Source organism: Bactrocera oleae, chromosome 6 (genome assembly GCF_042242935.1).
Source record: "Bactrocera oleae isolate idBacOlea1 chromosome 6, idBacOlea1, whole genome shotgun sequence".
Classification (NCBI taxonomy): Eukaryota; Metazoa; Arthropoda; class Insecta; order Diptera; family Tephritidae; genus Bactrocera; species Bactrocera oleae.
The window spans coordinates 55,307,469-55,595,826 of NC_091540.1; the positions used below are offsets into that span (position 1 = coordinate 55,307,469).

Genomic DNA, 288,358 nt, shown 5'->3' on the forward strand with positions numbered 1-288,358 from the left:
GATTATAATAAGATGTCAAAATATGTCAACCTCACAGCAAATACCTCCTCAACCACTCCACGTTATATAGAATTAATTGCAATTAAGAATTTCTATTTGCATACAATAAGGCATTTAATTTCCCATTCAATGACCGATAATAATAAAACTTTACCGTTGAATGTCAAAAACCGAAAATCAACCAACAACGCTGGCAATCAACCACCCAATATCCAGAACGTTTAGCCATTTTATTGAACCACCGAATGAGGAGTTGATTGGTTAGCTGATTTCGATGGTCGGTAATTTCAATAACAATTTCCCCAAATTATATGTATATGCCTATGCAAAGTGCCAACCGCCACCTGCCACCACCACCACCGCCACAGCTTAACCTACAAAAAGCGAACGAAAAAAATCACATGGTAAATGAGATGCAGGACGCGTCGGCAAAGCCCAGAAGCAGCAGTTGCTCCATTCAACGCAGACATCTCAATCCCCGCCGAAGACATAGTCGGCGAAGTGCGTGCAGTGATTATAAGATTTGCTCGACAGGCCAACCAGTTATCCACTTGCCTCACCACTACAGCTAACTGTTTAACGAACACGACAGCAAAAACTACGCACGACCAACGGAATTGAAATATCTCGAGAGCGGATGTAATAAAAAATGTATATTATTTGGAAATGCAAAGCTTTGGCGTGGGTTGGTCCTTCGGCTATAAGCAAGTTTTTGAGGTCACGCACATAAACGCACGGGACGAAGACCCTGTAGGAAAAATTTCTAAGATATGTGGTACCTGGATAGCAACTCGCTAAAATTTCGCACCGACCTTATGAGCTCTGGAGACGATGAACGTAGTAGACGGGATGTGTACGTGAAAGAAGAAAAAATACACAAAATGAGTCTACGAGATTGTAAAATGAAGTTTTTTTGAACGTATGACAGTCTAAAGATATAAAAGGATCGTGTTGGATAGATCTTTCATTAAAATTTTGAGCAGGCGAAAACTCTGTGCAATGGAATTCCCATACGAGGGCGCAATTGACCGATTCATCGTGAAAAAATTCAATGATAACTAAATGAACTGGGTTTCTAGTTACTTCCACGTCTATTCTCCAGATCCCCTACAACTTTTTCCTACTCTCAGACCTCAAATAAAAAAGCAAAGGAACAATTTTACCACAAAAATTCTCTCGAAAAGTTAGAAGATCGTCAAAAAGCTTTTTCACTCTCAACGGCATCCATTATTTCATCCATTTTTGGCCTACTTTAAATTAATACTTCCAAAAAGTGCCAGCTTCTAAGAGTAGTAATCTCTCAATGGCTTAGGTTTTGGTGTCTTTATATTATACTGCCTAAAAAGGAAAAAGTATGAATTACAATTACTCTAACATCATCATCAATCAGCATCGCTTTCTTACACGGTCATTGCAGGCTTATTTGTATATTTATGTATGTATGAAGACGGATTTAATATTCTTGTATAATTCATAAGGAATTCTATCAACGCGAAAGAAATGCGTTAAAATATTCTAAGTGGGTAACAAGCTGACGCCACTCAATATTGAAGTAAGGCAAGCCGGCGCTTACATACATACATTGAGGGTACATGTCTTATTATAGCGCACAACCTTCCAACCACCCACTCGATTAGCTGCTAAACGTCTGCTAAGCTTTACTCACCCCACGTCTACAGTATGTATATGCGTCAAGTCGTCTGGCGGTTTGCCCGCTTGACTGCCTGGTGGGTCGATTGGTTGGTTGGCGGTGGTTACACGTATTTTCCGGAGCGTTGCACAGGTTATTTATTTACTGACGATATTTTCGTTTTCATGGCCCAATGAGAACTTTTCGAATTCGCATCCAATTGCAACCACCGCCCTCTCCCTTCTCTATAAATTGATGGCATACAGCGGAAATTAAACCATGCGCTGCAACATATTGAGAGCGTTGGCAATGGCGGTGACGATGGCGTCGCTTTGCAATTGTGACTTTATGACGAAGAAATTTGGCGTTTGGCTTTCGATAAAGTTCTGCTGGCATTTCATTATTGCTTTCGCACACGGCGCGAGTTTGATTCTACTGTGACTAGGTAATACCCACCACTTCTCGGCTGTGGATCGCATAAAAGTTGGATTATCTGATTGTAGGGGTGTACGGAGAAGCGGTGTGTTGCTTGCTTCTTTTTGTGCGGTAGCAAATTATTTTGATATACAATATTTTTATTGGATTTTATAGCATTCATAAACGAAATTCGACATTCCTTTTTTATTGTGGCGAATTATTCGTGATTTAGCGAAATGTTTTCGGTACTTTTTATGCCTAAATAATGGATAACATAAAGTTATTGCAAATTATTCAATATACGAATATTTGATGGTCGTCAGTTGGTGCTAAATGATTTTTTATGCCACACAAATACAACAACAATAACAACAATAAGCACATATACTACATTTTGGTAGGTTGAAATATTGAGTAAAATGTTTGTACTGAGGAACTATTTTTTTATGAAAAGGAGAACATGCTTTTACAAACGTGTTTTTTATAAAAAAAATATATTTTATTTATTTTCTATATTTATGTTTATATATATATATTTTTAATACTAAATAATCTTGGAGAGAGTTAATTAATATATAAAGCGTATTTTATTACAGCGTACATTATTTCACTGATAATTTACCACTTTTTCATTTACATTGGTATAAATAATTTCAGAATTTAATAAAAACAAAAAACACTTCTACGTTAACGTAACCGAAACTATAATAAACTTCAGCTCTTCAAAATACCCATACAAGAACTTGATTTTTATCGGTCAGTTTGTATGGCATCTATATTTGTAGTGGTCCGATATTAACGGTTCGGACAAATAAGCAGCTTTTTGAGGAGAAAAGACGTGTGCAACATTTCAGAAGGAACTAAGGAACTAGGTCGCATATATACAGGCAAACGAACATGTCTAAATCGACTCAGCTCGCCATGCCGATCAATTATTATACCAAATATTATATATATGAGTATTGTGTAAGTCTCTGACGTTTACTTCTGTCTGGTACAAACTTCGTCGCAAACTTAATATACCCTATTCAGTATATAATAAAATCGAACCAAATATTGCCTAATTGGTACCCTGTTATGTGCAACGCTTTTCTAAAAAAGGTATGAAATAAGTTCAATCCAGAATAATTATATCCATAAATTTTGATTTTTTTTCTACCAGCAGGATAAGTATATTAGACCGCCTAAAATTATGCAAACTGAAATGAAAAACAAGCTGAAATGGAAGCGGATATGCTTTAAATATTATCACTTCCGCACGTAATACAAGTACTAAAAACTTTCTGATTCGGTTGTGAGCTTGGATAAATATTGTTTTTCTGATACAGGGCATGTCAAATATTTAAATACAGAATGGTAATATGGTATACAATCACTTTCGTTAATTTTGGGGAGAATTGTTATTTTATGATTTAGGGATATATGCAATAGTTGTAGTTTTTTTGCTGTTGTTGTTCTAGTTTCGGCAACAGTTCTTGATCTATAAAGTCCATACAACTTTCACTCTTTGTTGCGCCGAGTTCGGTTAGCAAGTTCTTAGCTCATTCAACAATTTGAGACCGTTAGATTTTTTTCGTGGGCCTTATCTTCAATGTTTCATCTTCAAACAATTCATTTAGATATTTTGTGTCAATTATCATATTCCTCATTTATTGACCAACTCGCCTTTGCAAGATCAAAGCTAAACACTCACTAACTAGCGAAAATATAAAGGAATCGATACATGAGATCCAGCTAGAAGAGTTTTCTGGCTTCACAAAAGGCTATCCATCTTTAGCAAAGTAATCCCCATCATGAGGATCAGCTATTGAACCTAACCTAACCTTACACAATTGCTTTATTCCCAAGAAGAAAACGCCTTTCGCTCAGATAATGACAATAATTTATTTAGTTGTAAACTTATTTTCTATTGTACATTTTACATGTTTTAAAATACATACAATAAAATTACATTTCTATTTACCGTATATGTTATATATGTACAGAGAGCCACCAAGAGAATGGCATAACTTCTATTACAAGGTTATGATTTTACTTTTTTTTCTCAGTCCATAAAACCTGCATTCAGGATGTTAACAGAAAACAAAAAAAGGCATTCAAATCAAAAAATAAGCAAAATGAAAAGATAAAATATTAAACACACAAAAGGATCACAATTCAGAAACGCCGGTTCGACAAAGTAACTCAAAACTGATGCATCGGATAGTCAGGTCGATACCGATGGTTGGGTGTTCGCGAGGAGAATTGCGATATCGTATCATCGCCATTAGTGGGCATATTATGTGGAGGAGCCACCAGCAGAATTGGCTGCAGATTCAGCGATTTCCGTGAGCCGGCTAGACTGGCAGCGTCTGTAATGTAAGCGTTGTTAATCTCACCTGGCATAAAGGGAGGGAATTACGGTATGTATTTGAAGTTTGAGTGTTTTTCTTTTCACTTTATTGATTGAAACCCACCTTTGTATAGTGAACTCTGATAGAGTGGATCGGGTTGAAGGCGCACATGACGCGTGGCAAGTATAAAGGCGAGCGTGGCCAAAACCACACCATCGACACATCCAATTATGGCAAGAGGATAGGCCCAACGTATGCCGCATAGACCAAGCTCAAAGCGATTCGCATCGGGACCGCAGATTTTACGGAAATCATCAGAGTTCCAGCCGAACGGGAAGGCGGCGCAGGCAACAATCATACAAATCGCTATAATAAATATGAATGAAAAAAAAATTAAATATTTTTACATAATGAGTGGAGATTTAAGTAAATGAAACACGTTATGATGGTTGATTATTTATTTTACTTTATCCTAATTTTTCATGCAAATTCATAATTTAATACGTCTTATAGTTCTAGGGAAGATCTGTGTTAAGCTTAAACTTGCAAAGATTTGTAGTTAACACTCTGCTACTGTTACTACGGTACACCTCTTTGGAGTGTTGCGAAAGACAAAGCCAGGCAAACATAACCAAAGTTGACCAGGCTAAGGACCGCGGATTATTTTCTACCGCTACAGCACCAACAAAAATGGTAGTCTAAATCGGCTTTTATATTATTTTAGTTTAGTCGCTGTCATAATGGGAACGGATAAGACCTCCACTAGCCTCTTGTGGCTCACTATTCGATGTTACGGCCTCAGCTGAAGTCGGCAAGCGCTGGCCAAAAGCGCTACAAATTGTGTAATCGCAAGGTTCTTCTGACCCAGGGTAAATCGTAAGTGGTCTAGTGAGATTCTCGCCCGCAGCAAAGTTCATCTTTAATATATTAATGCGATATGCTAAAAGGAAAGGAAATAGAAATAAAGTACCTAAGCTAATTTGCGATAGGTTCAAAGCGCTTTATCGAGAGCTAATATAGAAGTACAGGAGTTCTTATCTGGCTTTACAAAGGACTGTATTTAGCAGTCCAAGTGCGATCGTCTGCAATCTTGTGGTATCAACCATCTAACCTAAGAACCTTGAACATTTTTTATATATACTTAGTGTTGAAAGTATGACCGAAAAATGTCGATAATTAGACCAAAATGAAGATCTTATAGAAGTAAACAATTGGCTTTTGTATCAAAAAATTATAATTACGAAACAGAATTAATAAACAGAATATATATGAAATTTCGTTATGATCTTAGGTTATTTCCGTCTCCCCATGTTTTACCCAATATATCATGGAACCGCTAAAAGTAATTCAAAGTAATTTTGAGAATCATTCTTTTAATAATTTTAAAGCAGTGGTACAAAATAGAATTTGAATGAAATGTTTCTAGAGACAATATCAATTGGCTACAAAAATACACTACAACCTGTAGTAATTTAAGAAAGTCTAGAGTGGATTATTTTCTGTGAACCACGCTTTTAAATATTTTTCAAAAAAGTTAAGAAATTTACTAATTATTAAAAACTGTCTCACAAATTTAGAAAGTTTAAGATGGCTTGTATATAAAACTAACTTTGGGAAGGGCTGCCAACTCGTTAATTTTTTTATTCAATTATCATCTTAATAAAATATTATAATATTGACAGAAAGCTCAAGAGATTTAAAAATGATAAAAAATATGTATGCAAATAATTATTACATTATTGATATTAAATGAGAGGCTTTTAAGAAATATTTGGCGTATATGTTTAATACCTTATGTAGCTTAGGTATTGTAATTTACTTCATGAAGGCCATAAAACACAAATTTTAAATTAAAATTTTATTACTTACAAAAAAGTCAAATTACGTATCAGCATTTTTGTAAAATAAACTTTTTATAACAAAATACCGCCTTTGCATTTATCATACAATAAAATAATAAAAAAAAAACATTTATATGCTGAGACAGCATTTCATGCTTCTTTCCAAGCTCTTTTCTTTGCAAACGATTTTCGGTCAACAAAATTTGGTCTACTTATATATTACTAAATGTATATCTATATGTACACTTATCATTGTACAAATAATACAAGAACATGCAGGTGTACAAATATTAAATAAAACTACATTACACACGTGCATATACATATGTACTGACCTGATATGATTTGCATCCAGCCGCATATGTGAAATACTCTCGTTGACTTCATGAAGATCAAGAATACCAAGAAGCATATTGTCAGCAAGGCCAATGCCACCGCCGCAACCATAAAGAATGTTGCCAACTGTATATGTATGTGTGTGCATCATAATGATGACAAAGATGATGTTGTTGATATTATTAATGATGACATTGTGGTCGATTTGTTGTTGCAGTTGGTGAGCGCAAACAATGGTTAATTAAACAAATAAAGAATGAAAGAGAAATAAATAAATAAAATATCTCACAAGCAAATTAAATAAGTAAATACTCATATACATAAGTAGACAAAACAAAAGTCATTGGTGCTAGGCACGAATTTATTTGCGTTACGCACTTGAAATGAGAATGTCGGCACTGTGAGTATGGTCTCCCAACGTCGCTTGCAATTGTCGAATATCTCATCGCGCTGACACATCTGCCACAGACCCATCCGCCCCGCACTTTCATTGTCCGGATCACCGACCCATTCTGTAAAGCAATTCAAAGATAGTAATTAGAATTTTAAGCGCAAGAATGTATCTTATAATTTATTAACACATTTATATCAATTATAATCAAGAAAATAATGGAAGCTTAATTATATAACCATATATTTATTTTAAATGCAAGTATCGTTGATTGAGGCATCACAGAAAGGACTGTGCTCCCGAATACATTTCAAAACTTATGCTTATAAAATTATGCCAGTGGATGGTGAGATAAAACGTTCTGCAAATACTTTACTCTCTAAGAAGCTGCGCCGATATCGAATCACTATATAATAGAGCTGCCATACAAACTGACTGATCAAAGTCAAGTCCTTGCGTTGAAAACTTTTAAGTTGAGAAATTATCTTCACGAAATTTGGCCTAAGGTTGGATAATAGTAAACTCTATTTATTGAATTTAAGCTCCTTTTAATGAGTGGACAAGAAGAAGAACATTCCTGCGGCTAAAAATGCCTGCCTAATTATAAAGCTTCATATGTCTTGAGAGCTCTGTAAAGGGCTGATGAAAAAATAATGCATATAAATTTTTCAAAATGTTAATGCTTCTTTGTCAGTTAAATGAGTATTACTGAAATTGTAAGAAACTACAGTTTAAAAAAAAGTTTAAGTGATGACTTATCAACCTTGTTACTTTCTTGAATATGCTATATGGTTTGTCTTCTAAATAATATTCAAAACTGCTTTTTTAATTAGATCGAAATATTTTTAAGCTTTTTATTATAATTTTAATACCCTGAAAAGGCTTAAGTTTACCACGAAGTTTGTAACACCCACAAGTAACTTTCGGAGGCCCTATAAAATCTATATAAAAATAATCAGCGTGACGAGCTGACTGGATATAACTGTGTCCATCTGCCTGCCTGTCTCTATATACCCTCAGTTTTTGAAATATCGAAATTTTGAGATATGAAATTTTTAGCAAGTCTTTTTTCCCCCAAAAAGCTGCTCATTTGTCGAAACCGCCGATATCGGTCCACTTTAGCATAAACCTGCCATACAAACTGACCGATCAAGAGTTTTTTTATGGTGAACTTTTTTCTCGCTTTAGTGCAACCAAAGATAACGTTTTTTCTTGTTTAAATATATGTATGTATGTAAAAGGCGAGCTTAAAAGTTTTCATCATTTTAAAGAAAAATACTTATTTTTTACTATATTTAATTTTTTTTTTATTCAACATAGGTACCAACGACGTCAATACACCGATTATAATAATCTTCGAACTTTTCGAAACTATTTTTGAATTTACCAAACACATTACAAATGGTTGCTTCGTCTTCGCCAGTTTTTGTGCACAAAGCATTTGCATTAGAAATTAATTTCTATTAATTTTTATTCAAAAATGCAAACTTCTATGACCACTGTGTAACTTGTCTTTTGAAGGTTAGGTCTAACTACAAAACATATGCTTTCTATTCTATTGGCGCTTGTATTGCAAAAATACGAACTTTGCAGCCTACTTATTATAATAAAAGAATGTATTTAAAAAAAATAATGGTTTTAGTTTCACATAAAACATATGTCTAATTGATAAACTAACTATAAAATCATATATATAAAATATATATATACCATATATTATATATTATTATACTATATCTACACTATTATTATCTCATAAAAATTAATATTTTTTTACCATGAAAAAGCATATAATAAATTATACGCCGACAAGTGTAAAAAATCAAAATCAATCAAATTCGACCAACAAATAGTTCGCGACACATACATACATACACACTCGCGCATGTATTCCATGTACATACGATGGACTGACATACTAACCTGGCGTCACAAAGGCAACAATACCGATAATAGCGTAGCATATTGTGAATATCGCCCAGAGAACAGCTATGGCCTTTGAATTGCGTATGTATTTGGTGGCATAGAGATGCGTCGTGTCCATGTATTCGATCTTTGTGCCCATTTTTCCACACACACACACAGAAGTGTTGCTCCACGCTTACGACTTCACTGTGGATTTTGCTGTAAGGTAAAGAATTTGGAAGTGAGGTAAATATGTACAAATATATTTTTGACTTTATATAATATAATAAAATATAAATATAACAACTTTTTGCACACAATAAAAAATACACTTGTGGTTTTAATTAAAAAAGGCACAACATTAAAAGGTCCGGCGACAAAGCAACAACTAAGTAAGACCCGCTGTAAACTTGTACTTGATATTTTAAGCCGCTTATTATTTGGTGTGGAACAAACCATTTTACGGGTATGAGTCGGTTGAACGACCTTAGGCGCTACCAAAGTTACTCGCTAATGGCCATTTATTTCAAAAATAAATTATTTTTCGTACTTTTTGTCTAGCGGCTGCCATTCTTTGATGCCAAGTTGCAACTAATTAATCACAGATTTGCCTTCAAAATCTTAGAAACGAATTTTTAGTGTTTTTATGAATGTATTAATAGGTGTTGGTACTTATATATATGGTACATGCTTTGGTTAAAAGATCATTAAATTTTCTTAGAATTTTGCTCCGGGAAGTCAAAAATTAGTATATTAGATATATGGGAGCTAGATGTTATATTGACCCAATTTGATCCATTTTTGGTACCACGAATTATTGATGCTCACATTTTGGTCGATTTATTCGGTATAAAGTCTACCAAAAGTTCAATACTGTTTAATTTTAGGTATATTTCAATAATATTTTCGGTAATAATTGACCGATATTTTCCGTTCACAGTCAGTCAAAGGCACTGGGGTCTGCATATTCGTTATCTGTAGAATTGAAAAGTTATGGACCGATTTCGACAACTTTTCGTCGTGAAATGACTTACTTTAAATGCACTATTAGTGCAAAGTTATTTTCCGGTAACTTTATTGATGCTTAATTTATATACTATAAAGGGAAAGAATCAGATGAAATTTAAATTAGGATATATGAGAAATAGGCGCGGTTGTAGTCGGATTGCGCCCAATTTCACAGTGTAACATAAGAATATCAGGATTATGCACCAAATTCTACCAATTGAATTGTGGTTTTATGACGGCGTACTTTAAGCAATATTTTTTATTTTTTGAATTCTTGAATCCTTTGGCTGGGGCACTTTCTAAATAATATTGTGTTAATTATCCAAAATTATTTAAGAGGTGTATATATACAATATATGACTGTAGTAAATATTTCAAAATAAGAAATTAATTGATTTTTACCAATATTAATTTATAAAATGAAAAAAAAAATTAACAAAAATTAAAAAAAAAACTGTTATTAAAATAAATTCAAAAAAATTAGTAATTATTAATAGTTCACCTTATACCCTAAATAAATTACACAAATGTTACAACAAATAATTCAAATAACGTTTTTATTTAAATTAATTTTTTTAACAAGTGAGGTTATATTATATTTTTATTTTAAACTAAAATAAATATCCAAATAATAAAGTTAATAGTAAGGGGAACTAGTCAAAAAACGTAAATATACTTTAAAAAAACATACTAAACTCTGACTAACTTTAATAGGTCAGCACTTTCTCAACCAATTATATTGCATTGATTTAACTGTGCATTTCCATTTAGCGATATAGCAAAAAAAAAAATTTTAATTTTATATGATCATGGGTTTTTTTGTAATCAATTACAAATTTATTTCTAACAATTAATAACCCTCACCTAGTATAGCGACCACCTAAAACTTAGCCCATCAGACGATCTTCGAAAAAAAAACGAAAGACTTAAGCAACAAACCCGCTTCCACAACACTAGTGAAATGAGGCGCACACCATGTGAATGGCAGACACTACATTAAAAGAAAGATAAACATATTTCCGTTAGCCCATATGCAGCATCACTTAGCACTTTCCATTAATCAAAAATCAAACAAAAAAATCGAAAACACGCGTTCAACACGAAAACACTCTCACTTCTGTTCAAAAATGGTTTTCGCTTTTTCAACGAGTTTTGCAAGCGCAACTCAAAAAAAATATAATGAGCAAATGAGAAAATGAAAAAATGCCAGACAACATTCTTTGGCCGCGCATACATATCTCCTGCGCATAATCGACCAGATAAATTTGGTACGTGATTCACACAACTTTTTCGACGCGCAAATCTTTTGCTTTATTTTCTTTCTGCATTTTGCTGCTGATTTTTAATTTTGCTTTTATTTGTTTTCATTATTTTTTCTATAGTCAGCTCAAAATTACAATTATGCGCTAAATAGATCTAGCACACCTCATATTTACGCGTTTATATATGTCTGTATGTTTATAAATATATCGATATATATATATATTTATGAGCACGGCCTTTCAGTTTCTTGTGTATGTGTGTATATGCAAACTCACATACACATAGTCACATGACACTCAGAGTTCATGGCGTGGTAAATTAAGCTTTTACACCGACTGCTGTTTAGTATTCAATAAAAGTGAAAAATACTACAGTGCATAAACTCGAGAAAATAAACCCATTAACGAACGCCAATTTAATTGTTAAGGTCGTTTGCGTGCACCGACAATACATTTAAAAAAGTATTGGTTTTACATAGAGCCAATAGCAAAAATATATAAAAATATGAACAATTGAAGCTGGAGCAACAATAAGAGAAACCATGGCGCTCAAACATCATTGCAAAGCATAGACGTAAGATGGATGATTTTTGTGGAGGGGTTAAAAATATTCACTTATTTGGTAATTTTTTTATAGATAATAAAAATTAAAAAAATTATTGTACTATTTAATTAGTTTTAGTAAGTGTTTATATATATAAAACTTAATAAAAAACAATTACGAAAAATACACTTATGTTTGGTAATAAACTGGATTTAAGTACTTAAATAAAAGTTCTTAAAAAATATACCATATAAATACATTAGCGTTCTTAAACAATTTTTTTTTTTCAACTCTTACTCTCTTAAATTTTTCTATTTAGAGTAAAAAATCCTCAAAAAACCTGAGCCCTATTGCCCAAATCTAAGAGGTCGCTATTTTATACACTTGCAACATGTTTTAAAGAGTATAATAGTTTTGTTACTTAGCGGTTGTTTGTATCACCTAAAAATTATGGAGATAAATATAGGTTTATATATATAAATAAATCAGGATGACGAGACGAGTTGAAATCCGATGTCTATCTGTCCTATAAATTACCATAACTAAACAATAACATAAATTAAGATATAAAACTGTAACTTGATACAGGGAATTGCAGTAGCAAGGGGCACCTGTGGGCTAAAAGTTGTGAAAAAATGGACGTGGCGTGGCGCCTTCTAAAAGGTTTATTTTACAAAATGGTTGAAATCGGATTGTAGCCCGGCCTACTGACCACTTTAATTTTTGCGGAAAATATCGGTAAATCTGTAAGATAAAGTATAAAAATTCGAATAAAATGTTTCTTTGATAATAATATAACTTTGTGTCAAAAATAGGTTGAATCGGATGAAGACTTCCCTTAGCCGCCATATACCGTATATAAAGATTTTCGAAGTTCCGGTTGACTTTATACCACATATAGGCCAATGAGTTTTGTGAAAATGTCTGATATTTTAATGAAAATAAGTGAACACGTTTTCATGAAAGTTAGAAGATAATATTAATGGTTTGGCGCTCAATATAAATGAATTTTTCTTGGTCTAAACCTCATATCCCTAAAATATTGATCTCCGATTCTTTGGTTGACGTTTTCCACATCATTTTATATATTAAATTTAGCCTCTTCGGTTGAGTTTATATCACATATATCTCATTTGAAGATGATTTTAATATCATTTTCGCTGAAGTAATATATACTTATAAAACTAATTGAGCTTATGACCTAAAAACATAATAACATTATATGGTCCCTTTTTTTATTTTATAATTTTTTGCAGGCTATTTAAAAATTGCATTAACTTATACCTAAACGAAGGAATTTTCATTTGAAAGGTAAATTTTTCGGGGGATGAAAAAACTGAATAGGAAAGAAACAAAAAAGTTCTTCAAAAATCCGATTTTTTCATAGAATAAGTGTATATAATAGTGTGGAGCGAAAAAAAAAAATTTTTCTTGTTTAGCCTGAGGGTAAAATCTGTAGAAAAAAGAAATTTTAACATCTAGAGGTGGCTCACGCTGTTTTAAAGTAATTTTTGAGCTAAAATTTAAAAACTCTTTACGTTTATATAAAAATTACCGAATGGGACGGTTTTTGACTCAAAATTAATTTTAACGCTTAAGGAAAGTATGTTGTCGTTTAAGACTTTTTTAAAACTCCAATAATGACCACAAAAAATTAAGTTGATAACTTTTAATTGGGCAGAAAGAGAACTCTCCACAGCTTCTATGTAGAATACTTATCAAAAATTTTTTAGGAAATAAAAATTTTAACTCCAAAATTTATTTTAAAACTGAAACCTCCAATCCTCCTCTAGATGAAAAAAAAAAAAATTTTTTTTGGCGAAAAATTTTTTTTTTTTTTATAATCTACAGATTTTACCCTCAGGCTAAGCAAAAAAAAATTTTTTTTTTCGCTTAACATCCCCTTAAACTTAAACATTCTTTTGAAATACTGTAAATAATACCATTTTACACAAATTACTCAAATCACTATAATATTTCAAAAGGCATAAATACGAAGTACATCTTTATAAGCACAAATATATAGCCTCTGCAAGCACCAATATAGTTGTATGTATGTGTATTCCCACATCATTGAATTTGTTTTGTTAAATTTTGCTTGCAAACTCTTGACATTTCCACTCTTCTGGTTATGCATTTGAACAAAATAATAACAACAAAAGGTGTGCAAAATTGTATGAGCTTCGAATAGAGGCTAATTGGACAATCACTCTGGTTTGCTGATATTATTGAATGATTATAAATGTGTTTAAAAAACACCCGCATTTTCCCTGTAATTTACTTTTGAAGTTTATTAATAGATTTTCTCATGGTGAGCTACATACATACAAGCACAGTGAGGTTACTAGATGAAAAAGTGTGATAAAGTGTTTGAGATATTGGCATGAAATGGGCTTGGTACTAAATTTATTAATCCTTCATTTTATATCGTGTAAATTATGTATTTTGCACACAAAATTTAGAAAATGGACGAGCAACGATTTTACAAATTTCTATGTCGAAGAGATAAAAAGAGAAATATATTTTCCAAATTTCAGATAATAGAAATGTCTCACATCAGATTTTAATTGTAGAAAACACAACCAAAAAAATTGCTGAATTCGAGTTTGGTGAGTCACGAGAGAACAACCTTAGCAACACCTCACACTTCCCTCCAACTTTACTTGCTAAATAAATGTATGTCTTTCCAGTGATAATAGTATTCAATAAACTTCCAAATGTGCCATGACAATCTTCGTTGCCGACAAAATGGGTTGTGGTCAAACTATGAGTCTTTAGAGTTCATTCAACTTTAGAAAATCTAAGGTTTTTCTTCCATATGGTATTTATGTACATTAGTAAATGCCCAAACAACTTGCTATGAGCGCATAATATCTTCTCTGTGGATATTCGACCGCAGTTAGAAGCGCTACATTAAGTTAATTCTTGAAAAACTAAAGTCGATCTGTAGATATCTCAAAACTCAAACTCAAAAACTTTTCTACTCTACTCCGCCCTCGTAAACATTTGCTTTTGTCTAATAGTGTGAAGAATGCTTATAATCTTAAGATTTTAACAGCATTTTTTGTTATTAATAACAAAATTTTTATTTACAATTTACTTCTAAAAATTGTTTATTTGAGCGTGTTAGGAAAAGAATGTATAATTATCGCATAGAAATAATATTCGCCATAGTTTTTATTGTCAAAAAAAAATTTTTTTTTAAATATATTATTTAAAAATAAAACATTTTCAAACAAAAACTTATTAAAAAATTACTTTAAAAATATATAATAAATGTTTTTTGATAAAAAAATATTAAAAAAAGAATTTTTCATTCATTATAATCAAATATAATTATTTTTTAATTTTAAAAAAAATTTAATTTATTATTTTTATTCCCTTTCACTATGGTATATAAAAATGCACAAATCTGAGAAAGAAAGAAAATTCTTCAAAGTTCGCAATTTATTTAAAAAAAGCATGTGTTTGCATATTTATACAATTTTTTTAATATCTTTACCGAAGTATTTTTATGGTGAAAAACAAATCGCAGCGCAGCAATAAATGTGGCTGGTTAGTGCAAACGATGCTAAAATGCATTTTGCTTCTTTTTATTTTCATGTACACGTATATATATGTATATATAAGCATCTTTATACGTATGCTCATTATTTATATTGGCATTTAGCACACACACACACATATATTTGTGTATGAGTTGTTAGCATTGGTGGAGTAAAAGCTGAAATTGCATCAACAAAAAAGGAAAGGGAGCTCACTTGACCCAATTTTTACATATATACGCTCATACTTAACTACCAACAGATATGCGTACATACATAAATATTTGTAGGTAAAAATACTTACATATGAAAGCTTTTACCATTCTACTTCGTTTGGTGCATATGCTCATGAATGCTTTTCACCATTATTTTGTGGCATAAAACGTGCACTTTTCAACTAATTTCCTAGGCAGTTAAGATGTTAAATACTTTATTATTCTTTTACCGACAAACACTTACTTCCTTTTGAGGTTTTTCTTTTTTGCTTTTTAAATCATTTTTCTGAGTAACTTTTTGACTGCAAATATGCATTAAGTGAAAAGTATGCTTTTTTGTTTCTACATCCACCGTTTGCTATAAAACAGGCGTCAGATGTGTGGCAGCGCTTAATTGCAGCGGATGCAGCCACTTCAGCCGCAACTTGAGCTTTTACACTTATTGCTGTGTCATACCTTTAAAATCAACTTTCATTATTTTTCTTTTATACGTACATTGTACTTACGCTTGACAGTCAAACCGCGTTAAATAGAACTTAAAAGGTTAGCATTTTTAAACATTTGTCATCTTAAAATGTACATCAGTCAGGCATTTGTACCATTTCTATGTATACCCTGAATAGAAACGTTGGAGACCAGTTGAGATACAAACTGACTGATCGAAATCAAGTTCTTGTAAGGGATCTTTTGTAGTTGTGAAGAGTATAATAGCATCGGTACATTCGAATTTAACGTATTTTGTTGTTTTTATAATTACATATTTTTAAGTTTTACAAGAAATCATGATATTTGCAATTTTAAGTGAACTAATTTCATTTTTTAAAGGAATTAAAAATTTCACAAATTGTTCAGTATAGTGAAAGCTCGCAAACTTTCAAGCTTTATTTTTAAAATCTCTTCTGTAAATAAAAAAGGGAGACAATTAGCCTTATCTCACTTCTCCCATCACACTTTAGAGCTTATTAAAGTTGATAGTAAAGACACAAACCGTTTTCAAAAACTTTGTAAAAGTTTTCGAAGTCAATCCCGAATCGATTCTTAAAACACTTAATTAATTTGGTAGCTGAAGCTCATATGGTAGACTTCAAAAAATGTAAGTACATGGCATTTTTAAGCACCCGAGTGAATTCTAAAAAGATTGCGAATGATGAAAAAATGTCGAAAACTTAACATAGCCAACTGAAAGTTCACTAGCTGCATTTTTTTTTTTTTGATTTTAAATGTTACTGCGAGCATAAATTTAATCCACAACCCATCGAGGGATCTTCACACGCTCAATAAACTCGATTTTAATATTTAATTTGAATAAAATTGAGAAAGCGAATTCTTCTTTTCCACTGGTTTAAATTGTGGAAGCTCTACAGTAAAGCTTTTACAACTCTATGAATTGTAATGTAAACAACTATTGCGATTTTCTCACATGGCGTAGGCCCAACAAAAAGACGTCTCGACGCATTTTAACGCATTTATACAATTATGCGACCGATGATGATGGTTTAATCAATGCTCCTTGATACGCGGTGTCAAATAATAATAATAAAAGAAAGTTTTAATCATGAATGGAATAGATATGTAGAAAAATATTTTTATACACATTTCTTTTTTTTATATAATTTTCTTAGAAAATAAGAATAACAAAACGACCGATCGGTTACAAGGATGATAAAAGATCCTTCACAGGTGAAGATCTTTATCTTGATTTTGATCGGTCAAGAAAGAAATGGACGTGTGCCAAATTTCTAAAATATAGATAGACTGACGAACAGACAGATGAACATCATCAGCATCAGCATGATGATCATTTGCATATATACTTTATAGAGTCACCGACGTTTCCTTTTGGGTTTTACAAACTTTGTAAAGGATGTTCAGGGAATTTAAAACTGTTTTTGGGTTTAAAGTACTTTGGGGTCCTAAAAGACATTAATCTGTTGGTAAAATAATGAAAAAAAAATCGATACCTTTTCCTTTCCTCTCCGAATATATTGCCAGTAACACCCTGACTATAATCACAAAAGATGCAACTACAAAAAAGTCACTAAAAATATAATTTTTTTTTTTAATTTTCCTTAAACATCACTTTTAATTAAAAAGAAAACAGGTTTTTAATATGAAGTTTCCACAATAATTTTTGATGTAACATTATATTTTTATTTACTACTTTTAATGTTTAAAAAATTACAATGTTTACAAGCACTTATGCAGTTATATTATGCGCCGACGAAGTGAAATTACTATTTACCCAGCTTTTACACGTTTTTATGTCTACAAAATGCTTTCGGTGCAATCATCATTACTGTTTGGAGACAATCAACTTTTAACCAGTAAACAGCTTTCATCGAAAAAAAATTGCAGAAATCGCGCTCCCAACTGACCAGACAAAACTGCCTCGCATCTACGATGCAATGACGAGACAAATAGCCAGACAAATTTAATCAGCAGCCAACTAGTCAGCAAACTCATCAGACATTCGATCAACCAGTTATCGAGCAACACCGCTCCTTGAGTGAGCCAACTAGCAACACACGCGGCTGCTGATCAGTCGCCGATCAAGCGAAACGCCGCCAAGTAACGGCGCACATAGTACATCGCCTTGATCGGGAAAAAATTTATCGTTGATCGGGAAAAAATTGCAGTCAGCAATTGTTGCGCCACATTGTGGGATGCCACTGACGCCGACTGGCGTTCGCTAATAATAAATGCTGTTAGTTGTTGGCACGATCGCTAGCAACAACAATAACGACATAAATTGACGGATGATCGTTGTGGTCCGGTTATGCTGGACAAAATCAAAATTCATACGCGTACTTAGTACTTTAGTGAGTGAGTAGTAATGCTTTAGCAAAAAAAAGAAATGATGACAAATGAATTTGCGCCATGAATTTTCTGCGAACGCTGAAAACTCGTTTAGCAGGCTTGTGCGCACGTTTATGGATTTGTAGGCAGTAAGGCAACAATCGGTAAACTTTACGAAAATTAAGCACTAGTATTTGAGTATTTGCATGCAAAGTAATGAGGAAGTATTTGCTTCAATGGCGAGTAATCTGCTTTTTAATGAAATTGTAATTACAGCTGCTTTTTCAAAGAGTAGTAAAATATGCTTGTCTGTACATATAACTAAATATAAAGATACGAGTATATACATACATATGTAGGCGCATAATTTGCCGCCCGCTTGTAGCGGTTTTCATAATTTGCACTCTTGCGAGTACCAGTTATACATATATACGCCACTTGATCTATGAAAATGACTCAGCGCAGAATAGCGACTGGCTTTTGCATGCCAATTATGCAAGAATGTCGGGAGTAACGGAATATGGAATAATAAACGACTATCAATTTGGGGAAATTGCGTTTTATGGCTTGTATGGATTATAAAGATTTATGGAAAATTTTTGATTATTTATAAAGAAATATAAACAGGTTGTTTTATATATAAACAACTAAGGAAGGGGTATTTTGGGATGTAACCGAAATTTTCATACAAGGATCAAAACCGAGAAATACCTATAAGTGTTTATCGTGAACGGATTGCAATGAAATTTGTGTCTTATTAGCGTATATTATAGGTCATAGACTCAATTAATTTTATAACTATATTTTACTTCCAGCCAGCGAAAATTACATGTATTAAAAATATCATCAAATGAGCTATATCTGATATCAACTCAATCTAACCTTAATATTAAAAAAAGTTGTCCCACTAAATTTAATTAAAATATCACACATTTTGACCAACCTAAACGATTTAAAGACAGCTGCAAAGTCGGAGATCACTATATAGGGTTTATTGAGGACAGAAAAGGTCTGAGCTGATTACACTAACTTTTGACATTGCACAGATATACCCGAGAATAGATTTTCCAGCAATTTTATAAATATATAACTCATACACTTAGCGACATATTCGGCATATGGTTTGTTAGAATAAAGAAAATCATTATATGTAGTATATGGAAGTTGGGGTGATTCGTAGAATAAATTCACACACTTTTGCCATTCAACTATAGTATATGTATATTATATGATCAGTTAATTTTGCTAAGATATCGTAAATATTGACCGATATATCCGGTATGAAGCCAACCGGAAGTTTCAAAATATTATATTAGGTATATAGGATATAGGGGTAGTATTGACCCGATTTCTTCTATTTTTGGCAATACCACATATTATTAACGAAGAAAGATGCAGTCTGAGTTTCTTTAAGGTACCGCACATACCATCACCTATATAAACGGTATAAAGTAAAGCAGATGTTTTAAAGTTCTGTTATTATATATATGGCAGCTATGGCAAGTTTTCACCCGATATTATCCAATTTATATACAAAAGTACATTGTGATTAGAAAAACACATTCTTTCAATTTCATTAAGATAACTGACATATTAACCTATATATGTAGTCTAAAAACCGTAAGTTCGAAATCTTTATATTAGAGATATGGGTAGTAAGAGAATTATTGATCAAATGCAACCAATTTTTGACAAACGGGCATACTATAATCAGAAGGGGATTATCTCCCAATTTCAATAATATATCTCACAGACTAATCTAAATTTTCGATAAAAAGTTCGCAATAGGAACATATTCGGTATCTAAGGGCTTGAAGAGTTGTGGACCGATTGGGATAATTTTTGACTTTAAGGTGGCACACCTCAAAGGCACTATTCGAGCAAAGTTTAAACTTCAAATTGATGCGAACGAGCTATCATGCCTAACCCGGTGCAAATATACCTTTATTTATTAAAATATTGTCAGAAAAGTTATCCTGACGGATAAAAGCAAAACTTTTATATTGTTATTTATTTTGTATTATTTTATGTAACCCTAAATGTAGGCAACGTTTTATTTAATGTCTATGTATAGAGGAATGAAATCAAGAAAGAAATAGCAAATTTCAACGGAAACTGAACCCTAGCTCAACGCCGAACGCAAGAATTAATATATATGGTATAATTAAATTAAATATTTTGAAATTATTGATAAAAATTTGCACGAAAATTATGTTTCACAAAGATTTTTCACTACGCCACGATTCTACTGGACCTTATTAAAGCCCGGGTATAAAATGCACCTCACATAAAAGAGGGAATCGTTAAATTTGTATACTAAATTATTTTACACTAATATAATATTTATTTGAAATTTAGCCATATGAGAACATTTTTATACAAAAAAAAAACTTTTAATTGACTTTTTCAGTGTCCATTAGAAGAGTAATGGAAATGGAAAAATAATTAAATGAGCCTTGGATTACTGTCAAAGAAATAGTTTAAAAGAAATTCCAATCGATTCGAGTTTCTTGATATTTGTGCTTATTTAAAGATATATAAACTTGTTAGAAATAAAGGCTGATGCTACTCATTATATATATATTTATTTCTATATCCACCAAATTGTAAATGCTCTGCTGATGTTTTAGAAAATTATTACAACCTTTTTATTTTTAACAAAAGCAATGTAAGAAGCCTGGAAGTGGTTATCAACTTTTAAAATAGATAATTGGTTATATACAAAAGATCTTCAATATTTATCTAGAGATAAAGAAGTTATTATTATTTAATAACTGAAAATTTCAATATCATTTTAACCTTAGTATGTTCAAAAATACTCTTCCTTGATATACATATCTTTTTTATACTTCAGTTAATTAAAAAATGTAAGCTGACTTTACATTTTTATTGCTTAATTTTCATAAAAACTTAACTTTATTATTTTTTTAATAAAACTGTCGGTAATTGGATCTGCTTAAATTGTAAAATGGAAAGAAAAACACAAAATGAAACTGTATTTGGCACAAATGTGCTCGTAATTACATAACAACCAAGTGGAATGTGATATTATATTGTATAAAAAGAAATATATATACGTGTATTTTTTCAAGTGTGTTGGTGTTATTTTAGATTTGAATGGAATTTGATATGTTAAAACATTAATTAGTCTACATTAGCCACCAGCACGTAACATAAATGGCTTTCGTTAGTCGGTGGTTCATTTGGTGAGCCAAAGCGTATTAGTTCCAAATTAAACTTTTTATTACCTCTCTAAAAGTAGCGTTTGCGCAAGATCTTTAGCTGGGTGGCGGTAATTGAAATTGATGTTTTTACTAAACTCAAAAAAGCCTCCATGTGCAAAAAGTTTGATTTTAATTGGCATTTTTAATGTAAAACGAAAAACATGTGTAAAACAAATTCGTCACAAATCCAATTAACGTATAACATATGGTATATGAGACCACATTCCTACGAATAGCCAAAGAGACGATGAAGTCAACTTCATTAATCATCTTAAAACTATGATACATATCATAGTTACTTTGCTGATAAATGTCTTGCAGTTCAGATAAATGGAGTCTAAGATGGACTTCTAATTTCAGAAATAATCTCAAAGATTAACCGTTACTTTCAGCCGATGGCTCAGCCAAAATTGTATACACTCTTAATATAAGTCCAGTTATTTTGCACTGATCTTGATTTGAGAACGATCTAAGATGTTAAGCAATCTATAACCTACGAACCTTTTAGAAGTGTTTACTTATCGGTCAATCTCTTCTTTTTGGAAAATATTGAAAAAATTCAACAGTTCGTGTCGTACAAGTGATACATTTTTGAACTTCTACAGTTTACACAGCTTTAAACTATGTAGAAAAGCTCATTCCGAAGGCAAAACCAAACGTCAGAGATATTTATTAGATCTCTCATACCATTGGCCGCTTTAGGAAATCTAATAGTTTACTATGTGGAGTGTTATATTGACTAAGAATTCTAATGTACTCTTTCGCTGTCGTTACACCTTTTAGGTGCTTCATATTTGTACATTCTTCGAAATAATATAAATAAATGTCCGGATCAGTAAATTTTCGAGTACCCAATGAATTTTTGAACTTTCCCGCTAGTCTTGAGGGAATGAAGCAGAACCCATCCGTTGGGGCATCTCTTGATCATAGTTTTGTTATGATCTAGAAAAGATGTTCCTGTAAAACAATGTGAAAGCTCTGTGAACCATTTAGTTATGCTTTTAAAAAAGAAGCAAAAAGGCAAGAAAGCTCAGTGCGCTAATTAAGTAAACTTTTGTAGAGAAATTTGAAAGCTCAATGATCATTTTATTTATGATTTTATAAAAACCTGAAAGCTTTTGCAAAATGGCATGAAAGCTCAGTGAGCCATTCAGTTTAGCTTTTTAGAAGAAGCTGAACGTGCAGTGAGTCAGTGTGTTAACTTTTGTAAAATGTGATGAAAACTCAGTGAGCTAGTAGGATTTGCTTTTGTTAAGCTAGATAAAAGATAAGTGAGACGATTTGTTACGCTTTTTCGGAGCAAGGTGCAAACCCCTTGAACCATTTAGTTATGATTTTGTAGAAGAAACTGAAAGCTTCTGCTAAATGTGATGAAAGTTAGAGGGTCAGTATATTATGCTTTTGCGAAATGGGATGAAGGCTTTGTCAGCCAATTTGTCCCGCTTTTGTAAAGCAAGATGAAAGCTCAAAGAAACAGTTTGTTATGCTTATGTAAAGCATGGTGAAAGCTCTGTTTTTGTATAAGAAGTGAAAAGATCAAAGTTCAATAAACAAAAATTTATAGAGCGAGACGAAAGCTTAGTAAGACAGTTACTAATGGTTTTGTAGAGTTTGTTATACTATTGTGAAATGGGACGAAGTCTCAGTGAGAAAAGCAAGATAAAAGCCAGAACTAGCATCTGTATAAATTAAAAAAATTAGTTTTTAGATTTCTTAAATACTAAAAGAATGCATAAAACCAAATATTTTCACAACTTGTCGACAAAAACTCAGACAACAAATCTACAAACACACATACAGACAGAATATCATTTTTTTCTGCAACCAAATAACTTTACATCATGCCGCCATCAAAATGCTTTGTTTCACTGTCATCGTCTATAATGCTTTACAAGTCCGCACCTCGAACGCCTCACACGCAGCGCATAGCCCAACAATTAGCCGTACTGAGCGTGTGAACTCGCTAAGCTTCCGTTACAAAAGTGTCTTTAATGTTTTTATGATGGCACTTAATTATTTGCCGTATCTAAAACACCACCAACGACGCGCGGCGACTTGACGCTGCATTTATAAGCAACCAACCAGCCAGCCCACTAACTACAAGAATAACAACAACAGCAAATATAAAACGTTACAAGAGCAAAACAAAGCGCAACATTATTACAAGACGGTCTTTATAAGCACTTAAAGAGTTGGCTTTTTGTAATTTTTTCTAGTATTTATTTCGCTAGCGCGTTGAAGCAGCATGGCGCCAAACGCTTGAGTTAGCAGCGCCGACCAGCGTTTGGGAAAAGCGACGCATGCGCAGTGGCAAATGAAGTACGCGTTTCAAGCTACGGCGTATAAAATGAATTGTAAGTTATTTGCTTGAGTTGTTGTTGTGGTAAATGGCGCGAAAATGGTTTTCTAGTTTTTCGTCCATTCTCATCTTCCCCACCACTTATGGGCAAATGAACTCATGGTTAGCTGAAGTTCGCATTTCTTCAATGTTTTGACTTGAATTTCAAGCGCTCACGAATATGTTGAAATGTGGATCATATTGCACCAAATGTAGTAAATGGAAATGCAGGAACAAACACTAAAAAATACATACAAGCGAATTAAGTAATGCTTGGATATATGTATACCCTTCGCGCAGCATGTTTTATATTTGGTTCCAAAAATAATTGCTGAAAAAATATTATGAAATTAAACAGAACATGAATGAATCTACTCTTCTCAATCTAGTATTCTAAGTTAAGTGAAGCTCGTAAGAACATATTACTCACAAACACTCAGAGAACTCGTATTTTTTTCACCTTTTCTACAAAAAAATTTATCAAAAATTTGTTTCGCAGGATAGTACATATTACACCAGAATATAGGCAATCTGCTGCCAAGTTTACAATAGTCTACTAAAATTGAGAAATTTTCACCGAGAAAATTTCGAGATCACATGGTCTGTTCTAGTATATACAGATGATATATGTATGTATGTAATGTTAGTAAAATAGTCGTAAGTGTGCATACTGATTCGACATGAATGGATGAATTCCGAATACTTATAGCTCCGAAAAGTCTCATCTTTTTCGAGCCGTTCCGAGTCTTTTTTGGTTCAAGAGATATAAGTTGAGTCATAATTATAAAACATATTATTAAATATTTTGCAAGTAAAACAAATTGGAGTAGCGTTTATCACATACTATTTCAACAATTCAAATATAACATGTATGGTATATCAATATTTTTGATTACACAAACAAAACTACTGGTGCGGATATGCTCTACCGGATTCCACTGATGATGGTCAAAAAGAAAAGCAGAAGCGAAAATAGAAATTACCAATCATTGTCCATTCCAAAGTAGAAGCATTCATTTTGTCTTCTCGCCATTTCCCACTTCTTCTATTTTAATCTCTTTTCATTTTGCTTGATCGAATTATGTAAATATATTTATATTTTTAGTTTCCCTATTCAATTTCATATTTAATTAATACGTATTTTGTTATTGTTCTTTTTTTTTTTGCTAAGTGTTGGGCAGATTTCTCTTTTGGCTCTTTACAAATATTAGCATATCTTTATTTATTATTATGGATTTCTGCTAAAAGTGATGATAATGTCAAAAATGCAAATCTGCATGTGGGTCAAGCGATTTTAGATTGTAGTGGATGATCCAACCGAGTCTCGATTGAAAAAATGGTTACTTGTTAAAAGTTTAAGACAAGGACAGGACTTGAACCCAAATTTAAAAAATCATTGAGACCTAAAGAAACGGCTCCATGAATAGTTATTGGGTATAAATTTGTGCGTTATTGCATGTACTACTGTTATCAATAATAGGGTGAAATTGTCATTTAAAAATCCCGGGTATCAGGAAGGTAGGTACATTTTTAAATCGTGGTTGGAAACACTGTCTATGGCACAAAAAACTTTTATAGGTGTTCAAAGTGTTCAACCTCTACCGTCGAGACCAACGCCTGAAAAATCAAAGATTTTATGCTTGAAAATCGTCGATTGACAATTGAAAACATCGCTGATAGGGTTGAAATAAAATTTCGTCGCACACAAACCATTTTGAAGGATGTTTTGTTTCGCAAACGCGTCAAGTCTCCATTGAAGTTCTGAAGATTATACGCGAAAAAGACTATTCCGACTGTTGACAAAAGGGCATTTTATCGGACGGAGAATACTTTGAAGGGGACGAAATTCATTTGAAAGAATAAAGAATGAATTTACATCTGATAAACAAATTTACCTTACATTTTAAGCACAGTTGTTTTATAGTATTATTCAAACTATTGCCCAACATAAACCTTTACATTTTCGCATCTTTCTGGAAATTTCTACATTATATACGAAAGGAATTGCGGCAGCAACAACGACAAGAATGAATTAGGCCAATTTTTGATGCCCTGTTCTGATGTGCGCCGTATTCCAGTAAGGACGTTCTGCGTTGATAGAAACAAAGGGTTGTGAGATGGGCAATATCTGGGCTATAAGGCAAGTGAGGCAAAACTTAAAAGCCGTTGTTTTGCAAATAGTTTTTAATCGGCCTTGCAACTTGAAGCCGATTGTTGTAATGATGGAAAATTATTGCCTCATATCTAGTAAAAAATTTTGGGCGTTTTTCGGCAATCGCTCGATTCAATTTGATGAATAGTGGTCGGTTTTAGAAGCTCAAAATACACAAGGGCATGGTGATCCCAATAAATACAAAGCACTACTTTACCATCATGGATATTCGGCTTTGCAGTTCATTTGGGTTTGTTAGCCAGGTTTCACGTATAAGTTTTGGAGTTTAGAGTTATCACAATGAATCCAGTTTTCATCACCAGCCACAGTTCAATGCAAAATTCTCTTTGTAGCGTTCGAGCAGCATTTCTGACATGCAAAATCGGCTTTCTACGTCTCTTGGTTTCAATGCATATGGCATATGGTTGAGTGACTCCCACAGATTCTGCGAGCTCAATGGAATCATAATCAACTTACGCGATCTCTTGTCAAATCACATGGATATAAAAACCCATAAGCGACTTCCCCAAAATATCCATTAATCAATAGCAACTTGTTCATCATCGTTGCCAAATTCTCATGCTAAGAACACATTATAACTTCTATGGTTATATCCGCTTTTGTACGTGATTTTTAAGCGCTTAAGTCGTGTTGTGAAACTACACCACACCCGCCTGACAACGTGCTAGATGAATGATTTGTTTTCATTTTTCAGCAGTAGAGAGTTTTGTGCAAATTACTAGATCACGTTTCTCATGCTGGCCAAATACAATATTTATATCTGACAGATATACACACACACATACATATGTATCTACATTAGTCTATTTGGAATTCGAACATTCAATGTGTCGCTGATAGAGTCTATAAAATTGGTTAACAACAACAAATGCGGTCGAAAAACGAAATAGGTACAATAACAATAAAACAGCAAGTCTTGAGTTACAACTAAAGCGAACTTGTTAATAAAATATATGGATGTACATGCGTCAAGTATTTGAGTGCATGCATGTATGTGTGTGTGTGTGTGTTAACAATGGACGAAGACCAAACCACAAGACAATAAGAGAAGCTGAGATTCTTCTTGGGTGAAGTAAGCAACTGACAAGCAGGCTTCCACCGCATAGTAAAAACTACTATAAATAAATTCACAAGTGTGGACTTAAGTACACATACATATGTATATATAAAGTATGTATATATAACTATACCTACGTGTTCCCACTAAAATATTTTAACAAACGTCAGCGCGCTATTCGCTGTTCTCTATCATTTACCATTCTTATTCTATTTTTTCCTATTTTTTTTTTTTGTTGTTTTGTTTTTATACGCCGCAGTTTACTACCTGTTCGTCAGGTTTTTCTTGTTGCGAAAATATCTACGCGCCACATTTCTCTGCCATATCAGTTGACTATTGTTTTGTTGCAAGTTTCTAACACCCTTTATATACATATGTACATACATACGAGTATATGTATATTTGTAAGTAAGTAATTATTTATACAAATATACTCGTAGAAAAAAAATATTTTCAATTTCAACTACTATATCGCTTATCGTTCCATTCAAACCACTTAAAGCATACATTTTTCAGGTTTATTAACAACATTTATATTACTCAACCTTAAATACAAAACTCCAAAAAAGCACGTTTCAAATACACTAAATTAGTTCAAAACCCATATAACACCTTTAGTATTCACACAATAACTGAATGATTTTCGTAACTCGCTCCAACTTACTATATATCTGTATATATTTATATAGGTGAGTATGATCAGCGTCGTGCACAAATGGCAATTGCCACCAGAAAACGCGATTAAAGCAGAAAAACGCCGCAAAGCGAGTAAAATATGCACCGAATTTGTTTATATTCACTATGTAAGTATATCCATGTAGAGCAGTATTTGTGTGTATGTATTTGCGTGCTTTACGTAAAACTGGCTTTGGCTTTTGCCTTTTGATGACTTTTTGAACGTCACCGGTGTTGGAGTCGCAATCGCGTTTCTCCACTTGCACTCTTGCGAAATGCACGAAATATTGCAAAGACTATATTTTTCGTATTTTCCTAAGAATTACGGATGTCCGCAATGCAATGTAATGAAAAATATGATTTGCTTTCTTCTTTGAGCTAATATTTGGTTGAACCAAAAAAAAAACATTAAAAACAATAACGAATTTTCACACTTTACTCGTACACATGATCGTCCGCGCGAGACGTTAACGCTAACCGACGACTTTTGGAAACTAAACTCTTAGCTGTGCTCACAACTTGGCTTGGAGCGTGGAGCTGGCGATCGTTTTTAAATTTTGTGAGCTAGATATGGCTCAAATGAAGACAGTTGTATTATATGTATATGTATGTGGGTTCTCCCGCTCAGCAAAATATTTGTGACTTGAGTTATAGGTTGCCAAAATAGCCAAAATGAATTTACTAAGGCATTATAAATAAATATTAAAAATATATACATAAGTATATATAATATAATATATTAAGCTAAATAATTTATTATATATGTACTTGTATATATATATTTTTTTTAAATTGTAAAACTCATTTGTTCCTTATTTGTCATGCGAAAAGCCGGTTATCAAGACACTGAGTGTTATGTAGATATATTTTGAGTGCAGAATGAGTGAGAATGAAATACATACATACACACATAAGATTAAAGTGATACAATGAGTAAAAATTTGAACTTCATAGGATTTTCAGACATCATGAAGCCCCCTAAACGTTATATGTTATATATATGTACATATCTATATTAAGCGTATTTGAAGTACCATAAACCTATCACTGTTAAATATACCTAAATATAAAATAAACTATCCGAAGAGAATTTTGAAATCCTTAAAACTTTTGGGAACCACTGCACTGGTACATATACATATATTACTGAGATGTACCCTTGAGTGAACTGCCCTTTTCTTTTTAGTTCCTTTGCATCCTTGCGGAGCTTTGATCTTGTAAAAAACTGTGATCTTGTATAGAAAAACGTAACTTAATAAAACCACTGGCGCATACGCAATTTAAGGTTATAGTAAGTAATCTGTTTATTAATATCACGCTTTTGAAAGGCATATATGTATATACATACATATATAGATATCTATTTTACTATACGACTACTAGACAAACAGTCAAACTTTACTAAATTCGTCTTGCTAGAATATTACTTCGTCAAGAAAGACCATGATTACTAAGCCATTATTTGCATGACGTAAGCGAGCGTTAGTAGAAGAAAATATGTCGTGCCATCGCTCCCACTCTTTGAGCGAAAAAACACTAATGTGCAACTTTCTAAAGATACTGCCATGGTTGGGACTTGGTCATTATTCAAACCACACTAATCCACAGAAGGCATTTCATGGATACAGTAGAAATTGAATTATATCATACATTTATAAGGCTTTTTAATCTGTATGTTAGTTCCTGCCAAATAAGTTAGAACTTCCGCCATCTTCCGCCCAAATACGATTTAGTTATTGCTGTGGTGACAAACAAAATTCACCGAATAACTTTGTGGAATGCGATGTAAATGACTTCAACTTATTATAAAGCCGTATTTGATTTTGTTACACTATATTATATTATATTTACAATGTTTATACAAAATAATTATACTCAATATGTATATGCAAAAACTAATTAAAATCTATTTGAATATTTTGGCGCTTGACATTTTTAATGGCATCACTTTTATTTCTAAGCAACACTGAGTTTATAGGCTGCACTGTGTTTTCGGCCAGCTGTACGAAATTGAACGAAGCATTTCAAACGGTCGTTTCGAATTCAGCCGATTGGAATACGTAAATAGCAGCGGAATTGTAGCGAACTTTTTCCTTTGTAATTGGTGTATTTATTGAACTTTTATAAAATAACTTCATGGCGATGAACACTTCTTCAGGTGCGAATAATGCATCAAGCCAACAGCCACGCAAGATATCAAATCAAAATATTCAAGTTTATGTGCGCGTTAGGTAAGTAACAGTTTCACACAAACCTTTTGTTTCCACTAAAAAACCAAATTCAGTCATTTAAACTTTGTATATTTTGTTTAGACCCTTAAATGCTCGAGAACGTTGTATAAGGTCCGCGGAGGTCATTGAAACGGTATCACATCGGGAAATAGTAGCAAGACATACAATTGAATCAAAGCTGACCAAAAAGTTTACATTTGATCGCGTTTTTGGTACAGATTCACGCCAAGCAGATGTCTACAGCACGGTGGTTGCGCCGCTCATTGAGGAGGTGTTATCCGGCTACAATTGTACCGTATTTGCCTATGGACAAACTGGTACGGGGAAAACGCATACAATGGTGGGCACTGAATGCGCCGAGTTGAAATCATCTTGGGAAGACGTAAGTATAATTTTCTGCATTAATGAATTTGAAAAGGGTTTGTGTTAGCAGCATAATCGCGATGCGGGTGCGAAACCAGTTTGTAGAAAAGGCAAAACAAATAGCCTTGAAATATTGCGTTTTAACTTTCTACCTGAAAATAATTGGAAACTGATTATAAGAGACGTTAGAATGAAGTGAAACTGATTGTAAATATATTTCTTTTAGGATTCTGACATTGGTATTATACCACGCGCTTTGAGTCATCTATTCGACGAATTACGTATGTTGGAAATGGAATTTTCGATGCGTATTTCCTACTTGGAATTGTATAATGAGGAATTATGTGATTTGCTATCATCAGATGATAGTGTAAAAATACGCATCTTCGACGATAGCACAAAGAAGGGATCAGTCATAATACAAGGTTTAGAAGAGATACCAGTGCATAGCAAAGATGATGTTTATAAGCTTCTGGAAAAGGGCAAAGAACGACGCAAGACTGCCACTACATTAATGAATGCACAATCGTCACGATCGCACACGGTGTTCTCCATTTTGGTGCATATACGTGAGAATGGCATGGACGGCGAGGAAATGTTGAAAATTGGCAAATTAAATTTGGTAGATTTAGCGGGTAGTGAAAATGTAACCAAAGCGGGTAATGAGAAGGGTATACGTGCAAGAGAAACCGTTAACATAAATCAAAGTCTGTTGACTTTGGGACGCGTCATTACCGCTCTAGTAGAACGCACACCCCACATACCATACCGAGAGTCCAAATTAACTCGTCTGCTGCAGGAATCGTTGGGTTCGTTTTTTTTTAAAATACAATAATGGCTTTATCATTTATTAATATTAAATTTATTAATTAGGTGGTCGTACGAAAACATCCATAATTGCCACAATATCACCTGGTCATAAAGATATTGAAGAGACATTGAGTACATTAGAATACGCACACCGCGCTAAAAACATACAAAATAAACCAGAAGTAAACCAAAAATTAACTAAGAAAACTGTGCTCAAAGAGTATACCGAAGAGATTGATAAGTTGAAGCGTGATTTAATTGCGGCTAGAGACAAAAATGGCATATACTTAGCGGAGGACACGTACAACGAAATGACATTGAAAATGGATTCACAGCACCGAGAGTTAAATGAGAAAATGTTGCTGTTGAAAGCATTAAAGGATGAGCTACAAAATAAAGAACGTATCTTTAATGAGGTTAGCTTAAATTTAGTGGAGAAAACTGAAGAGCTGAAGCGTGCGGAACAAAATCTCAATCAAACGCAAGGCGCGTTGCAGCAAACAAAGCGGGTAAGTGAAATAAATATTTTTTATATAAAAAAAGTCCAATAATTTTGCTGTCCATCTAAATAGATACTGAATAACACCAAGCGACGTTATAAGGAAAAGAAGGTTTTGCTGCAATCGCACATTAAAACCGAGGAGGTGCTTACGAATCAGGCATTAGAAATTTTAGATGTTGCCGACATTGCCACAAAAGACACACATCAATTACATGTAAATACAATTCAAATATATATTTTTTTAGTTTTCTTCAATGAAGTTTTCTTCCCTAGAGTACAATTGAGCGCAGAAAAGATGTTGATGTAAAAATTCAAACTGCTTGTGAACGTTTTGCCGAACGTATGCATGACAACTTCGAATTGATGGATAGTAGTTTAAGCAGTTTCAAAGAGAAACAAGATTCATGCACTAAAATGCTTATGGAAGAATTTGGTAAAAATATTTTTTTTTTAAATGTTTAAAAAAAATGTTAATATTTAATATATATATTGCTACAGCCAACACCTCAAATGCTCACAAGCAGCTGATAAATGATGGCAACATGAAAATACAGAAAGTCAACGATTTATGCAAAGAATCGCTTGCAACAACCAACACCATCATTGAAAAATGCACGCAAGCGCTTGGCGATGCCAGCAGTGAAAAAAAAATAAAACTAACCTATTTGTTTAAAGAGCTGGAGAGTAAACAAATCGAAATGATTGCACAAATGCAAGAGAAACTACAAGATTTAGTTCGGTTCACAGAGCAACAAAAGGCGACCACCGAAAAGATGTGTAAAACCGTTGTAGAAAGTCTTCAAGAAAAATCGCAAAATCTACAATTGCACACCAAAAAAATGACGGAACGTATTGCTGAAAATAAACAGATCTCAGAGACAAGCATAGAGCAATTGGCACGTATGCATGTTGAAATAGAAAATGAGCGTGCAGCGGCTACCGAAGAACGTACAATTATGGAGGAAATCATTGAAAAATTGAACAGCTTGAAAGAGAAATCCTACACGAACCGAAAGACACGCGCCGACGCCATAAACACGCTAACGGTAAAATTGGAAGACAGCACACAATCAACTATTGCACGTTTACAACAGAGTTCAACATTTGCGCAAACCTATTGCGAGGAGAGTTGCAATGAGAACGTGGCCATGCAACAAGAGTTCGAAAAGCAAACTGCCGAAGCACTAAAATGCAACGAACAACAAGCAAATGCAAAATCAACGCTCAAAGAACAACTTTGCAACATGCAACGAGATGGCTGCGTACGCATTGTTGAGTTCACTACTACGGCCGCCAAACATTTGGAGTGCACACAGAAAACGTTGGGAGCATATGTCGACGAAGTGAAGCGCGCACGAGTGGAGAGCGAGTTGAAAGTTGACGAAGCTACTAACGATGTAAAGACGAGTCTCACGCAAGATGCGCAGCGTTTAAAGCAACATGTGGCCGTTACGTCAGGCTTGACCAACGCCATACAACAAAATATACTGAATTATGCCAACACTTACAATGATCAGATGAGCACTTGCGTCAACGATGTGGACAAATTTAAGCAGAGTGAGCTTAAGACGTACGCGCCAACAGGTAAAAAGTTGAAGCATTAACGTTGAATTTGCAGCGAAAAAGTTACAAATTTCCATTGCATATTACAGGTGCTACACCATCGAAGCGCAATTTCGTTTATCCTCGTTCATTGGCGGCCACATCGCCACATATTGACATCGTGAAACGTTATCGCCAAGAGAACGAGTGGTCGGATCTGGATACAACAGTTCCTATTGATGAGGTATGTTGTCATATAAATCAGTAAATTTGAAATTTTTAAGGTTAAGTGAACAGGGTGTATTCAGTTTGTCACGAAGTTTGTAACATCCAAAAGGAAACATAAGATACCCTTTAAAATATTTAGGTATATAAATGATCAGCGTAACGAACTGTGTTTGTTTAGCCATGTCCGTCTGTCTGTATATACGCGAAATGACAGCTTCGAATGACTGAGCGACTAGCAGATGTTTTTGAGATATCGCTCTAAATTTTTTCACACGTCATTTTCTCTGAAAGAAGCTGCTCCTTTGTCGGAACCGCTGCTATCGGATCACTATAGCATATAGCTGTTATACAAACTGAACAATCAAAATCAAGTTCTTGTATGGAAAACTTTTTTATTTGACAAGATATCTTTACTAAATTTAGCATGAATTATTCCATAAGTCAATGCTAAAATATCCGAAGAATTTTCCCAGATCGTACCACAGGCTGAATCAAAATCAAATTATTGTATGGAAAATTATTTATTTGTGCAGAGTATTCTAGCTTCGGTACAACCGAACTTACCGTTTTTTCTTCTTATTGTATATTCTCGTGAATTTTACAGGGCAGCGAGGATGAGCATGAGTTGAAAAATTCCGTACAGGAAATTTCCAACACTGAAATTCTACTCAACTCAACACCCATTGATTTAACAAATGTTGTCACGCCGCAACAAAATAATGCCGCAACCAAAAAGTTAAATGCCATCTTATCGAAAAAGCAGTTGCGCAACAACAACTCACTGTCTGGCGGCAGTTCGCCACGCAAACCGTCCCCAGCACACAATTCATCAGCACCAACTTCAAGAGTGAGTGATTTTTTAACAAAATTTGAAAGAACTGTGTTTCTGATTGCCCTTCTCTTTATTTGCAGGCTAACAAGGAAAACTTGTCCTAGTTGAAAACCATCTGAAACGCTTCAATCATAACTTATTCCCCGTTCTTGCTGTTTACATAATTTAACTGTAAATTTGTTTAAAACCAAAAATGCATGTACTTCACGCTGAAGGTATGCTTAACTGCAGTTTGCGCTACTTTATTGAGAATAACGGCACATATCAATTACTCGAAAGCATGCATCTGATTTAAATCGACAAAAGTGAGGCGAATGCATTAGTCACTGCTATGGAATTTCGAAATTTATTGAACTCGCATGCAATCACAACAAAAATTTACAATGAAAATTTGTTGCATTAAATACAGCTTTTTAAAAGTTAAATACAATAAATATAAATACTATATATAATTATATGAGGAGTAAAATGAGTAGTATCAATATGCAGCGGTACCTTCGTTGTGTCGGTTCATTTATTGTCGTCATTGAATGTTTTTGTAAAATTCGATTCAAACTTATGGTATTTTAGTAATGTCTTAATCTTACTTTGTTGTATGTTTATTTTTAAATGTATACAATTTAAAATTGCTTCACTTTCAAACCGATATTTGTATGTAAATATTTTGCTTGTACTTTTTTTTTTATATCTTTTGCTGATTTGTAAAACAACAAAAAAACGAAAAATAAAAATAAACAATTTCTCGTAACACTTTAATCGTCGTCTTCTTCATCCTTTAAAATTCCCAAGCGTCGCGCCACTTCTTTGACGTTGGAAATGAATTCCTCTTGCACCAGGTTGAAGCTCATCGCCAATAGTGCTATGCCGAAGAGCAAATATAGCGAACAGTAAGCGATGGACTGCTCCGATTCGTCTTTCACACCTTTAGCGGGCACGAAGTCGCCAAAACCTGCAAAAACATTTAAATATTAATCATATTAAACATATTTTTTTAATTAATACATTTTTTTTAATTCATTTGCTTTTTATTGAATTATTATTTGAATTTAAAATATTTTTTGTTTAATTAGTTTTTAAAATTAAATTACTTTGTCTCTTTTTAATTAATTTTCTTAATTTAATAATTTTTTTTTTTTTTTAAATAAATTGTTTTAATTTAGTTATTTTTTTTTATTTAGTTTATGTTTTTTATTTTATTTTTTTTTTAATTTAGTTCATGTTTTTTATTTTACTTTTTTTAAATTTAGTTTATGTTTTTTATTTTGTTTTTAATTTAGTTAATTTTTTTTTTTTAATTTAGTTAATTTTTTTTTTTTAATTTAGTTAATTTTTTTTTTTTTTAATTTAGTTAATTTTTTTTTTTTTAATTTAGTTTATTTTTTTTTATTTTGTATATATAATTTTATTTAGTATATTTTCATTTTTTTTTTTATTTAGTTAATTAATTTTTTTAAATTTAGTTTTTTAATTTTAAGTTAGTTTATTTTTCTTTTAATTTAGACTATTTTTTTTATAATTTTTTTAAATCTTTTTTAGTTAATTTGTTTTGATTTTTTGTTTTAATTTAGTTAATTTTAATAATGTCATCCACCCTACATACATATATACGAGTATATATTTCATATATATAAATGATCAGCGTGGCGAGCTGAGTTAATTTAGCCATGTCCGTCTATCTGTATATATGCGAATTAGTCCCTCAGTTTTTGAGAAATCGATCTGAAATGCACCCGTCCTTTTCACATCAAGAAGCATGGATTATTGTGCAAGGCAACGATGCAATCTCCTACAAATATTGTCCAAATCGAGACACTATAGCATATAACTGCCATACAAACTGGCCGATCAAAGTTCTTTTAAGGAATCTTTTGTATTTGTGAAGGGTATTACAGCTTCGGTGCAACTGAATTTAACGTTTTTTCTTGTTTTCGGTTATTTTATGTTATTTTATGACAATTATACCATAATATCTTCTTATAATTTCAATATGTTTTTTTTAGTTTTTATTGTTTATTTAGGTTTAAAATTTTTAATACAAATTTATGCATATACTTATTTGTTATATTGCTTTCATTAGTTTTTTAATATTTTACTTATAATTATTGTAAAATATATTATTTATTAATATTTACATAAAATATTGACATTTGCTTTTAATTTCTTTATAATTACTATTTTTTATTATTTTATTTCTCATGTTCTCAATTTTATTAAAATTTTGATGAAATTTATATTTTTACACTCTTGCAACATGCAGCTACAGAGTATAATCGTTTTGTTCACCTAACGGTTGTTTGTATCATCTAAAAATAATCGAGTTAGATATAGGGTTATATATATAATAAATAAATGACCAGGATGCCAGACGAATTGAAATCCGGATGTCTCTCTGTCCGGCTCTGTCTGTCTGTGCAAGCGAGTACTTGACATTAAGGCGGAACACTTGCGGTTTAAATATCTTTAAAAAGTGGGTGTGGCCCACGCTCTATAATAAATTTAATGTATATGTAAATCTTCCAAACAAATAAACACTTAAATTAATAAATTCAAAATTTTAAAAATCTAAAAAATATAATTAAATCATGCGACCTACCGATTGTGGTTAAAGTTATGAAACAGAAATAGGCAGAGTCCAAAAACGACCATTTCTCCCAGTAAGCAAAAAGTGCCGCGCCACCCAAAATATAGCTGATGACCAAAAATACGCAAAGCCAGATCGGCACTGGGCGATCTTTTGGCGATATATCACCGTAGTAGTCGCTCCAATCGTCACCATAGTTAGAGTCGTCATCGTAATCGTAGCTGTAGCGGCGACGTATCTGGCGCTTTACAGGAAATCCCATGGGAGACATGATGCGCGGTGAAGGCGGTAAGCGTTCTGTAAGAGTAGTTCAATATAGAAATATATCCGACAAACTCTATACATCATAAAATATCAACTTATCTTACCCGGACGCTCTCTTCTATACCGCCGATCTCTATGCCTTGGTTGGTATGCCAACTCACGATTATCATAGTCATCGTAGTATACATCACGATCATCTAAATAATAATCATCGAATTCATCGTCGTAATCATCGATGGGCGCCGGTGAGCGACCGCGTTTTGTGTGGTTCATTGAGTGAGTGAACTCGGGCAATTCCAAGCGATCGCCATAATGCGAGTGATGTCCAGAGTGCTGGCGATGTGGTGGTTGCGGAGATGCGTGACGCGGTTGATTGTGATGTGAGTGATACGAACTAACGCCGTTACTGCGCTGATCTTTGTTAAAACTATTTTTTTGTAGCGCCGAGCGCGGCATAGACTGACTGCGTGACATATGTTTGCCACGAGGCTCGCGATAATGATCGAGTTCATCAATTGCATATCGATTGGGTATGATGGGTGTTTTGCGCACAACTTCCTCATCGACGGCGGCGTCATAGTGCATACGTGGATCTACGGATTTTGCGCGTGCCGCTGGTGGCGCATGCGGCACTGAACGACCGCGTTGCATGGTGCGCGGATTCATTCTATTGATTTCGCGCATTTCTCTCGATTCACGTGGCGGCGCCACGCGTAATGCATGTGCATCACGTGCGTCATGGCGTAACGCTTCCGGTAACGGGCCAACATCGCGGCGTGCGCTTGATGCGCGCACTGATCGCATGCTGTACGAACGCTTCGATTGTGGCGCGTTAAAATCTTCAAAGGAGTCTGATCGCTGTTTCGGATGCCCAATGTAACGCTCACGCTCGACCGTGTGTCGACCGCGCATGCTTTCGCGATTGCGCATGCTGCGTCCGAACCTTGAACCACGATTAAGTGTCTGTGTCTGCCGTGGACCCTCATCGTAATACTGCTGGCCATATTGATAAGGTGGTATCTGCCGGCTGCGTTGTGAGTGACTGTTGTAATGATGTCGTCGTCCACTGTTACGTCCGCCTTCGTAATCATGTCGCCCGGAACGTAATTCCGGATCCGAGTACGCATGTTGTAGTCCATCAGAGTTGCCGAAACCAGAATCAGCCATGGAGCGCTGGGTGAGACGCATTGAACGGCGTATTGGTGGCGGCTGTGAACGTGAAGTATACCGTTGGCCGCGTCCAGAGCGTTGTCGCGGTCGGCGTGGACGTCGCGTAGCGCGTGTGCAAACATAGCAACAAACACGCCAATATATGAATCTTTGTGGAACATTGAACACGATTTTACTATATAATTGTTGGTAAAGTATATTATTTCTGAGTATCTACCTAAAAGAGGTGGCCATAACATCTCCGATATTGGATAGACATAGCAACATGAGTGGTATGCCTACAATGGCATAGAAAATGGTTGTAACTTTTCCCCAGTCTGTCCGTGGTGATATGTGTCCATAACCTGAAAATAATTTCAATTGCATATGGTGCATAGTCGTTAGCAGGATAAAATTACACTCAAAGTTGAATTATTATTTTGAACGTCTATATTGTCTGCGTTGTCAACAACCATGATGAAACAAGTCGAAAATAATCTAAGGTCTTGCCAGGGTCAAGTCTGTATAAGTAGAACTTCAATATACTCTATCTGGCACGGATCACTTTGGTTTCTGGAGGAAACTCGAGCTCTTTTTGTACAGTAGTACTCTTCTTGTACAGAAGTACTTCCAAATTCACCGGAAGAGAGTCAAGGATGGTAGCAGGCGTTCCCCTGTCTTCGTGAATTCGAACGCTGGATCTATGGGCCATGGGTTGGTCAGTAACCAGCACTTGTTGGAAACGTACCATAAAAGGTCGTTTGAACTGCTAGCTCATAGCAAGGCGTACATCGCCACATTAAGGGGCCCCCTTACTCGACACTTTTTCAATGGCACTCACGTAGTGAGGCTAAAGACTTTGGAGGACGTCAAAGTTGCAATGAAGAAAATGAAGTGGAAACATCTACACTCCTCCACTGTGCAGCTTTCACCGGACTAAGGTTGAAGCATCTCGGTTGCCTAACTTTAAATGATCCCGGCGAATTGGCTAGAATTGATATTAGCATTTCGTAGATATGCGACGATCTTTTTGATCCATACCTAGGACTTCTCAGCATCAGAAAGGACAAGCGTCTCTATTTGTCCTCCAAGCGTGATTTTTCGTGGCCTCACGAGAAATCAGCCTATTTACCTAACCAAAAATCCGAGAAGAAATTGCTTGGGGAGGAGTATATTATACAGGCTTCACTTTTTAAAAAATAGTAATTGATTCATGATGAGTATTGGAATATGAAAGTTTTAAAGTCTGACTTTGGCTCGCCACTTGTTTCATAGCAAGGGTTTGTAAGATCGCCCTTTTGAGGAAAAACCTCAACATGCAAAAAGGATATTCTCAACCAAACTATATTGAGAAGAAAAGACAGACTCAAACTAAGAAAAATACAACACTGTTTTCAAATCCATAAAACCTGGATCTTTTGGGTGGAAATATAATATCACATTACGAAGAGCTGACAAAGAAAAATGCACACTCAGTCTAGCATTTCGGTGGTCGCCCTTGTAAATCAGACTCCTGTACTTAGACAACTTTGCAACCATTTGTTAATATTTAATAAGTATCTGAAGAAAACGCAGTTAAAGCAAAATTAAGATGTTGCAAATACCTACAAGCAAGTACTCATCCGAGTCTATATGGCTATATCGGTACATGGATATATGACAACGTCATGCCAAGCACACTATGCCATTGAAAATTGGCCAACCAACTGTAACGCATTGGGCAAGGCTTCCCATTGACCAGGCGTAACTCGCATATTACACATGCGGCATGTAAGGTATTGTTGTGAGTATTAATTCAATTCTTACAATTGTATGAATTTTATGAGTTATGTACCGCAATTATTGAATGAGTAACTCAGAATTTGCCATTTGCCGGTTGCCATTGTACATATGTATGACACACATTCGATTCAATTGCTAAATTCACCATTTTTAACGCTTGTTTGCATGTCACCAGCCAGAAAGCGCAGGAAATGTGAGTCAAGCTGCCAACCCGTAACTGGCAATTACATACAGACATAATTGGGGGAGTTGTAAAGTTGTGATTGCACAAAATAATCAATTATTGCTTTTATAACAGATGCAAATGCTCATTAAAGTGTTCTTAACACAAGTCGCTGGACGGCATTGAGTATGTCGACATATTTATAAACATTAGGGTGGTTCATAAAAATTCATTGACACACCTTAATTGGTTATAGGATATAAAATAGAACTTAAATAAAAATACTATTAGGGTATGTCCTAATGTGTCTTTAAACCAACCTTACATATGCATATATGATTATTATATCCTGTACAGGCTTTATTAGGTTAGGTTTTGAAAGTGGATCACTAGATTCTCATAGATCGACGAAGCGAACCACAATTTTATTAAGGCGGTTAATATCAATCCCAGCAACTTTGCTGGGCTCGCCAAACCTTCACGCTGGGTCAAAAGGATCTCGCAGTCGCACACGTTCTAATTTTTGACCAGAGCTTGTTAAGCTCACTGGAGTTCCAAAGCCTGAGCGCAAGAAAACATCGGAAAACTGACTCAAACTGGCTAACAAGTTTGTAACACTCGGGGTCGGGGGCACTATAAAATATATGATATTATTGATCAGCATCACGAGCTAAGTTACTTTTTCCATGTCCGTCGGTCAGTCTGTCCGTATATACGCGAACTAGTCCTTGAGTTTTTAAGCTATCGATCTGAAATTATGCACACGTCATTCTCCACCTAAGTAGCTGCTTATTTGTCGGAACCATCAATATCGGACCACTATAGCATATAGCTGCCATACAAACTGAATGATAAAAATCAAGTCCTTGCATCGAAAACTTTCTTAAAACTGTCTTCGCTTTCTCTGATCTTTCAAAAAAGTGAACTTCCATAAATTGCCACTTTTGTTGGAATGCTGCTAGACTGAGCCACCCTAATGGTTTTGTGAGCCAAAAAACTCAGGTAAAATGTGAGGTTTTTGGCTTGCTCTAATAAAATTGCATTCTATGAATATTATCGCCAATTAAAAATCGTATTATAAATAGTAAAGAATTTACAATAATGAACTCTGAACGAACACATAGGCACCCACACACATGCACATAAAACAAACACACATACAAGTAGCAAGCGTTTCCGCGTGGTGGCCCAAAGCATTTGTTTTCATTAGCCACATCGGTCAGTAAACTCTGAACGAAAGGAAAATTAATTGTCATAATTTTACCAACACTTTAATACAAACATACACATCCGCACTTATAAATATTTACATTAACTTATGTATATTACTAAATACCCGCATTCTAGTTAAATCTAAAAAATCTAATTTTGGTAAATTTTTTACGCTTAAAGCCATAACATTCAGCACTGACCTTGCACAGTATTATGGGTTTTTATCATTTTTCATTTGGGTATTTAAATTTCAACATTGTTGTTGTTTTGAAATCGCTTTCGTGCATTGGAGCGTGGATCATTCAGAAAGCGTTGGCTCTCCATAACTGCAATTCGCTGTCATTTATCGTCTAGTCATCAGCAACACTTTTGTTTCGGAGGTCAAAGACGTGAGAATAAATCGGCTTCCGTTGAACAGTAACAAATGATGGTCAAAGCTAGTGGATCCACAGTGAGATTTCAACATTGCAACTAATTTTCATTTCATTTGAATTACACGTATTATTAGTACAAATTTAAATATTTTTAATGAGTTATTTGAACTTGCTTCTCTTAGCTTGCTAGCACTTGTATTCAAGTGATGATAGTACCGATATTTTTTTTTAAATTAGATTAGAATTCGAATTTGTCAATTTTTTTGGTAAAGGAACGTTAGAAACACAAATTCACTGACCACATTTGCTATTTTTTGTTGTAATCATGAAGTATATTACTTCCGATCTGAACTGAGTTTGCTGCTATGTCGAAGATTTTTTTGCACTTTTTTCAAGCTTTTACATTTGCGATCCGAAAAAACCTAAGAGGAATACTTTGAACTATTTTTTCCAGTCTACAGATTCATGTTTCTAAATGACTCCTCCATATTTGGAAAAACTTTTCATGGCAATAAGTTACTTTTTCCAACCTCATCACCTTCAACTATGTGTTAATTTTTTTCACTTTCAATCATATTTTTAACCTCTCACTCAACGAAGTACCTTTATTTGACGAGCATGTTTCTTTCAACCAATTTTCTTTAATTTATTTTTTTCAATAGCGATTTCTTATGACACTTTTAAATCAAAACTTCCTTACAAAATTTTCAGCGAGCAGTGATGTTTTCTTTTTTATTTTAAATAATTGCTAAATATTGTATATTCTTCCTTACGGAGTTTTTCAAACGACATAGACAAGTTCTTATACTAATTTAAAAATGCAGAATTTGAAAATGTACCACATGTAAGATTTTTCACCAAATTTCAAAATTGTTCAATATACCGCTTGTTACCCGGATAGCAACAAAAAACTGTCCAGACAGCGTTTAACACATAGGTTAAACAAAATTACCCCGAAATTTCGGGATGCAGTCAGTTTAAAAAAAAAAAACGCTAAAAAATATCACGAATATTTATGTAGACACAAAAATTCCAAAATCTCTTTACAAGAGTTCAAACGAATAATTCCGAAATTTCGGGACCGATTATTTTTAAGAATATTAAAATTTCTTGATTCAGAATAACTGACTTTATTGCGGTAGAATAACAAATAAACTTTAGATAACATATCCACACCGTATATATATGTACATGTGTATGTATACATACATATATTGAAGTACAAAAAATAACCCGAAAAGCCGAGTATTTTGAAAACTATTAACATCACTAGACCACACGCACAAAATAATTGCTGAATAATTTGGCCAATTATATCAAACCAAAGCACAAATAATATTTTTAAGCGCTTTATCTCAAACCAAACCGAATAATCAACATTATTTTCGAAAGTTCAAAAACAAAGAGTTTTTTTTTTATTTATTCGAACCACTCAATTGTAAATAAATTAAGATCAGGCAATTCGGAAATATTTGCATTTCGCAGCTACTTCATATTCCGCACACGAATGCTTTACAGAATAATAAAAAATTGCCAAAAATGTTAATACATACACGCACTCATACAATTGCACAGACATGTGTCCTCAGCGCCAAAGACCCACTTGCAGCGTTAAATCGCTATTTCTTCGAATGATAAAAATGATTTATTTGAACATTTATTGGGCATCAAATGAGCGGTGATTAATGGCAGCCTAATGCCAGTGACCACCGAACGATGTCGATTGCTGGCAATAATTACTGCACTGAGACACCACACTCCCATACACAGACAAATGAATCGCTGACCGTAAGAATGATGCATGTTGTCGATAATTCGATCAATGCAACGCTGCGATCGCTGATTAGAAATGGCTTAAATTGACACCTACATATGTATATAAATATTTGGATTTTCGGTGGTTTCCTTTAATAATGAAGATACAAAACCACAAAGGAACGTGTCGGCATGAAATCTCTAATGAGTAATGAAATTTTGGTTAACCATAAATGAATTTCTTTTTAAATGAGTGATTGAGTTGAAATTAAATTGCATATATACATTCATACGAGAGCGATCCGAGAAGCAGTCAGCCTACAAATAAAGCACGAAAATTTTGGAAAAATGGCGATTTCACGATACACTTGATCCGCTTTCTGGCGGTCTAAAAATTAGGCCTCCGTGGCGGCGATGATCCCCTCATTGGACTAAAGCTTCTGCCAATGTTTGGAAATTAAAAAAAGACGCACAGTTCCAAATATGAATGGTGGTTTTTGTTTTTCATTTCATGTTGAACTATTTTTTTGTGCACTTCGGCGTCAAATCGGCCTCACTTTTAAAGGGTGTCAAAAAAAAAACTAGAAGTACGTTTCGGCTGAGATTTTGACTGTAATATTCTATAAGAAAGCACTACTACGATTGTAAATTTCTCTCCGATATTGTCGCCTTCAGGAGGTAAGACTAAGTATTTATCGGATTGCCCTTGTATATGCAGGCTATATGTCCGCGATCGTACTTTATTTGCTATGAATGCTATATTTTTGCGGTTTTTCTTCAAAAGAACAGATACACAGAAGATGTACATAAATATTTACGCTGAATTTTAAATATTTTATAGTAACCTAACGTCTTCTCTTCTTATTGCAGTCTAGGAGATCACACGTCTCACTTATTCTTCCCACCGAAAAACTCAACAAGCAACGTCTTAATATTTGTGTACACTTGTGGTCAGTACCATTCTCATAATCATCATCAAAGTCATCATCGTCATCGTAAAAGTCCTCACTAGTGATTGTGTTGTGAGTTTATGAGGTTTTTAATTTTGTTTGGATTTTTCGGCGATGCCGCAGTAACACGATGATGATGACGCTACAGTTGAACGCTCGCCTGGTCGAAATTTTTTATTTAAGTAGCGTGTGTCCAACTCATGCCAAATTACTCTAGCGACAACCACCGACGCGATCAAAACGCATCATAAAGCGGAAAAAAGAAATATTCTTATTTGGCACAGTTTATTTCCAAACACAAGTGAAAATAATAAAAAGTTTATTACCAAAAAACCAAAAAAAAATAGTTGGTGAGTGGAGAAGCGAAATATTTACACAAACGAATGTGAGCAAAATGAATTATTTGGAAACGAAGTTGAATTTAGGAACCGAATAATAATGGTCAATTAAAAATTAATAAAATCGCGAGGCTAAATAATGTAAAAAATAGAAAAATAAATAGTTTTCTAATATCTCAACATACATAACTGTTGGAAATGTAAAAAGGAGAAACTTTAAAAACTATAAAACCGAATTGCTTGTGCTAAAAGTGTATCACAGATATAAAATATGGACTAGGTTTGGAGAAGAGATTTTAATTCAATACAAAAATTCCGAAGAATACCAATTTGAAGATCGAAAGTCCCAACGATTTTGGTGTTGCTATGATAAAAAGATCCTTAAGCCTGGTTGGCGATTCCCGCATAAAAATAACCAATGCAGATGGCACGAAATACGAAGCTAATGCAATAACAAAGTTCTCAGGTTATCCTCTAGATAAAGATAAGAAGACGGGTCGACACCGTTACGACCGGTCAGGTAACCATTAAGCTATCTAATATATGTGATGCTTTCATGGATTACCACATAGCTTCACCTCTTGCTTAAACTCTAACTAAAGTTCTTTCGGTACCACGTTGTTCTGTTTCCAGCATTAAGCTTTATTACAATAGCTGAAGTCTGACACAGCCTTGGCTCTAAATTTCTTAAATACATAACGCAGTTTTAGGCGTTCTGGGTTCTGGGGCCAAGATTCGTATACCTTCTGTTCGGTTATGGAATGTCCGAAAGTTTTTTTTAACTAAGTGTATTCTGATAGACAAAGCATAAAAATGTGTATTCATTCAGCTTAGTGTCGAAAGCGGTAGGAAAAGTTAAGTTAGAAGATAAGGTTTAGCATAAAATGTGTTTGACGGTTTTGGTGATATTTGGTAACTAGAAAATGTACCTCGTTGTTAAACAGTTTCAGAACGTCCTCTTCAAACAATTTCTACAAAAATTTCTGCCATGATCCATATATGACTTTAAACAAAATTTCTCTCATTTTAGGGTCGGCGAAATGAATAAACTGAAAGTTATATTACTTTTCTCAGCGACACTAATATGTTGCGCATATGCAGCACGCGAAGATGACCGTTGGGTGTGGGCCAGACGAAACGACTACAAGGATCAACCACGTCAATTGCATGACAGTACAGCCAGATATCAGTCTGAAACTTTAAGGCGCAATGCGCGAGCGCGTAATCGTGAACCAACTACCCGAAAACCGCTGCCGGGACAACCGCCAAACGACGAAATTGATGACTATGAAGATGATGTAAATACGAACGTCGCAACACGAAATTACCCTTACCCACCCTTTGGCAATGGTCAGCTATTTGGAGCAAACTTCTACCCGAATATTGGTGGTGGCTTTGGTGGGGCAACTGGAAATGGCAATGGTATATTGGTGGGGCCTGGAGGACCGACGGGCGTTATTGGACGGCCACAATCAGCATATCCGGGTGGATACAACGGCCAACCGGGTGTAGGCTTTCCAGCACAACCAGGCATATTCGGAGGAGGTAATGCTTTAGGGGCGGGTGGACAGTTCGGACAAGCGGGTGGAGGTGGTTATTCCGGCGCAGAGGCTGGTTTAAATCCCGGTTTTGCTGGACAGTTTGGCGGTGTCGGACAATTTGCCGGTGGACAAGGTGGACAATATCCCATTAGCGGTCAATATCCAATTGGGGGACAATATCCAGGTGGGCCGCAATATCCCGGCACGCAATTTCAAGGCAACCAATTTCCAGCAGCGCAATATCCTGGCGCTGGCGGTCCCCAATATACCGAAGGTTACGGACTCGCCTCGGCCGGTGGGGGTTTCCCAGGCTATCTGCAGTACACTACAGGTGGTCCCTTTGGTTATGGAAATGCTTTTAATGATGCTGAAAGTGCGAATCGAAAACTGCAAGTTGAGGGTAAGAGTGTGGAAGTACTTAAAAGTAGTAAGCTGAGCAAGCAGCAAGTGGATGACAAGATTAATAAGGGACTCACAAAAGTGCCGCACTAAAAAATTATATCAACTTAATTGTTATTGTGTAACATTCTAAAAATTTGTAGCTTTAATTGTTTGTAGTTTTAAAATAAAAAATATTAAATAATATTAGAAATTAAATCGCATTTCAAACACTCACCTATAGTTGTGATAACGATGATCGAGTAAAAAAGTGAACCCGCAAATGTCCACTGCGACTTCGTAACGTCCTCATCTCCATCCCAACCATTCGTTTTTATGGCGGTCACTATTTGTGTTTCGAAACCGGCTAAATCCTTCTTTACATTGGTGATCCAATCAGTTTCGGACAGCACTGAGGCATTGTCGGAGAAACGCCAAATTTTATCGGTCAAATTGAGGCGCAGGTTTTGAATATCTTTTTTAACCTGAAATGTTGAAAAATTAGTAATTAATTTTAATTGAAATACTGAACATTTTTAAAAGATTAAAAAAACACGTTTTTTTTTGATAACGGTAGTTTTTAGCACCTAGAACTAATCGATATTTACCTAGAGTTATGAATATCAAAATGATCACGAAGACTAGACGAATCGGAGGCGGCATAATTGGACCATTGCCAAGCACAGAAAATACCGTTAATCGAAAAATTAAAAATTCAGAAACAACAATAAAGAGGGCAAATGTGGTTAAAACGTTTTTGTTATAGGCATGCCCACGCCTTCTAATATATCTTACCTATATCAACTTTTTAGCATCTTACGAAATGGTGTAAAAATAGGTAAAATCAGATAATTGCCACGCCGACCTCAAATACAAAGGTTATGTTATATTATACTAGTATATGAAACCGTTCAAAAATTAAAGAATGGACTAGTGCTGTCTACTTTTAGATGAAATCTAACTTCATAACCTTTTTGAACGCAATTGCGTACATGATATTTTCGTGGCACTTGGCACAAATAGTGTTTCTGCTGTGTGACAACTCTTATCTAAAAATGGTCGAAATCAGAATGTGACTTTTCTAGCTCTGAGATACCGAATATAAAGACCTAAGTGCCTATTAGAGCTTTATATTATATTAGGTCTGGTATAAAGAAAACCATTATTTTTCCAATAGATGGCTTGAGTAATCTGTGTATCGCGTATACCACATTCTGGAAGACCAATTGTCGAAACTATCGATAAAATAATGGAAATCTTCAATTCTGGCGGTCATGTAAGCACTATTTCGTTTCCCTAGGACCTAACAATGTCACCAGAAACCGTTTGGTACCATTTAAATAAGGCTGAATTTAAAAAGGAGCTCGATGTATGGGTTCCACACGAGTTAACACAAAAACTTCATAGATCGTATTTCCATCTGCAAATCTCCGCTGAATCGGAACAAAATCGATCCATTTCTGAAGCAGATGGCTAGATGATATAAAGTGGGTCAACATACGACAACATTAAGTGAAAACGTTCGAGGTCAAATCGCGACAGGTGGGCGCAAATGTTGGCCAAGCCAGAAGAGAGTGGCATTATAAAATTAACTTCAAAATGCCAACAAGTCAACGAACAAAACGGCGCTTATGTCCCCTAAATCTAGTAATTCTAACTGAGCTAAATAAAAATTTTCAATTTAATGAATGGTTGAGTACCCTTAGCACTTATATACATACATATGTGCATTCCTCTAACCGCGATTTAGTCTAACACCTCTTTTTATACCCTGAACAGGGTATATTAATTTTGCCACGAGGTTTATAACACCCAGAAGGAAACGTCGGAGACCATATAAAGTATATATATAAACGATCACTGTGACGAGCTGAGTTGATTTAGCCATGTCCGTCTGTCTATCCGTCCGTCTGTCCGTCTGTATATACACGAACTAGTCCCTCAGTTTTTGAGATATCGATCGAAATTTTGCACCTGTCCTTTTCTAACAAAGAAACTGCTCATTTGTCGGAACGGACGATATCGGACCACTATAACATATAGCTGCCATACAAACTGAACAATCGGAATCAAGTGCTTGTATGGAAAACTCTTTCATTGGACGAGGTATCTTCATGAAATTTGGTATGTATTATTATTTAAGGCATTAATCTAATCTCCGAAGAAATTGTATAGATCGGATGACTATAGCATATAGCTGCCATATTAACTGAACGATCGGAGTAAAGTGCTTGCATGGAAATTTTTTTATTTGACGAGGTATCTTCACGAAATTAGGCACGAGTTATTGCTTAAGGCAACAAATTATTCTCCACAGAAATTGGTCAGATCAGATGACTATATCATATAGCTGCCATACAAATTGAACGTTCGGAATCAAGTTATTGTAAGGGGCCTTTGTATTTGTGAAGGGTATTATAGCTTCGGCGCAACCGAAGTTAAGGTTTTTTCTTGTTGGTTATTGTAATAGATTCAAAATTTCGAACTGAGCCCTTACTTACTTGCTAATACCAATCACTATATACGAGCACCTATAACTTATTTAAAAAATTCTCTAATTTTCCAAAATTGTGCCATGGGTATAAATTATCAAGCAAATACAACTCACTTCGATTTCGTGTGGCTTTTCCAAATGTTGAAATAGGTATGCGCCTCCAACACAATATGAGACCACCATCAGTACCAGAATCACGTGCGACACCACGCAGGAAATCACTTTCCATGAAAAGCAAATTGCCGTTATACATTTGCCGCGCGTCGGCTTTTGATCCAACATATGTGGCGGTAAGGATTGGGCACGCCGAGACGACATGGCGGCTGCAACTATTTATTTTTTCACTTCTAATTAATGTGGGTTTCTTAACATATTACATATTTCGCCAGCGCATATTCACCACAGATCGTAACTAACGGTTTTTCTTTGAAACAAAAGTAATTATATGTGTATATGTGTGTATGCGTGGAAGTAGATGTTAATGCAAAATACTTATAGATGTGCAATATGTTTTGAAAATCACGCTGTGCAACTGGCGTTTATCACGACAACGAGCAGATCATCTCAACGTACAGCACACGGTACACACACGCACACGCTTGGAGAGCAAAATCGAATTTCGTTTATTTTAAAATCTTGCACACTACTTGTTGCTACATTGGTTGTATATTTTGTGTATTTCTGGTGAGATGGGAACTACTCTAGTGTCTGCCGCTAATGAGACACAAAGGAACCGACACAAGCGCACACACAAAGTAAGTTGTAGACGATATTCTATGGATACACACACGCAATGTCGAATATTGCAAATGATTTGGGAAAATTTTTGGAAAATTTAATTTCATTTAACACTTTTAAAATACAATCAAATGCATTTTCTACCTAAGTTCTTATTTCTTTTTCCAATAAAAACTAAAAAACCAAGCATAATGTTCACTATATAGTTTTTTTTTTTTATATTTAATCACCAATTAACTATTCAGTAACGAAATAGCACCTTCAGCGACTTTTCAACCGAACCCAACGTGTACTCAGAGCATACTAAATAGGCCGCCACACATTTTGGAATACTCACAGCAGTTTTTGGCTATGCGCTAAGTAAAATAAACAACAAAAGATATTAAAAACAAAACAGAAGCAATTTTATTTCAGTTCAAACTGAGGCGGAATACCTTTGAATTGGCTTATCGCTTTGTTTTTCGCTCAGTTGCAAACAGAAATTCACAAATATTGAAAAATTAACGAACTAAGTTCATTTAATTTAATTTACAATCCACAGTTAGAGGCTATAGACAGTTTACATTAATTTAATTTAAAAAATAAAATAAAAACAATAATAGGCTGCAACATGCTACCGTCCAACCGGCTTGTGATTTTCAACAGCTTCTCATTATCAAAAAAAAAAAAATATTTCCAAAATGCTTTTGTTGGATATCTAATAATCTTGTAAATGTGTTGATAGTCAACAGTGAAATTTATATTTCAAAATGCATCGTTGTTCGAAATACTGCAATGATTTGGCTTATTGATATTTTGCAATCGTTGGGAGGGGCGCAAAATCCGCGCGCCTTCCAGCACTAGCAATCTTTGATGAGCCACCAACAGAACTGTAAGCAAAATTCACAAAATAACAGATAATTTATTAATACATATAGATTATCATTAACTAGATTTAGTGTTTACCGCCAAAACAATGACGTGCCGCGCTTAAGCTCGCCACGCGCTTGTAAGTCATTCCAACAATCAACCCAGTTTTTGTATTCAGGCATCACTGGCGGGCGGCCAGCCATTAAGCGTGAGCCTGTCACAGACATGCATGAAGAAACCACTTGGAACGGATACAAAACGCTTGAGAAAGCAAACTACATGAAAAAATAAGCATACTTATATCAAAAGTTTTTAATAAAAATATATATAATCGTACGTACTTGTACAAAGCCGGCATTATACTGTCTTCCAATTTTGTCTTTGATAAGATATTTGTTTAGCACGAATACCGTGGTACTTGTGAGCACCAGACACACTACATCACAAAGCAGCTTGGGAACTAAACCGGAAAAAAATCCTAAAACACCTTCAGTTTTATAAATTTCTTTAATGGAACCAAATATTGATTGATAAAGAGTTTCTCGTCCAATAAATTGTGCCATCATACGCAGTGAAATCACATGAAATGGATGCGAGACAATTATCCCCGATACGCTCAACACAACATCGCGCTTTAGGTTCACCTTAAACTGTACATAACTGCAAATACAAAAATGACATTAAACGTATGTTTTTAATGTGTATGTAACTTACAGTTCTTCATCGGTGAGGTCATTTTCATCCTTATCATTATCATCGATTGCTGGAAGGCCCACCCTATCCGCAATTTTTTCACTGAAAATCATGCTAACAATAGAACCTACTAATTTGGGCGCAAGACCACGATAACAGCCATAGAAACCATCTATTTTCCTGATGTATCCAGCTATAAAGAAATGTAAGCATGGGCATTATGACGCAAATCACTCGAATGTCATTTTATAATTTTTGTTCTTGCTGTTGTTTCACTAACCGTACTGAAAGATATTGGGCAGCACCATAATTGGTTTTCCCAAGAGGGATGTGCCGGGACGTGCTGGTATGGGTTCATAGCCTAACTGGATAAGCACCTTTGAATATTCAAATGGGTGTAGTGCAGCGCTAACTGCTAGTCGCATTCCAAAACGAATCCATTCATTCACTTCTTTATTTTCGTCATTGTCATTTATTTTAACGAATGTGGAATCTAATGTTGCCATGATTCTATGAGTTTTGTGCTAATCTTTAAGTTTCACGGTAATTTTCAACCCGGCAGCGCCTATTTTGATATTATGGAACAGCCGGCTGCTATAGACTTTACTCCGAATATCAGTAAAACGAATTGACAGGTTATGAAAAAAATTGACAGCTGAGTGTCTTTGTTCGTTTTAGTTTCGGAATGTTGAACTTTACTATTAGACACCGGGTGCCACTAAGGCGCAAATTTTTTAAATTTATTAATAAATTTCTACAAATCTTGTAAAATAGTGCTTAGTATTAGTGACAACAAACGATCACATTTTATCAATAAAATTTTGTGACAATTAAGTATATTTAAAAATCTTTTTGATCAAATATCGAACATGTTGATGATCAGCTGTTAGGAGTTTTTGTTTATGCAACAGGCATGCACATGTGTGTGTTAAGTCAATCAAGCCGCCAAAATGTACCGCTACTTGTTAAACATCTCATATATAGGTACAAATTTCCGGTAATTGTTTTATTTTATAATATATTATTTAGCAACGCTTTAAAAATAAAATGTGTTTACTAATTTTGCCAGTGGTATACAGAAAACGATTAATAAAGCTGCGGAATCCCAAGTGGATACAAAAACTATACAAGGCTGCATTGAATTGGTTTGTCGGGCGTTGCATCCCAAAAACGAAATCCAAACCGTGCTTTCAAGTCGGTAAGTTGGCATATTTGTATTCCAAATACATATATATTGCATATTTCCTTAATTTTTAATTGTTTGACTTTCTTGTAGCACTGACGCTGGTGTGCATGCATTACATTCAACGCTTCACATAGACTTGGAGCGTCATAATGCGGAACCCTATGAACCTGCTAACATCACCAGCATTTTAAACCGTATGCTTCTTAAAAATGCATTGCCAATACGAGTATTGAGCACCCAACAAGTTCCGAACACTTTCCACAGTCGCTATCATGCACGTGGACGCACATACTTGTATCGTTTTGCAGTGGCCAAAAATGGTATTACTGATACCGATCGTCCAAAAAATGAAAACTTTAAAGCTTTCATACCGGTGGAAGAACTAGACCGTTGTCTTTTTCTACAGTATGTTTGAAACAATTACTTCGAAATTAAAATTAACTAATTTACATTGTAGAAACGGTAGATTTGATATAGAACGATTGCGTGAGGTGACACGAATGTTTCTTGGTTTACACGATTTTCGCACTTTTATGAGTGTCAGTCGTCAACAGAGCCCTACACGTGATCATCCTAGATACACAGTACGCACAATCGATGAAATAATTGTGAAACCTGGAAAGTCTAGTGCGATCGGCGCAAATGCTGAACTGGCAGAGAATATATACGATTATTGGGAAATTGAGTTTAAAGCTAAAGCATTTCTGTACAAACAAGTTAGTGTAATTTTATTTAATTTTAATAACAAAGTAATCACAGTTATTTTAATATAGGTGCGACGCATTGTTGGCACATTGATATCGGTTGCTACCGGGCACATCGATGAACAATGTGTATATCAAATGCTAACGATCCCATCGAAAAACTCTTGGGACCATCGCATATTGCTCTCACCACCATTTGGTCTCTATCTTTGTCGTGTGCACTACGATGAAAAAGATTTAAAGCTGCCTAATATAGTCAATGAAAATGAGTTTCCTACAGCAGCTGAAAACTAAACGCATGGCTTTAAAATCCACCAAAACCATTGTAACCACAACAAGTGGCAAACGTTTTATCGAAGCAAATACAACTACCTCAACACCTATACAACATCTAAAAGAACAGTCTTATGGTTTTGTAGTTGATACAAAACCAGATACCATACCAGCATGTATTCTAGCCGATTTCCTCTATTTGGGCTCACAAGATGCTGTTAATAGTGAAAATATAAGTGCATATAAACTAACACATATTTTAAGCGTTGGTATTGAGACACCACGCTTAGTTGGTGACAAAGTGCAGACCAAATTTTTGCCATGTCTCGATTTGCCCGAAACGGTACTTCTAGAGCGTGTCATTCCAGCGGCAAATCAATTCATCAACGACGCAGAATCGTCGCGCGGTCGTGTGCTAGTGCATTGTAATGCTGGTGTTTCGCGCGCGGCCAGCATTGTTATTGCTTATTTAATATTAGTGCGTGGTATGCTGTTTGACGATGCCTATGCGTTAGTAAAGTCAAAACGCGAATGTATACAACCAAATGTAGGATTTATTAAGCAGTTAAAGAAACTAAAATTAGACGAAGTGTAGTTCTATGTAAGTAATTTTATCTAATAACGGTAGTGTAGTGGTAGTTTAGTAAGTAGATTAGTAGTCATATTTGGAATCTAATTGAATTGAAATTGTGTAATTTTTTAAGGTATTCTCTTGCATATTTCAAAAGCTGGAAGCTAGATAGACTGAGTCGATTGTGTATTGCTCAAAAGAGTGAAGACTGCGCGAGCCTTAACTCGTATGAATATATATTTTCCTTTCTATTTTATGTAAGAGTTAGTTGCCTGTGCTTGTAGCGCTGTCTTTAGAGCATATTGAACCTTCCTTTAACCCAGGCTATAGTTCTAAATTTTAAGAGATAACTGTACTCTAAGCATGGCAATATAGAAGAAACACGTTGCACCTAGTAAAAGGGAGGTCGTTCTTCTTCTGTAGACACTTATGTTTACTAGTTTATCTCGAGATCGCATTTTTGCGCTTAGTTAGTATTTTCATATTTAAGGTTTGGTCGCTAACGCTCCACTTCACTTCCCCTACTCTCCTCGTGAATTTATTAAATGTTAAAAAAAAATACGAAGGCAACGCTTCGAAACACGTCTATGATATCGTGACGGATGATAGATCGTGGATTTACGCGCCGGAAAGTCAACAGTAGTCGACTGTATGGGTGTTTCCAGATGAAACAAATCCACCAAAAGTTGGTCGCGTACGAAGCACTTCCAAGCAAATGGTTCACTGATTTTTTTTTTTTTTAAAGTCTACCCCCCATACACTATTCGCCATTCCACCGTATATGTCATGATTTTAATTCTCATTCCTGCACATTTGACTTATCTGACTCACATTTCAAAATTAAAAGGACTTTATTACCCTCGCGTCGGTTGGGCGGGAAGAGGGTAATCGTTGGGTTATTATTATAAGAACAGTAAATTCTGAGGGATACACAACCATTTGTTTGACAGTTGTATTTCAGGAAATCAGGAAAGCCGAAGAATGATAACTTTTCACCACGACAATGTGAACTTTCACACATCGACTGAAACAACTGCATTTTGAGCACTCAAAACATCGATTTGATGAGTCATCCACCCCACAGTCTTGATTTGGGAACGAATGGCTTCTTTCTATTCCCGTACCTAAAAAATAAACTAAGCGGTCAACGTTTTTCGACACCTGAAGAGGCGGTTAATGGGTCCAGAACGCAGGTTTTGACGATACCTCAATAGTCATAGTAGCAAAAGGCTTCGAAAATTGCTTTAAACTTATGCAAAATAGTATAGATCTTAATGAAGAATTTTTTGAAAAACAATAAAGCGAATTTCAAAGATTAATATATGTTTTTGTTCTCGAACCGCGTAATATAATAATTTTATTTTTATTTATTTATGTATTTTTTGAATATTTTTTTATTTAAAAAAAATTTTTTTTGATTATATTTTATTAAAAATTTTTTTTTTTATTTTTTTTTTTTATTTTTTTTTTTATTTCAAAATTCTAAATCAAGTTCTTGTATGAAAACTTATTATTTGTGACGGGTATTATACTTATTAGTGCAGTCAAATGTTCGTTTTTTTTTGATTTTTATTTTGATTATTTTTTTTTACTTTAAACAATTTTATTTTTTGATTATTTTTTATTTAAAAAAATTTTTTTTGATTATTTTTCATTTAAAAAATATTTTTTAAATTTATTTATTTTTTTTTACATTTTATTCTTATTTATTTATTTTTTAATTTTTTTTTTATTTATTTATTTTTTTTTTTTAATTTTATTTTTATTAATTTATTTTCTTTTGATTATTTTTTTATTTAAAAAAATTTTTTTTTGATTACTTTTTTTATTTAAAAAAATTTTTTTTTTTGATTATTTTTTTTATTTAAAAAAAATTTTTTTTTGATTATTTTTTATTTCAAAAATTTTTTTTTGATTATTTTTTATTTCAAAAATTTTTTTTTTGATTGTATTTAATTTAAATTTTTTTTTTTTAATTTTAATTTTATTTTTATTTATTTATTTTTTTAAATTTTATTTTTATTTGTTTATTTATTTATTTTTTTGGGTTTTGTTTTTGAAGTAACTCCCTTGTCCAAACTCTTGCCTATTTTGCTTACCTAGAACCGAGTGTCATCTGTAGAAGCCGCTTTATACATATAAAATAAATTGCATTTCTTTTCTACATTTAGATTTATTGAATTTTATAATTTCCTCCCTTCTACAAGAGGTACAATAGGATACCAAGCCGACTTGTATCGTTCGTTTTCTTCACTAACATAGGAATACATACAATTTATGAAATATAATGTATATATATATATATATTTATATATATAGTGTTGTAATAATTTAAAATAAATGCTTAATAATGTTAATCTTAAAGATTTTTTGACTATGTCGAAATGTGTGTACGCCAACGTTTCGGTTATGCGTTTCGGTTAGGAAATACAAAATGTACAATGTTATGACACACTTGTTTACTTAAGCACTTCCACGAGCTTTTAGAGCAAAAAAAAAAAAAGCAAAAAAAAATAACTTAACTCAAATTAAAAGTATGAAAATTTAATTTACAACGGTACTTACGGGGTGTAATACATAATTTAAGAAGGATATGTTACAACGGTAAAGAAATATGTACAACAAATTAAATAAGTTAAGCTTTAGATGCATATGTTTACATGTACAATGTACATACATATGTATGTGTGTATTTATGTATAGATTTATATTGTAATAACAAGTAAACACACGTGTACTTTTAGAAATTTTGCAATTAAGTTAATAATCGCTTAAACAATCTTAAAATATCACATTAAAAATTAAATATTAAATTAAAGTTACTAAAATACATACACAAGCGTGTAAATCTACATATAAATAAGTATATGGAAACACGCTCCAATGTTTTCGCTGTTACTGTTGTTATTAGAAATGCAGTCCGTTTCGTTCGTTGGACACATTTTCTAAATTAAAACAAACTTCTCTTCCAATAGTTGTCAATTTATGTATCTATGTTTGTATATAGGTATGTATGTATTTATTATTATTGCAATACCGTTTAAGAATTTCCCTTTAAACGACAAGAATTTGGCTTTTGATTATGTCGGCACGCTTTGCCTAGCAGTCAGCTGCGTTTGATTATGTAATGTTTGTGCTAAAAATTACCGTTATATGCTATAACTTCATTATATATGTATACGTATATAAATTGTTGCTGGAAGCATAAAGCATTGAAGCACATTCACTATGTATTAAGTAGTTATCTTAGCTGCGATTTTGTAGAAAAATCTTCCCCTCTCTAAGCAGTACTGGGATTTATGCCAACTTGTGGAAGACTTTGGAAGCCTTTGACAAACAATAACTGGCGGTCATTCGACCGCAAGCCGACTTATAAACTCAGCTGCACGGCCTGCAGCATGGCCACTTTGAGATCCGCCGCCAGGTGACTTATATCTACCACAGAGTCCACCATCTCTTGTACCGCCGTAACGCTGGGAAATTGCGCCGCTGCCTTTTTGGACTTTTGCACGCACGTCTTGAGCGCCTCCGAGAGCGCGTCTGTACAGCGTAAAATCTTCTCCCGCAGCTCGAGCTTGGAGATATTGCGATGCACTATATCGCCAATGGTGACCAGATTGTGCGCGCTCACCACAACAAATTTGCCATAGGCAATAAAGAATTTCGGCGGCTGATTTTTCTCGACAGTCTCCAGGAAGGAGTCGATCGCTTGCTGTAGATTACCCATATGTGTAGATATTTGCACGGCATAATAGCATACCAATTTCTTATCTTTAACGGTTAATTCTGGCTTCTTTGTGTTGGTGTTCGTTGTTGGTGCATTTGACGCGGCCATAACGGTTGTTTCTGCCGCTTTTATGACAGTGTCGAAATTTTTCTTCAAATTGGCCGGTATTGCTTCGCGCAGCGCTGAGTTCTTTTTCGCTGCCGCATCTTTCGATTCAAAGGAAACATAATCGTAGTCTTCCACCCATTCGGAACTGCCGCGATTAGGCGTTTGTGGCGCTTGTGTGGTGCCAGCGCACTTCGCGCTCTCCTCCTCATCAGCGCCGCACTCGCTCAGACTGCGTTTGAACAGCAGCGACGCGTTGCCGTGTATGAACGAGGTGGTTTGACGCACATCTTCGGTGAGCGTTTGCGCGCATGCAATTAGCTGATCGAGACTATCGGGCGGTTTATTATTGATTTTGAATTTCTCTTCGCTGCGCATCAGTTGTTCGATGGCCCAACCTTGCGCGTCCAGCGTCTCTGTGGTATCGTGTATTAGCTTGTCGGCATCACGCAGTGCGCGCACATGCGGTCGCAGCTTCAACGCCAAATTGCGATCTTCGGAGCGTGTCGCATTGCCCAGCGCGCCTTCGCCAAACTCGCTGAGATCATGCAGAGCGGTGCGCAAACGTACCGCCGTCAATTTAACATCCATCAGCACCGGTTCCAGTTTCTCGCGCTGCCGCCAACTCGGCGTGACAAAGGAGAGCAATCTAAAAAAAGTGAAATTATTAATAAATGTCGTATGTAGTCACTAAAAAGTTTGTGCTACTCACTTTGTGATTGCGGTCTTGGCCTCGAATTGCAATTTATCCAGCGTATACAGCGCCGAGGACAATTCCAGCGGCAGCTCCTTGCTGGCCGCGGCAGCCATTAACGTGGCGTTGGGCGACGACTTCTCCGCCAACGGTGTGCTCAGATTCGACGGCAATGGAAAGTCGTAAGCCGCACAATTACCGTTTACGCCTGGCGTCGGCGTTTGGCGTTGTTGCAGCAAAAGCTGTTGCTGTTGCTGTTGTACGGCACGCACCGGCAATGGATTGCGACGCGGCACATCATAGTCGGGCATATTCGCCAACGACGAGCGATTCGACGACGAGAAGGATAAACTCAAGCTGTCGCTGGTGAGTAACGAGGAATTGGAGCTGCTTGGCGTCAAAGTGTGCTGCTGCTGAATGAGCGTGTTCAGTGGACGCGGCACATCGTAGGACTCCTCTTGTATGGGTGTCGAGCACCCCTTCATGTTGTGCAGCGTCGTGTCGCCGAAGCGCAATTGAGTTGGTGTGCGACACACATTCTTGGGGCAATCGTAATTGACTGGTGTGGCCGGTTTTGGTGTATCGTAGGTCTCGAACTCGCTGCCGTTACCGCTGCCATTGGCCGCCGTCGCCGACATCATGCCGATGTTCTGATATATACTTTGGTTGCTATATAGTTGTTGTTGTTGTTGTTGTAACTGTTGACTTGGCTGACTGTGCCGACTGTAAGGGGTTGCTGGTGTCGGACAGTTGTAGATGTAAACATCACCGTAACGCTGCGGTGTTATTACCTGGTGAAGGAGACGCAAGCAGAACGGAAAGAAAAAGCATTAATTATGTTAACGGAAATGTATTGTATTTGTAAAAGATAACCGGATATATACATATATACATAAGTGTGCATAGAAAGTGCATGCCGCACAAGCATTGACCGACTCTCACGCTCACCTACTCAGGCGCCACATCCGCTGTGTATCCTTATCCCATAAATAACGGGAACGTAGAAGACGGCAAGGTGTAGCAGCGTAAAAAACAACTCTTCTTATCGATTTTCTACACACACACACACACGTACACACACTTCAAGCCTTTAAGCGATTCAAGGTGCCACAAATACGCCATACAAACTTCAAATAATACCGTAAACGCTTGCTTTTCTAACTTACCTCAAAGAGTTACATAATTTCCGTCTAATGTATTATCGATATGTATTATCAAAATTACAAAAAGTATAAAATTCCTTGTAAAAAATGCTACACTTAACACTAAACCGCTTTCATTTTTGCTGAGAAAAACTAAAATTCTCCAAAAATTTACTGCTTTCTCGAGCGCCTTTCGTCTACAATCACGAACAGCAACGCGCCCCAATCACTACTGTCGCATTGTTGGTCCAACAAACCGTTGCACAAGTAAATAACAAGCAAGTCCTTAGCTGTCGTTTTAGCGCATGCGCTACTTTCAAGGCGCTGCTAGATGGCGCTGCGCGCGTTAGGCGCTGAATATTTGTTGCGCTCGGTGCAAGGACCTGCCTGGCCTATACTCCACTACAGATATGTACCATATTGTGTTGCAATAACAGCGCGCAATTCATGTCACTGCCAAGGTAAGGCAAGTGTATGGTCCTCCCAGCCGGTTAATCCCTTTGGTTGGCGTACTTGGCGGCTTTTAAGGCACACGTTCTTTGCCATTAAGTCACGTCGGGGCGTAGCCAAACCCTTTGTGCTGTGGAGCGCTGTGGCGCAACAAAGGTGCATAAAGTCATGCAAGAGTGGGAGTTGGCATTATGTGCATTCGAGTGTGTTTTTGTGCCGGTAGGTGCTGTAGGATGTGCGGGAAATGTGTGTGCTTCCTTAAAAGCGTATAAATCACTTTGTTTCTAATTGTAACTGAGCTTGCTAAGTGCTTTTTAATTATTGTTAGCTTTAGCTTTTTTTAAAGCAAATTAAAGTTTTTGTTTTGCTCTTAATCTATTGTACCGAAACCTTGTTTGTTGCAAGTGAGCAACTTGGAAAACTCTGAAGGTTTCTGAATATATGCAATATTTTTCGATTTTTTTCTATTTCATTTGAGAAATCATAGAAACACAAACAGTACTGAACTTAACTTGCTTTCACCTTTAGTAACCTAGCTCCCTCCATTAACATCTCCAAATATTTGATTTAGGTTATGTTGGGATACCCTCTTCATATATTATATTTTTTAAAACACTGAGAATATGCTTGCTGCTAAATTAATTAAGGCAAGGAGTAATTTAAGTTTGAGATTAGTATAACCTCGTAGTTAAAGACTTCGATCACCGTTTCAGTCAACATTTTGCTGATGTTTCGTCGTTGGTTTCCTTCTAATTTAATCTTAATATTTCAGTACTCTTTGAGTTTGGTATTTTAGGGGCTGTGGAGCTCTTCCTGTAATCATGTTATTTCACAGATGAGCTTCAAATACCGATTCTCTCACTCCTTGTTGTTTCTCCTCACTTTGGCCACAGTAGTAAAAAAGTATATAAACCAAAAATGTCCTTGTTGTTATTGATTGGTGATCTTATTGCATCAAGTGGTCATCTAACCTAAAGCTTTCTCGAAACCTCGGTATTGTAATATGGTATATGTCCTATAGACAATCTCTTATTTTCTTTTCGAAAATTCGATGTAACCATCATCTTAATCGGGAATGCAGACTCGTTCTTGAAACATGATATTCCAAATTCTTCTACTTCTAAGTTATAAAGTTAAAGTCTGATTATGTTGTCCTTTGTTTTCTGTAGACACAGTCGCCTTAAACATTATTTTATGTGCAAAAATCACCAATCTTTCAAATACACTTCTTCGGAATGCTCCCTATTTGGTTAATATAACCTGACCTGACCTTCTGACTGCAGACGAGAGGTGTTTCCTCCTTAGTTACCGTTAGGTTTGCTTTGGATTCCCATTGGTTTCGGTATTACTAAAAAAGTGAAAATTCAATTTTCTCTATATCTTTATAGCGTCTAGGCGAAAAATATAGCTGGACTTCCAATCCAAGGTTGTATATGGACCATTTTTTACAACTGAAGTGATACAAATCTTAAATGGTTACTAAACAGATAGGCTCACAACAATTTCGATAAGGAAAAAGCATAACAAATATTCAAAGAACTGAAGCTACTTTCAGAAGAGTGGGGTTAATTTCAAATAGTGACCAAAAGTAAAAAAATTTAACTTTTTCTGGTGTGCCTAAGCCAAGACTTTAATTTATTAATTATTAGACCTTCAATATTAAGTTTTCAAGATTGAAGCGCTACAAATTTAAAATAAAAATTATTAAAGTGGGGTTAGTTTTGGAATACTCATAAAAGTATACAAGAAATGAGGTTAGTTTCAGTAAGTTGAGGTTAGTTTCCAAAAAGGTGCAAAAAAGTAGAAATTCGTTCTTGCTTTTGAGCAACTAAAAATTATTGATAAAACACTTTACAAATTTTTGTATTTGGTTTTTGAATCATTTTTTTTATATATTTTTTTTAACTTCATTATTTTTATTTATTTTATCTTTTTTAATTTCTTTTATTTTCTTTTTTTTTTATTTTTTTATTTTTTTTTTATAATTTCTACTTATTTTTTTGTGAATCTTCCTCCCAATTATCACATCATGATATTGTTAAACTTTTAATTAATTAATTTCGTATTCGTTTTCTAAGAAAAAGTTCCAAATTATATTTTATACAATCGTGAATCTTGTGATCTCTATCAATTATGAATAAATTTGAATTAAAAAAAATATTATTTTGTTACCTGACACCATTTATAAGAAAATATATATGAAAGAATATATGTATCTAAGTGAGGATATTGCACCTATTCAGTGCCGTTCCACTTTAGTAAACCACAAACTCGAGCGTCAGCACCCCTTTGCACTCACCCTTCTACATTGGCATTCGGTCAATACTTGTAATTTCGTTCGGCAATAATTGACGCGTAACACGAGTCAAATTCCACTCCCAACAGACTTTCTTTTCATTTCGAAATGCGCTTAGTAAAAGGAAATTGTTATTGTCGTACATACACACCTACATACTTGCAACATGCAACATACAATTAGAAATTTCAGTGCTACATGCAGATGCTCGGAGGCTAACAGCTGCTAAGAGCTAAGCATACAAATCTATCTACCCATTTCCGATACTCATGTGCATATTTGTGGAGCGCACAGGAGTAACTGTAAAAGGTAAAAGCGTAAAATTGGAAAAAGAGGAAAGTGGCCGCAGGCGATTGCAGTTTTTGTTTGGCACTCTGGCTGCCTCCGTCTGCCTGCCTGCCGGTCGAAAGACAAACAACCATTTGAAGATCAATAGAATTCGATAAAATTCCTGCAATGATGCAATGCAAACGACATCTGCACTCAAGTGAAGGACTGGCTAATGAAACTGGGGTGAGAAAGCAAAAAGCGAAATGTGTTGACGCAATTCGAGGGGTAAATAGAGAGGTTAGAACAATAAGCGAATTAATTGCCGACTTCAAAGTAAAGAAAGCCACCATTAAGTAGTTTGCTTGCAAAGTAAACGGCCCAAAAACAATATTTTGTTGGCTTGTGTGAAGAGCCACAGCTGCAAAATATGTTTTTGACATTTTTTTGTCATAGAGGTATTAATTAACAACAACAATGGTTGATATACCAAATCTGTTATAAATCGTTTTTGAACAAAATAAAAGTCAATTAAAAACTCCAATTTAGGTGAGCGAAAATATTATATTTTTTTCATAAGATTAGTCTTCCGTGGTGATCTGCCACAGACAAGTCTCTTCCTATATTTTGTTATTACTAGAAGTTGTCACATTTTATGCTTAAAATAGCTTATTATCTCTCGCTTTAACAAGCCATGCAATATTTTACTATTTTTACTTTACATAACCTAAACCCATTAAATATAATATTAATATATTATTCCATAAAACTGTGAAGACGGAGTTGTTTTGTAGTGGTATATACCGGAGTATATCGATGGTTTTATAAGTGAGTGTCTTTCAAAAACCTAAGTCCATATTTCGCCCAATAAACTTAAACCACGATCAGTTTAACCTCATTCATTGAGGTTTATTGCACAGTTTTATACATTAGCTTAAACTCTGAACTTCCGAAATAATTTTAGAAATAAAACCTAAATTTGTTACCCCAAATCCTTAAATTGTTTTAGAAATGGACCACAGCATATTTTTTTATTGAAACTTTTAATTGATGTGCCACAACTTTTGTTCAAAAAAGTCTTGAAGAATAACCTCTTTGCTAAAACACAGCTAGTATTCCTCAACAGCTCAAAAGTTTCCTTTCACACCTTTTATTATTTCTAAGGCTCAGGGTTGTACCATGGCTCAGTCCCGGTCGCTTCTACAGCAAAAACTCTCGGTAAATCCTTTTAGACCATATTGAAAAAATAAATATAATATGTATGTTGTCTATTCGCGAGTTTAGAATTTTTTTCGACCGATTAAGCGTGTCGGCTGGTAGAGCTATAATCATACATATACCTACATATTTGTCAACAACTCAACGGCTTAATTCAATTACTTCTAAGGAGCAGGGTTGTACCATGTCTCAGTCCCAGTTGCTTCTAGAACAAAATTCTCTCGATAAATCTCTTTTGATCATAATGAAAAAATAAATACACCTGCCTCTTCAATTCACCCAGCGAACCTGCATCGAAGAAGGCGTAGACAGTCCTAGTTGCCGGAAAGATGATGTCCACCGTTTTCTGGGATTAACAAATTGTGATCTATATCGACTACATGGAATAGAGCAAAACGGTTCTATTATACCGAATTATTAAGCCAAAACCGTGTCTTTTATGTTAGGCCCGAGGCTTTTTAACCCATGTGTTATTGAGCAATTTCTTGATTGATTTTGAGTCGAATTGGCTACTTTTCAGACCACGAGAAAGGATTAAAAAAGTTGGAGCATCGTTGAGTCAAGTGTATCGCGCGTTTTTAGGTTAGGTACGACCCTTGTATTTTTTCGAATTATTAGGAAATACCTTAAGATCAAATCTAATCTGTTTTTTTTTCATGGAAATACTCGTCAGACAAACGTAGTGAAAAAACAGCTGCCAAAGACACACTATTTGACTACGGACTGATAGTTTGTCCGGGTCATGTTTGATCTTGAGAGTATTCAAATAAAAGAACATATACTATAAGTATAGAAAAAGTGTTGTATGTATAGCTGTGTGAAGAACTAGGTCGCTTCTTAACGATGTTGGTAATATAAATTGTATCCAATGTATCTCAACAATATTATAGGGCAGTTTTACCAAACCTAAACCTCAAATCCAAAGCTTCAAAACATTATTTTAAAACAATATCTCTGTTGAAAACATTATATTCATAAAACTTCTTTACTTTGTGAGCTCTTCTACTTTAATATACGAAGAGAAACTTTAAACTATACTTGGACATGATGCAATTTTCTGATCGAATTTCTCAACCTTACATACATACACACTTACATATATAGTTATATATACATATATAGATATATAGAATGAAGACGACACATGATATAATTACACTAATGTAGTTTTCAATTTGTGCCACATGGAACTATAGGTCTTACTCACGCCCATATCTAACAAAATCAGACAATAATAACAATTAACAACCCAACCGCTACTCATCAAAGGTGAACAATCGATTTCATTGTTTTACCAATTCCACGAACATACACACACATGCATATTTACATTTATATATTCTTGCAAATATGGAGCACTTTTGAAGAATACGAACATTCTTTGTCTATGTATTCGTCTTCCACAACATATAAATAAATGATTCCGATAGTCATCAGCATGAGTTGGCACAAGATCTAATATTCAATGCTCGCTCTTGTCATAATATTATTACAGGCCGTTACTTTGGAATCATTACATTTACTTATTATTGTTATGTATTTAACTGCTATGTACATGTGTACTATACGTATACATTTAAACTATATAGTAGAAATGTACCCTGCAGGGAAGTGCAATGTTGAACTCTTGGCGAAACAAACAATCGAAAGAAGAATCAATAGCTAGTACTTTTTGATAGACCGAAACTCGAACTTTAATTAGTTCACTGCATATGTCTACCAACTCAAAATATTTCCTACAGGCAATCTTTACTCATACTCATTCCTCGTTAACTATGTACGTATGTGGCCTATTTGTTTTTTTGTTTTTTTTTTGTTTGTTTGTGTTGTTATTGTTGAAATCCGCTAGTATATGAATTCGTATTGCGCTCATGACTTATTTAGGCCACAAAGGGGTCATAGAGAGGGCAGTGAAATGGGTGCGGTGTTACTTTCCATGTTCTGTTCACTTGAAGACAGCACAAACTCATCACATTTCTTCAAAGTCGTAAGTATATAGTATTATTTATACTTTTTACAAATAAAAAGACAAAAAAGAAAAAGAAAATTGCATGCAACTTATATTTCGAAAAGGTTGAAAAGTGGAAGTTGAAGTGTTGCAGACAGCACTAAATTTAATTTTAATTGCCAAAGTGTGTGCTGTGTGTTTGTTTCTGTAGTTTAAAATGTTACTAAAAAAATCAGGTTTTTCAGAAGAAAGTAGTTAAAACAAGGCTAGGCTTAATACAAAATGCGAACACCTGCAGTATTAGCCAAAACTGAAGCAAACCCATTTGTGCGATTTTAGATCTTTATATTTTTCTTACAAAAAAAATTGGTTTTTATGAGCTTGTAAAAAACAATATACTTTTTAATATATTATTCTGATTTTAATCGTTTCTGCAAGCCCCAACACCATTAATTTTTTCGACTATATTAATTTGTTCGATTTCGATAACATTATTCAAGACCATTTTCTTTATCACTTTCAAAGATATACCAGTCCCATTCAAGGCACTTTATGCTTCAAAATTAAATGTGAAGAAGACCCGGAGAAAATATCAAAGCTTCTAGCGAACTGCTCTTATCAAAGTGGTTCTACAAAAAACTTATCGTTTTAACGTTGTTATAAGAAGAGTTATAAAATACTAGAGAGAAACTGACGAGTTTAGAAAAATTTAGTGTCTTTACTCATAGGGGTTTACAGTTGTTTTGCTTACAAATATAAACGACAAAGATGTGGTTCCGATAATGAGAAATAACAAGTGAATCTCTAATTATTTGAACCTTTAGCACTTTTCGACAGCTGTTAAGTTTAATAATTTTAAATAAAATACTAGTTTAACTTTTTAATCCAATTAAAATCTCTCCAGATCTGGAAAAAGATAAATTGAAAAATTTCCACACTTCAACTACATTAGTTTTAGGAGTGACAAATCTTCGTCCACAATAAATTGTTGACGAACATCTCAATACTTTATTCTTAAAGGTACCGCCATTAAGATATCAAGGCTGAAATACTTTAGACATCAAACCTTGCGAAAAATTCAAGCCGCTTTATCGATACGGAAGATTTAACCTCAAAAGTTTTCTGTTTCTCAAAGAAGTTGTCTTAGCAGACCAAATGTGACATTTATCACGTGGGTCAACCATAAAACTTAACCTAACCTAATTTTATTTTAGAAAAATCCACTTTTCTTGATCAAATAAAAGATGATTTTAAGTATTATGCTTTTGAATGTCAAGCGAGTACTTCACATTTGAACTGCAAGCTCTAGTTCTAAAGCTAGTCTCTAGTTATGGTAGATCGTCTTAGAATTTCGAAGCTCCGTCTACAGTGCGGTAGCTGTTAACCGGTTGAGAGCATCGGTCAATATTGATGGTTATTTAGGCCCATATAACTGATCGACCATACTTAGTTATAAAATATTAAGTAATGCTTACGATTTAGTGGTGTAAAACAAAGAAATCGCATGATAAAAAAAATCACTTTTAGTTTGGTATTCAACGGTATGGAGAGATCATTCTTTATTCTGACGGAACGTTGCTTGATTTTATGAAATATATGTATATACCATACATATGTATGTACATACAATAAAAATATGCATATGCATGCATTAGGTTACTTTCCGTGCTTGTCTCAAACGTGCTTAGAACGTTTCAAAGGTTCTGATTGAATTTCGGTTGCTGACTCACCAGCACACTTACCAAATTGTTGCAATAAAAAAATTTGGCATTCCTTAAATTCTTGCTTCCCATACATACAAACATGAGTTCTTAGAAATGTATTACACCTATTTATAATTTTTTTCTTTTTTTAATGAATGCAATGCAATATATTTTTTTTTTGTGCAACCAAAGGAAGTTTTTTAGTTTGTGCGCACATTCCACAGACACTGCCTTATTGCAGTTGTTTTTTTTCGCTTTAATGAGGCTTCTGTATTCAATTTAGATTTTGACTTCAGGTAACGAAAGATCCATAAACGACGCACACTTGGGTATTGTGGCGCAGCACGCTGCAACAGCGCGACTTCACCAAAAAAAAAGAGCGAGCATAGAATCACTTGAATAAATATTTATTCCAACTTTTGCTGTTGTTGTTGGTTTTGTGTTATTTTTGTTTTTGCTAAGCTGATGAACTATGCTTTAGTATTTCATGTTGTTGTTTTTGTAGCATATTTCTTTCTTCCATCATATTATACCAATTCGAAGCCAAATCATTTCTTTCATATACACATATACATATATATGAGTGTAGATATGTGTGTGAGTTTATATATGTGTGCATGTATGCACCATTTGTCCGCTATGGCCTTCTCAATGCTATTAGCCCGCGCATTCCCATAATGTGCCGGTCGGTTCAAGCAGCACGCACGTCCGATTTGGCGAAATTTTCTCTCACATGTCCATAACAAGCTGCACGTCGAAGCCGAGCAGCTAGCAGAAACGTCCGGACGGACCGACGTACGAGTAAACGAAATAGCGGAGAGGCCATCATGCCAAATGGTCTGGCGAGCTAGCGGCCATATATAGTTTAGTATAGTGTGGTGGTATAGTGCTTATGGGAGGTTGCGCGGAAAGCCGGTGGCGGAGCGTGCAACAAGCATCATGCCACACGATACAATGGACTCATGTCAAAATACACACATTTCAGTGGAAAAAGAAGTTGTTACTTGCTGCTGCTGTGTTTAGCTGTTTTCGCTGTTGAAGTTATTGCTTTGCTGTTGTTGTTGTTGCTTCTGGCCGTTATTGCCAACTGCGCACTCATAAGTCCGTAAAATATATTACGAGTATTCTTCAAATGGGCTGCTGCTGCGCAATGGCGTTAAGCAACATTTACAAATATCTATTTCAACACATACTTACATACATGCATACATGTAATGGGTGTTTTTTTTTTAGACGTGTGGTTTTCTTGATTACTTACTCAGTTTGGTTTGAGCATTTCATAGTGAACTGATTTACTACGGTGCAACGTTTGCAGATCCTGCAAATTTGTTACCAATATTCGATCGATATAACCGTCCAGCAGAGTCGATAATTCCAGCAATCATGGGTGGACTTCCCACCACGTTTACTCTAGTCGATAATCCGCATCCTCAGCGACGCCGCACACTGCGCACCGAAGTCGCTATTGCTGCTGTGGAACAGAGTATAAAAAAAGACCCGAATGAGTGCATTCGCCATCGCGCGCAACAATTGGAGCTGTACCCAATCACCTTTTGAAAGATTTTGCGGAAGAATTTTGGTTCGCGGACTTATAAAATCCAACTCGTGCAAGAATTGAAGCCGAAAGACCATCAAACGCGTTGCACGTTCGGTGAATGGGCCCAAAACGAGGGGCACACCGATCTCGATTTCCAACTCACTTTTGCTTGAATGGGTACGTTGATGTACTCTATGGGTGGCGTGGCCTACAAGATCGTGCGATTTAACACCGCTGGACTATTTTTTGTGGGGTTATGTCAAGTCACTTGTCTACGCAGATAAGCCCGAGACGAGCGACGCCTTGGAAGAGAGTATTCAGCGCGTTATTGCTAACAAACGGCTCGAATTGCTACAAAAAGTGGTCGAAAATTTGGCCTCTAGGTTGGAATTTATTCCATCCAGCCGCTTCGATCACTTGCCAGAAGTTATTTTTAAAACATAAAGGTAAACATTTATTTCTATAATAAGGCTAAATTCTTGGCCATAACATAAAATTATGAGAGTTTTATTTCTTTTTGAAAACCACTTATCCAAAAAAAAAACACCCTTTATAACATATACTACATATGGTACAGATGTGGGCTGGCAAATGGCCACTGTACCTTACTCGTACAAGTTATTGCGGCAGCGCGTCTGCATTTGGTTAAAGCTTGGACATTTTTAGGCAACAACAAGAAAATGGCCAATTGTAAGACGCACATGGGCACACATACACATTCCTATTTGTGTAGAATACAGTTACAGCAGTGGCAACATCACCGCCTGCGGTCAGCAACATCATCATTCGGTAGTTCAACAGCAGCAGCAGCAGTACTTTGACGCGTCGCAACCTCAACACATTGTGACAAGCGGCTATAATAGCAACAACAACAAAAACGACATTATCATGTAAGCCAATATGTTGCTAGCTGTAACTGCTACCACTCCATTTAGCGCCAGCCTCATGTTGTTTTTATTATTATTATTATTATTGTTGTTGCTATTTGTTTTGATTTCTTAAAAGCTGCACCAGCTGCCGCTAACCATATGCGGGCTCAAGGAACTCAACTGCTTCGCATCGTTTTGCCCATAAAGTTAAATATCACTCAACGCATTAATGGTCAGCAGCGGCAGCGATAACGGCGTCAGGCACTCTATGCGCCAATATATGGTACATAAGAAGGCTTTATCTATTTTTCCATTGATTTTTATTTCTTTATTAAATTGCTCTGCATTTTCGTTGCCATAAAAAGCTTTTATTTTTATTATTAAAATATTTTGTTTTTGTAAAATATGCATTTCCTAAAAAAAGCATGCCAGGCCATGCTATGCCATTCCATGTTTTATCGCTTTTTGACGCGTGTGGGCCGCTCAATTACTCAATTTACATTTCCGCTCCAAATTCTGAAAATTTTTACATTTTATTCTGACCAGTTTTTTTATCACCTTTCGGCCAACGCGCGCCGCCAGTCACTTCGTTTACTCAACGTGAAATTCATAGAAATATTACATAAATACATACAAGCACGTATGTACATATGTACACACAGACACTATAATGCATATGATAATTTTTTCCTCAATGAAAATTCACATTTTTCGTTCAAGTGGCGGTGGGCGTTGCATTTTTCGACTATTCGACTGCTATTTCGTTTGTTTGTGTTTGTTGTTGTTATTTTTTTTAATGCACTCGATTGCGTGTTAAATGCAAATTCATTTTTTCGCTAAGATTTCGTGAGTTGATTTATTTTTATTATTTTTGTAATGCGATTTTATCTGTGCAACAGGTACTTATGTGGCATATGTGTAGGAAAACAACAAAAAGGCACAAGGTTAAGAGTGCAATGGTTCGGATAATGCAATAGTTATTAAGCAAAAATTCTTAAAAAATAAAATATATGTATAATATCCTTGACAGATTCCTTTTTTATAGCATAAACGTGTATAAAAAGATCTTTATCTTGATTTTGATCAATCAGTTTGAGTGTCAGCTATACGGTATTAGTGGTCTAATCTGAACAATTTTTTCGTATAATTTTTTCTTGAAAATATCTTGTAAAATAAGAAAGTTTTTCATACAATAACTTGATTTTGATCGATTAGTTTATATGGCATATATGTATATCTTATTGTGATCCGATACCGGTGGTTTCACAATTTCAGATCGTTATCTCAAGAACTGAGGGTATATAAAGTCTGGTAGATGATTTGAGAGACGAATTCAGCTCGTCACGCTGATCTTTATACATATACTTTAAAACGTCACCGAAGTTTTCTTCTGGCAAACCTAATATAGGTATATAAATAACACAATCGGGAAAAAGGCCCACGCTTCATATATTAAAATAATACAATATTTATTTGTATACATTATATGTATAGCAAACTATTTTAATGATATTTATATGTTAAAAGTTTCTTATGAATCCCTAAACGATCTTAATAATTCGTTTAGGTTTTTCATCCAAAATATTCAAAGGTTTAACGATTTTCGAAACCAAACTTTCCTAACACACTGTCAATTTTACACATTAAAGTACTCAGAGAGTGATTTAAATCTTTGTAATCTCCACTTATAAAGCTAGAAAATGCACATTAATTTAAAGTGTTGCTGAACCTATTTGATCGACCTATCACTTGATACTTATTGATTTTCCTAATGACTAAACACCGAGTACAACGCTATATATAAGGTTGGAAGGTATCTCCCTTCCGCTTTTTTGCTCTTCATTCAATACTTTATAAAAACTGTTACAGTGATCGGATTTAGTTAAAATATGCGCCGTTTTGTTCGATGATCTGTTTCCATCTAGACGGCAACTTCATAATACCTTCCTCGTAGAAGTCCCCCTCCTTATTTGCGAAGGAGCAGCTTGAATATGGGAGCAGCTCATAGTGGATGATTCCCTTCCAATCCCACCAAACACACAGCAAAACCTTCCTGGCCGTCAATCCCGGCTTGGCCACTGTTTAGGACGATTCACCGGCCTTTGACCACGACCGTTTTTGCTTGATATTGTCGTATGTGATCCATTGGATCCATTGATCCTGGCTTATCCATGGTGTCGTTTTCACCGGCTCTGAATCGTCGAAACCATTCCTCCGCGGTTCGAAGTGATAGAGTACCATCCCCCAAAACACCATTAATCTCACGGAACGTTTCTCTAGCGGATTTGCCTTTAACGAAGGAAAACTTTAAAATAGCGCGAATTTCGGCGTTAGTGAACTCCATGTTTACACGTCTATAACTGTTGAACGCAATATCCAAACTAATCATGCATAGCGTTGTTTTGTAGGTTATGTCAAGACCTTTCAAATTATGTATAGTGTTGCCAGATACGAGCTCTGTAGCGCTTTGTACATAGCCGCGAAATTCAAAAGACAAAAAAGCGAAAGGGAGATACCTTCCAACCTTATATAACAGCTTTAAAATACTCACTAAGACTTTTTGACCGCTTTCGATATTTGGACCCAGAAGCAAGCGGCCAAAAGTGAGTAGCGAATTTGTTTTCTTTTATATCATCTTAAATTGAAACGGACTTCACTGCTGATGTTAGCTTCGCATACATTAGAGTATCTACTTTTTAAGCTTCGCCTTCAAAGTTATACCCCAGTTTGTATCAGATTATGAAACTTTAATCTTGCGAAACAAACTCTAATTTTAGGTAGTGTGACTATGGTTGATCAACTATCCCGTTACTAACTCTGACTGAATTTGACACTCTTTCATTTATAATTTGGTAAACTGTCGCAAAAGTCAACTGTATTGCGAAAATTTTGAACAATAAGACCAAAATTTCAAAACACGCTTGTATCTACATAAACACCAAGAAGTTGTGTTTAAGGCGAATGAAAAGAAATATTGTTTGATAGTAAACTCCGTGTTTGTGAGTGATTTGAACATTATAAACACCAAAATGTCCAATAAACGCGAGTTTATCGTAATTATAAGTATAAGAAGAATACACTTTAGTTCACAAAACAAGACTGTAGATAGCAAAGAGATGTGAAATATATGAAATCAAACACCAGGCGCAATGTATATTTTTAGAGTAAACTCCATATTTGATAAACACCAAAATAGCCATTAAATTAGATGCTTGCTGATTATAAACATAAGAAGTGTCTACAGTCAACTCTCTCACAAATCAATACTATAGAAGCAAAGGGATCAGATGGGCACCAGAACCAGAAGAAGGAGTACGAAAAATTAAATGGTGGCAGCATAACGGTATCATATATAAAATAAGCAATTCTGGTACCAACTTAACTATCAGTTTATCTTTATTTTATTTGAATTCGGAATTCTCTCTAAGGAGATAAGTATAGAATCGAGATCAATCATCATCAATCATATCATCAATAATGAATCAATACTACCCTGAATTGCAAATTCGACAAAATATCGAGTTGAGTTGATAAAATCACTAGTTAATCGCACTAATTTCACTAAACTCTCTTTAGTAAACCATGCAGCTAAACATGTGATAATATGGTGCATTTATTGAGAGAGGTGTAATCGGAGAGAGAGATATAGTTTCAGTATTGTCAATTTCGGTAAAATTAGAATGAAAAAAGTGGCGAGTAAAACTCATAACTCAATTTTCCCTCCTATGAAAGCTGTATGGTATACGGAACCTGTTTGAATATGTCTGACATCTTTTTGAATTTTATGCGATTTTAAAGAAATTAAAGTCACATTTTATTACACTCGGCGTACATATGGACAGATATTACTAAAACTGTAAATCTTGCATATTTGTTGACCGCTGCGCTGCAAGTAAAAGCGAAATACGCGGACACAGCCACGAGCCGTTAGTCAGTACGATTATTTTACGAGTTCCAAGCTCGTAGAAAAAGCTGTGTGGCACCGGCTGCTCCACTCACCGCCGTCGCCGCTGCTGCTGTTGCACACGTTTGGCTGCTACAGGCGTACAACAAATTTTGGACACTCAACTTTTTCATTTACAGTTGTTTATGTGTGTGTGTGTGTGTGCTTGATTGTTATTATTTTTATGATTTCGTGCTGGTTAACTGCAATTGCACGAGCGCTGGTGGCCGAGTGGCATCAAGGGGTTGCCGCTTTTCTCGGTGGGGCTAGTACGTACGTATGTATGTATATTTGTGTGTATAAGTATGTGTATGTTTAGTGAAATGAATTTACGTGCCTGAATGAGCTTTATGTGATTTTCAGATTGATGATTTCTGATATTGAGTAGAAACTTTTATGAGACTATAATTTTCATTGGTGAGTTTTTCACTTGTTTTTTTAGCGTTGCGCTCGCTACTGAGTTTTTCACTTTTTTTTAAACATTTTGCATTTGATTTGTATTTTATTGGAGAAAGGGAAAGTAACATTTTATCGATTTGCAATTGCAAGGCGGTTGCGAAAGTCTATTTGTATGGAGGGGTTGTTGTAGACAATGTTTTGATAGGTAAACAGATAGTGGGTGTATTATAGATTTCAAGCGTGATTAGCTTGTCGATTTGGTTGCACTGAAGCTCTAATACCCTTCACAAATTAATGTGCTTTCCATGCAAGGATTTGATTTTGATAGGTCGCCTTTTTGGTAAGAAAAAGACGTGTGCAAAATTTCAGATTGATATCGCGAAAACTGAGGTACTAGTTTGCGTATATACGAGCAGACAGACGAACATGGTCAAATCTGCTCAACTTGTCACGGTGATCAAACATAATTTAACATGTTGAGGGTATAATTATTTAATTAAAAAATTGTTTTGAATAATAAATTATACGATTTTGCGCCCACACCAAGGCGGGTGCAATGACCAAGCACTATTTTTTATTTAACTGTTTTTGCTATTTACAGTGAAGTGTATGCAAATCAGGTTTTAATTTTCAATTACATAGTGCCCCGCAAGCGCATTTACATTTCCAAATTGTACAAAAAATTAGTTTTTTTTGCACTCTCCTATATCGCTGATCGGCGGTTGTCTCTGTTTGTGATCTGCAAACATGATCTTATCGAATGTCAATTGACACCTTTTCACATTATTCACCTGAATACACACCACACACTTCGTAATCAAATTGAATGGCGTCGCGCAAAATCGGATCAAGTGGGCTTAAAAAAGCCTGCGAGCCGGCGGTGCGGCAAGTCAAGCGTCAAACGCCAATCAGTAGTGAGCAATCAACCACCACTCGCCACCAAACACCACTCAACTGGCCGTCTGCTATTGATCGCATACACTTTGCCAGTTAATGGTGTCTAAAATTTAGACACTTAATGCACAATTCACAATGATTTTACGAATTTTTTAAGTTATTTTTGTATTTTTTTTTTTAGCCTTGCATTTTTAAAGTTATTTTTGTAGTTTTTTTTTAGCCTTGCATTTTTGCGACTACTTTATTGGCGCTGGCTTGCAAGCTAGTTGAAATGCTCTAATTATGTGCAAATAATACGGTATATAGATACAAAGTTTGTATGTACGTGTTTACTGCGTCGCGTATCACGAGCGTATCACATGTGTGACCTGCTTCGGCTTATGTTAAAGTATTCGCAAAAGTAGGTGGTATTAAGTATTTGCGAATGATAACAAAAATTTGTCATCACCTTGGCGAAATATGGGTGGAGAACAGTGAAATTTTATATTCTCTATGTAGGTGGCTCAAGAAAATATTTAAATAGATTTGGATGTGTCTCATATGCTCAATTATAAGGAGATGAAGTATCATTTTAAATATTTATATTAACATATAAATATATATACTTGTATATGTATTAGAAGATATATACCTATGTACATAAGTTTACATTAAAGTGTAAAGAATACATGAACATATGCTTTCGAATAAAAGTAGTCGTATTTAAATATGAGGATTGAAATCATTTTTCAATAAGTTTTTTTTGCAAGAAAGTAAAAAAAAAGTTTGTGTTGAGACAATAACCCAAGTCCCTAATTTTTTTATTATTTCTAAGCTACATTTCAACGTCTTTTTTTATACAATAATTTAAGAATGCACTTATTAAAATATAAGATTTGAAATAATTTTTCTATAACTTTTTTGAAAGAGAGTCTAAGTACATCATACATGACAGCTGTTAAAAAAACCTTTGTGTTAAGATAAAAATCCAAATCTCTTAAATTTCTTAATATATAAATGAAATAATTCAAGAATGTACGGGAAATAAATCAAGAATGTTATTTAAATTTGGGGTTTGAAGACATTTTTCTATAACTTCTATGTATTTCATGACAGCTGTCAAAAAACTTTGGTGTTGGGATAACAAATTTAAAATCATTAAATTTTTCTTTAATATTACTTCTAAGCTATCTTCTAACTTCTCTTTTTTTAATTATTCATGTACATACTCTGATATATTTAAACTTTTAAATATGTATGTTATATGTATATCCGAATTGTGATGTAAACTGTTGTGCTCTGGGTTTGAATTATTGTCTATAATGTCTATATGGTGTCAATGTAATTAATTTTTTCTTCCAATGATTTCAAAAGTAATAATTAAGTCGACATAAACTGTCGATTTAGTCCCATATTTATACCCTGAACAGGATATATTAACTTTGCGACGACGTTTGTAATACCCAAAAGGTTACTTCGGAAACCCTCAAAACTTTTTATATGTATATAAATTATCAGCGTGATGAGCTGTGTCGCTTTAGCTATGCCCACCTGTATATTTGAGAACTTGTCAAGTTTTTAAGATATCGATCTGAAATTATGCTTCTCCAAGAAGCTGCTCGTTTGTCGAAGCCGCCGATATCGGACCACTATAACTTATAGCTGAACAAACTGAACGATCAAAATCAAGTTCTTGCATGGAAAACTTTTTTATTTGGCGAGATATCTACATGAAATTTGACATGGATTATTGTCCAAGTCAACGGTATAATCTGCATATAAATTGTGCAAAAAAAGTAATTTATTAATGGCTTAAATAAGAACTCAACCGAGCACTCGTAGTTCCAAAAGCCTACAAATGCGCATTATACTTGCTCTACTACAACAGATATGCTAATTTTTAGTTTGCATAACGCGCTGAATCCCTAAAAAACGAATTTCCGCTACTCACGTCCTTGCTGAGCCTTATTTGCATCTCAACCTTAAAGCTTAAACAGCCATTCACTTTTTAACTACACACACAAATACATCCACACACACACAGAGACAATGAAAACCATATGGTGCAGCTTACCTTATTCGGCGATACATGCCAGGAGCGTCGTGTGCCCTGTCTCTGCTGCTGTGTCAGGAGGTGTGTCTGTTGATTGTCGCGCAGTCCGACACCGTTGTGGGCGTTCGCATGGCTGGCATGATGACTACTGCTGCCGCTGCTGCTGATGGTGCCACCGCTGCTGTTAATGGACAAATGATCATAGCAAGCGGTGGAGTTGCTGTTCAAGGTGAGCAGGCTGGGTGCCAGCGAGGGACAAGGTGAGGGCGGTGGCGACAGCGAATAACAACCGGAATCGTAAGAGTTTAATATGCGTAAACGATTGCCGGGACAGAGACCCTGAAATGAACAAAGAGGAAAATATATATACATTTTGTATATAACTGTATATACCGCTATTTAAGTATTTAGCTCAAATCAATGGCGAAAAGTTAATTGTGATTCATTGCCTTTGCTTAAATGGCCTCAATTGCTTTGTTCCCTTGCGGTTCATTGTTAGAAAATTGCCAACAGTTATTTGATAGATTTGCAAAATTAATATGAAATATTTATATAAATTGATAAATTGTTGCAATATTGAAAAATCGGTAGCAGAGTCACAACAATAATTAAATGGCGCGCATAACCGTCAACCGTCATGCGATTGTGCAAACGATGAATTATTATATTGCAATTAAGGAGAATGCACACAGATAAATATACTACATATTTATGTTTGTATATATGATATATTGGTCGGTAGCTGCTTGCACAAGTTTGGATGCCCTAGTTGCACAGCACTTTAATTTCAGTTTTTCATACAAACCCATGTAGGAAATTTTTAAAAAATTCTACACATGCCTCTTATGACCATATAACGATTAAGATGACCTTTAATAAGGTCTTAGGTGCGTGTTTCTTTACCGTTACGTTACGTTCTGGTAACTATCGTTTTATGTTTCCTCATTTGAAATTTGCTGAACTTTTAGATTCACCTTTTATTATTATTTTTCGAACTTTATCTATAAATAACAGCCAGTATGGCCAATTTTTCTTAGTCTATGCTCGACCTAAATCGTTTTTCAGTGTTGTTTTAAAACTTTCTTCACTTTCTCTATTTTTAGTTTTATATTTGAAGATGAATGTAACCAAAAGGTAACTAGCAGAGCAAGCGATTCTATATTTTGCCGTTAAAAAAGTTTTTTCTAAAGCCATAATTATGTTAAATTAAGTTATGTTTTTGTTAAAATCAGTATATTAGTGTTATTTATCTGTATATCCATAAAACCAGAATTTTTCGATTAGAGTTTTATCATATTTTGAAGTTACATGTTGCGTTAGTCTTTCGAATAAGCATATTCTATAAGGAAATCGGCTGTGGTTTGTAAACACTTAGATGAGTAGGATTTTTTCTATCTTACAGGAATTTTTAGGCAAAGTCATTCATCTCTTCTTCAAACTGTTTATACATTTATAGTAAAAACATAATACGAAAAGTCGTAAAATAAAAAAAACTGAAGTCAATAAAAATATATGTGAAGCTACCAGAATTTTTTGTTCACATTGGACTGTTTCTTACTAAATTCTACAGCAGTTTATGCTATGGAAGAATAACACTTTACAGAGAACTGCTGAATAAGCGGTGCGACATTTCGTCAAAAGTGAAGTCATTTTATTTATTTTTTCCTGCAGAGCAATTTACGATTTTACGTTTATTTATTTCAGCGCCTTTACTTTCTTTCGCAAAGCAGTCTTCGGTTTTCCAAATATTTTTCCTTTAGGACAGTTTTATATTTATTTCATTACCATAAATTTTTTCCTGCAGGGCAGCTTTCGATTTTACGAAAAAATATTATTATTATTTTTTTTAATGCGTGGCAAGATTGCAAATATTATATGTGCAAATTTATGCTGCAAGTATGCATGTATTTCTGTTGTTGTTGTGGTTTTAGTTGCCGCAGTGATGCTACAAATGTTGTTGATTGCTCCAAATTCGCGACAACCGAGCAACAAGCCAACCCACCAAACTGTCAACAAGTAAGCGCACAACACATGTTGCCAATAAAAACTAACAACCACAACAATATTATAGTCGGAGACACGCCAACATGTGTGTACGACACGCCACCACATTGTTGCTAACGCTCGCATATAAACCAGCCAGCAATAGTGCTTTGGCGGCGCTTTTGTTTCTAGGTAGCGGCATACATTGTAATGCCGTTACTGCAGTTACTATTGTTGCTGCTGTTGTAATTGACTTTTGGGTTAATTGTTTCTATTAGAGTGTGGTGTTGCCTTTTTAATTAAACTTTTCCAATTTTTATTGCCGCCTGCGTGTTTGTTGTAGTGCATCATTGAAAGTGTTGTTGTTTAATGTTTTTGTTATTTGTTGTTGTTTAATTTTTTATTGCTTTTGCATTACTTGACAAACTGTTTTGCTGGTCAATCATTCATGCGAAACATTAACGCTGATTGTTTCACCGCTGACAAGTGGTTTCTGCGCTGCTTTGACGCTAAGTCGCCGCCGCCTGAGTCGTTTGGCGCCGCGAGCTTTGTGGCTGCAGTTGATGCTTAAATTTGTTTGTATGTGTGTGCTTCCAACTCGCTTTGTGGCATGTGGCGCATTTAAACGGCGCTTAATTAAATTGTTAGCAAACACATACACACACTCACACACCAACATTTTGACGCACCGAAATCAATGCCCCAGTGTATTAAATTAAAATAAATTAATGTTTTGCTGCCAGTTTGACACTGCCAGCCATAAATATCCATTACATACGATTTTTGGCAGCGAATCGATTATTTTCGTAATAGACTCTCAAGGTTGCACTCTAATGCGCAATAGTGCATTGACAGATATAATATAAACATACATATGGAATACATATTATGTATGCAGGTATGATTTTGTTTTTAATTAGGAGTTTATACTCAGTCTGGGAAATCAAAAAAATTACAAACAGCAAAAAATTGGAATTAAATTTTGTTCGTAAAAATGAAATAAAAGCATACATATATATGAATATGTATACATATGAATTTTACCCTATGATCAAATTTGACCCAGACTAGCCTACTTAAACTGCGCGTTGAACTGTGAAGTTTGATCTCCATTGTCAATTAGTTTGTGCTTGACAGCTGTTTGTTTACGACGCGAAGAGTTTGTCTGGCGATTTTTGCCATTAGAAAAAGATTTAACAAGGAGTTTGCTTGAAATTTTGTATTACCAATGAAATCACGGCTACAGAATCGTCAAAATGTTGCAGAAGTGTTTTGGACAGTCTATTTTATCACGAACACAAGTATTTGAGTAGCACAAAGCATTCAGTGAAGGTTGTGAAATAAATAATCGAAAACTTGCCTCATGCAAGTCGTCCATCCACTTCTGTTAATGACGATAACATCGCAAAAGTCAAAGAAACAGGTATTGAAAATCCTCACAGAGATAGCCGAGGATCTCAATATCTCTTATGGATCGATCCAACACTTTTGGTTAATGTTTTGGGTATAAGGCGTGTCAATGCTAGACTGTTACCAAAAAACCTGAATCTTTTGCATAAACGACGTCGTATAGAGTTCGCAAAATAGATGTTTGACAACGTAACTGAGAGCCTCACATTCAGCAAATGTATCATTACTGGTGACCAGGCATAGGTTTACGAATATGACGTCGAAATTGTGCAACAATCTATCAAATGACAGAAAAAACCAAAATTAGCGCGAAGTTGCTGAAGGCCATCAGAGTCGATGAAATGTAAAATGTGGAAAAATAGTAAATCGTTAACACGCTTGTATTGCGTTGCATGAAATTCGATTATTTTTTCCATACTCCTAGTATAAATTTTCCTAGTTAGGCCTTTTCAAAAACTCTGCATCGTTACTTGACGGTATTTCGTCAATAAAGAACAAGACAGAAACTATTTCTGGAATCATCAGACTCAACGTCTATGATGTCATCGGAATTACTCGCCACTGGCCTGGGGCTGAGTAATTGTTTTTAGCGATGTTCGCTTGAAATGGGTTGTTAGAGGAAGATTTTTTACTCTGTTTGGTCGATCATTGTTAGAGATTAACTATCTTACGAACCTTACGGATAAACAATTGTATCTAGGGAACTGGAAAACTGAAGTTTTGTAGTATAATGAAATAAGCCTTTTGGCTTGATCAGAGGTGGGGTTTTCAGCCATAAACTTCCTTTTAAACTAAGTTTAGGCTATCTGAACACTGTAGTGAATACCGAAGTAGAGATAACAGTCATTAAGTAAGAGGTGGACTATATCTCACTTGTTAGTGGTAATCAAATGTTTTGTTCTTTGGGAGACGCGAGTTCAGTTCTTGAATTAATATTTATTCGTTTCAGTTTCGGTTACCAAGACCCGATTGTTGTAGTTATCAGACCTTTTTTTAACGATTAGTTTCAAATAGGATTCAAAACAGGTGAATCTGTTTGCTGTGGCACATTCTAAATCGCCAAAAATATGATGGATATGTTTAGTCCACTGCTGGACACTATACGGCAAAAACTTTTTTCCTGGTTATTGGACTTAACCATTTTTTTCGAGATTATATATATATTATATATATATATTATAGTCATAACTAAAAAAATTAATTTCTACGTTTTTTGTAGTGAGTTTCCAAAATCGAAATAGTTTCCTTCGAATTTCGAAATTAGGTTTTTTTAAATCCTATTAGATTGAAACTTACCTTAGCAGACTTAACTAACCTAAACTTAAATTTTAGTAATTAAGAATGAGGCTCGAGCTATGTTCTTCAGTGAGGTGTTTTTTACTTTGTAAAAGGATCACTCAATTAAAAAAACTCTAAAATCTGCTTAATTGAAAGGAAGCTTTGATATAAAGTTTTTTTAAAATGTATATACATACATGCATCCATATATGCCAGTTAATACCAATGCATTCCTCTAAACTCGTATATCTCAAATTGCTTGTCAGAAAATTAACACCAAACTAACCCCTTCAACTTACTTTATTCTAAAGTACTTGCATGACTCTAGGCAGAACATGCGTCCAACTACTGCAGCAACAACAATAACAGCAAATTCGATGTCAAACATTATGCAGAATCCAACCAAAAAAAAACCTTTTGTTCTGCAATTTGCGTGCAATTAAAAACTAAATTCCACTACGTGACATGCAAGCGCTCCGCAGCTCCCCACCGCTGATACCGCAGCGCAACACTTGCAACAAGTTGACTGTCTATACGTCCGTTTGTCTGTGCAATTGTTCCCACTTTACACTCCTGCGGCTATTCCTGCCACCCAAACTACTTTGTAATTATCCCTGCACTAAAAATAGCAGCAAATCTAAAATGCTGTATAATTGAAGTGCGGAGCTAAAAACAACAGCAACAGCAACAGCCTTGTGGCTATGTTGCTAATAGTGCTGTTAGTCGAAATGCACGGATGAAGAGCTCCAGAGATGAGCAGTTAAGCGCCTGTGCGGATGGGTTGCTGATAGAGTTGCATAGATTAAGTAATTTTGCATATTTTATTAATAACAAAGCTGTCACTCAGCCAATCAGACAGTGAGTCCTGCAGTCATTCACTTCATTATGGTGTTCTCTTACGCACGAAAATAGTTTCGGCCACTTGTACCTACAGTCTATCTTAATATAATTTGTTTTGTAGTTTTTGCTTTGTTCTACTTCTTCCTTTTTCCTCAGCCAATTTGGGCATTACAAATGGTTTACTGATACAAATCTGACAATGCAGTTAATTTGCCTTTTAGGTTTGTTGCGCCGAAAATGCTTACCTCGCGTCCACGCAAACAGCAGAGCCACCAACCTTTCAGACCATCTGTGTCCTGTTCTATGACAGTGAGGACATCGCCTTTCTTGAAGGCCAACTCATCGGGCGAGTCGGCAATGTTATCATAGATAGCTTTCGCATAAAGTTTCTGCAAATGAAAAAAATAAGATAAAGTTAGTTGATTTATGAGATTTAAAGTTAGATGTTTAAAGTCTTAAGAACTATATTTTATATTTTTGACAGATTTCAATCATTCGCTTAATTGTTGCATTATGAAGTCGTGTCTCTGTGCAAATATGTTGTGTTTAAGGAAATTAATGAAACTTTAATCTATGGTGAAATCCATATTTGTGATTTTTGGGTGTGTTGAACACTAAAATATTCAATTAACTCGCTTTTGTGGCACAGACTGAAAATATGTATACCAAGTCTTTGTTCGCCACAAATTGAGGTTAAGTTAGACATCTGTTGGCAGTTAAGTTCATCCCAAACAAATTTCAAAATTCTTTCATAATCTGTGGTTTTGGTCTGAGCAATCTGAGACCAGTTATAGAGAAAAATGAAAATCCTGGAATTAAACCTAGATATCTCATAGACTCGTGTACGGTTTTATTTAAACTTTTTTTATCGCGCCTCTTATGGTTTTAATTGTCTAATAGTTTACGTTATTCTTTTAATAAAACATAAAGATCGGTATTGTGCTCAGCAAACATTATATTATATATTGTATTAATTAAAAAAATGAGATATTTTCACGACAAAAAATAAATTTTTCGAAATTTACGGGTTTTCTTAGTATTTTGTATACAGAATACGTTTTTCATATTCATATGGTTTTCAGTTCAAATAAATTAAATTTTGCAGAGTATTTGAATTATTGTTATTTCTTATAAATTTAAAGCTATAGTAGACCATTACTAGGTGCTGAAGTTCTTATAAACTTAAAAGGTCAGTTTGTCAATAAGTAGCATTTCTTCTTTTCAATCCCAAATAAAAGCAAAAAGAGATAGACAATGAAGTCCATATTACCTCAAATAATCAATCGTAACTCGTATGAGTGATCTGTTCAGTTTACAGTTGCTCATTATTCTTACGCCTTCGTGAAGTTTATACGTTATCTATATGAGTATATTTAGGAAATACTCCAAAAGGCTGTTAACATGCGAGTGGTAAGCTCAATATATCTTAAGTTCAGCATCACTCAGTGCCTGTCAGTTATATATGGTTCAAGAGTGTCCGACGCGAAGAAATAGGAATCCATATATTTATCATACTAACTGTTGATGATGCTTTGAGACTATGCATACCATTTTAGTTTCGAAATTCTGTCTCTGTATTTTCAACATACCTACATAACCATGTATGTTCTTATGGCTTGTACTAACCGAAACTGAAGTCGACCAACTGACCTTCACGATGTCGGCATACGAAATTAGATTTTGCATTTTTGACGATTTAGTTTTCGTTTTTCTTGCATTATACAACCTATATGTTTGTCTTCCTCCCTACTTCATCTCCTTCACCTTTTCGCAATAATATTGTGTGCACTCGTCGGTTTTTGCGACTTAATTAAAAGGTAAAAATTCCAAGAATCAAAACAAGTTTGCATGAAATCTGAGCAGATAAAAATGTTCAGCGCGCGATAATGGATTATAATAAAGGCAAGCGCGGCTTTCATTAAGTCGGGCTTTGACGCCACATACTTTAGGTACGGCACACTTGTATGTGTGTAAGTACCTCTCAGGCTGACTGCAGAGTTAACGCCGAAGTTGTAGGTTGTCAACTGCTGCAGAATATGAATGAATGAATAAATTGAATGAATTGCGGTTGTGGCTTCTCAATACTCTCCTATCTGCAGCTTTACGCTTGGCATTTCCTGTTTACGTCTAAGCCTGTACGAATTTTTATAGAAGCACAGTTAGATATTGGTTTAATTTTTTTTTTCTATTTTCTCTTTGTGTGAACCTTGTTTTTGTGAAGTTAAGGTGTGTTTCTATATTTCTAGCTTCTCTTAGATCTGTGTTAATATCTAAGTATGTATGCACGTGCTATATGAATTTTCTCTGAACCCAATAAAGCAACGCTCTAACTTTTAGGGCTTGCCCTGTGACTGCTGACATACATACATAGAAACTAGAAGCCTGTCATTTGCTTTTTCTTGATTTTATGACTGCACGCTTTCCTAGAGAAACTTGATTTTCTTTACATTTGTTTCTTTATTATTTTTAAATTATTTGTTTCTCTATTTTTATAGCCTTTTATTTGATTTGTATTCGAAATAAAACTAGCACCATTTGCATTGTTTTGAGGAAAATAAAAAGGCAAACCAAAAAAATTCGAAACAAAACCGCACTTGAATGCCAAGTGTCAAGAGTTGGCTGCAAGAAAACCACTCAAGACCACGAATTGCCTCAGCGCGGGGCATGACACCACACACTTTCGTAACAAAAGTAAATAAATTTCTATGTTTTTTCCAATGTAAATTTCAATAGGCGGAAAATAGTCTTTGTCTTACACTAAAAGCCTGCGTCTAATTTGTCTATGGTAAGTCTAAACTTAATTTGGCTTTGTGAAATGTGGCGTGAGAGTGACTCTCGAAATGCGTGTCTCAGGCAACCTAAGTGCGGATACATAGCACCAATGCTAATTGAAAATATCAATATATCAATATGTCGAACGGTTGAACCGTTTTGTTCGTTTAGCAGTCAAGCGTTTGGGTGGTATATGGCAGCCCTTTTAATTGTTTGCTGCGCTTGCGCAAACGCTTTTGTGCTCGCTCGTCTCCTATTTGCTTTGTGGCGAAATTGTAAATAGTGTTTCGGCTGAAAATTCGACATCTCATGCATCATATATGGTGTGAAGTTATTTGTAGTTTGAAATTTGTTTATTTTGCACTCGTTAGTTGGCGGGAAATGCATACATGTTTACATATGTGAGTAAACATATTGGTTTTAGCGTTTAAAAGCATAGTTTTTTAAACTTGTAAAGCCATTATTTTCTTAGAATTTATTACAAGTTGTAAATTTACATATTTATAAATACAGTTTTGTGCAGTAAAATTGAGACATATGTTAAAAAGGAGAAATTTTTATTTATTTAGCTTATAAAAAACTTTCTCAAATAACTCTATTCCTCCCGCTGAGCATTTAAGGCTTTCATTCATTTTATAAATATTGAAGAAAATATGTATGTATATAAGTATGTGGCACAGTTTTAGGTTGATGTTATTTTGTACTATCTAATTTTTATGTTCAGATTTAAGCTTCTCTGTAAAATTGAGTAAGAGCTGCCTGGTTGTTGTAATTTAAATTAATTTAAAATTTAAAACAAATTTTGTCTTTTTGGAAAATTTTTTCATAACTAATTTTTAGATAACTTTGCGTTCATATCCAGTGATATTTAGTCATAATTTTCTTCAAACCAAATTTTATTCGCTCATTTATCTTTTATGAAAACTCTTTACGACTCTCTCACAATCATATTACTATAGAAAAAACTATTCATTTCGGAATATCTTATTTTGAGTAAACCTTTGCTTACCTCTTTTGTTTCACATAATGATATAATTAAGCACTCTAAATATATATAATATTCTTACAAAATTTTTATGGTTTTTATCACTTTTATAAGAATTTCATTTCACCGTGCAATCGAACTGTAACATCCTAAATGTAGGCAACATTATTTTATTATTTTATTTTAAGAACTAATTAGGAGCATTGTTCAATGTCAAAATATATCCAATTAACATGCCACACGTTCTACATTTCTAATAGGTATCTACTAATAATATCATTATGCCAAAAAAGCAAAAAAATATCTTCCAACATTTTTATTTACTTTCATTTATTTTTTAGTTATAGCACTTTATAGACAAAAATTACAAAACAAAAAGTGTCGAAAGAATAATTTTATAGTAACTTTATGATTAGTCGGTACATCCTAACTACATTTTTTGGGCATTCCAACGTAATTTTGATAGTTTTCGCAGCGTTTAATGATTTTTTATAATTTTTATATAATATTTTCATCATTCATTTAAATTTTCTTTGAACAGTTTCGTTTTATACCATTTTTGTATCATTTTAGGTTTTCCATTTTATTTTTACGCCGAAATGTAGGCAACAAATACTTCGCTATTTAGATTAAAATAGTCTTGACTATTTCTCTCGGACTCTGTAAGATAGTGCAATATTGCCGTATTTAGAGGACAGAAAATGCTTACGAGATCTGAAAATGTGACTATTTGGAACAGAGTTTGCGCTAAAATCTTTGTCGGGGCCTTTTCAAAACGAAACAGTCGATAGATGTTAGCCCATTATGTCTCCTCCCAAATGCCTTCAAAAGCTTTCTTTTTATTATTTTTTGCGAAAATGAGGGCCAAAAATTGTTCGTTATATTGCTTTTCAGATTTTTTTTTGGCATATTGTATCTTGCGGATTTTCGAAATGTTACCATTTATAAAATAACTTAAAAAGATGTCTAAAGATTACAAAACCTTGCGTTTTTCATAAAAATATATTGCATTTTTTTATTGTAGTTAAAATTCTTTTTTAGCAATCGTTTCTAATTTGTAAGCATAAATTCGTTATTGTTTCATGGTCTCTTATATTGTAAAATTAGTTAAAGAAGCTTACTGCAATTCGCAAACCCATAAATATTGTTTTTCATTTGGGGTAAATTTGGGTCATAATAATATGTTTTTCTCGCTAAATTGTGCAATTTAAAATTATTTACAATTTGCATTGAGCAACAAATTTTAAGCACTTTACACTTAAATTTTTTTTAAAGTCAATTATAATACCTAATAATATATTTTTACTATATGGTAATAAAAAATCAATATACGAGTATTCATTGTTCTTGATGGTAAAATTTTAAAATTAGCAACACTTTAAGGTCATGCAATTTTTTTTCCAAACAAAACATGTTTTTCCCTCAAATGATTTTCTATAACTCACCTCTACCATCATCGCACAGGTATTTGAGCACTCAAAAATAACTACAAGAGTAAAACATATTATGTTCTAACAACAACAACCGTTACTTCTTCATTAACACTACCGACTACTTGCGCGCTTGTCAAGTAAAACTTCTTTTATTTCATATTTATATTTTGATGGTCAAAGAGTACGTGAAGAAAAAATTATAAAAATCAAAGCAAAAAAGTAATAATAAAATATTAAGTGGGAAATAAAAACTATCGAGTGCAAAACTTTCTGTCGAAAGGTTATTAACCAACAGCGCGAAGAAAGAAGAAATCAGCAAAAGCTCAACGCTTGTTAAAAACGCTTACAAAAAAGTGAATATACGAAATGACTTCATATACCTGTGTACATAATAATAAAACGCAAGTTAAGCAAGCTTAATGAACACTTTTACAGAATATGCTGATTGAGCGAGCGAAAGAAGACGAGAAAAAAACCCAGCTTGAGCTCTAAAAGTATCAGCTTACCACATTGCGCCATAACGCAGTTAACTGCCTCAACCTGGGGGGAATGTGGGGTATAAACGAGGAGCAGTCTCCACTTTTATACGGCAAAAGGCGAAATATGATGAATCACGTTGGACTAAAGTGTTGGCACTTTGTGTTATTTAAATATTGTCATAACTTGTTGATTGAGGTGTTACAATGCCGGTGAGAAGTTTATACTTTTTTCTCTCTCACGAAGAAAAGATGAATGCAAATGCTTCAAAGGCCTTTTGATCAGGAAGCTGGTTAAAGCATGAATGGCATTCAGTTAATGAACTTCCAGCTGCTGAGGATTTTACGTCCTTTTATATTGGCCGCGGCTACTGCAACTTTTTGTTTGCAAAGGTTATGAGAAAGATTCTTAGGAAGTGTATAAAAGAGATTGCATTGCATTCAACTCAAGTTGAAGCCGGTATTTTTCATTTGCGTTGCTGGTGGTTATACTTTTTTTTGAGTAAATTACTCATTTTTACTACTTGCCACATATAAATCTGACTAAACTTTGCGCCAAAATCCTTGTCGGCTCATATTTTCTCGAAAAATGAAACAGTCTGTGCATGTTACCTTATACTATCTACCCCAAAATACTTTATAAAGCTCTTGGCGGTTACTGATTTCAACAGAACGTCGCGGCGAGACACATTGCGAATCAAACTACTCAGTTTCTGTTTCTAGAGTTCTGATGCCAAAAAGTTGTGACATTGGCAGAAAGATCATCCCAATCTCCGGATTTTACCACCCCTGATTTCGTTTTTATGGAGTTAATTTAAAAGCCAGTAATTTCTCGTACCGTTGACGACATTAAGGCAAACAATTGGTCCGAAGTCACCTCTTCACTGCTCAAGATGCTTGAAAATTTGATGGAAAACGCATCAAAAAAGCTTATGCTGGTTAACCAATTTTATTGGTAAAGCTTAAATTAAGTGAGGTTAGTTAAGTCTTCAAAAATAAAGTCAAAAATAATTCAGAATTTTTTTTATCAGGTGGCAACTTCATAAAACAAAACTAATTAAATATTTCATTGCATGTGACAGCATTTTTCAAACGTTAAACTGTGTGCTGAAGCTTCCAGGAATTTTTTTTTTCTTTAATATAATGTTCCAAAATTTAATTTTAAAAAATTTGATTATTTTTAATATGATGTCCTTGTTAAGTTTACAAATAAATAAAAATCATGAAGCTTGAAATTAGCAAATTAGCAAATTAATTTTTTCCATTCATATCCGTTCGACTTCAAAATAATGCATCGTCTACATTTCTACGTGATAAAATACCCAAACAAGTACTTGTATATATGTAAGCACAGAGTCAGATTGTAAATACCGTCAGTCGAACACTTTCAAAACTGTGCACTTTGTTCGGCGAGCGAATATTAACGACGACCAGCACAAAGAGGCACAAATAGAATTCAAATTTGCATAGAAAGAAGTCTGGTCACGTTGCGAGGTGTCGCATGGGATATTCGACAATATAATTAACTAGCGCGCAATTGATTAATTTAAATTGTTGTTGTAATAATAGGCGAGCGCACTCTGAACGCACCTGTTGCAAAAAATAGAAAAAAAGCGAAAATTATAAACACTACAAGTTTTGTTCTCCAGAATGTAGCTTTTGTATGCTTTAAGTGGAGTTGAGGTATTCAGATGATTTCAAGCAGAGGCTTGGACGTTAGTATCGTTATAAAAGAGTTCGTAATTTTTTTCCTATAAAATCGGAAAGAAATATTACATTAACTTTTACGGATTAGGGGAAGAAATTGACTTGAAGGAATTATTCAAAATTAACAATGGTTTGAAAATATTTAAAAAGGGTTCATAGAAAGGAAAATAGGATTCATGGTTCTTCTAAGAGAACCTCTGAGAAGATACATATTGCGCCTATATTTTTCGATATCGTAAAAACCTTTATGTAAATTCTGACAATTTTTTAATCTGGTTCTTTTCGTATAGCTTCGGCTCTAAAAATAAAAACTCAATATTTTTTCAAATTAACAGAATACATTTAGTATTTTTAGAATCATATTTGTAACTCAATAATTTTCACAATATTTTTGTATTTGTTTTCCAAATATTCTATTTCGAACGACCATCCGATCTGAAGGTTACCGATAAACCTCATAATCATATGCCCCTGAAAAAATTACATTTTGTTTTAAAAAAACGTAGGCAAATATTTTTTCTCGAACATTAACCCAAACACAATTATGAGCTTACTTACATACAAACATACGTATATATGAACTTAAATGAGTACAACGACTCGCTGGTACGTGATCTTTAGACGAAATCCATAAAGTATATATTTTTCTTAATCTAAAATGCCAAACGAACGACATTGCGCTGGTTCAAGTTTTTAAGTCATTTATTTAGCTTGTTTAAACGGATAAAGTACAAAGTGATATAAATCATCTTTGTAAAATTTTATACTCACAGAATTGCGATACATTTTCAATGTAAATATTTTGTGACAAGGCACCAAATGGCAAAACCTTTGTTAAAATGATAAATAAATGGTGTAGGCATATTAGGGTGGGTTAACTGTGTTATAATTCTCGAAAAATTTCATATAAATTTTTACTCCAAATTTCGTCAAAGATATATTTTTTTTTGTATGAGATAAAATGGAAAGACCCCTAAACTGGTACATTTGAACTTTTCACATACATTTTGAGGTTATGTTAAAAAGAAGTGTTGATACAAAAGTTGTAGACCTCTTCATTATTTGTCATATAACTTTTTTCTTTTCCCAACCTCGCCCGTAAATTGTTTTTCTTTTTTTCCTTCTTATGATCCGATGTTTCCTAGCATATTACTATTAAAATTTTCATAAAAGAATAAAGAAAAGTAATTTAGCTATCTCAAGGTCTCGATATCATTCAATGAAGCAACGTCTGACCCACTCTGAACCTAACAGCCTTTGTTTTGAGTATAGCTGTTGGTGCTTACTAATCTTTATCATACTTAATATCCGAAATATATATGACCAACAGGAATATTAGTACGAGGTACCGAGGTACAAATTATCTTGACCAACAGGAATATTAGTACGAGGTACCGAATATGACCAATTTTGATACCAATTCACATAATGCTAAGAGAAAGGACAGATTTTTATGGTCTCAAGCCAATCATAGTAACAGGTATTGTCGCATTTCTTTTTGAGAATCATTACTAGCTAGAGTCAATATTTGAGAGAGAGGAAAGGTTATATTTCGATACCTCAATTAATAATCGAATTATATATTATGCAGTAATAGAAAAGGAATGCAAAATGGTTGTCTATAAATAATATTATTGGTTGTGATTAATTTTCAAACTATGATAATGAGTAGAATTGCGGATAGTCTAATAGTGATATAAATTGCAGGTCAATCTAACCCAGCGTCATTGCTACAAAATTAATAAATCGTAGTAAAACCCCAAATTTTTCTCAGCAATAGAATTCATGTACTACTTGCTCGCTTTAAGAAAGATGAGTTTTAAGCGCAGCTACGATCATGTTAAAGCATGACTCATGCACACAATTTAAGCCGATTTGTAACTTAAGATCACTATTGTAAAAAAAATCCAAAATCTTCAAATGTCAAAAATTTCATTTCCATCAAATGAAGCTGAATAAAGTCGAAAGCTGCTTTAAGAAAAAAAAAAACAACAACATGAATTGGAATGTAAGTAATCCATCAATGGATGCTGTGTGGAGATACAAATCGGTGAAAGAAGAATTCCAACGCTTTAGCGAGTGAGTGTGAACACGCAGACAAATCCAATAACAAAGCGATTGCACGAAGTGCAACATAAAAACACTTCAAAAGGCTTACTTGGATTAGAAACATATTTACATAAGCTTGCATAGCGGCGCATAGAAATATCTGAAAGCCCATAGAGATGTCTAACTTTTTTGATAAGTGACTCACAACCTTAATCAATTGTAATCAATAGATCAACATTTGGAAAACACACCGGAAGTGCTAACAAAGTGGCTGCAGATAAAAAGGTATACAACAAAAGTAAAATATCGAGAGTAAAAATAGAAAAACATTTCAAGCATCACGCATAACCCGCGCTTAGCTTGACATGTGTGTGGGTGTTAATCTTGTTAACCATGTTCTTAGCTGCATCTTTGTTGTATACTCAATTGCTTCCTTCATTAACTCCACACTGCCCCCTCTACAATTATCATCATTTAAATATGAGTGCGGCTGCTTCTTCTGGTGCTCGAGCGGTTTTGTATTTACACACATACCTACAAATACCCTCAGTGTACTCATTCAAGATTAACTTAGGCTTAGGCGCCTCTTTACATACCGGCATTGTTGAACCGGTTAACTGAATTTCGTTTTATCGCGTCGCGTTGCGTCGTGTGACGTTGTGCTGCGTTGCGCACCGGATGCCAAAAAGTATGCGTCACGCGTATTGTGTGTAACGAGGAGATTCCAAAGGTTTAATTTACTTATGACTCTTTCGCGGTGCTCTTGACTAATTCTTTGAATTTTTCGTGAATAGCAAACGGAGCTATTTACATATGAACATATATATGTGAATATGTGTGTGTATTCAATTCAGTGAATTACGCGTTTTGGACGCTTTCGTCGAAATTGATCATCAATATTTGGGACATTTAAGTTTGGAATAAAACCCCACGGAGTTTTTGGGACTCATTTAATATGCATTAGAGTGCCAAAACATAATTATTTAATTTTTTTTTGTGGGTGCATATTAGAATATTAAATTATTCAACACGTGGTGAAAATGTTAGAGCACCCATAAAATCAATTTGTTTTCAGCAGCGCAAAAGGGTTAAGCACGAGCAGCGTTGCTTTCGTTAGAAGAGTGATTTGCCGAAATGCTTTCATTGAAAGCTCAGTCACGATTTTGATTGTCAACGAGCGCTAATGAACTGCTTTGAGCAATAAAAGTTTTCGTTAAAAGCAATCATTATTAAATTTTTTGTTTATTATTTTTTGTTGGTTAAAACTAAAGACGCCCAATTTCTCCCTCCATCGATTTTATTGCCCTCTAGCGGCGCGTGTCCGTTTACTAGCATTTCTCCACGCTTTCAAGCCTAATAATTGCATTGCATTCATTTTAGTTGGCGCTGATTAATTGCTGCTTGTCGAAATCTCGCTTGCCAATCAATTTTCTTTGTAAGTCTATGTTTTTGTAATTTTCGGCCTTTTATCCGTATCTCTGTTCCGATTTGGCTTCTAGGCTTTGTGTTCCAAAGGCCAGCGCTTGCATGTCGATTTCAACAAAGCCATACACATGGGCGTGTTAATTGATTTGTTTGCTAAATATTATTAGCGAAATTGCTAAAATTTTGCGCTTATGCAACGCTCTAGACTTTAATTGTTTGTGCAAAGATTTTTTCATCGCTGCTTTAGCTCGTTCCTTTGCCGCTTTTATTAGCTTCAAGGTCAAATGCATAACTGTTTTTTTTTTATTACTTTTCTTAACTTTATCTACGTTTTTATTGTTAGCACACACGTTGCGGACTTTGGATATTGCAATTTTTTAAACAAGTTTATTTATAAGAGTTATAATCACGTACGAATACATATTTATTAGAATGTATGTTTGACTTTATAAACGTTTCTGGTATGCCAATTTAAGTGTTTTGATTGATCGATCGCGACGATGGATGATGATAACTTGAAAATTTACCAGGATCTCGAAAGATGAAATTAAAATTACGAAATCCCGATGCTATATGTAAATAACATTTTTAAGTACTTAGAAAAATCGGGATTTCGGGATGACACAATTTTACTTTCGGGTTCCCGATATTTGAAATACTTAATAATAAGTAATTTGCCGGATCGGGATATCTAAGTTTTGATATTAATAAAAACTATGTTGCTTTATTTAAGTAACGTGAAAAATCAATACTTCGGGACCACACAATTTTGCTTTCGGGATCAATTTTAAATAACCTCGGAATCACAAATATAAATTTCGGGATACTGATATCCCGATTTTTTAGTAACTTAATAAATACTATTTTGATTTATCTAAATAACCACTTTCAGTAATTTGAAAAATCAATACTTCGGGATCAAAAATTTAAATTTCGGAATCCTGAAATTAATTAAAAGTAGAAATATTTATTTGCGTTATTTTACAATCACAGTTATTTACAATGATATATATTTGAAACCAAACAGGTGGCAACCTTCAGTTTCGAAGTTCACGTTATAAATAAAAGTTTCGAACTAAACTATTTATAGTACTGTAAATAATATAATAAGCACCCATTTTACTTACAATCTAACAATGAATTCCATTCATTCTTATATTTATATTAATATTTCTCAGAAACGAACTCTCGTAAACTTTTTTCTAATTACACCTTTTTAGTTCTTGTTAATTGCTACTAAACTTTTGTACTATTTTGTACTGGTTAATAAATTGATATATTATCATAGAAGTAAACACTTGACATCAACGTTAAAGTTAACTGTTATTAAGTAGAATTAACAGTTTTTGGAAAGTACCTTCGACAAAACTCAATTAACTCTTATCTTAAAGTGTCTACGAAAAACACCTGTACGCGTTCTAAAGGATATAGTATTTTTGTTTTATTTGCTTCTCATTGCGATATGGGGCATAAATACATACACAGTTAGGGCCACACGTTTTTAAAATATAAAATATGTATAAGCTAATTAAAACTTTCTTATTCCTTATTTTTCTCGCCTTGTAGAGTTGTACTCGTATGTTGCTGATTTGTAATTTTATTTCAATATTCCGAAGTTGTGGGAAACAAATACAGTTATTATCTAAAATAATAGAAAAGTTCTGCATAAAGTTCTTATGACTTATTATCATTTTTATAAATTAGACTTAATATTAAGAAGAAAAAACTGGTCACAACTTTTTCGGGTTGTAAATGAAAGTTCGTATGCATCGACATCGTGATCGTAAAACATTGTTTTGAAAAAAAAGGCACTTTAAAATCACATGGTCCGAACATTTGCTTCTTCTAACTTTTTTATCTATACAACGACTTCAAATTACTTTACTTTAAGTCATTTTATTTTATTCTGGGCATGTTAAGGGAGCAATTTATGTTAAAACAACTCTTTCTTAAAACGGTTCTGCTAAGTTAAGAAAGATCTTGAGTTATAAATGCATTGTTTTTAGAAGTTGTAAGACCTCAACAATGATCTTAATATGGCTTTAAAGCGTAACTATTCATCGAAAACACTATCCTAATTAAGATCACAGTGGGTTACGGTTGGTATTTTATTTTCCTTTTTTCGTATTATTTTAAGTTTTTGACAAACCCAAAAACCCCAGAAACTAAATTCAAAATACTTCACAAACTTTTCTGCACATTTTTTCTGTATACTATCTAGAAGAAAGGATTTATTTTAAATTTTCGAAAAAAATATATTGAAAAACAAAATTCTTATAGTTTACCTTTCAGCTCTATTTTTTTAACTGGAAAACATTAGGTGGAATTTTCAACCGCCGCATTTTCATATACAACATACATATAATAAATATATGCTTTCTTTCCAAACGATACCAGATTTTATCACTTTATTTTTATTATATATTTTTATTTATACCACGGGAAAGCTGGTAATAATGGCTAGCTTAACCTCACTTACCACTTGCCTCACACTTAATCAACACTGAGACTCGTAAGTACGAGCAATTAGTGCGATAAGTACGCCTAATTTGAATAAGAACTGGAAATGAGAACGCTTTTGCAATTACCTTAAATATGCTTATCATTTCGCTCTGCGAAAGTAGTGCAAAGCGAATGCAAGTCAGGAATGTTCTATGTATATAATAACATGCATATGTATGTAAGTATATTGTACTCATACATATAGTCATAGCGTGTAGTAAACGATAATTTCGACACCTGTCTAGAGATTCGCCCAATGTGTGTTTGAAATGCGCAATAAATAAAATATGATAAAAAAACTGTTATGTAATATAGGTACATATATAGAAAATTTTGTAGTTATGTATGTATGCTCACGATATTTAATATGTGGTTATGAGTTTTTTGCCAAAAGCGACCACTGATAACGAGTCGTGTGACGTGAATGGCCTAACTACAAGCATTTACGTCGTTTATGGGTTCCACATACTTACATAAGTATGTGTGTATGTATGTATAAATGTAAGAACGTAATATATAATATTTATATTTATGGAAATTAGCGCAGGAGTGGATCATAAGAACGTTGTCGCTAGCTAATCAATGACCACTCATGAGGTCTTACTGATTCTTTTGACTTCCAACGATAATTATTAAAAAATGGTTGCTTAATTCTTTTAAATAAAATTATTTAAGGAATGAAATACAAATGCAATTAGCTCTACAAGGTTTTTTTAAACCAAGTATAACCGATTATGCTAGTGTGAAAGCTCCAAATAGAAACTGTAAAAGCTCTTCGAAAATGAAAATACATAGGAATGTGCCTAAAAGGCTTTATTTTAATGTAAGACCAACGTATTTAAATATGAAGCTCTGAAAAATATGTAATAATCATTTCATAAAAGTGGTGAAAGCTTTTTAAAATAATAATTGCTTTCATCAAAACGATAAATTACAAGCTTCTTGGCGAAATATGGTATAAAATGAGCTGTATAAAAATTTTCAAAACAGTCTATTGCAAGAAAGACTATAAAACGTTCCTAGTTCTTCTGGTTTTATAAGATATTGCTTGAATTAAGAACCATTCCCAGACATAAATTACGCGGAATCCCGATTGTCATAACCTACTTATTTTTAAAATATTTGAATTTTTTTCATAAAGTCCATAACTATATTTCAAAGCATATTATTTTCAAAATATATATATATATTTTTTTAAAGACTTGGTTATTTTAATGAAGACAAGGTTATTCTATGATTCCGGTTATTTTTATGAAGACATTATATTTATAGTAAGCATACGTTTTGACGCTGAATACATAAATACATATGTATGTATGTATGCAAAAAAAAGTCTATCTTTCAACAACATGTCCATTATTTCCCGGATCCCGAATTTTATATTGTCAAATGCCGAAATTTCGAGATTCACTAGTTCTGTTTGTTGTGTGTTTGCAAAAAAATTGGTTAATTTACATCGCAATAGCATTTCCATTATTTTCGGGATCCCGGAACTATTATTTTCAGATACCGAAATTTCGGGATTTATGAATTCTATATACATATGTATGTATGCAAAAAGACTTTATTTACATTTCAACAAAACTTACATTATGTTCGAGATCCCGAAATTATTATTTTCTGATCCCGAACTTTGGGATACACAAACTGAAATTACACTTTGAAAATTTACATACAGGTACCAGCATAAATAAATTTTAGTAGTTGCTTATAAAATGAAATGCCTATCAATGACGGTATAGGTATGTATGCTCAAGCAGGCAGATAACTGATTTAGTACATTTGTACATATGTATGTATGTATGTAGTATGTTGCTCAAATAAAATGACTAAAACTGATTGAAAAAAAAAGGTAGAACATTGACATGGCGTAAGCAAAATTATAGCTTCATGTCACGTCGCGTCTGGAATGCATATACTACAACTTCTTTATTTCACACAAAGCGAAATGCTGGCGGCAACTTGCAACACCTCGATACATGCGTTGCCGTCTAGCCCTTGCCACTGCAGACATTCCCAGGGATATGCATACAGCTCATAAACTTACATATGTACATATGTATGTATACAGAGTATCTACGATTACTTGCAACACACACACACGCATACACGCATGCAACATGTTATAAGCAACGTAAACAAGGAAAAGAAAAAGTAGCATAAAATAATTACAAGAAAGAGTAACTTTCAACAGAGTTCACGCTGCATGATAAATACATAAATAGCGATATATCGGTATACAAGTATATGTGTGACTGTGTGTTGCAAGGATTTCTTATGCGAAACACAAACTCATTAAAGCTTCGTTGGTATGTGCGTAAAGTGCATGAATGACTAGAATTTCAATATAGAACTTATTTTATATAAAGAAAACCTATAAATATATATACGTATATCTAAAGATCAGTTGTAAATAGTGGCATTACAATTGGGTCAATTTTATGCGCTGCGCTCATTTGCTAATTCTCGTAAAAAAAAAATTTTCAATAAATCAACATCCGTTTGGAATTCCAATTACATTTTTCATGTATAAATGCCAGCGAATTTGAATATTGGCGGACAGCGGGAAAAATGCGCTTTAAAATCAAGGCAATTACGCAATTAAAAGTTCTTCAATACTTGTACTGGCCGGCACTACTGTTTCCACATACATATATGTATGTATAAGCATGCATGTGTGTGAGTGTTTATATGAGTGCGAGTGTGTGCGTCCAGCTCAGCGGGCATATGCATTGCATAAGGTCACGGTTCTCAAGTGCCTTCAATGGAAGTCGTTTGTAAGGCAAATTATTGGAGCATGGAATATGGCACTTATGGCATACATACATTTGTATACGTATGAGTGTGTGTGTGCATAAATATTTAATGTCTGCATAAGTTTACTACCGTTTTTGCGGTAGTCTCTTTTCTTAATAATCAATTTCAATATGTTTATGTATGTATGTATGTATGTTTATATATGGAAATGACATGCAAAATATCGAAACCTCAAAGAAAACCTCAACCCGGTTGTATGACGTAAAAATTGTGGCAGTCACAATTGAACGACTGCGGTTTTTCAATTGAGAAAAAATTAAGGAAAAAAACAATACAAATAAATAAAAAAAGCGAAATAATAGCCACAGACGTCAATTTGACAGCCAGACTTCGCATAAAAGTGAAGCAAAATTTTTTGCATAGGAAATGTACACACACGTATATCTACATATACATATGTATATACTCATACATATACATGTATATATATCCTTACAAATAAACTCACATCAGCATCTTCATTCATCATTTATAAATTCCCTCAAATTAAAATTTATTTTCTTATACATATATACTTGTGTGTGTGCATACATATTAATTGAACAATTAACTTTTCCATCAAATAAATAGTTGCTGTACAATAACAGCAATAGCTAGCGGCAGTTTGTCATAATTGCAAGCCGTGAATTGCTATGATCTCTTTTTGCCGTAAATATTAGTTATTATTCTCCGATATTGCATACACACAATTATATATTTATGGCACATCTATATGTACATGTAGGTGTACATGCATGCAACTAGTCATTAATATTAAGTGGCAGCTTTAGCTTAAGCGAAAGCCCGCTTCTCAATTGCTAATCTATTGCTATTATCAATGTAATCAACTATGTTTGAATTTATTTTAATAATATATGTATGGGTTTGGTATGAAGATGTTTGATAAATTTTACACATTTGAAACATTAAAAAAAAACAACAACAACAAAAATTTAAAGTACAGCAGCAAATGAGTAGTGAAATAAAAATCTTTAAAATTGCATTTAGTAAGTTGAAAAACTATATAAGTTCAAAAAAACCAAAATATTTTTTTTTCCAAATGTTCGGGGCGGAGAATTTACTCTGTATTTTTCCTCTTAGAAAATTATTCGAAGTAGTGAAAAATAATATCCAAAATTACTAATATTAACCAGGTAAACATAACCAAACAATTATATAAACGAATATTAATCGAATAGCCATATTATTGAATGAAAGTCATGTAAATAAGCCCAGCCATTTAAAAATGATATGCTTATCGGCAAATTTTTGTGAAAATTAAGAACATTTTTTCCAAATTTGGTATAACCAAATTTTATTAGTCTTCGACCAGTTCCCCCATACATTTTATGTGCATGTATCTCCACATGTTAAATGGATGACATTAATTCCAGAACTATTTTTAACCGTCCTTTCTATCTCCTTAAAAGCTATGTGCATTTGTCGCCTCATATATTGCTTACTTACATGTGTATGTAAGATGACCTTATGACACTACTTTCTCTCTACTTCTTGTCTTCAAAATATCATGGAAATGCCTAACTAATGTAAATATATGACCTTTATAATTAACACCTAGTATTAATATTTCGTGTTATTAGCAGCGCTTTCTTTAATCTTCTAATCAAAAACTGTGAACGCACCTATCCAAAGACACTTATTTCATATTTTTAAACCAAAATCAACTTGGTTCAGGACCTTTAGATTAACTACTTAGTATAGTTCTAGCCAAAAGGTGTACGGTTAATGGTATCGACGGTCATACTAGTAGCATAGCGAGTTGCATACATATGTTCAAAACGATACAAAGTATTTTCCAGTCGTTAATTTTTAGAAACTCTATTTAATAAACTTTCACAAGGACTCCAATATCATTCCAAGTCCATTACAAAAGTTGAACGGATTTACTACTAAGATTTAAGTACTAAGGCTATCGTCTAATGCATTATTGCGTTCAAAAGAGGTAATATCAACGTAGTCTATTTTCGATATTAAAACAATGATTTATTAACGAGCGAACTTAGTTGCCAAGTTGAGTTGTATGCACACTTATGTACTAACAGATACAGATACTCACAGATATTTACTATATACTTGTATCAAACATTCTAGCGATTGCTAATGAGTAGCCCCTTCATACCGCCAACTACAGTGCGTTTGATGGCACATTTTAGCACAACAACACTAACTGCACTAACAACTGTGGCGAATGCCGCGATTTGTTCGCCACAAACAGCACCTACTCGTGGCCTAAATTCTCAACAAATTTGCACTAGACTCAGAAAAGTACAAAAACAATAAAAAAATGAGAAATACATTTAGCACTAATCACATCACATATTATCACACATGGTTCACTGTCGTCTAGGTTAGGGTGAGTAAGCGCACTAGAGATTGGAAGAGGAGGCGCAGTGCGACATAGCAACTGTTTCTACTTTCATAACAATAAACCGATAACAAACAGTATTTATCTGCTTGTAAGCTCGATTCGAGTACGATATCTCCATATATTATCTGTACAACGTGCGCTCTTGATTTAAGCCTTCTCCCGAAGTTATTGACTACAAATTAGATAAATAACGTCTAATTAGTGTACCACGTGTGTGGTGTAAATATGCGTTGAGTACAAAATCGAGTAAAATAAAGCCGCAGCAAGATACAAACAAGAACGCGAACAAGCGCAAGAACATGAGCCGGCGCTGGAGCGCGCGAAGCTGAAGCGCGAGGGCTAGAATTGCCGGCAGCTAACAACTTCATGGAGCCGTGAATGGCTGCAACGACACACATGCCATACATACATACATGTGTGATCGCTGCAATTAGGCCTGTGGCGCTGCTTTGCAATCTTTACACTCGATCGAGGGTAGTGTGGGGGTCTTGGGCGTGTTGCACACCGCATCCGGAGGGTTTCAATTACACAACTCCTGTTTTAAGCTAACAGCTGCTGACACTAAGTACGCTGTAATTAAAGGCGTACGGCGCGCAGCTAAAAACAACAGCAATAATATCAGCAACAGCAAAGATTACAATTTTCTTCCATGTTGTTGCAGTTGGCTATTGCCCATCGATAGTGTAGACACATAAGTGCTCAGATAATACTCAGGTATCAACAAAGCGATTAGACATAAATTACAACAACAAAAACCATAGAATAGCAGTTACAATGTTGCACTATGCTGCTTTTTCTTCCACTTCCTCTCAACTGCTTTAACGTAGATCAACAACAACATCGGCAGCAGAAATTGTTATTGTTGGCGTTGCAAAGATCACTACGCCTATAAGCGAACTCTATACACGCATATGGTACATATACACACATATGCAACATGCAAGCTGTCGCTCTTTAAGAGGATGCAAGGCAGGAGGCACAGAGCGCTGCCCAAGTGAGATTAATATAAATGGTGCTCCAAATGTGCGCAAAAGCGAAAAGTAATTGCTGCCAACGCCATGGTTGCTGCTGCTGCTGCTGCTAACGGCGCTGCCTGGTCCATTGCATGAGTGACTGATGGCTTGACAGGCGGGCAGTGCGGGCACAGACGCTTGTGCTGGGTATCAGTGTCGGATGCGGTGCGAGATGCTGCCAAGCTTTGAAGGGAGCAAGCCATGTCTAGCCGGCTGATTTTTATTAGCATACGGATACAATAATAATAACAGCAACAAACAATTACAACAACATGTATGCCATAAATAACTAGGCAGTGAGATAGTAAACACCGGCCTGATTGACTGACTGCGCGACTGAATAGGGGGAAGTATACACATACACACACACAAACACATATGCATGCCCGGCTAGCCTAGCGCGCTCGATCGCTAGCGCTGACTAACTTGCCAACTTGCAATTAATACATTTGTGCGAAAACGCTGCAAGGCATTCTTCGATTTCAGCATCCGACCGACGAAGGAAGGCGCAGCCGCAAACGCCTTTCTTGTGTGCAGCGTGTACCACGGTTGTACAGCCATATATGCGTATATATGTGTGTGTATGTATGAACATAAATAAATATGTCTACTTTCGACATGGTTTCGCAGCGTTTGAGTAGCGCATCGGATTGGGCGGAGGGATGCGCTCGATTTAAAAGCGCTTATTTAATTTTCTAAATGACTACAATGTGCCCCGATCAAGTTTCCTAGCCAGCCTAATGGCCACCACAGCGTTGCCTATTGCCAGCACAAGCGATGATGAATAACTATGTAGATGAGGATTTAGTTTTTTTTGTTTTGCTGTTGTTGTTAGTTTCTTCTGCCTGCTGCTGCTTCGTCGTCGAGATGATCATTTGATGTATTGCCATTTTAATAGGGGCGGAATATTTTGCAGAACACCACACAGAAACATATGTACATATTATGGTTACAAGCGTGTATGCCCCCATAGAGTGTGGGTCGCAAATAATATGACAGTGTACTTTTTATAGTGCGTTCTTTTAACTCAGTTTTCAATATATACTATACCCTATAAAACCCTTCAAAGGTGTATTTCCTATAGCATAAAAGGGTATACTTGTAAAGATATCTTAGATTAGTAATCAGTCAGTTTATATGGCAGCTATATGCTCTATAAGTCCGATCTGAACAATATATTCGGAGATTGTAGCCTTGCCTTCAACAATATTCCATGCCAAATTTTGTGAAGATTTCTTCTTAAATAAAAAAAGTGCTATATGCTATATAAATCCGATCTAAGAAATATATTCGGAGATTGTAGCCTTGCTTTGGATGATAATCTTAAATTTTCTGAAATAAAAAAAATTTCCACACAAAAACTTGATTTTGATCGATCAGTTTGCATGGTAGCTAATTATATATTTTAGTGGTCCGATATCGGTGATTCCCAATAATGAGCTTCTTGAAGGAAAAAGGACGTATATTCAGAACGATATCGATTATAGGTTGTATTATAATATTTTTTATTTATATGAAGGATAAAATAGCCTGTTGCTAGAGTGGTTATATAAAATTGGCTGTATTGTGGAAGCAAAGTACCGAAGAATACAATCTCTGCTTCGCCAACTCAATTAGTTTCTGATTACTTAATTTTTATAGATTTTACTGCTTGGTATACTTCTCAGTTAATAATTATTTTTTGAGTTGCCTCATAATTTAGTACAGATACTGTGGTGGTCATTTATAATAAAATTTACTGATTTCTGAAATAAATTCTAAAATTTTAATTATGAGCATTGAATTTAATTTTTATTATTTTTTTTGAAATCGTTATTCAAAACATATTTTATTTGTGAACATGCGTGAAATGTTGTGGAAATTTTAAGGACACTATTATATATTTTTTTTTTTAATTTATCGGCAATTATTTTGATTTCTATTTCAGTCATATCTAACAAATTTTTTTTTTCAAATATATTTTTTAAATATATTCTACATATAATTATTGCTTTTATCACGACTGGGCTTTGAGTACATTGTCTGCCGAGTTATAACTAAAAAATATTACTGTAAGTTTTCCATAAATTCAGTTAAGTGTATGACTGAACAGAAATTTTATTATATGAGACCACTGGTAATTTCTGCTTTATTTATTGGAAGTACATATGTATGTAGTTTATTATTTCAATATTAGTAGGTTTTAGATTGCTTCTATGTATGTATGTAGGTATTTTTATACCTTTATTAACGTTAATTTAATTTGTGAAATCATTATCATTTATAAATTGAATATTTTTATTTCTCTTCGACAGGTTTTTGAATTTATATATTGAAAAAAGTGATAAGTGATTTAGTGGAACGAAATTGATGTGAAATTTATGGTAAGTAATAAATATTACTTCTTCAATGTTTATATATTTGCTGACCTTAATTTGTACGTTACGCTTAAACTCTGCTCTCTTTTCCAAAAATTTACAACAGAAACCATCTCGTTTAATTTTACATACGAAATTCTATGGATATCTTATAAGTATGGTATTAATAGTTTGTTTCACTCACTTTTTCTCTCAAATTACGCTACTATATATGATGTATGCCAGTTGTCTGTTCGATTCATCACTCTTTAAAGTTTGTATAATTGATGTTATTCAATAAAGTTTTAATTTTCACTTTATTGTTATACAATATTTTCTATTATCCAACACTGTTCCCCATATGTATAATATAAATAAATCTATGCAAGCCTTAAGAATCTTTTCTTATCTTTTCTTTTTAATCAAAAAATTTCATTACACTTGAAATTTCCTACTGGGTGTATTGCATATCTAACACACGCAATATGCATTTCCCATAAAATCATAAATAATCTTCAACTCTATGCCACTGGCATAATTGATTATTGTGATTACGTCCATGAAATGTTTGAAGAAGTAAAAAAAAAACTAAAATCTACAATATTTGATTAGCAGTTCTCGGGGCTGTTTGGCGAAACCACATTTCTTTAAATAAGCTAAATGGATATTTTTCAAAAATTGCTGCAGCGCGCATTCATCAATGCTTATCAGCTAATTTATTAGAATTGCGCTGGTGGTCGGTCGGTAAAACAGCCCTCCAAAGCGTTCATACATATGGACACTTTCAATTTTCATTCTTCTTGTGGTGACAGATATTTCATTGCATTTAATTAAGGCAGTCGATGTAGGTATACAACATACAGACATACAAGTACATATGTGTACATTCATATTTATTACAACAAATTGCGAGCATTTACCAAATGAAGTAATAAATTGTAATTTAAAGAAAAATGCTAGTAAAAACATTTCTGATTAGATTAATGTGCATATTTTATAGACATACACGCATATATACATACATACAGTGTATCTATGTATGTATGTACATACAAACACATGAGTCACTATATTACCCGGCGAGTTTGAGTAATTGCCACACTTTAACTCTCATCAAACGCATTTTGTTGATCGCACGCCTTCCCGCCTTGATGGTACGTATCGACTTTTATCGCTTCTTGGTAGCTACGAAATTGACCACACGTTTCGAAAATTGTCCTTTTAGTTTTGTTCTTTGTTGCTTCTTTCTTTCCATTTTATGTATTGTATTTTCTCTATAGGAGATAATGTGTATTTAATGAGAAGAAAGTACTTTCTATTGTATTGATTACACTTCGTTGTTGTTGTTGTAATTGTATAGACTCGTTAGTTGCGTCAGTTTTTAGACGACCTCAACCTATTTATCTCTTTAACAGCATTCTTCTTCAAACACTTCGCTGTTGTGGGTAAATGAGCTTCGTGTGAATGGAGTTCGCCTGTGTGTTGGCTATAGAGAAAATTGGTTATCCTAACTACTTATAAAGTAGGACACAAGGTTATTTTTGGTAATAATACAAAGCGGCGCCAGTATACCAAATTGATTAGATAACATAAAAAGAAGTTTTGAATTGAACATTCTTCTTTTTTGAAGATTTTAAACTCACTGTTGCGAAGACGAGTACTTTTGGTGATTTAGTGATATCTAAAGATCGATTTTATTGTTTTGTAAGCAATGACCCTCTTTTAGATTTCGCTAAGAGAGCTATACTTGTATTACTCTATGCTAGTATGTTTTTATTTGAGGCCAAGTCTATTTGGCGCCTCAATGCAAATCAAATATAACCAATATTTTTGAAATAATTTACGAGCGCTATTCAGAAAGCGAAAAATTAAGTTTCGTCTTTGTAATAATATTTTTTAAATATCTCTCTATTTAACCAACAAAATCATTCGAAAAAATTTAAAAATTAGTTAAAAAGTCAACCTTTCTTCTATTCTAATAATGATCTAATAATGAATCCGTCATTAATTTGTTTTTGAAATTACCACATGTTTAGAAATCGTGACGAAGAAGTTGCATAGACAGAATTTGGATATACTTCAGAAAAAAAATTAACATTTTATGACAAATGAAATATGCAATTATTGAAAATACTTGTTCTGAGCTTCATTAAAATCTTCAAATATATCTTCAAACCCGTTTTTTAAATATGATGGAAGTGTTTTGAAATCATTCTTTTTGCTCATATTAATTGTGATATCTCCTTAACCTATTCTAAAAGTGCTTTTGGCATGCTGCTCGACACCTGTCGAAAAATCACAAAGCTGCTCTCATAAAAAGCAAAACGAAAAAAATATAGTAAAGTTCGAAAATATATAATTTCCGAAAACAAAGTTTTAACATATTTTTATTTCTTTAATAAAAAAAATATGTACATACATATACATATATGGACCCCATTCCATTAATTTTTTCCATAAAAATAATTTTTAAAAATATGGCAAGTTGCCATTTGCATAATTCATCTAAGTACTGCTTAATCTCTGTCTATATTTTTATATTCCAAACACATCAGTAAATCCATAAATATTTATATATCCAGCTCTACAGAAACAATGTCAAGCACTTCACTTTTGCTACAGATACATATGTTCTGTAATTTCAATAATTCAATATAAATACATATATGTATGTATTTATGTATATATTATGCACATATTTATTTCTATATTTGTATGCAACCGTAACGAATGCGTCTAAATCAATGCCAAGCGATTTGCATAAAAATGCATAATCCATATTTCATGGCGGCCCAAAATGGCGCGTCTCTTGCGAACCATATTTTTATGCGATTTTTTCAATTAGATACAAAAAGATCGTTTTCCCAGCGGAACAGCGCGATGCGAAATGCGATTCACATGTCCGATTATCGGCGGCTAAGCTGCGAGGCACATTTTTGTTCGTATTTATATTTATATATATATACATAAATATGTGTGTATGTGCGTCCGCATAAATGTTTATAGATCACTTAGCCAGTGAGCGGCAATATGTCGCAATTATGGATACTAAATAAGCTTGCAACCTGCAATTGTGCGCCGCTGCAACAGCTCCACCACCACCCCCGACCTACAACCATACAGCAAACCGCCAGCAACAAACAAGTAACAACAATTCTTGGCGCCGTGACTCGATTGCGCGCGCTTAGTCGACGCGTGAGTGAGCAAAATATGGCAGCAGGAGCAAAATACTGACTGATCTTAGACGGGCGATAAGAACCGCAGCGACGACGATGAATGACAGCGGCGGCAGCGGCGTTGCAAATGGCATCAGCAACTGCCAAAGGCGATTCAATGAAGTGCAAGAAATACACAAACACACAAACATACATTAATATTGCTCAAACAGCTCAATCGCTTGAGCGCATTGGTTGCAAGCTCCGTCGCTGCGGTCGGTCAGTCGTTCGCTTGTTGTTGCTAGCGGTGAAGTCAGGCATACGCTACCTCCATTGTGTTTGTTTGTGTTGGTGTCATATGCCAAATATGCTGTCAATTGCTTAATCGCGGTTTTGATCTCAAAATTGCAACAGCAACAGCAACAACAACAACAATTAGATTTACTACAACAACTATAAGATATCGGCTCAGCGTCTTGTGTTTAACACAATTGGCGCGGCGGTCGGGTCCCTTATGAAAATGCGGGAATGCAAATTGCCAACAATTAAATAGACAACTTAACAACCCAACAACATTGCCGCTATTATTGTACCCTGTAATTAAAACTGCCATAATGCGCGTTCGTTGCTAATTGACTGTAAACGTTTTGCGCAATTATTTTTATACCTTCAATGGCTATGCTGGTCAGCGATTTTTTTCATATTTTGTTTAGAGGAAGTTTGGAAAATAATTTTTTAATTTTTTTTTTTATGGGCTTAACATCACGAAAAACTGTATACTGTAAAAGATCTCTCTCCATTTGAGGTAATGAGTTGGCCAACATAAGACTTCTGCTAACATTTAACACTGAAAATTCTTATAAATGCATACAAGAAGAGTAAGTACATTAATTCCAAAGCAAGAAGATTGTCTAACTGAGATCAGTCCCATAAATCGAACTTTCATCATTATTCCTATAACTATATATAGCACTTATCCAGCGTTAGATACCTTTACTTTCGGACAATAATCTTTAGTGGTTTGGATAGACAAGAAAATTTTATAGAAAAACTTTCCGGATAAAGACGATTAGACTACTCTTTTGATCAATACTATATTAAGACCAACTCCAGAAGTCCTTTCTTTTCTTTAAATTAAACTGCATATGTATGTACGAGTATATGCTTTCTAAACTAAAAAATTATATGCCGAAGATTTGTATGTGTTTCTCAGTTATATCTCAAATTTATAAATATTGGAAAACCTTCACTCAGTTAGCGGTTCTTTTTCTTGTTTTCCCAAAAATCAAAGAAATATAAAATACGACAATTACACTCCGTCACTTTTTAAGAGAATTTGACAGAAATTCACTTTAGTTCGTGACGTCATGCATGAAAGGTGGGGAACGCTTGTTTACAATTGTTTTAGAATTTTGACAGTTAATTTCGCTTAAAGGGTTCCTTCTCGCAATTTTGTCTCTATTATTTTTGTAATTTCCATTCTCCGTAACAAAAGAGTATATATGTACTTATTTATATATCTACTGCTTATCGTCGTCAAGGTTATTTGTTCGCTAAGATAAGAGTACATATATTGGGCATTATTAGATAAGAGCTTTGCGTATGTCGCTATAAAAAGATAAATGACTGTATTACTGATTTCACAAACTGCTACTGAGTTGAGAACTCAAAAGAGAGCATTTGGAAAACCATACAGGGATTTTTTTATCTAGTGCTATAGTCTAGATTTTTTGAATAGTTTTTTTCGAAACAACCCTTTCCTCAGAACAGAAGCCGCCTTTTATTGTAGTAAATTTTTCTGGTTTGATTTAATAAAATGAAATAATGGTTACATTAAAACAAGTTTATAAACTAGATACTTTTATTAAATTCTCCTTACCCACTTCTTCTCGTATTTGTATGACAAAACTAATTTAGCACAATTCTAAATTATATTCAACTGTCAAGAAATCCGACTCTGAACTCTGTACTGTACGCTACAATACTTTATTGATCACGTGGTGACTGGTGACCAAGGTATACTTATACTAAGGTATAAGGTATATCTTTATAACAATTATAGTTAGTTTCTAAAGTAAATATAGGTCTTTGCTAAGTTAAAAATGTGTGACACTAAATTGCAAAAACTTGTGGTAAGAGTTCAGAGAATTTTTCGAGATTTAAAATCATGAGTTTTAGCAAAATTTCAATCGGGGTTTTGAAAATTCTTGGTACGTTCCAAAGTCTACTAATAAGTAGTATTTTATAGGTTGAAAATTTGTTTTGAGAATATTTAAATTGCCCGAGGCAAGCCCTTCGAGAAGTTGCTCGGGTTTAAAATCAGAAAGCTTTGGAACAATGTCACTCATGATTTTGAAAATTCTTCGATTCTCGAAATTTTTTTGGCAACTTCCTTGAATAAAAGCGAGTTCTAGTTTAGTTGTGGATTTTCGATCTTCGAACAATTTCTTTAAATAAACGGCGATTCTCATTCGTATTGGATGGTTTCTAGATAGTAACGGTACATTTTCGACTTTACAATATCTAACTAAGTAATTAATTTCAGCGAGCATTACTAATATTGTAATGGGTATACAAATTTTCATTATGCATTTACATGCTTATTCCAAGCAGTTATATTTTTATTATTATTTGCTAGCTCATTTCACAACTGACATTTTACTTTGACATCAAGTTGTATTTTACTTTATTCATTTTTTCTTAATATTTATGTTGTTATTTTTTTTTTTAATTTTTATTCCTTTTTTTGCTTAACTTTTTTTATACTTTTTTAATGTCGACATTACTAACAACTTCAATTCAGCTTTGACATCAAGTGTGACTATAACTAATTGTCATTATGCAATTTTGTTGTACAAACCTTTTGAATTTTTATGGCTTGTGGACGGGGGACATCATAGTCCTGCAAGTAGCTGGCATCCAACATTTTATTGCAATAACTCGAAAACAATTTTAAAAATTATTCCACACAGTTTGCTGATTTCACCAAGCAAAATTTATAAGTGACACAGGTGTTTGCTTCCAGTTATGAAGTCATAATATTTACACTTTGTTTTCGTTACGACAATTGTTTTCTCTCTTTTTGCCAAACAGCAGTTATTTGCAACGCGCACAAAATCGAGCTATTTAAGTATATTTAATCCAGGACAATATAAATAAATAAATCTCAATTTAAAAAAGTTAATGGCTTTAGCACAGATTTTTTGTCGCTGTTGCCACCGAAAAGACCAAAGCAACAACACTAACAAATCGCAATCACTTCAAACAATTCATAAATCTTGTTAATTAAACTTTTTTTGTTATAATTATTTTGTATTATTTGCGCTCTTTTCCCCTTTGTCACTATACAATTTCACAGCTCATAATCGTAATGCCCGCTAACAAAAACAAACAGACAGACTTGTTTTTGCGCTCGTATATTTCTTTTCTATGTGGAATTCGCGCCTGTAATCACTATGGTTTCATATTTTTGCTTTTTTTTTAGGTTTTTTGCAAGCTCAGCTTAAAAATCAAGTTTAGCATGAACGGCAAGTCGAGTTGAAATTTTAATAAAAAATATATATATGCGCATACACAAACTGTCGAATATCAGCAGCAGTAACAATTCACTACAAAAGACAATAACGATGACTGCGACGTTCCACAAAAAAAAAAATAATAAAACACATAAACACCGAAGCAACACTTTATAAGACCTCTATATGCACGGGTATCAAATTGATGCCAAAAAAGAGATTTTCGCCAAAAACCGCTGAGCTAATTCGAAATTTCGGATGCTTCGCCGTCAACTGACGCTGCTACTCGTACGGGCGACGGCGCAAATGCGTTTAAACTTAACCAAAACGTACCGAAAAAGTCAACACGAGATCTCGTGTATCTGCGACAGTGGCCAACCAATACGGAAAACGAGAAGTCAAAACGTTAACGTTGAAAGCAACCGCAACACACCACAAATGTATTTGCTGCGGCAACGTTTCTCAAACGACTGATTTGGTAAACAAGCGTAGCGACGAGCCGACTCGTTTCACACAGCGCTGGTGTGGTGTTGCCATCGTTTTAGTGTTTTCGTAGAAGCGGTGGATTTTTGAAATGATATGGCACATTGGAGCACTATTAGTACGTGTGAGAGTTGCTAATACCAATAATCTCGCGACAGGCAGTCTGATTATTCAAAAAGCAGTTTTATTAAACTATCCAATCATGTGTGGTTTCTAATTATCAAAAGTAATCTGTCTTATAATTTTTATGATTTCAACAATTGTGATAAACCAATTTTAAACGGACTTTGGAAGCATTGAGTCAGCGTCACTTATTCTTTAGCAATAGAGCTCCTGACGGGAGTTTCTGAAATGATAATTCCTATAAACAAAAAATATCAAATTTAGGTCCCCTTACGTGTCAAATTCATAAGACATGCAAAAACGTGGTAAGAGTCATGGTATGTCGGAGTCGATTCTGGTTAAGTAGGAGTTTAACCTGCTACAGTATCCATAACGAAGTTACGCAAGGGTCCCTATAGTTTCGCGAGGCAACGGGTGGTGCAATGGGTGGTAGTTTGACTTCAATTACGCCTTATCTACGAAAGCAGTCTATTAGAAACCGCCTGGAGAGGATTGCATTGTGTTCCTTAACCGGAAGCATGCTGGTGTTCGATGGAAGACACCAAGGAGCATCCTGTTACTGTACAGCGTGCATGTCTGAAGCTTCTTCGTTTGCGTTCCGCTACATCCAGGCGACCATATCGGTACTGCGTAAGTAATGACCGGCTGGCTGATTACCCTGTAAGTTGTCAATTCCGTTCCTTTGTCTTTTCCCCAGTTCGTGCCGGCAAACGACTTGAGGATTTTGTTACGGCTCTGAGCTTTGGCAATGATCGCGGTTGTATGCGGAATGAAAGAAAACAAATTCTATTCATTCTTCGAAGAAATGTCGATCAAAACACTCCTTCGCTAAAGGTTTTAAGAAAAACTAAGCTCCACCATGATTAACATGAAAAAAATATTATACTGTCAGTCACCTCCGTCCCAAGAATAGAATAACGTCATCCCTAACGTCTCAGTCTTATTTTTAACACGGTTACTGAGATAACATTCCCTGTGATTCTTCTGATCTTCCCTGTGTTTTGCTTTTCATCTCCAACTCAAGGTTTGTTCATTTTAATTCCGAAAGTTTCATAACCGCATTGACTGTGCCCGCAGGATTTTTTTAATATCCCAGATTTACAGAATAACTTAAATGCTTGTTACTAAAACGATTTTCTTGGACTGAATTAGCTTTTGAAAACCAGAAATCTCTCTCGATCATTCAAAATCAAACTTATTTTTCTGCGATCGCCATAGCTAAGAAAAGAAAAAATTGTTGAAAGTACCCAAGTTAGAGTAATGGTGAAATTATTTTCATATTTCAAATCAATCATCCTCTGAAGAGATCGAGAGTAAGGCTCTGAGAAAATTAAGCTATCTTTAACTTTACTAACGGTTGAAGTATCGACACATCACATTACCTGCTGGGTACCTTGTTAATATGCAGATGTGTGGCGGCCGCCTATACCCGTACACATACTTATGTGCTATGCCACCCGCAGCCGTCGACGAATGTCACGTCACTCACAGGACAGACGTCTCTTGGCACTCTTGTCGTGTGCAACTCCTGGGCAAGTTTATTGTGATTTCTTTTTATGCGCCAAACTGGTTTTGCATTGTAAACAAAGGCGCTGTATATAGAGGCATTTTTACGAACACACAGACCCATATATGGTGATATCTATGTGTATGTGAATTTATATAAATAAATAATAAAAAAAAGACACGAACAATCGAAATGTAGGGGTGGGTTGTAGATCTCCGATTACGTGACGTAATCAGGATTTCGAAGGTAAAATCCAAACTTTAATGATCTCAACAAACTGTTGCTGTTGCGATTGCGTTTGCCATAAGCCAACTGAAAATCGGCATTGCATATTTAATAAGTGCGGTATTCCGATGTTCATGCGAATACGCGCCCTAAATGCCGGCGGATGTGAGTATACACAAGCTCCAAATCTCCGAAATCATGTCAAACATTTATTGGGTTGATTTTTACGAGCATTCTCCATTAAAATGAACCACACATGTAATTATGTATTTACTTTTGATGTACTACATACATACATACATATGTTTTTTTTGCTTCTAAGTTTATACAATTTAATTTTATGGCACACCTCTTTCCCCGAACTCGACGAATTTCTAATCAATAGTGTGCGACCGCTGATAGGAATCCGTATAGATAAGAATTTTTGTGTGTCTTTCTTTTCATTTCTGTAATTTAGCTGATAATTTCAAGAAAATATTTCCAATTGCTCTTCATAGTTTTACAATCGATTTATTCTCTTCTTTTTGTGTGTTTTTTTTTACTAATCATCGGAAGTGAATTTATACTCATTCATTTGTGATTGTGTAATAATTGACAGCGCATGTCAATCACTCGTATTTTTCAACTAAGTGCTGCGAAACAACAATCTATACTAGGGCGGTTAGTTAAATCAATGACTTTTTATTGACTTATAGCTCCGCGACATTTGTAAAGTCTATTTTTATTTCTTTCAGATATAAACTCCTTCTCTTCAGAGTATGATTTTCTTATAAATCGATACCTGTACTAAACATTTGACTAAGTTCCTCAACATGTCACAGTCGTCATGTGGTGAGCCCTATTAAAAAAACATATAATTTTTCCACAGCTTCGATAAGATCCCATACCCTTGCAGTGATAGTCATGTACTCAACTCATTCGCGGACGACCGTTACCGTTCTTGATAAGAATACTAACGCAGAGTAAGCTGATCTTTTCCTCTAACACTAATGCTAGTGTCGTCAAAAGGATTGTACAGCCCTCACTGCCATTTTAACATATACGATTATCAACTCGTAAAGTTCGATAGAAATATTTACAAAATACTTCTCTTGGGAAGCCCAAAAGTTGGAACTCTTGAAAGCTTGTATAAGTTTCTGCAGAGTATTTGAAATAGGTCAAATTCCTATGAAATAATGCGTAGTTCCTGAAAAATCTCCACATCCAGTTGCTAGCTTCGTGTAAAGAGTGGAATTTCCAAATTTCTTGAAGCTGGTAACCAAATACAATATCACAAGGTCATTAATATTATATCAACAGTGGCCACTAAAGTCTCTAAATAACATAAGAAGATGTGAAACCTCGTCGGATTCATTAAACTGACCGCGTATTATTACACACCCAAACTATAATTACTTTCATATGTTTATATTGTACTTATATGTACATATGTATATACATATATCTGTCATTTCTCGTATGCACATCTCAATATGCCTACTCGAAACGGCAGCAGGCAGCTGTCAATTGGCATTGTGCAAGTAACAAGTACATGTGTATATGAGTATGTGCTAACCATTGTTTTACGCTCCTTTCTTGAGTTATTATGATTGGAAAGTTTGGTAAGGAGTGTCCTACGCTCATAATTTATTATTATATAGAACACACCTTCGGCAACAAGGAGGCACAAACTGAGAAGCAAACAACACTTCAGACACAAACAACTTGATTCAATTGTACGCATTGCCTATCGGTGTGCACGTAGTTGTGATTAAGACTGTGTGACATCGCCAACTTTGACATGGACGAACTGATTGACTCCTCTTTCCACTTTCACAAGCCAAACAACAAAACTTGCTGAAGAGCACAACACAATTTCCGTTGAAACAGCACTTTGAGGCTATCACGTGACCTACTCGAACGTACTCAAATTTTTAGCCAGACTTTGTTCGTTTCGTTTTCCTTGATTGGTTTTGTTACCGAAACGTGTGAGTTTGTTCGTGGCGACGATAAACAACAGGTCGTCCAATATCGGTGGGCTCTCCTTCCTACAAGCAGGTCCTTTGTTGCATACACGTAATTCGATACTGACCAAACAATAACCCGGTGGCTGTCGCAAGTAGCCGTTAATCGTTTGCTACTTGCTACTTACCGTAATAGCTTGGTTATGGTCAATGTTGTACACACACAGACACTTATTTGTTCAATAATGTTTGCTGTCGCACCCGAAAAATGCATGCGACTCTGGGAAACGATTTACCATTTGCGGTCAGGGTCAATAAAGGATGTCATTGACACTAAATATTTTCTGCAAGTATCAAATTCAAGAAGCAATTGAAGCGAAAAAATTTTGATAAGATGGGTTAAGTAATTTTTTATATGAAATTTCCTCAACCCTAATGGATTTTCAATTTCTACAAAACTATACTCAATTTGATATTTTAATTCTTCAACGACGGTTTCCTGTATTTACGAATTTAGCTTACTCAATCCACTTGTCTAACGTATAAGGGAAAGAAGTGTTCTGTAACGAATTTGCTGCTTATTTTCTGAAAATATAGATTATGGCTGAACATGCTTACACGAAATGATAAATATCTTATTTTTAAATTGCAACTAAACCAGCAAAGTGGTTAAGGAGTTCAATAGGTTTCACGACTTCCAAGAATCAATTGTTTTAGTTGTCTTATTAATACTATAAGATCTCTAGAATACTGTCCTAAGCGCTCAAGTTGATACTAGTAATATTTTTGGAGATTCAGCCTTGAAAGGTCTTCGAGATATAGTTTACAAGGTCTTGAATGAAGTATTTATTTATTTTTTTGAATTACAACTATTTCAAAAGAAAATCCATCGACAAATACAAATTTCCCTTTTTTTATTATTGCATAGTTCATGGTTTCGGTTCCTTAAGTCATTAGGTGCATATTTAATATTTGACACTGACACTTTTGAGCCAATACAAAATGCTTAATCTAATTTTCCATATACATGGTTTAAAGTTCAGCTGGGATGGCCTACAGCGAATTTTGGTTTTATCGGGTTCGACCCATTTTTGAAGCGCCACTCGCTATATTGTTAAACAGTTTCGATGTCACATTCATGAACCCTTGCTGTCATGAATCTTGGGTCGCCAGCTACCTTGTCAAGCATCTCTTATGCGATCTCTACACAACGTCGTTTAAGCAAAAAATTCACGTATTTTGGTACGAGTCGAACTTTGCCACGCTTCATACACAAAATATGATCCAAAATGGTTTAATCGATCAATAAGGGATTCTCAGATCCTCTGCCATCTCTCTGATGCTAACACGATTTCCACGCACTGTTCAACTTTTTCGATGTTATCGTCAACAGAGGTTAATGGACCACTCGCATGAGGTAAAATTCCAATGACTTCACAAGAATAAAATATCATTTACAAAGAACATATACAAGAAGATTAATCTATGTGTGAACATGCAGGATTTCTCAAATTCCTTTCATTTGAAATCTTTCTAAAACTTTGTTTGTATTCTATACTCCTATTGTTATCCGCTATATTTTTTTATACCTATTTAATATTTTCGAGTATTAGTTAATGGGTGGCAACCCTTTAGAAAAATAGTTTCTTTTTGCGTTGTCTGAAGATTACGTGCAAAAAATTTTGAATAACAATAATGCAAATAAAATAGTTTCTCAAACCTTAATAAGTCGAACTTTTAATAAAATAATGTAAAATTAAAAAATAAAAATAAAATACAACTCTGTGCAAGAACCTTTTTATTGGACATCCCATAAAGCATATAATTATGATATTTTACACAACGGTGACCAAACAACAAAACTCACTCCAGAACTGAATTCATTGAGTATTTAAGTCACTGATTTCATTCAGTATTTTAATTATCTGAATACTTATGAGCGTACATACATATTGCAGTCCACACAATTTGCTCTTGAATATCAATTAGTTCCAGTAAACTTTATGCTGAGTTAATAAATTCACCAACTTCTTGAAAATTATATTTCTTTTATTTTTATTACTCAACTTTCGGGTGACATCTTAAATAAAAAAGAGCAAAGAAAACAAGACTGACGTCAATTCAATAAGACGCATATGTTATTCGATTGAGTCAAAGAATTCTTTAGTATAACTCGCTGACGGAAATCGCAGTTCAATATCAATAACCATCCAGCTAAGCTGGCTAAAGAGTGTAGAAGATGCTGGGATTATTTTTTTTATTAATTTCGTGCACATGAAATTTATGACCTTTTTCAATTACAACAAGCGTTAACTTTGCTTGCACCGAAGCTATAATACCCTTCACAAGTAAAAAAGTTTTCCATATAAAAACTTGATTTTGATCGTACAGTTTGTATGACAGCCTCGGAGGTTTTACCGTTATACCGTTTATAGGGAGACAGACGGACATGGCTAAATAGACTCAGCTCATCACGCTGATCATTTATATCTATGTATATATTGCTTGAGGCCTCCGACGTTTCCTTTTAGATATTGCAAACTTCGTGACAAGCTAAACTGTTCAGGGTGTTCTTTATAAATATATATGTATGTACAGTATAGATTCATACCTTAGCTTCTTGTAGCAGGTTAAGGCGAGCAAATACAAATTTTTGTATAAACAATGAATCACTCATTGGCGGTCACCTGTTTTGTGTACACACAATTTGCAAAACAAAAACTCCAAAGTACACACTTAACACACATACATATTTTGTACTTGTAGGGAGTTAATATTCAGTGTGTAGAGTCCATATTTATCACATCTACAATGTAATCGCCCATACATACATATACCATATAGGTATGTATATGTATGTTTACTAGTGATGATAGCAGTCGAGTGATGATATGAGTCGAGTCGAGTTTGTGTGAGTGTACTCATATGTACTTCACCTTCTTTTTTGACTGTGAGTACCCACAGATGTTGCTTGTTAACACCGCTATGGAAATGGGCACGCGCGAGCAGACTTGTAAACACTTTCCGATCTCGATCGGAGTCATGTTAATTGAGTTGTTATTATGAATTGCGAATGCTAAACCGTATGCCCTTAAAGCATGCCATGTTCCGAAACAAAAAAACATTTGCTCGAAATAATTGCGTTGCATTATAGGTCTATTATATAAACATCGCCCGCATAATGATCCCATACACATATTAATTTATATCAAAACCTCCCCCGTGGCAGTGTTCAATTATGTCCAATGCATCCTCCCTCATGCCAGCCAACTGAAAGCGGATGTGACAGTTGACTTCGGCAATACTAATTGCTTTATTGATTTGCAGCTGTTCGTAAGTGTATGTTTTGGGGGAGGCAAAACGACAGCGGGTCAGTCGAAATTGTCAGAGAAAGGGAATTCCCAAAGCGATTTATATTCGAGGCAGGACACTAGAAAATCTGCTTAAAAAATTACTGTAGGAAAGTGTCTAGATCAAAGGTACTAAGAACTCGTTTCTCAACCGAAGTAAGAGACCCTTATTTTTTAAGGTATTAATACTGAATATTGGAAAATATTTAGTACTCTTAAGGACTCAAAACTGCTCGAACTTAATAAAATCAAAAGATATTTGTACTCAGAGTCCCTTCAAAGTATTAATATATACTTAAAAGTCTAAATTTCTTCATATACTCACTATTGTTTGAAATTATTGCACTTAGTTTCTAGTTTTGCCGAAAACTGTAATTACAATTCAGAAAAAAATAGCCACTGCTGAATGATATTTGCCTTGTGTGCTGGAGCATAAACTTGGTCGAAGATATAATCTTTCCACCGAAGAATATTTCATAACCGCAAGTTTTAACCCATCTTTTTAAGAAGTGAAAAGGTGTAAGGTCTTTACAGGATTTTCCTTACCAAACCATTATAGCACGTTGAGCCCTTGGAATAACAATTTTGCGTCTTTGCATTTAGCCAAGACATCAACCCTTGTTTACTTTAAGCCAAGTCAAGAACCTTCGTTTACATTTATGTTAGTGACACTTTTGATTACCTTATACATACTGACCATTATAAATCCGATCTTAACAATTTCTTTGGAGATTGCACCGCTGGTTTGAACCATAATATATGCCAAATTTCGGGAAGATATCCGGTCAAAAAAATTTTTTCCATTCAATTACTTGATTTTGATCGTTCAGTTCGTATGGCAGCTATATTCTATAGTGGTCAGATATCCGATCACTGAGCAGCTTCTTGAATAGAACGAGACGTGTGCAAAATTTCAGATCCATATCTCAAAAACTGAGAAACATAGCAAAATCAACTCATTTATATATAATATATATATATATATATATATATATTTATAGGGTAACCGATGTTTCCTTCTGGGTGTTATAAACTTCGTGGCAAACTTAATCTATCCTGTTCAAGGTATAATTAATAAAATTGATTGGATAATTAAAATAAATTGTAAAAATTCAAATTTTGTGAATAGTTAATTGAAAAGTATAATTCTCAGTGTACTGACTTAATTAGTTCTACCCACATCTGCTGTCACTTTAATCTCTAAACATTAAATATCTTCACTGGTAAGCACTCGCCTGGTGTCTTGGGGGTGTTAAACTTAAGGGTGCCCAACAAGCAATCAACCACCACACTTTCAAATGCTCATATATTTATCTTTCGAAGTGTTCACCAAATAAAACTATTGCATTTCTGCAACTGTTTGTGCTGCGCGGCCAATAATATCACATGACTCAATGCATAAGTGAATATTATAAGTGTGGCATTAAATTAGATGACTAGAAGTCTAGAAGAAGTGTTGAATAAATCGTTTCGTATATTATCAGCGCCTCAAATGGGTTCAACAACTGGGTCATATCTAACGCTGCATTCTGAGCGTAGGAATAGAACAAGGGCATAAGTTCGGGAGGATAGTGTGCATAGTTGCCATTGTTTGGGGTGATTGTCATTGTCGTAAATTTAATAGTTAGTTATTGCCACTTGAGTTATCATTGAGTTCCTTCTTTGCTCGCTTAAGAAGCGGTAATAGGCCACACTCGCAGATGGCATTTGCTCTCGTTAGTGGCATATCGAATGCGCCTCGGCTTGCAACGGTAGCAGCAATAAACCGAAGCGAAATCTAATCATAAAAAATTGTTTTTGCTTTTTTCTTGTAATCACTTATCGTTTGCATTCGTTAAATACAATTATTCAGCGAACTCTTTGCAGCTGGAAGAAAAGTAATGTGCCGTGCATCCTCCACAACGCGCACGGTTTCTGTACACATTCACTGAAATATTACTGTGAAAATAATAAAGGCAAAGCGATTTGGCTCCGCGCACGTTTTCCACATTTAAAAAATGCAATATTTATATGCCATTATTGCTGTTGTTGCGTTGGAAGGGTGTTTGCCAAATATGGTTAGTGCTTTGAAATTCTGTATGTGCTTATTGTTTGTTTATTACACATACACACATGCATACAAATTGGAATTGTGTAGGAAGATTGGGTCGATAGGAAAGGGTTTTAAATTATGGAAAAAAATCTTTTAAATTTACTGACCAAATCGTGGAAAATGGTGAACTGAACACAACAACAGGTGTAAATGAAATTCGATCAATGAATCGAATGTTGTTTGTGGAATGGAAATTGCTCAGTGAAATGAAATAACGCTGGGATGCCGTATACGCTTACTCTTCTCCTTTGATGGCGACCGTCAAAAATTAGTTTAACGAATTTCAACATGGTCGCATGTCAGTTTTTGATGAGCTTTGCACTGGTGCTCGAAAGTTACCGATTGAGTGAGACGTCTAAGACAGTAGGTTTCTTAAAATAACACGTTGGTTATATATACTGTATGAAGTATTATTGGATATCGTTTACTTCGGACAAGAACAAGAACAGTCGTGAGACATCTACACAGCACTATTTGGCATTGTTTAAGAACAATGCGAAGGAGTTTCCTGACCGTCGACGAAACATGGATCTACTGGAACAAGCCAGAGATCAAGGTACAGTCGAGTGAGTGAATTCCCTCTGGCGTAGCTATTGATAACCACCTTTTCCTGAGAATCACAAGTTGAACAAATTATGCTACTCCCACCCACCGTGTTTTTTTTTATTGAGATCTTATAGCACTAGATCAAGTGTATCAAACTAAAAGAAGAATCTACCAAGGGCTAACTACTTATCGGACCGTTCTCTTATGTATCTTTGTGTCTTTGATTATTCTCATTCATTATTATCCCATATTTTTTTTATCAAAGCAGGGCAATCGTCCTTTCATATCCAATCGTACCCGATTTTTCCTTCAAGCAATTACTGCCGATTCTTGGGTTCCGTTAGCTAAAATGGATTCTTGAATTATCATCTAAGCAATTAGCATGGTACCGCATATTCTTCCTATGCATAAAACAGAAGTAAAGTCACTTGCCTGAGACTTATCTCAAAATAACAATACTAACGATTTAAAAGTTAATACGGTTCCTTAAAGATCTCATTAGAAATAGAAATGTTCGGTTGGCTGAAAGATTATATTTAACACGGTGATACTTTCAACAATTTAGAGGTAAAGTTTGCTTTATTTTAAATGTTCTAATGAGCTTTTTCAGAGAGATCTCTTAGTTTAGACTGGTGGAAAACTTATTTTCATTCTATCAATTTGAACTTCCCTGTCGGGTCTTCGCTCGTGGCACCCATTCACAAATGGATATAGACTTAATGTTGTAAAACATACATATTTGTATGTATTTACCACACCATTGCCGCATTCAATTTAGCCTGTATATAGGGAAGAAATATCGCCTGGGGATTTATATGAAATTCAATTCCGACCAAATTTTCGCGCATGAAATTCATCTGCCCTCAAGCGAAACATTTACACTGGCACCTCCGCTTTTGAATAACGCGCAATTGAGATATGAAGAGCGTTAGCAGAAAAATTCAGTCACTAGCATGCAGCTTCCTTGCAGCAGCTGCTCGCCTTGTACAACGTTCGGTGTGGAGTTCAACACCCACTAACGTCATAAATTTTCGCGCTTCTTTTGTTGCTTTCATTCCTAAGAGCGCTTTAACACTTCATACAGTGCCAGCAACACATGCGTTCGAGTGCCCACATGATGCTCGACAGGATTGCTGTTTGCACTCGTATTGCGGTTTCTGGTGGCATTGCAGCTGCAGTTGCCATTCTGTATGCGCCATTCTTGCTTTTATTGCCGGCTTTTTGAATATTTCGATTTATTTGCTTACGAGCATACAAATATCTCAATTACATTCCCGACGTTATGCATTCCGAATTGCCAGTTCACATATTGTCTGTGCGCCACAGCGTCTTGGCTTTGAGATTTCAGTGGCGCTGAGATGATGGCTGATGCGAGCGGTTAAAGTGTGAGCGCCACAATTACGTTTTGTTTGTTGCATATGACCCAAACTGCACTGAAAATGTGTTTTATGGTAAATCTTATTTTTATACCCAACGTACGCGTATAGACCCAGTATGCGATGATAAGAAAAGAAATGAAGCAAACAGTAAACCTTGAAACTAATCATCTTTATTGTTGTACTAAATCTACTTTTCTAATCACTCCACCTACATGATTAAACCAAAACTGCTACTAGAAGATTATAATGTCCTAAACAATTTTGAAACCACAATTTTTTAAATTGGGTAGTCGGACTAGACTATCACAAACAATAACTCATTATCCACTATGAATGGACGCGCTCAACTTTGTAGCTTGGAAGAAACATTCTTATTTAAAGTTAAGGTCAACCTTAACTCCAAAGCATATTTCTTTGTTATCACTCTATAAATAAAAAGAGATGCATCACATCAGAGGCTGACGTATTGCAGATCCTTACGAAACTATTAATTTATAATGTATGGTAACAATAATGACTCATCTGAGCGAATTGAAAAGGAAAGATTTAAAAATTTGCTTACAGTACTATAGAAATATCACGGTTATCGGCGGCTTGTCAACTTTTTTGACAATTTAATTTCTTATAGACAAAAAACTATAAATACCGTTCCGTTGTGTAACTACTTCTATCATGGCTAGTCTGAGTCCATACTTGGATCACAAAAAACTACTTGATGTGTGGTTAGTCAAAAATATTTGTAAAATCCATATTTATCATATGTTGGAAGACATAGAATGGAAAGGATGTACATTATTTGCAAAATAAAGCATGAATTTCATTGTGACAAAAGAATTGATGTTAAATTGAGAATAGTAGTACTTTGACAACATAGGTCTCCACTCAATCGAAAAAAATAAATAAAGTGCTCTAATTTAACCATTTTCACTAGTGTTTTCAAATTAGTGAAACCTTTTTTAGTGATCGTGAAAAGTTTGAGCACAAATCATATAGTGAAAGTTGTGAAGTCATTATGTATGTCGGTAATGCCGACAACAATGCAAAACTTACAGGAAACAGTGCTTGAAAAACATCGTGTTTGCATCATAGAGATAGCAGACGATCTGAAAATCTCTTTTTGATCGACCCAATAATTGTGATTGTGATTAAATTTAGGCCCAAACACGAAGCGAGAATCATTGCTCAGCCACCGTATTTGCGTTGTTTTGGCTCCGTATGACTTTCTTCTTCGGAGAACGTGCATCCATTGACCCAATACAAGTATATAAAAATCGCCAGATAAATATTTGACGTCGTGAACAGACAGATGTCAAACACACACCAACTGACATATGGAGACCAAACTTCACACGAAAATAAAAAAAGTTTGTGCCAATCTAGGAAAAAGTATTTATCGATTTGCTTTGCGCGCTGTTTAAATGGACCAGTCCGAGTCAAATATGACCTTGAGTGTTTATAAATTCGACTAAAATTGTAATTGAATTTGACATAATGAAATCAGGACGTAATAAAGTCCGGACACAGTATACAAATACCGTTGTTCAAATATTGCCGGTGGGACTTTTGACAGCAATGGTGCCAGAATTATGACATGGTTGCAGCAAATAACCGAAAATTATTAAACTAGGAAGAAAAAAAATCAGAGAGTGTCTAATTAAATTTTAAAGTCCAACTAAACAGTTGAGTGCATCTATCAACTTTAATCTGATAGCTCTGACTTCTATGAACCTATACTTAGGAAATGCATATCCAATTAGGTTCGTATGAGCTTCATAGACGGTAATTAAATTATTCTCTTTGTCTTGCCGAATAATATCTAATGAAGCTATATAAAATATCCTCTATGAAGCAATTTCAACAAAAAATTGAACAATCTCTGAAGACTATGAACCTGCATTTGGAAGTACATCGCTTAAGTTCACTTACCTGTGACACCGTCTGCAGGTACCGATAAGAGCTTATGTGGTTAGTTGATCGACTTATCACATTCTCAAGATTTCAATAATTCGAAGAGACGCATTAGATGTTGTTGCTTTAGCGACAGCAAAAACTCCCCAAGTAACTTTGAGAAATGCTGCGCAGTTGACGGTCCTTGGACAGATATAAATTTGGCTCCGCTCCGCTTACATAGAAGCGACAGTCAAGAGTAGATCAACCTTGTGTTTTTTTATTCGCCTATTTAGCCTTGTTGACAAAATTACTTAGTTTTAGATTAAAGAAGTAACAGCGGAATTCATCATCATGATTATTCGCCGTGCTAAACCGATCTGTCGTAGACCCAACTTCAGAGACAGAGCTCTTACAGACAGCACTGTAACAGCGTATACGTTGTTCATGATTTAATCGGCTAATTTCAAAACAAATTATGGAACAAGAGTGCGTTGAACTGTCATTTATAGTACAAGTATATCTGAAGCTCGCCGAGGAATTGGTTTCTGATAAACTAGAAGCAACTATATTTGGTTTTCAATATATAGTACATACAAATTTATATTCATTTTCCTCTGGTAGTATCAAAAGAACATCATTTTCTGTTCCCAGAACATTTATGTCTACCATTTTGGTTCACCAAAATTTATATTTTTGTCACTACAACAACAATTAAAGCTTATAATTTTAGGATAATAAAATATGATGAAAGGAAATATATTGAATTTTGCAGACTGGCTGCGTGAGTTTACTCAAGAAATGCGTACCCTTGCTGCTAAACGAACTTAGCCCCAATTATTGTATCGCTATTTTATATTTATTACTTGAGTTTGTGGATTTCCGCAGTACATGAATTTGCACAACGCCAATTTTGCAGTCAAAGGAATTTTTTTAATATTTTTAGAGTCAATATGCTTCTCTGCGTAAATATTTTCCGCATTACTTTTGATTTTTTCACGTTTTGGTTTTGCTTTTCATATTTGCCTTTCTTCTTTATGCACAAGTAAAACAAACAATTGACTGTTTCCGTAGAATCTGTTGCAATTACTATTGACTCAACCATTATTGTTGTTATTGTATGATAATTGTTTTCATTGCTGCGTTGCGCCAATTTGGTGCAGTGCATTTTTTCTTCCTTCTTTCGTATGTATGTGTGTGTGTCGGTGAGTCGGCGTGTCAAAGAGATTTAACAGCATTTCTTCGGCTTTTGAATTTTTGTGTGTTTTATGTCTTTCCTTATTTTTGTTTTCGGTCTGCTTTTTGGTTGTCTCGACGGGTGGCAGCGCTCTGCAAGTGCCGCCTTCACCGCCAGCCGAATGACTACATGTGTTTTGTCCCGTCGTTCGTTGCAATATCCGCCGCAAAGCAGAATCGTATGTGAATTTTTCGGACTGTCTGTCTGTCCCCTAGCCTGTTTGATGCTTATTTTTTGGTGTTGGTCAAATATTTTTTGTTTTTAATAATCTGTACATTTATAATCGTAAACATGTCGCCTTTAGCGAAGTTGGCGACAACCTAGACACCACAATTTGCTGCTGCTCATCATTTAATGTTTTCCGCTCTTTGTACACTTTTGATAAAAAAAACTTTAATCAGAACTCAATGAAAGTAATGATTTTCGACATTTGACGAAGCCAGGTGACTTCGTGACTACCTGTTGTCGAGTCTTGAGCTGGATCGAAGCACTCGGTGGGCTTTTTAAATGCCTTTGTGGCATATAAGAGTCGGTTGAAACAGTTTCCACTTACAAATTATTTGAAATACTAGCATACAATACCCCACACAGGTTTAATATGTGGTCCGCGTATCAATCACATGATTTAATTTGCCTCAAATTCGATCACTAATAATGCTAACTCTCGGTACTTAATTCTTAACTTTCCGTTTATAGTCGGATTTAATACTTATCAAAGCCATGAAAATTAGAACCAGAAACTCATATTACAAAATATCGGAATGTCTTTGTCCTGCTTTCATCATCAACTCCAAACAGAAAGTCTCCCATACTGCCATGTTTATTGATTGTTCAATTATTTTCCCAGGCAACAGTACAATATCTGTAGTATCTACTTTGCATTAGCATTTGTGAAGGGTATTATAAACAGCTTCGGTGCAATCGAAGTTAACTTTTTTCTTGTTGTACTATACATACATATTTTGCGCTTAAACCCAGCCCCGCCACCGCCATATGGTATTTACTTGAACTCTCCGTTGCATCACTGGCTTACCCATACGCTAATGGAATCACTGCAATTAATTTTAAATTGATGTTTTGTGCAAATCAAGCGGTAATATCCAACTTCCTTTTGTCCGCCGTGCGAGCGCAGCATCTCAACTGCACTTCTTCGGCGGCTCAATTGCGGCGGCAGTCAATGCAATGAATGCAACTTGCAACAGCTGCATTGTGTTCGAGTTCGAATTTGCGCAGATTCTGCAAAATGACAGTGCAATTGCATTTGCAAGGCGTTAAATTGAGTTGAAAAATCAGCAACAATTTATTACAACAAACATATTATGTGATGCGCCACTGCAGCTGTGACTGGGACTGTTCGGAATGTGCCTGGTATCAGGGGTTCCAGAAGTCACAGCTACCATTGTCATTGCGCCATGAATTTGCAAATATTGCATATAAATGTACGAATGTATGTGTGTGTATATGTCTATGATTGTGTGAATGCATTAGGCTTTGGCTTGTTGGCGGAGTGGCGCGGTAATTGAACAGAAGACACCTCGCGCAAAAAACACTTCTTCGTCCTGTTTCAATTGCATTTGTAAACTCCATGTGTTGGCAGCGGCTTCCCAGTTGGTTGACATCTGCATTGCTGCCTCGTCGATGGCGACAAACAATTGATAAGCGAAACTTATTTCTATTTGCTCTTGTAACTGTTGGCAATTGCCAGCTCAGACTTGTTGTATTCGATGTTGTAGCTTTTAAACTTTACCGGCAACTAGGTATATTCGCAAAATGTTGTCATCTTTTAAGAGAGAACCCTGCTGGTAAATACGAACTCGTGTAAAAGATTTTCATGTCAATACAAATACAAATGTACATATCTAACCCTCCATCTTCCGAACCTTGCGCAAGCACTTTGGATTAACCGCATTAACCTTATGAGCTTATTAATTAACTTAGATATAAGCTCTAGCGGTTTTATGGTAACTCCGTCTCGCATAAGGAAGATTCAGTATTTCGTCGTCAATAGAAAGTCTAGTTCACCAATCTTTAGAATCCATTGTTGGTATAAAGTTCCAAAACTTACTTAATGAAATTACCGGTTTTGTAAATTTATAGGTGTATTCTAAGTTTCCAAGGACAAGGTTCCACGAAGAATATTTTCAAGATTGTCTGTCTTTATAACTTTTTTTTTTCGCTACAGGGTTCAATATGTATACTTATGGTATACTATGGTATATGTACCAACGTATGTATTTGCTTATTGTCAGTGTACACAATGGCAGGCATGTGAGCGATGCGCGAATTGCGACACTTTCCGAGGAATGCATGCCACAGCCGTAATTGCTTGTTCGAATACGCGAGTGTTCAGCATACTTATTGTGGTATTTAAGTTGGCAAATAAAGTAAAGTACATTAAAGTTGTTTGTTAAGAGAACATAAGAATGAAGCGCAATGTACATCTGTAGACACATTTTTATATAGTAACTATATACTTGTACATACATGTATGTGTACCTACATATGCATTGAATCTTTCGGTGCTGACTCAAAGTGATATATTTAGTTCTCACCTTATTGTTCGATAAAGAACACAACAACAGCCATATATCAGAATGTGTCACTATTTATTTAGATATGTAGCGGTTAAAAACACTTATATATTTCAATGAAAAATGTTAAAAAAGGAACAAAAATAGTTTATATTTACATTAAGAGGTTATATCCACTTATGAATTTTAAAAAATCGAAAATTTTGCCTATACATATATCGAATGTACATAAGTATATATATTTTTAAATATTGCCCGATTATTTGCAGTTGATCCGGCAAATAGTTTCGGATATATGAGCATATTTATAAAAAAATTTAAGCTTCTTGTAATCGTCTCCCAAACCTTTAAACTTGTTTTTTTTCGAAGCGCTGTTTTCAGAGTCTGTGAGCAAAATGTGTCCATAACGAGTGGAACGATAGACTTGACATTTTTACACGACTTTCTTTGATATATTTGTCATGTAATGATCGAAGAATAAGATTTTTGATAATAATTTCGATTTTGTAAGTCAATCTGAAATTTTTTCTCAAAATACGAATTTTTTTTGGAAAACATCCACTTGGTAGAAAATCGAAATTTTTACTATTAAATAATTTTTTCTATCATTACCTGCATTCATTTACAGAAATCATATTTTGTGTTTGGTTTTTGAATTTGCCTCTGTATTTATTTAATATTGTTTTTGTTTTTGGATTTGAAATAATTTTAAGCAGAAAAATCTTGCTCATCGTCTGACACTTTTTTTCGAAGGTCCACGTGGTGCTCGGCTACGGGATAAAGATATCCAACATTTTTCTAAATGAATCACTGATTATACAAATATATTAAATTATGTATATGTGGTACATCATTTTTGTTTATTTATTAAATAATATGCTCCTATAAAAAAAAAATCATAAAAACGCATTTTTTCTAACTTTCAAGTGGCTATTAAGGGGTTAATATAATCGACAGTTTCTAAATTACTACATACTTAAGAATACAAAAACCATTATTTACGGTTTCTTTATATTGTTTAGCCTGTTTTATAGTAAACGTTTTGTAAATCCTATTTTAATTTATTTTTCAGGCGAATATATAAAATTAAAAGAATGAAAATAAAATAATTCCTGGATTACATAAGTGGGGTAAGTGATTAAAAATCAGTTGTTTTACTGTATAATACTTTACAACTAAGCCATTAGAACAGGGGTTCTTCAATGAGCAACACCTAAAAAATGTGAAATACTGCCCTAATCTTAAGAACTATAATGATTTTCGATTATATCAGGGCTTCATAAAAATAGAATTTCCTTGAATTTCGTTTTAATTTATAAGTAAAAAATTTAATTTATATTATATTAAAAATCCCAAATAAAATTAAGTTTTCTTTAGTCTTGCACAATTCAACATGATTCCATTTAAAATCCAAAGTATCGCTTGAAAACTCTTATTTACGTCTTAAACTAAGGTATTGATGCCGTACTGCCATCATTCTTGCTTTTGCTTTTGTTATAAACTATTCGATCTCCCACTGATTTTTAGAATCAGCTCCTTTCAATTTGCTTTGTTTAACCGCTTTGCTGTTGGTTTTAATAACGAGCAATAAGACACACTTAGAAAATGCCGTTAAATTTAGTATAGTTCTCCCACAATTATTTATTTACGCTTTTTTGTGCCTATTGCTTTACTGGCGATCGTCAAATTGAGGTCTAATTTCATTCATACTTTTTTGCCCATATGTACATTGTATGTATTTCTATATATGTAAATGGAGAGAATGCAACACACAAGGTTTAGCAGACCACAAAGTCAAAAGTAAACACTTCAGTGCCTACTTAAACACAAACGCTTCATTGCCTGTGCATACTCGTCAATTCACAAATACATATATACATACATACTTACATACTCGTATGTAGCTAAAGAGTCCTTGTGGCTTAAATGTTGCATATACCCAGTATAATAAATTTGGAACATACCCACAAAGGATCAACTTTGTTAAAAACAAATAGGTATGGTCTACTCGAAACTCATAATTAGCTTTCCTTATCTTCATCGAAAAAACTCATAAACTCTTTCTGATCTTAGTGATTGAAGTCTATCTTTTAACATCAGTCTTCTGAAGTCGTACTAAGTCATTTGTAAAGCTAGCAGATCGTTAAGTTAGGAACTCTTAACCCATATATAACATAAAGCCAAAGAGGAAGATACCATTAAAGTTTATTTTCTGAATATCGATCTCAATACCTAGGGTAAAGTTTAGATAAGGTTTTTGTAGTCTCTCTTTAACCTGTTTAGATAGCAGAGATTTTTCCAATACAAGAAAAGCGTTCACCTCTTTTTGTTACACTTCTATTTTACCAGTAAACAGTTCGTCGGAGTTCTTCAATATTATAATACCTTTTAGCAGAGATTGTAATATTTCGCTAAACTATAACTAAGGCGCCTTAAAACGTGTATTAAATCACTCACAGTATTAACAGCAACTAAGTGGAAAATAACATATCTATATTCCGAATTATCCTCCCTTAAAACGTCAAATAACCACCTACGTATCGATCACTCAGTCCAAAAAAACATGTATAGACTAGATACATAAAGCCAAAAAGACCAAGGGTTTGGAAACTAGGATGTAGAGAATTTAAGACAAATACAATGCTGCTTCCCATTGAACAAAGAATGATTAATTTTTCCGATTTCCAAAAAACGATTTTCCACTCTAAAATTTTATAGAGTCCCTTATGGAAGGAGCTTCTAATCAAATGTTTAAAATAATTAAGATATTGTGAGTTCTGTAGAAGAAATAGCTTCCCTTTTCAAATTTACATTTGGAAATTGAGAAGACATGAGAGCGAAATTTTCACAGAATTTTTCTAAGTAAAGTTCGGTCTGCGATGTCTGATATATGCTTTTAATTTAATGTTCATATGTCATAGTGTTCTGGAATAAAAATTGTCAAGGCTACTTATGGTAGATGAAGTCAGTATTTTAGGAAGTCCAATCAGTATATCTCCTTACTATATCTATATGCAAAAAAAAAAGTTGGATTAAGAATCGCATCTTGCAGACAAACAATACCCACTGGGTTTCGGTTAGTGTGCAAGAATGAATGAAACTGCCATTTCTCAAGTGCAGCGCAGTGGCACTTATGCAAAGCAAATAGGCCTGAACGAATGCATCCTTCTTCGAAGTAGCAGTCGTTGAGCGTCATTCTCAATGATATTAAGTAAACGTAAACTACTGAGGCCTTCCCATCATGCTGAGCGTTGACTTTGCGGTACTGAAGATCATTTGAAGAGTATGGGAAAGTAACAGACCGCTTATTAGGTTTTTTTTATGCAAGTACCTAAACAGCGACCCATGGTGCAGCCTTGAAAACTCAAATGCACATTTTGAATATACAAGTACATATGTATGTAGGTAGAAAACACCAGCCGAACTGGCATAAAAAATAACAAATGGGAAAACAATAATAAAAGTGAATTATAGCAGCTAATACTTAGTACTCCTATTTACCTCACTTCTGTCTTTATCTTATCGGCCACTCACCGTTATCAACGTGCTATTTTATTTACAAAAGCGGTAAAAGCAAACTATACATATATACATATGACCATTTGTGTGAGCTAAAATAATTTTCCACGAATTTGATTTCGCGTTGAAATGTGCTGTGTAAAATGTACAAAACTCGTTGACTTCTGCTGCAAAACATTCCGTGCTCTTAAGTATTTTATCTAATCTAGTATTTTTTTGTATCAGCATTGCTTATCAGACAGCAAAACGAAATCGCAGTGTAAATATTCTTAATGACTGTATATGACTGCAAATTTGAGGATTGGCTCACTCACCACCTCCCTACCTTCGGTGGGAACGCTCAAATCACAATGTAAATATTGATATGCAAAAATGTTGACGCGCATGAAAATAATTACGAGTATATAAACAGCCATAATAAAAATATTAAACACGAGTGTGGAATATAAATGGAAGTATGATGTGGCCACTTAAAGATAGTTTTTAGATATTTTCTGCACTGAGCGTTGAACAATATGCAGATATATATGAAATGTATTTATATTTAAGCAAATATTGGTTTTTGCCGTATTTCATCAATACCAAAAATTACAATTCGAAATAATTATGAAAGTAATAGTCCTTGTTTCGTCAATTCTTGGAGAGTAGCGAATCGCACAAGCAACTGGTTTAAATCAAATAGACTTTGATAAATAATTAGCGAGAGAATAACAAAATATAAAAAAAATATAAACGATTTAAATCGCATTGACGTCGTGTCTTGAAAGTACCTGAAAGTACCATCAAATTTGACCCGCACTGACAAAAGAAAAAAACATGATCTACAATTTTCATACACTTGCTTATAACTCTATACTATAAAGTGAGCCAAATCAAGCGAATACTGTAGCTGAGCCTAGCTTTGGCCTAAAAGTGAAAAACACACTAGAATACAACGGCACATTCAGGTTGTACCAAGTTACCAAAAATTTATCTATTCACCTGTTGAACGGAGTTTAAATGGACCAATCTGAATCAAATTTGATCAGATGGTAATACTAATAAAATATGATTTGACCAGTCTTACTGTGGATGCCGCCCACCTATTGTTTTTACCTTACCGGGCATCGAAGCTACCGATATAGTAATTTACTCAGTCTTAGTCTAGTTAGTTCTTAATCTTTAATTACAATTGTGACATTCTATCGGCAGTCAATATCAAAATTTTTGATATGAAAAGTCTTTTCATAAAATTCATCAGCTCTCTCGTGGATAAAAATTAGTATTTAGGACACTTCGTTAAACGGTTGTACTCGATCAGCAGGCAATATTAAATCCCTAAAAATATTTCTGTTATGTTTTCTCAAGAAATTTATTAGCTAACAGATGAATGTACTGGTACTTAGGGATCCAAGATCCAAAAATTCTGTATATAAAGCAATATTTTATATGGGTGCCATTTTTTACCGTGTGTACCAAGAGTTGCAAATGGCGAATAAGAACTCGTTTAACTTTGTCATTTACTGAGGTTTGCCAAAATAGACACTGACTGAAAGTCATATGAATCTGTAAAATTACACTTGAAATAGCTACAGACTTGATAAGCTCTCATTATTCTTTCTAATTTCACTTAATACATATATTTTAGTGTACACAGAACGCAGTAACTAATGTGATAGCACTTTGCGAGTGTTCCAATTTTTACCTACCCCATAATTAAAGTGGGTTTAATATTTACCATAATCTCATAGTGCTTTTCGTTCTTTTGGATTATTTTTTTGCAAAAAACCTGATAAATACCTCGTCCATAGTGCAAATACAATAAATTGCCAGAACAGCTGGAATGCACTTGAGTAAATAGAATTATGACTTTAATAGCCGGTTGTAGACATTTGCATATACATGCATATGTATATTATATACATATATAGATATATACCTGTATACAAAAATATTTATATTTCCGTGCTAAAATTACTTGCGGTTCAAGTCATATGACTCGCAGCTTTAGTTCAGAAGATGTGTTTGCCCAGTACCGTTTTACCTTGACATGCAATAAATATATACATAGTATATATTAATGTATATATTACTATATATATGCATGCTATTTACTTTTTAATATATTTTAATTTGTGTAAACATTGTTGGGGATCTCCTGCAGCGTCCTTGCGCATGTTCTGCGACCTCATTTGGCCTTCAGAGCGTTGGAACATCTGGTCTCGAACACCGCGTCAGACGCCAATTTACCTCACATACAAGTACATGCCATATTTTTGTGGCAAATTAATAAAGGCGTCATTTGTGAGCACTTGCGATAAGAGTCTCATTAATTTTCGATTACATTAAAGATAGGAGTATTCTCGTACAATTTCAGTGTTTTCTCTCCTAATGTTTAGTGAATGTTTTGACAACGATTTGTAAATAAATTAATTTCACTTGCGTATTTCGCGAATTTGTAGTTCTTTTTCTTCAATATCGTTAGATAAAAATTTCACAATCACTGTGCCAATGTTCATTCAAGTACAGTAGTATTTAGGTGTGTATATTCAGAGCTGTTTTCCATATATTTTTGCTAACTTCTTATGACAGGAATCATTAGAAAAGCTTACTGTTGCCAAGCAGTTCGCAGTAGAATCCAATGCGCTCTCTAAAATAATATTAACAACAAATATCGATTGAGTGGCATTATTTCGTATTTTTAGTTGTTTCTATTCATTGGTTTCGGAATTTCAAATATTTCGTTAATCGAAATTACTAGCTTATAACTATATTTACTAAACTGGAAAATGTTGTATAGGTATATGTATATATGTATTTCTCTCTTTCAATCCACCTATGATACAAAACAACATCGGGAAAATAGAGAATTCTAGAATTTTTTGAAGAAGGCCATCAGCACTGCAGATGTTAGAGTTATCCCCTCGACTAGAAGTAATATAAAGCAACGTTAAATGAAATTGAAGAATGTATAGTCTAATTCGGAATGAAGTTATCGTTTGCAATCTGAACTAAATAATATTATATTATCTGATCAAATTCGATCCGGACTTTCAAAAACCTTTTCACGTCTTTTATATAAACCTTTATTTTTATTAGCGCTTTAAAACAAGGCTTCTTAGCCAATACAAGCATGCCAACGTTTAATCCAATTTTCCGTACACTTGTTATTAGCCTACACTGGGATGACATTATTTTCCGATTTCGGCTCATTTTTGGAGCGTCATTCGCTAGATTGTTGGGCAGTTTCGATATCATATTCATAACTTCACGCCTTGTCACTAGTGATGATGTGTTTGTTGAATGTAGGGTCCTCAGCCTCCTTGTTAAGCATCTCTTTTGCGATCTCTACTCGATGTCGTTTTTGCAAGAGATTCAGGTCTTTTAGTACGAACCTAAATTGACACGCTTCATATACAAATCTGCTTAAACGTGATTCAGTTTCTTCTTTGTCTAAAACGCCAGACAAATTTTACGCGTCGGTGCCAAGCTTAGCTTCTTTGCTAAGGATTAAATTAAGAGTTCCTGTAATTGCGTCTCTTTGCAATAATCAATAACAATTTTTGCAGTAATACTAGGCTTTTTTTTTTTTAACCTTAAGTAATAGTAATAGCCTTTAATTATAATAAATACGAGTATATCTAAAGATTTGGAACATATCAGAGTAGTCTGATAAGACAATTAAATGGAGAACTGTCGATTTGGTCAAGCTTATTTCATCCCTTAAAGAATAATATGCTTCTAATACAGTGAAGTACGATAAGTCTGAGTTTGTTAATATTGTGTGCTCTTTCTACTTCCCGATTGTCGATAAAACTGACTATGGTGGAAATATACTTGCTATATGGAATGTAGATGATTCCTGTAACTTCTAAGAAATATATATCCATATAATACTTGTATTAATTAATTTATTTAAATTTACAACATAATTATAAATAATTAAAAAACATCACACAATGCTTCCCAATGTCAAATCTAGACTACTTTTGATTAAGGCTTTGAATCATCTTTTAATATTAGCACCTTATAGTAGCCATGTTCGAACATAATACCTCCAATTTTATTCGCCTAAATGCATGACATGTTTCTCTCTGATTCATGTAGTTGTACTGAAAGAATGCAAGCTCTTACAACTACTTTATTAAATTTAGATTTTAAAAGTCGATGTAGCAGAAATTTTCATTTAATAGCCCATTAAAATTGTATAGCTCAAATTAAAATGAGCATTTACATGCATTTTACATCATCCGCACAAGTGGCTGTGCATTAAATGTGTACAAGGGCAGTTCGATACGTACACAATAACAAATATAGAATTTATACCTATCTCAACACAGTACATTTTTAGCTCAACACACTTGACATATGTTCTTTAATCCGTATGAAAAATAAATAAACAAATAGAAACAGCAGTTCGTAGCCTAATTTAATCATTAAGGACATTTCGGATCACCCCTGTATACACATACATATGTGTGAAGATATAGCACAGCATGCGCCCATAAAAACGGGCATTGCCGTGGAGGAATCATCTTAATTTTGCAATCAACACAACGCACTAATTTCTGTCGATGATATAATTTCCTCGAATAAATCATACGGAAAAGCATCCATATGGTGCAACTTTGCTGTTTGATTACATTTCTGTCACAAAAAATTTACGCTTAAAGTATGATTGGCAACAGCAAAATGGTTTTAAAAGTTGCATCGAGCTTATCCAAGTCATAAAACAGCAAAACAAATAACTACCTACGCGCTTATTTACTTATATCATCACTTTGTACATGTGTACATATATACGTATTCACTAACATAATGCCTATGTCACATATTATTTAATTTATATCGAGGAACTCATAATATATTTATCACCTCTGCTGTCGAAGTTGACAGAGTCAAGTGTCGACGTAGGCCGTGGGTGTTTCAGAAAATGACTGTAATTCTGTGGAAAATATTTACATTTTCATTAGCATTAACAAACTCCAAATTTACTTTTTAATCGATTTTATTTAGTCAAATTCAGAAATTATGTGGTTGTAGTGGATTAAGAAATAAATCAGATTGCGCAATAGGTTGCCCAATTAAATTTTGGGAAACAATTTCTAACTAGTTTATTTTTTTATTTTTTGGGCTTAATTATAATATTTTGGCTTCAATGGAATTTTCGGGGAATGTATGTCTACATATAATACAAAAACATATATTATATGACATAACATGACAAAAAAACAAACATTGCTTCGTTTGGCACTAAAAGTTTCGTTGTATGAAAGCAGCAAAAAATGATATCTCATACATTTTATGAAATCGTCATAAATCTTTCCACAGCACCATATATCGAATAAAATTAAGGTATAGTGCCATAAATTTATCAATATTTTCATATTGTCTGTATAGACCAAATATAGACATCTTCTTGTCGTAGTAGCTAGACAAAAGATTCCGCAAATATTAATAATTTTTCCTTCCAGTTGGCTTTAATACATGTTAAGGGTGTTTTTTTTAGACATATGGTATTAAAAAAGAAATAAAATGTATATAATTAAATGCTGTGGCCAAGAATTTAGCTTTATTATATAGATAAGGGTTTGTCATTATGTTTTAAAGATGAATTCGGGCTGGCTCGAATAAATTCCAGCCGGGAGGCCAAATTTTTAACCATTTCTTACAGCAATAGTGACCGTATGTCAGCAACAATGCGCTAAATATTCTATTCCGAGGAGTCAATCGTCTCGGGCTTATCTGCGTAGACAAGCGACTTCACATAACCACACAAAAAATAGTCTAGCTAACGATCTTGGAGGCCATGCCACAGGCCCACGAGGCGGGATAATGCGCTCACCAAAATTTTCTTTCAATAAATTGATTGTTCCCTTGGTTGTATGGCATTTTGCGCCATCTCGCTGGAACCAAAGGACGCCCACATCTTATTTATATACCATTTTTCAACCTCATAAATATTTATATTCAATTGACATCGAAAATAAACTTAAAACACTCAAAATTATCATTATGTATGTCAAATTTCTTCAAAATATTCGTGAAATTTATCTATATTTTCTCATGATACCTTATACATATATTGGTTATAAAGTTACTCTACACATAGGTATGTATATAGGTTCGGTTTCAAAAAACTATAATATCGATCAAATCTGCCCTTAGCACTATACACCAAAGTTCCAGATTTCTTAACGTCTGCAAGGTCGAAAATAAGATATACTCGTATGTTACATTTGTAGATACACTAGTTCTCTATAGCCTTCAGTATTGAAAAAGTCCGATATACGTGGCAAAAATCTTTCTTATATGTTTTTGTTTTTAAATTACACAGACAAATTTGAAAATAATGTACATACATATTTTTGTTCTTCTGTTCCCCTTTGACAAACTCCCCTTACCAAACCAACCACGAAACTATCACGCTTTCTTGTACTTTTATTTTGTTAGTTTCTTTTTCAATTTACACGCCCGATTCGACATTCGTCTGCCATGCTATAATCTGGCGTAAAAAATCTCGATCATTTAGAGTAATTAATTATTATAAATGCGCGACAATGATGTACGAATGTTTTCGTCGTATTCTTTTGAGTTTCACGGAAGCACAAGAATCCAAACAACCAAAAATAAATAAAAATACAAATAATATCAAGATAAAAATAAAAAGAAACGAAAAATTAAGAAAATATTATTTGTCTGATGCGGTGACATGGCCTGCAAGTGGTTGTGGCTTTCAGCCAATCGAAGTAAGTGGCATTGACGGTAATGGCGACAGCGGTGACATTAAAACTGACACCGTCAATCTACAAAATCGTCTGGCATCCCACGTTTTTGTGGCGCTGCTGCTACTGCTTGGCCTGCTGTGTAAGAGTGTCTAAAGAAAATTTATTTATGGCATTGGTGTTAAATGGGGTCCAAAGCAGTTCACGGCTCGCTGCCGCAGGCACTAATTGACTGTTCATTCCACCGAAGTCTGTGGTGGAATTTCGGAATTCTGGAGCAGAACGTTGCTCTTAGTGTTTAGTACTGAATGGGGCAGATCGGAAAGCTTTAAATATTTATAGCCATTTCGCATATGTGTATAAATATTGAATATACCCTTTACTTGAATATACCAATGCAATGGACAAATTTAGTGCCCGGACCTATAATTAAATTACAGTAGCTTTTGAGCTTAATAGTTCCCTGTGGACTATTGTGGCATTTATATAATTCAGAATTAGCGAAAATTTATTACTATGGTATAGGTATATATTGTTTCATTGGAAAGTAGAGCACTGCCGTATTTTTATATAAAAAGTCATCACTGTTTCTGTCGTCACCAACATTGCATACCTGTATTTATTTTACATCTGGGGATTATTCAATTCATTAATTTCAATATTTCATCAGTATTGATCGCTGGTTTTGGAACTTACATATTTTATCGGTTTAAATTTAAAAATTGTGTCGAATATAAATCGTAAAGACCATTTGTAAGTCAACCGTTACTTCTGAGAACCTTATATATGTATGTTAGGATAGTTTTTTGAGATCATTTTTGAATATTATCTTCCGCTCATATCGCATCTTTCTGACTATTTATAGATTTCATTCCAAAGGAACGGCGACCAAGAATAATTTATGCCAATTTTTGGTACACTATTCCCCATGTGTAATGTGAACCGTAGTCAAGTGAGAACATTCTGCATTGACCGGAACAAATGGTAGTCAAAAGGGCATGGCCTGGACTTTAAGGTGGGTGAGGCAAAACTTCCCAACCGCTGTTTTCCAAAAGTTTTTAACCGGTCTTGCAACATGATGCCGAGCGTTGTCATGATTGAGAAATATTGCCTCGTATCAAGTCGTAAATTCCGGACGTTTTTCGACAATCGCTCGCTTCAATTTGACGAGTTGTTGTCGCAGCGTTCCACATTAATGATTTCGCTCGGCTTTAGAAACTAATAATATTCTGCTTTGCCGTTGGTTTGGCTGGTTGGTTAGGTCTCAAATATGATTTTTTGCTTTTATGGTTGTCGTAATGGATCCATTATTCATCACCAGTTACAATCCTATGCAAAAACGACTTCTTTTTCTAGCGCTCAAGCAACATTTTTGGCATGCAAAATCGTCTTTCAATATCTCTTGGCTTCAATATAATTATAGACCCGATATTATTAACTGAGATTAAAAAAAATAGATACCAAAATTCTCTTAATACTTAACAGCTCAAACTCATTGTTCAATAATCCTAATATATTTCGTAGGAAATATTTCTTTAGTTAACAAAGATTTTGAGTTAATTGCACACCATTATGTGGAAACAGAAGGCAACAAAAAGTATTTAAAATATTATTTAATTAAAAGCTCTGCTTTAACATTCGCAGTGGTAATGCTCTAGCCCTCTGCACATCTTCCCGACATGCCGATTCTACATTATCTAATTTCCGGAGCGGGTTAATTAGTTGTTTTTGGTCTGTCCTCTATTCATGCAACCCCAAAATAATTATGGCCAATGCCTTGTATTTTTTCGTGTAACATCCAACATTTATGCAGCATATGAAAAGCTAAACCGTCATCCCAAATAATCTAGAATACGCTATTATCTTATAACCCTACATGAGAGAGTATTCAAATTGTTAGCGATCTATTAAAATTCGATCAAAACAAAAATCTGTTCCGACCAAAATTTGAATTGATTAGGTTACATTTAATCTACTCACTAAGCTAGATGTCCCCTCTGCCGTTGGAGATTTATAAAATTCGTTTAATATTTATTAATAGAACACATTGTATTGTCGTATTTTGTTATAAAAGTCGTCTTCTTTTAAAAAATATCCATTTAATTCATTCCATTGCTTCCATTATCATTTCTTGAGAGTCGATTGCCAGCTGAATTCAGATGTATCGCTTTTAATTTTTTTGTTTATTTACATATTCTTTTTCTTTGTAGTACCCATATCAGCTGTGATAATGTGATAAATTTCCCTACTGACAAGATGACGAGATTAACAAGTGTAATTTTTTTTATGGCAAAAGCTTGCTAATTCTAGTAGATAAGTAAAATAAGTTAAATAGGGCCTAAGTCTCGTGATTAAGTGTCGGTCGGAACATAGTATTATATATCTAAAATCTCTTCTGAAGTTTTACTGCGAAGCTATTTTCTACATACATAAGTTTGGCTCAGCAGATCCTTGCTATTGTACTGTTTCACTTTGTGACTCTTTGGTGAAAACGTGTATTGTACATATATTCGTTAGAATTGGTAGCCGTACTTTGGTCTATCCTCCTCTACTATAAAAAAAAAATAATTTTTTCAATTGCATTACTATTTTATACGGAGTTTTTTAATCAGATTCAGTATGACGGGAACCCCAGGTCTCATCAAAAAACATCTCAAGTTCTGAAATACCTAAGTATCTCAAATACATAAATGACACACACCTATTATATGAATAAATAAATGTCATGTCATTTATAAAACTATACGCATATATCTCAAAAATGTTGTTTTGCTTTTTCCAATATTTTATTTTAATTTTGCCTATCAACCAACTAAATCAGCAACTTTACGAGCAAATTGTTTACCCAAACCGACAACCGGTACGCGCACTACACCTGCACTTGGCCAAGTATTTAGTGGTAAGTAAGTGCAAGGAAAGCAATTTTTTACACATTAATACGACTGTTATCGCACGATATGCACACATATTTGGGTCATAAATTGACGTTAACAAGAATTCAATGTCTTCACTTTGCAAATCTCTTTGCGCTGAGCTGCACGCGGTGTTGCGTGTGGTTCTAAGTCCGGTTTGTTGTCTACAATTCCGGTACGCGATGGTCGATTGGTGCGGCACCCTGTAATGTGGCGCCATGTCGCGTCGTACATTGTCGCAATTTGCACGGTGGCAAAAATTGTCGGTATTTGCAAATCACATTGCAATTTTTACTTGGCTGCTTTTCAACGGCACCCAGCAAGCGGCCAGCTGGTGCGATAGGTTGGTTGTGGGGTGTAAGCGCAATTTGCATTGCAAGTGAATTAACTGCACTTCAAGGCAATATTATATATATAGCTGTGTATATATACGCATAAATTTATAATGGATAAAATTATTTTCATTTATTCTTTGCTGTTGATTTTTCACCTTGGTAAGCTCTAGGCGTCAGGTGGATAGCAAGTTTACTCTTCTATTTACTTGAACGATAAGTTAAACGTATACTCGTATTTCCGCATCGTTATCACCTTAGACGTTGACCGTACAATCATCTATACGCTCACTTGTTCGATCTATTCGATTGTAGACGAGGCTTCGTGGAGCCAGAACGAAGTGCACATGGAGCCGCAGAGTTCAATTCGCTAGTTATTTGACGAGCTGACTTTGTGTAAATGCGAATGACTATTTTTGTGCTTGATGCAGTCATTGATGATTCTGCCGATTTACATACAGTTTAGAATAATGACATGCCGCAAAGCGTGGTAGAAATGCATATTACATATTATAATGTTCCCAACTGCTATTGTGTATTAATTTTAGCTGTAGAGTCATGGAGTATGCAAATAAAAACAGTTGATGTCGCAAAGAAAACTCGTTTGGTCGAAACAAAACATAAGATTCTTTCTTTCTTTTCTTTGATGGCATATAAAGGGTAGATTTAAATATTTCGAATCGTTTGTTTAAACTTAAAATAGGCAAATGAGAAGGAAGTCGGAAAATTAGCAAACTTTGATTTCCCAAACTTTTATAGTGGCGAATAGAACAAACAACTGCTATAACTCAAATAAATTTGTAAACATTTAATAAACTTTGAATACCATGTAATTATTCTCCTTTGCTGAAGTACAAAAGTACTCTTACTTAGTTTTTCCTGTCAAATATATATTTTTTAGCAAGAAAACAGCTAAAACACACGAGCAGATGAACCCATGCGACTATTGCAACAAACTGACGCAGCATGTTCAAAAATCCCTCTCAGATGCAATATATTAACAAAGTTAAACGCAAGACGATAATTTAACTTTGATTAGAATTCCTTGCTGATGTGGACTCGAAGCGACTTATCAATTTTTGATACCAGTGTAACACACTTCACAGGAGAACATAAAAAGTTACGCTGATAATTTCTATTAGTTTTATGGGTTTTGCAATTACTACTGTGAATTTAAAATACTGTGAAAGTGGTTTGGGGCGTTGAAGTTTTATCAAGACGTATTTGCGTTACAAACGGCGTACGCGGCGTACATTACCTCTTAAAATTTCAGCCCAGAAACCGTCGTTTTAATAAAAGGGGTCTATCAGTGAAAATCACCATCTCTCTTGGATCGAATCGACATATAGAGATATTTTCAAATATTTCAAAGTCGAGAAAAATCTGGCCTTGCTCGACTGCTGTTGACTGGTTCACTGAATTGGCCCTAGAGACTAACGATCCGTAAGAAATACTTCTATGATGTTTTGACGCGTACTTGAAGCAGTTGGTTGTTATATATGTAGACCGTGGTGCTCCGTGGTCACACACGTAATAATAGTTAAACGGTTTGTCGATATATTATATTTGGCTTCCTCTGAAATCTTGTTACCCAGTCTTAATTATAAGATCTGCGCAAAATCCCCGCCAGACTCATTACATGCCATTGTCCGTAAAACGACATACGGTCCAAAACAAAATTAAAAGTTAACAAAACGGTGGCATTTAAAAAAAAAGGTGAATTTTACCCAAATTTTTGTCGTTTTTGGCCTGCTAAATTCGATTTTTCATCAAAAAGCTTGTAGGTCAGAAAAATTTTATATTCACTTTATCATTTGTCTCTGAGTAATCACTGCCGCAAATTCAAAAAAAGCGGTTTCGAGAAAATTGAGTTGAAATATAAACTCATAGAACTCAAAAATTATTTGTGCTATCGATTTCAAATTTTTGTATGACATTTTCAAAGGTATAACCTATCGAAATATGAAAAGAAAATCGATATTTTTTATTTCCATTGTGCCCTTTAAATCTTAAAAAAGTTGAACATAGATGGAATAGTTTAGGAGTCAAATTTACTATAAAAGAAAGTGGTTCCAATCTCATAACAAGCTTTTTTCTCAAAATTCAATTTTCAATTTCATTAAATTAATTGCCATAATTTGTGTATTTCTATAATAAAATTAAATAGCTGTTTTCTGGATATTGTACAAAACAATAAAAGTTAGTATATCAAATTTTATTATTTTTTCGGAAATTTTCAAAATATATTTGCATCCATGCCCTACTATTTCAACCTCCTCTCGCATATGCTGAAACTGTCAATAATTTAAGGCAAAATAAATACAGACGCAAACCTCAAGTTCAACAACCATTTGAGGCATTCAGCGTGAAATTATTTTCGCCAATAATAACAACAAACATCAAAATCAGAGCAAATTACAGCATTTGTTTGATATTTGCACAAGGTGTTGCACGAAGCGGGTATTCGGCCGCACGCCATGGGACCCAAAACAACCCTCATTGACTGCTGGCTACGTACTTCCTGCAATAAACAAACTTTTCGCGCAGAGTAACTTTACAAAACTCTATATGAGTAGATGTGTGTATTCTCTCAAACTGCAATTTCACTCTCCGAATTCTGCAGAGATAAATTCAGCTGGATAATTCAGCAATTGACTCTCTTGTCGTTATGTTGCAGGATAATTGCCCACACCGATTTGCCGCAATGACTTTTTGGTCGTGGGCTTAAAATGTCAGTGCTTTCACAAAGAATTCCACCCCTAGCATGCGTCTGATGCCGTAGACAAGTGCAAGGTTGCTTTCAATAGCGGCAACAGTGGAAAGCTAAAGAGAAAACAGGCGAATAATGAAATTTTACGCAGCAGTGTCAGGGTCGAAAACAATGAATTTTGTGAGGTCGGTCCTTTGTACGTATGTGCATACATATGTAGTATTTGATGTAGCCGAGAGCTACTGCCATAAATGGACAATGAATGGGTCCAATAAACTGTATACAGATAATAATGGCATGAATGATACCTGTATACGCTACCCGAAGTGAAATGTATAAATATGATGTGAAGTATAGATGCCGGTTAGCGAATACAATTGAACTATTAACCGAGGAAAGAGCTTGTAATTCATATTTGAGTGAAATAAAGTAACATTTTATGTGAAATGAATTTTTATGAAACTTGAACTCAGTAGCGAAATGTTTATGTATTCACATTTGAGAAGCTAGAGAGAGGATTAAAATATCGAATTGGAGTTCAACAGATGGCATAAATAGTAGGTGACTAGTTTAATATGTATCTGAAAGGTCATGGATTATTGTCCTCCAATTATATGTTATGACTACCGTCGGAAAACTAAAACCGTTTCTATAAGGTGCTAAGAGATGAGACGACGTTAACTTATAAACTTGATTTTCTATTAATACTGCTGCTTTACTTTCCGATTAAATTGACGAAGTAGTTATACTCAATAGGCATATTATTATATGAAGTTATAAATAATATTTGATAATGTACTTGAAGCTAGATCAACATCCCATTATCTTATTAAATAATGTCAATTTATTCAGATTTCAGATATTCGCTGTCATACAAACTGCCTGATCAAAATGAAGTCCTTGTAGGGAAAACTTTTTTATTTGACAATATATCTTCAATAATTCGACATAGATTCATTGAGCTTCAATGTACGAACAAATTGTTTAGATCCGACTACTAATGTATTATATATAGCTTTCCTATAAAGTGACCGACCCAAATCAAGTCCTTGTATGGAAAACTTTTGTAATCGACAAGATATCTTGACGAACGGTTTGTATAATTGTCTAAGGCAACGCTGCAATATCTGAAGAAATTTTTCAGAACGGATCACTATAGCATATAGTTGCCATGCACACTGAACGATCGGAATAATAAGCTTATATGGAAAACTTTTTCATTTGACGAGATATCTTCACGAAATTTGGCAAACATTACTATCCAAAGCAAAGCTACAATCTTCGAACAAATTGTTCACATCGGAGTACTATAGCATATAGCTGCCATATAAACTGACGGATCAAACTCATGTTTTTCGTTTTTTCTTGTTTTTATGAAGCAACTTCCAAAAAACAATTAAATATTTATGCATGCCTCTTTTTATAATTTCCACACTAAAATAATAGTAATTAATCCTATATCATAACACGTACTCGAAAAAGTAATTTGTTTTCCCTTAACATTCACCTTTCAAGCGTTCTTACTACTATTTATTAATGTGACGTTACTTTTTACAATGCTAATTTGCATGCAAGTAAACAAATCACTTGCTATAAACGTGTGCATGCAGATAGTATACGATCGTACAATCAGGTGAACTTCCGCCTTTGAATATCCATTAAAGTCAATTTCTAACGTCACTAACTTTGCCAATAAAATGAAACAGTGAAATAGCCCGACACATACATACAGATATTTATATGGGCATAAAAATATTTCACGCCCAAACAGCGTGCCCTACACCATTCACACTCGTGCGCACCGCCCCAGCATGGTCCATTCATTTCGCCAAAGTAACGGAAGTGAGGCAAATTCGCTTTTTTTATGACGCCAACAAATTTATTACGCGTCACAGAGCATTAATGAATGAACTGAATGTATACATACGCGCATACATACACTAATACATATATGGTACACACACGTACACATTAGCCGGCAATGGCGAGGACATTGTACTGCAACATGCGAGTACATTGCATGCAGACATCCATACTTTTACATATCTGCATACATTTAAAACAGAAATCATGCGAGGATTTCAGAATTTTGCATGCCAACGTACATATGTAAATAGCTTTTTATGTGTGCTACATATCTTTTTTTACATTACGTAGACATGACGTTTCGAGTATCTGTATCTCTCCTTTTCCCTTTGCTGTTTTTGCATCGACAATAGTCGTACGCGTCAAACCTGCCATCACGGACCCCATAATTTTTATTTCAATTGCCTATAAAACAATAAAAGGGAGCAACAACGCGTGTTGACGCGGATCATGCTGATAGTCATTGCCCAACTAGCAATAGTCTGCAGTTTCAACGGAGATAACATGCTACATGTGAAGTGCTTGAGTGTAATCATATTTATTGGTCCCAAGTTGTATAAAAGCGTTTTGAGTGCTTAAACGGATTTTTAAACGAAAGGATCGATATCAAACACTATTAGTATTTTGTAGAATGTTGTTGATATTCTCAATATTCAATATAGTCATTGTTATATTCGGATTTCAAGGGTACCAACTCAAGCTTAAATATGCGAAATTTAATTACTCTAATAACTTTTCAATTTAGAAAAATTAAAATAATCGACGAAATAAGTTTGATCGTTGGCAATTAGGTTTATTTGTATACGTTAATATACATATGAAAAAATAAGGAGTGAGTACCTCCTAGTAGTGATTAAAAACCTGAGTAAATCATCTCCTCTTCTATCTTTTCAAAATGAATCTGTGTTTGAAGCCGGCTTACAATATATTTCTAGTGCGTAAGCTATCCATCATTCGATCTAGATATAGTTTCTCTTCGACTAGAATTTAGTTCTTTGGAACATTGAGCTAATACTACTGAGGATAGTATGTAACAGGGAGTAAACTATTTAGTAATCACTTTTAGAAATGTATATGAAAGTTATTTTTCGATTTTTGTTTGATTTAAAGTAGAATTTACCGAAAATTACTTTTTTCTCCGTAATAAAATTAAGCCTGGCTCAGTATTAAAAAAAAACCTTTAATTGTAATCTAAATATGTATTAGGAGAAGTTCGACTTTGATTATCAATATGTACCTTAAAAGACTTACTTTTTTTTTTTGGATTTTTTCACCAAGAGCTCAAAAAAAAAAGAAACAAAAATGTTTGATGATGTGGCCCAACTGATCATAGCACTATAAAAAAATAATATTTTAGAACTTTTTGACGTCAGTAAAGGTACAGTTAATTTCGGTAAATATTATATATAAATAATGCAACCGAATATATATTCGATAGAATGAAATTAAGAGACGAATGTTCTAATTAAAAGTTGTAACTATTTTGTGATTTATGTGTCTCCCGCATATTATATTCAAAAAGAGCTTTCTTTTGGTTCGAAAATACCTCCGACATAGGACGTATTCGTTATAAAAAACGTAACACATGGTGTTTCAGGAGTCACTACTTAAAAAAACTTCTCAGGCTAACTGAGTATTGTTTGAGCACACTAATTTTGATGTCAAAGATGCACTACGCTTTGGAAAGCCAATTGTCGAAACTATCGATAAAATAATAGAAGTCTATACATTGCACAGAATACCGGTGGAAAGCATTTAAATAAGAATGGATGCACAACGAAGCTCGATACATAGGGGCCATACGAGTTAACGCAAAACAAAAACCCATAGCCCGAATTTCCTACTGCAAATCTCTACTAAATCGCAATAAAATCGATACATTTGAGACGGTTAATGAAAAGTGCGTTACATAGCACAAAGTCAAGTCAAAATAGTCGTGGTCGAATCACAATGAGCCGGCGCAAACGGTGACCAAGCCAGGATTGATGGTCAGAAAGGGTTTGCTGTGTTTTTAGTGGAAGCATCTATTATGAGCTGTCCTGGCAACAATTGAACCGTCTTAAGGAAACAACCGCCCAGAAGCGGTTTTGGAACATAGGAGAGGAATACTGTTCCATCAGGGCAACGCTAGGCCGCACACATCGACGGTGACTCGTCAGATTTAAATATTACAATTAATTCCTTTTTACTAGATCTGATATTTGGACCTTTACTCGTTTACTTGGATTATATACATATGTATGTAAGTTCACATATTTGTATAAGTATACATACATATATGAGTATAACATAGTCGATATGTACATATGTATGTATGTCTGCTTTGCAGACTGCGGCATTCTGCAGACATCGTCTGAATGTCAATTGTGTGCCTGCGTCTAAGCGTTTGACGTCGCTGGTTTACCGGTGAGCCGGCACTTTTCGCGCCTCTTTGCAGATAAAAATGTATCTGCGCACATGCTTACACCTACTTACATATGTATATATATATAGCTACATATAAGGGTATATGTATATGGCGGTTAGTGCTTGCAACATAGCATCTTCTAACGGGATATGTCACAGCGAAACAATATGACACATACACAAATCTTTATATGTGTATGAGTGTGGTTGTAATTGTTTTTGCACGCATACGAGTATGGTATACGTACCTTCGCATAATTGACGCCTCCACCGCCGCCCACTGCCACAACTGTATATAGTTTGGCGCTGAGTGGCATCGTGTACATTGGCAGATGCTTGGGCAGCACTTCTGAATGTATTTGCTGTTGTTGTAGCGTTTGAAAGGACGGAAGCTGCTTTTGTGGTTGCTCGTGTTGGCTCTGCTGCTCTTGTTGTGGCATCATTGCTGTGGCTGTGACTGTGGCTGTTGTTGTTGCTGGTGCTGCTACTGGTATTGTTGTTGTTGTCTTGCCAACAGATACCGTAATTGGATTTTCTTGCATTTGCGGTTCGCACTTCTGTGCTAATGCGGACATTATTATCTTTTTATATATTTATATACATACACATGTGTATGTGTATGAATTAAACACGATTTATTGTTGCTATCGCTGTTGTTTTTGTAATTTATTATTATTTGTTTTTTTTTTCACAAGTTGCACATTTGTAGATAGGTTTGTACTTATGTGTGGCTTGTGTTGCATGTGCCACCACAGGTAAATGTACCGTTATAACACTGAGCAAACTTATTGTACAAGGTATGCTCGAACAAATTGCACTGTTTTTCAGGGTGGAAAAGCTCACCCTCACTTTTCTGATTTTATTTTTTACTTTATATTTTTTTATTTTTTTTTCAATTTTTTTTTCCACACAATTTTTATCTGATTGCTTTTTCACTGCATCTTCTTAGTAATATTTCTTAATAATATTTATGTTGCACGCAGCCGTCACACTATTTTGCCACATTTGTCGCAAGCATTGCTTCATTGTGACTGAGGCGCATACATACATACATATATTTATATTAATTTTTATATGCAATATATACATACATACATATAGTATGTATCTACATATATATCACTTTCAACCGACCTAAAACCACTATAGTTCTTCACTCGCGTCTCACGTTTAATAAATATCGTTTTACACAAATCGTCTCGTTGTTGTCTGCTTGTTTGTAAAAACATAACTAAGTTGCAAAGTGGTAAATACCTAACACGCCAGTATCGGTGGCAACATCTATTTATCTAAGGGCTCTTCGCCGCTCGCACTCAGAATTATCTGCGTTGCGCAGTAGAACGATAAACACAAAACACCGTTAAAATAAGTTGAACACTTTGCATACATACATACAATGCATGCTAACGCATCCGGGGATGGCCGTGGGTGGTTGATAACAACAACGCTTTTTACTCCATCTGGACGACCAAATTGAGTCCACGCTCTGCTCGCTTCATTCAGCTAACTTCGCCATTTACTAACCTTTTTATGTTTTTTTGTACTTCAATTGTTTGAGTTTAAGTTCTGAAAGCTCAAAAGTATGACTTTCCGTTGGGCAACGATAAGGCAGAAGATATTTAGTCAGTAAGCACTCGAAGACAAACATTTCCAAAGATAAAAGCGGTGAGTTTACTGCCATTGTCAATGTCATTGCTAAATTAATTAGTAAAGCGACAAATTCTCATAAGAGCACACGAGAAATAAACAAAAATAAAACTGAATAGAAATTACGAGTATACGTGGGCTGAAGTAGTATCAAAACACATACTGATTATAATTAAAATAAAATGAGCGGAAAAGAAATAACAGAAAAAAATCAACAATGAAAGACAGGTGAGACAATGGAATAGATTGAGATGCCCACTAAACAGTAAATTCAAGGTGAATTCCACCAACAATACTCATATCCTAATAAATCCCTTAAAATAATGCGGACAAAAAGGCGAAAAACTCCTTATGGCTAAAAATATATGTTATATTTTTGGGTACAGTTCAAATTCGATTCCTGCTAAATTTAAAGTCTGGAAACAATATCAATACCAGTCCATTTTGTCAGTTTCGCGGAAGCTGTGTGTAGCGAAATGTTTAATCCTCAATCTGGCAAAAAATTAACAGTTATGACTAAAGTGCCTAAATGATTACCCCACGCCATATAGCTTTGATAATTTGCATCCGACCAGAAGAAGCTTCACCGCAAGTGAGCCTATAGGACAGTATCCAGCTAAAACATCTACCGATAAGGGGAGATGAACCTTGCTAAGAGCAAGTAGTTCAGAGGACCACTTTCGTTCCACTTTGAGCCAGAAGGATCTCTCAGTCCCTCAAATTTTAGTTATTGACCATCGCTTGTCAAGGATGCTCATAGATCCAACGCTAGAGCGCAAGATAACATCGAAGTACCGACTTGTTCCCAATCTGATGAAATTGGGGTAAAGGGTGCTCTTGCGAGCTCATTCGCTTTGCAGTTGCTAGCGATTCCGATGTGACTAGGTACCCAAACAAATCGGATTACAAAGTAGCTTGATGCTACTGATAAAGTGGACAACGCTCCTTAACTAGTCTTGCTCTTAGCGCTGTCAGTGATCTCAAAATCAGTATTGCTGTTCTGTTTGATATTTTTTTAGTGTCAGGTATCTCAAGTTACCTTGTTTTACGGTTTCGTTGATTCACTCAAAATGCTTTGAAATGTTGAGCTCTACGTTCTATCTGTTCTCCGTATACACCGCGATTATATGTCGGGTTAACTTCTAATTAGATTCTTCACGATGCTAGTTTTCTTAGTATATTGAATAAATACTGTGATTCAAGAGGTTTATGATCGTTGGAACTTCATAACTGAGATCTGAACTATAACATCAATAATATACTTGAGCATCCTCTATTTATATGCGAACATGAAAATTAAAAAGAGACTAAAAGACTTCAAACTTTCGTATCTTAACTGTGATTCCATTGTTTCTATCTTACAAAACAAAGTATTTGATTAGAGATAAAAGTTGGATTGGAAGGTAAATTCTGTGGAAGAAATATATTGAAATTACTATACATATATAGAAGACTAAAACCAAGACGAATGTGTGATATAAGGCTGTCATGAGTATAATTCTGTGATATAGGTACTACTGATGATTGCTTTATTCTATGATGAAATCCACTTGTGGCCACAATCTTGGCCAATTTTTTCAAGATTATTATAAGAACGTTTTAGGTTCAATGTTCCACATGGACACTTTAAAAACCTGGAAATATGAAATGAGAAAATCTTCTTGTATTTCCAAAAGGCACCGAGATATAACACGAAGAAACGACGGAAAAAAAAATTCTACATACATATATCAGTGTTACCAGTGATTACCATCAATATATCAACAATGTGCTATATATATAATATTAACGTGGTTACCTTTGGGGTTCCGTAAATCTGCTTGACATTCCCAAACAATTATGGTACAAATTATATCTCTTATAAATTATCAAGAATTTCTCATTTTCTTCAATTTAATTTGTTAGGCATCCCGAATCTGCTTGATAATTCCGATTAACATTATTTTCTTATATTAGGTGTAGTAAAAAGAAATCCGTTATTTTTGCATGAAATTGAATGCTTTAATTATTACTTTTCGTATCCAGCCTTATTCAGACGGATCTAAACGGTTTTTTGTGCAATGTTTAGGTCCTGGACAATCGTAATCGATGCTTGGACTCGGCGATTTCCATTATTTGATCGATTTTTTCGATAGTTGGTCTTCCAGAGCGTGATGCGGCTTTGACATCGAAATTACCGGAACGGAATTGACGAAACCAAAATTGCGCATAATTAGCTGTTACAGTATCAGGCCTATAAACGTTATTCACATTTTCAGCCGCCTGGCTTGCGTTTTCGTCCTTTTCGAAGAAAAACTGTAAAATATAGCTATTTCCTTTTTGCTAATGTCCATCATTGACGCGTGCTCAAACAAAACTGAATCAAGCAATCACAAAACTGTCAGAAGAGATTTTTTAGTACGAAATGTCATCTTTCTAACACCATCCAGCCGATCGGTCCTATACAACGCGAGTTACAGATAAATAACGCCATTTATTGGAAAAATTATATATTTCATTTTACTACACCTAATATGTAACTCAAATAGCTCCTACTTTCTACAATTAATTACTTGTTCTTATTAATACATGCACACCTATAAATTCCACAAATTATTTCCAGTAAATGCTCTACAAGTATTTCGTTAAACAATAAATTTCGTTCAACTACTAATGTTTAACACATTTTCGAACAAGATCCAAACATACAGATATAGGCACAGGCAGTGTTAACCCGCTTGTCGTGTCAGCAATTAATTTATGAAAAGAACATAAATACTAAATACTTGTAGGTAACAACAATAATTTGAATAGGTATGTATGTAGTTGCTTTGAGAATAATTCAAATAAGATCGTACATTATTGCTAACAATAGTAGAACAACCTACGCCGTCGTGGCTCCACCCTCCGCTGCGTTGTGTGAAAACTCATAGACTTCTTTTGGGATATGTGTGTGAGTTGGTATGTACATATATATGTTTGTATGTATGTATGCTTGTATGTTTGTATTTATGTGTGTTTAAGCGCTTGTTTTGAAATAAAATTGTGTCTCCATAAAATTTTGTGGTAACCTAATCTGTTTATCATAACCATTTTACTCTGGAATGTGACTAGCGCGACTGCAGAATACCCGAAACCCCAACTGGTGCACATGCGCAAACTACAGATATACATATACATGCATATAAGAAAATGCTTATATGCATGTATGTATATATGTGAAGCGCAGACGCATGCGTAGCCGATTGCCAACGGATTCGTCTTTGTGTCTTTTAGAGTATCTGTGCCCCCCCAACAAAGCGATCCAAATATGTCACAACTTCGATGGTGGTCACCTACAAAAAACAATAAATATGTACATATGTATGTATGTATTTTAGAATATACATATTTATATGTAAATAATGTGGCAAGAGCCTGAGCGCGGCTCAATGCTGCAACGCACCGAAAGCTGCGCGCTGACGAATGTATTTGCCCGGTGTTAAATATCACATAAACACTTGTGTATACACGTTTTTAGTATAAAAGAATGAAACAACAACAATAATAATAATAACAAGTGACAACAATGTTGTGGCAAAAAACACAGTGCTACGATAAACTAATATCAGATTTTTATTAAAAATCCATAAAAATCGAACAAAAGATGCATGCAACAGATGAAGATCAAATAGTGTACCGCGCCATAAATAACAACAACAACAGGAAAGTGAGACAGTGCGGCATGCATATAAATATATATGTAATATATGGCACTGTCAGCTATGTCGCCTCTGCTTTGCTATGTTATGCCACGCCCGCAGCGCCTCGTACCTTTAACGCAGTTCATCACAGGTTATGTTGTTTATGCTTCCGTGCATTGTCTATTAATGTGACCATTTTACACATCAGACATTGCGATCTCTTGCCTCGTACTTACCTCCAACTCGCCGATACCGATTACGCGTGCGCACGCGCAAATTACCACGGATTCTGCCGAATGAAGCGCAAATTGTGAGCGCGTAGTAAATTATGAAAGGGTCGTCGGCATGGTGTCCAACTAACCAGCGCGCGAACTATGCAGACGTCGTCTGCCTGCTTCGATTCACTTTGGCTCTGGATTGGGTTGGGTTTGGCTGAGTTGGCGAGTATTTTGCGAGAAATTTCAATTGCTTGCGACTTTATGTGCATTTAATTGTCTTTCGTTTCGCAGTGAGTGCAGTGAATGTGCGCGAAAATATGTGAGCAATGTCGTCATGACCACACTAATTCGCCGTAAATGTCAACAGCATTCCCACTCCATCAATGTTGGGCCAAAAACATACATGTGTACATCGGTATGTCTGTGTGGATGCACGTAGATCTGCACGATCATCAGCCACCAACCTGCTGCGGTAGCTGACATCACCATCGCCGGCACCATCACGACAGCCACTCCCGCTCAATGCTATGAAAATGTGTTGCTTCTTTCCTTGGCCAACCGCCCAGCCGGTGCATGGACTTAAGTTACGTTTCATCAGCGATTTTTTTTTTCATGTGTGTCTTCGCGCTGTTCAGTGGTTTCGATCGGTCGGTGATTTGGCAAAGAGTTTGTGCATACAGCCGACAACATACTAATGAGTCAGCCCACGATTTCTTGAGTGTAAAGAAAGCGTGCGTAAGAATAAGTGAGATTTAATGGCCTGCGCTACCATTGGCGTTTCTCCAGCAAGTAAAGAACCCAAAACAATAAGAATCGCATTGAAAAGGCTAAAGCGTTAAAAAAAAATAACACTAGCTACTAAGTGTTGGGGAACTTACATTTATGGTATACTCGTATACCATCTGATCAAGTTTAATGGACCAACAAACAAATTTTTTCACGTATTTTAATATAAATCTTTATTATCGCCCTCAAAATTGGCTCCATTTGAGTCAATACAATGATGCCAATGCCTAATGCAATTTTCCAGACACTTGTTATAAGTCTCAGCTGGGATGACCTTTAGTACCTTCAGCGAATTTTGGTTTGTCCGGTTTCAGCTTAGCCGGCTCGACGCTCCATGCCTAAAACATTAACTAAAATGTGTTGAGTCGATCCAGAAGAGATGTTGAGATCCTTTGCTCTTTCCCTGACGCACTGTTTAATAATTTTTTTCGATCTTATCGTCAATAACAGAGGTGGATGGACGACTTGCATGAGTCAAGTTTTCAATGACTCCACAGAAATATGTTCGAAGGTTTTGCTTTCGACTGTCGATGAACGAAGACAAATATGTTCTGTTGGTCGGAAATGGTACTCAGGCAATTCTCGTAGTGTGATTATACATGTAGTTGTATCAAAAATACAGAACTCGAACGCTAATTGATTTGCAGTAGCATTAAGCAGATTCTTACGGAATGATGGACTTAGAGAACAACTTTCATACCGCTGGCAAGTTCTGTTAGACGTCGATTGTCGTTCTCCTATTAAACTAATCACAGAAATCGTAGATATGTACAAGCATATTGTAATTATTCGTTAAGCTTTATACCAGTATCGGTGAATCCAAAATACTCGACTCTACTACTCATACCTGATTACGAATTGGCCTAGGTAGCAGAGATTGTAAAATTGATCAAGTCAAGTCGAACTTTTTCCATTTTTCAAATACTCGAACAGTTTTTTTCAATAATTCGGGATTTTATTAGGGCAGTGAGTTCATTCACGAGTACTAGCTTTTGATAATAATTTTAGTAAAATAATATTAAAAATGGGATACGTAAAATAGGTATACTAAAGCTAAATTGATGCATAGTAAAGAAGGACTATATAAATAAATAAACTAATATTATTAATTCTATTCCCTCCCTATTCTACGAAAACAGAGCTGACTAGAAAGAGCTGTGATAATCAAATTGTGTCTTCCTCAAAATGGTATTGAAATAATTTTAAGAATTTTCACGCAATAGTGATAGCAAGACCGGCGAAATACCTAATTTAAATGTTTATAAACTGGAAAATATGCCAAAAAGTCCTACGTCACAGTTGCGAAGAAGAGTACCACTGTCTGAACTTATGTTTGCCCCAATATTGGTTCAGTTCAGCCAGTTTAAGTCTGTTCGAAGCAAACATGATCCATTTTGGTTGAAGATTAAATATGTATGTCTCGAGATCGATGGAGAAGTCTTAATACATAAAATTTCCCCTTCCGCGGTTTGACAGATCCTGGATAAAGATGACGGTGCTTCTACAGTTGATGCTGAGAAGTACTATGCTGTTTTAGACGAGCCTACAAACACTTTTTCTCTTTTCTTCTATATTTCCAAGAATTAACCAAGCATTTTATAACCAATAAATTCCTGAAAAGCATTGTTTCAAATTTTGGAGTGTATTTTTGAGATAAGAAACGTTCTCATATACCTAAGTCCAACCTAAGTTTGAACTTGGCTTAAGATGTAAGAACTTCTAATATACTGGTGAACAACAAGACGAGCAAGACAAATAGGATGAAACATTGCATCATTTATATGCCCTCAACTGTAAGTAATCCCACAGTAGCGTCTGCTTGCCAAGAGGTGACCATATGGAAACGCAGCGATCGACGTGGCGACGATAACGTACACACTAAAGTCCCCAACAGCGGTAACATATGTATATGGTGGCATATAGGTAGATATGTGTGTCTTCAGCTGCGACCGCATCGTAAACAACAGACAATTTGTCCATTTACTCGCAGTTGATGTTGATCACATCAGTGTGGCAGCATTTTCACCGATCAGTCGCGATCGCCGCCGTTGCCGTCGTATTGCTTCATTTGCACCATACTAAACCGACACAGAAAACAACTAACCAACTGGGACGAGGAGGGGCCGCTTGTTTAGTCTATCGTTTACTTATTTGGACACAGCCCCGTTTGGGGTGTTGAATGAAAGCATTGAAAGCATCGTAGAATTGCTTACTCCAATCACCCAACGGCAGCTGTGTCTTAGCCAAAATTGGCACGTTGGTGTTATTCTGCATTTGCCCCTAGTTGGCTTGGTTGGGTTGGGTTGGGTTGGTTTGGTTTGCTATGCGGAATTCGCTAAAATAGCCAGTGGTAGTACCGTATCGTGGCTGCTATACTCTACAACTGAAAATGGTAGTGAATTCAGTAAAAGCAAATAAAATTTATTGAAAAATTAAATGGCTTGATAGTGCAATAGACGCTTCGATCCCCTCTGAACTCGTGTTAGGGTATCCAAATGCAATATTTATCGCTTTCGTGCGGTTCGCGTACAGCGTTCGGATCATCAGAAGAATCTCTGTTAAAAGCATTAAAGTTAGACAACTGTTGAAGAATATAAATAAGCTTGGTACTTACTTCTCCTCCGAGATGTCACTGTCGTCGCCATATTCTACAGGATTTTTACAAATGCAGCAGGTTTTGTTGGACTCATCAAAGCAGCTTTGGCAGTAGACCGCTTTACAGCCGGGTGTTGAACATTCCACTTTGTCACTACAATTTTAATTAGAATTTATATTTAAATTGTTGTAAACATATTGTTTCTACAAAGCATTATTATTAGTATTAGGTGTTTTTGTCTTGGTTTTTGAATGACAATTTTTCCGAAAATCGGTATAAAGTTCGGATAAGTGTAATTGTGACAAAAGAGATCAAATCCCTTTGTGGTTTAAAAAGTTTTCTGATCGGTAATGATTAACAACGTGAATGGCTTCCTAAATAGTCAATTCGATCGAATCTTATCTAGCCGAACGACAAGCTCAACATCTTCTATCTAAGATCATAGTCTAGTTATAACCATCAGCTAACCGCTATTCAAGTCAACCGTAATAAACGGATGTACTTGTACTTCCTGGGTAAATCGAAAAATCGTAATCGCTTAAGACCTTATTTTTCTCATCAATATCTAGTCTCTTCGGCAGTTACCCGTTCGGTAATAATTCTACACGAAAAAGAGGAAAATAAGGGAGTGAGAAATGTTCTGTCAATATTCCTCGTTACTGCAGGCCCTGTTACCCAGCAGTATTTTCTTTTTATACTTTCTTCAAGCCTAAAGAAATTGTCAAGTTTTATTAAGCATCCTATTGGCTCTCACTTGAGCCATAGCCATGTTTACGAAGACGCTTCTTATTCCTTTATAAAGATTAAATAGCTCTTATATGCTGAAACCTCTGTCTAATTACATAATTACTATATCTTCTCTTTATTTGCTGAGGACAGGGTTGCTGTCAAAGTCGTAAAATATCTGTAGCTTCGTTCGCTGCGCTTCGGGCATCATCGTACAGAGCGGTGAAATGCTTTGTCTATATTATAACTATGTTCTGGATGCCAGCCATTGAGTTGCATTTTTTGTGCTTATGAACTCTTCGATAAACATTGACCCTTCTCGAGTTAAAAACTGATGGTCACCAAAAGGTATTTGAAAGTTTTCGATCAAAAGATTCTACTGCTGAGGTCCAAGTATTCGCAAATCAATTTACGATCAGTGTCATTGTACAATTTCGAAAAATAACTCCATCTCGGAGAGTAATCAAAACTATACCCACTTTTTTAAAGGAAATCCACACAGGATGCAAGTATTGCTCTTCTGATGGCCAAATATAAGACGAAAAATAAAGTAACTATAAAAAAATATAAATTTTTTCGAATATACTTTCCCACATAAATACAACTATGTTACCCCGACGTCTTGGCTCTAATCCAATCTAGAAACGTATACGGATCAGATCTGGGCTCATTTTTGAACTTTGCACGTGCTTTACGGCGCAGCAGTTTGAAAAATGTCACTGTGAGTGCTCTAAAGAATTAATTATTTATCTTTTTATACCGTTATTCTAACTCACTGCGCTTCATTAGTATCTGATTGTAAAGCCAAGCAGCGCGTTGACGTGCCTCAACCGGATAAAACAGACGCATAACCAGGTGTCGCAAACGCAGACCGTAAGGTTCAAGAAAGAGGAATATCCAAGCTAGTAAACAAATACCACCTATGTCGAAATAGCGTCTAAAATTCGGAACACTTGGTTTGGGCAGACAAGGTGTGGTATCGATGTTGTACTTCTGGTTTACTGGTTCGAAAGCCTCGACGATGCCACGATATATTTGAGCCGCGAAGTCCTCGCCTTTCACGTCGACGACAATGTACGGAGGAACTAGCGAGAGTGTATAAGAATATAAATGCAGAATTGAGCTCTACTTAGTTGACTCACTTTCCACATTTGGCTCCATGCTGCCATAAAATCTAATCATCGCTAGTATCCAGTAGAAACAGTAATCAGTAAAACATATGCAGAAGATTTGTATGGTGGATATAAATAGGAATAACATGGAGCGCAGCAGTCTAAAGATCTCACGACGCGTCAAACGACAACTTGAAATCTAAATGATGTAATATTTAGAAGCTAAAGTAACAGTAAACTCAATTACTGACCCAAATATATTTGTGTTTTTCGGTTTTCTTCAGCGGCAACACGCGTTCCTGCTCCGTCAACTTGCGCTGCTCATCGATCTCTATAAAATCTTTGGTCAAATAATGGTTGTCATAGCCAGGTTGGTGCAGATATTTCATTTTAAAGTACAATGCTCTGTAAAAAAAAGTTAAAAAGCTCTAGAGGCAACGAAAATGTGTTCATATATTTTTTTAAGTTCCCACTTCATTATCACCATGACGCATAGGATTCCGCCAATTATATCCAGAAAACCGAAAATGAGAAAAAAATTGGCCATACGCCAGTGTATCTCCGCCATTATATCTTTGCCGACATCACTGAGATTTCTCGAGGCCACCGTTGTGAAGCTGAAGTCATGATCGAAGGTCACAGTTACATCAAACATGTTTTTTATCTCATCGGTGAATTCGCGCAACTCTGGAATCGGCATTGAAGTTATTTTGTAAGAAATCTCTATGTCTTGTCTCTACCACTTACTATCCATGATGGTGGCCAACACAGTATCGTCAAAGAAGACTACCATAACACAGATCACATCGACCACTTTAACGGTGTAACAAAGCGTGGTGAATATGTGTGTAGCATGACAAAGACCCTGAAACAATCCCAGTTTTTCTCTATGGAAGTGTGAGAAAAGGAGTAAAAGGAGTATCACGATAGATTTAAAAATCTGAGATGTAAATAGGAGAGAAAATAAGTTGTATTTTATCTGCTGCTGGTCGTGGTGCTGCCGATATCCGATCAGATGTCTTTAATATTGTCTATCCTCAGATCGTCTGACAAGGTATTTTAGGAAAGAGTATAAAAAAAAATGAGTACCCGTGTTTGTAAAAAGATGATTCTACTGAATATGTTACATTTTATAAGTCAAGAGCGTAAAAAACTTTCTGATATAGCTTTTTACCGATACTATGAGCCAAAGACATTGGAGATTTAAGTAAAAAAATGTGAGCAAAATCTCGAGGGATCGATATTCTCCAGCTAATCGAATCTCGTTGATAAACGAGGCTTACACATTCTGTGAATTTTTGTTCAAACGTTAGACAGTCTCTGCTCTGATTATTGCTTCTGAATGAAGCGAGCTTTCTTCATACGATTTCTGCATATATTTAGATTTCAGTGTCTTCAAAAGATTGTTAAGTTAAAAAAGTCATCAAATTCTTTTGTGGAATTAAACCTAATATAAGCACAAAATCGTTTTCAGTAAGAGCACGAACCAAGACATTTGTTGTCACGTATATAGCCTATATAACCGCAAAGAACACGGACAAAAAATTGTTGTCAGCAATATCATTTAAAATTATTTAAAGAAATAGTTCGTCCCCTAAAATGTCGCTCGCGAGGCATTCCTCGAAAAAAGAAGTATTTGATGGATCAGGAGACTTGTATCATATGGTTTAAAATCACTTCTTGGCTAGGGATCAAGTATCGTTTCAAGTAATTATAAGCTTTAAACATTATATCGCCTTAAACACGTGGAATTACCGACAATCCGCCATCGCATCATCCGCAATTTTCATGCACCGATCAAAGGGTGTACCGAACTCCTTGTTGCAAATTTTCACAATGCTATTTAGCCACTCAAACATCAGCTTAATGCTACTCACTGCACACAAAAGATACATTTCAATTGAAAACCTGATGCCACAATATCTCGAATCATACTCACAGACCACCAACACCAGTTCTTTTATACGAACCAATAGTAATTCGACCTTTTTCATAACCTTCTTGACGTTGTCCATCGCTGTTTTGACCGCCTTCTTAATAGCAACCAATGGTTGCCGCATCACCTCCAACATCTCCTCGAGCGCATGCTTTAATTGTATTTGGCCACACGAGAGGCTAGTGGTCAGCGCGTCCACATTACGCAATATGTTCCTTGTCGGCCCCGTTGCGGCCAACACAAAAGCGAAAGCGATCAGCAGTGAACGTCCTTTCGAACTGCACATAATCGGTATGCACAAAGTGACGGTGCAACTGCGAGGATGAAGGTGTGATTTACTGAAAGCTTCACTTTTTTCTAATAGTATTGGGACTTACCGCACACTGCGACTGTAGCAGAGCAAGAGAAACACCAAAACGGCGACATTCCACTTCAACCATTTGCCGGTCGGCGGCTGAAAGCTACCCGTTTCGTATGTTTGCCATGCCAGAGCCAGGCCCACACCGGTGAGATATCCACAAATGACGAGTGTCACGACGGTTTTGCTGAAAAATTTGCCATATTTATTGTCCTCGAGCTTTGGAGTTGGCGGTGTTGTTGGTTTTGTTGATTTCGTTGATTTGGTTGATCTTGTAGAGGGTATTGAATTTATTGTAGTGGAATCTTCATCGTTTGTCGTAAGCGTTGCTGTTGATGTCGTTGTGGCTGGTAGCGCCGAAGTTGAGGTGTCGTCACGAGGCCTTTTAACCATTTTTAAACTTACAGTCGGTCTATTTAGCACAAATACAATCTAATCTATTTTTAAATATTTGAAGTTTCAATATTGTTTTTATGAAAATGTCACAATACATTGATATGTTTTTAATTCCGAATTGTCTTACATATTTTGAGTGATTTTCAACAAGGAGCGCACTAAAGTTTTTTTCAACTGAAAATGTTTAAAGTGTCAAGATATATTGATTCATCGATGTCTATTAGGATATATTGAGTATAAACTGAGGTATTGTTATGAAAAATGCTAAACGAGGCACTCTGAGAGATCTCCTGAATCCGACAATAATCACTTTGACACAGCGGTACTATTCAGTATTATCAAGGCTTACTATGTTGATTTATACTTTTAGGTTTCGACGCATTTTTTGAGCGTCATTCGGTAAACTGTTGGACAATTTCGACGTCATATTCATAAACTCACGTATCGTCATCAGCAATGATGCGTTGGATGATTCTAATCGACGCCGTTTTTGCAAAAGATCGAGGTCGTTTGGTACGAGTAGAACTTTGACACGCTTCATACTCACAACATTAACCAAATTGGTTGAATCGAACCAAAAGAGATGTTGAGATCCTCGGTTAACTTTCTGATGCCAACACAAAGATTTTCAAGCACGTTTTTTCGATTTCATTAAGAGTGGTGGATGGAAATCGCAATCAAGCGTGGTTCAATTTACTTTTCCATGGTAAAAATCGCTAGACAAACTTTTCGCGTCAGAAACAAACAGCTGCTAAACACATACTTATTGACATATGCAGTTTAAAATTCTAACGAATATAGAAAAGTGTTGTATCAAACTAGAAATTTGTTTTTATCGATTCGGTTTGTGCGCAGTTAAAATGAACTAGCCTGGGTCAAATTCGATTAGATGGTATATCGAACAATAAATATCCAACTGAACCTGAATCTGAGTCTAAGCGAACAACCTCTATGCGAGTACCAAGAATGGAGGTTACAACGCATAATCGATTATATTGGTGTCGGTTGGTTCTGTCCAACGTGCTAACTTTTCAATGACTATCTCAGGTAATAAGTGAGATAGCTTGGGTTCGCTAGCTACCCCTCTCCCTTGATAATCTCCTAACTACATAGGTTTAACTTTCGATTACTCCAGTTTAACGGTAGACAGAACTTTAACCTGTTAATGAATATCTTGAACTATATTGTATATATAACTGAAAATATTATATTATATAAATAAGCGCATTACTCTTCAACTAAATTAACTTGGCGCCAGAATGCCACTGTCCGAAACTTCGCCTAATATCCAAATAAAGGTCGAATAGTTATTTTCGCCTCTTTTCTGTTCTTCTTCTATGTATAAAATTCACCTCTCATGTTATGTAACTATTTTTTATTTCCACAAGTTGTCAGTTTTTCCTGTACTTATTATTTTCATACAAATGTTTTTATTTTTTACACCTTTTAATTCTCCACTGATCAAATGAACAGACTTCAATGCAACTCCTACATTCAGCATCTACTTACTGTATTGAGCGCGTCTTTTTCAGAAATATCCAAAGTCTTCAGTATTTACAACTCGACCAAATTATCAAACTTAACGCTATTTAAAAGCCTTAACTCGTAGACTAGACTCTTTCTTAATAATGTTATATGTATATAGGCTAAACAAGATCTTCAAATCATTTTAAATATTTTATGTCTTAAGAATGTGTACTTTCATTTATTTGTTGGCGTTCTTTCATCGGTTTTGTGAACATTAAAATTTATTTTCCTAATCTCTTAGAATACTTAAAATTATGTATGTAGGAGATTAGATTTTTCACGTGACTTTTACTTCCATAAATGTTTGAGGTAAATAGACAAAATAATTCAATAATTTTCTCTCAGGCCTTTCAGTACTACTTTTTCCTCGTTTTTAAATTCATTCCTTTTCGTTTCTGTTGTGTGTGCCGTCAATTGATTTCTGTTTCTGTTTACGTTTCTGTGGTTGTTTAAAGCTGAATTTGGTTTCTCTTGAGTGTACTAAAGCCAGAGAATGTTAATAAATAGAGAAGGCGCAAATGTTAAAAAGTACTAAATAGAGCTTTTCATAAGAGGGAACATCGAAAAATACAACTTCGACTCATTTGAAATACACCACGCAATGATCGAAACGGAGAAAAGACTATAAATAGACACAAAGAATGTTCTTAAATGAATTATGCGCATGCTGATTTACATTTGCATATTACAAAAAAATCACATTTTTGTAATTTAAAATAATCCTTCAAGTTATAAAATAGGATTATTGGTTAAAGTCCCAGAATTTATAATTAAATATTTATGCAATTAAAAGAAAAATTCTTCAACAAATTTGTGTGCGTTTCATAAAAAATATCTAATAGACGAAGGTTAATAATAAAAGAGTGGCTAAGCGGCCGCGATTTCACTTTTGCGGTGGCTCAGTTCGTAGGCGTGAAGGAGTTAAGCCATTCCGAATACAAACGCTAACGTTCGAATCCTGTAAATCATAAATCTAAATTTTATTTATCTCTTATTATATTATTTGACATTTGAAATAATTAGAACATTTGCCGTTCCCTTATAAGGTGGTGAAAATTTGCTTTGTTCCTTTTTATAGTAGTGTAGTTGTTGCTGTTGTAGCGGCAGAATTCTGCCGAATTGATAGTCCCCGACCGCATAAAAATCGGGATCTGTTCCTGTTACGTAGACCCGACTATCGTGGGAACGGAGTAGTGTAGCTTTTTGAGCTCGTTTATAAAGTGGGGGAAGGTTCCTTTTTGACGTGGTGTAATTTAAATTTCGAATTTGCGCATTTTCGATGTTCCCTTTTAATAATTTTCATTTAGCAGAGAATGTTAATAAATATTAATTTACGTTCTCTGGATATACGTTTTCTGATAGAGAAGGCAGAGACAGAGAACGTATATTATACATATATATATGATATACGTTCTCTGCAATTACTTGCTTAGTTCAGACACCTATCATTCACAATAGATGTTTAACTTTCGCCGCATTTACCAAATGTCATTCATGTGTGAAATTGCTGATTTGCTCGTGCTCGGTAGATGTCGCTGTATTTAGTATGTACAGCAGCATATGTTCAGAGAAATTAAATGAATAGAGAAGGAGCAAATGTTAGCATTTAATTTCTCTGATATTAACCAATAAAATTATTTTATTTTTGTTTTCTTTTTCCAATTATATTTTCCGCGTATTTTTTAATGCAATCATGTTTAATAGAAAAAATACTTCTTATGTATTTTTCAATATTTTTTTTTATTCAACTTAAACTATACAAAAGCTATTTACTATTTTATTTGATTTAATTTTAATTTACAGCCTCTGAAAATTGGCCGCACCATTCGGTTAATTACATTAAACCTTATAATATTTCGCAAAAATACTTGGGACTAAACAAGAATAATCAATTTACAAAATATTTACATATTATATATTAGAAACTGTACATATGTATGTACAATACACATACATATGTATGTATTGAGTAAAATTTTAAGTGAATTTATCAAATTATGTAAATTGAACATAAAAATCCGATCGAGTAAAATAAAATTTTTCTATAGTAATATTTAAAAAAAGCAGCAAAAGAATTTAATTCTTACGGTAAAACAATCGGTGCGTAAAAGGTACTTTTTTCAGTGCACGGTAGTTGCTGTGTTACATAATATACATACATATATACATATGTAGACTCCTTCAATTGTAGTTTACAATGTAAATATAAAGGCGCTGACAGGTCTCATCAGTTTTAAGTTAACCTCCATTCAAAATTCGATTATATTGTTAACATAGTTGCAATCGAAGACAATTTACTGATTATAGCGATTTTACAACTTTTTAATAATAAAAAAAAAATGCATTCCTCTCCAGCAACCATTCGCTTGTGGTCTGAGAACAAGAAAAAGTGGGTGACTGACAGAAATTAATAAAATTGCGGGATTCATCGTCTTCAGTGCTCATAAGTACGAGTATACTCTTTACAGAATTTAGCTGGCGTAAAGGCCATATGGTATGAATGGTAGAAATTCCTGCCTGAAATTCCTGGTTTAATGAAGACGGAATCTAAGTTTAGTATTAGATCCATAAGCCTACTTTATCGCTCAGTTTTTAATCGTTCGTACAAAAAAACTTATTTCTGTATTTGAACAATTTTTAAGCACAAAATTCAGTTATCAGTTCTATCCTTTAGACTTTTGTGTAAATATGTATGTTTTTAAAACTAGATTTACATAATTTCGCTGCTCAAAACCGAAGGGATTAAATTCATTTAGTGAATTTCTCCAACGATCGCCACATGCCGATCCAACCACGCAATCGCTTAAAAGAGCCGCAAAGCCAACAGTCACTCATACATACATATGTACATGCAGACAAACATACATACATATGTACATTTATAAGTTGGTATACAACGCAATTGCTCTTCATAAATATATTTATTTATGCCCTAATCACACGTGCGCGCCAATTGTTTTGCGATTTTATTTGCAAACATTTTCCAATTGTATACATATGTACATATGTATGTATAATTCGATGTGGATGTGTATTAAATTTAATATTCTATCTGCTCAATTTCTATTGCACTTAACATTTTAAGTCAAGTTAAACGCGCTAAAAGCTGCAGTTCGCTTTCGATTTGTGTTTATCCACCTATCCGCCTATACACCTGTAATTAATGTAATATCATTTACAAAACAATTTATGTATTTATAAATAAACACTTGTAATTATGTGCTTATGTAAGTGTGTATGATAATAAATATAATAATAATAATAATATTTATTTTGTGCAAATATTTATATACACTTTGAACACTGCCAGCGCTTGTGCAGTGTTTTTCACCTTTTGTTGATATTAATTTTGTCTATTTTATTTTATATTATTTTTTTCTTTCTTGTCTTTACATATTTCGTATAAATATTTACTTACACATATTACATGCATACATATTTGAGTTCATAATTTTAATAATAGCAGCTCGATTTCTTTAAAGCTTTGCGGTGCCTCCTTTTTCCTCAGCTACGAAAATTCGCTCCAGTCATTAGTGTAACATCTTTGAAAATAAATAATTATCATTAACTAATTATCATAATAAGACTAAATTGATAACCTTCTTGGCCGTATGTTTCTACTAATAACACTATACGGCAAAAACGATCATTTATCTGAGTATTGACAAAACAAATTTTTTTCGAGAGATTTTCGAAAGCCATAAGTCAAACAAAAACTCCGTTTTTCGAAGTCAGAGGCTGACTCCATCTCGATTTCCTCCATACAGCTTTGGCAAAATATTTCGTTCGTCAAAATATTTAGTCGCACCGCGTGTGTACTTAGTGGACAGTGTCCAGGTAGAACACCTTCAATTGCGCCGAGATTGACTTTGCTAAGTGCAAGTAGCTCGGAGGACATCTTAGGATTCACATTGAGCCAATATAAATCTTGCAGTCGCACAAGTTCTGGTTGTTGACCAGCGCCTGCAAATGCACTAGAGGTCAATAAGTCCAGCGCTAGAACGCAAGAGAATATCGGAAAGCTGACTTGCTTACAGTCGATTGAAATTGGGGTAAGGACAAGCTCACCGACTTTGCAGTTTCCGGCGATTGCGCTATGACCGGGCAACCATACAAGTCTAATACGGCAAAAACTTGAAGCTGTTGCTAATAAGGCCCTGGACCCCTTAACTAGTTTTGACCGTACAGTCAGCGAGCTCAAAGTCAGTTGGCTATCGAAGTAAATGCACACTTTTCTGAAGAAGGCTGCACTTCGGAACAGTATGATGAAAGACGCTACAGTGGTCTGGTAGCCTGAAACTAGAGTTGATGAAGCTCCGACAAAATACTCCACCTACTACCCACCCTCTTAACTTCGATCCATCCGTACAAAAGCTCTCTGCACGTCTTCTTCAACGGCTGCACTCCACCCATAAATCCCTCGCAAGTGTGTGAGCAGAGAAGGAACCGCCAGGTGAACATTCCGAGATGCAGTGATCCAGATTGTAAAAAATGCAATCGAAGTAGTGGAGCATTTCAATTTATTCCTGCCCGGGGCTCCTTACAACATATAACAGAATCCAAAATATATTTGAATTTAAATCATATCTTCATTTTAATTCGGAAAAACATTGAAAAAAATCGAACTTGAAAAAAATTTAAAGAGAAAACTTTTATCAAGTGCTCGATCGAGCTGAAGGCGAGTCATTCCCAAAGGTAATGTGCCAGCGTCTTAACATCCTCCTTGAATGCTCTGTATCCACTTCACCAATTTTCTGAAGGTGGAATCTTAAGGGTAGATGCCCTATGATAACCCCTACAATATTACTTAGCTCCCTTTTGCCTAGTAGTAGAAGCTTTTTGGTCTTTTAGCCATCAACACTACCCGAAAGTATCTTTGTGGTATGCCCTGTATTGCTAGTGTACCAAAACCTGAGATGTTCCTCTAGGGTCTCCTACTTGAAACAATTCTTGAAGAAACTGAATGGTCTCCGGCAGCTTAGGGGAATTGTGTTCCTGACTGCCCCCGAGCGAACCAATTCGTCTGCCTTTTCGTTACCCACTGAGTGTCTTGTTATTGCCTCATTGCATAAGCTAACGTGGTGATATACTTGTAGGTGATATGGATATCCTTAATTGCCGCTTGGCTAGCCACTAGAAAGTTTATGGACTTGCTGGTTAGAATAGAAGCCTACTTGGCACCTTTCGTTTAGCCAACAACTGTAGTCATTTAGTTTGCAGCTACCTTCTGCGTATGGTTGACTACAGAAAAAGCCCGCTCCTGTTCCTAATTCCTCAGCAGAGAAGAATGGACCAATGGTCCTGTGATCAACAGTTCCAACACCATAATCTACATATTCACCGACTCTTTGTGTGAGGAAATTCCTATTCTTGTTCATCCTGACGCTTCTAACTATAAAGAAACGACCTAGCCGAAATCATAATCAAGCCATTAGAGAATCCAAGTGAGAAAGCAACGACTAGCAGAGTTATTGTGAGCGCCAAGCCAAGTTTAATTTTTTGCTTAAAATTCCAAACGAATTTACGAATCTTAATTGTCAGAAAATCGAATTGAAATTTCAATCAATAAGCCCAAAACAATCCAGATACCCCAACCCTAGTGCTCTACATTTTCCAAGGTTTCAAGGAAAATTTTCCAAAAATTAAATAAAAAGTTTTTTTTTGTCTTGTTGTTGTAAATTTACAGTCGACTTTTTATTTTAATCCGTAATTTTAATAGTAGATTTATTTTGGGTTTCATTTTATTTTAAATTATTTCATTTTTTTTTTTTGTTTTTCATTTTTTCTTTCGTGAATTTTGCTTCTCCTGAATTCATTTTTACTTTCTTTTTTGAATAATTTAACTTAAGACTAATGGTTGTTGCATGTGTTTTTATGTTTTTTGCTTTAACTATGTTTATATGTAATTATATTAATAATAATAATAATAATAATAATTTGCATAAATTTAGCTTAATTGTAGATAATTAGAATAGTGTAATATAAATTAATTCATTATTAAAATTAACATAAATTAATTACAAAATACAAGTATAATTCAGCTAATAAGCATTAATTAATTTATATTTAATTAAATAAGAATTTTAAATTATTCGCGCGCTTAACTTTTTAACTACAAATTAATTATGTATTATGCAAAAGTTGCTACATGTTTTTCGGTGTATATGTATGTGTGTATATGCGTGTGGGTGTGTTCGTTATTGTTTTTTATTCAATTCATGTGTTTTTGTTGTTGTTGTTTTTTAAATTTTTTTAAGGAGCTAATGCGTGAAAAGAAAGAAATTTTTAAATATTTTACGCGTTTTTGTTATTGTATGCAGTTTGGTACATTTGTGTGTGTGTGTGGTATGTATGTATGCGTGTACAACACTAATTATATAATTACAAAGGTTTTAGCACTAACAACGGACAACGCGAAAAAGATTAATAATAAAATTTTAATAATAATAATAATAAACACATTAACAAAAACGTAGTGTTGTTGAAAAATTATAATACAAACAAAAACAAGAACAAAACTGTGCATTTGTAATAAATTTCTTAAATGATTGATTGCGTTTGTCTTTGCTTTACAATTTCACTACAAACTAAATTTAATTTCAGCGCCGCACATTTTGTTGTTGTACAATTTTTCATTTTCTTTTTTTGTTGCTGTTCTCTACAGCCATGTGCTAAATTTTTGTTGCTTAGAATTCCATACAAACACATGTTTGCGTTAGTTTAGTGCAGCAATTGCAAACTGCTACATACATACAATTCACATTTTCGCAATTTCGATACAAATCAAGTGTGTTTTTGAGGTGTTTTTATATTTTCTAAACACAAAATTAAATTGTTCGGCATTCACTTGCAAACAAACACGAATTTTTTGCACTACTTTTATTACTTTTTGCATTTACATACATATTTGTATACGCTTTGTTGCTATTGTTTTTGCTTACGCTAAACAGCAATATACAAGTATGTATGTATGTGTGTATGTATGACACTTTATTTATTCACCACCTGCTGATTTGCTTCGAAAAGTTTTGGCGCTTAGCAAGCAAGCTCGTTTCAAAAATTAATCAATTTTTTTTTGTGCCAAAACTTTTAGAAAATAGGCGTGTTGCTTTGTTAAAACAAAATTATAATTTTATATTATTTGTTTTTGTAACTATACAATAGTAATTTTTGCTAGTTAAAACTAAGTGGTGGCGAAATAAATACAATTTTTCGTGCTAACAGTACTTAAATTTCAATATAACAAATTAATTACTTTAAATATTTTCAATTACAACGCAAATACATTTTTTTTTAATGCTAAGCACTGTAGCATTTAGAAAGCGGCAACCAAAGTGAGTATACAATATTTAGCTATTCGAAAAAAAAAAAATTAACAAAAAAGTGATAACAAAAAAAATATAATGCAAAAACAAGAGAAATAGCAAAGAAATGCATTTGTATAGACTACTTTATAGCTAATTTAGTATTTTATTATTTATTTTTTTTACTTGAAAAAATAGTTTTTCCAAAATATTTGTTATGCTTTCAGCGTTCGTACACATTGTATTTTAATTTATTTTATTTAAATTTTTTAAATTAATTTTGCTAGTGTTTTTTTTTGCGTTTAAATTATTTAAATGTTTTTAATTTTATGGAAAACAATTTCAAAAAAAAAAAATTATTTTAATTATAAATAAATTAATTTTAATTCAAATAAATTAATTTTAATTCAAAATAAATTAATTTTTATTAAAGAAAAATATATTTTAATTAAAACCGAAATTAATTTAAATTGAAGAAAAATTATTTAAATTAAAAAAAGAATTATTTAAATTTAAAAAAAATTATTTAAATTTAAAAAAAAATTATTTAAATTAAAAAAAGAATTATTTAAATTAACAAAAAAATATTTAAATTAAAAAAAAATTATTTAAATTAAAAAAAGAATTATTTAAATTAAAAAAAAATTATTATTTAAATTTAAAAAAACATTTTAATTGTATAGAAAAGTGCTAACCAAGTCTACATACTGTCTCTGTTTTATTATTGTATTTTTATTTTTGTTCGCTGAAAATTTGAGGTAAAAAACCGAGTTTGAGAATTTCTATTATGTTGCATGCAACAAGCTTGCGCTTTCACTTTGCGCCTTTAACATTCTAAATTCTACTTTACAGTTAGTTTAGTTGTTGCATGCTTATTGTTGTTGCTGCTGCTATTGTTGTTACCGCTTGTTTGCATTTCAATTTTTGTTGCTTTTTTCTGTGCAAAAACGTTGCATAAACTTGTTTATGTTTTGTTAAATTAGTTATTTGTTGGTTTTTGCATTTTGCTTTTTTTTTGTCTACATTTAGTTTCAAGTCTTATGCGTTGCGTTATTAGGGCAAAAGTACTGTGTCAGAATAATAGCTAATGAAAAAACAACGCAATTGTGAAGAAAAAACGAAAACAAAATTAATAAAAAAAAATTAAATTTTTTCATACAACAAAAACATATTTTATCTGCACAAAAAAAAACTGAAAAATAATGATAAAAAAAAAATTAGAAAATAATTAATTGTATGCACAAAACTTAAATTTGAACACGGCGGCGGCGGCGTAACGCTAAACTGCATGTACGCGCATGCGCATGCGTATATGTCGGTGCGGCTGGTGCGCACTGTACGCGCATTTTGCATGAAAACAATTTACATTTTTTACAGTTTACAGCTTACAGCTATGAACACACTACATTTGCAACGCTTAAAATTCCCGCTAATCGCATAAAAATAGTTTTAATTTAACTTTTTTCATTTACGTTTTATTTTTAGTTTTACTTTTACTTAGCTAATTATTTTTGTAATTTAGCTAATGTTATTATGCGCTGTGACGCACCAGTGCTGCCCCAGCAGCTTTAGGCGTCAGACGCTCTAAGCCTACACGCGCTTACGCATGCGCGTACACGCAGTTGTTGTTACAATTTGTTTGTGTTTGATGTTAATTGTGTGTGTGTGTGTGTGTATGTAATTATGTACTTTTTATGCTACATTTTTGCATATTGGCAAATTTACAGTGCAACACAAACGGCAGACTTGCGCATGCGCAGCATACTGTACGTTACATTGTGGTCTGCCAGGCTTAAAAAACTATGTTAATTTACAATTTTTTACAATGCAATGCATGTATGCGTACACAGTGTTGTTATTGTTGCTGCAAAATGCACGAGTTTCTTTCACACTAAAGCCGTTGCTTGTGCTACATCATGCTATGCTTGTTTGTGTGTGTTAATACATTCTGTTTTTCTTGTTGTTGTTGCATGTACAATATTAATTTGTTGTAAACATAGTTGTTGCACAATTAGCATAAAAAACTCATTAGCTAACTGGTAACTGTTTGCTGTGCATGTACATATGTACGTATGCATATAAATAATTACATTGTATATATATGTTGTCAAATTCTTTTACACGCCTGCAAGTATGCAACAAATTTCTGCTCTCACTTATGTATACATATGCATATGTATAGTATATATAATATATATATAGCATAATTTTAGTTATTATTTATTCTTACTATTACATACAGTATATGTGTGTATGTATGTATGTATGTATATGTATGCATTTAATAGTATTTTAGTATGTAACTTGTCGCTAGCTTTATATGTACATACATAGTGTCATACATATGTATGCAATTTTTACATAGTTAGGTTTTTTCTCTCATTTTTGCTATGTCACGCACATATGTATGCATGTATGTATACATATGCACGCTGCTTTCTGTTCTGCTCTGCTCTGCTCCGTGTATAATTCATTTAATTGTGACTAACTACAAAATATTCACATTGGTTTACAATTAGAATTACATTAATTTAAATTATACTGTTATACGTTTATATGTATATAGGCTTATATACATACATATGTATATATATATACTTTTTTGCATGTGTTGTTCCAACACTTTTGCCACTACACACTATGGTATACCTGCTTGCAACTGCTTGTATGCCTATATGCATGTGTGTGTGTGCATGTATGTTTGTCTATATGTGTGTGTGTCTAGCTGGCATGCATTTATATTTTAATCGTATAATTAGCATGTGTTCTAGTTGCTGTAAAGTTAGCATATGCATAAATATTGTAATATTTACTTCGCTGCTTCTTCTTCTTGTACAATTTTTAGCATTTCCAACACGCCACCACACATTTATACATTCTGCCACACCTACACATGGTCATACAATTTCTCGCGCCTCGCCTTTTGTTTGCCAAGTGTCAAATTCGTTCACGCATTTAATATCAACTATTGTTGTAGTTGTTGTTGTTGTTGCTGCTGTTTTCACACATTTACTAAAACATTTTCGGACCATTTCACTTAAACGCTAAATATTGTTTGCTAAATTTTTGCTATTACCGCACATCACTCCACTCCTTTGTTACGCTAATTTACAGTTACTTTAGTGCTTTTATATTACTAGGCTGCAATTAATTGTTAATTATATTATATTAAATTAATTTAATTTTTTGTTTTTGTTTTTGCTATTAGCTACACTTCACTTCTATATATAATATATATATATATATATATATTAGTTTAATTATTAATTATTTATTAATTATTATGTGTAATTAATAATTATTTTATGTATTTGCTGATTTGAACTAAATTTGTTCTAAACATTTTTATATGTATGTATGTGTATATATATATTGTGTGTTTTTAATATTATTTTAAATGTTTTGCTGCGCGCTGTTGTTGTTGCTCCACATCAGTTTTAGTATTTGTTGTTGCTTTATTAGCTGCTCTGTGGAGCGACAGCTGCACATCTATTCTGCCTTGGAACACCTAGGTTTTTAGTTGCAATTCGGCACGCATTTGTATGCTGTGTGCTTTTGCGTGTTTTTGTAGAATTTTTGTTGCATTCTTTAGTAGATATATAATATCTGATTGACGACGACGTGGTGGTCGCTTCATTCAATTCGACGCCGTTTTCGTCGTTCGGCCTGTGGCAGCGGCGATGGCCGCGGTCAACATGTTGCCGCTGCTGCTGCTGCCGCTGGAGTGACTGCCGCCGCCGCCGCCGCCGCTGTTGAAGAACGTTGGTGAATTTGTTCGATGCGACGATTTTGGCGAGGTGCCCGTCGCCGTTGTCGTCGTCGCACCGTTATCGCTGTCGGGGTAGGTTAGTTTGTGCATGCGTTCGATGGAGTCGACCCATTCGAGCGAGTAACCATCAGGATCGTCCAAATAGTACGTTCGGTTGGGCTGAAAGAATGTTAAAATAGTTGAAGTTAGTTATGGTGTTTTGTTAGGAAATCTTAAATTTATGTATGTGTAGCCGTAGTTGGAACAAGTGGTGAAAAATGTATAATAATATATAATAATAATAAATAAATGGAAAAAAAATAAAAAAATAAACGTAAAAATGTTTAAAAATTTAAAATACCCGAAACAATCAAAATTTCCCAAAAAATTAAATTAACTTAAAAAATTATTTAAAAAGGAAATTAAAAACAAAATAATACCACAAGTAGTACCAAATTATAAAACAAAATACCTAAAGTAACAAAAAATAATAATATAAAAACAAAACCGGTAAAAATATTTTGGGCATAAAAATAATTAAAAACAGATTTTAAAAGCAAAAATACAATACTCAAAAATCTCCAAAAATTAAAAATATCCTGAAATTTATTATTAAAAAAAATTAAATATCATTAAAAAGAATCTCAAGATGAAAAAATGCAGAAAACTTCTTTTAAAATTATTTGTATATACAAATTTAAAAAATATCCCATACAAATTTAAAACAAAAAAGTATAACTGTAAACGATCCGGAAAAAATATCCCAAAAAATTAGAATATATTAACAGTTTACTATAAAAATTAAAAAAAAGGTAACTAAGTGTAAAAAGAATAATTAGTAAATTATAATAATGAAGCAACGAAAAAATTCCCCAAAAAATATCATTTAAAAACCTTTAAAAAAAATGTTGCGCATAAAAATACCAAATAAATTTAAATTTCCGAAAAATATTAATTTAAAAATTAAAATAAAAATTATTAAAATACGCTAAAACAGAATATCTAAAAAACAAAAAAACCTTTAAAAAAAATTGTGTGCAAAAAATTTTCAAAAAAAAATATTAATTAAAAAATTAAAATAAAAATAATTAAAAATACGCTAAAAGATTTATTAAAAAAAACCTAAAAAGAAAAAATTAAACATTAATATAATATATTTTTTTTTAATAGAAATTAAAATAATAAGCAATAATAAAAAATATGAAACAAAATACTAAAATAATTAAAAATACTCTAAAAGAATTATACAAAAAATAATAAAATAATTATAAAAATAAAATTAAACATTTACGGATATCTCACTTCTGAACCCAGAACTCAGCAAAAAAAATAGAAAAAATTTATAAATGTGTGTATTTTAAAATCTGTGAAAAAAATCCATTTTCATACACGTGTCTTGCAATTTGCCCCTCAAAGCCTTCACACTTGTAACTTAGCACGCTTCATTACAAACAGAAATGTGTGTAAAAATTGCTAATAAAAATTTTGCCTTCGCGCCCCCTTGCGTCATTGTTTAGCCTCGCGCCCCGCGCGATCCGGCAAGTTGCCGCACGTGTCAACGCTAGAGTATAGATTTTACGAGCGGGCAATAAGTTAGCGCATGCAGCGCTCATAAAATTCAAAGTGTAATAACACAGCAACGCGCAAAACTCATTTCGGCATGCACATGCGATCGTAATATATCAACATACATACAATTATGTATGGGCGTGTATGTATGTACTTATTTATTAAATTAATATACACTTGCCATAGCAATAAATGCCGCTGCATACACATGTATGTATGTATGTATGTGTGTTGGTGGATAAACAAATAAATTTGTTTGGCTGAGATACATATAAACACACTTGCATATATACAAATATGTAACTGCCTAGGCGGCGGCGTTATATTATATATACACACCCCCCACCAACACCTGTGTGTGGGTTATTGTTACGCTAGTGTTCGCTTACACGCCCACTTTTAGCGCTATTTCGGCACAGCAATACACATATGCCAGCATTGACCACAATATGCACACACACACTTTTACATACATATCTACATTCATAGATATACAGATATGTAACATTAATTCTAATTTGTGTAGCCACTATAAAAGAGCTGCAACGCTGCAACGCGGTCGGTTGTTGTTGCTGGCGAGGATCAGTTGAAATTTAATATGCTCAACGCCGCACACGCTAAAAGCAAATGCTACGCCGCAGCAGCGCATGCCAAGCAATCGAACCAACAAAAACGCCCACTTGCTGCGTACACGAGCAGACGGACGGACATACATAAAGGCAGCGGGCGCTTTCATGGCTCATCCGTCAGCTATGCTGTATACATGCATACATATCTACATATGTATTTATGTATGGCTATGTTGCCCATGAAAAATGCGTCATTGCCACCGTCAGCATGCGGCGTGCGGCGTGCGGCGCGCAGCAGCAATATTCGCGGAAATCTAAATATTGTTTTTATTTGTTTGTTTCGGATTTTCTTTTGGCAAATTTTCAAAATGTTTGCAAATTATGTATACGAAAATGAAATTGCTTGCAAATTCGCGCATGCCTTGTGCACACTGTATACATAACTATATTTATCGACAGCTATGCATGTGTGTGTGTGTGTGTGTGTTGGGCATAAACACTGCACTTGTTTATAGAATTTGAACGGTTCTATGTGTTTACTTGCTGCAAACGTGGCACATTCATTGTCATGTGTCGATATTCAAGAAAGCATTGTATAATTTACAAACAAATGACACACACACACACATATACAATGCATACATACAAATATTGTATAAAAAATATGGATTGCATAAAAGCTGAAAACAAAATAACTCTAAAATGCTGAAATTTAAATTTAGCACTTGATTTGGGCGTACACATAACGGTGGTGACATACATATGTACATATATTAAAGTGACAGTCACTTGCGTCGCAAACGTGACACTGACACGCACATTAGCGCTAGCGGCAGCAGTATTACAAAAACGCGGCGTTTAACACGAAAACACCGTTCAATTAGCGGCGTCTAAGCGTAAGGTGATATATTTATTTATTATTTACAAATATACATACATACATTCGTTAATATATTTCGAACTCCAGTTATATTAAGTTGGCTAACTAGGAGCATGTGTTGTAGCTCAGCACATGATTATGCAATAACTACAATGCACTGTCGTGTAATATGAGTTGGTAAACAACAGCAATAACAACAAAAATATATATTAAAACACACAAAAAATTATTATTTTCATTATTGTTGTTGTTTAGTGCAACAATTTTGTTCAACAATTGCATATGAAATGCTCTTCTGTGTATTCAGTGAGCTGTCAGCAGTGTGTTTTTGAAGAGTAATTGCAATTGTTGTTGCTTTTGAAGACAAAGTTATTTATGCTTGAACTTCTAATAATCAATACAGGGTGGGTATGCGTATAAAAGTAACAAATATCGTCAATAAAGAGTTTAGTTTAGGCTGACAGTTTTAAAAAATTGCGATATGAGGTTTCACAAGCTTAAAAAAATGTCCATATGGGGGGCTTACGGTAGCTCATAATATCTCACGGTATCTCTTCACAAATAAAGAAATTTTCATACAATAACATGATTTTGCTGATTCAGTTTGTATGGCAGCTATATGCTATAGTGGTCCGATTTAAACAATTTGTTCGGAGAATGTACCGTTACTTTGAATAATAATGAGTGTCAAATTTCGTGAAGATATTTTGTCAAATAAAAAAATTTTTCACACAAGCACTTGATTTTGATTGAGCAATTTGTATGGCAGCTATATGCTATAATGGTTCGATATCGGCTGTGCTGTAAAATTTCACTAGTGCACGTACTTGTATATACAGACAAATGGGTCTTCGACGTTTCCTGTGCAGTGAATAAAAATACAACACTTTGAAATAAAAATCTTCTGCCAAATTTTGTTTGAACAAATATGCGACAGTTTTGTCTAAGAATCATGCATACGTCAGCTGTAAAACAGTTAAATGACACTCAAAGCATATCTGTTTCCTCAGTGACGTCAGAAGCCAGACTTAAAAATCTAGGAATACTTTATGCAAATGAGTGAGTGAGTGAGTGAGCGAGAATGTGAATATGAGTACTTGCAGCTAACAAAAAAAAAAAAAAAAATTATAAATCAAGCAAAAAATAATAATTGCTGTAAACCTTTGCCATCAAATGTGTGGAAATAAATTAGAGTGTCCGAAATAATCAAGTAATTAGAAATATATATTTACATATGTATGTCTGTAAAGAGAGGCGTGTAAGTGCTCACAAGCGGCCTATAAATGTCAGTAGTATTACGTATAACAGTACAAATGGAGGGTGCTCAGTCATACTATAACTACATGTCTATGCATGTGTATAGAGTTTAGTTTTTATAGCCCTACGCTTGACGACAGACAAGAACGCGCGCGAATGGCGCCAAATTGAGTTTCGCTTCCAAGTTCAATAAACCGCGTGCTGTTCCCTAACAGAAAACTAATACGTGTGCAAAACACTCACAAGCGCTTCCGTGTGACTTCAAGGCCGTTTTCTGACCTGAGTAGTTACTGTGACTGGCATATATCTAACATGTATACATGTATGTATGTATGTAAATATGTGAGTAGATTACAAGCGCTCATTGCTCTTTATGCGGTAATTTCTACAACATGTGCGCAAGTAATAAAGCATTTTTATTGCGAAAAAAAAGCAAAAAAACAATAACAAAAAAACGGTGGCTAAATAAAATTAGAATGTGAAAAGGTGTTTACACAAATTTCATATACTATATTTGGCATTTATTTATTTATTTTTTGTAATGCATTAGTACAACAGGTGTGTGCTCTCACATCCGTAGAAGTTGCTGGCGCATGATGTAATATAGCTAACCAAATCGCTTTGTTGCGAAGAATTTGCAAAATTTTGCAATTATGCAATGCTGTCGCTTTATTGTGCCACACAATTTTTGTGACTATTTCATAATAATTAGAGTGCCATGGCGCCAGTTGGCTGTGTGGTGTATAACACGCCTGCAACAACACCAGTGTACATGGTACAGAAGCAGACGATGCGGCAAGCAAAGTGGGGCACGTTGTGTATGTCTGTGGATGCACAAATAGTAACGCTAAATTTAGCGTATTAAATATGCGCCAAGTATGCAAGAGTATAAGCGCACATTTTTGCATAATTCAACGGTGGAGTCAGTAATCAACTGATTTTTTTTTTGTTTTATTTTAATATACAATAGTAGGGACAATATGGGGGGATATATAAATAAATAAACAATTAATTTGTGTATATGGCTTTCACAAGCCACAGTGCGCTCTACTCAGACCGCTAACAAAGCTTATCAATCAATTGTTTGAACTTTCACATTTCAGTAATAAAAACATCCGCCGCTGTTTGACGCCAGCTCACACTGATAAAGCCATAATAAATATCATTTAAATGTTTGAAATAATAACAAACTTGAAAAAGTGTACACACAACCACACTTGCTTCCATACTACGTTAGGCGCTGCAAGCTTTGCAATGCAATTATTATTTAACTTACCGTATGCACAAAGAATATTTTGAAGTTTTTCGGCTCGACGCGCAATTCGGCGCTCCATGGTATTTCGCCTTTCTTCACCATCTGCACGGGATCGATGTAGATGAGCCGTGGACCCGTTGTTAGCAGCAACATGCGTTTGCGCGCGAACAGACCTTTGCGTTTGTTGATGTAACCTTTCTTAAGTATGACTTCGTTATCGGCAAAAACGTGCCATTTATCAGACTTTTGTTGCTCCAAACGCTTTTGCTTTTCGCTCTCCGAAAGGTCGTAAATATCTGCAAATTCAAAAAGAGAAATCATTAATATTCTAAAAATTGCATATTATTTAAGCTGCTTTCACTCACTTTTTACTACAGTCTTTTTCTCAATATATGTGCCCAATTCCATGCCGAGCAAACGTGTCAGCTGCTTGTCATCCAAGCCGGGTTCTAGATTCTCTGGCATAAAATAATGCGAGCTAAAGCCGTCGTCCTTCGATACGCCCGGCAAGTACGGGTAGATTGGTGGTGGTGTTTGTTGACGTATTGTCGCAAAATCGATGCCATTAAAGAATGGATGCGCACGTATGCTTAGATAACAACCTTTGGTATCTTGCGAGCCCAAACGTTCCTCGGGTCGTATCTTCAATAGTTGTCTGACTAGATCTTCGGCATCTTTATCGAAGCCTTGCGGAAAGTCTAGATCGCCGGAGAGGATTTCTCTAAATATGACATAATCATTGCTGCCACGGAACGGCGGCAAACCGGAAATCATTTGATACACTATACAACCGAGTGCCCAGAGATCAGCAGCAGGTGAAACGAAACCATTGCGCAGCACTTCCGGCGACACGTATTGCGCTGTACCAACAAAACTACCTTTACGCCGGCGATAATAATACATGCCACCGCGTCCACCTTGCGTATTATCATCATCGCTACCCGTATCATTGGTATCCTCAGTATCGTCATCTTCATCGTCGTCGTCATCGCTGCGATTTTGTGAATTACGTCCGCTGCGGCGACCCAACGAAAATGGAGCTGGTTTGACGGGGTTAATACATTCTTCGGGCTTGAAGATTTTCGCCGAACCAAAATCGGCGATCATCGTATGCATATCCTCATCCAAGAGTATATTCTCTGGCTTCAGGTCACGATGCACCACATTGTGATAGTGCATTTGCTCGCAAGCTAATACTAATTCGGCGACATAGTGGCGTGTGCAGTCTACATCGAAGGAGCCCACCTTGTTGATGTACGGCAGCAGGTCGCCGTTTTTGGCATAGGTCATCACAAAGTACAGCGAACGACGATCCTGGAACGTGCACGACAAATTCACAAAACCCGGCACATTGGTCATCATGTGTAGCGCTTCGCGTTCGCGACGCACATACTCTTGTTTGTCCTCGCGTATGATGTGACGTTTCTCGCAGACTTTAACTGTAAATGGAAGAGCAGAAAGAAAGGTGGCGTTTAGTGGTGAATTTTTTTGAGGTGAAAAAATATTGCAGGTAGTATTTATTTTAAAAATTTTAATTTCATAATTTTTTTTGTTTTTAATTTTTATAAAATAATTATATAGTTTTTATTTTAATTTAATTTCTTTTGGTGCTGAATTTTTTTGAGGAGAAAAAGTTGAAGGTATTTATTTAAAATGTGCATTATACCAATATTTTAATAAATTTTTTGCTTTCTAGTATTCTTAATTTAGCATTTCCCATACGATTACCACTACCGGTTTGTCGTTCAGTAATATACACCCACACAAACTTATGCATTTCATTGTTGCTCACACCCTCAACCAATTCTATGGCAACAATGCGTCGTACAACGGTTTTTATAGTAGACGACTGTGACAAATAATTGAATTATAAGCATATATATCAATATATATTGGATAAAATATTTATGTGGCGAAAAAAAAACATTGCAAACGTGGGCTTGTTACGGCACTAGAAGAACCAGAACCAGTGTGTGGCAGACACGTGGGCGTACCGCTGATTGCATATTTAAGCCACAAATAATGACCAGTATTTTATATACATATAAAAAAGAGTACATAGAGATATGCAGTATTACATAACAGACATGTAAGAGTGTATATATTTGTGCATATGTATATGTAAGTACATATGTACATATTTATAACCACACAAATGAGTTAGGCAAACTTTAAGATGTGAAAGTCAACAACAGCTGTTCCAGAGCAATGCGACAAATGTTTCTATATAAATATATACTTATGCATATATACTATATATACATATGTACATAACTGTGTGTATATATCCATGCATTTGGCTGCTGCTTTCTTTAGCATATTTTAATTTCACGCCTTTAGCACATAACTTGCTGCATATTATATGATATAATATAGAATACAAGCATATGAAACTACTCAGTTGCCTACATAGCAAAATATATAGATATCTATATAAATATGCAAGTTTATTGGCATAAGTATGTATAACGCCTGCATCACATTTCAAATTGCGAAAAACCCACACACACACACACACACACTTCCACACAGCTAAATGCATATACAAACACAATCAGGTATTAACTGTAAATTTTCAAAACGTGCTGCTTGCAAAAAAGTGACTTTGAAATCAAAATCGAGCGCGGCAAAAGAAACTACATACACACATACAGACACACGCATGCGTCAATAAAATTCATGCAAATCTCACAGCGCTGACGGTACTGCCGCTGCTGCTGGGGAGCATGGAGGTGTACGGTGAACAAGATACCGCGCACACACACATGCATGCATACATAAGTATACATATTCATTTAACGCTTCTCAAATGTGCATTTATAAGCTTTTTATTAGCGACAAATGATCGTTGAATGCTGACCAAATGGCCACATTTTTTGTTTTAAATTATTATTTATTTTTTGTTTCAAAATATTTTGTAACTTTCATTGAAGCGTTTGGCAACAAAGAATGTTTATGCTAATTTTTGCGCTCATAAGCGCACACAAATTGCAAAAACAAAAGGAATAACAAGCAATTTTAATACAATTAGCAATTAATCCACACGCGCAACATTCGCTGAGAAAAAAAGTAAAACTTGATTTGTCAAACAAATCTACATATGTATATTCTATATGTATATACATATGTAATATATCAACTGCCTGTCAACTGCACTCGCCCCCACTACAAAGTTCTCAGCGCTTAAATTTTATTATTTAATTCACTGCAAGTATTTCGTGAATTGTGTGTAGCCCACCCGCCCCACAGTCCGTCCGTACGTCCGTCCGTAGGTCGTTGGGTCGCCTGTCATGCGCTTTTGCTTTGCACGCACTCTGCTTGTGGCTGCAAAGTAAGATCTTAATCGCGCCGCTATCGGTCAGCTGTGCCACCCTAGAGAGGACCCCCAAAACACACACACATATATATATATATATATATTCTTCTGTGCTGCTTCTTCCACTCGCCCTCCCATGCGGTTAGCTATTGTTTCTTTAAGTGTGTGTCTGTCGTTTGCTCTTGCTGCTGGCTTCTTATCGCTTTGCCTATAAAATATTATTATATTTATTTATATATTTGCAGTTGTTTCCCACATTTCACTTGACAACGACACTCGACAAAGTTACTCGCCGAGCCATTTTCATACAGTTCATTGCTGTTTTATGCACTGTCTCTTTTGTGCTGCTATTTCTGTTACTTAGTGGGGATTGTTTTTTAATTTAATTTTCTTGTTATTTTTTAATTCGTTTGGTTGTTTTTCAACTTTGCTATTTAATTGCTGAATTAGTTTTTGCAGTTTATATATTTTTTTGCACCTGCTGGCGCGAAAGAAAGTCAAAATGGGAGCTAATAAAATATATGTATTAATATAGAAAAATAATTTAAATACATAGAGTAACAATTTTAAAAACAAAAATTTATACATACATATGTTTATCAAAATTATAAAAGTATATAAAAAATATATAAAACAAATATTTAAAAAAATTTTTGTTAAAAATATATATAAAAATAATATATTTAAAAATAATAATTAAATAACAATACTAATTAAAAAGTATTGTAATTAATAATTAAAAAATAATTAACAATTAAAAAATAATTAATAATTAACAATTAAAAAATAATTAATAATTAACAATTAAAAAATAATTAATAATTAACAATTAAAAAATAATTAATAATTAACAATTAAAAAATAATTAAAAACAAAGAAATATAAATTCCAAAAAAAAAATTTGAAAAATAAATCAAATTAAGCGCGCCATTTTGTAGCTTTAGACAGTGAATGATACTTGTAATCAAATCAAATCAATGAATGTGGTGCTTAAAAAATTAATATAAACACAAAAAAATTATATTTCAATTTGTAGGCAATATTTATACAAATATATGTACATATGTATATTTATTTGAATATTTTTTAATTAATTTTTTGCCACTGTGTGCTCGCTAAAGTGTCACAATAAGCCACCACTTGGCGCAGATCTTCAGATTCGCTATCGCATTTAGTACAAAAAAATCCAACAAAAAACAAATAGTCACTGAATGAATTTTCTATACTCGACAATCGCGACGCCATCAAGGCGACAACAAAATAAATATAAAAGATATATTTATTTATTTCGGTGTTTATTTTTAAACACAACGATGTTAGTTTATTTTCGGTCGGTTTGTTGTGTCTAGGCCGAATAGTTTGGTCGCACCGCTGACCGATTGGTTGGTTGGCTGGCAAAAAATGTTGGGCACTGCACAAACAAAAGATCAGATAAACGCGAATAACGCCTGATTAGCTGTTAGCGGACCCGCTAAGACTTAAAAGCCATTTTTTTCTGCTCACAAATGGATGCATGTCTGTGTGAATTCGATCACTTGAGAAAAATTGTTGTACCGAAATTTTGTTTATGATCCAATTGGAGTACAAAGTATGGGGTGATTTGCTAAAATCCACAACAGGAAGGGATTAGTGTAGCTGCTGACATTTTTGACGTAAAAAAGTACATGAAGCTTGAGGAGTGAATTATTTTTATTTTTATACAAATTATTTATTTATTATTTTTTTGCGCCACTTATGTTAATTCATTGATTGATAGCTTCGGATTTTTTACTGAAAGTGCTAAGCAAATATATTTGGAATGATTGAAGACAATATTTTCGAGAAAAATACCGCTTTACTTGTATATTGCTTTCCGTTGATTTCAATACTTTGGAAAACAAATTTTCAAGTGTATTAAGTAAACAAGTCCTTGGTCAAAAATAGAACATAAGTGGATTTATAATGTTAGACGCTAAAAAACATATTTTGAAATGAAAACAAAATGATTTCAAAATTACAAAAAAAAAAATTTGAAGTAAAAAAAAAATATTCCAGAATTAAAAAAGTAATTTTGAAGCTGAAAAAGTATTTTTGAAAAAACAAAATATTTTGAATAAAACAAAATTTTTTGAAAAAAATAAAAATATTTTTGAAAAAAAATTAAAAAAAAAATATTTTTGAAAAAAAATTAAACAAAAAAAATATATTTGATTTTAAAAAGTTTGTAAACCAAAAAAAATAAATAATATAAAATCAACAATATCAAACGTAACGAGCAACAAATATTTTATTTGAAATAAAAAATAATAAAATTTTAATTTTCAATTCTCCTTTATAATGATTCGAACATGTCCACGAAAACAATGTATTCAAAAACAGATGCAAGACTAAAAATTATATCAACATTTTTCATGAATTCGTCATTATCTTAAATGCCGTCCATAAAAAAATTATGTTAAAAAAAAAATAATAAATAGTAAAATATGCAACAAAGTTTTAATTGTTAATATTTCAGCGAAAAAAATGTTATAAGTTCTTTTTGCTGTTATTATTGTATTTCTTATACCATGCAGTATGTACATAGTGCATATGTATTTTCAATTATTTGTATATTGTATTTTAGCGCACATCTTTATGCTGATATTGATGTTGCTGTTGTTATTGCTCCACCGAGGAAACATGTCATCGCTTAAGAATGCGTTCAGCGGAAATGTCACTCAATTGTTGGGGAGCAGTAGCAAACGAACAACAACAATAAACGAAATATGTTGTAGAAGTGTCATAATTATAAAAAATAAAAAAAAAATAGATCAGTATATAAATATGAAAGAATCGCATACTCAAATATTATATTTGGAGTGCATTACGAAGCAGAGAAGCTCGAAATTGGCGTGGCATATTTTTGGCAAAAAATTTAATAAAAAAAATTAAAATTAAAACATAAAAAAAATGTATATATTAAAAAAGCAATAAATAAAAATATGAAAGCAATTAAAACAAATAATTTATAATAATTTCATTTGTAATTTATTATTATTATTTTTTTTGTTTTTGTTTCTTTTTGTTTTTTATAATTTTGTTTTATGTTAGATCTCTTTATTTCTTAATTATTTTTGCTTTAAACATTTTTTTTAAATGATCGACGATTTTCTATTTATTTTTTTGTAAATAATTTCATGTTTTTGCCGCCATACATTGTCTAGTCGCGTTTTGTTTTATTTGTCAATGCTTAAATTCCAATTAAACTCTGATAAAATGCTGCTCCTTAAGCTTTCACCTAAGCAAATTGGCATATTTAGACAAATTCTGATGTTTTATGCATTTTCGTTGCTTTGTTTTTGTAATTGAATGCGCCAGAGGTTGTTAACTTTTTCACAGCGTCTACAAAAACACGTGTAATGCGCGTCGGTAGTCTTCAGCACACAACAACAGTTAGGAATATTTATGGTAAGTGTTTACGACCCGACTCTACCCTTGCCTGGCCATTATAATCAAGTGTCGGTCACAATATTTGTTTGAGCTGACTGACTGACTGACTGACTGACTGACTGCCTTCTGTGTAGTTTGTTGGTTGGGCCGCTTTTGGCCTTTTGTAGCCATCGATTTTCGCACTTTTTGCTATTTTATTTTCTTGTTTACTGGAGCGCTCTTGTCCAACACAATCGTTTTATTATTGACGCTATTCTTGTTGTTGTTGTGCTTATTTTTATATTTGTTTTGAGGTTGGTTTTTATTTTTGTTGATCTTGTTCCCTTTGAATTTCATTTCATTTTATTTTGTTGCTTAATTTTCGTTTTCTTTATTTTTTGTTATTGTTTGTGTTTTAAACGAAATTCATTTAGGAAATATTTTTTTACGCTACTTTGATGTTTTCAGAAAAAGCAGCGGCTCTTTACTGCCTAATAATTCCATCGAACGACGACACCGCCGACCGCCTCCTCGCAAAACGACTTCAGCGCAGCTCCCAATCGTGGCTACAAACATCAAAACATAGCACAAGAACAAAGCTCTCTACGCACCGTTTCCATAAACGCGTTGCGCAAGAGGACTGAGGTTAGGTATGGGTGTATGTATATAAATTTCGGGTCCGGCGACCGGCTAGCTGACAGCTTTACGTGCGCTGTGCGCAAATGTTCCTACAAAGCACACACAAGCGCAACGATCACTTGCAAAAGCGAGCGCATAACAGTCAACAAGCAGTCCTAAGCTGCCGCTGCCGCTGCTGTTGCGCCGCCGTCATGCGGTTAATGAACGACCAACCAGATTATACGGCGTGTAACCTTGAACTCCTATGTTGACGCTTTGCTGTTTAAAGAACACAAAAACAAAAACAAGTACAACCACATTGCAAACATAACAACAACAACAAAAAAAACCGATGACAGCAGGCAGCGGCGTCAGCATACCAATTAGAGAAGGTGTGTATGGATAGAAAATTGTTGTTATTGTTGCTGCTGCTGCTTATGGGTAAGCAAAATGAAACAGCGTCGCTTAGCATGTTGTTATTTTATAGTAAAGCGAACTTTTTACTGTTGTTTTTAATTGCAGGCAACTGTTTGCTGCTGTACATGTTTGTGTGTGTGTGTGTGTGTGAGTGTGTGTAATGCAAAGATTCGCAAGTCGCTGCAATTTCCGTTTATGACAAGGTGGCAGCGCGGTAATCCAACGCCGCCACCCAACGGCAGCAGCAACAACAACTTTTGCGTGCATAGCCACAAAAATATTGAAAACAACAACAACAAGAAAAGTTGCAAACAAAAATAACACTCAGCAAATATTTGCGGCGCACGACGGCTGTTCAAACACGCGAAAATAACAACAGCAACAACAATAAATACTATTGAAAAAGTTTCAAATGCGCAGAGGCGAGCAACCGAGCAGAGCAATGCCTCGAAAAGCTACCGTCATGCAATTGTTTATAAGGTTGAACACGGCAATATTGCATTGCATGCAATATTGTACATAAACATATGTATGTGTGTATTGTACATATGTATGCGTGTGCATGCGCGTATTTTTGCACCAGTCAAATAAACAAATGCTGGCGGTTGCTCACTTGCTTTATTGCCGTTTAATTTTCGATATTGACATTTGTTATTGCTTTAAGCACCAACAACAACAGCAGCAGCGAGCAAATAAGCCGAAAATTATTAAAGAAAAAAATTGTTAACGAGGTCATTTGCACTTTACGCAATTGAGAGAAAGAAGTTCAGTCACAAAATTACTAAAGGAATATGCAACGTCAGCGCGCAAAGACGGAATGCAACACTGCAAGTGCAAAACACGCATACAAGTACATAGACCTACATACATACGTATTTAACTCGCGTCAAGAGCTTTGTAATTATTCTGCTCTAATTGTTGAAAAACAGCAGGCATTTTTATTTATTTTAATTTTTTTTAAATATTTAAATTAATTAATTAATTAAAAAAAATAAAAAATTTGTTGAAGTTTATTTTATTTTGTTTCAATTTTTTTAATATTTATTTTAATTCTTATTTTTCAAACAGCAAGAATTTGTAATAATATTTAGTTAAAATTTTTTTTTTAATATTTAACCTATTTAATTTTTATAAATTTAATTATCTTTAATTTTTAAATAATTATGTTAATTAAAATTTTAACATTTATTTGTATTTTTTAATACTTATTTAAATTTTTACTTTTAAACAGCGAGACTTGTTTTATTTATTTTATTTTTCTAATTTTAACTATTTATTTGTGATTATTCTTTTTTCTATTTTCCAATATTTATTTTTTTTTTTTAATTTGAGTTTTTTTTTTGTAACACATATTTCACTTAATTTTTTTTTAAATTAATTATTTTTAATTTTTCAGTAATTATTTTAATTTAAATTTTAGTATTTTGTTCGGGTCTTTATTTTAATTTAATTAAATTATTTTTTCATTATTTTTGTGTTTAATTCCTTTTAATTTTTATTTGTTTCATACTTATGTTGATTTTTACTTTTTACTGTTTTGATATTTATTTCAATTTTATTATAATTTTTTTAATAAACACCGCGCAGTTGCATAAATAATCGCAATGCACCTAAAACAATTCAAATAACAAGCAGCAATGGGGAGGAATGCCCTCAAAAAAATGCGCGCCAATTTCTGGCGTTCCCAAGCAACCACACATATACATAAAACACAAACAAGCACACACACAAAGAAAAAAGGCAGCTTCGGCCGCTGGAGAAAACCGAAATTGAGAAATAAACAAATCAAAGTGTGGCAAAAGCAGCCAATAAGCCCCAAAGAATGGCATAAGTATAAGAGGAGATGAACTTAGGTTGGATGCGGCAGCAGCATCCCGCTGCCACAAATACCACCAGCAGCAGAGCAACAACAACAACAACTACAAGTAGAACATACAGAGCTCAGGCAGCAATCGCAAAAGCTATAAAACTTCACGTTTGCTTGCTGTCATTCGTTCAGGAATGCAATCCGACAACTTTTGGTTTGCGCGCATGCGCATTGCACTCTGTTTGCCGACACAAACACACACACATACACACCAAGGCAGAAACAAACAACAAACACAAACATCAATTGCCGCTGTTGCTGATGCTGCTAGAAATAATGCCATAAAACTTGCAGCAAGCAAGCTACAAAACATAAACAAGAGCTTCGAGTTGCGATGAGCCGAGCGGGTAGTGCGACGCTGCCACATAAATCGCAAAATGCATAACAGCGTCAGTGTTGCATACAGCATACATATGTGTGCGTTTGTGTTGTGGCAACGACATCCGCCGCCACCACACTCAATAAATAACACCCATACAAGACAAGAGAATGGCGCATGAATGATAATGGTGAATTGTAGAGTGTGGTGGAAATGCCATTCAGACTTTGCTGTACCCGAAACAGTTTGAATTTAAAAATATTTTTACAAAATGTTTATAAATTAATTATATAATACATATTAAATTTTTTACAATTTTGTTCGCTTAATATACCGCGCTTGTAATTCTCAATAGGTTTATAAAAACCTTTAAAATTACGAAAAAACTGTGAAAGATTTATAATTTTGACTTGATTGTTGCATGAAACACAGAATACGGCGAAAACGCCACCAACAACAAACAAATTTATGCATATAATAGCTGCGGGGTGAGTCATGTGTAGGCTTACATAGAATGAAAAGCAGGACTTTGCATGCTAAGCGCTTATTTTTCATACTTTTTGTAACTTATAGGCAGCCTGTCGTATAATAAGCCGTCAAACTATCAACTTCCTATGATAACAATGAGTTCTGCCAAACTTTTAATCAAACAGCGCGTGAAATGGTGTATATATGTTTAAATATATTGAGACCCGCGTAGGGTTTTCATATTAGTGTAAATTAATTGAAGCGATTAATTAGAAACCAAAATACGCCGACAAAGAGAGTGAAAAATACCATATACATATATTTTCGTCGCCAATGCTAATTCGTGGCAACACAACAATTAGTTAACTGTCAGGGCGACTATTGTTAAGGGCTAAAGGGAGAGTGAAATATCGACTACCATATATACATACAAAAATGTATGCTTAGGGCGAGCATAAAATAAGTATATAATTAATAGTTCGGCTATAAATAAAAAAAACTCACACAGAACGAAGGGGACATAATTTAGGAGTAAACTAATTTTATACGCCCAAAAAATAACGAAAATTTGGCGCACAATGCTGAAGCTTTGCCTAACATTACATTTTAACTTAAATGTTATATAAATTTCGTGCCTGCCTGAGCTGTGTTTTCATTTGAATTCCCCCCACACACAATTAATGCTATAAATATACTATGAAAAAGTATACCTCTGTCACAGAAAATCGGGGGAAAATATCTGAAAAGAAAGGTAGGTGTACGAAGACATTGCGAGATGAGTAAAAGTTCACACTTGAGCTACAAAAGTGAGTTGGCGTTCGAGCATGAAGCGCCAAATAATAATAAAAACAACAACAAATGTATATTTCAGAACTGGTCGAAAAAATGTGTAGGCTGAGGAAAAATTTATTACTATTAATGCATGTATTTATATATTTGTGTAGGTATTATGTTGTATTTTTGCGTTGTTGTCGTTGAACTGGTGCGAAGTAGAGTTGGAAAATGGGAAAAAAATATTACTGTGTTATGCAGGTTTCAAGTAACCTTAATGAAGTGAGTGACCACCTTACTTTATTTTGGCTTATATACAAAAATTGTCAAAAAAAAATTTTAATATAAAAAAAATTGAAAAGTATAAAAAAAATATTTAAAATTCGATAAAATTTTGATAATAAAACAAAAAAAAAAACTTTTCATATTAAAAAAAAATATTTTGAAAATCTAAGAAAAAAAATGTTAAAAACATTTTTGAAAACTTTTTCAAATACCTATTTTTACAACTCATAATTCTTAGAAACAAAATTCTAGTACTTTTGAGCTCAATAATTTATCCACCACATGGCTCTCATCACAAGTTTCAACTGCTTTAATATATAATTTATAGTCAAGCATACGTCACTGGGCTCAATCAAATCAATACAAGCGTGTTTGCTTCTTCCTTTTACGCGCCTTCTTCTCGCAGCAGGCACAATGCAACGCTTCCAAAAACAAGAAAAATGTAATTATAAACAAAACGCAGCCGAAAAAGTGACTCATACGTCTTGCTTACTCAAACGAAGCCCCCAACTGTTGTCGTTTGACAAACATTTGCTGTGGATTACTTCTTATTTTTTGTTTGTTTGTAAGTTTTGTTGTTGCTGCTGCTCGCTCGTACACACCGCTAAGTTTATTGCCCTTTCGGCGACATATTGACTGCACGCAAAGGATTTTTTAAATGTCATAAACGCCGCCGCTGCCGCTGCCGTTGTGCTCGTATATTACATTGTCTTGTTGTTGGTGTTGTTGCTTTACTTCCGCTTCGCTTCGTTGTTGCTCTTTGCGCTGTTTTTTATAAAGCAAAACTGAAGGTTATACTTCAGAGTTCCTCTACAAAAGCAACAACTGCATGTTGTTATAATTAAATGCGCGCAGCAATTGTTGGGCGCTTCAAATGTGAAATGAAGGACACCGCAATTGAGGACGCATCAAGGAGTCTCGTCTCTACGCGCACTAAAACGTTTAGAGACTTAAATACAGTCATTAAACTTGGAGGAGGAAAGCAACAGTGCACAGCTGTCGTTAGTTATTCTGCTACACGCTGCTATTCGGCCGTTCGTCTGTGCGCTTGGCCTCATTCTGCAGCTGTTGATGCGCACTGACCAAGCTGCCGCCGCAAAGCCAAAGGTTAAGTGAAACATATTAATCGACGGCGGACACTCCAGACACTACAGCAAGAAACGAAGTCATAAAAACAAAAGAACTAAAACAACAACAAAGTATTGTGGGAGAGTCAAAGCAGAATGCGCTAGCAGTTAGGCAGGTAGTTTCCACCACACGCATGTATGTATAAATTTTTAAACAAAGAGCAGACTTTGCCTTTGTCCTGAAGACAGACACGACGCGCGGCGCAAACCTCCAGGTGCATACATACATATGTATGTGCACAAGAAGCGTGAAATATGATGACCAAAAATGAGCAGAGCAAAATTAAATATGACCAGCAACAACTACAACCAACTACTAAGCAGACAGTCAGGGTCTACTGTATGCGTGTGGGTGAACTGTATATTATATATACATAAATAGGTGTGTTCGTGTGCATGTGTTTGTGGTCAAAACTAATGAAAATGTTCAAAGGACAGTGAAAAGTAATAAATAAAAATCCAATTGAAAAAGTCGAAACAACCGAGAAATTAACGAAATGTAAGCGAGACATACGCACACGCACATATACAAAAGCAAAAACACACACATACGTGCATTTAATTTCATACGACAACGCAGGTTAATGACCCAAATTGAAATTCGTCGGTGAGGGACAAAGTTCGAAATCCGTGTGTATTAAATTTCATAAACACGCTGAATTGCATACTGTGTGTGACTGCACTAAAAATTAAGAAGAAGAAGAAGAAGAGTAAAAACGCACATACGAGAATATATGCGAGCTGACATTATGCGAAAAAACAACGAAAAGAATCAAAAATGAAATGAAAAAAATTAACGCCGACGCAATGCAGCATTAGGGTATGTGTGGGCAAGCTAAGAAGGGGGTTTCAGCTGATTTTTTTGGCACATTTTAGATATTAGACTAGACACCGACTAGAGTGAAAAGCAATAAACTAGTGCTGAATTAGTTGAAATTTAGGCTAATTGTATCCAAAAATAAAAATCATAAACTCAAATATTTATTTTTAGTAAACATACATATATACATTTTGTCAACAAGCCTACATCGCCCAGGCTCCACTATGTGCACAGCCTTAGTGTTATTGTGAAAAATATATGTTGAAAGGTATTATTTACGCAAACAAATTTTTCTTGCATTTTTATAGACCAAAATCTTCAAAATTCATGTGACACGCGAAGTTACTACATCTTCAGTGACTCTCTCACCAACAACTAAGAGATATGGGGTACAACGAAGGTAATCGCATGCGGTAATGATAAACCCCAAAACTATTAGAAGACAGCTCGAAAAAATGTGTACAGTTGACACTTACAACAACAATTGTTGTTAAAATTACAACCAACAGAGAAAACAAATATATAAATATATATATACCTATATATATACATAAAATAATCTAAAAATCGGCTTAAAATCTACGAGATTTTTAAAACATTTTCTCATATCTTTTCAGCAAAACACCAACAAAGCAGACACACACGAAGCAGATAAACGATGTAGAAAAAAGAAACATTTCAGCAGCGCTACTAATGTAAAATCATTTGGAAATGCTGGAAAATAACTTACAGCTGCAAAGAAGGGGCGAGCGCAGCATTTTCAAAGGCGGTAATCAGCAGGCGGGCAGGCAAGGCGGTTCAACGGCTTTTATAAACAACCGAAACAACAAAGACGGCTGTGAGTGAGTCAACAACAATAAGAAAAACACGCATATAGACAAAAGATAGCAGGAAGAATATATAAACGTAGTGAGCGCAAGAGGGCGGGCGGTCAGAGTCCGCCGACTGCATGGAATGCACTTGAAACGAAAATAGAAAATTAAGTGCGAGGAGAAACAGCAGCGACATGGAAGCAATGCAAACAAAACTAAACGAATATACATACATATATATACGCGCATGTGTACGTATTGCATGTGTGTGTGCAGCATGCATGTAAAATGGCGGGAAAAACATTGCTGCGGAATGCAACAGTGCGGAGCATGATAAAAGTGCAGCGGAAGGGAAGCACGTGTTGCAAACAAGCGATAAACAGCGTCGAGGTAGACACAAAAACAAACACACACACACACGTGTTATGTTCCGACTTTTAGTCGTAATAACTTACATTGCGGCGATAAAAGACAGACAATGTTTGAACTCAATGGTGTAGCTGATAGAGAACAATATCTAATTATGGCACAGACGACACATTTTGCTGTTATTTTTACAAACAAATATTTAACTAAAATCACAAAGACGCAATTGTACGCGTAAATTGTTCGCTGACCATCTTTCGGCCAGGCGCTGGGACCTTGAAGACCTAGAGAATGTAAACGGTCGACACGTGCTCCAACACAAGCGCGCCTAGGTCTACAATTTTTCTAGTAGCTACTGTGATATATGCGTTGCTGCGAACGCTTATCATGTGACAAAATATGTGCCAGCGTATGCGGACGTCAGGGGCGCACAGTCAGCTGGACGCGCGAAACAAATCCAAATCTACAACGTCAGCTGGCTAGCGTTAGCTAGGTCTACAACTTAGAGCAAACTGAAACCGGCTGATCGTCGCGGTAATGTTGTCGTCAACGGCGTGCGTCAGTCATTTGCGCTGTAGACGTTCAAGCATTCATGGATATACGCAAATAGCAAAACCAACAAATGTGTGAATGACGCAAAAATATTTATCTTTATTTATTTTTTAGAAAATAATTTTATATTGCTTTTGCTGTTGTAAAAACTGAAAACAGCCAACAAAGCGCTGATAAATATTACAAATGGTTATTTTCTGATTTTTTGAGGGGCTCTGAATAGGAGGAAAAGCGCGCACAGTTAAATACATACATTATAAAATTGTTATCAATTTGCAGTGTACATGTGTGTGTGTGTGAGTGTGAAGCGCAATAAATTCGTCGCATGGTATGTCGTGCGTCAGCGCAGCCGTAAATGACGAAAGCGACAGCGAAGTCAAAAAAACTGAGTAAATGACAGTTATAAGTGGAAAGCGTCACAGAAAAACAGAAATATTTTCAAATTAAATTTATTAAAACTGATATGCAATTTAGAGAGGCTTTTTAGAGGCGCAAAAACTTGTAGATATGTATATATGAATCAAGTATGCGCGCATGTGCCGTTAAGTTAATGCAATATAAGAAAAAAAAAATAATTAAATGAATAAAAAAAATAATATAAAAAAATATATATAAAAATGTAATAAAAAAATTTAAAAAAAGTAATAAAAAAAAAATTTTAAAAAATAATAAATATATATAAAAATGTTAAAAAAAGAGGATAAAAATAAAAAAGTATAAATAAAAAATTAAAAGGTATGAAAATTTAAAAATATATACGCACATATGTATATAATAGTAAAAAAATTATAAAAAATTAAAAAAAAAATATTTAAAATTACAAAAAATTTATATAACAAAAAAAAAAAAAAATTTAAACAAAATATAAAAAATTATACATACATATGTATATATAATTAAAATTCAAAAGGTATAAAAAGAGTAAAAACGCAATGAATAATCCACTCTATGACGCACATGGCACCAAAAGACAACCGTGGCCAAACAAAAACAAAAAACTTGTTTGCTATTTTCGGCAAATTTTATGCATACTTCTTGTACTAACCTCAAACCATGGCTATTTTAAACCAGTTTCAAAATATTATTAAATTCCGCAATAAGGTTTGTAGTATGTATAGCATATATAAATAAGGGAGTATTTACATACACACATATGTATGTATTTTCAGAAAATTTTTGTGCACCGAAAATAAAGTTTTTGTATTTTTTTGGTATTTTGCACATTACTTCTATGAACACCAACAAAACGGCGACCAAAAAGTGTATGCGAAAAGCACGTGAGAGCAAGACTAAGCGGCGTAGCGTAGCGCAATGGAGAAAGAAGGCAGAAGAATAAATACAGTACACTTAGTATATAAGTATGTATGCATATACTTACAAATGTACATAGTACATATATGTGTATATAAATCAAAAGTGAAATATCTATGTATGTAAGCACGCATTTTTATTATCAAGCAATAAAAAAAAAAGTCGATCATATATAAAAAGCTAACCAATTGTGTCACCAGTGTTGTTGTTCTTGTCGTTTTATTTTACTTTTTTTTATTTTTCCCTTTTTTTTAAATTTTTTATTTTAAAAATTTTTTTTTTTTGTGCCTACATGCTCGTCGGCACGTAAGCCAGCTGAACGCCGGCTCAACAGCAGCGCTATCATCCAACCCACAAGTCCAAGTTCGACCGAAACTATGATATAACCAACCAAAAAATGTACAACAAAAATACACCAGCATTCTAAACAAGTCAAAAAGCTGAATTGACAATTTTGATAAAATGCCGAATAGTTTGCGAAACTCAAATGAGAAAAAAAAATAGCAACAAACAAGAAAAACAAGTGAATTGCTAAGTACGCACACAGACTTTATGTACAGGCGGGTGTTCAATGCGTAAGTAAAGGGTTGAATGAGGGTAAAAGTGTTACTTTCTAGGCATTTAATATATAAACAAATATTTTTATGTACGTCGATACGATGAATTTGTGCTCAGAACAGCATTAGTAATAAATTTAACGACAGTTTGTAGCAAATAATTTATAAAAATCATATTAGAAAATAACCATCCAATGTGACTAAATTCAATAAAAGTCAATAAAAGACTTTTTCTAAAAAATGCACTTTCTTTCATGAATTATGTTGTTGTAAAACCAAACTAAATTTTTTGTATCAGTAAAAAAGATTCGTCTTTTCGATCAATTTGTGAAAACTTTGTCTGAATTACAAAAAAGTGTAAATTATTGAAATAAAATTAATAAAAATTACAAAAACTTGCATGTTTAGCAGTAAATAGTATACAACGATTCGATTAACTTCGGATTGTGACATAATTATAACTATTTTCAAGCGACTATTATTAAAGTCTTTTAATAGACACCTACACAAACACCCTTTACAAGCAACTTTCCTAGATTTTTAATGCTCACCATGCACAAATATACATTTTTTATATACTATATATGTAGGGGTATGTGTATAAGTGTGTGTATGGTATGTACTTCGAAAACTCATTAAAAATTTAAAAGTACAAACAAAACTTAAATCTAAGCGATGTAGTGCACATGAATTAAATCATAAAAAATTAAAATAATGGGTTACAGAGATAAGCAGAAGAGTGGGGAACGCTACCTAGTAAACTTATACTTACGTACTACGTAAGACGTGCAGTTAAAGTCAAGACCATGGAAAATTTCACATTTTCAGAGGTCAAAAAATAATTATTAAAATTTAATAAAGCAACTTTATATAAAACTTTTACTACGGCTGCTACATTTTCTATTGCCAAATGAACTTTGCTGATTTCGAAACACTAATTACATACCGAAGTTGTTGCTAACACATAAAGTTTTGGGTATAAAAGAGTGAAAAGGGTAAATGTGTATAGTATTTGGGAAGTAAAACGATATGTTTTCTGTGAAGAAACCACAACAAAAACAAAAATAGATAATATGACAAAATGGGGACAACGAACCAGCAAAGTATGAATGAACACACATACATACATAAATATACGTATGTGCGTCTGTGGGGGCAAGTTAATGTAATAAAGACAACGTTGACACTTTGAAATTATCCAAAATAATGGCTACACTACATTTCAAATTAAAACTCCGTTAGAATAAATATTCGACAAAGCGATGAGACACATTTTAAGTGTCTGTATGTATTTGATAGCAAAGTACTCAATTATAGCAAAGGTTAGCAGATGAAGGAGCCACTGATGGAGGGAGAAAGAGTTATCAACAACAAGCTAGTCAGCGAAATGACGGTAAATACTCACTGTTTGTTTGTATGTATTTATTCATGTATGTAAGTAGACTTGTGTGTAAAGGAAAACAAAACTTTTATCACCTACACGTGTCGCCATTTCAACAATTGTCATTGTAAGCACCGATATTTTCAGCAATCACCGGGCATAGAGTAAATGAGCGTGTGTGGAGGTATGTTTGGGTGGGTGATGGATTTTAGGTTATAAAAATAAAACACAAGGCAATGAATTGCAATTACTTATTTTTATGACCAAAACAACAAAACAACTTATTTTTATGAATGTACATTGTTTGTATATGTGTATGTATGTATGCCAGGTAATTATACATTACTACTAGTATGATTTACCATATAAATATGTACATATGGTATGTATTGTAGATTAGCTATTATATATCTATAGGAAAAATATTGCTAGAACCGGTTGCTGTGCTGACAATGCTGCACACATCATAAAAGATTCTTATGAAAATTATTGTATTTATAATTAAAAAAAAAACTTCGAATGCACCGCAGCTATAAAAGCCTTCACAGGTGCATTTCTTAAAGCATAAAAGGGTATAAAAAAATCTTTACTTTGATTTTTGTCAATTAGTTTGTATGGCAGCTCACATACTATGTCTATGCTATAGTGGTTCCATATTGACGGGTCCGACAAGTGAATACTTTCTTAAGGAGAGAACTACATGTGCAAAACTTCCAAACGATATCTCAAAAACTGAGCGACTAGTGCGCGTATATACAGACAGATACGACACTTGGAGAAGGCTAAATCGACTTAGCTCGTTAAGCTAATCATTCATACATATATTGTACTTTCTAGGGTCTTCAACGTTTTCTTCTGTCCGTTACAAACTTCGTGACAAACTTAATTTACATTGTTCAGGGTATAAAATTAAAGATGCAACACAAAGCAATAATAAACCAGTATGGCAGACGTTGGCGATTTTGTAATAAGCGTGTGTAATTGTTGTAAAAAACAAAAACAATATTACAAAAACATGTAAATATGAATATAGTGTACATATAAATATATATACATACATACATGTGTTATGTATGTTAATTGCTCTGTTGCCTGCAGATTTGATAACAGTTTCGTACTTTGACATTGTTATTGTGCTCATACTTTCTATATATGTATGTATGTATTGCATAAGTACACATATGTATATTAAAATATATTTATAATATATAATAATATTATATCGTCGCTGTCACTTTCTTTGCGCACCAACACACCGACCATTGTCTTTTTGCCACCATTGTCACTTTTGCTGACACTTGCGTCGTTTATTGGTCTGTCGTCGCTGCTAACACCCGCTGACGGCCCAATACCCGCCTGTTATCCCGTCTATTTTTCTCGTGCCGCGTGTTGATTGAAGTAAACAAATTTATTTGTGCACAGTAATGGCAACAACAACAACAGTTTTATACATACATACAGATATGTATGGCAGCTATTATAACTTGTATTTATATATTTACATGTAGGTATGTAGTTTTGTACTTGCATTCATGCTTGCTGGGCAGGTGGCAGTGCAAAAACAACACGCTATAGATTTTTATAGCGAAAATATCGCTATTAGAAAATCATATTGCTAACAAAAGGAGGCGGTCATTGAAAAACATATATATGCGTGTATTTATATGTGTGTATATTACTAACATATGTACATGCATATATGTATGTGTATATTAACGCATATGCACAAAATTCACATTAAGTGGTTAATAAATTACGCTTATGGGGAAACAGCTTGTTTAATAGGCACTTATTGCATGTATGTGTATGTGTGTGTGTGCTTTCTAATGCGATAAACAACAAAGAGGAAAAAAGTAAATATTTAAAACGAAATATCAAGTAAACACTCTCGTGATTGCTTATCGCAAAAACGCAATCGAAATTTGCACGATTAGCGACGTCAGCAGATAAGCGTCAGCGCAGCTGCTTTGACTGTCATTCAAATATTCAATAAATCGCATTGAAACAATGTTTTTGATGTTCAATTGATTGATAAAGCCTGCTTAGACTAACTGAATTATGCATGTTTGTATGTATGTATACATAACTGTCTGTCTGTATGTATGCGTAAGTATCAAAACAAATACGAAAAGGTAGATCAGTCTAAAATTAGCACAAATCGCAAAAAAAAATACAAAAAAAAAACAAAACGATCAATGCCATAAAGCCTATGGTAATATAATAAAATATTAAAATGAAAATAGTTAAGCGTGTACAGCAGTCACAAAATAATCGTAAAACAGCGACTAATGACATGGACAGTCGTGTGAGTCGCGTGTTTTGTTCAGCGCTCGGCGGCGGCTCGGCAACAGCGCTGCTTAGCGCTGACGAGCGCGGCTCATTATTTTAGCCAAAGATAAAGCTAGCTGCTGAAACAACAATAATACTAGCTGCTGTTACAACAACAAAAAACTACTTTTAGAACAACGAAACTGTTGCTACAACAACAAAAACGGATATTACAACAAAGATGTGCTGTTATAACAACACAAACTGATATTGCAACATCAAAAATGATGTTACAACAACAAAATACTACTGCTACAGCAGCAAAAACCAGCTATTACAACAACAATAAAAAACTGCTGTAACAACAACAATCAAAAACTACTGCTGCCTACTTTGATATTTTGATTTCATTTGTGGGCAAACGCGCGCATGAGTCGACGTCAATGGGGAAACCCAGCGCGGTCTTCCAAAGAGTGAAACGCTGAAGCTATCAAAAAAAAAACAGCAACTTTTGATGAATTATGGAGCAGTAGGGGCAGTTGTGGCCACACATCGGGCAACTAAGCAGATAGAACTTTCTACCGATTAATGCGTGGCGATAAGAATTCGCACGTCACGTACGTAGCAGAAACGCCTTAAGTTATTGAAAAACTTTAGCGCTGGCATGTGATCAATCAGCAAGAAAAGAATTGCTGATAAAAGCACTAAAAAGGCGCCAAGCGTCATATAGAAATTTGGAGTATAAATAATCGATAATCGATTATCAGCGTGACTTATGTAAAAAAAAAAAAGAACAAACATTTCTTAATAGTTGCAATTTCATTATTTATAGGTGTTTATTTGAATTTCACAATTAGTCACAAGTGTGAATAATTTGTGTGTGTGTGTGTTCAATGCGCGCTGCCGTGGCATAAAAGTTGCTGTGACGCTGCTAAGTCAGCTGGCTGGTAAAAGGCTTGTGGGCAAACATCTACGAGAAGGCCAACAACTTGTTAATGCCACACAATTACCAGCATACATACATATTTACATATACATATTCATATATTATACATTAACTAGTAAACAACTAAGCGCGCTAGCGATTACTTTTGCAGACAATAACTGAAATTAGCACTTGATCAGGTGTTAGCGGCTTGCTGTACGATCGGCTAATCAGTAGCGTCCATTAAAATAAGCGCTGGCCGATCGACTAACTATCGGGCCACATTCCACACTAATTGATACAACTAGCGCATATATTAATAAAATAATTCAGCAAATATATATATTTACAAATATGTAGATATGTATGTTATGTATGTAGTGGCAGCGCTTACATTTCAATTCCAATGGCAGTTGTTTGTTTGCACACTTTTTTTTCGTGTCAATTTTGGTATTTCATCTCGCTTTTTTAACAACAACGTGTTGTTGTAGACGTCGCAGTTGTTGTGCAGCGCCGATTAATGGCGCCAAGCGCAAATAAATAAGCTGTGTTGTAGATGGAAAAATTCCATTGAGAATATTATATTTTCGCTTATGTTTTTTTTGTTTTTGTCTTTTAAATTATTTGCTTTGCATTTTACTTTTTCGCTGCAGCTATAACTGTCAATCACACTGCAATTGACCGGCTGATAAGCTCACGAGCAATTTTTTGCATTAATTGATAATTGTAAATCACACTCTCTACACACGGGGATTGCAAATAATGCTTTCAAAAATAATTTATTTAACATTTGGAAAAATTTTATTTTTTGGAATCCTATTAATTTTTATTAACTACATATTTTTTTAATTTCTCGTCCTAAATACCGGATTTAAAAATAAGAAAAAAAATTGAATACCAAAAATCGGGCTAAAAATGTTGTTTTTCCGAATTGAAAAAAAAAAAAAATGTAAACCCCAAATTTAAAATTAACAAAACATAAAAATTTTGGTAAACATTTTGGTTACCTTTTGAAAAGGAAAGCTTATTTTTAATAAAATTTCAACTAAGTCAACACTCTCTGATTTATTTATATTTAATTGCTATTAATTTGAAAAAAAATTTAATTTTTAAATTTTAATCCCAAAATCAGAATTAAAAATTAAATATTTAATCCCAACATCTTGAATTAAAAATTATATTTTCAATACTAAAATTACAAGTAGAACTAAAAATTGCAAATTGAATTTTTTTCATCCCAATACTAATATTAAAAATTGAAAACCTAATTTCATTCCAAAATTTTTAATTAAAAAATTCGTAACGCTGTCCCCACACCTAATGTAATAAATGTAAGGAATAATTATTGCTGCACACTTACTTGCATATTCACGCTTCGTATTCACATCCACGGCGAGGTAAACATTGCTAAAGCTGCCCTCGCCAATGTATTTGCCGAAAATGTAGTCATTTGGCGATTTCTTTGGCGGCGTTACGGCGACATTCGTGGGCGATGTGGATGCACCGGCGGAGCCGATGTTGGCAGCAGATGCTACTGAGAGTGTTGAGGAGGCCGAGGCGGAGATATTGATGGCGGTGGTGGGTGGTGCATTGGTACTACCACCACCACCTGCTAGCGCATTGTTGTTGTATGTGCGTGGCAATTGCTGTTGTTGCTGGTGTTCGACGCTATCGTAGCCATTCTGTTGTAGCTGTTGGCGTTGTTGTTGTTGTTGTTGCTGCTGTTGTTGTTGATAACGACAACATGTCGGCGTATGTTCCGGCGTTGTAGCGCCGTTTTGCTGTGCAGCGGCCACAGCGGCGGCCAAAGGTGATGAATGTCCTACATAAGTTGCAAGTATGCAGAGGGGAGGTGTGAAGAAAAATTGCAAGTAAATAAAAGGTATATACATATACGAAGTATATTTACGCCTACCATTTGTTAGATATTTACTGCTGCCATGATTTAAGCTGCCCACTGTCTCGGGTATGATTGCCGAGATGTTGCCGCAGCCGCATAGGCTGTTGCGCGACTGTGACTGTGTCATTTGTTGTTGTTGGTTTTGGCGTTGCGTCCAATGTGTCATTGCTGGCTGTTGTGTTGTTGTGGCTGTCGGCGCTGTTGCAATTGTTGTTGTTGTCTGTACTGTTGCTGCGGGTAGATGATGTGTGGGCGTCTGTGTGCTATGCTGATGCATGCGACTTGTTGCTGTGGTGGCCATTGTGGCGGCGACGACGGCGCTGTTGCTTGTATTTAGGGATAACTCTTTAAATTTCAATTCGGTGAAATTGCTCTCACTTAACGATACTGCGGTGGCCTTTTCTTTTGGCATCGCTGGCATCGTGCTGCACGGCGACAGGATCTGTTGCTGCTGTTGACCGTTTATCTGTGCGCGAGAAGAGAGCGAAAATGGAAATTTGTCAATAATTTATGTTCATTTCATAGAATTTTGGTAAAAATTTCACTTTATATAAATATTAACAATTTTGTAAAAAATTAAAATTTTATATATCTATATTAAAAGTTTTATAAAAATTAAAAATTTTATAAAAATTAAAAATTTTATAAAAATTAAAAGTTTTATAAAAATTAAAAATTTTATAAAAATTGAAAAGTTAAAAATATTAAAATTTTTATCAAAATTAAAAATTTTATATTATATATTAAAACTGCGAACATATTTTATGATTTATGTCAAATCAAAACAACTGTGGGACACGTGCTTAATGTGCGTGTTTTCAAAACCACTTCACGCATTCATCTAATACTATAAATATGCTTTTCTACACAACCCTCGCGACTGATTAATGAATGGTTGTCTCCCATTGATTGTGAAATTGTTTTGCGTTGTTGGGGAAACAAGTCTTCAAAACACTTTGCGGCCGAAAAACAGTCTACAACAAATATTTAGTGGAAATATCATAAAATTAATTTCATAGGCCTAAAAAAAAAAATTGTATTTGCTTTGATTATAAAATTCGCAGGCGAAAGAATTTACAAAGCAAAATGAAAGCTTAAAAACAAGTGTGTGATAGCGAAGCAAATAGAGATGATGATGAAATCAAGAAGATATTGATATTTTCAAAATCGCACAAGCAATAATATAGAGCAAAAGTAGGTGTAAATACAAATGTTACGAAAATGAAGTTAAAACGTAGAATGCAATAGGAAAAAAAAATACAAATAAAATCTTAAAGGTAAAAAAGAAGGAAATAAATAAAAAACAAGGTTAAAAAAATAATGGCAGAACGCCGAGCAGCAAATGCGAAGAAATACACCGTGCAGCTGATCAAGTGAGCTGGATTATGATTTGCGAAGCGAAGGAGGGCACAAAGGCCAAACAAAAGTGGGAACACTGAAACAAAATATCATAAATCATAAACGGGTTCAAGGATCTCCGCGCTAAGAGTTCATTTACCGCACGATTGGTCAGACTAAATGCTGGTTTAAACGTGTTGATATTGCTGAGAAGAAGAAGCATACCAAAAATCATGGGAATTGTACAACTTGATCGAGGAATGGAAAAGCGAGCATTGTATGAAAAAAAAAAGTGAAACAAAAAAAAATAAACGGCCGTTTGTTGTTAATTTGTAGGTAAACAGGTTTCTAATTATGCGCTGTGGGTGGATTATGGAAGAAAATAAACAGTTTTGACTTTTTTCGAAATTTTCATTGTTTTTATTTAACAAACGCTTTGCGTATATTTACGCATTTAATGGCGCTCCTATGGTTTCTTTCACGCACACAGAAAATGAAAGCATTATGCAATTTATCGTTTTTTGCGCTAATTTACAGCGAAAATTTTGTACAGAGAAATTCGCAAACAGTTATTTGTTAGCAACGCCCACTTTTTTTTTGTTATTATTTTTATTTTTGGAAGGGGCGACTACAGGCTTCAATTAGTGTTATATGTGTGGTAACCAACACCCACCACGTGCCTCCTTTCTTAGCGTTGGGCGCCATTTAAGCCAATTAGTGCTTGCTTTGTTGATATGTAAGTGCAATTGTTTTTATATAATTTGTGAATATATTTTGATTATAAGTAAAAAAAATAGTTTAAAAAAACATTTAAAAAATAAAAATATATTATAAGAAACTTCGTAAAAAATACTAAAAAAAAAAATTTTTAATTATTTTAAAAAATTATTAAAAAAAAAGAATTCAGAAAACAATCACATTTCTAAAAAAAATAAAAGTTATTAGGAAACTGATAATTTAATTTATAGCACATTAGCTAATAAAACACCTGAATTGCGCTTTGCTTAAGTAAGCACATACATATCCTTAGATTATGTATACTAAATATGTACGCACATACATACATACATATGCACATATATACATATATGTATATGCTTCGTACAGCGCGTTCCATTGGAATGTGGCCTGGCCGGATTTGGTATTTAATCTTCATTGATTACAAATCAATATACATAGTACATACAAACATTCTATATACATATGTACATACATACAAATATATATCGCACCATATATAAATACATAACTACATGCATGGATATATACTGATATAGTTGAGAGTTGAGTACTTATGTGCCTATGTAAAGATCATGATCTCATATTCAACAAAGTATACAAATATGTAGATAGTATCTGCTCTTATTCCTGTTGCCTGAGTCACAAGTAATTATGTATGTATGTGTTTTTCCTTCAATTGTGCCTTACGCTCATTCATCTCGATCGGCTCGGCTCTCAAGATGAACTTTTGAGTTGTGATCGAGGCAACATTCAAAAAACAAACACGATCATATGTCTGTATGTTTGTATATATGCATGAATGATCAGCTTGGCTCAGCTTATTTATTAGCCTAGTCATGCTCCAATCATGCTCATGACTTTCGAGCGCTAAGCGCAGTTCATTCTTTGTTCCGCTCGCTTTATTCATAGCCTATGATTAACTGTATAAGTTGCACTCAATTATATGATTGTGTATGTATGCGTGCATGGCAGGCCATTATTGATCGATGATCAAAGCAGAGCAGATCTGTGAATGCTGTTAATGAAAATGGGATCGTTATTAAATGTGTGTGTGTATAACATTTAATTGTGTATTATGTATGTTAGATATTGTTTTTTACTTTAATAAAAAATATTTTTGAAATTATTTATTTTCAAAAAAAAAAACAAAAAATCAAATATCTGCTGCAAAATGCTGATTCTCAAATATTCTCAAAGTTTTTATCACATTTTATATTAAATTTCCAAATTCTACAAAAAAATGCAAAAAATTTCTAAAACAATACTAAACACATTGCCTTACTCATTGCTCGCTAAGTGATCCGTGATCGGATTTCACTTTTCATTGTGAGCATGTGCACACACAGGCAGGCGATAATTCAATTTCCTTTTCAGTTGCTGATTTATTTTTAGCAATCATTTATATTTAACAAGAAAATATTTGAAAAATGCATAAACGCCGCAGACAAGTGGAAGTGCTAGACTATAACGTCAATGGCTGGCACGTTATACATATCAATGTGTGTGCATATATGTATATTTGTTATATTGCAAATAAATGTATGTGCATGTTTCGTAAACATTTCAACACATGCGGAATTGAAAATTATTGCAGATCTGTGCAAAATGTAAATGAAAAATTTGAAAAAAAAACATGAGACGTGCTGCAGTACAGTGTTTAATGGAGACGAATTTATATTTAAAAATTTTGAAATATTTTTTTTATAAAAAATAAATATTTACGTTAAAATTTTGAGTTTATTTTACTTTAATTTTTAAATTTCTCTTTAACTTTTTGCTCAATTTATTTTGTTTAAATTTCACGTATACTACATTTTTCGCTATTTATTTATGTGAAATTAATTAATTTCTTTTTAATATTATTTTTATTTATTTTCCGCTGCGCTCTTGTGGCTTGTCCTCGGCGCTGTTTGTGCAACAGTTTTGAAAATTTTCCTACGCCAACACCTACACTGTCAGCAAAAGTCTCAACGCCCACAACAGAACAACTACAACACCAGCAAGAATAATGGTGTGGTGAATGTTTTTTCAACAAACAAACGATTGCAAACATTCAATTATTATTTGTTTTTTCTTGCTGCGAAATGTGTGGTATCAAAGATTAGGGTGTGCCGATATTTTCATTAAATAATTCTTTTTTTTTCATTCAAATTTATGAAACTTGCTGGTACAAATTTTAGAAACATTTCTATGCCTTAAATTTTAGAAAGCACTAGAATTCTAATTTAATGCAGCACAACATTTGAATTAAATTATATAAAATATTTTGACTAAAATGCCCACCCTAATATCAGCTTATTCATTGATATTTAGGCATGTATGCAGATTTTTGCTTTTACACTTGTATTATATTTTGTTGGTAGAAAATTTATATTTGCTTGTTGTTAAGATGCTGTCGTTAATGTCTAGACTAAAATGACATTTAAATAAAATTAAAATTAATCTACTTTATGATTGTCGTGTGCGTTGCCGAAGTGTGAAACGAGCGCGATGCGTTGGCAATTAAATATTTTTCATAAAAAATAAATATAAATAAAAGCAGAAAGTCTAATATCAAAACAAAAGCCAATTGGCAACAAAATGGGGCAGGCGCAAATACATAGTATCTGTTTTTGTTAGTGATGGCGCTGAAATGAAGGGAGGACAATTTTAATTTGTATGCTATTGGTTTCAACATAAACTCAGCGATACTTTTTGTTGTATTTGTTTATTGTTAAATTAGCTAAAATTATTTTCTTGCAGTTACATATACATAATACATACATGAGTTATCAGCGCAGCATTTTTGTACAGGCTGATATGGTGTAATTTTAAGATATTTATAGATTATATCAGCGTTTAACTGATGCAAGCAGAAAACTGGATAAGGCAAGCTAACAAGTAAATACATGTGAAATAATTACACATATGTACATACTCACATAAAAATAGACAAGATTTTTCTTGTGAAAATTAAAACATAAAATAAACAGTATATTAATTAAACACCTACACACACACACGCAAACACTGAAAACAATAAAGAACTGCTAATTTTGCATTGTTGGTTTTTCGCAAATTTTCGCATTTTCTATGAAATTTTGCACTGACGCGTAAATATGTATAGACATAAGTACTTGTGTGTGTGTGAATGTGTCTTTGTCTGTTTACATTATGCGCACACTGTGTGTTGGCTGACTTTAGCCTGCTTATCTCATAATAAATAAATTAGTGTGTATGTATGCCATGTATGTAGTTATACATAAGTATATTTCTTGTTGTGCTTTCTTTTTTTTATTTTTGCATATGTACCGGATACATTTGATTTAAGCGTACAGCTTAGCTTATTTCGACGAAATTTTTCGAGCGACTGCAATGCGCAAAAAGTGCAAAAGACGCAAGCAAATTTTTGCGTATTTACCAAAGTTCAACTTGTTATATTTGTAAATGGCGACAAATTAAGGATACGTTGTTATTTCAATTTTAAAATGCGTTGCAAAGCATTACACTCGGACGTATGTACATATGTATGTATATTAAGAATTTTTGACACATTTTTCTTTGTGTTATACTCGCCGCGTGCCGTATTAATTAATAAGTTGTCTGATTGTTGGTTAAGAAATGTATTGCGTTTATGGCGCTGCTAATTAGCACTCAAAAAATAGCAATATTTACGCTACAATTGCATGCTGCATGTTTTTATGTGCAACAGCTAACAGCACGCCACCCACTTCCCAGGCAAACAAGCAGAGCAGAGCAAGGATTTTTCCCGAAGCAAAAAATTACCTGAAACAGCTGTTGGTGCAGCTTTTCCATTTATTTTATGCATAAACTCGTTTGTATTTATATATGTTGCTGATGTTGTTTTTTATTTGTTCAACTGCTTTTTGCTGTTTGTGATTATTGCTGCAACACGCAAAATACGAATTTTTATTAGAAGAAAGCCAAAGACGTTTGTTTTAATGGGCACGAAAAAACATATAAAGCAAAGCAATGGCAAAAACAAAGGAACTATAGCGAAATTGTCAGCCCGAGCGCATGAAAAAGTCGACGAGTGTATTATTTTAATACAAATGTACAATATTATATCTGAGTTTTCGAACACATAAACACAATATATACGCGCAGTTTAAATAATTACATTATAACAGAAAGAGCAATTAAAACGCGTAAAAAAGTTTATTTATTTAATAGCTGCGGCGGTGTTTCAGCTTTGCGAATTTACGGCGAGTAACTAGTAGTTTATTTCTTGCACAAACCGTTTGTGAGCTACAATTTTTTTTTACTTTCACAGTTACTACAGTAATTATAAATTGTCATTAAAAAACATTTAATGCACGAATTACTTGTATATTTTCATTTTTTTTATACAATAAAGCAGTTTGCTGCCATTATTATTTGTCACTGCAAACAAATGCAGAAATTTTTAGCTGCCATTAAATAATGAATTTCTTGCCGAATTTGATTAGCACAACCTTTGCGCTCACCACCGTGTTGTGCTGGCAAAATTTGTACGCACACTCGTTAGTCCACTACTCACCGACTCACATATACGCTCTCACCACACTCTCTCTGGCGGCGCTTGGCTTTTCGAGCGTTTAACAATGGTTTGTTGCTCCAATACATCACCACCCCCTCTAACCGACGATGCGCCCTAAAGTGAACCAAAACAAGCACTAACATTGACAACTTCACTACCTAATGTGCGCAAGCAACCCCAGAAAAGTCCCGGCATTATACGTACCCCCTCCCAACTTAACAACAGCAAACTGTATAAGTATTAGCTAAGCGTGAGAAGAGCGCTCACAAATACTAATATAAAACGCCGTTTATTGAAGCAACTACTACGCATTGCGTATGCCTAAATGATGGGTACTTTTTCGAGTGAGCCTCCTCTATGATATGATCTACTTTGTGGCGGAATGACGACACACGTTAATACAAGCATACGCAGCAGCTACGTAACAGCGTATGGTAGAATGTAATGACATAAGCGTATCGGGGGGTTGAGTGGGTGAGCGGGGTTGAGGTACACGCACAATAAACAAATACATAAAACAAGTTGATGTGAAGCTAGCTAGCAGCTGTTGATGGTGAAGCAGGCTGGGGTGAGTCTTTACACGCGCAGTGTGTTAGTGCGATAAGCAGATACGTGCGTATATGCAATGGGGTACAAATTCCAAAACAATGCGACTCTGTCGAGTTGTAGCGAGTTGGCAGAAGAGAAGCCACAACACAAAGACAATATGGCACTATAAATGCCATGAACTAACGGCGGCAATTATGAATAGTGGCGTATAGCTGAAGGGTATAAAAGCGTAAAAGTATAAAGTGTATATAATTTGCAATAGTAAAAGCGTGTATTATATATATATATATATATATATTATACATATAAGTATAATATAGTTTGCGTGTGAATGTATTTGTGCATGACAAGCAAAAAATTCTTATGGTAATATCAGACGCTGGTGGTGAGGAATGAGTTAAAGAAGGGTACGTGTGTTTTGTTTTTTTGTTTTTTGATACAAATGAGCGGAGGTTATTTGTATTTTTATTATTTTTTAACTACAATTCGCTATTCGGCTAGAGTTTATCTGCTCTCTGTTTTTCAAGTTTCAAGTGCGTCAAATAAATATAAAAAAGCATGTGTATGTATGTATTTGGGCATATAAATGTATACTTCAAGATTTATAATTTGCGTAAATGCCTAAAACTACAGAGATCGTCAACAGAGCGGTAGGAATGTTAAGAAGAGAGGGGTGTAATTTATTTTATCTGCAATATGAATTTGATTATAAAATATTTAATTTTAAATTTAATAAATATTATCTTTTAAGAAGTTTTTATTAAATTACACTTTATTTAATTTAATTTTTTAATATTTAAATTTTAATAATTTAATTGGTTTTTAAATTTTTTGAATTATTTTTTACTTAAATTTTTATTAACTAAAAACTATAATTTATATAGGTTGTGCCTCAAACAAAACTTTGAAATTTTCCTTTATTATTTTTTTTTGTAATACTTTAATTTAATGGTTTATTTTTTAATAAATTTTGTTTCTAATTTTAATCTTAGTAATCATTTATTATATTTTTTCAACATTTTTGTAAACATCTCACGTTAAATTTAAGTGTTTAATGTTTTACTTTAAAATTTTTTATTCACTTTTGTGTCCTATTTTATATAATATTAATTTTAATAATAATTTTTTTTTTTTGCTCTTTAGTAAAAACTTTGAAATTATGAATATATGTATGTATATTTAATTTTTTTATAATTTTTGCCATCACACCAATTTTTTGTTAAATTATAATCATAAATCAATATATTTTTACACACATACATTTTAATTGGGGAAAATTTTAATTAACATTAAACTTGTAGCATCGGTAATAATCACATTTATGGTGAAATTGAAACCTCACTATTTACATTTATTAAGTCTTATGAATATTTATAATATGTTGTTGCTGTTGTAGCGTCAGAATTCTGCCGAGTTTACAGACCTTGGCCGGATCCGTTTCGGTTACGTAGACCCGACTGTTGTGGGAACGGACGAGTTATCATATCATGATTAACACTAAAAACTGTTACATGTTTCAAACACTTTTTGGAAGGAATTTTTCGCTATTATTATTATTATTATTTAAGATTTTTTTTACACATTGTTTACTTATTATTTATTGCTAATATTATTATTTTATAATATATGACATTTATGGTTTATAAAACACTCTTCAAATCCTGCAACCCCCGTCACCTAACGAATTTTTGTGAAAATGCTTAATGGTACATTTTTTAGCTTTTTTCTTTGCCTTTAAAAGCGATTAGCTAACGGAATGTTATGCCATCGAGACGACTGACTAACGCCGCTATACATTTTCAAGTTTACCGCAGTCGCCCAAGGAAGCGCCATTGAGCGTGTGTGTGGCGCACACACAGTAAATAGCAAAACAACAAACAGAAAACAAGCGAAAGAATCAATAACAAACAAAAACAAAATATTTTGCAAAAATCACCTTTTGTCTTAGACGCGGTCCGCAAAAATTGAATAAGTCCGAAGAACACACAAAAAAAAAATACAAAAATAAATTGAACACACACACACACTTAGATATCTGTTTCGAAAACCACTGTTAGCACATTTTTTTTCACATTGAATTAATGCTTTTTCATGTGCTGCTACTACAATTTTAAATTAATTATAGACGTTTATATTTCTTTTAATTGAACTACATTTTTTTTTTTAATCTCACTACAATTTTTTACTGTAACATTTTTTAGCACCTTTCAGCAATTCTTTTTACAATAATTTACATATACAGTAAGTTTAACTAGATATATTATACACAATTTCTTATAATTTTTTGCTCTCTTCAATTATATATGTATATTTTTTTTCAGCACTGTTCTGTTAATATTTGGCCGTGCAGCTTTCTGTTAATTCAGAAAGACGTCCGTCTCGACAAAAGCGCCACAGAAACTAATCAAGAATGAAAAAATTATAACATTCGTAACCGAGTAAACGAGCGCGTTTCGCTGGCGCGACCTGCAGAAGCTGTGCGAGATTGGCAGAATGGGGCAATTCCTAAAGCAAATCTCTCTGCTGTGTTGGTGCTATTAAACAAAAAGCTAAGCGCTTACGAACGAAAACTTATACAAACATACATACGCTTATGTATATGAAGCATACGCGAGTGGCGCTCACTGAAAAAGCGCTCCACATTATCACGTATGTATGTATATGTACACTTCGGCTGCGCTCAATCTTGTGGCGCCCCACACATATACATGCGCACCGAGGGCGCATACATAGGCGAAGAGTCAACAAAATAGCTGTTGACGACGATGTTACGACAACAACAAAAAACAGCCATAGGCGAGGAATTTGTAATAGGTGTACAAGGCGAGCAACTATTGAGCGAGCAAGTCATGACGTACGAACAACTCGTAGCAAAATCAAAAAAAAAAATCAATCTTGAAATCTTGTTCTCTCACAAAAGCTGCGAGCAGAGTGAGCTTAAATGCAGCATAAATAGTTTTTCGTATAAAATTTATACGTAAATACTTGTAGTTTAGGAAAATAACTTGCTATTTTTATTATTTATTTATTACATTTTTATTTTATTTGGAGCGCTAGAAGAGGTTGTTGTTAAGAGGTCGCGCATATCGGCTGAAAAAACGACTGCTTTACGGTTGTTTCTCAATGAATTTCGACGTTATTTTGTGTGAGCGCTGAGCAGCTAAGCGCTCCACTAAAGGTAGTCAGAGAGAGAGTATGCGCGCGCCCGAGAGCATACTAGGTCGCACGATTGGATTGCGCCACCACCAAAACGCTCAATGGCAGCTACAATTTACTAGCTACACTTGTTTTGAAGTTGTTGAGCGTGGAATGTCGATTTTATGCGATTACATACGTATTATCAAACATAATTACAAGTATTGCCCTATGTATGTGTGTAGGGTATTTATGTGTGTGTGTGTGTGGCTAGGCAGGCGGGTTGGGTGGTATTGCAGGCAAAACTGTTTGGTGAGCTAACTGTTGGAGCGCTTGCTTGTTGGTGAGTAGATATGCATTTGTATATATATGTGTGTGTGTTAGTGTGCGTGTGCGAAGGTGCGCTGCCTTTCAAATTGTGCGCCTGCGAATATCTGTTTTTCTTTTCGTTTTGAACAAACATTTTTGCTTTCGATTTTTTGTTTTCCTTTTTTTTTTTGCTGTTGCTTCCAATTAACCTTCTCGAAAATTGCAACCCGCAACAACAATAACAACAATTTAGCCAAGAAAACACACACATAAAAACAAAGCAAATAACAGAGGAAGATAGCATGACGTTACAGCAGTCAAATAGCCTCAAAGCTGTTTACGGAAACGGAAAAGCAACGCAAATACAAAAAAAAAAGAGCACACGCACACACAAATATATTTATGTAATGCCTGCATTACGTTTGTGGCATGAAAATGGAGCATGATTAATTTTCATACGCACTGTGTGTTTGTATGTGCATGGTTGTTGTCATTGCATGAACTGTTGCCGCTTTTTAAGTGCCACCAATGAGCGCAATCAAAACAAGACTGTACAAAGCGCGCTCCAACAACCAAGAGCGATGTAATAAAAATGCAAGCAAAACAAAACATAAAAATAACAACAACAAAAACAAAGAGCAGAAAAACAAAAACACACAGACATAGCCATACACACACACACTCCGAAGCCACTTGTGCATTTCGACGCTGTGGGAACTAAACAATAAACTGGCGGCAATCAGACATCTGCAATGCCATGCAAAAGTACAAGCGAAAACACACACATACATTAGCATATGCTTGCAGTCAGACACTTTTGAATGCAAAACAAGAGTGTTTACATATTTATGCATGTGTGTGTATGCATGTAAAGAGAGCATTGAGACATTGAGGCCAATCAAGCCTCAACAAGAAAGGGGAATCTTCTAGGCCCACAAGTAGGTGTGTGTCTGTGCTTGTAAATATGTTTGCTGTCTGCCAGTGAAATACTAGTACCTTCTACCTATCTACATATATAACTATGCGCAGCAGTTTACATTGAGGCGAAATAGTGCTGAGACTAGCAATCAGGAAGTGAAAACTGTAAAACGACACCCCGAGCGTTCGACGAAAAGAGGCCAAGCGAACGCGAGTCGTGGAGCAGTGAGTGACGTCGCCACTTAAATGAATTTAACTGAGCAAGAACGGACGACAATGTGGCGTTACAGGCAGGTACATACGCGTGTATCTATATGTAAATATGTATTTATGTAAATGTGTATGTAAAGTATAGACTGAAGGATGATTTGACTATTTTTGCCGTGAATTTTTTTTTATTCTGTAAAACGAAACCTTGTTGAGCGTACCGCTACTTGCGCGCTGGCACCCCAAAAGCAGAAGCGCCAATCAGCAGGGCGTGGAAAATGTGATAATAATTGTAATAGAATATAAAATAAGGTGTGTAAACAGGAGATGATATTAAACATGTATATATAATACGGGTCCAAAAAATATACTTTCAAGTCTCGAAATTCAAAATATCGGTTTGGAAAAAGAAATTTTAAACTAAAAAAAATTGCCGACTCCATTTCTATGGACACCACTGTATGTGAACTGAAGCAACAGCAATAAATTACAACATACGAAGAATGAAGCCACCAGCAAACAGCATAGTAGATATGCACAGACAAACAGAAGACGTATGGGCGCGACAAGCGAATAAGCGGAAAAGTAGAATTTCAAAATAAAAAAAATTACAACAAAAAACAAAAAAATTCGTTCGCCGTCAAAACAAAAAGTAGCCAAAGCACTTTTGATATAGAGAAACAGAAACCGAAATTAAATCAACTGAAACCGAAACTAGGCTGAGGCAACAACAACAAGAACAGTAATAAAAAAACAGCAATAATAACAAAAAACACAACAATGACAACAACAATAAAAATAGTAATAAAAACAAAAGTAACAAAAGCAGCAGCGGTGGCAAACAACATAAGGCAAGAAAAACACTAACAACAACAAAAATACGACATTGAATAGCAGTAAAAGCTTAACAAAGCAACGCATAGCGAGGCGATGCGACAGATAAACAGGCAGACACTGAGATATGCAGTATATACAAAGAAATGCAGATAAGAGCAGAAAGTTGTTACAAAACAAAAACAAAAAATATATACACAAAAGCAGCCAGGGGAGGCCCAAGAGTTGGCTGAAAAGTCGTACGCGACGTCAGCGACGACGACGACGACGAATCAAGTGACAGCGCGGGCTGTGGTGCAAGCGACGACAATTTGTTTTGCTTGTGACAAGATTATGCATTGCATTGGCTACAACAACAACAGCTGGTGGCAGTGTGTTGTAATTGTTGGCTGCCATGTAACGCATTGTTGCAGTTGTTGCCACTGCCACACATGCGACGTGTGTATCTTCTTTCTCGTGATTGTTATTGTTGCATTGGCTGCAGTTTACATTCGCCGCTGTGGTTGTTGTTGCAGTAGTCGTTGTCGTCGTCATTGACGGCTGCCACACAAGTCAACGGGGCGCGGCGAGTACTAAAATGAAAACGAGGCTGAAAGCAGAAAACATTGTAAAGGGGCCTCGAGTTTTTGTGTAAGCGCTTACATGAGTGTGGCTGTGTGTGCGTGTGTGCATATTACATTTGCTACAGTCGCGTGAAGGAGAAGGCAACAGATGCGAAGCACAGAACAAAACAGAGAATTGTAAATTTTCCATAGTTTTACAACACGTACACACACAACTGCATATACATATTTATACGAGCGAGTGGTGGCAACAACAAAAATAAACAATAACAAGCTATAAAATGCAGTGGCAGCATGAAAAAAAGCAGCAAAACAAGAATAAATAAACACGAGGTAATGGAAAACTAGCGCGTGTGTCTCTGCTATTACTTCTTCCTCTATGTATGTATGTGAAGTAGACGAAAGGGAGTGAAACGCGCAAAGCGGAATTTGAAAAAAAAGGGCAGCCATAAATTATGTAGGTACTTGCGGCGCAGACGCCATTAAAATATGTAATAAAAACCAATAGTTGTTGTAGACAACACACAAGTACTTGCAACAGCCGACTCAAGTGTGTACCACAGCGGCGGCAATAAACGGAGCGAACGGAAGTGCGCCAAGAGATAGAGAAACCTTCTATAAAGGAAATCATGTTACTTCCTATTTTATTGTGCCACTAGCTGGCATACACACACACACATACATACATATGCACATACAAATATATAGATTATATACTATATGTGTGTGGTGTGTGAGTGCTAGTGTTTGTGTACATTTTGCGCTTGAACGCTGGCAGTTACCTAGAGCGAATTTAGTTAACAAAACAGAAATTGACATTAAAAGGATAAAGGGAAATTCAGGTGTCTATCATAAACAAACCGTTAAGTTGCGCCAAATGGCGTTAGGGTGGGTTTCGCGCGCACACACACACAAGCAAATGGAGTTTGGGGTGGTAAAGGCAGAGGAGTAATATTACGAAAAGTATTTTTTTAAATTTATTTTATATGGAATAAAAAATTAAAATTTTTTTTTACAAAGAATTAACAAATATTATACATACATATAAACATATAAAAAAACTGTTAACAAACTAGTTATGTTTTAAAATACTTCTAAAAGAATTTTTATAAATTTAAAATTAAAACTATTTACATAAACACAATATTTTCGGAGAAGATAAGAGAAAATGTCACTCTGTTGCTGGCAAGATAGATAGTTAAAATATTGCTGACTGTACCTATTTTATATATGGATATAGTGTAAACTAATTGTAATAAGAGAAATGTTTGGAGCGATTGTTTGTTATTTTCTTAAATGATGAACTACTTAAAATCTGAGACTTTCAAAAATATTGACATACTTAAAATTTTACGCTTTTAAAAAAATTATTTTTTATCACACCAAAAAGAATTTTTTATTTATTAAGTTTAACGCAATTTTCAGTATAGTTCAACATAACCTAATATAGTTGTGCTGTAAATACTATATAAAAGATAAATACTATATAATTTAGATGCCAATATTTTAATAGTAAATCAAAAAAATATTCAAAAATATCTAAACAAAATATTTTCAGTCTAATATTTATTCCAAAAAAATGTATCTCCTTTAAAGCAAATAAAAAAAAACTGCCAAAATTAATAAAAACCAAAATACATATGTATATTCAGTCTCATACTTATAAAAAAAATAGTATTCTATATAGTAAATACAAAATAAATAAAATAATATTTTCAGGCTAATATTTATTGTAAATAAAATTAATCTACTTTAAGGCAAAAAAAAAATAAATTTAAAAAATTTTCAAAGTTACTATAAAAAAAAGAAAAAATAAATATAGTTAAAAATTTTATATTTTATTTTTGGTCTAACTTATATTCCAAACATTAACCAACTTTAAAAACAAAGATTTTGAATTTGTTTTAGCTCAGTACCCTGCCATTGTCATTATATGCTGTACTGTATGGCTTAATATCGAATTCTACGTGGAAATCTTGCGTATACAAATAAATATTGTTTATATACAAATATTATAAACATTAAAAATGAGAAATTCCAACAACATACCAACACGACATACAAACAAACGCAGTTAAGTGAAAGGCGGAAAGAGCTGAAAGTAAAAGAGGAACTCCAAGCCAAATAGCCAAGTGAAAATAAACAATATGGCAGGCGGTAGGCAGCGGAGCGAGCGACAAACGGCAAAAATATGTATAAGAAACTGGTAAGGCAATCTAAGCTGGAGCAAAACAACTGGAAAGTCAGCGTCAATGCCACAATACAAACAATAATAAAGCAAAATTTCACAATTCACAACGTCAAAACAAAAAACAAGAGAAGGAGCAGAAATAAAGCAAAAAGCAAGTGCTAGGAGATAAAAATAAAGAGTTTAAAGTTATAAAAACAACAAAAAAACATATAAAAGAAAGAAAATAATACACAACAAAAAATATAACAAAAATAAAAATAAAAGGAAAACAAAACATAAAAATTAAACAAATACAGTTAAAGATAAATGCAAGTTAAAAAGTAAAAAATTTAAATTAATAACAAAAAATAAAGGAAAAACCAAAATTAAAACAATGCCAAAAATATATTAAAACCATACAAAAAAAAATTAAAAGATTTTTGCTTAATTTGCTTTTATTTTTGCATATTTATTGTGAGATTTGCTTTTTGAATTGCCTTAATTATGTGTCGCCTAAAGATATGCGTGCTGTTGCTGCATTTTTGTAAACAGACACACACATGTTTATAAAAATTTCAATCAGGCTCTGCTTGTTTGTTTTTGTTGTTTTTCGCCAACCAACTACATTTACATTAATAAAGCATTCCTTTTTGTGGCGATTATTATTTTTTATTTATTATCTTTTTTGCAACATTTTCGCATTTTGTTTTGACTGCAGCGAAATTGCTTTACGAGCTTCTTTCGCGCCAGCAGCAGGCAAACGAAACAGTTTGCAAACAACAAAATAAACGGCGAAGAAAGAAAAGATCAAGAGTCCAAACGACCGACCGACCGACCGACCGATACACAGACAAACAGGCAGTAAGTCAGTCTGTAAGTCCGACCGTACCTCTGTTTGTTGTGACTGTCCAAAAGTCGCTGGCGCTGGCGATGACGACGACGACAATGACCTGGATTTATGTGTATGCATGTTGTTGTTATTATTATTGTGTTTTTTACAGTTACTGTTGTTATTATTATTGTTGCTGCTTACACTGCAGCATTCGTGGAATTTCTTTTGGCCGTTGTTCACACAAACAAACAAAAGTAAGCAGCATAATCTTTATTTTGTTATTATTTTTGTGTATCCTTTATTATTGTTGTTTACCGAATATGTTGCTGTTTTTAGTTATCTTTTCGAAAAAAGTACGATACCAAAACCAAAATGTAGAAAAACAAAGCAACTGTAAATGATTACATTGTAGCAGCTGCGCGCTGCTCTCCCTTCTCTTTATGCGCTGCACTTTACAAGAAAACAGAACGAATAGCATACAGCGAGATATAGAAGAAATATTGAGGTGAGTAAATATTTTACTATCATAAAAAAAAATTGAAAAATATGTTTTTTTAGGAACTTTTGGTAATATCGAAATTTTTCGAATATATAAATTTTTTAAATTACAATAAAACAAAAAAAAAACGCCAACGTATTTTATATCAAAATCTAGCTGTATTTAATAAATATAATTGTTATGGAAGATTTCATCACGAAATTAATTAAAAATCTATACAAATTATGGGCCATAATTAGTTATGCATTTTATTATCACAAACAATATTGATGCTGCTCGCATTACAATAAACCATAATGTCCGAGTACAAATAGTACTGGAACATTTTTATGCATAGTCAGAATTCCAACTAAGCAAAGAGCAATTGTTATTCACAAACGAAAGAACAATTTGTTACCATTTTAATTTTTTTTTTAAGTTTTCAAACAATTTTTATAATATTTATAATAAAGTTATATTTTTTAAAATTATAAATTAATTCGAATTGTTAAATTTTATTTAATGCTATTATTAGTATTTATTATTGTATTTTTTTGAACATTTTTATTATTAGTTCGCATTTTTAACCGATATTTTTTTCTAATTTATTCTGATATCAAATATTATATTCTATTAGTTAATATTTCTAGCGCTTGTTATTATTATTGTTTTTTGTAAAATATTGTAATTTTTTTTATTTTGAAACATTTTTAATATTATTTCGCATTTATAAGCCGATTTGTATTTTAAAATGAATTTTTATTTTTTTAATTTTATTTTGTCTAATTTATTCTGATATCGATTATTTATAAATATTAAATATATTATATAATGATTATAAATATCAATATTAATAATATTTTATTTTAAAAAGTATATCTCATATATATTAATGAGATATACTTTTTAAAATAAGAATCCCTTACACATGCAGCAGCGCCGCTTAAAATATTTTTTGTTCACAATTTTTTATATGAAAAAAGAAAAGCGCTTTCATTTTAGGTATCTTTAATAATATCTCCATCCATAATTTATTGAAAAATAATTTAAAATCTTGCTAAATTCAGCGCAAAAATAACGCAAATTTCGGAAAAATATTCTTTTCTCATAAATATTGAAGTGGTTTCTCTTAATAACTATAATTTTTGAAACCAACATAATTTAATTTTTACTTTTTATATTTTTTGTAAACCACAATTTACACAAAAGTTTTCAAAAAGAAGTAGAACAATCAAAACAAAACTGAAAAGTATAATTGTGCACATAAAAAGCGAAGTGATATCTATATATAATTTTTAATAATATAAATAATTTTTATAACATTCATTTTTAAAACCAACAAAAATTTTAATAATTTTCTACTTTTGCTATAAATTAAAATTTACAGCAATTGATTAGGATAGGAAAATTGCTTACGTCTTATATATTTATGTACATTTTGCCCAAGTTTATTTACCTTTATAGACTTCAGGCGACGCACAACAAAATTGTTGATTTTATTCGACCAACTTTTACATTTCATTGGGGAGGCTGTTTTCATTTGGAAACCAAATGCAATAACTTAAAAAAAAAATTGAAAAATGCACTTCAAAGAACTACAATAAAAACTGGCATATTCACGGCCATTTGCAGAACTTTTATATTTTTATATAATTGCTTGATTTGAGTTGCCACAATTTTCATTTGAAATTGCAATTTGAAAACTAAAAATATTTACTCTGCGCGCAATTTTGCAATTTTACCTTAAACATTTGTTGCACCACACTTTGTTATTTGCAAATATTCACGGGCTATCAGCTTGCAGCTTTGTGTTTTGCTTTTTACTGCACTGTGTTTAACTTGCCGAATTTGCAAAAATTTATATTTTTGCAATTATTTTGCGAACGCACTTTTATATTTGTCAAAATCAATATTTTTTAGAGATAAGCACTTGTTTGTTGATTATTTGAAAATCATATATGCTTATACTTCTTACACAGTGTTTTTAGGTTTTGTTTTGCTTTGCTACTCAACACTGCACTACTTTACTTAAATACGGTGAAATTTTACTTTTTAATAATACTGTTTCACAATTTTTGGCTAAATATGCTTTAAATCTTTAATTATTTAGCTCTTAGCTTTATTTTGTTTTGTTATTTCACTTTTCTGCTGCTTTTTCAAATATATAACTGTTTGGCGCCCCAATTTACAAGTAGCGCACACTACGCGTTTAACTGATTTTCAAAAGCGTCCAAACCGATCAAAGTTTAAAAATAAACTGTCGTTACATTAATGCTGACAGTGCCAGCGAACTGCATCGCTGTCAATGTTTCAACAAATCTCACACTGTTCCTATATGCCATACTATATGCCACGAGCGCAGTGGAACGAAAATGAATCGTGTTGTGTTTCCCCTTGTGAGTGGAGCGCCAAATAGCAGTGAAGATTGCTGAAAAAGCCACTGCTAGGTTTTCCCCGCTCACAGCTAACAACAAAACACACGAACGCTGCCGTGTGTAACTTCGTACGTCGAACGACTCTCTGTTTTGCTTTTTTCGTTGCTGTTTCACTTGTTTTTCGGCGCAAACATAGCATTGACGCTGCAAGTCCAAGAGTGTACTCAAATGAAAACACAGCTAGCTAAATTTGTTGCTGTATGTTTGTATGTACATACAGATGTGTGTTGATTGCTGCTTGTAATTCGAAAGGAATTTCAATAATGCTGCTACGTTGAGGAAATGGTGTCGTTGCCGCTGCATATATTCACAGCACACATCATCTCTCTGTTGCTTCCTCTCTCACTCTCGCATGCGCGCGCTAGCTCTCATACTGTTGGCATTCTTTCGCTGCTTTATCATTGCAATTGCATTGTGCCGTTCGCGCGCCAGTTTTTCTACGTTCACTTGCAATCCACAGTTTATTCCTTGAATTTCTCCGTTATTTGCATTGCATTAGCGCTGGCAGGAGCCAGCGTACCACCCAAAACCGAAAACCAAATCGACTGCGTTCGTTCAACTCGCATTGTTGTTTGTTGCTATTGTTGCTTTGCAGTTGGAAAAATATATATATGCACACATCTGTAGGTTGGTATGTCTGTATGTATGCTCGTTTTGACTTCGTTTTCCTTTGCTGCAGCGCTTCGCTGTTTTGTTTTGCTGTTCTGTTTTTGTTTTCGATCAGGTTGCTGCTTTCTGTTTTGCTGCTTGATTACAAGCGGAAGTTGAGCGTAAAGATTTGCGTGGCTGTGGCGCTCGGGTTTCTTGTTACACACGTAAATATGTTTGTATTTAACTAAGTATATAGCAGCAACAACAAATGCAGCACCGCCAACACAGCAACACCAAGTACTAGAGTAAATGTTATAACAACAACAATAAATACGCTTTTTGCGTGCTCCACAGAGTTATAGAAAAGTGTGCAGACTTTTAGCGCACACTGTACCTTGTACAGTGAGTATTAGAGTAAACAATACATTAAAATCGAAAACGGAGTTATGAAGCCGAAGCCTTTATTTATGTACATATGTATATACATAGTATTATATGTACCGCAGCAGAAATGGTCGACCCAAAACCGGGATGTCTTTGGTTCTTTCGCTTTGAACTCTTTACCGCATTGACGGTCCTTGGTCACGCTTCAAAAAATAACCTTGGCCGGTACAACAACAGGCTACTCTTACGTCTTTTCGCATAGAACTCCTTTCTGATAACTATTAAATAGCTGCGGAGACGTTAATACGTAAGTAGCACTTGTCCTTATTTATTTATTGCTTTTTAAGTTTATAAGGGCCTCTAGAGTGTCGAATGAACACCGTTAGCTGATATGTCAGTTAAAGGAGAGAGGAGAGCAAAGGCAACTTTGAAAAAACTCAAGCCAGACTTCAACTCGAAAATTTTGTGTGAAACTAAGATCGTAAAGAGATCGTTTGAAAATCGTTGCAGCAGAAACAGAGACTAAGGCCCAGCTTATAGTTATAGATGAGATATGGAGAGAACCTTTTAAACCTTACACTGTTTTATGGCAAGGGTCGTCGGATCATCGACAATACATTCCTCCCTTCATTTTGCCAGGATGTAGTTGAAACTTGTAGGTTGAACGACGATAAATTAATTAGTGACCATTGCAGTTACTGGAGTCTACTTACTTTCGATATAACCTAATAAAGCTGTATATAATATACTCATGATGGATCCGCTGAACCTTAATATTTTAACTACCTTTTGTATTTGGTTCATAGAATGAACTTTTTATCAGTTAATAAAGAATAAATATCTTGCACTAGCTTATCGAAGGTTCACAAGGTCTTCAAGAAACCCCGTAAAGGATATTCATTGTCCGTTCCATCCTGATAAAGTTCGGTGGCAACTTTTCATCAATTTCAAAGCTGTTCTTTGAAACAAGAAGACAAAAACTCGGCTATGTGAAGTTCTGTAGTTTAAGATTTGGATCTTGTAGATATGTTCTCTATTTAAATTTAATACAAAATTTTCATTCCTCAAAATGCTATTTGAAAGTATTTTTGTAACAACTTTGATAAACTCTCTTTCATTATCAGTTTGGTCAGTTGCAACTGCAGGTTTTTAATTTACTTCATGGAAATCTTAACTGAATCTAGTCTAATACTTGGAACAGAACGTGTGAGCTACTAGGTTCTCAATATCATTAAACATTTTTATTTCATTACAATCGAGAGAAATATACACATTGCTCTTTATAAGAACACAACAGAGCCTCATGACATCTTATACTACAGATCATAGGTAGAGTACGAAATATCTCCTGTTAGAGTGTTAGATCTCCAAAGAACTAACCAGCAGTTATTGTAAAATTGAGTTATATCTCCAAATAAATTAAATTAATAAGGCGGTAGAAGTATTTGAAAGTTGTTTATTTGTGTGTTCGGCAGATTGTCGGTTTCACCTAAACGTTATACAAAAAATGCAGTATTCTACTACAAGTTTCGAGGTACCACCTATACTAGGACAAAAAGATGATTGAAGTCACAATCAGATCACCGCCGGATTAGTTAGTTTACCATAAATAAGAAACTGTCAGTATTCTACTGTGTTGCTCTCTAGAAGTGTTTCTAGTAAATATTTCAATTCAAAAAAATTGTAGAATGTGTGAATAAATTGACATTTCCAAGGTTAGATCGCTCTTAAAGATTTTTATAAAAGTTTTGAATGATAAAAAATATAGACGAATGTAAGTGGTGGTGTTCGTATAAGAATTGATTGAGTAGTTCAAAAAATTACCCGTTATCGAGAAGCATTAAATTATATGCACATATGTATGTACAGATGTACTTACATATTCGGATAGTAGTGTATAAAAGAATGTTTCGAAAATTAATTGTTGCATTGGCAGCGACTTTGTAGGATATCAAAGAAGTGGCAGCAATAAAAGTTACATGTTGAGGCGTTTCTAATACAGATGATTTATGATATCTGCTGTTGTCACGTTAAAATTTTTCAAAGACTTTGTACAAACATACAAGTATATGTGCATACATGTACGCATATTATACGAGTATATATGTAGAAATTTTTATAATTGTTCATAGGTCTATAAGAAACTGAAAGCATAAGAGAGAGCGGTAACCTATGAAGTTCTATAAGTACTCTACAATGATATGAACTGGTTGAAAACTAGTTTAGAACTGGTATGAACCAAACTAGTTGTTTAACTGTCTTTTTTTTTTGATACAAGTAACAAGAATTTATTATATGCTGATCACCTCCTGTATATCAATTATCAGATTTTGACCAGAAAAGTGTCAGTTTCAAAAGAAGTTCAAAATAGTCACATATTTCTCTAGTTCGGGAATTCCATGCCTTTATTGCAAAAATATTGATTCGCAAGCAGCTCGCATGCTCTCTTTCAGAACTAACTTCTAAAAGTTTGATATGTATAAGTCTGATGCTTCTCGGACTAGTTCGGTTATATAGACAGATAATATTAGTTTCCTGACTAGTTTGAAGCTGCTTTGTAGAGTATTTTTTTATGAAGATATATCAAATATACAAATACAAGTATACAAACTGAGATATTTTAATATACATATACAATAAAAATATCGTATGTCCAACTGTTCGCCTGTAGAAATAATTTGCGATTCGTTCAGGTCTAAAACTCGTTTCACTTGACAGCCTCTAAAATTGCTGTTGTTGTTTCATTGGTTTTTGTCTTCTTTTATTCAATAATACTTTACTATCTAATAATAATTGATAAGATAATATTCAAGTCTTTGCTAATTTAATTAATTTACTAATTCATAGACTAAATGCAAATACAATCGCCGTCAAAGTCGCTTAGCAGCTTTGCTGGTTTTCACGCTCAATACAACCTGTTCCCAGCATGCCCTATTGGACCGTTTGGTCGATAACATTTTTTTACCGCGAGACACAATGTCGCCTTAGATTTCGAAACGCGCTTCGATAAAACACATATTCGCACATATATAGATAAAATTGATAGATTCCAAAGCTCGGGTGGCGACTTTAGGTCTATGACAAAAAGCGGTCATGACTATCCAATAGCTTTGGAAATTTTAAAGTTTATTTGTGGAATTTTTAAAAAAAAGGCGTAGATATGTATGTAAATTAACACATTATATGCTAACAAACAAACATAGGCTTTCATTAAACATAAAAAATATGCAAAATTTTATTTGTTTAACAATTTAAGAGGTTTTGACGTACAACACAATGTTTATACGCTTAATTAATTTAAACAAACTAAGCAAGGTTTTGGTCACGAACGGAACCAGCTCAAGTGCGTTTGTACAGAAAAAATACTGCAGTTGTCCTAAATGTTGTCTCTATAGAGATATATACTTGAGCAGCAAACGATTACAGGCATGAGTCAAGACGTCTCTACTCAAATTTTTTTTTTTTTTTTTGGAAAATACTAATAATAACAACATTCTATTAAGTTATGTTCAGCCAAACCGATGGTTGTCATACCAAAAGGTCGAGACGATTCTGGAGTAAATAAATAGGGTGTCACAAAAGTGCAAATCCACTGAAGCAAGATGGTGCTAAGACCTGTTGTAATCTTAGATATTAGATATTTTGTAGACACCCGAGAGTCCTGTGATTTTGTCTGTCTAATTTTGACGAGAGCAACTCTACCACAGCTATATATATATATATATACATATATATACAGCTCTGACTGCTCCAGATGACTAGGTAGACCAAAAGTCTCAAAATCATTTAAACGAAATTTATACATATACTTTGGCAAGTTGGCACCAAATAGAAACGTCAAAATGTGGCTGATACATAAAGTACCTCACCTTTTGGAAACACCTCCACAAAGTCCTGATGTTAATGCAATCGAACATTTATGGAAATACTTAGAAGATAGAATTCGAAAACATGAAATACATTCAAAAACTCAACTGAAAGAAGTGATAATGAAAGAATGGCAGCTAATATCATCAGATGTGACCAAAAAGTTAACCCACTCCATGCCAAAACGGTTAAAAGAGGTTATTAGACTTAAAGGATACCCTACGAAATATTAATTTTAAGTTCCATTTTAAATTGTATTTTCTTTATTAAAATTAAATCCTTTTTCTTTAGCCGTACCAAGACTTTTGCGATGTCATTTTTCATATTTTTAATGAACTTTGAGCATTTTTGATGTTATTGAAAAAGAAAAATTTGTTTTTTTGTTTTTATAAGAGAAATAAATAATTAAATAAAGAAATGCTAACAAGTTATTCGGGTTATTTTTATTATTTTTTAGTAATATTATCCAAAATAGTGGAATTAACCAACCGTACCTTCACTTATGCTGTACACTGTAGATACTTGGACAGCAAACGATTACAGGCATGAGTCCAGACGTCTCTACTCAAATTTAATTTTTTTTTTGGAAAATACTAATAATAACAACATTCTATTAAGTTATGTTCAGCCAAACCGATAGTTGTCATACCAAAATGACGAGACGATTCTGGAGTAAATAAATAGGGTGTCACAAAAGTGCAAATCCACTGAAGCAAGATGGTGCTAAGACCTGTTGTAATCTTAGATATTAGATATTTTGTAGACACCCGAGAGTCCTGTGATTTTGTCTGTCTAATTTTGACGAGAGCAACTCTACCACAGCTATATATATATATACATATATATACAGCTCTGACTGCTCCAGATGACTAGGTAGACCAAAAGTCTCAAAATCATTTAAACGAAATGTATACATATACATATATATATATAACGTACTCACAACTTTGGCAAGTTGGCACAAAATAGAAACGCTCTTTGGAGTTAAGCTTGTACTCACTTTCAATCTAATATTAGATTAGCATAATTAAGTAGAGTAGTGAAACACCAACCATTATTAGTTTATACTAGCGCTGGCTCGGAGCCTAATATCTCTCTTTCCAACAAAATTAAGGCCGAAGAACCTATACTTCTCGATTAGTTGCTTTATTCAAGGAAGCACATAGTGTTTAGGATTGTCCTACGATCAGTCTGAAGGCTAATCATGATTTCAAGCTATTATACGAAATTGTCTATACATTTAAAGTTATGGATGTCAACAGTGACTGTGATCTAAGATCAGCCTCAAAACTCTTGCTTCTCTTTCTTATTTATACGATCAGCAGTAATGGCGGTGTTATTTTTTTGGCGACTACGAACTTGTATCTTTTAGTTCTTTATTATTATCTTAGATTTGTCTCAAAAAATATCCATGACATGTTTAGACGATTAAAATCTTGGTTATACAAGTAGAGACAATTCATTGACTAAGAATGGGTTCAACCCTACACTAAGCTTGTATTATCAGGCATTAAGCACTTCAATTCTGAAGTTGAGACATTTTTTTTGATATGCGGTGTTTCATTTTGAAAATTTTGGTATTCCCTTGATCCCATAGCCGAACTCCAAGCGGACTTCCGTCAAACAGTTTTCTGCGGTAACGAACATTTTTTTTTACTTCAAATTATCTCTAATCCAAGAAGCAAAAGAGTTTATTATAACAATAGATGAGTAAAGGTAATGATTGAAGGGCAAGTAAAAATTGTGATTTTGGACAAAATGATGGTTTCGCAACAAAAAGAATCTTTTTGTGAAAATTATTTTACATATAGTGGTTTAAAACCGGAAATTACTGCAAAAATCTTATGCTCTCGCCATTACCACAGATATACTTGTATATTTAAAAGAAGTCGTGTGAAAATTTTAAGACGATCGCTACAGCTTTTTCGTAGAGATTTTCCTCACCGACTCTGAAAACAGTTTTTCGAGAAAAAACGTTTAAAGATTTTAGAGCCAATTACACTAAATTAAAAAATGCCTTACAATAAGCTCATATCTCTGAAACTATTTGCCAGATCAACATCAAATTTTTGAAGAACATTCTGAAATACGCAAAAAATTAATTTTTTGATATTCACAAGTGTATATAAGCTCTTAAATCCAATATCAGGTGCTAAGCTTTAGATGGTATCTTGTACAATTTCTAACATTGAATTAGTCTATTTCTAATTATATATTTTCTATTAAATTGTATAGAAAAAAGTTGGGCTTTACAGTTATACCGATATTTAAGCAGTCTACATTTATTCAAACTGTCTGTAATATACATTCTCGGTAAAATTTTAAGAGATTGAGAATCTCTTAAGACAAGATTGAAGAAAGCTTAAATTTAATAAAGGCATACAAGCAAACAACTACGAGTATGAATATACAAATATGTATGTATGTGTTGCTTATTGCTAAACTTGTTAATTTTAATTGTTTTTTTAAATTGTGCTAAGAAAAAAGCTTCACGCATACAAAACGACATTTCGATATTCGTAAACGTTTCATTATCATTAGTGAAGAGCGTGAGGCGGACACACACACACACATATACATATCTATCTTTATATCGATTAATATTTGCTGCGACAATACCTATGCTTGCTTGCCGTGTTAAGCGTGTGCCTCGATTCATCTCTGCCGCTAAATTAGTGAGCCATCACCATTCACCGAAAACAGCACCCATTGATCAGCAGGTATTATTGCCGCGGCGACTCGATTTCAATTTAAAATACAAACGACTCAATGGACAGGTGTCCAGATGGCTTACACAAACACACATAAACTAACAAATGTATACACAGTGGTATGTATGTAAGTATTTAAATATGTTTGTGTGTGTGTGTGCTGTTTGTTGTTTACACGCTCAGGTGTTTGTGTGCAGGTCAGCGACGTCAAATGGATCAGTGTGCGGTCACACGAGCATGGCTTTTAGTTTAATGGCATAAACAAGTACACACATATAAGTAGACATACATATGTGTATATATATATATACATAAGATAGAATATATAAGAAGATAGAATATATATATATATATATAAGTTAGCTTAGTTGTAAAGTGGCGCGAGTGTGTGTGTGTGTGGTTTGCCGCAGCGCAAGGAGGTCAATAAGCGCGTCATTCATTAATGAACTTTTAGTTGGACTTAATTGTTTTGTTGCTGTTGTTATTGTTCTTTTACATTTTATAGCTCAGTGCAGCCAGCGTTTTCGGAATGTTTTCATAACTTTTCACTTAAAATGGAAATGTGATATTGATGGTTTCTGCGAATATATGCAAATAAGTAAATTTATGTACACATATGTATGTGTGTGTGTCGGTATGTTTGTGTTTTAAGGGTAGGTAACCGCTTGGCAAAATTTAATACCAAGAAATGCTGCAAATTTCATTTTTTTACGAAAATGCGAAGACCACTGTACAAGTATATATATAAGTATGTGAGCGAGTGCGCTTATTACATACACATAAGTATGTTTAGTGGAATATGTTCAGAAAACAATAAATAAATAGGTTTTGGCTAGTAGTAAACTACTTGTAAATAAATTTCACGCCCGACAAAGTAGTTAAATATTATTTCCGTCTTACTGAAGATAAATAAAGTAAATAACAAAAACAAAAAAAAAAAAAACAAATTAACTTCGGTTGCACCGAAAATATAATACCCTTATTCACAGCTGCATTTCTTTATGTTTTAAAGGGTTAAAGAAGATCTGTAATTTGATAAGCATCGGTCAGTTTGTATGCTAGCTATATGCTATAATCGCGTGATCTGAACAATATATTCGGGTACAATAATCGATATTAAATTTCATAAAGCTATCTTGTCAAATAAGCAAAAGTTTTCCAAACAAAAACTTGGTTTTAATCGACAAGTTTGTACATTAAAATTAGACCAGAAAGTTTTCGAAAATTGTTTTTTTTTCGATATTCGCGCTTTGGTTCATCATGAATTCGTTGCAACGGGACAGACGTTTGAGCGATAACATCCGTCGTAAACGTTTGGAATTGTGGGCCAACAACTTCCGGAAACAAATATTTGAAATCACAAGAGTGCAAAAGGGGAAGATTACTGGGTAGCATGTGACTTAACGACTAGACACTGGTAATACGAATCAGCTTCTAGGTCAAATGTTTACAAATGGAAATGGAAAAAAACAACGCACGGCACGCGTGGCCTATTAATTCGCAATAATAGTGACTGTCCTAGACTTAAAAAAGAACAAAAATTATAATAATAATTAAAACGCGAAAGAAAACAACTAAAATGGGAACCAACAAAAAAGTAATAACAAAAAAAAAATTAAATAAAATGTGCAAAAAAAAAACAAAGAACAAAAATTAAAAAACATCAGAATAAAAAATACCAAATATTTAAAATAAAAAATACAAAAAGCAACAACAGACATTTCGTAGATTTTTATGACAAATTTTAATGTTTGGTTTTTGATTTATTTTATGTTAATTTTTACAGTATACATATGTATGTATGTGCATGCGCATATTAATGCCAAAAAACAATGAAATTTATGCTTTTTAAAAGCTTTTAACAGCCGTACACGCACACACTTACACATACACATACTTTGTATGCACTGATAGTATTCGTCGGAGTCTCTGGTCAAATATTGTCAAATCATCACAATTATTTAACTGTGGGAATTTTATAAAGGCGATTGCTTTGGTTTTTAGTCTTCTCGACAGCTACACATGTATATAGGCGATATTTGTTTGATTACTCATCTTCAAAAGAAGATAGCATATTATAGATTCAAGTCTGTTTGAGCTTTATTCTTCAAAAAATAAAAAACTGGTATAAGCTAGCTTAAAATAGACGCTCTTCGTTTCGGCAATTCTCAGTTCGCTACGTATGGTATATTTACACTGCTTGCGCTCTAAGCGAGCAATTTACATGTGAAAGAAACAACAAAGTTAATCGCTTGAACTTCATATGCAAGATTTTTAGATGCCAATCTAATGATTGAGAAAGATCCTTTAAAACTGTCAGCAAGTCCTTCTTTGGACTGAGATGGTTTTGACATTACCTGCTTCTGTATGTTTTCTTTCTATGATCTAGAGAGAAAAAATTGAGAGTTGACCAACTGATGATACCAGATGAAGAGTAAAGAAATACCTTTGAACATATGCTCGGTCAAACTACTCAAACATTAGAAAGTTTGAAACCTGTTATGAAGCAAATTGAATCTAAATATATTATGAATTTCTGCAATAAGAACGAATAAAATGTTTAAGACAGCCTAGCAAAGCTGTAGAGATTTTTATAATAATTTTAATCCTTCCACTCTTATGTGATCATTGTTTTTGCAGCCAAGACATATTAAAAAGCACTCTCTCTAATGAACTCGCCTCGAACAGCTCTTTCTTGAAGAGAAAGTTTATTTAATAAATAAATAAAAAATTTACACTTAATGTACTTTAGTAATCGGTGACTCAGTTTGAAAAATTTTGAATGCCCTTGATCTACAGAAAGACCCTCGAAAAAAAAGAAATTATTTTGAATTCAAAAATCCAAAAAATTTGTTATAGCAATAGACGAATGCAGGTAGTGATTGAAGAACTATTCAAAACTTTAATTTTTGACGTGATGGATGTTTCCAAAAAAATTCATTTTTTGTAAAAAATTCACACTTCAGAGTAGCTTAAAAAATCATTTCGATAATCAAAAATCATTTTAATTATTAAGTACTATCTTATAAAAAATATTTAATACTATCAATTATTCGGAGATGGGTTAAAATTTGAATCATTCTCTATCTGTCCCATAAATTCAATTCATTGGAATTTGGTCAGAACAAAGAATGAAATATTCAAGGTATCAAAATGGTATAGATTAACGAAGAAAAAACAGATGAAAATATACAAAGCGCAGGCAGAGTACATCGACTGTGTTATTGAGTGTCTAGGAGAAAATGAAATAAAGGCAATAGAAGATCTGCTTATAACAGCAAATTATAGTGAATGGAGAAACAGACTTCAAACCGCGAACACATTGCAAACTCTTCATTTTGTGTAGTATACCCCACATATTTAGTAATTCTACAAACACTTCACCAAAAGATCTTAACATTAATCACGAATAAATTTAATTTAATAACAATTTAATGGCCGAATAAGTATGTAAATACAAGCCACTTTTCTCCCGCCAAAAGTTTATAAATAACAGCATACAAGCGCTCGTACAGCTATCATTGCAAAAATCGGTGCATCTGTAAAGCGATCACGTACACTCGAGTTTCGAGCTATTGATATGGAAAACAACAAACCGGTGGTTAATACCGCACTTCGCAAATTTAAATCCGATAAATAAGATTGAACGGTAATTTAAGTTGTTTGTTTGTCGCGCGCATACAAACGATCCGTACGAATGAGCGTCGTGCGAATGCAAATATGTTTACTTATGTGTATATAATACAAAATATGAATTAAAATGCGAAAACAACAAACATTAAAGGCAGATTTTGTTCTAGTGGACACATGTGCCAAGCGCTAAACACAAATTCGACGCACTGATTAGATAAACGCGCATGCGACAAGACAGACAGTTACATATGTACATATGTGCATGCATATAGTTGGCAGCGAAAAATTTCGGTGATTAGTGAAATTCAAAAGATAATTAATGCGCTTTTTGCAAACGTATATATTTTAAATAATTTCGCGAATCACTTTAATTTTTGCAATTAATAGCAACTTTACAAAAACGAATAAGAGTAAGTAGATTAATAGATAAGAGTAGATTAAAATGAAACGAATCACGTGCGGTACGTTTATAGCTTTATGGTTCGAATGAGATATGGTATTATATAAAAGATTTCTCATAACACTATATATGTATAAGATAAACACTACATAGCAGCCAATCGATCAAACAACTGGTATACATCGCATAAACTGGCATAAACATATATAAAATAGCCAATAGATTGGAAATCCAAACGAATAGAGAATAACAACATAAAACAAATAACTGGTATAACTAACTCAAACTGGCAAAATTATATAGCTCATAACGAAGAGATAATAACGATATCGATCTTAGTAGCTTTTATGGTTTCTATGAAAAATGGTCTAAATTTACAACTGGTATAAATTACTAAAACTAGCATAATCATATAAAATAGCGAATAGATAAGGATCATTAGACTTTAGAAAATAACGATAGCATCAAACACATAACTGATATAACCAAGATAAATTGGTATAATTATGTGGCACATAGCCAAACGAGAACAACGGCTCAATCTTATTAGCTTTTATATTGTAGTTCCAAAAAGAAAATAGTTTAAATTTACAACTGGTATAATCATAAAAACAATGGCGAATTGATTGGAAAATCTAAAGAACAGAGAATAATGACAGCATTAAATATTGTAAATAACTGATATAGCTAAAATAAACTGGTATACTCAAATATCAAATAGAACTTCTTTATTTTCTATGTGATAGACTATAATTAAGTATCGCAATCTTAATAGTATTTATGGTTCCCGTCTAAAACGGTTTAAAATTAGAACTGGTATAAATTACAAAAATCTTAATTGTTCTGTATAAAACAACAAACAAATAACTGGTATAACTAAGTTAAACTGGTATAGTCACATATCACATATCACATTGAATAACGGTCCCAATCTTAAAGGCATTTGTTTTTATATTCGTATAAAAGCTGCAAGCAATAGCTTGAAAAATAAAAAATAATAGCTTAATTGAAAAGTTTAACAACTTTGTTGAATGAAGGTCCAAATCATTAAAATTAGAAATGGGATAGATTATATAAAGGCTTTCTTCGTGTCTTTAATCTTTGGAAAATGGTGAATTGTATAAAGAAAAGGTATAAATCTAATAGATCGGCATAATCATAAATTCATATATCGTGCAGCGAAAAAAGAAGTACTTGTATATAAATATATAACATTTCTCCAATCGCAAAAAATATATAGATATTTGAAATACAGAAATATATATAAATTTATGTACATATGTATATAACTATATAAGTATACATACATATAATATATAATAAAAACCCAGACTGTCAGAAAAATATTAAAAATAATCGATTTATGTAAAATGTTCGAAAATTTTATTATGGGATATTTTATTTTTGTTTACTTTATTGGATGCAGATTATATAATAACGGAACTTAAGCACGACACTTAAAGTTATAAAAAAAATACAAGAGTTTAGAGATAATGTAAAATACTTCACCCGCTAGCCAACCCTAGTTAGGTTTTTCAAAATATTAGCTCGAATAACGGTTCTAATAAGTACTGGTTTATAGTTATATACCATATACATATGTATGTATGTATACTTAGATAATATAACATATACCAGAAACCATAAACCATTGGTTCCACATTCGAAGGTATCTAATTTGATCAACATTATAAATTCAGAAGGTCAGATAATGGCTAAAATAATCGACCACCACTATAGTTAACTATCAGGTTATATAGACAAGTCGATTTCGAATTGTTGTTCCTCCGCCGTTTATGCAAGCGATAACTCACGTAAATATTGAGATTTCTTATATTATTCACACCGTCTGTTAATATTTTTTATTATTTTAATAAAACTTTTGGGAGAATTTTCATTACTCACCTTTTTTGCAACACGACCCAGTTTTTTGCCCATAAAGTAGTCACGCAGAATCGCAAACATAGACACGCCGTTTCAATTTAACTTTGCTTTTAATCAACACTTTTCTATTCAATTATAGTCACTCATACATAATTAAGTCAGTTTCATGCTTACATAACTGTAACTCTTTAGTGCTTACGTAACTGAAACTCTAAAAAAAATACATACCGAGATTAAGACTAGATAGACTGTAAGCCATATAATATTGATTGCACATCACTTCAGGCGCATCAAGAAACAAATGAAAACTTTTTAAAACTAACGGAAAAATTATAAATGTTTGGCTTCTGTGATCTTAGCACAATTACATGGAGAGTTTTTCAATGTTAAAAAATATTCAATACGCAGTTTTTATAATTCTTAAATTTTTTTCATAAACAAATATTTTTTTATTATCTATCAAATATTTTAATGCGCACTTTTAAAAAAATCAAAACTTTCTTTTCAAATAATATATGTATATATTTTTTTATTAGTCTGCGTCTACAGCAGCAATTGCGCCTTAATTTATACCAATGTTCTTAAATAATTTTGACGTGTGCAAGTTTTTCACTGAATAGCACCATTCAGGAGCACCGCCTGCTAGTCCTTTAGTATGGTTTTCAAATTCGAAATTGTTCTTTCAATTGCGACGCAGTAAGATCTACTACGCAGCAATAAATTCAAGAGAAAAGTTGAACCAAGCGATGCATCGCAAACACAGATATTGAGAGAGAGAGAGAGTGAGAGGCAGATAAGTTAGTTTTAGGCACGGCAAAGAGTCCGATAATGAATAGTGTTTCGTCTCGACACAGAAAACTTCGTGTATTTCCGTTTAGCATTAACAAACTTCGTATTCAGTCGGTAGTAACTGTACAAATTATAGTCTAGGCGAAAAAAAGTTTTTGCTTGACATTTAGTCTTGAAAGTTAGACTAAGACAGTTTTCTTTGAAAGATTGATGTCCCTTATAGTGTACGTTCGAGTATAACCTACAAGCTCTCCACCGCTACCAAATATCTAAGACGCAGTATATATATGTATACCCATTTAGTTGTAAGCAATCGAAATTTATAATCAAATCTGCAAAATTGTTGTGGTCACGTAGGGTCTGCTGAAAAGCCTGTCCTTACTGATTTATATGCCGCTTTATTATTCCAAGCCTCACCACCATCTTAGATAAAATTGAAATCTGAACCTATGGTTGAGGAGTGTGAATACATTGTTTGAGAATGTTCTACTAAAAAAGCTCTAATATTCGCTTATATAGTTGTAAATATTTCGGATTATTTTTTCAAAATTTGTTGGGAATCATCCCACTGAAAACGGCCATGACCATAGAATCGCAAGCAAAAAAGGTGGGGATAAGCTACCCAAATATAAAGAATATGCTAAATACAATAAACTAGCTCGCCACTAAAAAACTTAAACACCCTGGCATACGTCCTCAGAGAGCACCAAGTTTCACTTGTGCTTTAAGAGTCTTATATTATAACCTCAGACTGAGTCAATGCGTACAAAAAAAAATTAATAATTCACATCTTAATTCATTATTTAAAAGTATACTCGAACACACTCTCAGTTCATGGAGCAAAATCGAGAAATAACTGTTTATTCGACACTTCTTTTGCCCCAAAGAGAATTTACAGTTATTTTTTACGACTTTAATATTTTTCTAGCTATTATTAAGCAGCTTATTAAACTCATTTCAACTTTCACTACTAATTTCACTGAGCGAAAGCTATTTTACGACACCATGAAAGCTTGCAAAGTCCAAACTATTAAAGCACTATCGAGTTTATTGCTTAATCGATTCTTCATAAGTGGCTGGCACGTGTCGAAAACTTTAAGCGTTATGTATGACAATAAGTTTTTTATGTACAAGTAGTATTTCACAAATAACCAACTACAACAAATCACTTTACCAAAAAAACGAAATTCTTACTTTGACAAAACGCTCGCGCTTCACAAAAAAAAAAAAGCTTGCGATTAATTGGTTCTTAATACTTCGATAATTTGCGACTTAAAGTACGGCTTGTATCTCGGCTATGTAAGCTGACAATATCCAGTGAATGTGACGAGGCGCGCTTTTCAAGTTCAAGAGCTTCGGCAAACAACTGGTGACCGACTGAGCCAGCGCTGGCGTTGAGCGTATAATTTAAATATCAACAAAAAGCTGAATGTTGTTGAAGACTGAAAAATGGAAAACTACAAAAACAATAACAAAAGCACACAAAAAAAATGGAAAAAAGCAACAACAACTTATTGCAAAGCAGAAAATGAAATTCTCGGTGTGCGCAATCGACCAAGGCGCCACCCTTCGCCTCTTTCGCCCACCGGACACTTGTATGCAACACCCCACACTTACACGCAGACACACTCACAACTACGGATACACGTGTGCAATAAACACGAATGCAGCGCGCTGCATTGCGGGTACATAAATGGGGACGGTCGCAAATTGGGCTGAGTGCCGCTGTGCGCCCGAGCAGTGTCAGTGGGTGGTTGGTTGGCCGTCAGGTGGTGGCCGTCGATTGCACTGCGCAAAAGTACAATTATTCTATTGCGTTGCACTTCTTCACTGGCCACCGTACGGTGCTTATACCACACAGTTCAAATGGCTGTAGCGTGAGCGCTTCCACATCCCAGCGCCAACGCCGACGAGGAAACCATGTGGTTAATGAGCCTTTTAGTTGGCGTTGACGTTCCCACGTCTTTGCAGCTCAACATATGTTCTTATTGGCCTCGTGGGTGGCAGAGGTGTGTATGTGTGTGGTTGTGTGCAATAGTGACGACTGCATTTAGTGCAGTGCAGATTTGCTTTGCAGCAAGTCGTAGTATACAGGAGTCCTTCACTGCAATGCAGCAGGAGTCCCCTGTAAGACATTCTCAACCATAGGATTCGAGCGCAGAGCCAAGGTGTGAATAAGTTTCCGAATTTTTGCGAATTTTAGCTCCAAGTAGCGCTGTTTTACCATCCTAATGGTACTACAATTGCGTTATAAAGAAATAATATAATGAAAGTCGGAAGTTAGACCTCATTCAAACCCTATACAAGATATATGCAAAAAGTAGTCAATGTTAGATACAAAAAACGAAGTAGAGGATTCACTGAATGACGACTTATGAGATGGTCCACTCCGTTAAGGGCAATCTCTGAATTCCAGTCCAGTCCGGTAAGCCGAAAAAATGGCAAAGGAAAGAGTATTGACCTGTTTGGTACCCCCTGCTCGATTTTTGACTAAAACTTCTGACATAAAATCTTCGTATTAGCCGAGAAATAAAAGGCTTTTGAATTTTTTCTTTGTAATGAATCTAAGAGTCGAGTCTTCTCAGTCAGAGTGTCAGAAATACAGTCCAAAAACTTTTGCTGCTAAAAGTTTTTTTTTCATAAGTTTGTTCTATGGTTTTATATCTGTGGCCGACTGATAATTGAACTAAAGATACTTCCAGCGATGTGTTCAGTTCATTTTCGAACGCAGATATAATAGTTAATTTCACGTACGAACAAAGGTGTTTCTAGAGAAAAGTGCTAATGATGTCAATGTGAGCTGTACTCAGACGGTCTGATTAACTAAATTTTAGTTTCTTCATTGGATAAGATTTCAATAGATCTCCTTTATCTTAACTTGAATATAGTTTACAACCTCAAGAAATAAGTTAAGAACTCGCGTTTCATGAGAAACTTCTCTCTCGTCAGCCTTTATAATTGAAAGTAGTTAAGAATATCTAATTAAAGCTTTCGAACAGTGAGCTACTTAGCTCTGCATTACCCAATAATTCTCTGGAAGGTAACCTATTCTATTAACCATTACGGGTATGAGTTCGGCTAAGAAGCTAAGAAACATTTCGAAAACTTGTAGTAAATTCTAATATTTTCCGATGAGAACATGTAAAATAGTCTTTAACTAGCTGCATAATTCTAGGTTAGTGGTAATATGTGCCAAATTTAGTGAAAATATCTTGTCAAATAAACAAGGATTTAATTTGGTTGGTCACTTTGTATGACAGGTATGTATATCCTATAATGGTTCGATATCGGTGGTTCCGACAAATGATATCTTAAAACTAGCTCGCGTATATACACACAGACGGATATGTCTATATCGACTTAGCTCATTACGCTGATAATTGATATGCATACTTTATAGGATCTCTGAAGTTTCTTCCTCCTTACACATAATATACCCTGTTCCGGGTATAACAAGCAATACGTTTATGGTCTTACTGTCAAAATCTCCTTGTTCATCTATATCCTTGGCCTTTTACGTTCTACTCTCACTTTGCCCACAGAGGTCAACAGTAGGTTGCTTAGCTCGACATATTGTGTATACATTTGAAAGTGCCGTATGCTTGTAAGCTGACATAATCTCCCTTACAAATCTGGCTCACTCGTACGATGACAGCAGGTAAGCTTATTAACCCAAAATGAAGCAGAACGTCACACATTTCAACGCAGCCGTTTTTCCAGTAGATTATAAAATTTATGATACACCTGAATGCCTACATACGTCACTTTTCTAACTGTCTGCTTACACAGTGACCTGTATTTAGCGACCCATCCCGGTTTGACCTGACCCCACTGCTCAAGAGCTCAATACAGAGACCAGCCGTTTTTTGCGACAAAAAAGTCACTAGAGCTTCGCAGCAGCCACGAAGTGTTGTTGCCGCTGCTTTCGCTGTGCACATTAACGACGTCATCAGCCATGCTTGCGTCGCTACACTGGCACACTATGTAGTGCAGCAGCAGCAGTGTGGCAGGCGTTGAGGGTCGACCTCATTGTGACGTCATAGTTGGAAGCCCGCAGCCAGCAACACCACCGAGCAGTCTGTGCAGACAGAAAAACGAGTTTACTCGTACACTCGACGCGACTCAATATGCGCCAACAAATCGATATTTTCGTCATCGCGCACGATGTTGTTTTTGCTATCAGACGTCGTCGTTGTGGAGTTTTTTTTCCTGTTGCTGCAGCTGTTGGCGGTGGAGCTGCCGATGTTGCAGCGGCATGGTGTGGCCCACCTTTGTGGTTTTGCTTTCATTTCGGTATGTACTTGATTGTAGGCAATTGTATTTGCTTTCGTCTGTGTATGCGGCTAGGTTCTATGACTGGGCGGATGCGAAACGAGGTCGTCGACAATGGCGGAGATTGCGCGGGGTAACCGGTACGGCACGTGGCACGTGGGTGTAGCAACGTAAATAGGTTACTACGTTTTCCTCGAAAACCTACTCACACATACGACATATCGACTCACTTTTCGCACGAACGAGTGAAAACGAGCGTATACGATTGCAGAAACGAAGTACGAACAATCAACTCCAATGACCAGATGATGGATAGACGATTGGTTGGATGGATGTCAAGTAGCTGTTTGTGGAAATATCAACAGAACAGGTATGGGACGGCGTGGCGCATACAGGGAGAGTGTGGCCTCGGGGGGTTTCACTAGTGGTTTGCAGAATTGACGAACAATTATACAATCGAGAAGCGTAATTCGTCACAATCTATACTAATGTAAATGGTTGCGTCACTGAAAACCGAGCGTGTGTGTGAAAATATTACGGTAAATAGTAACGAAAAGCACAGCAACAAAAACAAGTTAGAGTAATATGAAACTCGCAACTCGTATGTTGCAACACGATGGCTTTGCATGGCAAGCAGCTGTGCGCCCACATGCTTCCGCACGCTCCCACAATTGCCTTCCAGTTATACACACACACACACACAGGCAAACGCTCACACGCCGCTAGCTGGTGATAAGCTTCCACGTTGTGGCATGCGCCTCAAGCGTGTTTGAACGGAAAAATACCCAATTCTCATATAACCACGCGCCGATTTCAATGACACTGGCTACTTTCGCCTCCGCAACAAGAACAACAACAACAGCCATGCGAGCGTTGAAGGACACAACTGCCAACACTGAGCATACCATAAAGTACCACAACTTTCTTTTGCAACGACAATGGTCGGATGCCTTTGAGTCACAGCATATTTCTTAGCTTTCTTCACTTTTTTTGTTCGAGACGACGTGGGTGCGAATACTCAATAGTTGCTTAATTTCGAGAGGATTCGATGGGATGGTGGTTCATAAATTAAGTTCAATTGTGTGCGGGAGCTGAGCTTATATATACATAGTGCATATAAACCTAGCTTTGAAAACTCTTATTCACATTTCCATAGTTAAAAACCGTCGAGTAATGAGAGTTCTATTGAACCAATATAAAATTTTCGTTCAACTTGTTCGAGTAATTTTTTTTTAACCTTTGTTTTTGTAGGTTATATAACATTTGCCCATATACCTTGACCGTCTATAAAAGCAAACACATTTCCGTAAACTGGACTCAGCTGCCTTGAGAACGGTACGTCTATAATTTTGACTAGATCCCTTCGAACTCAAATGCTCTAAAGGACCAATTGTCGAAAATATCAAAAAAGTAATGGAAATTGTTCAGTTCGGCCGTCATGTAAGCACTGTATCGACGGTTGATTTTGTGTTTGTTGGGATTGGCAGGCAGTAATCATCTGCTATGAGTTACTTCTCTGCGCCCATCATATACATACATCTTCTTCTTTTCAAATACACCCATGGTACTAAAAGTCATCTATGGGATGAGCCGGTTTTCGGAAATTCAGTCCCGTGTTGATCCTAAGTGCCTAACTAGTACCAACCAGTTTAAAGTCAAACAAAGTTCATGCTTTTCCGAGGATCATAGAGTGATAACGAGGCTTAGAGATTGAGCTTCAATCATAGATATATTTTTTGAGCTTTTTAACTTTAGACATTTCGTTTCTTGAATTAAGAAACTGTTCCTTAGTTTTGTAGTTTGAAGAATTAGCTGGATATGATTTTCACTGATTATTACACCTTTGAAACCCTCAGAAAAACACCACTATTTTGCCGATTTTAAAGTATATTTCTACACCCCCAAAAATATATATAAAATCAATCGTGTACAAGATAAAACATATAAGCGCGATATATAAATCCATCAGCACAAAATATAGTATACATTTCAGTTATAGCGCTTTCGAACAAGGCTTCTAGGTTAGAGAAATACTGTCCAAGTTGTTCTACATAAAATATCTCTTAACGGTTATGGAATGAGTACGATAACTGAAAGTAAACCACATTCATGTTTCTAATACTTAGACGACATATAATATTATAAAAGAGGTCTTAAAGTGCTCGAGAGAAAGATTTTCTAATTATATTTGGACTTTTAACCGTTAGTCTATATACTTAAATTATAAAATCATACTCTCCGAACCAATCCAAAATACCCAGACTGAAGAGTATCTTTGTTGGATCAAATACTAGTAGTGAGAATTTGATTCCTCTAATGCTTGGAATTAGACTTAGTTCGAATTCACTTAGTTTTCTAAACCAAGAAACACTAGGTGCGATCATGAGCTCTTCACGTGAAAAGAAGCAAAGGTTTTTTTAGTAAAATGCAAATGAATTCGTTAATACTGAATAATATTAAATAATCCATTTGAGATTTGTGTATAATTATTGCAGTAAGTGAGAGGAAATGGGTGGAATTGACACGAATTGTTAGAATGCCAAAGGAAATTACTAAATGCCGTTAAACTGCTCGAAGAATTTCAAGATTAGAAATCGAAATAAAGTTGATAAACAAACAAGTAAGGAAGCACTAAGTTCGGGTGTAACCGAAAATTTTATAATCCTGCAACTTACAAAGGTGAAACAGGGCTAAATATCTTCAGGTGTTGGTAATATTAACAAATGTAGCGAAAGTTCAAGGTTCAACTTTATTGTTGTGTGTCAGAGAAATTAAAGGGCTGATTGCATAAACTTTTGACATTGCTCAGTTATATTTAAGAACTTATTTTCAAGCAATTTTATAAATATATAAATATAAACACATATATACATGTATATACATGTATATGGTGTAAAGTCAGCCGGACATTTTAAAAGCATGAATATTAGTTATTTGGAGGCTAAGAAAAGTTTTCGCCCGATTTTATCGATTTTAAGGACAAATCTATACTGCTTTTAGCAAAACACGCTTTTTATCATTAAAATAACTCCCACATTGGCCGATATATGCGGTATATAGTCACCCTGAAGTTCAAAAATCTTTATATTAGGTATATGGGGCCTAAAGGAAGTATTGATCCGATTTAACCCATCTTTATCCAAGAAACATTTTCACGGAATTTCAATAATATTTCTAACACTAACATTGACCGATATTTTCGGCCAAAAGTCAGCCATACGCACTGGGATCCACATCCTTGTATTTGGCGTCTGGGTTCTTCAAAGGTTATAGTGCGCATTTTGACAATTTTTGGGCGTAACATGAAATACCTTGAGGGTACTATTTGTGCAAAGTTTTATTCGGTGACTCGGTGTAATGTAGAAATGTCAGAATGATATTACATAACGAATTTGGTTGAAATCGTTCGAGTATGTCTCGAAATGTGGTATTCCCCTAAATGTGGGCGGTGCCATGCCCATCGTCCAAATTTGACACCGGCTCTTGTAAATCCTTCTCGTACCATCTCGGGTGTAAAATTTTATATCTCTGAAGCATTTAGTTATTAATTTATCGCGTTTTTTGTAGTTTTTAACAAAACCGTTATATGGGGAGAGGGCGCGGTTATAATCCGATTTCATCAATTTGTACACTGTCGTACTTCGGTGCTTAAAGTATTTGTCTTAAACGAAAGTGGGTTATAGTATAGCTTGAATGAATTCGGAGATATGTACATTAAACTTATAAGAGGGGGGGCCCACGCCCACTTATAAAAAATTGTATGCCCACAGGTGTCCTATGCTACTGTAATCCCCTGCCCTAAATTACAGTTTTATTTGCATTTTTTTGGCATTTTTTGAGCATTCGATTAATGGCGTTTTGTGAGCGTGGCAATGGTCCGATTAAGCTTCTCTACAAACTCGTCCTTACTTTTTTGTCAAGGAACATGTGTACAAAGTTTCATTACGATATCTCAGTTTTTACTCAAGTTATCGTTTGCACGAACGAACGGACGGACAGACAGACAGTCACTCGGATTTCAGCTCGTCTTTTCATCCTGATCATATATTGTACATAACCCTATATCTATCTCGACTAGTTTTAGGCGGTACAAACAACCGTTAGGTAAACAAAATTATTATACTGGATTAATGCAATTAGCCGTATCATTGAGCGGAAGACGATTTTCCGTTATGTGCTGATAACTGCGATTTCCAAACGATTAACTCACCGACGCGAAACATAAACGACATTTTAGGTGCACAACTTTTATTGCTGTTGTTTTTTTCGCTTGCTCAAGTTAATTGTTTGCATAAATTAGACTCATTACAGAGCAATATCCAACGGAAATATAGGGTTAAGTAAGTTAAGTGATTTTAAAAAAAATGTTTCAATATATTAACAAAATGAATAACAAGGCATTTACCTGAAAAAAATTAAACTATACAAAAGTTCATATGCAAAATTTGTTTCTAAATCGGCTGAATGCAGCTGTAAGGAGGCCTATGAAACGACAAAAAACTTAAATCGCACAATGTTATAGTTGCACGGATAAGAAAATTTTTTAAAATGTATTATGCATGCTAAATTTACAATAATTATTATTCCTTTGCCGGCTCTCACGTGAGAGCAAAGTCAATGAAAAAAAGTAATGTTTTAAAGGTAATAATCAGCACAATGTTACAAAAATAATGAGCTCAGTTACTACTAATTTCCATTATTTTATTAAAACAAAACGTAAAAATGGCAGACAGTTTTAATCGTTTATATCGTTTTTTATTCGAAGTCAAATGCATTTTCGTTATTTTAGTTAGACCTCGCAAGTATGTGTGTAAATTGTGGTGGTCAGTTCCTACTTTTTGTTTAGTTTAGTTTCAAGCAGCTACCGAAGTACAAAGTATGATATTTGTTTAAAAAGTGTTACTGATACTCTATATAAGAGGACAATTATCGGTTGAAATATATGAAAGCGTATTCCGTTTTATACAGAACCTGGTATTAAACAGACTACCAGCAATTGTGGGGATATAAAATCGCCGTTTAGGTTTATTTTTCTTTAAAATTAAATGAATTAACTTTATAGTAAATAGCAAACCAAAATATATGTATTTTTTTTAGTATTTTAATTCAACTTAAAACAGAGATTCATGGATCATCATAACGCGTCTACCAATAGCGATGACATGGTTTTGACAGCTCGTGGCGGCCATGTTTGTCAGTGTGTTCAGCAAGGTTTTGCCATTTCCTCATGTCACGTTTCACTTTGAACTGAGGCAGGAAATGCCGTTTTCATCAAGAGCGAGCGTTATAACACGATGTTGACCGACATCTTTTTCCCGGAATTTGATGAAATCGACGCGGATCATCTCTATTTCAAACAAGATGGACACATTGCGTGCAAAATTTCGCGACTTGTTAAGTTCAAGAAAAGGCTCAGTCAAATAGCCGCCAAGATCATGCGATTTAATGCCTCTATATTATTTTCTCCGGGGATATGTTAAATCAAAGGTTTACGCAAATCAACTAGAAACGCTCGAAGACAATATTCAGCGTATTTTAGCCGAAATTCTGCACTGTATCAATGAAAATTTGCGTAAATGGGTGGAGATATGCAAACCAAGCCGTGGTGGCCATTTGACTGACATTTTGTTGAAATCATAAATGGCATAAAATTATCTGCATAACAAAACAAACTACAAAACCCATTTTGACCAAATTTTAGTGTTTTATTTAATTTTAACATCACGTCGTTAGCATTGGTAGACCCTGTACTATCTCCTGTTGCAGGCGCACCATCATCCGGAAAATCTTATGCATCACCAAACCTTCTTTTCAAGTCGAGGAAGGAGCTAAATTGGGATTTGCTTGAGATGAAAATAAGCTTACTGATGGTTTGATCGTAATCGCTTGAAGTCAGGTGATTTATCAGTCTTTGCCACATCAATAATAAACAACTTTTTTTGTATATGAATGTCAGAATATTATAATAAACTCTGGACCAAGTGTCCTTTTATCCGAGTTCTGCAAATTTGAATCTAAAATTTGTTTCATCAAGTCTCGGATCTTTAGAGACCAGTAAATTGTTGGCAGCTCAGAATGCTGACTGCGGAGCACTATTCTCGCTAATCCTGAGTCGAACAGTCTTTCAGGTTATGGCGCTGGTTACTGCTTGATTACAAGCATTCTAGTTAAACCATTTTTAATAAAATACTCATATTATTGAAAATTTACCTACTCTATGGGTAGCAGAATATTAAAGACTATGCCTTAAAACTAAATATGGTATATTGTACCTTTGCCTCTTTTACACAGACTCACAGCATCCTGATGAATTTCAGGATCCTGCGGGGCTGATATTGAGGCGATGTGATTGCTATGCTGATATATATATAGAGAGTCTTAATCTTGCATCTATGATTTGCTATGCAATCTATAATCAGGTGCTTCAGAGTTTCCGGCACCATGTCGCAAAAGCGGTAGTTTGCTATGCCCATTTGAGGTTAGGCCTGCAATGTAATGCCCAGTAGTAGTAATGCCCTCTAGTAACAGAAATTTATTTCTGGGCAACCTTATAATACTTTTAAACCTAGTCTTGCTCTGTATCTTAAGAAAGTGGCGTTAGTTTTTGATAGTAAGTTAAAGTCTCCATTGTTTGCCGCTTCTAATAAGACATTATCATATTGTAAATAGTAAGTCCTGTTTGAGATGAGAAAAAACCTTGATCCAGCTCAGGGTATCCATTAGTCTCTACATTAGTCCAGCTTCGTGAGGTGGCATTCAAATACTACCGTAAACTAAATGAAGCAACTGATTTAGCGTACAAGTTTTAAGCTTTAATTCTAATACTACCGAGATTTCGAGGAGTTCCTGTGACCAAGCTGTCTCTTACAAACTCTCCACTCCTTCCATTTCACGACTATTGTTGTAATAGCTAAATCGACACTTTTTATTATTACTTCCTATTCACTTCAATGTAATTACATTTGTCTTTCATCATTCCTTCGATCCACTTATCATCACTGCACACGAATAGATTAGATTAGAATATGAGGTTTTGAATTCGTTAATCTTATTAATATGCCATGAAATCGCCACTTCCGCCTTTTTGAATGCAAAGACTGTCCTTCTTCTCTGATGACTGCACAATGCAGCTACCCCCAGCTACATTCATCACTGTATATTGTCAGTTTATGCACAGCTCCTAGAAGTCGTCATTTTCATAAATTTTTTTTATTTACTTGTAGAGTAACATTACGAATTCTGCAAAAACTCAAAGTATGATAAGTTATTTTTAAAGATTTTCACTGCTATTATTTTTTATTCACAGCATTGCCGTTGCTATTTAATGGCAACAACTTTTCTGCGGCATTATAGCCACAAATGCTTGTACTTATGTATATATGTTAAAAGGGTTTCCCAATGGGAGCCCATGCTTGTTGGTTAAAAGGGAGGTCTCAAGAATGCCTGGCCGCAGGTGGTCTTACTTAAACCATCAATATGCTCATTATTCCCCATATTAATCGTTTATAGAATTTGATTTCAGCAAGACGCCTCTGCGTACCTCATATTTGCAACATTTCTATACATTTAGCGTGCCAAAGTTTTGAGGTTATGATTACCAACCGTATATATTTGGTTATTTCTCATCAAAACCGTGAGGCTGGACCTCGCTAAGCCACTTCGTTTTTGCGGTTCACGAAATTTCTGGGTTTATATGAAAAGCCTGTAATAGGCTGATGTTTTTGAGATCAGTATAACCTAAAATTCGGATGAGTTAAGGCAATATATTCACACCACTCAAACCTAAGTCACCGAAAAAGTCTATTGTATACAGTCATTTTACGTAAATATTCTCACGAACTCCTCACATAACAGCTGCAGTTTCTCTCATTACTCGACAACATCCAAGCATGTCTATTGCACCACCCTTTATAATTTATTTTTAGATGCAGCAATCACGACATAAAGTGGAAACATTACACTAATGTAGGCGTAAATAATGAAATAGTCGTGAAAATGGAAAGTTCCTTAGGCGTGTAATAAAAAATACAACACCAACAATAGCAACAAACAATGGGAAATAAATCGCTTTTGACACCCCGATATGCGTCCACATTGGCTTTACCATTGACGTTGTTAACAAACAGATGGACAACAGCCCGACAACAATAACCAAAGGCTTACAGCCTCATTTACTTTGTTATGGCTGAAAGCTGATGGCTTTTGGATTAGTAGGCGAGCGGGCGCCAGTCCAGCAAATGCCGATTCGTAATTGCACTTTGTGGCGCATCTATTTTTTTATTTTTTATGCGTGGGCTTTTCACACACACAGACACATATATATATGGGATCCAAAATATATGACGCTGCGCTTGTTTCTGCCACTGCGCCTAAGCACTGGCGAACTTCCTATAATCATTATTGATGAGGCAAATGATGCGCTAACGAGGCGACATTACGCGCATGAAAAGTTCACGCTGCCGCTGCTTGCCACTAACAAATACTGCGTGTTTGTGCAACTTGAGTGACCATATGGTCGAATGCTCAGAAAAGGCGACCATTTGCGTCATTGTGAACGCGTGATGAATTCGCAATTTATTTGCACATCAATTGCACCAATGTACTCGCCTCTATCTGCCGCTGCTGTTGCTGCTATTGTTGTTGCGGTTGCGCATACAAAGCAAATTTCATTACTGAAACACATATCTATTTCTGGCAGAGACTATCTGAGAGGCTGCTTATATTTATAGAATAACAACTCGTCGATATTTAAATTAGTTTATCGCTTTGGCAACGGCAGCGTGTGGGTAGGCACACAGTTTTGGCTCAATACAATTGTAAAAGAGATAAACTTAGTTGCAAAAAAGCGCTAGTGCAATAAATGGATCCATCTAGATGAATTTGGAAGCAGAACGCACCAGTCACTCAACTGAACTAAAATTTCAGCGTATAGTAACACAATGTCTTCATATTCTCGAACTTTATGTTTTCAAAACAGTCGAGACTTCTTCTCTCTTCTTCTCAAGCATTCTATGGAAGAGTTCTTTTCTAAAAAAAAATATTTTTACGTATTTACAAATCTTTCATTAAAGAAAAAAGATCTAATAAAAAATAACCAATATTTTTTTTATTAAATAGAAGGTTCTCTTTAGCTAAGTTAGAATAATTTGATTTGTGTGAATTATAGACAGTTTTGTTCGATATGTTGTTTTGAGTGTTTCATAACTTCACTTTTATCACGTAGTAATCACTTGGTGCCAGATTCTCTCGGAGATTCTGGTCTGGCATTTTCCTGATGAAACAGCATTCTTCTTGTATTGGCCAAAATTGGCCACTTATGAACGATAACTTCCTTCAGATGGTCTAATTGTTGACAGTACAGATCCGAATTAAGAGCTTGACCATAGTGGAGCCACTTATAGTTGAGCAGATCATTCCCTGACGATCCCACCAAACACATTGCAAAACCTTCATGACCGTCAAACCTGCCTTGACCACAGTTTGCGCCGGTTTATCGCCATTCGACCACGACCGTTTTTCCTTGACGTTGTCGTAAGTGACCCACCTTACTTCTTTTTTGTATACAGCCTTATTTAAATAGTTCTAAACGGTGGGAGCGTGGTGCATCTTTAACATCAAAACTACTGGAATTGAACAACTATTCACATTTCGAGCCCGCCCGGCCTGCGTTAAATCCCCCTATGTCGCAGAAAAACTGTAGAATATGTCGTGTTTTCTTTCAGCTGGTGTACATCTTTGACGCGTGCTCAAACATTACCGAGACAACCAATCACAAAACTATTTGAGAAAGTTTTTTAGTACAATATCGTATCTTTCCAATGCCATATATCGTAACCCGATCGCACGTAGAGAAACATAAGACTATAGCTATATGCTATATTGAAAACAAAAAATGGATTTTTTTTACTAGACTATATACATATGTAAGTATGTAGAACGGTCTGAAACTTAAAAAAAAGATATTGCCTCGTCACATAAACGAGTTCTTACTGTTAAGTGAAAAGTCCACAAAAATCTGTGATTTTTTAGTAGTCAGGCATCTATATCATTGCCAATACTGAATATTGAAGCTCCAATATTTACGAATTTTTAATGAAATTAATCATTATGTAGGGAGTATTCGCTGGGTCTCTCCTGTTAGTTTTTACAAATTTCAAAGAATCTCCGAGCGGATCATGGATTTCATGAAATGCTTGCTCAAGTTTGAAATGTAATTGAAGGTGACTAGAAAAAATATCGAAGCAATATCTAAACATAAATTCTGATTGGCTACAACAATGAGGTAAGTTACAGAAAAGTTGTTCTTATTTCACTCTCACAAATTTTTTAACTAACTCCTCTTCAACTTTTGTGTATCTATGTATATATGTATAAATAGTACAAGGCTGTATACATAGGTATATGATATGAGACCAGACGTGACTGCTTGGTGTTCTTCTCATAAGTCGAAAATTAATTACGTGACCATTGTCTTTTGATACCAAAGAACCCGTTATGACATTAAAAGGCCATATCTAAGAAATTAATATCTGCTGCGAAGTAATTTTTCAACGATTCGAGCGTACTATGTTATTTAACTCGCCAATTTCGCTGATGAGTACCAAAGTGCATGTGTAAGTGCTTATTTATTTATTTACTGTTACATATTTATTTAGTTTTAATGTTATTGTTTGCTGATAAATTACATTATTTTTACACTCGACCATAAAACATTGTCTAGACCTTGGAGTTTTCTTGGACTAACGGTTGTTTGCACTAGCTTAAAGAGATCGAGATATTTGCACTTACACAGGTTGATATTCCTTATTTTCCCTGTAGAGGCTAGACGAATTCACATAACAATTCGTGAAAAAGTTAAGTGGTAAAGTTTTGTGAAGTTTGCACTATAAGTGAAATAAAATTTGAACTGGTTTCTTTCTTAAAATTTTTCTAGATCAGAAGAAACGTGGATCCGTCCCAAGACAACATGGTCTTAAAAGAATAAAGAAAGATGCTCTGAAAAGCAAAAACGGAGTTGACTTGAAAAAAGATACCTTTTGCGATCAGAAATTCGATACAAAATGGTAACTTAACTGCTCCATTTATTGTTGCTTTAAGAATTTAAGGCATTCCCGAAGTATGTATTTTTGGGAACGGAATTGACTAGTCCTTTGCGAGATATAAGTCCGAGTCATTCTGGACATATATGTATGTACTTTGAACGCTTTTGGTAGCGGATACCCTGTAGGTTACAAAGGATGTTTGGTTTATACACAGAGGCGAATTTCGGACGGAAGTCCACCAATAATTAATGCTATTTTCTCCCACCGATTATCTCACTCTGATGATTAGTTTTTTTTTTATTTTTATTTTTTTTTGGTTTAAACTTCATCAACAAGAAAATTATCGTCAAAAAGTTCAAAGATTCTGCTTAAATGTTAGGATTGATAGAATTTTGTTTGTTTATATAATGGTTGCATTCGATGGCGATAGTTTCATCTGTCAGTTCAAATATCGCCAAAGGTAAAATCATATAATATTTTATATTTGCTATTTGGGTCAATACAAGAGAAATTTACAATAGAAAATATCCGTTAACTCTTTTAAAGTAGTGTTTTTTTGAGTTTACAGCAATACGCCGCGGTTTTGTAACATAATTTTTTCGAAGTATTTAAAAACTATACCACAAAAGTGTATATTTTTACACAAAAAATTTCAACTTGAACTCAAAGTTTTCTAAACCGCATTTTAAACACAATTGACGTATAAAAAACTCGAATCAAGTTTTGGCGCTATATCAAAAGCTACAAAAAAGTCAAGGCTCATAACATTATTTATAAGAAATTAAATATTTTTTTAACTTTCCTACATGTTTTTAGTTGTAAAAATGTTTTATGAGTTCGCGGTAAGATAATAGTATTTTTCAAAAATCAAGTATTATGTTGAATAATTTTATGTTTACTGCTACATTTTTTGTGGTTAGTTTCCCTGTAATATGCGCGCATTTGCAGATAAGTATTTGTGGTTCCATGAAGCAAACATTGTGGTTAAAAAGTACATAACATAATACAGTATACACACACATAATCCCAAAATATGCCACGGTTGAAATATTTCAACTAAATATTGATACAACTAACATAAGTATGCGAGCGCATGGGGGCTCTGTTTGTACTTTTGTCGGTTATCAGTGAGAGGTTTAAGCTGTCCAATATATGTACATGCACACAGCACAGCAAATCATAGCATAGCCATACTATGGAAGCGCTACTAAGTGGATGAGACCATACGCGTGACGAATGGCCAGTGAATGTATTTTAAATGATTGCGATAGCATTTAAATGAATATTGAAGTGACAAATATTTGAAGCAGACAACATATTTGCTATTTCCGCACACACACACCGAGGCGACATAAGACAAGCTTAGTAATCGGCCACTTGTTTGCATAGTGTTTGAATGAGTCTAATAGCCGACAGCCGTAAAGACTAGCTGTGGAAGGGAACTAATGAATGAATTAATGAATGAAATTAAACCGCAACGAAAGTAACGATAGTAAAAATGTAGGATTAAGTACACAACTAATCGGCACACACAGTTTATATATGTATTTGGCATATGCATATACACAGTATATAGTAATCGTATATACATATGTAGAGTATTTGACTATGCCGTGGGAAGCCATGCGACCAAAAACCCACCATATGTTGAATGTAAACCTAAGTCTCTGATAGTTCTCACACCGAAAATTGATAAGACAACCAATATTGGATGGAATTTTTTTGTAATGCGCTGTGTCAAAGCCCAGCGATAAGCGTGAAAACACTATGGCTGGTGGTATCTGTGTGCAGTGTGTGAGCTAATGGAAAGTTTAATCACTCGTCGTTCCGTGGCTGAGGCATTCTATTGAAGCGGAAATTTGTTTACAAAGAAATATGGTAGCATGTAAGTACAAAGTGACCATGACAGTTGGATGAAACTAGTGCGAGCTTGTGGAAAAAATATATGAAGGGAAAAGTACCCATTGCCTTAAGAATCAAAGCCCGTGTTATAAAGTTAAAAGCGCGACTGCACACAATATTACCTTGAATGGCTTTGCCGAGCGGTTTTGCTTTCAAGGAAAACTAAAATTATACGAAAGAAACATTGCACTTTTTGAAATTTGAGAAGCTCAAGGTGTTTTAACATTCAGCACCATATTTAGCTATCATTCCCTTAAGCTGAATAAGTGTTGAACGCGAAATAGCCTGAAAAGCTTGGAATATAATTTAAACAGTTTTTTTTGGTGTTTGGTGATACGATACAAGAACAGTCACAAAGTTTTAAAAAACCGTCAGATAGTTGTATGAAGCCGTTAAGCTCGGAGAATTTTTCAGCTATAGTTTTAGGCGATGAAAAGCGGTATTATCGGAGTAACATTTACTTGAAAAGTGATGTCAATAAAACATACACCATAAAAATTGAATGAATCATTAACTCTTTAATACCAGACGGTACTACAGACCACATAAGATTCGATGAGTGAAATAAATTTGTACATTCTAAGCAATTTTATTGCTGATAAACTGATGAAGTGCACATCACTTGTGACGGTTTCACTTATTTTCGGATTCCAAATAGAAGAAATATTTTAGGCAAAGGTCTGTAATCGCATTAATCTTGCTTACCGATCGCCGCCAAATTGAAGAACTCAAAGAAAAAATCACTAAATGATCATATGCCAGAAACGCCAACCTGTTGAAAGTGATATCAGAGCCGAACACTACCATCTGGTTAAGGAAAGTTCTTTCATCGTCACTCGAGCCTTTAAATAAAAATTTTAAGAAGAGTTCGAACTGAATAAAGTTATTTGTTGAATTTAATGGAAAAAGGTCCGTCCCACGAAACACAAATCAAGAAAAGGAGCAAGAAAATTGGGTAACATCCCTAAATGCAAAAAATCATCTCTGAAACCGGGACATGCAGCCAAATCAACGCCAAAGCCGAATATCTATGACGCCAAGGTAAAGCTTTTTATTTGGTGGCATCAGAAGGGCGTGTTGTAATATGAACTTCTTAAGCCGAGCGAAACCATTAATGTGGAACGCTATCTACAACAGCTCGTCAAATTAAAGCGAGCGGTAGGCGAAACGGGCTCAAAATTTTTGATGAGACACGAGACAATAATTTTCTGTTATTACGACGCTCGGCCTTATGTTTCAAGAACTATTTGGCCACCCTCCTTATAGACCAGCTCTGTCATCTTCAGACTACGTTTTGTTCCGGTCGCTGCAAAACCCCCTTACTAAAATACAGTTCACATCAGAACAGCGTATCAAAAAGTCGCTTGATGCCGGTGCAGTTCTTTCTGGATGGGAACCTCAAATTGTCAGTAAGATGGGAAATTGTTATGGTTATGTTTTTTGAATAACCGTTCAAATAAACGTTAACACTTTTGAAAAAAACCACACGAATATACATAGTTATAGACCCAATATAAAATTACGAATTACTAGGAAGCTAGAAGAAAATATAGTAGAAAGTAGTAAGAAAGCTTATAAATAGAGTTTTAATATTTTAATCACTTTTGCAATAACTGTCTATCAGGCAGGGCACTAATGTGATTATCATTAGGATTTTTTAAGCAAATAAAAAAAAATTCTCATTCATAAAACCCAGCGGAAATTGGAATATGAATTATTTGTTTTGTGTAGTTCTCTTTCAAATGATTAAAAAATAATTTAGAAATGATTTATGTCATGCTGTTTCCTGGATATGATTGCGTCGCCTAAGCTAATGCTAAAGTATGTCCACATATGTGTACAAGTATACTCCAATCAGTGGAAAAACTTTTCCGCTTTTTAATAATTATGAAAAGTTATGCTAATCCCGGTAATACTTCTATCTTTTTTTTTAGATGCTTCGTTTAGTCGTTATTCTAATTTGCGCTCAATATTGGAACCCTTTTTGTTGAATCTGTAATGAATGAAGTATTGGGGGAATTTATTTATGTATTTTTGCAAGCTATTATTCTTACTGCAGGGTGACAAACTAAAATCGCTAGCAGGAAATTAAAAAAAGAGACACAACTCTTACAATAATATAATTATATGGGCATTAAGCCATAGTCCATATAGTCACTTAGGGTCTCTTAGCAAATAATTATTAGTGCCTTTCTGCAGCCTTTTTTTAGGTTATGTTAAACGACTTTTATTGGCCCATATTGATAGAACAAAACTGATAGGATTGCACTCCAATTTTTGTAAATTGCCGGATTAAGTGGTTAAACGAACAAGTCACTAACATTTGAAGTTCTTTATCGTATAATTCATGAGTGGCAGTTACGAGTAGTCGCAGATTCAATCGCCAAAGTCATGGAAAGGCCATATGAATAATCTGTGATATTGTTTTCCTGTGTCTGAAACAAAGTTTTTTTTTATATTTTATAATTTTTAGGAAGAAATCGCTATATGAACTAAAGTGCATATTTTCGTCGTCATTCCGAGCCAGTGACTGTTTCGGTTATTTATTTAGCAGAGACCGTTTGCAGAGTAATTCATTGCGAAACTCTTTTGAAAGCCAGAGAGAAGGTAATATTCATCAGCAGATATGGAGAGGTATTCTGTCAGATAGAGTTCCTATGCTCTGCAGATAATTTCAATTTTCGATATTTGAGATAGTAATTAATAGAGTTAGTTAAACAATAATGGTCACTGTCCTGGCTCTATTTCTAGAGATTTTTTCTACTTTTGTTTGGATAGAGCAACAAATAGGACTTGAATTTAATTAGATTCTCTGTTAGATGTAGTGAATATTTGAATGCGTTTGAACCTTCATAATAAATATTGGGTCAGTGGACTCGTGGTGCATTCCCCGAGGCAGATTTTCCAAGTTTGAAAAGAGAAAAAAGTCACAGGGAGCTAAATATGATGAATATGGTGACTGACCGAGGACTCTCGTTTCGTGCTTGATCAAAAAGTTCGCCACAAACATACTGGAATGCAACAGTACATTTAGGTCTTTTGTTACGAGTTTAGCATTGACACGCTTCATACCTAAAACATTAACCAAAATGTGTTTCGACGATCCATAAAAGATATTTAGATCGTCTGCTATAATGATAATGCACCCTTTATAATGTTTTTTAAGTGAACTAAATTTATGCAACGACCAAAATAGCAATTTTCATAATCAAAATTATACATAGCTATAATCTACGAAAGCTTACTTTTTCAAACTTTTACTCTCATCAAATCTCCATCAGTTGTGGTATTACAAATTATTGCCGGTATTGAAGTGAAGTCTCTTACATTAGTGACACCTTTCGCCAACTTCAATGAAACTAAATAAAATGTTTACATTTGTCACGCAGAGACAGATAAACACACACACACACAAACATATATAAGAATATAGACATATGTATTTACATATATTGGTACATTGTATATTCCTATCGGTTATGCCGCATTCTCTAACCTTTCCCACAAATGCTGGCAGCGCGACCAACAGCCTTTCAGACGATAAGCGCTACGTTCGCTGCACGTCGCCATCCTTTGATTCAAGCAGTCAGTGAGTTAGTTTGTCGTCCGTCAGTCTGTCAGAAATCCAGTGAGCTCAGCATTTCGTCGTCCGCTGTTGGCGGCGTGTGATTCACGCTCTTAATGGTTTCCCGCTGCTGCGACACTAATATTATTCAAAATTTGATGTGGCAACATTGTCGAACTACGAAAAATTATAAGGTGCATAGTGGGCTATTTCATTGAATTTCGGATAGTTTAACTAAAAATTTGCTAGTTTCGTGATGTTATTATGGTATGGGTTGCCACATATACAATTTATTTCCAGCATAATAAAAATATTTTTCAGAAGACATCAATAAGAGTTCTTTTAAAACAATTCGATACAGAGAAATTATTAACAGAGTTGCCATATAATTTGTTTACCTTAAAAATAAATAAGGTAAACAAAAAATCAAAAAGAGCATTAAAATATTTGCAATTTGAACACTGGAAACCTGTGAGTCAACAAAAAAGCGCTACAATCGCGTCAATTTGTTCCACCGTGCGTCGCTGAGAAGCTGTGCAAAAGGTGCGATAGGTGGTGTGAAGATAAGAAAAGAAAAAACAATATATCTACGATAGTAGTAGGTGGGCGCCCTATTACGTCAGGCAATTGATAGTGTTGGTGCACTCGTTGCGAGCGGCGCATTGGTGTCTCTAATTAAATAGGCATAGTCATCGTGCAGCGCCGACAAATTTCGTAACTGTGACAACAACACGCAACTTTGGGCGCTCACAACGGAAAGAAGATAAACAAAAAACACAACAAATACAAAATATGGGCGAAAAAAATTCAACAACTTCCTTGGCTGTTCTTTGAATGATGGAGGTGGTGTTGGTGTTGCTGCTAAGCGCGCTGGCTCTGGCAGCTCAGTCATAGGCGAGCAGCCGTGGATGTGAGAGGCGCTGGGCGCAGCGCGCTGTGGATTACATTTCGGCTTTTGTTGCACAAATTGCATGCCGCGTTGGTATTCGCATCCGCTTATGCGGCATTTAAGGCAAGCAAAAGTTGTTGGTGGTATTGTTGTGCGCTTGAAGCAGTGGTAGCGGGCCATATGCTGGCCCCGAATTATGTAATTCTCTTGCACAAATGCAAATGAGCGGCAAACTTGAAATTAAACGCTTTAAGGCGAACTTTCGTTTTCCGTCGAAGCGTCTTTCGTTGCTGTTCGTACACTTTAATGCTTTAATACTGCAGATAACGGAGCAATTGAATTTTATTTCGGATTTTTAAGAATTTGACAAATTAATGAAATCACACTCTCCTTGAGTCAGTTTCAAAAATCTCCACATTTAAACTAAACCTCAAGTATTTGATAAACACTCGTACAAAGTTTTCTTCAGAATGAATTGAAGGCCAAGTACGGAGAAAAAAAAATATAATATTTATCAGTTAAAATTTCTTATCGAAAGTTTTAATTTAATTGGAAAACCCTTAATTTAAAACTTTTCTTGGACAACTCTTATCAAATAAGCTGGAAATTATAAAGAATGCTAGTGTAACCAAAAATTCTCTGAATTGCGTTGAATTTTTATGACTGAAGTGGACTGGACCTTGGCAGTGGGTCGAAGCGCTAAACTGGTCGGAAACCACAAAAAGCTGTACGGATGAGATTTCGAAATTAATCGAGTATGTAGTGCCCGATAAACTTAATAATCTTTAGCTCGAACATTAAACTCTCATTATAATAGTCGACAATAGATACTTAGAGGCAGAGGGTAAGTGAGAGAATTTGCAAGCAAAAGGACTTATCTATAAGACTACGTGTAAAATGTCTAAAAATAACGACTTATTCTCACCAGATATATTGGAATGGAATCAGATGAGCAAGTTAGCCCAGTCGAACGACTATTTGTAATTCTCCGCTATGTAAGTTCACACACGTGAAGCCAACTTCACTCTACTTGATCTTTCTAAAACCTTCCCCTCGCCATCTGCTGTTACGGCATTGATAACTTTTGTGTTGAAAACTGCATCCGTTCCAAAGAAACAAACTCTCCAAAGAAGTCGTTGATATTTCAATGACTGACCTATATTCAAGGTGATGTTCGACGTAAAAGTTCATAAATCTTCTGCTCAACATTTTTCTCGAGATCCACATCGTCTTATTGAACATTTGAAGTGTTTGACCTCTGGGTAATTAGTTTCCACATAGTTTACTAAAGTTACTTTCGTTGGTAAGAGTGATTCAACGTTAGATTGACCTTATTTTCGATGTATATGCTGGTACAAGGATATTTTGACAATATGTAATTCCGAAGTTAGAATAGTGTGATATGTAATTTAAGAAACTAGATCTTTTTCATTCTACTATACTAACTTTTTGGTTAGTTACTAAAATATGGAGGCAAAAACTCCACGTTTATTATCAAAAGTTGGGGTATAATGTACTGCAGTTTGTGTTTGATGTTTACTATGTCTTCGTAACACTGGTTTGGTCAGGATCTTTCAGCAGATTAAGCTTCTAAATCATTAAAGCAAAAATGGGATATACCTATGGTACTTGGGCTTTGAGCATACTTTCTGTATAATTTTTGTTATTATGATAAACTTTGGTTCAAAATGACATGTGTGTAAGTCAGTATCAAGTAATCAGTAACAAGAACAGAAGTTAGGAGGTAATCAAATTGGAAGGTGTTTTGAGATCTGGGAATAAGGTTTACAGTAATTTTTTTTGAACATAAAAGGAATATTGTGAACTTTATGGAGGTAAGCTTGAAGGATCTTAGATCCAAAAACTGTAAACTATTGCAACTGCTAACAAAATACCGTATATTCATAAATACACTGTCTTGAAAATCGTGGTTTGAGAGTGTTGCAAAAATACCGCGCTATATTTAGGCGCCTTCATAAGCAAAACTCGCAAGGCCGAATCTATGCATACAAAACAAATGTGAATTGTGTTAGCGGATATCCGTAAGAGAGTAACGGAAAAAACAATAAATTACGGTAATTGCCACAATCGCGGTACAGACAACGTCAATGAAGCAGAAAGTATTATTTGTGGGGTTGGGTGACCATCACGCTTAACGATAGACTATGCCCTAGCTAAATACTCGCGTTCACGTTTCTTTTCTTCATCGCCATAATTGTTGCAATTTTCACGCCTTCGCACCATTCAGCCGACTCAAGTGTCTGCGACTAACAAGGGCGACTGGCTGTTGAAAAATTCGTAGCAGGTACACTTGCACCGACGAGTGTGGAAAATAGTGTGAAGAAGCCACAGTTAACATGTCGTTAGTGGAAGACCCTCAGTGAAAATGCGTGCACTACAAGCGATATATGAAGGTACTGATGGATGGAGACCAAAGTGCGTTCACTAAAGGGTTGAATGAATGCATGACTAAAAGAGCGGTGTGACATATGCTTATATAGGTATGTCGATAAGAGATTATATGCGTATTTTTCATGACGCATAAAACCATAGAAATGCATTGAAAAGTGAAGTTATTAAATTTTAGTGAGACTACAGTAAATTACAGTTACTGCATACGTAAAATAAAACATCGCAAAAAATGCATATACTGCAATGTATAACTACTTTAAGAGGCCTGTTTAATTATCCAGTATCCGAAAAGCTCTTAGATTAAGCGAAAATGAGAAAAATCAAAACAGATGCTGTGGAGCCCTTCATATACCGCGTTAGGAGGTAGTCCATTGAATTTTACTCCGGTTATTTTTTTACAACTGAAATCTAACCTGATCGGAAATCCCCCACAAAGCACTAGCAATTATTCTGAATAACGGCTCTCGAAAGAGAACTGATAGTTGCCGCTGTAGGTAATTTAACATTCACTAGATCTTAGGAAAGACATGTTCTCTCTTTTTGGCGTACGAAGCGCAATCTGAAAAGGTGATTTACAAACCCTTATTGATCGGGTTAAACAACTTAGCTGAGCGACAGTCATAGAAATTGATACTAACAACCTACTTAGAAACTTTCTTAAATCAATCCGTCTAAGCCCCCTTAAATCGAACATCTTGATGCTTTGAAGGGCAAAACACCTTACTATAACTAGGAAATGACTTCGAGAAAGCGAACGATGCTTTTAATATTTTACAAATATTATATGTGGAAACCAGTAAAAGTGCTAGAATTAAATGCTAAGTGCGAATGAAAGGTGGATCTGGCGAAGCCAGTAGTCGATTAGCTTTGGAAATCTAGCGAGATTTTCAACTGTCGGCCAAACGATGTCTGCTTAAACGAGACGGTTTCGAATAAAACCGCGACTTGTTGGATTCACGGCAACTCATCTTGTAAGATAGCACTAATCTTGCCATGCTAGTAGATTTTTTTCAGTATTGAAAATCAAGCTTATTTTAATTTGATCTTCTTCTAAGAGCACCAACAACATTAAAAGACCATGAAACCATTAAAAATGCATTTATTTTCCACAACAAGAGATCCACTGCATATATTTCATGCCACTTTGAGATGGCAAAGCAACCTGCTGAAATTTACCGTTATTTTGCAATATTATACTTGCAAATCCCCGTGCATACTGTGGCGACTCGTGCATTGTCAAGTGGCGTTCAAGCTGACAATAACAAGAGTAACAACGAGCGTCACGTCCAAATGGGCGAAGGTCAAAACGAACACAAACGGACAGACAGCGGCAAAGGCGATGCAGTGGAAAAACGCTATTATTTCAAGAAATAAAAACGCAATCGAAATAAAATGCAAAATATTTTGCAAGCGGGCAAAAGGTGCTACCAGACGCAGCCAGTCCGCCAGTCGGTGCAGGCGCACTTTCCATTTTGATTATTTTCCACTTATATTGTACGTACTTATATAATAAACGCCACGATGTTCACGCTGCGGGCCTTTGCTCATTTCAATTTTCGCACCTTGTAGAATGTATTTAAAAATGCAACAACAATAAGAAAAACCGCACGTCATGACGGTGCAAAGCAAAGCTTCAGATCACTTAATGCAACGGTCGGAGGAAATGTAAACAACTTAATCCGCTCGTACACGTGACATAACGGCTGTACAGACATTATGTAAACTTATGTATTTATACATATATGGTTGTCTGTATAGAGACCCCAATGGTATCTACCGTATACAAGTTACCTGTCTGTCCGACGCACATTCACCTTAGACGTCACACGCGCTGTGAGAAGTCTTGAACACGCGCTGCTCTCACGCGCGTACAATTCCTAGGTGTTGTTGCTGTTGCTGCTGTCATGCATTTCAGAGGTGTTAAGACTGCAATCAGCACACCTTTACCGAAAGACTAGCCACGAATCGCATCGCAATCGACAAACGCGTCCAAGCATTTGCATAGACACGTGACAAAATTACAAGGTGAGCTGAATTCAACGGTGAGCGGGGCGGAGCACAGGTGAGAATTGTCGTTGCAAATGCATACCGGTAATCAGTATGTCTCCCACTAGGAAAAAGCATGGATTACGAATTCGGTTTTGACAAAATTTGAGAACTAGTAAAGTTTACTTTTTTCCTCAAATTCGCAAGCGGGAATCTTTGTCTGATGTACATTAAGACCAGAAAGTTTTCGAAAATGGTTGATCCACAATTCCGGCCTATTACGACGGATGTTTTAGCGCAAACGCCTCAAAACGCTCAAATAATACTCCTTATTGACCGTCTGTCTCGTTGGAATGAATTCATCAGGAACCAAGCTGCGAATATCAAAAAAAAACATTTTCCAGAAACTTTCTGGTCTTAATAATAAACGATTTAAAGACCAAAAACTCGTTCAATACCATCGATCAACCAGCGTATTCACCAGATTTGGCCCCATGCGACTTTTTTTTTTTTTGTTTCCAAAGCTCAAGTTACCACTACGTGGAACCAGTTTCGACTCGATTCAGGCCGTGAAAGCAAATTCGCAGAGGGAACTGAAGGCGATCTCATGAACGCGCCTACAAGGCAAGTTTCGATGATTGAAAAAGAGGTGGCTTATGTGTATTGCTTCAGAAGGAGCACATTTTGATGACGTCAAAATAAATATTGACGAAGATTAAACATTTTTCGTTTTATTTACAATTTTCGGAAACTTTCTGGTCTTACTGTAGTCCACGAGTGATAGTACGTAGTGCTCAAATACAAGGGTAACAAAAGATCAGGGACATATTTTGATACCTATGTGATTTAATTTCATTCTTCCATTTGGTGTGAACTCTCGTATTTTAAAGGGTAGCTAAATATAGTAAAGATGGTGCACCCGGAGGAGCAGACCTTCAATGATATCGAAGCTTGATTCAGAAATTCGGAATAAGAAACTGTTTGTTTAGGGCTTGACCAAGTCAAATCCGGCTAAATTTCAATAAGGCAGACTGGGCTGGTGTGGAAATCACAGTCACTTCTTTGAAGCGAACTCGCTCTCTAAGAATATCAAAAGGTCATTCCTGCAATATGCAGCCGTTGGAATATATATGAATGGCTAGACTGATCCGAATTACATTTTGACATATGTATGTACATTAGACGTCATTCAAGGAGGTGCTGTTAACATCTTCCGCGACTCCCTTCTATTGTATGGCGTTCTTTGAGTTAGGTCATCGCCTATTGCATATAAGGAGCTGCAGTTGCTTTGCGAATCAGAGAACCAGATCCTGATTCAGTTACGTTCTAAAAATTGTAGTAGTTTAAACTCCTACCTACCCAGACCAGGACTTGACAGATGCAATATTTTATTCTGGTCTCATCTAACATTTTTTTGCCTCTAATCCAGCCCCATTGAAATAGCTCACTTCATGAGGGCATCGCTAGATGACAATGAAAATTACCCTATATATTCTCTAAACACAGTGGAAGATAACTGCTACAACAACAACGTGCTATAAGTAGACTGAGCTCACAATTTTGGAAGACCTCTGATAAGATCGGCTTTCATTAAAATACGTACACGTATGCTATATTACTTTTGAATTCTTAGCTACCTGGTTTTATAGCCGAAACAAAAAAAATAAGATCAGCATAATCCCAACCGTCCTCTTTAAACTAGGGAAAATATAGTTAGAAGCGCACTAGCTTCCATTTGGTTTCTATAATTGAACCAGAGAACATGTCAAACCACAAATTAACCGCCTTGCGGGACTTTTTTCAATAAGCGCATATTAGAGAAAGGCTTTGTCAAATGACGCGCTGGTTGACCATTACATCCCAAAACTAGTGAAGTATATATTCGATTCTATCTTGCAAATATTGTTATGTTGGCTTTCGGTGCTTCGTTGCTATCAAGATGGAGTGGATAGATAGTTTTACTAGTCTACACTCGAATCTCTAGAAGCGCACATGTAAATCTTGGCTATGGCGCTTTTACAACTTCATGGCAGGTGACTGATTTCCCAGCGCCTACTTAGGTGCTTATGTAAGCGTTTGGGGTCGTCGTGGAGGATGGGGCTACGATGCGCGTGCCAACACGTTTCATGAGTGTGAACAAAAGCGGCGTCGACAAAAGCGTGCAAACTAAGTGTCGTAGAGAACGTGAGGGTAGTAAACTGATAATTGAATATTAATATGTACGTAGATTTTATTACTGGTAGTTATATGCAAATAATGACTTTCTAATTTCTAAAATATTGTTTTAACTACTTAAGATATAAGAGATTGAGTTTGAGATGAGTGAGGTGAGGTGAGGTAAGTTTTTAAACCAATTTATGTAAATCCACATATAAGGCATGATTGAGAATGTATGGAATTGCAGCGCCGAACTTGGTTTAGTGTTCTAAGGATAGCTTTTTTAGCTCTTATTCAAGAAGTAAATGAAGACTGTTTTATAGGCTTAAAAGGTTTTGTGGCCTAAGTTTATGGTTACTACACTAGAAAAAATATAGAAGATAAGACGATTGGAATTACGTCGTGGCTTCACAAAAATAAAGTGCCGTTGGAGCTATATATACATATTTAAAATTAGGCCGCGAAACTTTAACAAAAGTAACTTAGAAGATGCAGTTGGACAGATAAATAACTTTGCGCAGCGGGAGATCTTTACAAGGCTTCCAGAGAAATACGATGAGAGCTTAGACGATTAAAGTGGGAGCACACTAGCTCCTTGAGAAAGAGATCACTCTTTCTTATCTAAATACAGCTAGAGAGGAGAATATTTGATCATTCAGATTTAATTCACTTAAGAGACAATTCTTTACGTATCCAGTAAACCCCTTGATCAATGAAAAGTATCGCGTGATTCTAGTCATAATCGTCGATGTTAGATAGATAGAATTAAGAATTGGCAAAGCCTTTGTTTATCGAAAACACCATATAGTTTTGATAAAATGGAAGAAAATCTATTATTCGCTTTACGAACGGGCGATGCTAGTATCCAAAAATAATTTTATAGAAAAAAATCTCATAGTTTTCCGCATATGGTTTTGTTAAGAGTTTTAGGGTTATATACAAGGAGAAAAGAGGAGCTTCTACACAAATTTGTGATACCCATACTGCACAGCCGTTTCGACAAATGAAGGGTCTAACAAATTCCAAGCCTACTTTGCATTAGTAACGGATGTTTTGAAAGATTTCATTGAAAGGTTTGTCACCGCATGCTGAGTAGCTATTAGAAAAAACGTTTAAAGGTTAGTCGGAAGATATGAACAAGGCAGTAAAGGATATAAACAAAGCAAAGTACAATATATAGCTATCAGGCAGTTTTGTACAATAGACAGTTGAAGTCATAAATTTCGGTGCTGACTTAAGCACGATCATAATATATATTTAGATGGCTCACGCTGTAGCTGAAGGCAGTTGATAATATATTACTAGATTAGGAAGGCTTCAAACTGTGAACAATAAGGGTTTGCATATGGCATGGAACCGAATATGAAGCTAACAAAGATAGCGTTTTTAAAGTTGGATCCCTAATAGCTGGTAACTTGGAATTGACCTCGTATGAGTTCACGATATTAAAGGTTAAAGTGGAGACAACTGGTTTACACTGTAAATATTTAACTTCAATTATCTTTAATTTTTGCATACCGTTAGTTTCGATATTCACGTTGGGCGAGCCATTAGTCTCCTTGAGAAGGAAAATAGAAAAATGTACAGCTTGGAATACCGCAAAACCGTAACGAAGCTACTTACGCTCAAATAAGCTACTGTGTTTTTTTCAACTTCCTGACAGTTACAAATTTGCCACCGTTTCCCTCTCACCATGAGATTTATGTCATTCATTATGGTTTTTCTACGCAATATTTCTCCGCAATTTGTGCGAAATGCTGTCAATACAATCACTGGTGTCTGTCACATGGCGGACGAGCGGCGTTGGTTATCGGCAAGCGACGGACTGCACCTTAAAGTGAATGGGCTTGCAGTCGCGGACGCGTACGTAAGTGCTTACACATGCACGTAATTAAGTGCTTAAATGCGTTTTACGCAGTCGCCGCACTTGTCCCAAGCACTAGGCCGCACTGACAACTATCTAGTGGAAGGCTAACCGGCAGCCTAGTAGTAGCGACGAGCGACAAGCCCGGGCAATGAGACATTCGGCAGTCACGCATTTGGTGTGAGTTTGATTTACGGCGAATATTCAATTGTCGCTGGCCGCTACCATTGTTGCTGATTGCACTGCCAGAGTGGCGGTAGCAGTTGGAGTTGGAGTATATGGAGGCTTTTAAGACAACACTCAATTTGTGGCAGCAATAAAAAATACAGTTACTGTAGCAAATATCGAGTCAACAGACATCGCAAATAGCAAATGGTGAATGGCGAGCGATGGCCGATGGACGGCTTTCAAAGTTTCTATGCCAATTGATGGCCGCACCCAGCGCGCAATTCACAGGCGAGCTACAAGAGCAACAATATTGTAAAAATACATATGAATGTACATATGCATTAACATGGATAACTGTAATTTCAGATAATGCATTTGCAAGGTACTCAAGGAGAACAGAAAACGGACTGAGGCCGTAAAAGCATTTTCTCATCAATATTCAAACTATTGTACATATATATTTACATGCATACATACAAACATGTTATAAAAGTTCACGCTTAGAAACTGATTTATAAAGAACTTTTACCCAGAAGTTAGAGCGTGCGAGAGCAAATTTCAAATGCGGGATTCACAATTTTCAGTAACGTGTTTTTCCCAACTTAATTTAATTGTATTGAAATTCGAAAAAAACGTGTGGAACAATTTGATGGTAAATAAGAGGCTACCAACTGTTAAATTATTTTTAGAAAATTTCAAAAAATTAAATTTATTAAGTATATAATTAAGGAGAGAAGTATTTACTCATTTTTCATAAAAAAATTGTTTGAATAGGGTTGCCAGACAATTGTTCAACGAAAAATTTCATATTACTAAAATACACACCGTAGGAAAGAAATATTAAGGTATACTTTAATGCATTTATTTGCCCAGTACTTAAAAGCTTTTCAGTAAAACGCGATTTGAGTGGGGTTGCCAGATATTTTTTTCAGTAAAAATTTTATATTATAAAAAAATATTGTAATACGCAGCAGTATAAATAAATTTTTGGAAATTTAGAACGCTATTTTTTTAACAGAGTTGCCATATAATTCAGTTCAGAAAATTTATTTCACAAATTGTGCATACAAGTATTGCATACAACTACTTTTCAAATATATATTGTATATTGAAATATTTAACCTTAATCGAAAGCTGTTGAAACAGACAACTCTAAAGCAATAATGGTCGCATTAGAGTTGCCACCCAACTGAGGAAACTAAAAAACAAAGCTTAGTTATTTAAAATTCAATGGAAGTGAAATTTTTTTAATATCACTTAATTAAACTTTTTAAATTTTTTTATAGGGTTGCCAACTTTATGTTAAATTTAAATAAATAATAAAATTATATTGTTAATCATTTAAACATATACGAGTACATACATATATTAAAATGTAAAAATAAAATGAACATAGCCGAAAATATTTTTGCATTGAGTTACCAACTATATTAAACAATTTTAAATGTTATGTTATTTTTATACAAAACTGTTTAAATTTTAACTACAATTAACTTTGGGTTTGTAACAGAGTTGCCATATACATATTTTATGAAACAAAAATAAAATTTAGTTTAATTTCAGTTTTCTCTCATATTAAAAATGCCACAATTACGACGTGCTTGATTTTCAACCAGAGTGATATCTTTCACAAGGTTGCCACTTGCATACATACAAATTTAAATTGATTCATGGCGGTAGCAAATCTGGGGAATTATTTACAATAGGCTAACGGCTACTAATAAAATAAGAAGTCTTAAACAATCAACTGAGGATATCATTAGAAATAATCATAACTAGGTAAATGTGGTTTTCGAAGAAAATTGGAAGAAAATTCGATTTCGAATCCCAATTAAGTTTTGAGTTTTTGATTTAACACATATTAGCTGACTTCACCTCCCTTAAAAAAGATATGGAAGAAATAGTCGATTGAGAAATGTTTGTAAAATCATAAATTTCATCCGAAAATTTCCTACTAGGCACTTTCTTACAAATAATTCATCGTGCCCTTATTTTACAAATTTTACAACTCTTTTTATGGAATTATTTTCAAGTGAATCTGCTTGTATATGAGTAAGTATGTATGTGAACACATGCCTCTTACATTTAGCACCAGTGTATTTCGTTGCTCTTTATAATGTTGCAACAAATTTCCATTTATTTTGAGGCCAACTCAGACGAATTGCACATGTCGAATTGATTTGAGGCGCCGAAAGGACATTTTTAGATTACACCAGACTGACAGTGGTCCAACGCCAGACAGTACACTTACATTCATGCAAGGGCTAAGCAATTTCTTGACTTTTAATGCTACTACATTTGAAGATGTCTACAGGCTAGGGGAGGAGAGGAGTAGTAAAATGATAGCTGTCGGTATAAAAAATCGTCTTTCTCCCATTTGTATATGGTAACTCTGTGTATGGATGGTACATGCCTGAAGAGTGGTTGTTATATATACATATATATAGTATATAGTTTCTTAAGTACACAATGGCGTATACGTAATTCTTGAATCCGGCTAGATTATTAAGTCAGAGAAAATAGGAAACTTTTCAAATATAATCTTTCTCTGTCTCTCTCTCGCACTGCCTCGGTCTCTGATGCTCGATTTCAGTAATCGTTGTAAGGGTGGTGCGGAATCGCGATCCGCTATAATACAAAGATGGATTTTTACGGATATTCGGTACTTCCTGGAAATTCGGACTATTATCTCTCCAACGTCACATAATCTTGAAATCGGGCTCTAAACTGTGAAAATATGGCTTTCGATGAATAATACGCGCTCTCTCTCGGTCCCTGATGGTCAGATCTGCAAAGAGGTATATTTCCGGAAATTCGGTGCTTTATAGCCATTCGCACTCTATTTCGGTTTCTGATGCGTGCTGCAAGGATGGATCTCTTTGGAAACATATGACGATGAGAAATACGCGTTTGACCTCGGCCCCTGCTACTAGCTGGTATTAACAATCAATGTACGGGACAAAGAATGACGATATGCCATATTTCAAAGATGGATCTTTCCGAAAGTTCGTTGATCTTCAAAACGTAAAGAACATCTTCAAAGCCAAGCTTTCCCAAAAGTACTTATTCATCATGGAGAAGATAAGCTCTACATACCAATTAGTGACGAAGGCGTGACCACTTAATTCGACTTAATGTTCTCACCACAATTTATTTAATAATTCGTAATTCGTTTAATTATTTACTGCAGACTATTGGCTTCGGTTCAAATCTTCACGATTATGTTTTTAATTGAAAGTCAATCGATTTGACTGACATCGCGGCCTTTGTTGACGATTTTCCTTTTGTTGATATTTTGCACCACAAAGCTCCCCGTTTTCCGAAGAAAGACCGCTATTACAATATAAAAAAATTGTTTTGGGCGTTGATCGGAGTAAATAATTAAACTCAAACTTTCTATAATTTTTTTTTTCACTTCTATTTCAGTAGAACACCACTGCTTACTCTTTGCGATTGCAGATATGGGTGCCTGTTACTTTGCTAGTGAAGATTGAAGATCAAACAATCCTCGTAACCTGACACAAAGTTCGGCCAATAATTGAAAACTTCTATAAACCCTCAATGATCAGCGACATTTCATTACCCACACACTTAGTCCAAATCATCGTTTTGTCTTCTGTCCAAAAGTGATTTCTAGCAATATTATATTTTATGAGAAATCTTTCAACAGTTACAACCCTTTTCGCACTTCGCAACACTCGCATTCGCTTGTTTCACTTAACGCGCTTGACATAACCTCACTTTCTACTGTGTTTGTTGTACACCCTTTGGCACACAGTCGCATAATTTATATTTTTTTCAACGGTGTATAAACTTTTCGAATTTATTTACATGCGTGTCGACGAACTTGTACGAATTTTATGTTCACAACAACAACGGCAACAAATTCGAATTGAAATGATTGTTGTCGCTTGATTGAGTTTGTGACAGGGGTTGTTGAGTGACAGCGTTGTTACCCTTTGAGGGCAACGCAACATATACAACAATAATAATAATATTAATGTGTCGCAATTTTCGGAACTTGTTTTTGCTTTTGTAGCACTGTAGCAGCAACATAAGTCATGGAGGTGCACGGTCCCACCGCTGCGTGTCTGTCGAAATTTGTCGAATGCGAAAACGTTATGTTGTTTCATTGTATTTTATGTACACAGGCGTGTGTACAGCGTGTGTATGATATGTGCGTGTGTGTGTGTGCACGGAAAGGATCATGTCCTTGTAAACACTCTATAAAGGATGTCAAAACATTTATGGCAATTCTGTCGATGCGAAAGCACATTTTATAGCTTGTAGACAATGAAATATTACAAGGGATGGGGGGTCACATACAAGTACACTTGCATACATATATACATACATAAAGTAATGTGGTAATACATTTTAAATTGTGCGCATGTGTGTGTAGTTCGAGTGCCACCGCCGGATTTCTGGCTGCTTGAGTGCGTAACTAATCATAAATAATTGGCATGTGGCATGCAGTTACAGTTAGATAATCACATACACACATACATAAAAATATGTAGCATTTTGATAGAAGTGTTTGCCAAACACTGGACTCCGGTGGCGCCACACTCAAATGCATTTGTTGCACTGGTGCATGCAGTTACACCCAGCAGAAAAAGCACGAAGATGAGATAAACATTTTTTCAAGCGGTAGAATTCTAATTATCATGCGATCAAATTTGACCCGGACTGGTTCATTTAAACCACACGAAATTAAATCGTTAAAATTTTTATGCTAGACCTAGAGAACCTTTTTGTTCGTGTTAAGTTTGATCTCCATATGTCAATTAGTGTGTATTTGGTAGCTGTTGCAGTAATGTTTTGCGGAGTCTCCTTATCAGGATCACAAGCATTTAAGTGGCACAAAGCATTCAGTGAAGGCCGTTAAGTCATCGATGACTTGTTTCATGCGAGTCGTGCATCCATCTCTGTTAAAGACGATAAAATCGAAAAAGTTAAAGAAAGGGTGCTTGAAAATCATCGTGAGAGATAGCAGAGGCACTCAACATCTCTTAAGGATCGACTTAACATATATTGGTTAAAGTTTTGGGTATGGAGCGTGTCAATGCTAAACTCATACTCAAAACAATGAATTATCGCAAAAAAGATGGTTGACAACGCAGCTGAGGACAGTACACATACATCAAATGCATCATTGCTGGTGACAAGACGTGGGTTTATGAATAGGACATTGAAGCTGTACAACAATCTAACCAATGACGCTCTAAAAAATAAGCCGAAATCGAAAAAACCAAAATTCGCTGAAGGCACTGAAAGTCATCACAGCCGAGGCTTATAACAAGTGTATGGAAAATTGCCCAGGCTTTATTGCCATGCTTATATTGATAAGATTGATTTGAAGGCAACAATAAAGATTTTCGTTAAAATACGTGAAAATGTGGTTTTTTTTAGTCCGAGTCAAATTTGATCATGTGGTATTTTCGACCAACTTTTTTTTAGACAAAAAAATAGCAAGACGTTGATCAATGGGTTTAAAATCTGAACAATGAGGATTTTGATGATGGTTCTCGTTAGGCATAGCCTAAGCCGCTCCAAATTTGTCAATGCCCACATTTCTACTTCGAATACGCTCCAATTGTTACAGAAGTTGGAAGCCCAATTGGATTAGAAATCTACTAAGAATTTCCACAAAGCTACATTACTACCGCAAAATTTCTTTATATGAGCAATTTGAAAATAGAACCCTTTTAGCCTTTAGAGAGTTCTTCCGGAGTTTCAAGTAAGTCTTGTCGGAGGAGGAATTGTTTCGGTATTAAAGAACAGATGGGTCTTAAGAGCCACATGCGAGGCGATGGAGCTAAAATAACCATGAAAAACTCTCAATGACTTCGATTCAAGCACGATTATTTCCTTTTTAGACTAAGGGGTTATAACCAATAGCAAGCCAGAAAAAATATGTTTTTTGTGAACTTTTTTAAAGAGGAGTTTTGTTTAATCAATTCTTAGAAAAATGTACATTTACAGTTATAAATATACTTTAAAAATCGGCTATTAATTTTGAAAAGTTTTTGATTCCTATGATGAGAATGTCCCAAAAAAGGTGTTTGGCGGTGAGAAAGTTTCTTCTAATTAAAAATCATCAGAAATCACAAATTTTTATTATTGACCAAATGGCGGCTTCGCAAAAAATTTCGTTATTGTGAAAAACTTTAGACTTCAGAGTGGGTTAAAAATCGAAATTATTATTAAAATCTTGTTTCTGCGATCATAACCTCAGAAATATATCTAAGAAGCTAAGAGGGACGCGTAAAACTTTCAAGTTGATCCGTCTAGCCATTTCGGAGAAATTTTCCTCTCCGACTCTAAAAACAACTTCAAAACTTCGGTTAATATTCTTAAATAGACTTACAGTAGATATAAATATGCAAAAAAATCGACTTATTGAAATTCAGAAATGGATATAATCCTTTCCGTAACAATAAGTTTCCATACGCTCTTAATTCTAGAAGCTTCCAGTAACCTTCAAATGATTTTGGGCCTAGCTGTAAAGTCGTAATAAAGGTTGTTGCGAATATAGAACACTATAAATCGTATTGTCTTATCTTTAAAAAATTGGAGAACTATTTTAATAAGCGATTGCTATAGCTAACCATTACAATCAATCCATATATTGTACATAGCCAAATTTTGTAACATCCAATAATAAGCACACCTTGCTAAACCTGCCTAGGTATGTTGCCATAATGCCAATTGAAACTAAATGAATTAAAAAATAATAATATTATGGAGAAATCGAGTGTCCTTTTCAATTTGAGGTGTGTGCCTTGAGGAAAATGGAGAATCCTTGAAACAATTATTTTTCATTAGAAATACCAGCCAGATTAGATTATGAAATTCAGTTGAATTTCGAAAACTAATACTTCGACAAATGAAATGCGGTTGTAAACAGTCGTATAAATTCATTCAATATTTGTTTTTTTTTTTAATCTCTGTAAAATAATTTTTTTATACTCATATACATATATATATATATATATTCATATACCACATTGCATGTTATGTATACAATTAAAAACTATTTTGAATTTATGAAAACTAAAACATGACATTGGCATAAAAACATTTGACGATTTGCGTCATTTCACTGTGTCAACTTGTTGAAATCTTGCACAATTTTTTATTGTCATAAAATGACATATTATAAAGAAGCAAATAGGAAAATATATGACAGCTGGCGCCGTCAAAATGAATAACATAGAAATAAAACAAATAAATGTGAGTAAGCAATAAGCTGAAAAAAATTAGAGACTTACCGAACTAAAGACACACAAGTGGCTTTAAAAAAAGGTAACCATGAGTGCAGATTCATGGTATTGAGCTGAAAAAAAGTAAATATAATTTTACTATTATTATAATTCTAAAGTGTTTTATTTAGTTGGAAAAAATGAACGTAATTTATTGACATATATCTACTGTTGCTCGAATACAGTCGGCAGGAAAAGAATAAAACTGAACTGGTTGTGCTCAGAGTTTACTAAATTAAAAATACCTAAGCGTTTTAATGACGCATTATAACTTGAAGCTTTTCTTCCCTAGGTCCACAGGAAAGTTATAGAGACAAAGTGGGCGCTGTTCTGGTGAACACTGGTGAACACTTGTGAACAATTGTTGTATGATTTATGACGATTTTCGATCTTCAGAGTTTTAATATAATAGGCTTAGCGTACAGTTATAGTTATAAATTGCTGCTAAAAAATTACGACAGCGAAAGCAATCGTCGCCATAAAGCAGTGTAAAGCATTTCATAATGTGCGGGTTTCACTACGCCAAATTCGATGACAGACGCAGTCAAACGAAAGAAAACGAGTGCAATTTTATGCTGATATTAACCTAACGGTTTTAACTCGAAGTCGTGATATATCATGCCCAATTATTAGGGCTTCAAAAGTTATGCTGGGTGTAACTTTCCAGCCTCTGCATCACATGATCAGCATTTCTTTTTGACAATGGATTGCATGCTGCGTTCGATTGTAAGTATATAATATATATACTGCATATGAATTTGGTTTCAAAGATAAAAAATAATATATTTCTTGTAAATAGTAAGTTCTCATTTCCTTACACACACATACATACATCTACATGTACTTGTATATATAGTTTATTGTCGTGTGTAATGGCGGCAAACAACTAAATTGCTCAAATAATATATGGGTGCATGCGAGTTAATGGTGAATGTGTGGAGCGATTTGGAGTAAATTTAGCCAGCCAACTGTCGCCACTGGCCAAATGAGTTGTGCATGTCTTATATCATTTTTATTATCAGAATTTTTATTACATTTCTTGCAATTCAAAGAGTTCTTTTTTTTTCAAACATGTAATGAGCGCATAATCAAGCGGTTATCTTTTTTAGAAGTTAAGAATATCTCGATTTAATAAAAAAAAAATTGGATAATAAAATGGAACATAGTTTCAATTTTTGGAAAGCTATAAGAATGGAGGGACTATAGAGTCTGCGTTTCTTGGTAGTTAATTAAACTCGGGATTTCGAATCTGTAGATGAACAAAGTTTTTTGAACCCAACACAAAAAGTATTCATAAAGGCTTCGATATGATATGAAATCGTCACAACACTCTGAATGAATGCGAAAAAAAATTAGTAAGTAAGCTTAAAACCTCATCACGCACGGAACTAATGTGAATATTTCAAAATAAAAGCTTGAAAGCCATCAAATTCGGTTCGTAATCTGCCGCATTAAAGCTTAATTTGGCTCGCAAGTTTAAATATTGACATAGATCTACGATAGTTCCAATAGATATTACGCGGAGTGCTAAAATGTAAATGTAAAGCCACTAGGAACGCTATCAACATATTAACTTCGTCTTTCGCAGTTTCTTCATTTGATTAGTAAAATCTCTTTTCATACAGCGTCTAAGTGTACATGATAACTCTGTTGTCACAAATAGCAACATTTTTGTAACATTTTGAAGCTCTTTTTTTATAGATTTTGCAGCGCCACATTAAATTTTTTGACTTTAAAGATTAACAGTTGGTTCTCTTACATTGTAGTCTGTTGGTAGAATGTCCAGAAAATATTGCGTAGAACTTGTGGTTTCGTAACCACAACTTGATTTGGTTTTTAGACGACTTTAGCTGCTAATTCTTCTGGCAAAGATTTGGGCTGCTTAAACTCGAAACAAAAAACTTCAGCTCTTTGTTTAGTTTCGAAGGCGTCCATCACTTCTCTGCTTTAGAGGGCTTTACCCTTGCTATAACATAATTAAATATTAGTCAAAACCAGTAGAGGGAGGGTATGGGTTAAGAACTAACTTCATTAACATCCATTATTTTATGTATAGTCAAAAGAGTTTCTAACGCCGTAAACTTCCATTAAAACGAATTTTCGTACAAATCACTGCGAGCAAATCGATACTTCCTCCAGCGCCAAATTAAGTCAAAAACTATTTATACGCCATCAACTAACGGCATCTTACGCCAACTGACACGATAACAATGTGACGCCACCACTTTATCGGCACTTGAAACTGTCAGTCACCGTTGTCCACCATAATTCGCAACTAATACCCAGAGGAAATACCAAGAAATCTTACAATAAGTGTAAAGATATTAAATGCATAAAGCACTCTCATTGTTTGTAGTTGAAATACGAGTATTCATTCATTCATAGAAATTTCCCGGTAGTGGCACATGACCAACAAACTTTTTACGAGTCGGCGACGCTAAGGTGTTGCCATGCAATTGGCATAGGGTGTGCTGAGGGCAAGAAGTAATATTTGGGAATTATTGAGAATTATTTGTCGTTAAATATTTGTGCAAGAACAAAAGTGATTTTTTAATAAACTCATAAAATATATACTATAATATAAATATTTCTAAATATTTACGTAGAAGTTCACATGTATTATATATATATATATGTATGTGTATGTGTGATATTTATTTATCGTCATAAGTTGGCAAAACATCTTTGGCCTCCGTAAAAACTAATTATCTCGGAAAGAGGGCACATGTGTACACAGTTAAACATATGTATGTATGTATGCATGTTTTAGAGGTGATGTATACTCAACATATACCATATAACCGTGTGCGTATGTAAATAAACAATTTTATTGTGCTAAATACTGAATATTGCCCCGTAACTCAAAATTTATTGACGTCAATTTGCAATGAATTTTGTTCAAATATATGTTTTATTTACGAAAAAGGGGAAACTTAAGTAGTAATAAAAAGCGTATTTCAAATGAAACTAAATAAATAGTAATTTCCGGTATTTGAGGGCTTGAACAGTTTTTGTCCGGTTTGGACAGTTTTTAGTCATAAGGTGGCACACCTCAAAGACGCTATTTGTGCAAAGTTTCATCTGGATATATTGATTAGTTCTTGATTTGTAAACTGGAAAGTGAAAGAATCCGATGGAATTTAAAATTGTATTATATGGAAAGTAGGCGGGTTCTTTTTCGATTTCGCCCACCTTCGCACTATAATATGAAAATAACATAATCATTATATGTACCGAATTTGGTTGAAATCGGTCGAGTAGTTACGGAAATATATAATTTCACCGAAAAGTGGGCGGTTCCACACCTATCGTCCTAGTTTGACAGCTGCTTCTATAAAGTCGTCTTGTGCTATCCTTTATGTATGTAAAATTTAATGTCTCTGACGCATTTAGTTATTCGTTAATCGCACTTTAAGTAGTTTTTACCCAAAACCGTTATATGGGGTGTGGGCGTGGTTATCATCATCACTTATTTTCAAACTGTCGCAAGAGCTGTCGAAATGATTTGTCCAGTGGATATTCGGGTGGCATAGCTTTAATTTTTGGGAAATATATACATTAAACCTATTAGGGGGCGGGGTCACGCTTAATTTTTCAAAGTTTGTTAAACCACAAATGCCCCTCCCTAATGCAATTCGTTGTACCAAATTACAGTCTTGTATCTAATTGTGGAGCATAGTTATGGCAATTAATACGCTTTTGATTACTAGCATTTTGTGGATGGGGCAGCGGTCCGATTACGCTTATCTGCAATACCAAGCATCTTACGGCGCCCGAAAACATGTGTACCAAGTTTCATCAATATATCTCAATTTTACTCGAGTTACAGCTTGCACGGATGGATGGACAGACGGACATCCGGATTTCAATTCGTCTCGTCATCCTGATTATTTATATATATCTATACTACTATATCTGCCTCGATTAGTTTTAGGTGATACAAACAACCATTTGGTGAACAAAGCTATACTCTGTAGCAACATGTTGCAAGAGGATAAACAATTAAATAAAAAATACTTGTATTATATTGGAATAAAATGTTGATTAACATAAAAAATACTTCCTGAAACTAATAATAATGAAATAAACAGTACCATTTCCGGTTACATATGGAAGTGGTCGAATAATTTTCTCAAATTTAATTAATTATTTGGTTTTTTTTATATATGCTTTAGCAGAAGCAAGTAGTTGTCTTAATCATATTATATAATTAAGAAACAAGATACTATAACTGACCAAAATAGCACAAATATTGTGCAAAATTAAGCTATATGCATGCAAAAATAGGGCAACTACTTTTATATATATTTTGAAATGGAGTTGATCTCGTCGTCATCTTTGCCATTTTTAACCACTGTGCGATGGCTGTTCTTTATGGTATTGCATATTTACAAACTTCATTTAAACAATTTAATGTCACTTCACAAGTAGATCAATAATTTTAGCTACGTCAGTGGCTATGTATATATGGTTGTGTGGATATATGGTATATATATATATATGTAGATGTAGTATTGTCTGTATGTAAACTAGTACAGAGCATCCATTCATAAATATAATATCACAAAAGATATCTGAGCTGTCTGTAAACTATTTGTACATGTATGTATGTATGGACCTATATGTATATTTTTCGATAACGTACAAACAGAGAGCATATATGGACATATGTACATATATATATATTTTCATACATAAGTACACATAAGCGCTTGTTTGTATGCCAATTTGAAAATATTTACTTATTTTTTTTTATTGACTTTCAACTCATTTTTTGTCACTTTTCTACTTGCGTCATTTAAAATACTCATACCAAGCGAGTTTGAACCGAATTGAGAAAGTCAGCTTTAATTTTTGATCATTTTTATACGCTGAACATTAAGTTTACAACGAACTTTTTAACAATCAGATGGAATCGTCGCAGACAATCTGAAGTATAAATAAATGAAATATGTATAAATGTTAAGTCGATTTAGCCATGTCCGTCTGTATATACGCGAACCAGTCCTACAGCTTTTGAGATATCGTTCTGTAACTTTGCACACACCCTCTCTTCGGCAAGAAGCTACTTATTTGTCGGAACCGCCGATATCGGACCACTATAGCATATAGCTACCATACAAACTGACCGATCGGAATCAAGTTCTTATATGGAAGACTATTTCCGTAACAGATCCTACAGCTAGCAGATATTGCTAATAATGTGATGTATCCTTGAAAAGCTAATAACTTATAGCGAACTCCAAAATTAAGCTTTAGGGAAGTATTGACTATGGTAAACGCAAAAAGTCAGAGGACTCATCCCCGAAGGCAACATCTACCGAGAGATGAGGTATGCAATTACCAGACATCAGGAGATTGAAGTGAATATTTACCTTCAAAGCTTCACTTCTCATCTTAAGGAAAATCTTATCGAAAGAACGGAGGTAAAGAAAATTCTTTAATAAAACCGGCGAATCGATAGTCAACTATTTAAGAATAAGCATGGCCGTCTGAGCTGTCACCCTTTACTTTAAGGTAGCCATCGCCAACCGCCTTAACTTTCCTCCACAAATACGCTGTTCAACCAATTCCATGACATTTTTGTATAAAACTCGAGAGCAGTTTTCGATCTTTGCCAATTTCCGAATACAAAATCAAATACAAACGAACAAAACAAAATAAAAGCAGAGCAAATATTAGCAAAATGGCACAAAATTAACTCGACAAGCACACTCCAAAAACATGCAACAACAATAATAATACAACTGCAATGGAGAACAACAGCAACTCTGTGGACTTTGGACTTTATTTCGATTTTCCTTGTTGTTGGTGATTGTGATTCGACTCGTTTATTGCGGCTCGTTTCACCTCAGCAACGTGGCTAAGTCGGAATTTTAAACAGACTTTCAACACTAAATCGCAACGACTGTATTTCCAACAAACACACACACACACAAGCCCGCATTAATTTCGAAGGATCCACAAGCTCCATGCTGCCTTTCTGGCAATTATTTTCGGTTTGCCACGCTGCTGTGCCGTCCGAGCTTCTTGTTGTTGGCAACGCGTATGCAAGCACGGCACACTTCGGGCTCAGCCACTATCATTTTGTTGTTACCATTAAATTGGAAAACAATTGTTGTTGTAGCAACGAAATAGTAATCCACAATAACCAATAATGTGTCAATGTGAAAATGTCATTGCACGCGCGCGCTCTGGCTTTCTCGGTATCCAAAGGATTTGCAGCTTTGGTGTGAGCTCGGTCAAGCAGGCCTTGAATTGCGAGGCGTCGACGGTTGGCGACGAGTTAGGCGACGGAAGTCACTGCTTGCCACGTGCCACATTGGATGGGTACACATGCCACGACACACGCACACCTACCTACACACACCTCGAGTGCAGTGCAGCGCACTTGCAACCGCCGTTGGCTTCAGCTTCGGCTTCGATCTGCAGCCTGCTCGAGCAAATTTTCCGTTGCCAAGGATTGAGCTTGTGAAAATTACATTCTGCTCATTGTTCATAAAATCGTTAAGTTTTGTCGTTGCACGCAATGCAAACAAATGCGAAATATAATATTTGCAGAAGTGGCAGGCAACATTGATTGGTCACCGAGCGCTGCCACGTGGAGCGAACGACCGTGCAATGGAAAAGTTTAGAGCGCAGCATGCATGCAAAGATTTTTTTGGTAGTGGTGAAGAAGTTATTCCACAGTTGGGTTTGGTGCTTATGTATATTCATAAAACTAGTGAATATATCGAAACTTTTAAGCGGTTAAGGTATTCACTTTGAAGTCAGAGCCTTCTAGCTTCCTAAAAAGAGGGCTTTTAATTACATCTTAGACGTTGGTTTGAGCGTTCGTTGTGACCGAGTGTTTTGAAAACGTTTTAACGACTCATTGGATTGCGGATTCAAATGCTGGACATACTAAACTGTGTACCAGAACATATAACATACATATATTTATATCTATAATAGTTTAGGCCGAAGTAAACATCAAATTCACTAAAGCAAACATCAACTTTAGATATTCTGGTCAACACCCTACTTTAATTCTTCCCATCTAATCCTTTCCCAAGGTTTTCAACACTTAAGAAGGAATTCACGTATACCTATTGTTCCACTAAAGTGTTAATATAATACTTTGTAGTTAGTGTGTATCCAATACTTCGAACACACTCTCTTATAAGTGAACTATTTGTAAGAGACTTGGCAACTCATATAACCACCATTTCTGAAATTGCAATCAACGGCAAACTACAAATTGAAATCTTCCATCCTGTTCGCTTTATTTCGACCCCTCTCACATTCTCACCCTGTAATCATAGCTCCCTCATTGTTTTTTATGAGCAAAGCTATTGCTTTTTAGTGTTTGAAAATAATAATGGTGAGCAGAAACAAAATACTATTACTATACATACAAACATATGCACATACAGTTTATGAACCGACCCCATTTATTTTTGTTGTACAAAACAAAAACCTCGAAACTTAAAGATGTCTTATCGAAATTTAAAAACGACATTCCTTCCAATCCATTTCTTATATTGCTTCACCTGTTCCGAATGGCGTCAGCGCTAGCTTTGTGGTTTACGGAAATATATTCAAATACTTATGTCTAGCGGCTTAAGGGCTTATAACTAATCAATCAAATGAAATCCCCTGATCAACAATTGTGTCGTTTAACTTCGATGTATTCACAATATCACAAAAGAAATATTCAATAGTTATTACATCGTTATTATCTCTCTAACAAGGGGCTTAACATACTTTTATATAACTATGTATATTGTGATGATTTCATTTTCCGAAGAAGAACTATGGAATAAGAAAACGAACCTCTTATAAAAAATAAACAAAACACAGAACTGAGTGATGGCGTCTACTAAGATTATATATAAAGAAGTTCTTACTTGATAAGTCTAAATTAATATACTCTTGCAACATGTTGCTACATAGTATAAAAGTTTTGTTCACCTAACGGTTGGTTGTATCATATAAAACTAATCTAGTAAGATATAGAGTTATGTACATATACATATATATATTTATAGTTATTATTTATACAAGTATATTATATATTACCAGGATGAAGAGACGAGTTGAAATCGGTCCGTCCGTCTGTGCAAACTGTAGCTTAAGTAAAAATTGGAATATCTTGATGAAACTTAGTACACATGTTTCTGGACGCCGTAAGACGTGTGGTATTACAGATGGGCGTAATCGGACTGGTGACACGCCCACAAAACGCCATTAATCAAAAACAAATAAATTGCATAACTAAGCTCCGCAATAAGATACAAGACTGTTATTTGGTACACAGAATCCCCTTAGGAAGGGGCATCTGCGGTTAAATTTTTTTTTTTAAAGTGGTCCCGCCTCTAATAGGTTTAATGTGCATATCTCCTAAACCGCTAATGCTATAATAACAAAATTCACAGGAAGCAAATGTTTTCAGAACCCCTACCTACAGTGTGAAAATAGTTGAAATCGGGTGGCAACTCCGCCCACTCCCCATATTACGGTACTGCTAAAAACTACTAAAGGCGCGATAAATCAAGCACTAAACGCGCCAGAGACATTAAATTTTATCTCTGGGATGGTATGAGATGACTTAATAGGAACCGCGTTCAAAATTAGAGAGTGGGCGTGGCACAGCCCACTTTTAGGTGAAAACCCATATCTTGGGATCTGCTTAACCTATTTCAACCAAATTCGGTGCATGGCGTTCTTTTCATATTTCTATGTCATAGTGCAAAAATGGGCGAAATCGGACTACAACCACGCCTATTTCCCATATAACACCATTTTCAATTTCATCTGATTCTTTCACTTTCCACTATGCAAATCAGGCAACAATGACTGTATCGGGATACAACTTTGCGTGAATAATGCGATTAAAGTATGCCACCTTGTGGCCAAAAATTGTCTAAATCGAACCAAAACTGTTCAAGCCCCTAAGTACTAAATATGTGGACCCCAGTGCCTATAGTTGACCTTCTACCGAAAATATCAGCCAATCCACAAAGAAATCTCAAACGAGTATACTATTTGATTTTGCGAGAGTATAAAATGTTCGGTTACATCCGAACTTAGCCCTTCCTTATTTGTTTCGTATAATTTTAGCTGGAATTACAATATAGCAATAAAATAAAGTCTAAGTAAATGGCCATTAAAAAAAAATCAAGAAGATACCAAATTTGATTGTTATGTATTCACAATTTCATCGAATAATAGATTTTTATTTCTTTCGCAACATTTTTTAATATAATATATAGTTTTGCCAGTACCAAAAGGAATATTCCGTGCTTTGATTCTTGCAAGTTGCAGGAGTATAAAATGTTCGGTTACATCCGAACATAGCCCTTGCTTACTTGTTTTTAGTATATAGCTGTAGCACTATGGGGTTCACAGTTGATCAACAGCATAACTTTTATGACTCAGATAAAACGTGCAAAGCCATTATTTTATCCATTACCAAATATTCTGCACCAATGACGTCATCGTGGCCATACTGTCATGCTCTACTCTTTTCTTAACATCCTTGAACCTTTTCCAAATTGTTGAAAGAAATCTTTTGGTTTTAAGGATAAGCTCAAGTCGTTTTAATAATGATCGAACCATATTTCATAAACCGACTTAAAAACTCCCCTAATAGTATTCGCTTATGGAAGTGTGCTTGAACGAACGGAAAGCTTGAGACGTGAAAAAGAACTTCGCTTGATGAACGTCTGGAAAATGTTGAACTGGACCTTTAGTGTTATACACTCCATTAACCAAAGCTTAAATACTTTGATGTAAAATTCATCAAAGAAATAACGAGATCATTCGATATTATGATATTATTTTCACCTCTATGTACTGTATTATCTTTGGTACTGAGGAGTTAGACATTTGTTTATTACTCGGAATTTATACAAGTATAGTCCCCAAAGTAAAGGTTAAGTTCGACTTGAACAATTTGGCCTGTATACATAAATAGATTTAAAATAATATTATATAAAATCTATGTTGACGCGAAAAGTGTTAGGTTAACCATAAGAAGGTTTATTAAATGCGCAAAGTATCTATACAATTCGAGGTTATGAGGTCTTTGCAGAACTTACCAATCTGTCTCTTTACAATAAAACCATGAAATGCTTTTCTGTTTCTGAGGATTCTACAAGTAAACCATGCTTACTTCGTACAAAGCAAATCCGTGGAAAAATACATGTAAGAAAAGGGAGAATTCCATAAACTTGTCAGTTGTCGGCGTACGTAGTATCCTTGAAGAAAAAAAATTAGAATTGCACTGATAAAAGGGTAGTATAACATCTTACATACTCGAGTCCTTCAATATGATTCAACTTCTTTATCTAAAAGACAAGATTTGTTCCATGAAGTGCTACCAGTATCCAAAAAATCGAATAAAAATTATGATTTTGAGGTCCGCTATTTACTTTTGTTCAGGTTTGTGAGCTCATGCGGTTAGATGGCCTCAGCTGTGAAGTAGTTAGATTGACTAACCTCTCTGCAGTTAACTCGGACAAGAACTCGATTTTGATCGTTCAGTTTGTATGACAGCTATATGCTATAGTGATCCGATATCGGCGGTTCTCACATAAGAGCAGCTGCAAAATTTCAGCTCGATATCTCAAAAACTGAGCGCCAAATGGACATGGCTAAATGGAGGGAATGGAAAAAGTTGATGCTCTTGTCGTTAGAGACCCCTTATTCAACGGTTCGGAGGCAACACAGTCTCACAGAGTGGTTTGATGCAGAGGATAATTATTACTTAGTCTCAAACAAAAAAAAACAAGTATTAACAGTAATAGCGTGATTTTCAGAAACGAGGATTGCAATGATCGTTATATTGTTGTTACGCACGTGTCTGCAGTCGCTGCAAGACGGTCTAAAATTGGCGCAGCCATTGCAAGAGTGTCGCCAACGTGCTGCGAATTCAACAACAAGCCACAAAACAACAACAAATATGCAAACATGTTGCTGTTTGTGACTTTTTACACTTTCAGCGCTTCAACAAAAAGAAAACGCGCAATTACGCAAATTATGAACTCTTTCGCAAACGAATGTGGAGGTCAATACGGTGACCTTCTCATCATAAATTAACTTCTTATCGAATTTTCGCAAAATTTTTACATATCATTTAAAGCGTGTTTTTAGTGCAAGCGCTAAATATATATGGATGGAGACACACACAGGCACACACACACACACAAACATACAAAAATATACTCACACACACAACATTTGTTTACACGCGACGATGCACACGAATTTCACACATTTTTGTGTGCGCAAAATTTCAAAACAAAAAACTTTTGTTAATGTAAATTTTTTTGCTGTTGTTGTTTTGCTATTGTTTTTGTAATATAATATTTACTTAATTAACGCTATGAAAATATTTAAATGAAATTTAAATGAAGAAGATGATGCTTGAAAAATTGTCATTTCAAAGAGCGAAATTGCAATATTAATACCCGCAATAGCAACAGCAACAACAACAATAATAATGTTAACAACAATATTAACAACAACAACGGCGACACACATTAAAATGATGAAAACTGCGTAATTTCGAGATTTATGCGATTAATGTGTTAAATTAGCTAAAGAGGACAACAACAACAGCAATAACGAAAAATTAATAAAAATATGCTAATGCGTCAAACGGCAATTTGTTGGATGTGCATTGCTACAAAAACAAGAAAAAAATTAAGCGCACGAGCGTGCAAACCGCAAATGACAGCTAGTATGTAGAAGAGGCGTGTAAGAAGGAGAGAAGAAAAAGAAGAAGAGAGAAAGCAAGCGCTGGCCAGAAAGCGGCGCAAAAACAATAAGCGCCAATGCCATTGCTAAATTTGGCTGACAACGGCAGAAAAATTGGTGCAATAAAGTATAAACAACAAGAAAAACAGCAAAAACGTTTTACAGCAATCACTTACCGCTAAATAAACAACAACAGTGAAAACAGCTAAGCAGCTAAGTAGAAATATCAATGACCTGTATATGACGTCTTGTTGTTGTTGTTGCTGCTGGCTGAAGCGCTTACTTTTGGTAAACAAATTTCATAAGAAAAGCAACAACAAGCAAATAATATCATCACAGAGATGTAAACATGCAATAATCGCTCACAATCAGTATAATAATTGAAATGCCAGCAACAATGATTATTATTGCTTTGTTGTTGTAGTAGTTGTTGTTAGAAAGCTGTAAGTAAACAACAGATAAACGATTGTGAAAAAAAAACACAAAAACAAAAATAATTGCAAAACAACCAAATTAGTAAGCAAATGCGATCAACAACAACAAATCACACAAGAACAACAACAACAAAAGTGACATGTGAGCCCTGACGGATGATGCACTACCCCACTAAATAAGTTTTTGTATGACCTCAAGTTGCTGGCGAATTCTAGGAGCGCCGACTTTGCCAACTGTGCCGGCGATGAAATGTAGCGGTAAATTGTAAACAAAATAAACAGGTGACACGTCATCGCTTTCTGGTGAAATTTCCATACAAACACGTTCACATACATACATATGTACATACTTACATACATACATACATATGTACATATGATGATGGGCATGACTTCAGGTAATTTGGTAAACTTGTTTTTCGGCGGAATATTTCGAAAGCTGGTGAAATTCATTGCGAGTTCTGAGAATTATTACGTCATAACGTTATAAGACTGCAAGGATGATCGAAGTTCGGTTGCCGACTAATTTAAGAAATATTTGGTTAACGCCCTTCTTTTAAAGGACCCTATATCTGACATCGCCTATTGAATTTATTTTAGTTTCGGAAGTCTCTACTAGGTTCTCATCTCTTTTACCTCTAAGAGAAGATTTTTATAAACTTACTCTCTTCAATCCATTTCATAATATTTGACCAATAATAACACCCGTTCTAAGGTGGCTGAAACAGGTTTTAACTCGAAATTTTTGCTTTTTTAACTTGAATTTTTTTATAACTTAAGAGCCGAATTGAAAAGGCTTGAAATATGCTGTTCAGAGTATAACTAGCGATGGTGTAAACACCTTTGTACCATATGTACCGGCTGTCATCTTATTTTCCTTTTCGATCTGCGGTAGAGTTGCGTATTTTTGGACTTTCAGTTCGATGTGTTTCCAACAAACGACAATTCCATGTCAAAATCCATTAATTTTTAAAATTATAATGCTTTCCAAATGTGTGGATCATCATTTGTCTAGTATAAAATTTTTTAAACAACTGCGAAATAAGATCTAGTACAAGTTTCAGAGTTTCTCTTGGGGTTCAATTCCGATTCCGATTCATTAAAAGTAAATAATGTGCTAGAAA

The 288,358-nt window shown here is 34.5% G+C and overlaps 10 protein-coding genes and 3 long non-coding RNA genes across 23 annotated transcripts; 7 read left to right on the forward strand and 6 right to left on the reverse strand.

Moving 5' to 3' along the window:
- Positions 1 to 3,912: 3,912 nt before the first annotated feature.
- Positions 3,913 to 28,187, reverse strand: Tmhs (Tetraspan membrane protein in hair cell stereocilia). 3 transcript variants are annotated; one of them, XM_014241679.3, is made up of 6 exons: positions 27,680 to 28,187; positions 8,872 to 9,072; positions 6,936 to 7,069; positions 6,557 to 6,683; positions 4,504 to 4,746; positions 3,913 to 4,398 (listed from the first exon to the last, which is right to left on the reverse strand). In XM_014241679.3, the coding sequence occupies exons 2-6, from the start codon at positions 9,011 to 9,013 to the stop codon at positions 4,232 to 4,234; spliced, it is 813 nt and encodes a 270-aa protein (XP_014097154.1). In that variant the 5' UTR covers positions 9,014 to 9,072; positions 27,680 to 28,187; the 3' UTR covers positions 3,913 to 4,231. The 3 variants fall into 3 exon arrangements, with proteins under 3 accessions (XP_014097154.1, XP_014097153.1, XP_036217651.1); XM_014241678.3 differs by having other exon boundaries at positions 3,913 to 4,425; XM_036361758.2 differs by lacking the exon at positions 27,680 to 28,187 and adding an exon at positions 27,561 to 27,679 and having other exon boundaries at positions 3,913 to 4,425.
- Positions 28,188 to 29,718: 1,531 nt separating this feature from the next.
- Positions 29,719 to 34,954, forward strand: Klp61F (Kinesin-like protein at 61F). Its single transcript, XM_036361658.2, has 10 exons — positions 29,719 to 29,921; positions 30,003 to 30,303; positions 30,511 to 31,093; positions 31,158 to 31,603; positions 31,667 to 31,810; positions 31,870 to 32,029; positions 32,095 to 33,180; positions 33,249 to 33,382; positions 33,971 to 34,213; positions 34,279 to 34,954. The coding sequence occupies exons 1-10, from the start codon at positions 29,827 to 29,829 to the stop codon at positions 34,300 to 34,302; spliced, it is 3,216 nt and encodes a 1,071-aa protein (XP_036217551.2). The 5' UTR covers positions 29,719 to 29,826; the 3' UTR covers positions 34,303 to 34,954.
- On the reverse strand, positions 34,393 to 50,210 carry galene. 2 transcript variants are annotated; one of them, XM_070111775.1, is made up of 6 exons: positions 49,294 to 50,210; positions 46,924 to 47,170; positions 38,431 to 38,557; positions 37,148 to 38,361; positions 36,792 to 37,076; positions 34,393 to 35,147 (listed from the first exon to the last, which is right to left on the reverse strand). In XM_070111775.1, the coding sequence occupies exons 1-6, from the start codon at positions 49,495 to 49,497 to the stop codon at positions 34,951 to 34,953; spliced, it is 2,274 nt and encodes a 757-aa protein (XP_069967876.1). In that variant the 5' UTR covers positions 49,498 to 50,210; the 3' UTR covers positions 34,393 to 34,950. The 2 variants fall into 2 exon arrangements, with proteins under 2 accessions (XP_069967876.1, XP_014097151.3); XM_014241676.3 differs by lacking the exons at positions 46,924 to 47,170; positions 49,294 to 50,210 and adding an exon at positions 41,550 to 42,000.
- On the forward strand, positions 44,565 to 46,904 carry LOC106622486 (uncharacterized). Of its 2 annotated transcripts, none has more exons than XM_070111776.1 (2): positions 44,565 to 44,813; positions 45,797 to 46,904. In XM_070111776.1, coding segments are annotated over exons 1-2 (1,005 nt in total). In that variant the 5' UTR covers positions 44,565 to 44,811; the 3' UTR covers positions 46,800 to 46,904. The 2 variants fall into 2 exon arrangements, with proteins under 2 accessions (XP_069967877.1, XP_014097152.3); XM_014241677.3 differs by having other exon boundaries at positions 44,572 to 44,778.
- Positions 50,211 to 50,299: 89 nt separating the features above from the next.
- Positions 50,300 to 52,092, reverse strand: Mtch (Mitochondrial carrier homolog 1). The gene is made up of 5 exons (XM_014241672.3): positions 51,740 to 52,092; positions 51,481 to 51,652; positions 51,108 to 51,426; positions 50,863 to 51,041; positions 50,300 to 50,786 (listed from the first exon to the last, which is right to left on the reverse strand). Exons 1-5 carry the CDS (start codon positions 51,963 to 51,965, stop codon positions 50,702 to 50,704), a joined length of 981 nt encoding a protein of 326 aa, XP_014097147.2. The 5' UTR covers positions 51,966 to 52,092; the 3' UTR covers positions 50,300 to 50,701.
- Positions 52,093 to 52,342: 250 nt separating this feature from the next.
- LOC106622481 (tRNA pseudouridine synthase-like 1) lies at positions 52,343 to 53,643 on the forward strand. Its single transcript, XM_014241670.3, has 5 exons — positions 52,343 to 52,456; positions 52,529 to 52,657; positions 52,736 to 53,050; positions 53,103 to 53,361; positions 53,419 to 53,643. Exons 1-5 carry the CDS (start codon positions 52,410 to 52,412, stop codon positions 53,641 to 53,643), a joined length of 975 nt encoding a protein of 324 aa, XP_014097145.1. The 5' UTR covers positions 52,343 to 52,409.
- On the forward strand, positions 53,615 to 56,710 carry Mkp (MAP kinase-specific phosphatase). The gene is made up of 2 exons (XM_014241671.3): positions 53,615 to 54,223; positions 56,365 to 56,710. Exon 1 carries the CDS (start codon positions 53,615 to 53,617, stop codon positions 54,215 to 54,217), a length of 603 nt encoding a protein of 200 aa, XP_014097146.3. The 3' UTR covers positions 54,218 to 54,223; positions 56,365 to 56,710.
- On the reverse strand, positions 56,347 to 150,085 carry p130CAS (Serine_rich_CAS and FAT-like_CAS_C domain-containing protein p130CAS). Of its 3 annotated transcripts, none has more exons than XM_014237281.3 (5): positions 149,485 to 150,085; positions 83,177 to 83,320; positions 77,442 to 77,759; positions 58,738 to 59,510; positions 56,347 to 58,674 (listed from the first exon to the last, which is right to left on the reverse strand). In XM_014237281.3, the coding sequence occupies exons 1-5, from the start codon at positions 149,809 to 149,811 to the stop codon at positions 57,564 to 57,566; spliced, it is 2,673 nt and encodes an 890-aa protein (XP_014092756.3). In that variant the 5' UTR covers positions 149,812 to 150,085; the 3' UTR covers positions 56,347 to 57,563. The 3 variants fall into 3 exon arrangements, with proteins under 3 accessions (XP_014092756.3, XP_036217574.1, XP_036217582.1); XM_036361681.2 differs by lacking the exon at positions 149,485 to 150,085 and adding an exon at positions 110,830 to 111,945; XM_036361689.2 differs by lacking the exons at positions 77,442 to 77,759; positions 83,177 to 83,320; positions 149,485 to 150,085 and adding an exon at positions 59,886 to 60,087.
- Positions 150,086 to 157,681: 7,596 nt separating this feature from the next.
- Positions 157,682 to 162,809, reverse strand: LOC106619256 (DC-STAMP domain-containing protein 2). The gene is made up of 12 exons (XM_014237282.3): positions 162,297 to 162,809; positions 161,923 to 162,233; positions 161,739 to 161,859; positions 160,731 to 160,870; positions 160,457 to 160,670; positions 160,235 to 160,388; positions 160,014 to 160,182; positions 159,648 to 159,956; positions 159,485 to 159,590; positions 159,351 to 159,425; positions 158,164 to 158,298; positions 157,682 to 158,104 (listed from the first exon to the last, which is right to left on the reverse strand). Exons 1-12 carry the CDS (start codon positions 162,668 to 162,670, stop codon positions 158,032 to 158,034), a joined length of 2,181 nt encoding a protein of 726 aa, XP_014092757.2. The 5' UTR covers positions 162,671 to 162,809; the 3' UTR covers positions 157,682 to 158,031.
- Positions 162,810 to 173,174: 10,365 nt separating this feature from the next.
- Positions 173,175 to 238,901, reverse strand: Pdk1 (Phosphoinositide-dependent kinase 1). 5 transcript variants are annotated; one of them, XM_036361622.2, is made up of 7 exons: positions 238,731 to 238,901; positions 236,769 to 236,958; positions 204,265 to 204,715; positions 203,710 to 204,171; positions 181,148 to 182,221; positions 180,804 to 181,078; positions 173,175 to 175,432 (listed from the first exon to the last, which is right to left on the reverse strand). In XM_036361622.2, the coding sequence occupies exons 2-7, from the start codon at positions 236,826 to 236,828 to the stop codon at positions 175,142 to 175,144; spliced, it is 2,613 nt and encodes an 870-aa protein (XP_036217515.2). In that variant the 5' UTR covers positions 236,829 to 236,958; positions 238,731 to 238,901; the 3' UTR covers positions 173,175 to 175,141. The 5 variants fall into 5 exon arrangements, with proteins under 5 accessions (XP_036217515.2, XP_036217526.2, XP_014092759.2 ...); XM_036361633.2 differs by lacking the exons at positions 236,769 to 236,958; positions 238,731 to 238,901 and adding exons at positions 210,094 to 210,213; positions 213,333 to 213,823; XM_014237284.3 differs by lacking the exons at positions 236,769 to 236,958; positions 238,731 to 238,901 and adding an exon at positions 222,299 to 223,108.
- LOC106619259 (uncharacterized) lies at positions 192,565 to 195,599 on the forward strand. The gene is made up of 3 exons (XR_001330790.3): positions 192,565 to 194,177; positions 194,486 to 194,577; positions 194,795 to 195,599. It is a non-coding gene; the product is annotated as an uncharacterized lncRNA (long non-coding RNA).
- On the forward strand, positions 196,561 to 197,402 carry LOC138857883 (uncharacterized). Its single transcript, XR_011397109.1, has 2 exons — positions 196,561 to 197,008; positions 197,077 to 197,402. It is a non-coding gene; the product is annotated as an uncharacterized lncRNA (long non-coding RNA).
- LOC138857884 (uncharacterized) lies at positions 223,578 to 225,693 on the forward strand. Its single transcript, XR_011397110.1, has 2 exons — positions 223,578 to 224,559; positions 224,617 to 225,693. It is a non-coding gene; the product is annotated as an uncharacterized lncRNA (long non-coding RNA).
- Positions 238,902 to 288,358: the final 49,457 nt, after the last annotated feature.

Bases quoted from the DNA above. Each gene is read 5' to 3' on its own strand.
- Tmhs (XM_014241678.3), bottom strand. From the start codon at position 9,013: ATGGGCACAAAGATCGAATACATGGACACGACGCATCTCTATGCCACC. The intron at 7,070-8,871 runs GTTAGTATGTCA...ATTGCTTTACAG, and splicing joins TGTTGCCTTTGTGACGCCAG to AATGGGTCGGTGATCCGGAC. The intron at 4,747-6,556 runs GTCAGTACATAT...TATTTATTATAG, and splicing joins CTGGATGCAAATCATATCAG to CGATTTGTATGATTGTTGCC.
- Klp61F (XM_036361658.2), top strand. From the start codon at position 29,827: ATGGCGATGAACACTTCTTCAGGTGCGAATAATGCATCAAGCCAACAG. The intron at 30,304-30,510 runs GTAAGTATAATT...TATTTCTTTTAG, and splicing joins TGAAATCATCTTGGGAAGAC to GATTCTGACATTGGTATTAT. The intron at 31,811-31,869 runs GTAAATACAATT...TTTCTTCCCTAG, and splicing joins AAGACACACATCAATTACAT to AGTACAATTGAGCGCAGAAA.
- galene (XM_070111775.1), bottom strand. From the start codon at position 49,497: ATGTCGTCTCGGCGTGCCCAATCCTTACCGCCACATATGTTGGATCAA. The intron at 47,171-49,293 runs GTGAGTTGTATT...TCAACATTTCAG, and splicing joins AAAAGCCACACGAAATCGAA to GTTAAAAAAGATATTCAAAA. The intron at 37,077-37,147 runs GTAAGATAAGTT...CTACTCTTACAG, and splicing joins GTATAGAAGAGAGCGTCCGG to AACGCTTACCGCCTTCACCG.
- Mtch (XM_014241672.3), bottom strand. From the start codon at position 51,965: ATGGCAACATTAGATTCCACATTCGTTAAAATAAATGACAATGACGAA. The intron at 51,427-51,480 runs GTAAGTTACATA...TTGTATTTGCAG, and splicing joins GACCTCACCGATGAAGAACT to TTATGTACAGTTTAAGGTGA. The intron at 50,787-50,862 runs GTAAACACTAAA...TTTTGCTTACAG, and splicing joins GGCACGTCATTGTTTTGGCG to TTCTGTTGGTGGCTCATCAA.
- LOC106622481 (XM_014241670.3), top strand. From the start codon at position 52,410: ATGTACCGCTACTTGTTAAACATCTCATATATAGGTACAAATTTCCG. The intron at 52,457-52,528 runs GTAATTGTTTTA...TAATTTTGCCAG, and splicing joins TATATAGGTACAAATTTCCG to TGGTATACAGAAAACGATTA. The intron at 53,362-53,418 runs GTTAGTGTAATT...ATTTTAATATAG, and splicing joins AAGCATTTCTGTACAAACAA to GTGCGACGCATTGTTGGCAC.
- Mkp (XM_014241671.3), top strand. From the start codon at position 53,615: ATGAGTTTCCTACAGCAGCTGAAAACTAAACGCATGGCTTTAAAATCC.
- p130CAS (XM_014237281.3), bottom strand. From the start codon at position 149,811: ATGTCCGCATTAGCACAGAAGTGCGAACCGCAAATGCAAGAAAATCCA. The intron at 83,321-149,484 runs GTACGTATACCA...TTTCATTTGCAG, and splicing joins GAGGCGTCAATTATGCGAAG to AAACTTTATGCGAAAGCTAT. The intron at 58,675-58,737 runs GTGAGTAGCACA...CACTTTTTTTAG, and splicing joins GCCAAGACCGCAATCACAAA to ATTGCTCTCCTTTGTCACGC.
- LOC106619256 (XM_014237282.3), bottom strand. From the start codon at position 162,670: ATGGTTAAAAGGCCTCGTGACGACACCTCAACTTCGGCGCTACCAGCC. The intron at 162,234-162,296 runs GTAAGTCCCAAT...TCATCCTCGCAG, and splicing joins TGCTACAGTCGCAGTGTGCG to TTGCACCGTCACTTTGTGCA. The intron at 159,591-159,647 runs GTGAGTTAGAAT...GAGCACTCACAG, and splicing joins TCAGATACTAATGAAGCGCA to TGACATTTTTCAAACTGCTG.
- Pdk1 (XM_014237284.3), bottom strand. From the start codon at position 222,382: ATGAAAACAGCCTCCCCAATGAAATGTAAAAGTTGGTCGAATAAAATC. The intron at 204,716-222,298 runs GTAAATAAACTT...TCTCGCGCACAG, and splicing joins GTCGCCTGAAGTCTATAAAG to ATAAACGGTCAACAGCAGCA. The intron at 181,079-181,147 runs GTGAGTGAAAGC...TTGAATTTGCAG, and splicing joins GAAAAAGACTGTAGTAAAAA to ATATTTACGACCTTTCGGAG.